This window comes from Schistocerca gregaria, chromosome 8, assembly GCF_023897955.1.
Source record: "Schistocerca gregaria isolate iqSchGreg1 chromosome 8, iqSchGreg1.2, whole genome shotgun sequence".
Taxonomy (NCBI): domain Eukaryota; kingdom Metazoa; phylum Arthropoda; class Insecta; order Orthoptera; family Acrididae; genus Schistocerca; species Schistocerca gregaria.
Window position 1 is genome coordinate 507758413 of NC_064927.1, and position 288358 is coordinate 508046770.

At 44.3% G+C, this 288358-nt stretch overlaps 2 protein-coding genes across 3 annotated transcripts; one reads left to right on the forward strand and one right to left on the reverse strand.

Annotated features, from left to right (window-relative positions):
• Positions 1–43334: 43334 nt before the first annotated feature.
• Positions 43335–196540, reverse strand: LOC126283974 (glucose dehydrogenase [FAD, quinone]-like). 2 transcript variants are annotated; one of them, XM_049982433.1, is made up of 9 exons: positions 196480–196540; positions 101822–102953; positions 87947–88126; positions 79558–79761; positions 76869–77153; positions 56206–56427; positions 52745–52927; positions 47772–48067; positions 43335–44753 (listed from the first exon to the last, which is right to left on the reverse strand). In XM_049982433.1, the coding sequence occupies exons 2-9, from the start codon at positions 102035–102037 to the stop codon at positions 44465–44467; spliced, it is 1875 nt and encodes a 624-aa protein (XP_049838390.1). In that variant the 5' UTR covers positions 102038–102953; positions 196480–196540; the 3' UTR covers positions 43335–44464. The 2 variants fall into 2 exon arrangements, with proteins under 2 accessions (XP_049838390.1, XP_049838391.1); XM_049982434.1 differs by lacking the exon at positions 47772–48067.
• LOC126285279 (uncharacterized protein DKFZp434B061-like) lies at positions 166582–168747 on the forward strand. Its single transcript, XM_049984568.1, has one exon. The coding sequence runs from the start codon at positions 166582–166584 to the stop codon at positions 168745–168747; it is 2166 nt and encodes a 721-aa protein (XP_049840525.1).
• Positions 196541–288358: the final 91818 nt, after the last annotated feature.

Below are 288358 nucleotides of genomic sequence, written 5' to 3' on the forward strand. Positions count from 1 at the left end.
GTCAAGTCGCACGACATTTTATCTGTCTTAGACGTACAGTTGGCCTAAGAGGCAGAAAACCGGTTCGTGGCTAACTACATATAACTTTGAGAACATTAGGACGTGTTTATTATTTAATATTTCTATCATGCGTTCTGCCAGGAACCGACTCAGAATTTAGTTAATGTTCTAGAATGAGATTACATCAGGTAGAGGCTTCGATAAAATTTTCTGTAATTTAGTTACTTCACGGCAAATAAAGAACAGTTATAGGAACAAGAAGGTCTGCTATAGATAACATTTGTACAAACCAATGTGCACTGCACTGTCATAGTGTTAATGCTATATTTGACTCCACAGCATGAAAATCAGCCGCTGACATGTAATATCGCTACAAATTACTTCAGTAATACAACCATCACCCTCAGTAATCCAGAAGAAGTAAAGCCCACCATAAAAATTTTAAAACAAAAAAATCTGGTGTTATGGCAAAACATCAACAAAGTTAACTAAATAGTATGGCAAAACATCAACAAAGTTAACTAAATAGTATGATTCTGTGTTTCCGAAGTGGTTGACATTTGCTGTAGTTAAGTCTCTGTATATGAAAGCCGGTAAAGAAATACTGTCAGATTTCCGGCCTATTTTACTTTTACTAAGTGTGTGAAAATTTTAGACTGACAACAAGTAATTACAGGCTACTGGTGTATTTTATTATTTGTCAATGACATTTGTGTGATAACAACATCCTTATATTTCTGAAGGGAAACAAATGTTCTCGTTAGGAAAGGGCATAGATTAAGCTACCTGGTATCCTGCAACTGGGAACTAACTACATTTGCTGTCCCATAGGGTTCCGTATAGGGCCCTTAGTTTTCCTTGAGAGTGTCAGGCACTTTTCATCACTAACATTACCACAAGTCAAGTTTATTTTGCTTTGCAGATGACGCAGTATGACAATTATTGAACTATACAAAACACACACTTTACTCAACATGTAAACGTCACTAGATATATTCGGATTTAGGTTATGACATGTTCGATGTACCTGCCAACATTGGCGACGATGTGGTGCAGACGAATAGTGAAACTCTGCAGAAACCCTGAAGTGTCCAAACATCGATGCTGCCTATGGCCTCCTGGATGGTTGTTTTCAGCTCGACAATGGTTTTGGAGCTATTGCTGTACACTTTGTCTTTGATATACGTAGTCCCACGGAAGGGAGTCGCATTTGTTCAGATCCGAAGAATATGATGGCCCATCGAGGCCCATGCCGGTGGCCTCTGGGTGCTCCAGGGCCATAATTCGGTTCCCGTAGTGCTCCACTGGGGCATGAAACGAAATCCTTCTTAGATGAGGTCGAGCTCCGTGTATCGAAATCACGGTCCCTTTTGGATAATGGGGATGAAATCTTCTTCCAAAACCTTCACATACCGTTCAGTAGTCTCAATGCCATCAAGGAGTATCGCACCGATTATTCCGTGACTGGACATTGCACACCACACAGTCACCCACTGAAGCAGAAGAGACTTCTCGATCGCGAAATGTGGATTCTCAGCCCCCCCCCCCCCCACACACACACACTCCATTTTTGCTTATCGACGAACCCATCCAAATAAAAGTGGGCTTCACCGCTAAACCAAGCCATACACCGCATACTAATTCCCATCATGCCCCTCGGCCAACCGTGCCGTTTGAACGTCCTAACGCAAACTGTACAGAAGTTATGACGATTTTATTTCATGTAGTTCAGTAGTTGTCACCCTGTACAAACATTGCAATAAATGGGAAATCGAATATATTCTTAGAAATATCGGTAAGTGAATTATTTATGTACAGTAATAAATGGTTCATAGCCAATTCTTTGCCTTTAAACTTCGAAAAAACCACGCTGTACGCAGTTCACCACTCATTGAATGTTACCCGCCGCTACACACACAAAATATAACCACAAGCAGATAGAAGTTGACAACGTAAAATTTTTGGAATTTAAGCTTGATAATATATTCAACTGGGAGTAGTATACCACAGACCTGCTGAAGCGCCTAAACAGATCTTTATTTGTAATGCAGATGTTAACAGACATAACTCATAAAAATAAAAAAGCTCTCTCACAGTGCTTACTTTCCTTCCGTTTGTTATACAGAATTATTTTTGGGGGCAACCAATCAAGCCAAGCCAAAATGTTCAATCTCCAAAGACTTGTCATTATAATAATTTGTGGTGCGAACGTAAGAACCTGTAGGAAAGTAGAGATTCTAACTTCTGATTCCCAATATTTTTATTCCTTAATAAAATTTGTCATTAAAATATATCTCTTTTTCAAATTTTTATCTCAGTTAATGGAATCAATACTAGGAATAAGAATAATCTTCATAAACATTTAAAGTCAGTTACCTTGGTTCTGAAAGGTGTCCATTATTCAGGAACACACATTTTCAACATGTTGCCAGCGGCCATGAAAAAGTAATTAGTCATAAAGTGCAGTTTAAGAGAAGCCTAAAGACTCAATAGTGGCAAATTCTTTCTACAATGTTGATAATTTTCTTAGCAAAGGCGAATGATATGAGTATGTTACTAATAATATCAAATAATGCGAATATTGGTACTATCTTACTTCTGAACAAATTCAGATCAATAATATAAACATCGCAAGTAAGTGTTGTAAAACGATTTTTCTATTTCATAGTGTATCATAACAGTAGCATAAGAATTATCATATGCATCTCAGTGTAATGAATATTTACATGTATTGTGTAAAGTTCGTTGTTATATTTTAAATGAAAATAATTTTTGACTTATTTCACATCCATGAGGACTGGTGGTATGTGAAAGGTACATTCGCATATATATTTTTCTTTGTAAATATTTATTGTATATTCTTGTCTTCTTGACGTGTTCTCCATCCTGGAGAATCTCCTGTGTATCTATTGGAATGAATAGTACATCTAATGTAATCTAATCAAATGAAGCTCACTAGGTGATGGACTTGAATTTCAAAGGGATGGGATTCAGATGCCCATTTAGTTGCCAGACAAACACAAGGGTGCTTTTTGAAAAGAACTCTGTCAATTTCGTTCGCCATCTACGTCGTGTTGCAGCAAGCATTCCATGCCTAATGAAATGGTGTTCAGTGGGCTAACAAAACCCATGGTATTTGCTCCATATCTAATGATTCCATCGTCAACGATATATTAATCTTCACTCTGTAGTGGAGCTCAGCAAAAAATAAAGAAGAAAAGGAAAAGTAGAAGATGTATAAACAGAAAAGCCATTGAGTAATTCAAAAAGTACCAGCGAAACACATATCATAGATAAGTAGAACCTATACAGTGACCACGGTATAAATGAAAATGAGGTACTGTATTCTGTAACGTCCTGTAACTCGTGTCATAAAACATAATCTGTCATTAGACCAAACGGTTCTATATCCCAGTCTGCTGGTGTCATCAGTATATCATATAAGAGAATGGCAAGATTTTAATTGACGTCAAAGAACACTGAAAATAAGTTTTAAAGTACTAAGCAAAGTCATTAAAATATGGAAATGTACGCATTCCCAAGAAGAAATAATTTCCTGTGGCAGCTAAAAAGAGGGACTTGTGATGCAGTATTTAAAAAAACGAATAAAGCAATAATAAATGAAGAAATTAATTTACTGAATTCACAGTGGTTTATTTAAAGGTAAATAATAGACTTGTTATAAATAGTCCATTAATTGCAGACATTGTTAATAACTTTTTAAGTCGGTTGTAAATAATTATGGTTGGCATTTCCTCAGTGGTCAGCTTATATTTGCTATGAAGAACGTTACAAAAAGTTTAGAATAATTTCAGCTACATTTTCATTAGCAAAAGACATTTGCAATATTACTAACAAAATAAGTGTTGTATTTGTTATCCTGGTATCAGTAGTAAAATAATGAAGCCTTTCTTATTCTGAAAATTGTTCTGTACAGACAGAGAAAATATTCTCATTGGCAGTATGTTTGTGTGTCATGCAGCATTCCTTACCGAATGTGTAATACGACTATTTAGCTTGACATACAGTGATTTAAAATCGCTAAATCAGAAACATTTAGAATTAGGAACAGTTTTACATCTTTCCTAAACCATATGTGTTTCATGAAAGACGTAGAAGTGATGTGCAATAATTGACGCAATAGGTTCTTGGTTTTCATAATACAGTACAATTTGCTCTGGCTCTGCGTCCATCTTGGAGCTATAAGCATTCTGGTGTGATGTAAGGTCGTTTCTTGTACCTCTGGGGTCTATTTTGGGTACCTTGTTTCTTGTATTGTACCTGCCTTCCACTTCCATCACAGGATGAAAATTTAGTCATGTATCCAGATGGCACACGTATACATATAATAATAGTACTAATCGTCTTCATATAAGTGCTGGTAATGAAGTATCTAAACACATTGACAATGGATTCAAGGTAACTCAACTGCTGTTAAATTTTTTACAGAACTCTATTTATTCAGTTCTGCACTGTTGTTAGAAAATTGTATCCTGTGACTAAAATACATTCAAACACTGGAACTAAATTAGTAAATACTTGTAGTGTTCCTTCTATGGCCACACATCGAAAAAAAAACTTGAATTAAGGATAACTTCTTAAAGCAATTTAGTCCATTTACAACTACTTTGCAATGCATATTTTCATTAATGACCTTTGCTTATAATAATATTTCTTGTTTCTCGAAAAACTTTAGAAAGCATAATGATAATACTTGAGATGTGCAATCTCTGCAATGATTCAAGGATTTAATTGGCCAATTCTTATTAGTCTGTTGAAGAGTATCTTTACACTGATTCTTAAAAGTAATGTACTAAGTTGTAAGATACACAAGAATTGTAATATTATAATATTTCATAATTTAAAGTAATCCTGTTGTTTCACACTTGCTATTGACTTCTCTCCTTGAGATCTGTGTAGTATGTTTGATGTATTCTGAAATGAGTAGGCTTCTACAGCTGACTCACGACCCCCCCCCTTACAAATTTACTTATACCAGTACCTTGTATCCTACCTTCTAAACTTCAAAGAAGTTTTCCTGCAAAATTTGCAGGACTAGTTCTCCTGGAAGAAAGGACATTGCCGAAACATGGCTCAGCCACAGCCTGCAGTATGTTCCCAGACTGAGTTTTTCACTCTTAATTGGTGTGTGAACTGATATAAAATTTTCTGGCGGATTAAACGTGCATGCCAGACCAATACTCGAACTGGGAACTTTGCCTATTGTGGGCGAGTGCTCTACTGTCTGATAGAAGGTGCATGCAGAAGTAAAGCTGTGAGGATGGGTCGTGAATCATGCTAGGGTAGTTCGGTTGGTAGGGTACTTGCCACTATAGGCAAAGATCCTGATTGAGTCATGGTCTGGCACACAATTTTAATCCTCAAGGAAGTCTTTTTTTTTTAATTTTAGTAGTTAGTTTTACAACTTGTAGCAGTAGGACAGCAGGACCCTGACTCATAACGATCTTATACACAGTGTTCAGACTGAAGCAATTAATCTGTACCAAATTGTTACTGGATTCTATCTGATCATGATGCACAATTGGTGGAAATAAATAATATAGCACCTTACTTTCCTGAGGCAGGTTCATACAAATTATGAGGCTTTAATGAGAACAAGATACAGTGTATTAAGAGTAAGTTAAAAGAGGTGCCATGGGTTGAAACATTTATGAAAAGAGATGGTAATAAGTTCAGTTAATTCCATAGTGAATTTTTCTCATATTTGAAAATAGCTTCCCTCAAAAACAATTTAGAAAATTCATTAAAAATCAAGTGAGTCATGGAATATTTATATAAGAGGGCAGAATAATTAAAGGTCTGATGTTATTTGCATGCTACAAACAACTGTAGTATTTTATGAAAAGTCATAAAAATGTCCAGAAGTTTGCTCATCCTGATGAAGGTAAATAATGGAAATAACAAGATTAAAACTATGTGGGATATTGTCAAATGAGAGACAGGACAGTGAGTCATTATACTAGATACCATAACGATATAAGTAAATGAAAATGTTGTGACTGATAATCCATAAGTTAAGTGTACTTTTAAAAATCACTTTCTGAAAGTATCAGCAATAATCAGATTAAATGGTTCGGTAGAAGAAGCAAGAGACTATATTAAAAATGTCATTCCACAAAACTTTAACCAACAAGAAGTAGTATGAACATTCTTCACTGATATTAATAGAACAATAAAAATTCTAAAATAGAAAAGCTCATATGGTGTAAATAGAACTTCAAACAAAATTCTGAAAGTTTCAGTAATTAATAAATAGTGTATTTAATAAAATATGTAATGCACTCCTGGCATAGCGAGTTTTTCCAGACATGTTAAAATATGGAATCATTAAGCCACTTTACAAGAAAGGTGATAAGAAAGACTTCAATAATTAATTGGAGACGTGACAAAAAGTTGTACAGGAAGAACCAACCATGTCACTGCCAGTTACTTAAAAAATTATCCCCAATTTTCTAATTGGCATCTTTCACCTAAATATTTGAAAATTTAATTTTCTCAAGAGCAGTCTTACATTAGAGTCAAAACAGTTTACTTGGCATATCATAGTTTGGAATCCAGAAGTCTTTCGAACCCTTAAATAATAAAATATTGTCAGTTGATATTTTTTGTGATCTTGCCAAGGCTTTTGATTGTGTGGATAATGTGCACTCTAAGAAAAACTGAAGTTTTATGGAATTCATGGTCTTATAAAATCCTTGTTAGACTCATACTTAACAAACAGAATGCAAAAACGTATTTTGAATAATTCAAACAATACTGTAAATGTAGAAAAAATTAGTGGTTGGTGAGAAATCACGAAGAGAGTCCCCCATAGTTCAATTTTGGGTCCAGTTCTATTCCTCATACATGTAAACTATCTTCCACCTAACATTCATAAATCACAGTTGGTTCTTTTGCAGATGATACTAATGTTATAATAAATCTATTACAGAGAAAGCAACATCAGAGGTTGTTAATTATGTTTTTGAAACAATTATTAAGTGGTTCTCTGAATATGTGCTTCCACTTAATTATAAGGAAATACTCTACATTCCATTCTGTACAACAAATAGTCATACCATCAACTGATGTAGTGCATAAACAGGAGTCAGTAAACAGTGAAGACTGCTCCAAATTTTTGGATGTAACTACTGACGAAAACTTGAACAGGAAGAAGCGTATTACTGAGCTTCTCAAACAATTAAGTTCAGCTGCTTTTGCTCTCCGTTTAGTTGCTAAGCTTGGAAACCAACGAAACAACCTCCTGACACATTTTGCATAATGCCTCGAATGCTTTTCTAGGATAACGTATCACTAAGAAAGTACTGATTGCACAAAACCGAGCAATAAGAGTAATATGTTGTGTACACCCACGGTCGTCATGTAGGCACCTCTTCAAGGTGTTACGCATTTTAACTGCACCATCACAATGGATATATTCCCCAATGAAATTCTTTACAAATAATCCATCACAATTGGAGGACAATAATGTCCACACCTACTACACTGGATGGGAAAACAATATTTATTGCCTGTTATTAAAGTTGTCAGTGGATCAGTTGTTCATCAGCAACAAAAATATCTGATCATTTGCCCAATACCATAAAATGTCTAACAGCCAAAGCAAATATTAAATCTAACCTAAAATCATGTCTCCTTTCCAACTTTTCTATTCCATCGTCTAATTTCTGTTTAAAACCGATATCCTGTTAAAAAACTAGTTTTAACTATTGTTGCATGCGTAGGACTAGAAAATATCTTCGTTAATGGCTGCACTAATCATGGATACATATCCTGTGAACTGAGTCGTTGCGCATCATTTCGATAAAAGAATCGTTTTAATGAGCTACGGAACATGTAACTAACTTTTGCCTCTGCTGCTGTGGCACTAAGCCCAAAATAACTCATAGTGTCATTGTTCTACATGTCGTAGCACCGCTACATTCTTTCCCCGTAGTCTGACACACATTCAAAACATGTACGTTTCCATCTTTGCTGTAATGACTCTCTAACTTACTCAGACGTAAATCCACTGGACACCCAGTGGATATAATAGTGGCACTACCTCGCTTGATGCGATTTAACCATCCATAGCGATCATGTGGACCTCAAGACATTTGCGGTTGTCCATATTGGGCGCTGTTGTGAAGAATGCGACATGAAGTCCTGCTAACCACTGGGTGGGTATTTACAGTTCAGCGATATAACTGTCAAATACTGTTTTACAATATAGCGAAATGTGATCGATTAGAAACCGTTCTTTCAGTCTCTATCACCAAACACAAGGAAACGTCACCAATTCGAGCTCTTATTTTGAGGACAAAAAGTACGTATTTGCAAGATATAAGCCCCAGAAATCGATTCGGAGCGAAAATTTCGGGTATAAATCTGACAGTACGCAGTAATGGCCTTCTGAACGTACAGCTTTTAAAAGTTCGCTCGTAGCGGTTGTCCCTCGCACCACCCGACTGCAGCCGTCTAATGGCGAAGTGCGGTACAGTGGAGTAAGTAAGAGGTTTGTGTTCTTGAAATCGGTGAACCGTTAAGCGGTAGTGTGGCACATCTAGGAGCGGTACGGATAGCGGTCAAATCGCAAAGTTTAAACGTCGAAGAACGAGAACTCCTGAGAGTCGTTGCTGGTAAAAATTGCACAGGCTATAACAGATATGTACGGCACAAACTGCAGGACACGTTCCTCACACATAGACCAAGAAATTATTTTATATGAAAGTGGGTCTGCAAACGTTTTGTTTGCGTGTTACAACTCATTTTCTGCAGCTCATTACTCATGGGAAACACACAAGAACAGAACGTTAGAATCATGGAGAACATGCACTCTTTGTGACGTCTACTTACGTTGTGCACCACCACATGTCCTTGTCGCCATGAGACATAAGTTATTGCTTGTTGGGAAGGCATTGCCGGTGACTGTTTGGCGGGATCTCTCTTTCTTCCATCCATTCTCAATAGACAAAGTTATCGTAATTTCTTAGAGAAAGTTATACCTGCAAATGTGCAAAGAACGTTTTACCTGCAGATGTACCTTTAGCAGTGTGACAAAACATGTACTTCATGCACGATGGAACACCTCCTCATTTTAGTGTTACGTCCGTCCGCTTCTAAATAACAGATTGGGTGACAGATGGATAGGTTGAGGTGGACCAACTGCGTGGCCTCCTCTGTTTCAGGACGTAAATCCACTCGACTTCTGTTTGTGGCGGCATCTGAAAGCTCTTGTGTATGGGATTCCAGTACAAGATGTTCGGAGTCTCCTTGCCTGTATTATTGAAGGCTGCGAAATCATACGCAGTACTCCGGGGATACATGAATGTATCCGAGATTCACTAAAACGGCGGGTTGATGCCTGCATCAATGTCCACAGAGGTCACACGGAACATCTCCTGTGAGAAAGAGTTGCATGTGGTGTGCTGGTGCAATCTGTTCGAGTGTGTTTCACATGATAAATGAGTGGTAACGTGGAAGAAAACACTTTCCACACCCATGTTCATATGAAATACTTTCTTTTCCTTCTGTGGTGGTGGCGGTGATGGTGATGACGATTACGATGATCAGGCTGATGATGAAGCCTGCTGTGGAGTGAGTGACAGATAGCCGGATCGCACGAATGTTTAAAAGCAGTACGTTCGTAAGTTCATAACCGCATACTATCGTAATTATGGCCAAAGTTTCGCGCGGGATCGATTGTTGGGTCTTATATCCCTCAAGCGTGCTTTTTTGACCTCGAAATAAGGCGTCAGGGTGGTTATGTTTCCTCGTTAGTCGTTAGGTGTCTCGTAGGTGTAGGTCTTCGAGGTTGATGTTCTGGCTAATGCCTTTCTCGGTAGTTTCCTAGCACCATGTAATCAGAACAGGGAACATAAAACAGGCGCCAAAGAGGTCGCCACAGCCGCTCCAAAATATTTTGTCTTTTCTAAACAAGATGAATGGCCACTTTGTTAAAAAAAATAAATTATGCTAAAAGTAACTGACAACGGCCGGCCGGTGTGGCCGTGCGGTTCTAGGCGCTTCAGTCTGGAACCGCAACCGCTAGGTCGCAGGTTCGAATCCTGCCTCGGGCATGGATGTGTGTGATGTCCTTAGGTTAGTTAGGTTTAAGTAGTTCTAAGTTCTAGGGACTGATGACCACAGCTCTTAAGTCCCATAGTGCTCAGAGCCATTTGAGCCAAACTTACAACGGTTAGACCAAGTAACGTTTCGTAGCCAGAGGCAAAATTCAAGTGTCACGTAGGTAATTCGGCTAAAACTCTGGAAATTGGCCAGAAATTAACATTCAGTTGATCAACTGCTACAAAAGATCAAAACTTGTAGCAAAAAGGCCTGTGTTCAGTCGTGGAGGGGTTGGGCCGGCAGTCAACGGCGAATGCCTACTGTCGCTGCTGCAGTTAGACACAAGTGTTTAATTACACAGGCATGACGCAGGCACAAGTTTCCTGAGAGACTTGGTCATTAAGTGTCGACGTGACGTGCAGTATTGATAACATTAATGAATGTACAGGTCTTCTATCGAAACACTTTACAGTTTGGAAGTAATTCCCCATTTCGTAGTTCCCCCTGTGGGTTTCCTCCTGTAACTACCATGTGCCATGTACACGCAATTGAAGCGCTTCTATTTTGGCAACTATTCACTCAAAAGTCTTTAGCATCAGAGGACAGAGAAAGTATACAGAACAGACGATATACACTATATGGTCAAAAGTATGCGGACTCCGTCCATAAAAACATGCGTCTTTCATATTAGATGCATTTTGCTGCCGCCTACTGCCACGTACTCCATATCAGCGACGTCAGTAGTCATTCGACACCGTGACAGAGCGGAATGGGACTTCGCACATGGGTAGGTGATTGGATGTCACTTGTGTCATACGTCTGTAAGCTAGATTTCCACACTCATAAACATCCCTACGTCCACTGTTTCCGACGTGATAGCGAAGTGGAAACGTGAAGGGACATGCACAGCACAAAAGCGTACATGCCGACCTCCTGTGTTGACTGACAGAGACCGCCGACAGTAGAAGAGGGTCGTAATGTGTAATAGGCAGACATCTATGCAGACCATCACACAGGAATTCCGTACTGCATCAGGGACCATTGCAAGTACCATGACAGTTAGGCGGGAGGCGAAAAAACTTGGATTTCATGGTCGAGCGGCTGCTCTAAGCCACAGATCACGCCGGTAAATGCCAAACGACCCCTCGATTGGTATAAGGAGCGTAAACATTGGACGATTGAACAGTGGAAAAACGTTGTGTAGAGTGAGAATCAGGGTGCACAATGCGGCGATCTGATGGCAGGGTGTGGGTACGGCGAATGCCCGGTGAACGTCATCTGCCAGCGTGTGTAGTGCCAACAGTAAAATTCGGAAGCGGTGGTGTTATGGTGTGGTCGTTTCTTTCACGGAGGGGGCTTGCACCCGTTGTTGTTTTGCATGGAACTCTCACAGCACATGCCTACATTAATGTTTTAAACACCTTCTAGCTTCCCACCGTTGAAGAGAAATTCGGCTGTGGTGATCGCATCTTTCAACACGATCGAGCACCCGTTCATAACGCACGAACTCTGGCGGAGTGGTTACACGACAATAACACCACTATAATGGACTGGCCTGCACAGAGTCCTGACCCGAATCCTATAGAACACCTTTGGGATGTTTTGGAACGCCGACTTCGTGCCAGGCCTCACCGACCAATATCAATTCGTCTCCTCATTGTAGCAATCCGTGAAGAATGGGCTGTCATTCCGCAAGAAACCTTTCAGGACGTGATTGAACGTACGCCTGCGAGACTGGAAACTTGATCAAGGCTAAGAGTGGGCCAACACCGTATTGAATTCCAGGTTTACCGATGGAGTGCACCACGAACTTGTGAGTCATTTTCAGCCTGGTGTTCGGATACTTTTGATCAGATAGTGTAGCCTTGCGAACAGTTATGAAATGTTTGCCACAAATAACTGCTACTCGCCGCCATTTGTCAGTCGTGTCGCTTAAACACTACTAACTGGCTGTAAAGCGAAACAGAAGCGAGCTCATTTCGTTATGGCAGCAGTTGTGCCTCCGACTGGAACTTCCAGGAGAGTCAGTGCATGCGCTAGTTAGCAGTGTTACTTCTTCGCACCATGCAGTTCAATTTACCTGCAAGTAGCAAATCTCATGCTTGATAGTATTTGTTTTATCTAATAATCTAAGTAAACAAGCTATAATTTATAGGTACAGTGAAAGAAATTCGGATGATTTATTATTCTTAAAAAGTACCAGAAATAAGTTTAATGGATTCCATATATACATACCGCAGTAGTTTACTATGAAATTATACAGTATTTAATAAAGTCCAGAAAAACTTACAGATTTACCTGATATAAACAGAGGCATGTTCAGGGCTGTTATCATGGCGAGAGTTGAATAGTAATTAGAAGGGGGAAAAGCTGAATTTTTGAGGCACGTGTACGAATAGTTCATTTCACAACGTGATGTCTTTCACACTTGGCGGAAATTTATGACTGTGTGAAGGATTTTTAATTGTAGAGACGAGCGCCGAAGGTGAAGGTCAAGTGGCGCTGGCGAAACTTCGTCTGTTCTTCCGCCGGGACGTAAGACGTTCTGTCGTCTTCACACATACCGTCTGAAAGGAGGATATTCTCATGTGTGCTCGGAGTCTTTCGGGACGGCATACATGAATAAAAAGTTTTCGGTTTTCAAGTCGCGTCCATTCGAATAAAATCCTCGAGCTTTCGATGGCCATCTCCGCCATCGTCGTCAGGAGTTCACCGACTGCCGGAGCTGCTACGGTTTGTCGCTTGTATAGGCATGATGACGTCATCAGCAGCCTGCAGTAAGTGAAGTCCTGACGACGATAGCGGAGGTGGTCATCGAAAGCTCGAGGTTTTTATTCTGACGCGACTTGAAAACTGAGAACGTTTTATTCAGGATATTCTCAGTCATTAAGATTTCATGATGAAATTCTTGATCGAGTGCCTGAAGCCAATACGTGTTTCTTCGACGAAAATAACGAAAATTTATTTCCGACATCATTGTCTTTCATACTCGAGACTGTTCCAGAAGGTTTATAGTCCCGACGTCTGGCAAGAAATCCAGCTGGACAGAGTTGGATCCCCTTCCAGCCCTCCTCCCTCCCGGACCACGTGACGACCGCCGCCACCACCACCACACGCACACCACCATTACTGCGTGACGAGATGAGCGTAAGACTTGTGCGTGAATTAGATGCACCTGAAACCTGCATCTGCAGACAAGGTGCGCACCTTACTTATCGAAGTCAACGTTCCCCTAGCTACTCCGTTTCTGAACGACGTACGTATCGCGACGTACTTTATTTTCATAAAATGTAGTTCAGATTAATATGTTTTCCCTAACGTAGTGTCTCTGACAAAAATGGTGCTACATTTTATGCGGACAATATTTGATGGTATTGGAGTTCAACTGTTTCCCTCTGCATATAGGATAGCTAACATGTGACTGGCTGGCATATCGAGACTTTGTAATCTAAACAACAAAGAACGGTGCATCTGTGTCAACAGTGGATATTTCCATCATCTTCTGTGAAGATCAATTCTCACATTCACGAATTAGGATAACTTGTTTGGAGACAAATTTTTTTGGAGCAGGGTTATTGTAAGCAACCTTTGATTCTATCACTTTGTAACCACCCATTACACTTCTCGTTAGTTAGGACTTAAATAGACCTTCTGACTTGATCATGCCTAGGAATTCTGCATACTCGATCCGCTATACAAACAAACAAACAACTCTTCTTTATGAGTTTTACTACAACAAGACAAGTACAAATACTTAATTTTTATGAGAATGCTTGTAGTCCATTATACATGATGATCCACAAGTGCAATTACACAGATGTACAAAATAATCAGTCTTCTTCAGAACAGTCAAACACGAGTAACACTGCTGAATTAACAAGTTCACATGCCAATCAACTCATTGTTACAGTAACAGATAAAATAATAGAGTAAGACTGTACCAGTGGATTATTATCGTAGTAGTAGTAGTAGTAATACCACCCAAACCCTTTTCACTCACTTTCCATGAAACCCTCCACAAAATATTGAAAACAAATCTCAAATCAGCTGAACTTTTGACCACTCTCTGACAGCTATTACATTCATATTCCCCCCCCCCCCCTCACACACACACACACACACACACACACACACACACACCATGCGCGCGCGCAAACACACGAAGAAAAAGACACCGAGATCTAAACATAACAGAAATAAATAGATTTGACTTAGGGTGGCAACATGTATGTAAACCAACCATAAAGATGAGACATATAGTGAACTGACAGTAAATACGTCTTTAAATCACAGCTTTCGATCAAATTTATGAAACTAGTGACAGAAGACCAATAGTGCACCACAACAATGAAGGTAAACAGTATGAAAATTGTGAAGAAAGAAGTTCGAAATAGGAAAACGTGCTTGTGTTTCGTAAATAAAGTTGCAGTGTGATCTCCCGCATGTGAACAGATGAGAGGAAACACAGATACCAACCAGAAACGTGAAGAACTAGAAGTAATAATTTATTTACACAAAAAGAGGCATAAATTCATTTATAATCTACGTATAATACATATCGAAACAAAACGCTATCGTTGTAGTTCTCATTGAAGATGGGTTAAAGTAAAACGGGGGAAACGCGCCTGCGAGAAATAAAATACAGTGGAGCAAGAAAAGGGGGTTTTTATTTACAAAACAACTATCGAAATTTTAATTCCTATTAATTTTAATATCTTCTGGCAGCTCTCGTTAATTTGCATCCTCTTGCGGTAGTTGTATTGTAGCTATTTATTGTCATATACTGCGCCCGTCCGTACCAGATTTACGCCGAGCCATTACGTACTTTAGCACCACTGATTTATGACCGTTTGCAACAAGAGAAGCCGCAGCGCGACTCGGCTGCCGCCCTCTGCGCTGTCCTACCTGACTGTGGTCGTCTGCCGGCGCGTGTCTAGTTGCAACTAACTTACAACAAACGTTTGTTTAACTCTACACTGAGGAAACATTCAATTTCATCATACGAACACTAGTACACTTATTTGCAAACTTTTATTCACAGAAGAAATACATACAAAAGTAAAATTGCAAGGAAAAAAACTTAGTAGTCCACAGAGTTGTTGTGTTACAACTTCTATTACGGGTGTTTCATTACAAGTATGAGAGGGAACATGCTGTGTCGATAATTAAATATTTTTTTAGTGTAAGCAGAACTACGTTATCTCGTTGTGCCAGTATATTAATTTGAAGCAAGAGCATTATGTTACAGTTGAACAGTTGTCTTCTGTACTGTGAATTTTCTACTTGCGATTGGTTGTGGTGAAATAGGCTGACAAAATAAAATTGTGTGCGAAGCAGGACTCGAAACGTGGGCCCTGGCTTTTGCGGTCTCACTGAGCCAGCTGTATCAGCATTTGCCTGCACCTCCGGCACACACTGGGGTGAAGGAAAGCCACGGGACACCTCGTAACGTCGTGGCAGACCGCCTCTTGCCCGGTGTGGTGCACCAGCTCGGCGTCGCGTGGACTCGACAAGTCGTTGGAAGTTCCCCGCAGAAATATAGAGCCATGTTGCCTTCACAGCCGCCCTCAATTGCGAAAGTATTGCCGGTGCAGGATTTTGGGCACCACCTGACCTCTCGATTATGTCCCATAAATGTGCGATGGGATTCACGTCAGGAAATTTGGGAGGCCAAATCATTCAGTATAAACGTCGTGAATGCTCTTCAACCCAATCGCGAAGTGTGGCTCGGTTACATGGCGCACTGGTATCCAAAAATCCCATCCTTGTTTTGGAACATGAAGAGCATGCATGACTCCAAAGTAGCAGGAGACAACCGTTCCCAGTCAATAATCGGTTCAGTTCATTGCATGTAAACCACCAGGCCTTGTTGACAACTTGGGTCCAGGGCCTCGTGGAGTGTGCGCCATACTCGAACATTACCGCCAGCTCTTACCAACTGAAGTCGGGAATTGTGTGACCAGGCCGCGGTTTTCCTGTCGTCTAGCTTCCAACCGATATCGTCACGAGCCCACGAGAGGTGCTGCAGGCGGCGTCGTGGTGTTGGCGTCGGTCGCCTGCTCCCATAGCTGATTAACGCCGCAAACAGTAACGGACAAGTTCGTCGTATGTGACACATGGACTGCTGCGGTTGTTTTACACAGTGTTCCTTTCGTGTCAGCACTGACAACTCTACGCAATCGCCGCTGCTCGCGGTCGTTAAGTGTAGGCCGTCGGCCACTGCGTTGTCCGTGGTGAGAGGTGACGTGCTCGACATTTGACATCTGGGCACACTCTTGACACTGTGGATCTCGGAATATTGGATTCCCTAATGGTTTCCGAAATGGGATGCCCATACGTCTAGCTCCAACTACCATTCAGCGTTCAATGTCTGTTCATTTCTGTGGGGCGGCCGTAATCACGTCGGACGCCTTTTCACATGAATCACGTAAGCGCAAATGACAGCTCCGCCAATGCATCGCCCTTTTATACCATGTGTACGCCTTACTACCGCCATCTGTATACGTGCATATCGGTATTACGTCACATTTTTCTCCCCAGTGTATATGTCGAACTCCTGTGTAGCTCTCCTGCGTAACTTTTGCGGTATTATTACAAACAACGGACCCTCAGCGTGCAACTTAAGCAACGGACTCCCATCGTGCGATTTGTGGCACTGAATTCTCTAAATGGAAAGGCAGCTAGTTGCATGGTAACTGGGTTGCATACCAATTGTATAAGCAATTTTAATCATCAAATTTGGACGTCAATGGGACTGAGTTTTAATCTACGATCAGTAAACTGCGCATCGATATCCTCTGTCAAATTTCGAAATATTAGATATATTAGGAAGAAATCAAGACTTGTAAGAATACTAGACGCTAGGTCCCTTGTGGTGCTGTTCGAGACGAGCAAGTTGTACAGCTACTTTGTTTGGTCGGAACGACTCTAGACTGGCCAGGCGTTAGCTACAGTCTTCCTCGTGGACCAGCTACGAACGAGACACAGTGACGAACTGCCGCTGCTAGAGAGAAGCCGCGAGGTAAACAGCGGGCGGCGCCTCAGCCCCTGGAAGGACTCCTCGGCGCCGGCCGTGGGTTTCCGCCGGCCGGCCCCCTGCTGGAAACTTGTGCTCCCACGGCGCGGGCGGGTACGTGCGACGCGCCAGCGACTTGCGACCGGCGGCGCTCTCACGCAAGAGTCGGCTTCAGTACGGGCGTGACGTGCACCTCCACTTCGCCTGCGGCTCGAGTTCGTTTCACAAACTGCGACATTGAAGCGGATGAAAACACTCGTCCACGAGCTACGGAAGGTCTTGATCAACTGCCAGTCTTGGTCACAGAAACTGTCGTCCGGCCTGCGACGGGCCGCTCATTTCGGCCAGTGATGAGCCTCGAGCCCTTTCTTTTTGTTTTCTGTGTCCGACAGGTTCCCAACGTTCCTGACACCATCAGTCCATCAGTCCTGCGATCAGATATCAGATAGTCGCCACCGATGCCCCCCCCCCTCCCCCCTCCCCGACACCCTCCACATTAAAAACTTTGCGACTTAACTAAAATTTAGAACGTAAAAGAATTTTGTTACAACGCTTTTATTTGTAAAATTATGAAACGTTGGTGAGATTTAGTTTTTGTAGGTATTTCATTAAATAAGTCAGTGAGACAATTGGTACTGCTTATTCCTAACAGTTTCCTCTATTCTCTGTCAATGCATATCGTAAGTCATTCTCCAAGTACATTCAGTTCCAGTTTTAATTTTCATTGGTGTCGTAGTGAAAAATCTACATTCGTAAGTTCAGTATGTTATGAAAAGTATCCGGACACCTATTAGTCGTCATTGATATGGATTGTGTCTACCGTTCGCCATTTTGATGTCCTTCTTGGTGGCTCGAACTCTCTCTGCTCGGGTCTGAATGTCTGTGGAGTGACGCCAGCCTACTGCTCCTCAAGAGCGACAGGTGCTCCACTGGGATGAGGTCGGCAATCTGGCACATCTGCATCCGTACGTGCAAACCACTGTGATGTACACGGCAGTGAGTATGTACCATTATACCAGTTATTAGAGTTTCTTCCAGTTCCATTCACGTGTCGAGGGTGCAAGGACTGATTGTTAAAAGCGACTGCGCTTACTGTAATTATTCTAGTCTCGACCTCACGTTCCCTATATGAGCGATACGTGAGGGTTTTAGTATTCTCCTAGCGTCAACATTTAAAGCCGGCTCTTGAAACTTTGTAAGTAGGCTTTGTAGTGATAGTTTCCGTCTATCTCCAGTGGATTCCCAGATCGGTGTCTTCAACAAATCTGTCACACACTCTCGCGGCCAAACAAATCTGTGACGATTCGTGCTGCCCTTCTCTGTATACGTTCAATATGCCCTGTTAGTCCTATTTGGTACGGGTCCCACACACTTGAGCAACATTCTATAACTGTGTGATTTTTAAGCTATCTCCTTTGTAGACTTACTGTGTTTGCCCAATGTTTTATAAAGAAACCGAAGTGTACCGCCAACTTTACCCACCACTGTCCTTATGCGATAAATCCATTTCATATCCCTAACAAGTGTTACCCCAGCAGCTGGCCGATTCCTATTGTGACTCACTGATATACTGGAGTGTACAGTTTTACATTTCTGAACGTTTAAAGCAAGTTGCCAAAGTTTGTATATCTTCGAAATCTTACGAAGAGCTGACTAATATTTATGCAGCTTCTTTCAAACAGTAACTCACTGTAGGTAACTACATCGTCAGCAAAAAGTCTGACCATTCTATTGATACTGACCGCGAAGTCATTAATATAAAGCATGAACAGCAAGGGTCGCAACATACCTGGGACATACCGAAGTTACTATTGCATCTGATGACTGTACACCATTAAAAAAAAACCAGCAATGTTGTAGTCCACAAAAAAACTGTGTCAACAGTATAAACAAAATCAGCTTGGCATGTTCGAACAGATATAATAATACACGGTCCAGTCCCTTTAATGTGACTACCTATCAAAAGCCTAAATAACCGCCTTTTGCAGCGCTGACGTGCAGGAAGAGAGCCAGGGAGGTTGTGGAAGGTGCCGACAGGCATACGAACACGGAGCCACGTCGGCTCCAGTGCCTTGGAGAGCTGCGCCAGGCTTCTCGATGGAGGATCCGTGGTGCGAGCAGACATCTACGTCGCCCCACAGATTCTCTACTGGGTTTAAATCCGAGGTCTTTGATGGCGAGAAGAGGTACGGCAAACTCATCCTGGTGCTCTTAGAACCGCACACGTAGACTGCAAGCAGTGTGGCGCGTTGCGTTGTCCTGCTGGTTCGTGCCGTCGTCCCGAGGAAAAACGGTCTGCGAGTAGTTGTGGACACGTTACCCAACCATAGGTGGATTCTCGGATCGATCCATTGTGCCTTCCAGGCAACATCACGAAAACAGTCCACAGACCATAACGGATGCATGGTGTTTGCTTTCAGACGGGTTTCACTCCGTACATGCCAACGGCCTTCTGTCCTATAAAGCACCAAACGTGATTCATCTGTCGCGACTCGGTGAACTTCCAGCTGAGGTACTGCCGTGCAGATTTCAGCCAATGACCAGCGGTCAGCGTGGGTGTACGAACGAGGCAGCTGCTGCGGAGGCCCGTACAAAGAAACGTTCGCTCAACGGTCGTTGAAGAGACGCTGCTGGTAGCCACTTGTTTTTTTGGCTTATCAGTTGTTCAACAGCTGCACGTCTGCCCGCCCGTACACAACCTCCGCAGCCGCCGGTCGCCTCTGTGCGCCATTTTGCCGTGCACAGTATTCCTTAACCATGGCGGCACGCGAACAGTTTATAAACTTAGCCGTTTCGGGGAGCTTCCGCCCTTGGCCGTGAAGCCAATGGCGCCAGATAACTCGGCCCGGTTCCGCATTACGACAACGACCGCACTTTTTCCGCGTCCCCCCGCCACGCTCTATACGCCCCTATCGCTAGTGCTGTCATCTGGCGTCTGTGAATGGTTACTGCACGCTCACATCGATCACAGCCAGTGGTCAGACTAGTGTGGCTGCACCGTGTGCAGTGTAAACTTGGCCGCAGTGCCGGAAGCATCATTACGTGAACGGCGCAAGAATTCGTAGTGGTAGGGATGCAGTTGCGACACAATACAAATGTTTTTTGCTGTTAACTCGACTTGTATCGCTACGCACACACAATATCAAATATGCATCTACACTTAAGTAGAAAGTTTAAATATTCTGAAAGTGCAAGTGTCAATTCAGTAATAAATAAATAAAAATGTAAGTTAAATTATTCTTTTTGAGTTATTAAAAAGGGAGTGGGTAGATGACAGTATTTGATGACAAAAAACGACATTGCTTACTTTTGATAACATTAAGAATACAACCGCCTATCAAGTTACCAAAATTACACAAAAATGAGAAAATAATAAAAGGAAGGTAAACAAATTAGTGTCTCATCATTGTTTCATAATATATTGTTTATAAGATGTAGAGTGTCCAGCAGTTGTATTTGGTAAAAGGAAGAGCGGGAGCCGGCCTCTGCGACCGAGTGGTTCTAGGCGCTTCAGTCCGGAACCGCGCTGCTGCTACGGTCGCAGGTTCGAATCCTGCCTTGCGCATGGATGTGTGTGATGTCTTTAGGTTAGTTAGCTTTAAGTAGTTCAAGGGGACTGATGACCTCAGATGTTAAGTCCCATAGAGCTCAGAGCCATTTGAACCATTTGAAGAGGGGCAGTCATTGATAAAATAATTCATATTGACTAAAAAGACTTTACTACCGAATAGCAAAGCAAAAAAAAAAAAATGGTTCTGAGTAGGGACACGAGATAACAGGGTGTATTTTACAAAATAATTATATACACTGTTTGGAATTATGCTTTCGCTACTTCAGATGACCCCCCCCCCCCCCCCATCGTATGTTAATGAAACGTTGTGGAAACAATTATAAGGACATGTGGAAGAGAAATAACGACTAAAACATTGAGAGAAACACATCTTAATTTCCGTATGAAAGAGTGACATTTGTTAATTGCGTACCATGTCTACGTTCCGGCTTACAACTGTTGCTCAGTGTGACGACTGTCTGCGTCCACAAGAGCCTGGAACCGCACCAGCGACTGCTCTGCTGCTGCCCGACACAATGCTTGACCATGGAATGTTCGTCTTCCGCATCTTGAAAATCGCACACGGCGTCCAGTATTGTCAGCCACGGCACTAGTTACTTCTTCAACAATTTGTGACGCAATTGGCCGTCGACATTTCCCAAAAGCAATTCCGAAATGGTCAGTTAATTCGAACTTCGGAATCATGCTCTTCAACTCCAGTGCAAAAAGAGGATGCCTCTATATTTCTTTAATGCGTCGATTTTAGCTAAAAGCGGTAGCACTATTTCTGTTGTTATGACAGCAGCTTTACGAATAAAGCGCTAATCAACTTGTCCAAACCCGTATTAAGTGTCTGCACACTGATGTCACGGCAGTAACAGTAATAGCAACACAAATTCTCCATGGCAGCCGGCCGCTGTGGCCGAGCGGGTCTAGGCGCTTCAGTCCGCAACCGCGCAGCTGCTACGGTCGCAGGTTCGAATCCTGCCTCGGCCATGGACGTGTGTGATGTCCTTAGGTTAGTTAGGTCTACGTAGTTCTAAGTCTAGGGCACTGATGACCTCAGATGTTAAGTCTCATAGTGCTCAGAGCCATTTGAATCTCCAGCGCACAGTCTACACATCCGACCTGAACCCAATGCAACGGCCTTAGCATGAATAAGAACGTCTAGGGGCTGTGATTTCGATTCTTGAGGAATAATGGGCTGCCATTCCTCCACACCTCTCTGAAAGTGTCCCCAGCAAAGTTCAAGCTGCCCACACCTCATATTAATGTCCACTGTAGAGGGGTTGTAGTATATAAACTTTTGAGAAGGAACCCATGCGGAAAAACATGTTTCGGATGTAAAATAATGCGAAAATCGGATAACTCTCAAATCTCCCACCTCTTTCAATACTGGCAGATCCGTCCTTCGTGACATCCAGTAGTGAATTCCGCATTATGTAGAGGTTTCTGGATAGTTTTGGTCAGATACTTTACAAATGCCCTGTGATGTGGCTTCGAAGACCGGTGCTTGGTAATGGTATGAAGCCGAAACTGCAATAGTAGCCATAACCGAAAAACGACGTCATTTAAACAATGCGTATGTTTTAGTCCAAGACTGAATAGAATTAGTTATTAGGAGTTCAACATTTTTAAGATATAATTTGTTATGTTTCTTATTATACTGAGAGCCCAGTCAAAGTAATCTGCTGATCATTCTTTTGGGTTATTTTTCGATATAACTGACTTCATTATTCCGTCTCTGCAATCATTATGTTAGCTGTTACAACGTCACTATTTGGCCTCTCTCCGGCTCATGAGTATGCTACGTCCAGAGATTTCTGGCGGCAGAGGAGAACTGCGATTCCAAAGTTTCGCTGCTTTCGTGTCAGAAAAAGCAGAGGGTCTAACGGGGGTACACACCCCTCATGTTGATAAGGAGATGATGTTGCTCTTGTTTCCTTCTACCTGCTGTTTGCGTATCGACCCCACCGGCTCCACCCCAGTGTTGTTGACCATCTGATGCTACTAGCACCGCCCTACTGTCACCTCGTGACATAGTGTAGGCCTTATATAGCACCCATGTCGCCGCCTTAACTGTTATCGTGATCTACGTTCTCAGGCCCACAACATAAAGAAACTTGGTTTCTTTTAATAACAGCTCTTCGACATTCAGGTAATTAATCATTGTCTAGAAAGATATCGAAGGAGCACAACACATCGTCCGTCCGTCGCAGGTGGCGGGATGTTACAGTAGCCTAGTGTATATATCGCTTTGTATAGCAACCATTAATCTCCTCACCCGAGTATTTAATCAGTATAAGTGTCAGTTTTTATATTCCCCTCGTTTACGATCACATGATGCCTTGACGCTCATCCTTTTAATCGCACTTGTTTTTTTTTTCGTACGCTTCCATTTTCTTCAAAGGTCTCTGTGTAAAACGCATGTTTCAAAAAATTATTTTGATTATTGTATCTCGGCCACTCTTCCACTCTTGGCTTTTGCTATCCGATAAAAATGTCTACATGGAAAGAGAATCACACCGGTTAGCACACTAAGAGACACGATGGCAACAGTAAACCAAGAAAATCGGATAATAAGCCATTTCTTACTTCAATTGAGATCTTTGTACTTTGTAGTGGAAATGAGCAGCCTGCACCCAGTCTGTAGCAGAAGACGTAGACAGGCTGGAAGAAGGAAGACATGGGAAGCTACATTGCATAATATTCTGACCAAAGCAAATGCAATAAATTGCAGGCCGGTGTGGAAGAGCGGGTCTAGGCACTACAGTCTGTAACCGCGCAACCGCTACGGTCGCAGGTTCGAATCCTGCCTCGGGCATGGATGTGTGTGATATCCTTAGGTTAGTTAGGTTCAAGTAGTTTTAAGATCTAGGGGAATGATGACCTCAGAAGCTAGGTCCCATAGCGCTCAGAGTCATTTGAACCATTTTGCAATAAATTTCCAAGTCTATGGTCACAAATTTTTTGTCATCAGACTACCGGTTTCTGTCTATAATGACGATCTTCAGATCTGTTTTGTAAAACCGTTACTCTGAGGACAAAAAATGTGTGACCACAGACGTAAAGCAGAGGAAATTTACTCTATATTCGGGTCACCGTTTTATTCGCAACCATGTGGCACCTGGTGAATTAAATGCAATAATTAAATTCTCGGCAACGTTTTCAGCTTTTTTAAAAGGATTTGCACTTCTTTTGAGAGCAGTTTTTTTGCTGAGGATGAGATATGGCCACACCCTTTTACCCTGGTGGGTGCTATTGCGACAAACACATTATCCAGTTGTATCTTACGTAAGGAATGTATCCGTATGTTCTGAAGCTGTTTTAAGAGGTACTGAAAGCTTACATAGAAATCTGCCTTATATTTTTAGGTAAATACTGATTATCATATCCTATGCGCAATTTGAAGTAAAAGCTCCATCACAAACTGTAGCAACTGTATTTGTGGAATGTCTGTATCACTGCTTGTTCATAATGAATTTCCAAATAATATTTCGTTTTTGTAGTACACATCATAAAACACTATGTACAAAGGACAATATTTGTTGTGACTTGTTTCATGATTAAGCAGCTTCGGCTCGTATGGGACCTCAGAGGACGACGAATAAAAAAAAATTACATAAAAATGTACTGACGACAAGCAGAAGCTAAAAAAATGAACTAAAGACCTGCAGAAGCAAGAAGACATTGTTCACACTGATGCCCATTGTAACCAATGATTGCATTTTGTTGTAAATACGACGTTGAAAAGAAAACCGTGTAAATGAGCAGCGAAGCAGACATTCCAAAAATAAAACCTTGTTCAAGAGGTCTGATTACATACGACATAACTGACTTAATAACCTTAATACGGACATGGGTCCGACATTGTAGTTTTTATACCAGTACTAGGTGCTCCCTACTGAGTGCACTTTTCTTCTTAACCAGGGGTCGGGGGAGGAACAAAAGGAGTAAACCAGAACGGAGTGATCGGAATTCTCAGTGTAGTTCTGCCACCACTCGGATGCAACTTTGCTTTCTGCTTTGCACCGAGCATCTACGAAGCTAAAACTGGCACACATTGGTCTGGACGCCTAAATATTCCTTGCAATCTAACGAAAAAGCGCGTCATATGCTGACAAGTGAAGTGAAGTGAAGTCCATCGAAGCAAAGGATAAGACATCGTTCACCAATAGCTGCTTCTTACGGTTGTTTATGTTAATTAATGTCGGTCAGTCCTGACATGAAATTTCATTAAACCACACACAATTTACATCTAAACTAGTGCTCAGTAGCATGGCGTCATCTCTTCCGTACACATTTATCCATCGTCGTTGGCTAACGAGCACATGGTGCTGCAACCCAACTAGCTTGTTAGCGTGACGGGCAGCCGACTTGGTAGGCGAAGCCACACAGCGTCACTATAGCCACATAACGAATACAGATATAACGATTTTTCGATTGTCAAAGTATACGCAACGACTCTGTAAACTCACTCGGAATTGAAAGTAATTGTTTAAACACGATCAAATGTCAGGCAAAAGGAACTTTTTTATGTAGTGTTAGTACGAAAGAAGAAATCAGTTGAACCTGACACAGGCGCTTCACGCAACAGGAAATGCCATGGCTTCTTTTTTGCACTTAGCAACCACTATCATTACTTTTGCTCCTGTAATTTGCTGCTAATTGCCAAGTACAATATTTCTACGTAATATGCACAGACGTTGGTCTGCTCACCTCAAACTTACAGATAACTTTCGTAAATCTTACACGTAACGTTCCAAAATGAAGCCATAATTGTCTGTCGAGGGAAGTCCGTACACTTTTCTTGTTCTTGTTAAACACTGGACACAGATAAAAGGGATAACGCAATAGTAATTTAAATACAATGAGGCACGAAAAAACATACATTAGTGTTGCGTTTTTATTGTCTCGTAACCTCTCTGCAGACCGCTTTGAAAAAACAGGAAGCAAAAAAGACTTGCTTCTGCAAATTTCCTCTCCCGGCTTTGTCATCATTACTAACATCGTGAATGATTCATACTAGTTTGCGCATAGGAGTTTTTTGTTCGATCTCTGGTCGTATGTCATCGTTTGTTCTCGCTGGTGTTGTACTTCACCCATTCATTTACAAAAATATATTACTATTATTTCGACTATTCCGCTTTAGGAGAGCGTGTGAACTTGAGCCATTCACAGCTTAATTTCCTTTTCTTCTTTAGTTTTCTTCCAAAAATCTCTTCATTCATTCACTGTGTTTTTTCTTCCTTTCGTCTGTCCATTTTTTTCCTGTTGTTTCCTTCGTTGAGACTTGTTCATGGTGGTTGTTTGTAGTTAGCTTCTGAGTTGTATTCTGTGCTCAGTTTCTTATTCTGTAATTTTAAGTTGCTGCAGGTCTTCTTGGTCTTTTTTTAGTTGGGCCTTAATTCACTTGTAGTAACGATGTTAAAAATTTTCTTTGCGAATCTGTTTCCATCCACCCTACGTAGGTATCCGTAGAGCTCGTAGAGCTGACGGCTTCCTATCCCAAAAATCTCCAGTGTTGTCTGTGTGTTCGTAGAGTTCCTGTGTCGTGTGACCCATATTCAGTTTCGCAGAACACATCCGTAGATTTTTTAAAGGATTTTTCGATCTTATTTCTGTGTCATCAATTTGTTTCACCCTTCTAATAACTGTGGTTTGTGCTGCATGAAAAACTTCTGGTAAAACAACCGTGTACTACTGCCGCAGTTTTGCATTACGAGATATTGATCTTTTCTTGTAAAAATGGCTCTAAGCACTATGGTACTTAACATCTGAGGTCATCAGTCCCCTAGACTTAGAACTACTTAAACTGAATTTACCTAAGGACATCACACACATCCATGCCCGAAGCAGGATTTGAACCTGCGACCGTAGCAGAAACACGGTTCCGGACTGAAGCGCCTAGAACCGCTCGGTCACAGCGGCCGGCCTTTTGTTGTAGACATTACATATCAGTTTTTTATGCCTTCTGATGGTTGAAAGTATGTTATGCTTAATAATGTGTGCTTCATAATGTCGGCAGGAAATTAGTAGCTGCATGTTAAGCTTAGTTTCATACGGGATGTATCACAATTCCAATTACAGGATTCTAGGCATTGTAAAGGCGACTACTAGATAAAGTTATGATAAGGAACCTGTGTCCGAAAATGTAGTGGTTCGATGTAAAATAAGTTTGAAGCTGAGATCACTTTCAAATCACGCGCTTTACGGTATGGTACATAATGGTAGAGAGGTGCACACAACATTTATGGACAACGTCTTCCGGATCGCCTCAGCCCATCACACAGGTCTCCCATTTTCGTCCCACTGCAACAATGGCCGCGCGAAAATGTCACGTTCGCAGCTCGGATGATTGTCTGTGGTGCTCCACAGACACGATGTACCAGAGTTAGTGGACCGTGTATATGAAAGTACTCATCTCTGGTGTAAATTACGCAACGAAAAGGAGGGTCGACTCGTGAAACAAGTCCTGTGTAGCGCATATATCATTCTCTGCGCTATGCGTCTGCCGGGAAGCGAGATTTGAAAGTGGCCCGATTTTCAAACTTATTTTACATTGAAAGGGGACGTTTTCGCACACGGGTTCCTTACAAAAACTTTATCTGCTACCTACCCTCTAAAACTCCCAGGAGGCTTTATTATTGTGAAGCACCCTGTATATTGTTTGTTTCTATTTCCTTCCATGTCTCCCCGTTTCTATCTCAGTCTTTGTATGTTGTGGTGGGGAGGGGAGAGGGAGGAGCAAGCGGTAAGAGATTGTTTTTTTTGGGGGGGAGGGGGGGGAGGGGTTAGAATGAATAATAATTGGTTTAACACTTTTTGTGACTTTCTTTATAATTTTATGGTTATGGACACGACAGTACCAAATTCACATGCTCCATAATGTATGAATGTGCGCCGCATTAACTGTCCTTTTGATGGAAATGAACCTGTGTTACTGCAGCTTTCAAACTTACACATAATCTAGTTTATTCATCCAATTAAAAAATGTTATGACGGGGGAAATAGAGAAATAGTATATTTGTCTGCTGAACTTTTCAAATTCGTCAGTCTGTGTTTAGGTACAAAACTATTTTTTAGGATAAAACTCGTGTTATTTGTAAAGCAAATTGTTCAAATGTGTGTGAATTCTTACGGGACTTAACTGCTACAGTCATCAGTCCCTAAGCTTTACCGAGCTAGGTGGCGCAGTGGTTAGACACTGGACTCGCACTCGGGAGGACGACGGTTCAATCCCGCGTCCGGCCATCCTGGTTTAGGTTTTCCGTGATTTCCCTAAATCAGTCCAGGCAAATGCCGGGATGGTTCCTCTGAAAGGACACGGCCGACTTCCTTCCCCATCCTTCCCTGATCCGATGAGACTGATGACCACGCTGTCTGGTCTCCTTCCCCAAAACAACCAACCAACCCTAAGCTTACACATTACTTAATCTAAATTATCCTAAGGACAAACACACAGACGCATGCCCGAGGGAGGACTCGAACCTCCGCCGGGATCAGCCGCACAGTCCATGACTGCAGCGGCTTAGACTGCTCGGCTAAACGCGCTTGGCCGCAGATTGTAAAAATAGTGCCGACCAGATGAACACAATTGACTTTTATGAGAATTTTGAAATTTGTGTTAAGGAAACAACATGTAAGAGAAAAATCTTGAAAAAAATTGAAAGTTTGTCATTTTTTCAACCATTTCTATGTCAAAGTTTATTAAGTTTATTCGTTCACGTAACTGCGTAAGTATGACCACTGCGATTGACCTGAGAATCTATTACGAATTCTAAATTCTTCAGTGAACACACACACACACACACACACACACACACACACACACACACACACACACATATATATATATATATATATATATATATATATATATATATATATATATATATATATATAATGATCTGGCACGTAAAGGTTTCATATATTTTCTTCGGTAGGGATGAAAGAACATAGTCACATAAGCTACGTGGGACTATCAGCACAAAATACGATAGCTTACTATGTGCACTAACTACATTCAATTACATTTAAAATAAATTTGCAAATATCTGAAGATAGCGTGGTATCGAAACACAGCGATCAAATTTTGTTATTTTATTTAGTAGTAAAAAGTATCTTAGAGATCTAGGGAAACATAATTGTTCATTCGGTTGGTAAGCACCAGCGGAAATACTCATTCATGTAGCTATCGTTCCTGATGTCGATGTTCTGATCACCAATATTTCTCCCACGAGGTGAGAAGAGGTGGTGGCGTGAAGTTTCTAAGCCCTGGAGCCCTCTTCCAGGGTTAAATCCCGAACGTCTCTGCAGTTCGTCGTCGAGTTGGAGGATATGGTACTTGGCAGCGATTCAACCACTCCCGATGGAGCTGTTCATATTCGACTGTGAGCCGACTTAGGTTTTTTTCCAGTTTCATAATTGTCGTACAATCGCATTTTGTGAATGGTGTTTATAACCAGTATTGAGGAAGCACGATCTCGTGCAAAGTTATTGTGTGAGCTTGAGAATACCATTTTCTTTTGCTTAGATTTTGTCCAACTGGGACAATCTCCGCTTGAGACTGTGTGTAGGTAGTCACCTTCTATTTAGCATTTACCATCTTCGACCCACCATACTGAGGACATACCTTTCTGCGCTAAAGTAATTTCCATCTATTTGCAAGTCATGGAAGCGTCTAATGATAGGCAACGGCGTCATTGCTGTACGATTCTGAAAAGAATGTTTGCGGAAGGAATTAGCTACGAACCTGAACCAAGACTCGTCGCGGTGTACACCTACCTTAAGCAGTATTCAGGAACACGCACACTTCGTCGTTGTGACTGGGCGGGTCTGATACCGGAACGTCACAGAAACATCACACAGAGACGCTGCGATGCCTCCAGTACGAACAGTTGTCCACCAACCAGAAGGCGAAAGAAGTGTAGCTGTAGTCGACGAGCAGTGCTGAAGTACCAGGAAAGCGCAGTCCGAAGAGGGACGGCCGCTGGGTTGCAGCAGCCTTTTACTGGTTGCCTTGGGGGTCCCAAAAGAAATCTACACCAGGTATATTACACGGGGAGTTTCCAAAAAAACCACAGGCAGAAATAAATGAACAGTAATGGACAGATGATACGAGAAAGTCGGACAAAAGTCAGTTAGCAAATTAAAATGAATGGTTTCACTAGCCTCACTGTCCCAAGTACCACCTTGTCTGTGGTTTTAACCTACCACTGACTGCCATTATCTCCTGGTCATCCAGTGTGGCCGCAATACTGCGACCTTCTGGTCGACCGAATACGGCCGGCGGTGCACGGCGGCCGCCTGACAGTGGGAACGCTCTGGATCGCCCGTCAGCCGCCCTCCAGTAGACGAAGGGCAGGAAATGGTCGCTTCTCAGACAAAACACCAAGGAAATGGCAGGGGGTTGTGGGTCACTGCAATACTAACCAACCGAAACGGAGTAGTAGAGCTTCACCATTTACATGAAGGACTGAAGACCATCAGAGATGAGTTTTTCTGTTGCATCCTACTAAACCCCACTCCACTGGCAGTCACCTGACAGACCACCACAGTCGGCCACTGGGTCGTGTGAAGTAGACGCTTACCAGTGCCTTGTGCCCGCCTAGGGGTTACTTACCAACCGTGTGACGCCAAAGCGTATTTAATTCTCTAAACATTATCTGAACACCCATGTTGTAGGGTTCTTCATCCTCGCGTGGTATTGTACTATCATCGTGAAACAAGCGACCCACTAATACGGACTGCGTCTCAGAGTAATCGTCGTTACGCAAAATACTCACCTCCAATCGCTTTGTGACAACAGCAGTTACTGGATCCTACAGTATGGCGTCCCACTTCTTACAAAACGCCCACCGTATTTCACAATTGAAAGAGGGCTGTCCGTACTGCACTGTTCTTCCGTTGTTGTCCATCCGTGGAAACGTCCTGTAGGTTCGCCTGAAAGCGTTAGAATTTTCAGTTGTCGAGAGTTCTGATTTTGTGCTACTTTCACCACTGCATTCTTCTGGTTTTACAGAATGAGATCTATTATGAATATTTTGCTTATGAAGTCCTCGTCACACCGTTTTCGTTTTTTCTGTATATTCAAGACGCAAATTAATCCCAGCAGTCACTTTGGTGCCAGTGGTGTTCTTTTAAAAAGTAAAATTTTTCCTCAGTCCTTCTCGTCCCATAAAATAAGTTCAGTTTTCCTTTTACTCTTTGGTTCACTAGATAAATTTCACCGTGAATTCTGTATGTTTTGCCTTCTCTAGATACCAGATACTAGCATCCCAATAAATTTGCAGCCGTTGTCACGAATGACCTAATAGAGCGAACATCAACGCTGAGCCCTCGTTGAAGTGTTTTAAGGTTCGAGGTAACGGTAGATCGTCACAGCGTTACATCAGTATCAGGCGTCGTGGCGTGTCTTTACGTTTCCAAAACTCCCCAATGAATCTGCAGTTTGGAAGATAGGAGGCAGGTACTGCGAGAGTTGCAGACGTGGGAGCAGCCCGAGTCGCTCTTGGATCCCCTCAAATGGCGGGACTCTGGAGCCGGGTGCTGATACGACACAGTTTTACTCTGCCCGAGTGCAGTGTGGAACGTTCACCCTGTTAAGGATGTGACGCAAATTTATCCGTACAAGAGCCTGCCCGAACTGCTTCGGAAGGCCCAACGTCACTGAACGACTGCCGTGTCATCGTCAGCGGTAAAGCGTCACCAAACGCGGACACGGAGGGCACATGCGGTCAGCACACAGCTTTCTCAGCCGAGTGTCAGTTTACGAGACCAGAGTCACACTTGGAGCAGCTCCTCGGTTGGCCTCACGTGGGCTGAGTGCAGCCTGCTTGCCAACAGCGCTCGGCAGGCGCGGACGGCCACTCATCCAGGTGACGTCCAAGCCCGACAGCGCTTTACTTCGTTGATCTAACGGGAACCGATGTCACCATTTCGGAGAGGCCGCTGACTATTACAAAGAGAGGTTCGGCGAAATTTGGAAAAGTAGGTGCAAGGTATTGGCAGAATTGAAGCTGGGAGGATCGGTTGTTGGTCGTGGCTGGATAACTCACTCTTTAATACTAGGTTCGAGTCTTCGCGCGGTACGTGGCTTTAAACTTGTGAACATATTGACATTGCGGAGATGTTGTGCAGGACATAAGAACAGAAATGTAGAGTGTCAGTCCATTGGTGAAAAAGTGATAGCAGTAAGCTTTGGGCATGGACTTGAGCGAGGGGTGGTAGGTCCGGAGGGGAGGGGGGGGGGGACAATGGTCAATTTTTGATATGAGTGAGTTCATCAATTTGGAGTCGCGTCATGCCACAAGAACTACATGTTATAGGTGACACAAAGAAACCTTATTATCGTCAGAGAGTAGAGGGTCATCCAGCTTGTTGTATGAATGTTTCAGAATACTGTAAAGAATGAAACGTCTGTATTCCACACTTCAAGGGAGAGGGGAGGGAAGGGGGAAGTAAGTAAAGTTAAGTTCCAATTTTTCCGTCCACCACTTTGTAAAAATGAGCACCTCTTGCAGGTATATTAGTTTCTATAATTCGTGATTAGTTATGCACGTATTGAAGCTAATGGCGAAGAGTTGATTTAAAAAAGCCCGCGGTTAGTGTACTACATACGTGCCGTAGACAGGGGTCCAAAATATCTACAGTAGCTGTTTTAAGGGATACTTAGTTGAGTGGTCAGTTGTATTTTGTTATCGGTAAGAGACCTTTGGAGAAAAGAAAGCCACTTGTATGAATATCGAGAGCTCAGATGGAAACCCAGTTCTAAGCAAAGAAGGGAAAGCAGAAAGGTGGCAGCAGTATATAGAGGGTCTATACAAGGGCGATGTACTTGAGACAATATTATGGAAATGGAAGAGGATGTAGATGAAGATAAAATGGGAGATACGATACTGCGTGAGGAGTTTGACAGAGCACTGAAAGACCTGAGTCGAAACAAGGCCCCGGGAGTAGACAACATTCCATTGGAACTACTGACGGCCTTGGGAGAGCCAGTCCTGACAAAACTCTACCATCTTGTGAGCAAGATGTCTGAGACAGGCGAAATACCCTCAGACTTCAAGAAGAATATAATAATTCCAATCCCAAAGAAAGTAGGTGCTGACAGATGTGAAAATTACTGAACTATCAGTTTAATAAGTCACAGCTGCAAAATACTAACGCGAATTCTCTACAGACGAATGGAAAAACTGGTAGAACCCGACCTCGGCGAAGATCAGTCTGGATTCCGCAGAAATGTTGGAACACGTGAGGCAATACTCACCCTAAGACTTATCTTAGAAGCTAGAGATTAAGGAAGGGCAAACCTACGTTTCTAGCATTTGCAGACTTAGACAAAGCTTTCGACAATGTTGACTGGAATGCTCTCTTTCAAATTCTAAAGATAGCAGGGGTAAAATACAGGGAGCGAAAGGCTATTTACAATTTGTACAGAAACCAGATGGCAGTTATAAGAGTCGAGGGGTATGAAAGGGAAGCAGTGGTTAGGAAGGGAGTGAGACAGGGTTGTAGCTTCTCCCCGATGTTATTCAATCTGTATATTGAGGAAGCACTAAAGGAAACAAAAGAAAAATTTGGAGTAGGTATTAAAATCCAGGGAGAAGAAATAAAAACATTGAGGTTCGCCGATGACATTGTAATTCTGTCAGAGACAGCAAAGGACTTGGAAGAGCAGTTGAACGGAATGGATAGTGTCTTGAAAGGAGTATATAAGATGAACATCATCAAAAGCAAAACGAGGATAATGGAATGTAGTTGAATTAAGTCGGGTGATGCTGAGGGAACTACATTAGGAAATGAGACACTTAAAGTAGTAAAGGAGTTTTGCTATTTGGGGAGCAAAATAACTGATGATGGTCGAAGTAGAGAGGATATAAAATATATACTAGCAATGGCAAGGAAAGCGTTTCTGAAGCCGAGAAATTTATTAACATCGAGTATTGATTTAAGTGTCAGGAAGTCGTTACTGAAAGTATTTGGATGGAGTGTAGCCATATATGGAAGTGAAACGTGGACGATAAATAGATTGGACAAGAACAGAACAGAAGCTTTTGAAATGTAGTGCTACAGAAGAATGCTGAAGATTAGATGGGTAGATCACGTAACTAATGAGGAGGTATTGAGTAGAATTGGGGAGGAGAGGAGTTTGTGGCACAAATTGACAAGAAGAAGGGACCGGTTGGTAGGACATGTTCTGAGGCATCAAGGGATCACCAATTTAGCATTGGAGGCTAGCTTGGAAGGCAAAAATCGTAGAGGGAGACCAAGAGATGAATACACTAAGCAGATTCAGAAGGAAGTAGGTTGCAGTAAGTACTGGGAGATGAAGAAGCTTGCACAGGATAGAATAGCATGGAGAGCTGCATCAAACCAGTCTCAGGACTGAAGACGACAGCAACCACAACAACAACAACAACAACAAAATAATTCTGGTGCTTATTTGAACTGATATGGTAACAATCTGTTGCTAGTCCGAGAGCCGGCCGCGGTGGTCTAGCGGTTTTAGGCGCGCAGTCCGGAACCGCGCGATTGCTACGGTCGCAGGTTCGAATCCTGCCTCGGGCATGGATGTGTGTGGTGTCCTTAGGTTAGTTAGGTTTAATTAGTTCTAAGTTCTATGTGACTGATGACCTCATATGTTAAGTCGCATAGTGCTCAGAGCCATTTGAACCATTTTTTTTTTTGCTAGTGCGAGAATTATGCTGAGAACGAAATGATAGTCTTCTCCGAACTGGCCTTTCGATTAGAATTACCGAACAAAGCTAAATTGGTTCAATGCAAGCCACATCACATTTTGTAACTGTCGATGCTTCATGTATTGTACTCGTTAATCACCTTTCCCGTTCCATTAGCGACTGCTGCCTGACGAGAACAACTGACGAAAAGCCACCGAATCAGCTCCAACAACTGATTTCCCAGTCGTGCGTGTATGGCGTGATGTAGGTCGGAGGCAGTAACATATTGCTCCTAGAATCTCAGCAGTGGACTTCTCCATGATACAGAGCGCCTCTCTTGGAGCGTCTCCTACAGGAATATTTTTGTGGTTGTTTTCACTCATGGATCACCATTTGTGTAAAACAACAGTGATGATTCCTTATCTCTATTACATTATATTTCTTTATATTGTAGGTAAATGTCAATCCCTGCATTTTCCTACAATTTTCATGCGGTGTGTCTTCATTTATACAATAGCATCATCTGCAAAGAGTCCCAGTGAATTACGACGTTATTCATCAGATCTCGTATGTTCGCAGTTTGATTTTTCGATTTGTACGAAAATGTCGTCTGCATAAAAAACGGGTAATCTGCGGACGAAAATTTCTCTCCTCTCATTTCTTTCTCTCTTTTGTTTGGTCAGTATTATAGACAGTAGTCGATTTCGAATTTTTTTGTTTATACGAGGGCGTAGTAAATCATAATGCTCTGAATTTTTAAAGCAAAACTCTTAAGGCTTTTTAAATAAAACAAATGTTGTTAACATCTTTATTCTTCAAGTCTGCATATTTATTTGTGAACGTAGTCACCCTGACGGAGAGCAAATTTCTCCCAACGAGAGACCAGATTGTCGGTACCGTCACTGTGGAATGTTTGATTTTGACGACGGAGCCACGACCTCACCTTTACTTCCACCGCTTGTCACCGTCGAAGGCCCTCTTTAAGTTTTGGAAACAAATGCAAATCGAATGGGGCCAAGGCGGGACAGTACGGAGGACAGTGGATGACGAAGTGAGCCGAAGACGCCGACTGCTGCTGATGCCGCAGCACCCGTGTGTGGTGAGGTGCTGTCATCCTGAGGGACAGTGTGCTTGACGCGTTTGCGAACTCTTCGAATTCGAAACTCCGTTACAGCGCGCTGTTTCTCACGCACCGAGTTAGTTACACACAGTACTGTTACACGCTACAATTCGGAGCCCTCTGGCAGCTCAGGTTTGCAAATACGCAATCATGAAGAATAAAGATATAGAATGTTAATAATGTTTGTTTTATATAAAACGAAGTAAAGGTTTAAAAAAATTCCACAGGTTTACCTTACGGTAGGCCCCCATACTAACTGCCTTTGAAAACTGATCGTGTCTGGAACAGGCAGATGCGTATAGACGTCAGAACAAACAAGCGGCCTCAAGGGAACCTTTTTGATTCACGCTGACATTAAGCGGCAGGTGTGTAAACTACTAGGAGAGATAGGCTGAATCCGCTAAATGATGTTCGGTAAAGGAACCAGCTGGTGTTTTCCAAGTTACCAGTTGCTTTCGGTTATGTGATTTCATGTTTTTGCGATGCGATTCATTAAATTTCAGGAGTGCAGCCGCGTAAATTCCAGTTCCAGTATTTCCGCCGTATACCGTTCCGCTACGTGAAGAGTGAGCCGAAAGTCTGACGTTACGTCACATCACACGTTGCGTCCTTTTAAACCCGTGGACTGCTGATCGGCGTCGAAGAAGTACACTTGTGCATGATAACTGTATCTGTGGCTGCGGGGTCGACCCACGCTGAGAAGTCGGTGTATCGTTTTGAGCTGCCCTGTAGTGTCGTCTCTGCAAGGTTATTAAAGAAAGCCCCGAGTTCGATGTTTTGTCTAAGCTACGCCAAACGAATTGAAGCTGTTCTTTCAGCACCGAAGCCCAAAAGTATGAGGCAGCCGCCTGAATATCGCCATTTCCGTGCAGCACAAAGCGACTGGGGTCAGTGCAACGCTCTGCCAGAGCCACTTTGTTGGGCTGTCAGAACCGGGTGTGGGTGTGTCTGTGGTGTTCCGTTCATCTTTCACTGGCTGTATGATTCGTCTATCCGATGTATTAAAGGCCACACTCGCAAAAGATGATGTAAACTCCAGCCTTCCTGAGCATTAAACCATGTTTAGAGGAATCCAATAGGGTACTGCCTTCGGTGGAGGGCGAATAATCACTTTTACTTTGTACCTGCTGAGGATCTGTCTTATTTTTGTCCAAACGCTTTCCACACATGGCAGGAAACAACAGATTTAAATTTTTCTGTGTCTTCTTCTGTCCAGCCACGTTAATGTGTCCATCTGTCAAAAGCCCGAATAACCACCTTTTGCGGCGCAGGCGTGCAGGAAGAGAGTCAGTGAGGCTCTGGAAGGTACCGACAGGGATGTGGGCCGTGGCCAGCACTTCACGGCTGAGAAACCACAGCCAGATCGAGATGGTCGCGCCGATTCTCGATTGAGATCAGCTCGGGAAGTTATGTGGCCAGGGACGTGCGGTAAACGCACCCTGGTGCTCCTCCAGCCACGCACCTCCGCTGCGAGCCGTGTGACACGTTGCACTGTCGTGCACCGAGCGAGGTGCTGAAGTGGTCGGCACACTGGACTCGCATTCAGGAGGACGACGGTTCAAACCAGCGTCCGACCAACCTGATTTCGGTTTTCCGTGATTTGCTTAAATCGCTTCAGGCAAGTGCCGGGATGGTTCCTTTGAAAAGAAACGGCCGACTTCCTTCCCCGTCGTTTCCTAATCCGATGGGGGCCATGACCAAGCTGTTTGGTTGCCTGCCCCGAATCGAATACCAACCAATCAACCATTGTCCTGCTGGTAGATGCCATCGCGCCAAGGAATAACCAAACTGCATGTCGGGGTGGACACCGTCCCCAGTGATAGATGTTTATTTGTGCTGATCTGTTTATTTGTGCTGATCCGGTGTGCCTGTTGTAATGACGAGATCACCCAGGGGATGCCACACAAGCATTCGGCAGACCATAACGCACTCTTCTTCGGCCTGAGTCCTTCCAACGATTTTCGCAATGTGTTTTGTTTCTGTCCGATGGAGTATATGACGTGATTCGTCTGAAAAAGCTACCTGACGGCACTCTGTGGACTTCCAGTTGGAGAAATGGCGTGCAAATTGCAACCTTCGTCACCCATGAACAGCAGCCAGCCTGCGTGCTCGAACCAAGCGCCTGCTGCGGAGACCCATACTCAGCAACTTTTGCTAAACGGTTGTTGAAGAGACGTTGCTGGTAGCCCCTTTGTTCACGTGGGCGGTCAGTTGTTCAACAGTTGCACGTCTATTCACCCGTACACATCTCAGCAGCCGGCATTCACCTCTGTCACCTATGGCTCGTGTGGACACAATTGTCTTGACGCCGGTTTTGGATAGGGCCGTTTTGCCATGCACGGTGTACTTTAATCACGGCGGCACGCGAAGTATTTATAAACTAAGCCGTTTCGTAAATTCATCTACCTCCGGCCTGTAAGACGATTTTCGTGCCCATCTGGACGTCAGATAAATCGCTCCGTTTTCTGATTACGACGAAGACTACACTGTTCTCCCCTCCTCCCCCTTCCCCCTCCCCCCTACACTCTTTATACAGGGTGAAAAGTATTTAAACCGACAAACTCTGCGAGGTTGTAGCGGACATCAAAACAAATATTTTTCCCTAATGACATTTTTTCCTACGAGGATTATTTAAACCGTTCTTCAGTTGATAGACGCCGTATTACGATCTTCAGTCGTAAGCAACTGCTGTCCACCAGTGTAGTAGTCCATTGTCTCTGTTTACTAATGGAGAGATACACCTGGAGTGAGTACACTGATATGGTTGGTGTGTACTACATAGAGCACCACAACGGACGAGCTGGACAGCGGTTTATCAACAATAATATCCTTATCGCCGTATTCCGCATCGTACGACCTTTGATGCTGTGTACCATTTTGCAGACGACCTGGACGGGGATGCCGTCGCACGGTAAGAACGCTGCAATTTGAGGGAGCTGTCTTGCAGCATGTGGAGCGGGATCCTTCAACCAGCACTCGTGGAATTGCACGTAACATGGGGACGAATCAGACGAATGTAAGAACAGTCCTTGGAGCGCAGTTGTTACGTACATTTCACTTACAGCGTGTCCACAACGTGGAACCAGTTGATTATCCACCCTGAGCACAGTTTTCGCAGTGATACCTGGAACAGTGTGAAATGCATCCTACATTTCCATCCTCTGTGTTGTTTACCGATGAAGCAACGTTCGGGCGTGACGGAGTCTTCAACATGCACAATTCGCAGGTTTGGAGTGAGGATGACCCACATGCCACAGTCACTAGCGCTCATCAAGTGCGGTTCTTCGTTAATGTGTGGGCCGGTGTTGTTGGAGACTGTGTAATTAGGCCCTATCTGCTACCTAGTTGTTGTCTCTTGGTGATAAAAAAATAGAAAAGTGTTTGTTGGTTTAATCAATTTGCCGCGAGAGAAATCTTCTTCTGCCGGTTTAAATACTCCTCATAGGAATAAATGACATTAGGTAAAAGTATTTGTTTTGATGTCCCCTACAACGTGCCAGAGTTTGTCGGTTTAAATACTTTCCACCCTGCATACTGTCCACTGCTAGGGGCGCCACCCTGCGCCTGTGCGAAGATACGTGGCAGTCACATTAATGTGTATCTCCTGTGGGCTTCAAAAACTCTTTTTAAGCGTAAAAGCTCATTCTGCAGACCGTTCTCGTCGGCTGTGATGTGTGCTCTGTGATCGAAACTTCTAAGAACACTCATCGTCTGGGAAGGATTTGCGTCCGATTCCGATATACTGCATTTCCAAAAGTGCCATCATCTTTGCATCGAACTAAGAAGGAGGGATGCCTTCAGTTTCGGATGTAGTTATGAAAGCACAAGTATAGGTGTTCTGCAAGAGGTTAAGGAATATCCAGCTGTCCACTTCAAGGTCGATTTACATCGCGCCAAGAAATATTTGAGCGTAGTAGAGATGTGTACGTCGTAGTTACTGACACGCACACTTAGCCAGTAGTGCCGTGGAACGTGGGCTACACTGAGGGACGCACACGCTGAGTCGCCTCACCTCACGCCGAGCACAGAGGGTGCCGCCGCCTCCTGCCCGCCTACGGACTGGCGGGGTGTCGGTCGCGCTCTCTCCTGCGACCGGAATCACGCCGGCGGCGCCGCTTTGCATTCACCAGGGGTCGGGCGCCAGGTCGTTTGGCAAACGGCTTTTCAGCGAGCGTCTTGCATACAACCTGCCCTACAATACGGAAACTTCCATGCAGGATTGCTGATGTGTATTCCCACCAACATTTGACGTCCTTGCGCCGTCCTGAATGTGCGTAAACCAAGTCGAACTACATTTTTAATTTGTGAAGGTCATTTGCTTGTGCCACAGATGCCAAGGTGTAGCCTGATTTCTACTCGTTTGTGATTTCTTACCGAATTTTAAAACAGCAGCTGTCCACTATCAGGCTGCAGAAGTGTTTGTTTATTGCTGTTACAGCACTGAGCAACTTACGGTAAACGTTATCATTCCGTTACTTAGGAAGCTGTTTGGTAACGGGCCACTGGAGAATATTGGCTCCTAACGTTAAACCACTCTACAAAGAGCTCGGAGTAACCACTGAAGACACAGAACGTGCGCCATTGAGTCGGTGGTCTCTTTGGTGAGGGGAAGACAGTTGTTCCAGGCTATGGCGCTAGGGCGGGGCACATAATTGGAACAGGACTGGACTTGTGGCGCTGCAGTCTTGAAACTGGCCCTGTTATGACAAGACAATTCATACGCCGCTTATTGTTTCGTGGCATTTTTGAGAAAATACAGGTTTCTAACATAAAATATGGGTTATGTACATAATCATACACAGTGGCGCAAAATTGTGATAAAATTAGTGCACTCTTACGTATAATGATTTATTAGAACCGGTTTCATTGATGTGGAATCTCTAAAATTTGTCAATAAGTTTCATTGTTCTCTGAATATTTCGATTCTGTAGATTTCAGTTAAAGAGAAGGTACTTGTATAATATGAAGTCACAAAGAGAAAACTGTATAGAGGACACTTAATCGGATGCAACTTTATTTCCTAGCCTGATGGTAAGCCATCAGTTGTTCTTACTCTAAAAATTTATACGCTGCAGCACTTAAAAATAACATACGGCGCGGAAAATTAGTACGAAATTATAACTTACCCTTAGAGAGCCTCTTACCTCAGTGATCACCACTTAGTTGTCGTCGTATCACTGTCGACTTCGGTGCCGCACGTGCTATTCCCTATTGTTTTATCTTAGGCAGCCGTGTAATGATTCCATTGGATCTTCCGATGTGTTTGTTTTATTTAAATTCATGTTATTCTTTTTACAATTTTTGTAACTATTTTGTAATAAATTATTACGCTGAAAGGCATAATCAGTCTTAAATGATGATTATTATTATTTTATTCTTCGATTTTCGTCCCTATCATGAAAAGTTAATACTTGGAAGAAACAGAGAAATTTTGTTGAGCTGGGTCGTCCCAAATATAGCACTGGGCTATTTAATTTCACGAACTTATTTGATTTCAGGAAACAAGAAAATTGAGCCATTTGGTACATGTACGTAACTATAGCTGTATTCTTAATATTCAAAACTTTGCCGCCAATCTGTGCCAGGATCGTAGTATTGGAGTATTAGATTCGGCGACGAGACTGCCATCCGGAGACACAGCTTTTCTGTTTAAGATTATAGCACCAATGTATAGTGACACTACCAACGTTGGAAGAACCTGAAAATGTCGAAATGGTAACAATTGTAGATGTATTGGTAAACCATGTGCAATCGTTATCGCTGTTTTAGAATAGTATTATAACTGATAAATTATCCTAATTCTCTCTTCAATCCCCATAAAGTTAAGCGTCAATTTGTGTTTCAGTCGTCGGCACACACAGTCCAACTCACATATACGTATGAATATTTAAAATATTTATGACTTCTCTCTCTCTCTCTCTCTCTCTCTCTGTGTGTGTGTGTGTGTGTGTGTGTGTGTGTGTATCCCCATACCCCCCCCCCCCCCCCCCCCGCTCTGCCCCCCCTCTCTTCCCGTCGTCCTCTATGCCTCATGCCTACGAATTGGTGCCCGTGAAAGTTTACTGTACGTCGGTACATCTCCAGACTTGGTTGCTCTCAGGTTGTGTCGACAGAACCAAGTGACAAAAAAATTGCTCTGAGCACTATGGGATTTAACTTCTAAGGTCAGCAGTCACCTAGAACTTAGAGCTACTTAAACGTAACTAACCTAGACATCACACACATCCATGCCCGAGGCAGGATTAGAACTTGCGACCGTAGCGGTCGCGCGGTTCCAAACTGTAGCGCCTAGAACCGCTCGGCCACTCCGGCCGGCGAGAACAGGACAACAGTGGTGCCTGAAGAAGGGCATAATTCCAAGGAGGAACTGAACTCCGTCGTTCTATAGCCAGAAAAAAGTAAGATGTTCTAGAAACCTTCAGTTGCAGTTCACCGACTACTTCTTCAGAGTTTCATGTGGCAATGTGGCACTGTACATCGAGTTGCTCATGGGCGTGTTTCTGTACTGGGTGAGTGTCCGACAAGCGGAATATGCTTGTGTGTGTTGCGTAGGGACTGTGTTGCCCTCCGCCTGCGGAACGGATTGGACCGTCTGGGGAAGATCGCCGTAGCCGCCGGCCAGCAGATTTTGCAACACGCCTGCCATGTCGCACTTTGAATTAGGTAACTGCATCACGCCGCCAGTGAGTTCAGGCCGCCGCGTCCCGTTTCAGCACATTGCCGACCTTCTATAGCACAGGCCCACGGCTCTTACCTCTCAGTCCGATAACTAGCGCAGGTTTTTGTCGTAAAAGCCCAGCTCTCGATATCTCAGATGGGGAATTACAAGTCCATCGCCCTCCTCGAAGCATTCTGGCGACAGTAAAATAAAATTCAGGTGCTGCAATGCTGCAGGACACATTTCTCTGGGTTTCGGACCAACCATAGATACATGACGAAGTAAAGGCAGTTGTTCTAGAAAACGTTTGAGGCAGTTCATCCACAGCTAGGAGGTTTTCCCAAAGCGCAGTCTGACCCCTGTCCATCAAAGACCTCTTCGTGGTTATAATGTAGTTCGGTGAACATCCTGCTTTCTCCAGCCCAACGTTCCGATCTTAAAACCGTGGAGTACGTGCGGAGATATTGCTGATGAGCAACCAGATTAATTTCTACTTAAAACCAGGAAAAATCTATTTACTGTACTTTAAGAAGAATGGAAACTACAGTATCAGTCTTTAGTAAAGAACTTTTCGCGAAGATAATGTTTCCACAGGAGCAGCAGTTGCCTTAACCATTATGCTATACGTGGTGGTCAGAAACAGTCATAAAAGCTGCCAGATACAACTAGTATCAGCTGTCCTCACAGCGTAGATGACAGCACACGGGACTTCTCAGCCCTTGTCTCGGGTTCGACCCTTACTACCGTCCCATGTCCAATGTCTGTATCGCTCTCTTGCTGGGTTTTCGGAAACTAAAAGAAGAAAACGTTTGGCCACACCGTCTCTGGCTGGCTACTTGAAATTTCACGCACACGTATCTGATTGGTTAACTCCAGTGCTAAATAACTCGGAAACGGCGCAACGTATCGAATTTTTTTTATCAATTATTTCTCAGTACAACCCCCCCCCCCTTTCTCGGCAACACTCTTACAAGCTTTTCAGACAGTTTCTGACCACTTTGTATCAGGACTGTAATAGTACTGACGAACAAAAATCTGGTTCTCCATTTCGGTATTAGACCATCAGACGAACGTACTGATTTCGTCTCGACTGATTTCATGTAAGTAAAATTAATTTGCTGCATCCCTTAAAAACAAAAAAGACCTACATGGGAATGGTAACGCTAAAGGCCGAAACTTGTCCAGAGAAGAAAACGACACAGCACTAAGACATGTAATAACGTATTTGAATTTACAAAGAGTTAATGGCACACAATGTGAAAAAAATATTTATTCCACATATCAGAACAACAAACACATGCTATAATTAAGTAACATTCCGCTCTTGTTAAAAGAACATAAGCTAACACTTCATGTAACATGTTCGTATTTAATCATCAGACTAAATATTCAGCAAATATACATAACCTGTTAAAAGACTTGGTTGTCACCATTAACTTCGAAAGGAGACTGTAAGACTCGCATTTCTCATTTCACTCTTGTGTCTGTTTGGTTTTGTCCCAACTAATGCCCACGTTGCCCGACTGTCGGTGGTCTCTGCCAGCTTTGTTACTAAATCCACGTTTGCTGTCCGTAGATAGACACTTCTCGCAGCAGTCCACCTCTCGCTTTTTCACACACTCGAGGCACATTTGTGTCTTGAAGCACTGTAAAGCGACGTTTCAGCTAGATCTTAACTTACGGTAAGATTACTCTCTCTTTCATTGCTTACTTCTGAGAAATGCTAAATAAAATTAGTCCCACACACTGCTCAATGTATGAACTGTCTGTTTCCTTACCAACTATTACTCTGACAACACGAAGTGGTTACTGGCTGTAGATGTTTGCGATCTTGTGCAGTGTTTAGTATGACTATCAGTATGTCCGTAGCGGTCAGCAGGAGATGTACTCCAATAAATTAACGTCACATCAGTGACTCTTTCAACAGATACGACTAACTGTGAAAAGTATGAAGAGCCCTGATGCATGTTACAGATGCAACCGCACTAGACCGATATGCTAATTCAATTCTAGGGCCTAGATGGCCCTTCACACAGCTGGGTCATCAGTGAACGCGTCTCTGGTCGGCAGCTGTATAGCTACTTCCAGTAATGCAATGTTTCGAAGTCTTGCTTAAACTTCAGCCGCAGGTGAGAGAGAATGTCTGATTACAGCCTTGAAATCTCTTCTCGTTTCGACAAGAGCACGCCCGTGGCTACGCCGCAGAGATTCTTCAGCCCAAGGTTCAGCTGCAGTGAGTGGGGGGGCACGCAAGGTGCGGCGCGGCCAGAGGACGCTCTCTCTCTCACACACACACACACACACACACACACACACACACACACACGCTGTCCTGCCTCCAGACGCGCAGTGAGGCTGGACAGTGGCCGCGCTACGCCTTCTCGCCGGGGTCCGGGGGCGGCGACAGCCAGTCCTGCTTCATCATGTCGGCGGCCTTCTCGGCGATCATGATGACGGGCGCGTTGGTGTTGCCGCTGGCGATGGTCGGCATGACGGAGGCGTCGACGACGCGCAGCCCGCGCACCCCGTGCACCCTGAGGCGCGCGTCCACCACGGCGTCGGGGTCGGAGGCGGGGCCCATCTTGCACGTGCCCACCGGGTGGTAGATGGTCATGGAGATGGTGCGCACCGCGCACTCCCAGTAGGCGTCCGAGGCGAACCTGCCGCAGGAGAACACGGCGTTGCAGTGTGTGTTTCGGGCAGCGGGACAGTGGTAGGTCTAGTACTGGAAAGTTCCGAGCGTCGCCCGAAGCGAAGCCCTGCTCGCTGCCGCGGCCACAAGCCGATACCTGCAGCATCGGTACGCGTGCTGCAGCATACGCTACCCACTATGTTCAAATACGCCGCGCATAAAAGCGGGATTCCTTGGGGGCTCGTACCTCGGGTTCTGTTGGTCATAAAAAGATAGAGTCGTGTTTTGGACAGCCCCTGGGCCGTATACCCTGCAGAACACTCGTCTTAATGTCACTGTCCCACACTACAGCGTCAATATGTATATTATACGTTTCCTCCTGCTTAGACAACTGGAGAAAATCTTACGGTTGTGTTTACATTCGATGTTGTCTACTGTGGTTGTTAAGGGCCCTATTGAGACACCAATGGTTCAAAAGTCCATTTTGCAATTTCTTCGCATAAAAACCGAGCCGTGGATTCCACGAGAGCTACGCACAGCAAATGGCTGAAGTTTTTGCAATATATTCCTAAGATTCCAATCTCGAACAGTCTTAATTTTTTTGTATCCGTTTCCGAGATACAGAGGTTCAAAGTTTCCTTAGTTCTACACGTAAAATACGCACGAAAGATACTGTTGAGCTGAAAACGTAGTTTATAAAGTGATATAGCACGGAGAAATATGCTGTAAAGTGCCTCTGTTATCATTTGAAGGGTATGGACACCCAGTGTTTTAGTACTGGAGCTCATGAAAGATATTTGTGTAAGTAAAATTCTGTCTTAAGTATAAAACTGGTTTTGCTGTATTTGAGTTTCACCTAAGTAAACTATCAAAATTTTACTGACTCATAAAGAACTTGACATATGAGTGACATACCTTACTTTTGCAGAGTAAATAAGACAAATCTATGACAATGATAGTGCGGAAGAGAGAGATAGTGGCTCTGACTGTGAGACGGCAGCAGTGGGAAAGAATCAGTGAGATAGTAATAGTAAGAGAGAGAAAGGAGGAGGCATTGATAGTGATAGGATAGTTTAGTAGTAGTAGGATTGAACGACGGAGACTGTGGCTGTGAAACAAGTGACAATGACGATTAGGCACAAAGAGCTAATGATGATGAGTTAAGCTGAACGGGTGAGAGAGTATGGTCAAGTGGGAATCGAGCGACTGATGGACTAGTGGGTGTGAGCGAGTTACGGTCGGGGGAGTGTGAGGTGAGCAGGATGTTAGAAAGATTGCAAATATGTCTGCATGCCAAAATTAATGGGAAAATTTTTAAAGTTGTGAAAAGATGGTAGAATGAGGCAACTGGTGTCACACTTTATAGTGTCGTTTAAAAAGGAGCACATTCGCCTTTTTTGTGCGACAATAGGAGCATTTTTTCCGCTAGCAGTTCTATAACTGGACAACAGTAATGAGAAATCATGGTTCATATGTCACCCTACCACTCAAGGTCATCTAAAAGCTATTGGCTTGTATTTTAACTACGTACACTGCAAAGACTGATCACAGCTGCTCTCTGCTGGCTGATTTAGATACTACGTGCGGCAGCCATGGAATTGCTATGTTGTAGGCATTTTGTACTGAATAGTAACGCGTTCTGTGGATATGAAGATTTTCTTTTATTTGTACTCAGCAGATAAGCAGTTCTGAATGATAGTTTGTAACCATTAGAAGAGTAATGCATCTGAGGTGATTTGTAGCATACAACCATCGTTCTTAATTAGACCGGTAAACAATACTTCTTGGTGATGTAAAAAACTGCCACTTGAAACACAGCAATGGACCATATGCCCGTTGGTATTAACTCCATATATAGCACTCCACTTCAGTCATTTCTCAGTTATAGACAGTAATGATCGACAGCATCAGTGACGTATCACTCGCATATAACACAGATTTCGATGTTAATGAATCAGAGAACGTCCTTGTAGCGACTTACCTAGGAAGAGGACATCATGCAACGGAAACAACTGACATTCAAAAAGTGGGTTATGAAGAAAACCGACCTGAGATTGGAACGCAAGTGACAACTGAGCCTTCCGACACACAAAAAGAAAGTTTGTGCATAAACGAATTAGTCATTATACAATATATGACAGTCCTATACGAAAATGTCATCAAAAGAAGTATGTGTTCGGTGAAAGCGTTAGCATGTCATTGTGTAAAGTCAGTGTGGTGTAAATAAGACTTCAAAGTTTCATAAATAATAAATAAATATGAGGGAAACACTGTGGAATATACTTACACAATAATCCAACAATGTTTCAGTGTGTAAAATACAGGTTGGGCTATAGGGAGACACTTCGACAAAGAACTATGTGGACAAATAATTTTGTTATGAAAGCAATTTAAATCAGACAGGCTTAAAGGAAGGGAAAACTACAGCCGTAATTTTTCCCGAGGGCATGCATCTTTACTGTATGACAATTTGTTAACATCGAGTATTGATTTAAGTGTCAGGAAATCGTTTCTCAAAGTATTTGTATGGAGTGTAGTCATGTATGGAAGTGAAACATGGACGATAAATAGTTTAGACAAGAAGAGAATAGAAGCTTTCGAAATGTGGTGCTACGGAGCAATGCTGAACATTAGATGGGTAGATCACATAACTAATGATGAAGTATTGAATAGAATTGGGGAGAAGAGGAGTCTATGGCACAACTTGACTAGAAGAAGGGATCGATTGGAAGGACATGTTCTGAGGCATCAAGGGATGACCAATTTAGTACTGAAGGGCAGGGTGGAGGGTAAAAATGGTAGAGGGAGACCAAGAGATGGATACACAAATCAGATTCAGAAGGATGTAGGCTGCAGTAGGTACTGGGAGATGAAGAAACTTGCACAGGATAGGGTAGCACGGAGAGCTGCGTCAAACCAGTCTCTGGACTGAAGACCACAGGAACATATATGTGTCGTGGGTGTGAGTACTCGCTGCAGGCAGAGAGCTGTCGCGACAAGCGAGCGGCGTGTCCAGCAAGCAGTGAGCCGTGAGCGGCGGACGTACTCGTGGCGTCGGCAGTTGGGCAGCGGCAGCGAGTGGAGGCGCGCGCCGTAGCGCCGGAAGGCTGGCGCCAGGCCGGTGCGGACGGCCATCTTGACGCCCTCGACGAGCGTCGCGACGTCGTGCGGGTCTGCGAAGTAGTTGGCGTCGATGAGCGGGTAGTGGCGCGGGTCGGCGGAGCGCAGGCGCACCCGGCCGCGAGACCGCGGCCGCAGCAGCAGCGGCAGGATGCTGAAGGCGTCGCGGTTCGCGATCGGCCGGTACACGGCGTCGTACACGCGCTCCGTCAGGCCCAGCACCTGCCGACACGGCGCACGCAGTCGCTGGGACGGCGTCGAGGCGAGCGCGCAGGCGGCTCTGTCCGCCACAAACCACAGATGCTTCGAATGGCTCTCAGCGCTATGGGACTTAACATCCGAGGTCATCAGTCCCCTAGTAGCTAAGACAATGTGACTTTACGAGGCCGACACTGACCGAAACCGGTAATTTCGAAATGAAAGTCTTCCGTCTGCAGACTGAAAAATTTACGCACTTTCTGTATCTTATAACTGTTCTCACCATTTCGCATCGCATTACACCGTCACATGTCGTCCACTCTGGCATGGTAAACGTGTGGCAGAAGCAGGGCGACGAACAGTCTACGTGTGTGGTTTATGAGGCCGGCCGTTGTGGCCGAGCGGTTCTAGGCGCTACAGTGTGCAACCGCGTGACCGTTACGGTCGCAGGTTGGAATCCGGCCTCGGGCGTGGATGTGTGTGGTATCCTTAGGTTAGTTAGGTTTCAGTAGTTCTAAATTCTAGGGGACTGATGACCACAGCAGTTGAGTCCCATAGTGCTCAGAGCCATTTGAACCAACACATTGATGGTGTGCTGAAACGTCTTTCAGCTACGTATGCTATTAGGGTTATTGCAAATTTTGGTGATAAGAATCTCAGTAAATTAGCTTACTATGCCTACTTTCATTCACTGCTTTCGTATGGCATCATATTCTGGGGTAATTTATCGTTGAGTAGAAAAGTATTCATTGCTCAAATACGTGTAATCAGAATAATTGCTGGAGCCCACCCACGGTCATCCTGCAGACATCCTTTTAAGGATTTAGGGATCCTCACAGTAACCTCACAGTATATATATTCACTTATGAAATTTGTTGTTAATAATCCAACCCAGTTCAAAAGTAACAGCAGTGTGCATAGCTATAACACCAGGAGAAAGGATGATCTTCACTATGCAGGGTTAAATCTGACTTTGGCACAGAAAAGGGTAAATTATGCTGCCACGAAAGTCTTTGGTCACCTACCAAACAGCATCAAAAGCCTGACAGATAGCCAACTAACATTTAAAAATAAATTAAAGGAATTTCTAAATGACAACTCCTTCTACTCATTGGCTGAATTTTTAGAAATAAATTAAGCAAAAAAAAAACAACAACAACTTAAACGTTAGTGTCATGCAATATTTTGTGTAATGTAATATATTGTACAGACATCTTTTATTAACCTGAGACATTCCACATCATTACGAAGTGTCGTATTCATGATCTATGGAACAAGTATTAATCTAATCTAATGTAATCTCACAGGGAGGTCAACATAGAGAAGAGCATGGAAGCTCTCTGGTCCAGTTCGTGACCTCAGGTGTGGCATTCAACATCATCTAGTAGGACTAGAGAGTTATTCATGATTCAGATAGACATAAGCTTCTGTAAATGTTGAACAGCGTACTTCAGGTGAACAATCTGTTAATTATTACATAAATTTCTGCCAGTGACAATTGTAAATGATCAATCACTCCCGTGACACAGGATTTTATCAAGTTAAGTAAATCTTTCTATCATTCGTGTTATAAATTGAACTTACACACTGACGGGAGCACCAAATAATAGCTAACATAGAGTAGCGATATTTCGGGAATACATTCGTCTAGGTAATATATTGAAGTGATTAACATTCCAAGATCACAGTGCGAGACAAACCATTGAAAATGTGAAACTGGGGACCAAAAATAACCAGTGTAACTGCCAGAATATTGAATGCAAACATGCTAACGAGCATACATTCTATTGTACAGGTGCCGAATGTAAGTTTGTGCGATGAGGTTCCATTTCTGTTGCGCTTGGTCGAGCCGGCCGCTGTGGCCGAGCGGTTCCAGGTGCTTCAGTCCGGAACGGCGCTGCTGCTGCGGTCGCAGGTTCGAATCCTGCCTCGGGCATGGATGTGTATGATGTCCTTAGGTTAGTTACGTTTAAGTAGTTCTAAGTTCTAGGGGACTGATGACCTAAGATGTTAAGTCCCATAGTGCTTAAAGTCATTTGAACCATTTGATGGTGGTGGTTAGTGTTTAACGTCCCGTCGACAACGAGGTCATTAGAGACGGAGCGCAAGCTTGGATTAGGGAAGGATTGGGAAGGAAATCGGCCGTGCCCTTTCAAAGGAACCATCCCGGCATTTGCCTGAAACGATTTAGGGAAATCACGGAAAACCTAAATCAGGATGGCCGGAGACGGGATTGAACCGTCGTCCTCCCGAATGCGAGTCCAGTGTGCTAACCACTGCGCCACCTCGCTCGATTTGAACCATTTGAGCACTTGGTCGGTCAATACGGCGACGGTTAATGTAGAGTGTCGATGACGCTGGAACTGTTGTCCGATGGTGCCTCATATGTGCGCGACTGAAGGCAGATCTGGTGATCGAGCAGGCCAAGGCAACATGTAGACACTGTGTAGACTATGTTACAACAGCTTTATGAGGGCGAGTGGTCGAGCGTTGTGCTACTGGAAATGCTGTTCATGAACGGCAGCACAACAGGCCGAATCATCAGATTGACACAAATTTGCAGGCGAGGTACGTAGGATAACCATGAGAATGGTCCTGCTGTCATAAGAAACCGCACCTCAGCCCATAACTCCAGGTGTAGGTCTGGCCAAGTTGGTTGCAGGCCCTCATCTGGGCTGCTGCTAACCAAGACAAGGCCACCACTGTTACCGAGGCAGAATCAACTTTCGTCAGACCTCCGTCCTGTCCTTCACTGAACTCTCGCTTGACACCAATGAAGTCGCACGGGGCAGTTGTTTGTGGTTAGTGGAAAGCACGCTACATAGCGTCTGGCTGTTAGATGTCCTTGAACCAACCGATTTGTAACAGTTGTAACAGTCGGTTGTCCCACTGTGGTGCCAACTGCTGCTCGCATTGCTGCTGCAAATCCAGTCCGATGCGCCACAGGCATACGGTGGGCACTGAGGCCTTCCTCGTGGCTCACCGGAGGCTGGCCGTCCTGTGACCTCCGCAGTCAGCAGTGACGTACAGTGGTCTCGTTGCTGCCGCGTCTGTCTGCAGTATCTCGGAAGGACCACCCAGCTTGGCTTAGCCCAGTCACACGACCTCGTCCAGACTCAGTCATGTACTGATAAGAGCGTCTTTGTCGTCTTAAAAGCAGTCTTGACTAACATCAACACACCACGCCCAATCTCAAAGGAAACTAATGCTCATTGTTGTTGTTATTGTTGTTGTGGTCTTCAGTCCAGAGACTGGTTTGATGCAGCTCTCCGTGATACTCTGTCCTGTGCAAGCTCTTTCATCTCCCAGTACTTACTGCAACCTACATCCTTCTGAATCTGCTTAATGTTCAAAATGGCTCTGAGCACTATGGGACTCAACTGCTGTGGTCATCAGTCCCCTAGAACTTAGAACTACTTAAAGCTAACTAACCTAAGGACATCACACACATCCATGCCCGAGGCAGGATTCGAACCTGCGACCGTAGCAGTCGCACGGTTCCGGACTGCGCGCCTAGAACCGCGAGACCACCGCGGCCGGCCTGCTTAATGTATTCAGCTCTTGGTCTCCCTCTACGATTTTTACCCTCGACGCTGCCCTCCAATGCTAAATTTGTGATTCCTTGATGCCTCAGAACATGTCCTACCAACCGGTCCCTTCTTCTTGTCAAGTTGTGCCACAAACTCCACCCCAATTCTATTCAGTACCTCCTCATTAGTTATATGATCTACCCATCTAATCTTCAGCATTCTTCTGTAGCACCACATTTCGAAAGCTTCTATTCTCTTCTTGTCCAAATTATTTATTTATTTATCGTCCATGTTTCACTTCCATACATAGCTACACTCCATACAAATACTTTCATGACACTTAAATCTATACTCGATGTTAACAAATTTCTCTTCTTCAGAAACGCTTTCCTTTCCTTGCCTTGCCATTGCCAGTCCTTGCTCATTACGTGTATTTAAAGGGAACTTGATTTGTATCCTCTCGGTGGCGCTACTAATGCCACTGTTATGCGACTGGCGCGAAATTTGAATAGACATAATCTTCCAGATGTGGAAAAACGCCCAACAGATTTCGTTTCCACAACGCGTTCTTGTTATTGTGTTTCATACGTTTCTGTCTAATGAGCCATCTGCCAGAGGAATCAATGAACTCACTGTTACGGCTGGACGATTGCAATTTCGTCTGTTCGTAACATTATGGTTAAAGTGGATGTTACTTCATTACTAAAGGAACAGTTGGAAACGGAATTCAAAATTTCTAATTACGCTTTGATTTCATCAGTTTCAGTTCCTGCTTCATTCATTAGTCTCTGGACACTAACATTGATGCCACAGACAGCCTTCACATATGACCAGAATTTCTTTGGGTTTTGTGAGAGATCTCTGATAGGACCCTGGTACGGTGGTCATTGAAGGCTTCACGCACTGTGCTCTTGAGGGCCAAATGCTTTTCATTCAGCAAGTCTCTATCTATAACCCTACGCTTAGTTTTACACCTGTTACGCAGTAGTCGCTGTTTCTCTAGAAATTTTCTTACGGCGACTGTATAGCATAGAGGACGTGGTAAATATCCTCTCTCATGTAAATGTTTACAATAATGTTAAAAGGAAACTAAGATTTTGAAACAAGTGCGACAAACCCTGCTGAGGCTGGCACAGTAGCAGCGAACTAGCTCGGCACAGTGCTGCATTACCTTCCGTACCCTGGCGCCGCCGTCCGAGTTGATGGAGGCGGGGGCGAAGTGGAACTGGATGTCCGGCCAGTCGGCGGAGGCGTTGGCCAGCGGCGTCTTGACGAACGCGATGGCCTCCAGGCCGCCCAGTGTGGTCATGGGCCCGCGCTCGTTCAGCACGTAGTTCGTCGTCACCGGCACCGCCTGCCAGCACAGCACCGCACGTCGCGTCACACAGCGCACTCACCACACAGTCAAGAAAGAGTGTGGTCAGTGTCATAGGGGGTATGTACTCAGTGATTGTATCAGGGTGATCCAGCTGCCCCACCGATTCGTTTTACGCAACTGGCACTGTCTCCAGCCAGGCAACAGCCGTGTAATCTATATAATCCCTCGCAGACTTTAGGGCGACTCTTAGCAAACGGAATCGTACTGTAAAACACAGGTGAGGACTGGCCGTGAGTTGCACGGTGAGTGTTCGCCCCCGGTAGCTGAGTGGTTAGGGCGACGGAATGACGCCGGCACGGTAGCTCAGAGGGTAACGTGCCGTCTGTAATAAAAAAAACTGAGTTAACAGATCAACAACGAACTTAGATTGATGTCTTACGACGTCCGCCCCGAGCAGATGCAACGAACTAAAGCGAAAAAAATGAAAATTTAAAAAAAAAAAAAATAAAAAGTCAATCCTAAGGACCCGGGTTCGATTCCCGATTGGATCGGAATTTTCTCCGCTCAGGGACTGGGTGTTGTGTTGTCCTAATCATCATCATTTCATCCCCATCGACGCGAAAGTCGCCGAAGTGGCGTCAAATCGAAAGACTTGCACCAGGCGAACGGTCTACCCGACGGGAGGCCCTACTCACACGACATTCATTCATTCACACGGTGTGCGTTGGACTAAGTTATACTTTTCTTGTGCCATACTTATCCAGTCTTTCGTTGTGTACTCATACAGGGTTTGGATGTGTCTGTCAGTTTATTCCATTTACAGTACTTAATCTTTCGTAAACGGTTGAGAAACGTTGCCTTAGAAAGTGTGTTTCACCATTAGAAACTACGAAATAAAGAGGAGATATCAGAATCGGAAGCATGGAAGTAACAGCTTTCCAGTGTTTAACCTCTGAAAAATATACGAAAAATTAAGCACTATAAATAGAATAAACTCACAGAGACGTCCAAAACCGGTATGTCTGCGCCAATAATTACACCAAGAAAGATTCGAGACATTTCAATAAGTGTGGCAGAAGTAGGGTATATCTTGATACAAAAATACTGTGTAACTAGTGGCTGATTCTCACTTGAGGTTTTTTTTTCATTGATTCCGTTTGGTAGCAATCGATCAGAGCTCTGAGAGGGAACATGTATCGATTACATGGCGGTCGCCTGTCTCCATACTGTTCCTCATACAGACATAGTGCGGGTTGCTTAAAGCAAATCGGCAGGGGAGCTGTGAAACCCTATATACAGTGTTTGACTTGTTAAAAAAGAAGAGGTTCTGCTGCTGTGACCTTTCAGGGGTTCTTTCGAAATTTAGACTTCTTAAGACGTTATTTTAACGCTTTTCTGAGCATTTTAAAACTGTGCATACAAAATTTTTTTTCAGCCACAGTAAAAGTTTTGTAGTTCCACATCTCAAAATCTGCTGTTTTGATTTTTTTCCGTCATGGGTACCCGTATTGCGTGCCGTCACAAACCAAGCATATTATATATAACTAGTAGCCAATTGCAATGTACAGTTAATAGACAACTTATAGTGTATTCACTTAGTGTTTAGTCAAGATCAAGTGGGTACGTAACATAACGACACACATAAAAGTAAATACTAAGACACAACCATATAACTGCAAGTAGTGTAAATAGGAAAATAACATATCTCTGCTGACAGGAGAACAGTACGTTTCTCATAACAAAATACGCATAATTAAATACGAATAGGTGAAACATATTTGTTTGAAAACATAAATATTTAGTTGCAAAAGACGGTTAAAATTTCTTATTATTGATATAAACAATTGGGTAACAACTGAGGAGGAATAGCTACAAATATTAACGATACATAAAAGCTCAATAATTAGATTATCGCTAACTTTTACTGATCTTCGCATTATACTAATGTGTCTATCTGTGAACTTCGTGCAGCATTTGAGGCGTATGATAGTTAACAGAAATCTGAGAGAGCTATTGTTTTAAAGTGTATTCTGCTCCTAAGACACTTTAGTCTCAATATCTGGCCGTAGGCACTAAAAAGAACATGTACCTCATTTTTTCGTAACAATAAAAAGCCACTTTTACGAAGGCTCGATCCAACGCGTCGCACCCTTGTTGTAGTTACCTCACGTCGTCAAAGACAATCGCTGTATCCACGTGTAACAGGCGGCAAGCTGCAAGAGGAGGCGCGTTCCATAGGCAGTGAGGGGGAAACAGTCTAAAAGCTGTCAATATTTCTCGCCGCACGGTATGTTGTCAAGCCAGTTCCTTAATATTTCCGGCTTGGATTGTAACCTATCAAAGCAAGCAGCTTGCTCGTAAGGAAATGATAAAAATAAATTTGGTTAATGTTTCATCAAATATGCATCAATATGCAACTCTTGAACCTGTGGGTTGCATGAATTGTCACTGTGAAGCTTCCGATGTACAGAGCAGTCAAAGATAGTAATTAAGTTGTGTTTCTCTAAAGCATTCGCAAATTGGCAAATAATGTTTAGCTGCTCCACAAGTTAACATCCTCAAAAAGCTGTCGATATAATACTGTCGTTAGTGGGGTCTGCCTAGTTACAGTATGTCCCATGAGTAATAGTCAATATTTTGGTTAGTGAAAAACATAGTCAGTCGAAGCAAGAAAGTTCATCAGCATTCCACTGATTGAACATATTTAAAATTATGTTAATGCCTTGATCGCACAGTAATTTGATTTGTTATCACTTTAATGTTTCATTTTGTAATGTCTCACTTCTTTGAGGTATATGAATGTTTCTATGTTTAATTCCTGTAATTTTTCCTCCATATTTTCCATTCTCACTTAACTCCTTTGTGCTGCTAATTTATTATTTGACTGTATCCAAAATTTTGATGTCGGTGAACGCACTGAATCTCGTTAATATGATAAATAATCACGGTAAAGTACTGATCGACAAATTTCTTTAGTACAGAACAGTGTGTTCGTTCTCTTCTACCGATAATTACAATATATTTGACGTTCATTTTCGTTCGCTGTTGTCATAGGAAAACAAGTAAAACGACACATGCCTAGAAATTTTTTTCGATTTAGTTTAACAAGTAGTGGATACTTTGTTGGCCACATAAAAATAAATAAATTTTTCTGTTGACCATAGTAGGGGGCTATCTAGGAAAATGGTCAACACTCGTACTTGGGTGCAGATTAAATATGAGGAGAGCTTGTGTGTGCGTGTGTGTGTGTCTGTGTGTGTGAGAGAGACAGAGAGATAGAGAGAGAGAGAGTGAGAGTGAGAGAGACTACTGACCTGCAGCCTGTTCTGGACGATGGCGACGGGCTCGTCGACGAGGAAGGTGAGGCCGCCGAGGCCCACGTGGTCCTGCAGGTTGTGGCCCACCTTGAGGTCGCGTACCACGGGGATGCCCATCTCCTGCAGGTGCTCCGCCGGCCCCACGCCCGACAGCATCAGCAGCTGCGGGCTGTTGATGGCGCCCGCGGACACCACCACCTCGCGCCGCGCCACCACCACCTGTCGCACGGCGGCGCCCACTCGTTACGTTACACCGATGCCCTGTTACCCGGTCCTGAACGGTCTGCTAGATTACTGCCCCTCTCTGGAAGCGACTTGCGCCTCCGGTAGAATACCAGCCGCAGTTTTCACTGAGGAAATGCTGAATATGAACGCTGGTGCGCAAAACTCGAGGACGAAAGTAGCTTACGCTCGATGTGTCAGTTCCACCTAATACTGCTCGGTGAAACTAGTACCATACAGGGAAAGAACCTCTGTAGTTCAGAAGGTGAGTGAAACAAATGAGACGAAGTGAGACGTTTACTCAAAGACAATAATTACAGCGATTCACGTCAGTTCCCTGGACATCATAAAAGGTGGGGCATGATGATTAATAGGGTGTGTGATCAGTGAGGACAGCAATGCATGCGGTCTGCACCGAGCACCCATGCTGGCCACAAGGTGGGGAGGGGTTTCTGTGGCAGGGCGCTCCATTCCTCCGCCACCGAGGTCCACACCTGTCGGATGGTCGCCGGTGCACGTGGAGGGACGTGCTGCAACACGTCTTCGCGACGCAGCCCACGTGCGCTCGGTGGGAGTTAAGACGGGGCAGCCGGCAGGACAGTCCGTTCGCCGACTATCCTCTCGTTCCGAGACTTTCTCCACTGCGCAGGTCGATGCAGACGCGCATTGTTCTCCGTAAAAATGACGTCACGACCGACCACTGAAAGAACGGACGTTGCAAAGTACAGGGTCACCGTAACGCAGTGTGCTATGAGTGCACCGTTTGTTGCTCTGTGCCAGGTAGGACTCTCAACAAGGGAAGTGCCCAGGCCTGCCGCGGTGGTCTAGGGGTTCTAGGTGCTCAGTCCGAAACCGCGTGACTGCTACGGTCGCAGGTTCGAATCCTGCCTCGGGCATGGATGTGTGTGATGTCCTTAGGTTAGTTATGTTTAAGTAGTTCTAAGTTCTAGGGGACTTATGACCACAGCAGTTGTCCCATAGTGCTCAGAGCCATTTGAACCATTTTTGAAGTGCCCAGGCGTCTCGAAGTGAAACAAAGCAATATTGTTCAGACGTCGAGAAGATACAGACAGACAGACAGACAGACAGACAGCAACTGTCGATGACATGCCACACTCAGATCGCCCAAGGTCAGTGGACGACCGCTACCTACGGATTATGGCTCGGAGGAACCCTGACAGCAACGCCACCGTGTCTAATAATGCTTTTCGTGTAGCCACAGGACGTCGTGTTATGATTCAAACTGTGCGCAATAGGCTAATTGATGCGCATCTTCATTCCCGACGCCCACGGCGAGGTCTGTCTTTGCAACCACGACACCATGCAGTGCAGTAAAGATGTACGCAACAACATGCCGAATGGACGTCTCAGGATTGGCATCACTTTCACTTCACCGATGAGTGTCGCTTATGCCTTCAACCAGACAATCGTCGGAGAAGTGTTTAGAGGCAACCCGGTCAAGCTGAACGCCTTAGACACACTGTCGAGCGGGTGCAGCGAGGCGGGGGGGGGGGGGGGGGGCTGTTTCGGGGTGGCGTTATGTGGGGCCGACGTACACCGCTGGTGGTCATGGAAGGCTCCGTAATGGCTGTACAATACATGAATGCCATCCTCCGACCAATAGTGCAACCATATCAGCAGCGTATTGGTGAGGAATTCGTCTTCGTGGACGGCAGTTCGCTCCCCCATCGTGCACATCTTGTGAATGACTTCTTTCAGGATAACGCCATCGCTCGACTAGAGTGGCCAGCATCTTCTCCGGACATGAACCCTATCGAACATGGCTGGGATAGATTGAAAAGGGCTGTTTATGGACGACGTGACCCACCAAGCGTTGTGAGGGATCTACGCCGAATCGCCTTCGAATAGTGGGACAATCTGGACCAACAGTGCCTTGATGAATTTGTGGATAGTATCCCACGACGAATACAGGCTTGCATCAATGCAAGAGAACGTGCTACTGGGTATTAGAGGTACCAGTGTGTACAGCAATCTGACCCATATGAAGGTCTCGGTGTACGGTGGTGCAAGGTGCAGTGTGTGGTTTCCATGAGCAGTAAAAAGGGCGGAAATGATGTTTATGGCGATCTCTATTTAAATTTTGTGTACAGGTTCCGGATGTCTCGGAACCGACGTCATGCAAAGCTTTCTTTGATATGTGTATGACCATTTCCGGGTGGTGTCGTGTGGCGAGGCATAATGTTACAGGAGCTTAATGACCTTCAAATCTCTGGACACGGTACACTGACCGCTCAGCGTTATTCCGACATTACACTGCTTCCCCCTGTGCGTCTTTCTGGGGGACCTCTCGGCTCCTGATTTCTTTTTTACGGGTGACAGTGTGGAGTGCTTCCAACAGCAAAGGTGGAGCAAGCCACCGTGCTGGTGGAGGAGTGGAGCGCCCTGCCACGGGAGTCGCTCCCTCCCCACCTTGTGGCCGGCGCGGGAGCCAGATGCGGGGCATGCGCTGTCGTCCGTGGCGGTCGCAGCCGTGATGTCCAGCGAAGCACGATGAATCGCTGTGACTTTCATATATTTATTGTTCTTAAATAAAAGTTTCACTTGTGTTCACCTCACTTGGTATTTCTTACAGTTACCCTCTGGGCTATAACGTAGCTGTTCTGTGTGTGTGTGTCTGTGTGAGTGTAAGTGTGTGTGAGTGGTCCAAGTTTCATCGAGCTACGTCACTTGGCAGTGACGCATAACGCGAAAGTTACTTCCGTCCTTACGTTTTGCACACCAAGGTAGCTCAAAACAAGAGATTTAAGAGTGGTACATATAAACTATAAATTCTACAGGAAATATGCTTTACATTCCTAAATCTTCACTCTGCCAACCGTCTTGTTGCGTGTAACACAGGGAATTTTTCATACTAACGTCGTTTCCCCATTTTACCACTGGACGTATGACATAAAGTAACACGTGCAGAACGTATAAAGAAAAATTAAAATCAGAATAAGAATTACTGATCGTTGAAGTTCTCCCATGGAAATACACAGTGGAAACGACAACTATGGAAACAATAAGATACGTAATAATAATAAATACAGCATAGGACACACTTCATTTTACCCATGTGAACACTGTTAAAGGAAGAGGGGAGGGGTCGGCTATGCTCTGTTAGTAGGAACCATCCCAGCATTCTGCTGGAAAAACCGCGTGTAGACCCTAATCAAAATGGCTTGGTCCAGTCTTACATCTTCTTTGCATGAGCAGCTCTCATACGTCCGAGTGACTTCGTCACTTGCAACAATATAATAAGGCAGCCCTAAAATGATCATTCATCCATCCGAAGAAAAACTGTTTTCTCCTAGCTAAAGGAAAATGGACTTAAAATATACCTGGAAAATAACAGAAATTTGTCAGGAGAAAGACTACAGCTTGCATTTTAATACGGTGTGTCAGCGACTGCCTTCAGTTCTTGCCGAAGCCTGTTGAAGGCCGGCTTTCGTATCTTCGCGTAGCATCAATGCCTCTGAAAGCGGACGTCATCGTTCAGAGTCACAAAATAACAAGATTTTTTCTTTGTCTATGTATATACTCTGAAAGCCACTATAAAGTGGCCCTACATCGTACCAATATTAACGATTTTGTTTCCTATTCTATTTGCGTGTATTGAGTGACGAAAAATAATTTATTTGCTTTTGTACGCAGCCAATCTCTTTGATGTAATTTTCGTAATTCGCTAGTCGAGGCAGGCGGTAGCACAATTTTTACAGTCTTCTTCAAATATCGGTTGTTGAAATTTAACCAAAGGTTTTCGCGAGAAAAATGCCACGTTTAATACAGTTATTCACATTTAACTTTTCTGAGCATCTCTAGTAATCGAATGGACTATACCGAATTGTTGCCATAATAGAAGCGGGTCCTTGTAACCTTTCTGTACATGTTGACACGTGTACTCGAGCCAAGTCAAAGTAATCCCATGCTAAGGGAATGGTTCGCCATTCAAGGCAAGGTCGTAATGGAGGTTGTGTGTTGCCTGGATGACTGTGGCGCGTGCTTCTACAGTGTAGTGGTGGGTTTGCGTTGTCACGGATGAAAGGAACGGAGAGGGTCAAGCCAATGGGCGCTGCAAGTTCAAAATCCCCGTCCGACTGACGGATCATCATCAGCAGTGTCATGTGCTGCCGGCCGCTGTGGCCGAGTGTTTCTAGGAACTACAGTCTGGAACCGCGTGACCGCTACGGTCGCAGGTTCGAATCCTGCCTCTGGCGTGGATAATCATCTTGGTATTGAAGCTCTTTTTTCCGTGTTTGCTTTAACAATATATATGTTTTTGGATAGGGTCCGCCTTTAGCAAAACACAGTTTTGTTTTTTAACCCAAACATGTTTCACTGCAGTTGCAGCATCCTCAGTGGGCTTTTATTTTCCATCTGTTAAAGATAAAGAACGTTCTTTGTTGTTTTGTAAACATGTAGCTATTAGTTTTTTTATAAAAAATGTAATTATAGATATTTGAAAAAACACATAAATTATGAAAATCAAAATGGAATAAACAACAACAAAAACTAAACAATCTTTTAAAACAAAACAAAGCTTTTGCACATAAAAATAGAAAACAAGCAAACCACACATTCCACAAACGTCTGGTAAACCTCACTGACATACCACTAACCAACCAAGAAATAAATTTTCTAGAAAAAGGCCCAAAATACAATGTCAACACACACATCACACACAAGACGGTGGAGAATCTTATCACAGAAAGTGAGTACATCATAAAACAACAAGAAAGAAACAATAATCAAAACTTCAATGCAGGTCTGACAAGAGAATTAATCACAGAAGAAATAAGATACATAATAAAAGAAAACAAAAACAACATATTGACAGGAACAAAAACTGAGGAAGAAAAAACCTCTGGAAAAATAAAGGACAAACTTAAAAACAATGAGGCACCCATCACAAGATCAGACAAGGGCAACACCATGATAATAATTAAACAGGATGAATACAAGCAAAAAACCTTAAAATTCCTGGAAGACAACAACATAACAAAGCTAACCAGTGACCCAACACAAAGATACCAGAAAAACACAATAACAATCCTAAAAAATATATCACACATATTCACAAATCAGAAAGCAAAATGGTTGAAACAAAAGAACCCCCAAGCACCCACACTGAACAGCCTACTAAAGCTCCACAAGGATGGCATTCCTATACGCCCTGTAGTCAATTTCAGAAGTGCACCCACATACCACTTAGCCAGAGAAATTCACACATACATACAGAAACACTACATATACACAAATAACAGAAGCATACGCAACACCGAAGAGCTGGTACAGCAAATCAAAGACATCAACATACCCACAACAGCCACACTCACATCATTTGACATCACATCCATGTACACCAATATCCCCACCACTGAAACCATCAACATCATCAGACAACAATTAGAAGAACAAGCCAAAATTCCCGAACCCCACATAAAAGAAATAGCTAGCATCCTAAAACTTATCACACAACAAAACTACTTTTCCTTTGACAATCAGTTTTACTCACAAGAAGATGGGCTTCCAATGGGGTCACCAGTCAGTGGAGTCCTAGCCAACATCTTTCTCAATCACATTGAAAATAAAATATTCGAAACAATAGTTAGACCCAAACAATACCGGATAATATATTGGTACCGTTATGTAGATGACATCATATGCCTTATAGATGAAACACCATGTCGCATCCAACAACTCCACAGTGATATAAACAAAGTACACCCAAAAATAAAATTCACCATAGAAACAGAACATGATAAAAGGCTAAACTTCCTTGACCTCACAATATACAGACACAACAATCAACACCAATTCTCCATATTCAGGAAAGCGACCACCACTAGCACAACCATTCACAAAGACTCTAATCATCCGATTACACACAAACTAGCCAGCTTCCAATACATGCTACACAGACTAAACAAAACCCCACTCACTGATAACAACTACAAGAATGAATTGCAGACAATCAGACAAATAGCAGTGGAGAATGGATATGACACAAACACTATAGATAAACTAAACCACAAAATTAAAGCAAAACTAAAAAGGACACCCAACATACAAAGTCAAAAACAAAAGCCTCAACCTACAAACACACATGAACAGGAAACACCCACAATGACAAACAGATGGTTCACTCTCACCTATAACAACAAAACAGTACACAGAATAGGCAACATACTCAAAAAACAAGGGATAAAAATAGCCTACAGGACAGACAACTCAACACAGAAAAAACTAAGGACAACCAACACAAGCACAGACAAACACAACACATCTGGTATTTACCAATTAACATGCCAGGATTGCAAAGCAGTTTATATAGGACAGACAACCAGAAACTTTAATACCAGATATACAGAACACAAAAGAGCATTAAAAAGTAACAGCTGTCATTCCACATTTGCTGAACACCTCATGGACAAGAAACATAGCCCAACAAACATCAACACGGATTTGAAAATTCTCAAATGCAGCAACAGCCCCCCACAGAAACTGATAATCGAAGAAAATTACCAGATACAAAAAGCCATAGTAGAAGGCAAACAAATAATAAATGAATACACAGCTCTCTGCAATGGCACTCTGTTCTCTGCCCTCAAAGAATTAACAGACAAAACCAACCTATAGAGATCTTAACCCCCCTCCCCCAACCACAAAAAAAAAAAAAAAAATCCTGAAACCTAAAATCTCTCTCCCCCTCCCTTTCTCTCTCCCTCTCTTTCTCTCTCTGTCTCCCCCTTTTACACACACACACACACACACACACACACACACACACACACACAAACACACACTAAAAAAAAAATAATAAAAAAGTAAAAATATCTCAGTCACCTCTGAAAGGTTCAAAACAGCCGCCAGGAACACCTTCAACTGTTCCACTGTCAGCCATCTTGTTTTTAAACCTCCAGCTGTTCCACTGCCAGCCATGTTTTGTTTTTATAGCTGATAAACAGTGAAACAGTGAGTGACAGTGACAGTGACAGTGGCAACTCAATATTCAGTGTTTGACAGAGATGAAGACGAAAAAAGAGTAAGTGAAACACCATGTAAATAGACACTCACACACACACACACACACACACACACAAACACATAGAATTAAATAATTTCAGGCATAATAATAACATAGTTCTTCAAATCGTAATTTTGGCTTAAACAATTTATCTACTTTAAGGTATAAGTGGTTGCAGATGACAAACTGTCGGTCATTGTAGAAACACAAGACGTCAGAAAAACCACACCATGTGGTAAAAAGGTATGGATTTTCATAATTTATGTGTTTTTTCAAATATCTATAATTACATTTTTTATAAAAAAACTAATAGCTACATGTTTACAAAACAACAAAGAACGTTCTTTATCTTTAACAGATGGAAAATAAAAGCCCACTGAGGATGCTGCAACTGCAGTGAAACATGTTTGGGTTAAAAAACAAAACTGTGTTTTGCTAAAGGCGGACCCTATCCAAAAACATATATATCTGGCGTGGATGTTTGTGATGTCGTTAGGTTAGTTAGGTTTAAGTTGTTCTAAGTTCTAGGGGACTGATGGCCTCAGAAGTTAAGTTCCATAGTGCTCAGAGCCACTTGCACCATTTTTTTGTGACGTGCTCTTACTTAGTGAGACGCTGCAGAGAGGTTTGGAATGTGATCCAGAAGGTTAGCGCAAAGACTGGTGACAGGGAACATTACGCCACCATCTGTCCTCTCCTTGCTGACCAAACACTGGTAGTGAAAATTTTCCATCATCAGGTGTCTACTCGATAAAGACTCAAACTATCTGTCTTCTGTTCCCGGAGTTGATGCTGCTGTTTGTTTTAAACAAGTTCATGTTGTCAAACACAAATTGGTCTGCCGGACTGATGTACTGCTCTGTTTTCCTAAGAATTACCAGCTTACTACACTGAGGTCTGAATGAACTTTGTAAATGAATTTGCTTTTTGCCTGAGCGTGCAATTCACCCTCATCAAATTAATACAAAGTATTGTCTTCCTACTATTTGCGGACCGCCATAATGTCCGGCTCTGCAGACGCAGAAAGTCAGATAGGATTATCAGTGTAAAATTAAATGAACGACCACCTCTGTATTACACCGAAAACAATACTCTATTAGGCACGGCAGCATTGCATTTCTTCCACAGACATGAGAGCCAGTCAGTTCCTTGAAGATACAGAATATAAAGAGAAAACCGCGCCGCAGGACGGAAAGTTTTCAGAATCATGAAGTATTTCGGTAGTTAAAAATTATATGTTCTTTCCGACGAAAAAGTTGCTACGACCGTGCGAAGATCAGATCCCACGATCAGAAATTTTTGTATCCCAAAATCGCAATGAGGCTGACAGCGCAGCGTGCTTCTGTTTTGTTCGTATGTTTCATCAGATGTGATACGTCAGCTAGTATCGAAGAAACCGGTATAAGCAACACATCCGGAAAATTCGGCTTCCTGCATATCATAAAACAGCTCCTCAGAAATATCAGCATAGCATAAGCTAGTAGGTAAATCAGCCCATATTGCCAGATTAATATAAATGAGATTACGATTTACAGGGTCTAACATTGAAAATCATGGGCAAGATTTAAACTGTATAATCGGTTTGACTTAAGTAACTTCCTTCCATCGCCGCAAGTAAGACCGATCCGTTGCTTGCACTAGTCACATACGCGTGATAAATTCAAAGAAAGTGAAAAATGGGTGTTTTGTGGTGTCCTTAGGTTAGTTAGGTTTAAGTAGTTCTACGTTCTAGGGGACTGATGATCGTAGATGTTAAGTCCCATAGTGCTCAGAGCCATTTGAACCATTTGAAAGTGAAAAATCTGTCAGTGCTCACTATACTTTCCAATAGTAGAAGAGAGTTGAACACAACGGAAGTAATAAAAGATCCTGTATTATTTGCCTACCCAAAACGCATTAAACCTCTAGAAAAAAATCGCATTTAGCCTTACAACTCTCACCCATTTATTTTAGGACAGTTACATAAATCTTGTCATCGGGAAGGTAGATACGGACGCATTCATAGGAAGAACACACAGAAAGTGTACTCGTATTTCATCTACAAAGAAGACTACTTGTTTAACTCCATTCTAGGCCATCGTTCCTCTGCAGTGACCTCTTACCAAACAGGACAAACAGAACAGTGACAGAACAGTCAAATGAGTCGAGGGTTTGTTCTGTCAGCTTAAGAACATCACAGACATGTTAGACAATCTGCATTAGGTGATACTCAGACGCTGGGCTCTGGGGGGAGTATTAGCGTCGTTTAGTGAACTCGGCGGCGAAGTAAGACCAAGGTCGCAAGTGTGTTCTCTGAACAACGCACAGTTCAGTGGTTTGCAGAGTACACACGGCTGTATATGCAACACTGGTCTCAAAACACCGGGAATACAGTAGCGCGCTTTACCAAAAAGGAGGAGGCATCCAGGAAGTACCTGGCCGTGAGAATGAGAGGATTATATTCGAACGCCTCAGTCCATTCCGAAGTATCCTGTTGTATACACCAACGAGAACAATGAGTAGTGGCAGACAGCTGTGTACAATGGCGTGAATAATTTATTTCAAAATTCTCACAACGGCAATGTTAGAGTTGTGGGGCTACTAACCCCAAGTCATTTACTGACCATTCGCTACCGATCTCCGCTTATTAGGCACGAGTGACCACAATAAGATGCCGACCATCGACCCACTGACATTTGCGGCCTACAAACACGGAGATAGTGAAACCAGGTGGAGACAACGATATCTGTGCCAATTGCAAGAGCAGGTTGTGTCTGAATATCTGGTAACGTGACCAACCACTTTGGAAACGATGTGGCTCACTGGTGTTGTAATCAGAGCCCCTTGCTACGAAAGTCTGCTCTGCTGTTGAATATCCGAGAAAAACAAGTTTGGGAGGTAGCTGCGAGCAGAACACAGGGTACGTGTGTAAGCGTGGTGCCAGGACACGGGAAGAGAACAGTATTTAAAACATTGTCAAGAAATATTCCTTTCGGTACTCTATTATTTCCATAATTAGTCTTCCATTCTTTACTCTTCTGTGCGCGCTTTTCAAACTTAACGGCAAATTAAACCTGTATACCAGATCGTGACAGGAACCCGAAACGTTGCCTTACCACATGCATACGCCAGGCATTCCACTATTTTTACTCCATTCTTGTCGTAAGTGTCTTGTTACGAAGAAAAATATAAAGTTATTTTTGATAACAGTTTAAAGCTGAACTATCTGACGGAAGTAGTAGATAAACTTTCTGAGAGGAATCGACTGATGTGTTGTTTACTTTCCTGGAAGCGAGACAGTAGTTGTTACCTGCTCCAGATTTTTGAGCCAATGTAAATTAATGGCCCAATAGCTAACGAAGTCCCAGACGCTATGGGTGAAGTGGCGAGAGTGTTGAGTGTAAAGTGAACTTCAAACGTACGATATAGCAGCTATATAAGAGTGCCGCATTCTCATAACCCAGCTAATACCTTGGACATAATCTCTACTATTATATAGGGTGTTTCAGAAGCGATGGTCAATAATTCACACATGGAAAGTACAGACTAAAAGTAGCTAAAAAGTTGCAATAAATATGGGTCCGCAAATCAACCGTTGCCGAGGTATCGCCTTAATTCGAGTTGGGAACCAAAGTAAACGCCTCTGTATATCTCGGTGTTTACGTCTTGGGATAGACTATCTGTTTATCGATGCGCAATTACTTTCCTTCCCCCCTGCGTGCACTGTGCCGCACAGGCCTCACAATCAGTTAAGAACGTGAAGGCACCAAGGACACGAGTTGCGCCGACGAGGAGTACCCTGGCATGCACTTCAAGTGTGTCAAAGCGAATGGCAGCAGTGCCGCCGAGGCATGAAGAAGCCTTTCCTCTCTGCAGGCAGCCCGACATTCGCACATTTGGCTGTTTACATCAGCGCCTTACAGAAACACGTAGTTTCGTACACCATGAAAGAGAAGGTCGACCCAAATCAATAACAGCCGACGTTGAGGAAACCGTGTTACGCGTTGTACACGAACGCCCGAGTACTTCAACAGGGAGCGTGTCCTCAGCCACAGCAGCGTGTGGCGGATTTTCATCGGCAAGTAACTCTAGCCACATCAAGTCCAGCGAGTACAAGCTCATAACATTGCAGACTTCTCTCCTAGGGAGAATTTCCGTCAATGGGCACGCTGAATTCCCCCTTAGTATGAGGTATTCTGTTCACGGATGAGGCTCAATTTATCCGTGACGGTATTTTTAACCATCATAACTGTCACATTTGGGCCGATGTCAATCCTAATGCAACACACGTATCACGACACCAGCAGCATTATTCGTTGAACGCCTGGGCAGGACTGCCCCGAGACCGCATAACTGGGCCACAGTAACTGGGCCACAGTAACTGGGCCACAGTAACTGGGCCACAGTAACTGGGCCACAGTAACTGGGCCACAGTAACTGGGCCACAGTAACTGGGCCACAGTAACTGGGCCACAGTTGCCACCACAGAGACTAACCGGACAGCAGTACATGCGGTTTCTGCGGTCTTTACTTCCACGTGTGCACGTGAACCAACTCCTGACGTGTGGTTCATGTATGACGGTCATCCAGCACTTTTTCATTTACGAGTGCACCTACTTGTATCTCAAACGTTTGGTCAACACTGGACAGATAAAGGAGTGCCTGTGCAATGGCCTCCAAGGTCTCCAGATTTAAGTCCCATGGACTTGTGTGTCTGGGTCATGTCTGAAGCCTGGTCTACGCTACCGAGATCAACTCTCCTGATGAATTACGCTTGCGGATTGAAGCAGCCTTCCAGCATTTACAGAATTCCTCATGACTGCCTTAAAAGATTCGCAACTCATTTCACGTAAGAGTTCAATGTTGCATTAAAACAGACGGACAACATTTGGAACACGTACTTTAACGTTTAAAAATGACATGTGTTCATAGAAATTGATAAGCCGCAAGAGGAAATGTGTTGTATCGACAACGGTTGATTTGTGGACCCATATATATTGGGACTTTTTAGCTACTTTTGACCTGTACTTCCCATGTGTGAATTATTGACCGTCAGTTCTGAAATATCGTGTACATAAGACAAGCCGTTTGACCGATTTACTTCAGTGTTTTACACAATACTGTAATAAGCGTTATATATCCGTCCGAATATTTATTACAGTATTGTGTAAAAGATTGAACTAAATCGGTCAAGAACTCTTTGTTATTATATACTACGTAAAGGGGAGAGGTTTTTGCCAAAAATCTCGAAAGCTTCTAAACTAATTTACTTCAAATTTTTACACGATACTCTAATAAAAGTTCGTGTGGCCATATGCTAATTTTACATATATTCTGTGTAAAGAGATAAAGTTATTAGCAAAACCCTCGAAAAGTTATCGACTGATTTAATTCAAATTTTTACACACAACTAAAATAAATATCTGAATGGCCACAGGCTACGTATTTTTAATGTGTGTATACGTATATAGACTCCTGGAAATTGAAATAAGAACACCGTGAATTCATTGTCCCAGGAAGGGGAAACTTTATTGACACATTCCTGGGGTCAGATACATCACATGATGACACTGACAGAACCACAGGCACATAGACACATTCAACAGAGCATGCACAATGTCGGCACTAGTACAGTGTATATCCACCTTTCGCAGCAATGCAGGCTGCTATTCTCCCATGGAGACGATCGTAGAGATGCTGGATGTAGTCCTGTGGAACGGCTTGCCATGCCATTTCCACCTGGCGCCTCAGTTGGACCAGCGTTCGTGCTGGACGTGCAGACCGCGTGAGACGACGCTTCATACAGTCCCAAACATGCTCAATCGGGGACAGATCCGGAGATCATGCTGGCCAGGGTAGTTGACTTACACCTTCTAGAGCACGTTGGGTGGCACGGGATACATGCGGACGTGCATTGCCCTGTTGGAACAGCAAGTTCCCTTGCCGGTCTAGGAATGGTAGAACGATGGGTTCGATGACGGTTTGGATGTACCGTGCCCTATTCAGTGTCCCCTCGACGATCACCAGAGGTGTACGGCCAGTGTAGGAGATTGCTCCCCACACCATGATGCCGGGTGTTGGCCCTGTGTGCCTCGGTCGTACGCAGTCCTGATTGTGGCGCTCACCTGCACGGCGCCAAACACGCATACGACCATCATTGGCACCAAGGCAGAAGCTACTCTCATCGCTGAAGAAGACACGTCTCCATTCGTCCCTCCATTCACGCCTGTCGCGACACCACTGGAGGCCTAACGGTGTGCGGGACCGTAGCCCAGCTTCATGGAGACGGTTGTGAATGGTCCTCGACGATACCCCAGCAGCAACAGTGTCCCTAATTTGTTGGGAAGTGGCGGTGCCGTCCCCTACGGCACTGCGTAGGATCCTACGGTCTTGGCGTCCATCCGTGGGTCGCTGCGGTCCGGTCCCAGGTCGACGTGCACGTGCACCTTCCGCCGACCACTGGCGACAACATCGATGTACTGTGGGGACCTCACGCCCCAAGTGTTGAGCAATTCGGCGGTACGTCCACCCGGCCTCCCGCATGCCCGCATGCGTATAGACGCCCTCGCTCAAAGTCCGTCAACTGCACATACGGTTCACGTCCACGCTGTCGCGGCATGCTACCAGTGTTAAAGACTGCGATGGAGCTCCGTGTGCTACGGCAAACTGGCTGACACTGACGGCGGCGGTGCACAAATGCTGCGCAGCTAGCGCCATTCGACGGCCAACACCGCGGTTCCTGGTGTGTCCGCTGTGCCGTGCGTGTGATCATTGCTTGTACAGCCCTCTCGCAGTGTCCGGAGCAAGTATGGTGGGTCTGACACACCGGTGTCAATGTGTTCCTTTTTCCATTTCCAGGAGTGTATAAAGAGGAAACCGTTACAGAAGCTCCCTATAAGTTTTGGACACACTAACTTCTCGTTTTTACAAGGTACTCTGTCAAACATTGGGGCAGACTTAGGCTATATATATTTTGATATGAACAGCATGACAATAGACGTGTAATGTACCGTAAATGGGAAAAATGTTGTTACGAAAAATCTCGAAAAAATCTTGACTGATTTACTTCAAATTTTTACAAGATACTCTAATGAATATTCGTACTGACATAGGCTATATACTTTTTAAATATAAGAATATCTATGCAACACATAAAGAGGAAACTTCGTTGCCAAAATTCTAGAAAGGTTCTTGAGTGGTTTCATTTGAACTTTTACACTGTACTGTAATAGACATTGAGACGCCCATGAGCTACTTATAATTTAAAACAACAATGTATAGGTTTTATGTTAAAACAGATTGCGATAAAGAAAGCCCGGTCCTGTGCTGTGTTGTAAAAATGAGCGGTTTTGTTGCCGTTCTCACAGTCAGACAATTTGTTTCTCCCATATATGTTTTTTCTCATTACATGACAAATGTTTTTAAAAAGTTGTGTACACAACAATGTGCAACTTTGTTTTCTTCCTCGCAGTCGGGTTTCACAGAAAAGTAAAAGTTGTGTACATGGTTTATGGGCTTGTGATCAGCTTAGTACTACGGAATACGAATTTGCAGTAACAGGTAACGAGTCTCAAGTCAGAGAGAAGACGGACAGAGAGGCGATGGGGAGGAAAAGTAGAGAGGGGGAATGAGGAGACAAAGAGAGAGAGGTGAGAAGAGGAGAAGGAGAGAAAGGGGCCAGGAGGAGGAAGACAGAGAGACGGCGAAGGAGGTGGTGGACAGAGAGATTTGACAGAGATAGGTTGTGGAGGAGGTGGACAGAGAGACGTGGGAGAAGGAGATTAGGTTGTATATTCATTCCCCCCCCCCATGAACCATGGACCTTGCCGTTGGTGGGGAGGCTTGCGTGCCTCCGCGATACAGATAGCCGTACCGTAGGTGCAACCGCAACGGAGGGGTATCTGTTGAGAGGCCAGACAAACATGTGGTTCCTGAAGAGGGGCAGCAGCCTTTTCAGTAGTTGCAGGGGTAACAGTCTGGATCTTTGACTGATATGGCCTTGTAACACTAACCAAAATGGCCTTGCTTTGCTGGTACTGCGAACGGCAGAAACCAAGGGGAAACTGCGGCCGCAGTTCTTCCCGAGGGCATGCAGCTTTACTGTATGGATAAATGATGATGGCGTCCTCTTGGGTAAAATATTCCGGAGGTAAAATAGTCCCCCATTTGGATCTCCGGGCGGGGACTACTCAAGAGGATGTCGTTATCAGGAGAAAGAAAACTGGCGTTCTACGGGTCGGAGCGTGGAATGTCAGATCCCTTAATCGGGCAGGTAGGTTAGAAAATTTAAAAAGGGAAATGGATAGGTTAAAGTTAGATATAGTGGGAAGTAGTGAAGTTCGGTGGCAGGAGGAACAAGACTTCTGGTCAGGTGACTACAGGGCTATGAACACAAAATCAAATAGGGGTAATGCAGGAGTAGGATTAATAATGAACAGGAAAATAGGAATGCGGGTAAGCTACTACAAACAACATAGCGAACGCATTATTGTGGCCAAGATAGATACGAAGCCCACACCTACTACAGTAGTACAAGTTTATATGGCAACTAGCTCTGCAGATGACGAAGAAATTGAAGAAATGTATGATCAAATAAAAGAAATTATTCAGATAGTGAAGGGTGACGAAAATTTAATAGTCATGGGTGACTGGAATTCGGTAGTAGGAAAAGGGAGAGAAGGAAACGTAGTAGGTGAATATGGACTGGGGTAAAGAAATGAAAGAGGAAGCCGCCTGGTAGAATTTTGCACAGAGCACAATTTAATCATAGGTAACACTTGGTTCAAGAATCATAAAAGAAGGCTGTATACATGGAAGAAGCCTGGAGATACTGACAGGTTTCAGATAGATTATATAATGGTACGACAGAGATTTAGGAACCAGGTTTTAAATTGTAAGACATTTCCAGGGGCAGATGTGGACTCTGACCACAATCTGTTGGTTATGACCTGTAGATTAAAACTGAAGAAACTGCAAAAAGGTGGGAATTTAAGGAGATGGGACCTAGATAAACTAAAAGAACCAGAGGTTGTACGGAGTTTCAAGGAGAGCATAAGGGAGCAATTGACAGGAATAGGGGAAAGAAATACAACAGAAGAAGAATGGGTAGCTTTGAGTGATGAAGTAGTGAAGGCAGCAGAGGATCAAGTAGGTAAAAAGACGAGGGCTAGTAGAAATCCTTGGGTAACAGAAGAAATATTGAATTTAATTGATGAAAGGAGAAAATATAAAAATGCATGAAATGAAGCAGGCAAAAAGGAATACAAACGTCTCAAAAATGACATCGACAGGAAGTGCAAAATGACTAAGCAGGGCTGCCTAGAGGACAAATGTAAGGATGTAGAGGCTTATCTCACTAGGGGTAAGATAGATACTGCCTACAGGAAAATTAAAGAGACCTTTGGAGAAAAGAGGACCACTTGTATGAATATTAAGAGCTCAGATGGAAACCCAGTTCTAAGCAAAGAAGGGAAAGCAGAAAGGTGGAAGGAGTATATAGAGGGTCTATACAAGGGCGATGTACTTGAGGACAATATTATGGAAATGGAAGAGGATGTAGATGAAGATGAAATGGGAGATACGATACTGCGTGAAGAGTTTGACAGAGCACTGAAAGACCTGAGTCGAAACAAGGCCCCTGGATTAGACAACATTCCATTGGAACTACTGACGGCCCTGGGAGAGCCAGTCCTGACAAAACTCTACCATCTGGTGAGCAAGATGTCTGAGACAGGCGAAATACCCTCAGACTTCAAGAAGAATATAATAATTCCAATCCCAAAGAAAGCAGGTGTTGACAGATGTGAAAATTACCGAACTATCAGTTTAATAAGTCACAGCTGCAAAATACTAACGTGAGTTCTTTACAGACGAATGGAAAATCTAATAGAAGCCGACCTCGGGGAAGATCTGTTTGGATTCCGTAGAAAAGTTGGAACACGTGAGGCAATACTGACCCTACGACTTATCTTAGAAGCTAGATTAAGGAAGGGCAAACCTACGTTTCTAGCATTTGTAGGCTTAGAGAAAGCTTTTGACAATGTTGACTGGAATACTCTCTTTCAAATTCTGAAAGTGGCAGGGGTAAAATACAGGGAGCGAAAGGCTATTTACAATTTGTACAGAAAGCAGATGGCAGTTATTAGAGTCGAGGGACCTGAAACGGAAGCAGTGGTTGGGAAAGGAGTGAGACAGGGCTGTAGTCTCTCCCCGATGTTATTCAATCTGTATATTGAGCAAGCAGTGAAGGAAACAAAAGAAAAATTCGGAGTAGTTATTAAAGTCCATGGAGAAGAAATAAAAACTTTGAGGTTCGCCGATGACATCGTAATTCTGTCAGAGACAGCGAAGGACTTGGAAGAGCAGTTGAACGGAATGGACAGTGTCTTGAAAGGAGGATATAAGATGACCATTAACAAAAGCAAAACGAGGATAATGGAATGTAGTCGAATTAAGTCGTGTGATGATGAGAGTATTAGATTAGGAAGTGAGACACTTAAAGTAGTAAAGGAGTTTTGCTATTTGGGGAGCAAAATAACTGATGATGGTCGAAGTAGAGAGGATATAAAATGTAGACTGGCAATGGCAAGGAAAGCGTTTCTGAAGAAGAGAAGTTTGTTAACATCGAGTATAGATTTAAGTGTCAGGAAGTCATTTCTGAAAGTATTTGTATGGAGTGTAGCCATGTATGGAAGTGAATCATGGACGATAAATAGTTTGGACAAGAAGAGAATAGAAGCTTTCGAAATGTGGTGCTACAGAAGAATGCTGAAGATTAGACGGGTAGATCACATAACTAATGAGGAAGTATTGAATAGGATTGGGGAGAAGAGATGTTTGTGGCACAACTTGACCAGAAGAAGGGATCGGTTGGTAGGACATGTTCTGAGGCATCAAGGTATCACCAATTCAGTATTGGAGGGCAGCGTGGAGGGTAGAAATCGTAGAGGGAGACCGAGAGATGACCACACTAACCAGATTCAGAAGGATGTAGGTTGCAGTAGGTAGGGGGAGATGAAGAAGCTTGCACAGGATAGGGTAGCATGGAGAGCTGCATCAAACCAGTTTCAGGACTGAAGACAAGAACAACACAACAACAACATTCAGTTTCCATGCATATTTAGTATTGTCGGATTTGCTAGTAAAGCTATAAATGCAGTTGTCTCAGATTCTTTAATTTCAGATGTCCTTTGATCGATTTTCCCGGGCCTTTAAGATGAAGACCACATTGCTTTTGTAAAGGTGAGTAAGTACAGACTCCACTTTCCACAACTCCTCCTGCTGTCATTGTGATGCATAACACTGAACAGTAACTGTGCTTTTCCTTTATACTCTGGATGTATGCGGAAGTACCTCAAGCACTAATATCGTTCACACGCGCCAGTGGCTTTTTCATCGCATCCCCACTCCCATCGTAGCATTTCAGTTGATGCGCTTCCAGTTTAAATGTTGTCCGATTTCTCGCTACTTCTACGTTTTATTCGCTTAACACGTTCTGTATGTAGCACACCTTTCGCTAGCTATGTGGACTGTAAGTTTGGATCTCTCCTCGCAAACCACGAATGGACGTGATCCGGTTAGTGATTTCCGTCGCAGACTGCTACGTCGTAAATTAAACTTTCGCTCTTCTGTGCAAAGTGTGTTGAAATGAACAGCACACACGAGAACTGCATCGGACACGGACTTGAAGCCAGGTAATTGCCATTTTGCACGCGGAGTTTTCATTAAAGTCAATTTTACAAGTAATTGTCACGGTTCGAGACGCAGTTTTAATCCGTAAGGAAAGTGTGCTGACTTTCTGTTGGAACAAATGCAGTGATACTGCTAGGCAGTCATAGATACGACCCGAAATCAGTGCGTCTGAAGGTTTAAACAATTTTTCACATTAACACAGACAATGATAAGAATCCAGACGGCATAGCACATGACACAATTCGCTTCTCTAGATAACCATACTAACAGCAACCAGTTGGACACTACCTCTGTTCATCTGTTAGTAGCAGTGGGTCAAACCTTGAAAAGCGCTGATGGAACAGAAGACATGTCAGAAATGGAATCAGAGATACTACCGATAGACCTGTTCTTAAGGATCAGAGATAAAATACGGCCCAGCGTCTATGGTTTGGGTTTTACATGATTTCCTTCAATAAACTGGAGCTAAAGTCATAATGGCTTAGCGAATTTTGTTGGTTACAAACTCAGGCTTTTCGCAGATTATGCAGTTATTTACGAGGAGATTATCCCTGGAAAGATTGCGGTAATGTACATACAGGCCCCGATAAAACATGAACGAGTCTTAATGTAGAGAAATGGCAGTTCATAGTCTTCACGAAAGAGACCCAAGCTGAAGGCAATTCAGATGTGCGACCCTACGGAGAGCGTTGCAGAGACTTAGTTTTTGAACCACACGAGCGTCCGGCAACTCTTCGTAGTGAGCACTAAATGCGTCGCTTCTATCCAGCTGTGATCACTTTTCCGCGCATGCGTAATTTCTGCTACTGGCCTGGTAAATTTCGACGTCCCCACTCTAGTAGCGTCTTTCAGGAGTGACTACAACTACCACCACCAGATGGTGTCGAACAGTTGTTTCGAAAAAAAATATTGTGTCACTTCCACAATGTTATCTGGCGACAAGGGCATTTAGAACAAGTCCTACGGGAAATCCTGAAAAGTCAGTTGTGATACCGTTTGACAACGGTATTAGTGTGTCTCAACTGGAGTCGGATGCAGAATAAAAATATTTTGGAATAACAATATGTAGAGATATGGCCGGCCGGGGTGGCTGAGCGGTTCTAGGGGCTGCAGTCTCGAACCCTGCGACCGCTACAATCGCAGGTTCGAATCCTGCTTCGGGCATGGATGTGTGTGATGTCCTTAGGTTGGTTAGGTTTACGTAGTTCTACTTTCTAGGGGACTGATGACCTTAGAAGTTAAGTCCCATAGTACTCAGAGCCATTTGAACCATTTGTAGAGATACGAAGTGGAGCGACCATATAGACTCAGTTATAGGTAACGAAAATATGATGAATATTACAGAGGAGAGAGTTGGAGATGATGGAGTTGAATATCAAGAAGCGAGAGTTGGAGATGACGAAGTTGAATATCAAGAGGCGAGAGTTGGAGATGACGAAGCTGAATGTGGCAGAGGAGACAGTGACGACAAAGTTGGATATGAGAGAGGAGAGAGAAACTACAAAGTTGGATATGCAGAGGAAAGCATTGAGGATGATAAAAGTTGATATGAAAGAAGAGAGACTCGGAGATGACGAAGTTGGTTGTAATAAAGGAGAGAGTTGGAATGACGAAGTTGGGTATGTCGGAAATGAGTAGGTCGCTGTCGATAAGATCGATTCGTGAGACTCAGATTCAGTTGTGTGGTGTTACAGCCCTTACAAGTGTTGACTGAAGCGTGAAGCCCGTGGGGCGCGCTCACCTGCCGGACGCCGTCCCGGACCAACTCGACGCCGTAGGCGGTGGCGGTTGCGGGGTGGACGAGCAGCCGCGTGACGTGCGCCCGCAGCGCCACGTGCAGGTTGTGGCGCAGGCGGACGGGCCGCAGGAAGGCCTTGGCCGTGGAGCAGCGCGAGCCGCGCCGGATGGTGCCCTGGGCGATCATGAAGCCCGTCTGCCGCTCGCCGTTGCAGTCGCGGTGCTCGTAGCCCAGCTGCTGGCCCGCCTGCACGAACGCCAGCGCCAGCGGCGTGTGCCACGGCGACTCCTGCAGTACGACACGCCTGCCATCACTCGAGCCGTGTCCCTCGCAAGGCGCCCGCTGGCCACGACTTCGGGCTCAGGTTCTCGAGGAAAGCCGTCGAGGGGCTCATGCGTATAGCACTGCACAGGGTGTTACCAAAAGGTACGGCCAAACTTTCAGGAAACACTCCTCACACACAAAGAAAGAAAATGTGTTACGTGGACATGCGTCCGGAAACGCTTACTTTCCATGTTAGAGCTCATTTTATTACTTCTCTTCAAATCACATTAATCACTGAATGGAAACACACAGCAACAGAACGTACCAGCGTGACTTCGAACACTTTGTTACACGAAATGTTCAAAATGTCCTCCGTTAGCGAGGATACGTGCATCCACCCTCCGTCGCATGGGATCCCTGATGCGCTGATGCAGCCCTGGAGAATAGCGTATTGTATCACAGCCGTCCACAAAACGAGCACGAAGAGTCTCTACATTTGGGACCGGGGTTGCGTAGACAAGAAATTGCAAATGCCCCATAAATGAAAGTCAAGAGGGTTGACGTCAGGAGAGCGTGGAGGCCACGGAATTGGTCCGCCTCTACCAATCCATCGGTCACCGAATCTGTTGTTGAGAAGCGTACGAACACTTCGACTGAAATGTGCAGGAGCTCCATCGTGCATGAACCACATGTTGTGTCGTACTTGTAAAGGCACGTGTTCTAGCAGCACAGGTAGAGTATCCCGTATGAAACCATGATAACGTGCTCCATTGAGTGTAGGTGGAAGAGCAAACTAAAATGAGTTCTAAGATGGAAATTAAGCGTTTCCGGACTCATGTCCACATAACATCTTTTCTTTATTTGTGTGTGAGGAATGGTTCCTGAAAGTTTGGCCGTACCTTTTTGTAACAACCTGTATATCACGTTGTTTTGTTTTCTTATACAAGAATAGTGTACAATTATTGAATTCGCCTGAAGATCATGAGTAGGAAACTGAGCCGATAAACCGAAATTATTTACCAATGATATTCGCCGAGAAAACTTGCATTCGCGTACAAATATAAGCTGTTCAACAACTACTGGTTTCTGAGCTATTTCAGGTAATGTGGAGGTTTAATTGAGACAGAATATACTGAATTTGACATCATTTTATTCTCAAAGGTATGTCAATTGAAGAAATGAAAATGTACAGAAAGGCGTGATGGGGTAGAGATAGGGGAGGGGGGAGAATATTTATGCCATCGAGTTAACAACGAAAGATTCATTCGAGATGATATTTGTAAAACGTATGAGTAGTCATTTCTGAAAGTATTTGTACGGAGTGTAGCCATGTATGGAAGTGAAACATGGACGATAAATAGTTTGGACAAGAAAAGAATAGAAGCTTTCGAAATGTGGTGCTACAGAAGAATGCTGAAAATTAGATGAGTAGATCACATAACTAATGAGGAAGTGTTGAATAGGATTCGGGAGAAGAGAAATTTGTAGTACAACTTGACTAGAAGATGGGATTGGTTGCTAGGACATATTCTGAGGCATCAAGGGATCACCAATTTAGTATTGGAGGGCAGCGTGGAGGGTAAAAATCGTAGAGGGAGACCAAGAGATGAATACACTAAATAGACTCAGAATGATGTAGGTTGCAGTAGGTACCGGGAGATGAAGAAGCTTGCACAGGATAGAGTAGCATGGAGAGCTGCATCAAACCAGTCTCAGGACTGAAGACCACAACAACAACATGAGTAGTTCAGCGTAGCCACGCTTTCAGTTTAAGATAAGAGAGATCTTTGTGGCCAAAAACGCTCTCAGATGCTTAAAAGCGTCGTAGCTGCACCATCCGAAGCTAGCAGTCGCTTGAGCACGTTTAGTGCCTTTGCAGTAGCGTTCTGAATGGGGACAGGTGTACTGACTATGGAGAGTTGAGGGGATAAAGAAGCAGTTATTTGTAAATACGTCCAGGACTTACGAGGACAGCGGACTGTAAACTAAAAGTCATACACAAAGTACTCTTACACCTGTGGACATATCATCTTTCAAAGCTTTTTGGCTCACATTACAGGTGCTTTCTATGGGCACCGTTTGTAACGGGACAAACGTCGCTACGTGCGTGCAGTTCATTGAAGCCGCTGACACGAACTAACCGGAAGAGCCATCTTTGGAAATATGTTTATCGGCTTGCGTATTTGCAGGCGCAAACTAATTCGATGCAACAATGCGGAGTGGATGGATTGTATACTTGCTCTGACGTGCCTGCCCGCTACTGCTGCTACGCGATGGTGCGTACTACGAATCTAATAAATATGGAGGGACGATCTGTCCAAAATGTGACTGGTTTCAGTATGTCATGCAGTTTTCTCCTGCCGTTCCTTTACGCTAATGGTAGCCCCCTGCCACAGTTGGGCAGCAGCGGCCTCCCGACTTGCCTTACCTGCACGGTGAGCAGGCCGCCCGTGGCGTGGTAGCGCGAGTTGCGCGCCAGGTAGGGGTTGCGCTGGTCCTCCGACTTCCGGAAGTACGGCAGCACGTGGCGGTAGCCCCAGCCCGGGTTGCCCAGCGCCTCCCACGTGTCGTAGTCGAGGCGGTTGCCGCGCGCGTAGATCATGTAGTTGAGCACGCTGGAGCCGCCGAGCACCTGCAGCGGGACAGACCGCGTTAGGCCAGTGGCAGCAGAACGCCTCGTCACGACACACGCAGACCTCAGGGCGGTGTTTAGCGGCGCACGCGGGGGGACGAAGTTGTTCATTTTTGTTTCATCATAGCAGGTGGACATGCTAAACATGTTTCCTCGGGAGTGCCACAAGGATCAGTCTTAGCACCACTTCTGTTTTCTTTATATCATTCCTATGCCGACGACCTCCAGCTCAACCTAAACGTCAGACCTGAAGATGTAAACACTGCAATCGCTCAGATGAATGATGAACTGCCTTCAGTAGTGACATGGGTGAAAAACCTGGGGCTTAAACTAAATGCAAAAAAGACGCAAGTAATCTTTATAGCCCATGAGAAATTAATAAGTTCAGATTTCCGATAACGGCTACCTCCTATTTTGCTCGACGGTACTCCAATACCATATCAGAAAACAGTTAAGAACTTGGGTGTAACTTTGGACGAGCATCTCAACTGGGCGGAGAATACAGTCGCAGTGTGCCGAAAGACGTCTGCTTGTCTCTATGCTCTCAAAAAGCTTCAGAACATATTTCCACAGGACTTGAAACGCCAGCTCGTGCAAGCACTCGTTCTACCGAACCTACGCTATTGTGATGTAATTCAACAAGGCATGAGTAGTGAAAACAAAAGACGGCTAGAGCTAACCATGAAGGCCTGTGTGCGTTACACCTGCAACATCCGCCGATATGATCATGTTAGTGCTTCATACTGCGAGCTAGGGTGGCTGCGGCCGGACAAATTGCGTGACAACCACACTCTATGCCTACTTCATCGACTCCTCGTCGCGCAAGCACCCCAATACCTAGCTTCAGAGATTAAAAATCTGTCATGCCATCATAATCGAAACACGAGGTCACTCTTATCTGGTATCCTAACTGTGCCCACTCACAAAACAAAAACTTTTCCAAACTCTTTCTCAGTTACCGCTGTCCGCCTCTGGAACAAATTGCCCCTTACCTTGCGCAAAATTCAATCTCCTGCTGCTTTTAAGAAGAAGTTGAAGCATTTCCTACTATCATCCTCATAGTGCTTTCCACAAAATTAATGTACAAGGCCAGTCCTCTCATCTGTCAAATAGCAAAGCTAGCGTCTCCTATCTTGCTCCTGAGATGCCTTCCTCTTCATCTATCTCTATTACCCACGTAATCTAATTTTTCTTTATATTTCCTTAATTATGTTTCATAATGTCTCTCTATTCTTCTCCTCCCTTCACCATGAGCCTCCCTCATACTCCCTGCTGCCAGTACTCCTATCTAAAATCTGTCTCTTCAATAATGTCTAATTATAACAGTACTTATAATCTACGAATATAAACTCTATATGTATGTATGTTTCCAGGTGTGCCTTTGTAATTGTTTATTTCACTTTTTGTACTAGATGTAGTTTAACATGCCTACTAAAACGTATGAATGTAAAATAAGTAGAATGCCTGGTTAGATGTAAGAGAGGGCCTGATGGCCCTAATCTTGCCAGGTTAAATAAATATATAAATAAATAAGTAAAAACTAAATGTTTAAGCTAGACAAGCGTCAGGAATGGACAACTGCGTCGAAGCAACCTAAGACCTGAAGATCGAAGAGTTAGTTACTTATTCCGCAGGTCATTTGAACAAAGCTTTCGTCGCAATTATGTGGAGTCAGTTTATATAGGATATGTATACTGATATGTTTAACATTAATAAACACACTTTTTTTAAAATCCTACTCATGCAACTACACTTAAAAACAAGTTTTTTACATGCCACCCGCTTTTGAATACAAATTCTTCCATGTAGTAGAAAGAGTTGTCCAGGAGAAGTGATTTTAGGGTAGATTTAAAATTTGCTTTTCCACCTATCAGGTTACTGGACAAATTATCAAAGATTTTTGTTGCTGCATTTTCAACTCTTTTCAGAACTTCTGACAGCTTTGACAATGCTTAATAAAGGTAATTTTCCCTGTAATTTTGTAGGTATGGAGCTCACTGTTCATCTCAAATTGCGATGGATTACCTATGACGATTTTAAAAGGCCAATATATGTATTATGGCGGAGGAGTTAAATAGCCAGGCTCCTTGAAGAGTTAACTACATCATGTCTGTGGATCAACATTACAAACTATTCTTACTGCTCGCTTTTGTACAATCAATATTTGTTTCCAAGATTAGCAATTTTACGAAGAGCAAAGCAGTAGAACGCAAATGCTTGAAAAGCGCAGTAATACGGTTCCTCAAGTTCAAGTTTTCATCAGTATGTACATCTGAAATTTGGGTCATTCTGCGCTGTTCGCTGACTCTTGCTCAAGTGCTAGCCTACATCAGTCGTCGGTATGAGTCAGTTTGTTGTATGGAAACAAATATAATGTGTTTTTCAAAATTTAGGCAATTTATTTTCAGAGAATCTCTTTATAGTTCTTTGTAAAACATCATTTGCAATCTCTTCTGTTGCTTTCTTTCTAATCGGATTTGTAATGATACTTGTACCGTCTGCAGAAAGTAACAATTCTGCTTGTTGAATGTTAAATGGAAGGTCATTCACATATATAAGGAATAGGAGTGAACCCAAAATAGAACCCTTTGGGGCACCGTTTGTGGTTCTTCCACAGTCGTTAAAATTTTCTGCACTCCAACATTGTTTGAATTATTCAGCACAACTTTCTGCATTGTGTTCGTTAAGTATTGTTAAAACCACCTGTGTGTAAAGCCATGAATTCCATAAAACTCGAGTTCTTGTTGTCGGGTAACACGATCAATACAGTCAAACGCGTTGGAATGATCACAAAAAATACTACCTGGCGATATTTTGTTATTTAGGATTTATAATATTTGATGAGCGAACGTATAAAGCACTCTCAGTCGACCAAACCTTTCAGAATGCAGTCTGTGATGTGCTAAGCAAACTGTTATTACTTAAATGGTGAGTACATTACTTTTTCGAATATCTTGGAAAGAAAATGTCAGTAAGGACATTTTTGTGAAGAGGAAAGAACGGTAGAAGTTCGATTTAATCTGTGGGGTAGCATGGAGGCGGGATTATATCTGCCTTTCATCACAACTCTTGTAGAGAGGTTAATTTTAAAGAACATTGCAGTTTTTTCGTACATTGTGTGGTGGTATGAGGCGTCAGCACTAGGGGCATAAAATTGTGTTGTTGTGTTGTTCTTGCGTGTGCACGTTCCGTAAACTGTAGAAACCAGTGGACTCGGATCTGCTTTGTACTGCTCAAACACCATATAAACACCTATACATTGCCGGCCGCGGTGGTCTCGCGGTTCTCGGCGCGCAGTCGGGAACCGTGCGACTGCTACGGTCGCAGGTTCGAATCCTGCCTCGGGCATGGATGTGTGTGATGTCCTTAGGTTAGGTAGGTTTAAGTAGTTCTAAGTTCTAAGGGACTGATGACCACAGCAGTTGAGTCCCATAGTGCTCAGAGCCAATTTGAACCATTTGAGCCACCTATACATTCACTTTCGCGCCCTGTCGTACAACAAATGCATCCAGCAGTCTGCATGCAGGCTGCGCAGCATTGTCAGCGAGAACAAATACTGGCAGAACTGTGATTCATTGGCTCAGTTCTTACAGAACTCAGGGATTTGTTAGGCGCACTACGCCGCCTGGATCATTTGGGTCCCACGCCGTGCGATCACCGGCTGCTCCTGGTAGGGCTCTTGAAATCCCGATTCAGCACGCTTGACCGACATCCGCCTATTTCTCGTTTTCTTTGTGCATAACCACAGCACTGATATTAAACTTGTTATTAACCGTGTTTTCCTTTGCGTTGCAAGGGCTGTACAATTCTTCAGTGGAAGCCTTTAGTAAGATTGCTGAGCTAGTAGCTATATGGAGAGGCGGTATCGGTGGAAGGAAGGGTCTTGGTAAATGAAAAACTTTTTCGGTTCTCATCAAGGTGTTTGATATCAAAGTTTTTTTATGTGCTATGAAACTGTTATCCCAAAACTTATTTTTTCTTTACTCTGTTCTCGAAGACATTGAATGGTACCAACTCGGTATTTTTAAGTGGAGACGATTCGCGATGTATAATTCCCCGTCAAGTGGTAGAATAGGGAGACAATTTGGCAACAGCAGACTAAAATCAGTGGAGGACTAGGGAATAATAATCCTTGTCAGAGGTCAAAACTACAGTGGCGTTTATTAAGACATTAACTTGTAATGTGGATCCAGAGCCTGTATGAATTGAGTAAAGAAAGAAATTTGTGTTCCGAGTTGCACTACTGTCAGGCATCTATAAACATACATTAATAGTGTCAGAAATATACAGCGTTGAGACGACAGTAGAGTGAACAGAAAACTTGGGAAGGCTTAACATTCACATACGATTATTCGACGCCGTGTCACGACACAGATACAAGTTGTAAGTAACGGTGCTCTTGACGGCTGTGTCCAGCTTTGTAGCCTCTTAACAAATCGTAGATACATAAATTATCTGCAATGCCAAGGATTCAAAGCGCGTGTCAGCAGGAAGGTTGTCTTCGCATGGAGAATAACTGCAATGGGGGCACGAGCTGTGATCAGTAACGGAAGTAACAATGCCAAAACTGAACTACTCACGTGCAGGTTGAATTGCGGCTCTACAAAATAAAACGAAGTGGAAAGATAACAATGAGGAACCTGTGTGAGCAAATCATGCAGCTAAATGACAGTAAATGAGGGGAGTAAATTGTTTAATGAAACACTAGTAGATAAACTAGGGTTATACCATTACGCAGCCTAGTAGGATATATACAGAATGTGTTTATTACAGTACTGAATAATGATAAAAATTAAGGAATCAAGATACTTCAAAGTAGTGGAGTAATGAAAAGTCCTAAAACTTTGTTACATAGGTAATAAGATACTGAATAACGGATGAAATTGTACTGACAAAGAGGGGAAGGAACTAGATCAAGTTATTTTTAAAATGCTCATTTATTCGTGTAGTCAAAGATTTTCTGTGTGGCTGTCCCCGCTGGCTTACTCCGTTACTGAGCAAAGGAATACTGAGAGGCAGAGGTCAATGAGAGCTGCTTCTTACTGCAGCGTATCCTAAAAATACTGCTGAATTCTTCAGCTTTTGAAACAAGAATCCACATGAAGATTTCATAAATGTGACACATGTAGAGCTGTGCTCTACCGAAACTACGGTTCGGTACTTTCCGCGGACAGTGCACAAAGAACGCTGTAAGTAGTAGGATGACCGGTAGTAGCGGTAGAAAAGAAACGTAAATGAATGTCTGAAATTGGAGCCGTACGACTTCTTCTCTCCCTCTCCATCTCCCTCTCCCTCTCCCTCTCCCTCTCCCTCTCCCTCTCCCTCTCCCTCCCTCTCTCCCTACCCCTGACCCCCTTCCCTCTTTCACTCTTTTTTTTCGCAATTAGAACCGCACATCGTTCAGCGTTGGTGGATTGTGCATTTTATTCCCTTACAAGATATAAAAATACAAATTGCATTTTATAAATAATAAAAATTAGGTTGACTACGTAACTTGTGTGCTTTTTTGTGATCAAAGCAATAACTTTTGATGCAAGTACAGTTTACAGGCACAAACACACAAAAAACTCTATATAATTATTGTTGTTCTGCACTCAGTACAACGTTCTTCGTCGTAATCAAAGGCACGCTTTTCGTGTTATTATTGGTAAGTGCGAAAGTTGTTTAGCAATAACAGACTAATGATTCATATATGCTGGACGAAGTACAGAAGCGATGTTTGATATGTTTTTGTTTTCCTTTTTTATCTTTATTTGAGCAAATTGTGTTTTTACTACGACGTCCCTCTGTTTCATGGTACAAATCAACACTTTTCCAGTAATGTTTAATTTTAAGTATCAGACCAGAGGATAACTATGTAGAACAAAAATGTTCCACAAGTTACGCGGCCCTTTATACATCCTCCATCAGTTTGTAGACTGTACACCGCTTCCGGTTTCTAGGGGAATCTAGTAAGATACTGATCGCATACACAAATTGTGCGATCGGAACTGGGTAACGTCCGATAGATACGCAACACACTTAACCTACAGGTAACTCTGTTACGATCGCAACTGACGAAAGCTGCCAGGAAAACTAACTTAGTCTAACAAGGGGAAGGCCTCAGACACGGCCAACGAATTCGGCTCAATCTAGTAAGATACTGATCGCATACACAAATTGTGCGATCGGAAAATTGGGTAACGTCCGATAGATACGCAACACACTTAACCTACAGGTAACTCAGTTACGATCGCAACTGACGAAAGCTGCCAGGAAAACTAACTTAGTCTAACAGGGGAAGGCCTCAGACACGGCCAACGGATTCGGCTCACATTTGGCGGGTCGCTTGGGTAAAACCTAAAACTAAGGAATCTAAGATATTTTGGGTCAACACCCCCGCGTTTTTGAGAAAATCACCCCTAAAGGTTGTGAAGAGCAATCGACACATAATTGGAGGGATCGATAGATAATTGTAAGTAGAGCATTTTTCATCATCGGGTATGGGGTCCGCAAACGCAAACTTTTCCAGAAATCGAGGAAAGGAACTTATATAACTGCCGCTTCTGTACCCACATGGTAGGCGCTATTCGGCGACAGCGCTGATAGCGCACCGGCCAAGGTAACTGGCTGGGACTCGAAGAACGAATCTCGAAAGATATGACACAACAAACAGTAACTAGTTACTACAGCATAAAAATGCGAGCTCATTACTACAAACTGCATACAGTACTCGCCATACGTTACTTACGGAAGGACACTGTATTCATTCACAAAACGTATTTCATGCGGCGCATTAAGAAAATCACTACATGTATCCGCGAGGTTCGGCGCAGCCTAATGACGGAAAACAACTCTTTCCGATTGACTTCTATAAGGCTCGTGATGGACACCTTCACTCTTCGAGGCTCACAACTATGATATGACGAAGAGGCAACCGGGACAACTTAACTCTCCGCGCGTGCATTTTGTGCCGTGCCTCGCTGTAAACAAGCGTCGCGCGGTTGGCTAACTGTGATCCCTTGTGAGGAATTCACAGCACACTTACTCGGAGTTGTTTTCATGCGACAAAGCTTAAAAGTTTAATACTTTACTAACTCACTGCATTTGGGAAATTAGTTTGCCTACCTCATCATTGTCATTCCTTATTGATTTACTTACCTTTTTAAACCTCCTATCCCTATGAATTGAGATATGGAAAAATACAAACGAAAAGGATAACATCCGCTAGGTTTCTTCGAGATTCGAACCCGGGTTCTCTCATTCCCAGCCAGTTACCTTGGCCATTGCGCTATTTTTTTTAATCTCATTTTGTTCGCTTTTGTTCGTTGCATTTGCTCGGGGTGGGCGTCGTAAGACATCCGTTTTAAGTTCGTTGTTGATCGATTAGCTCAGTCTTTTTTATTACAGAGGGCTGACAACATTCTGACCGAACACGCTGATTTACCGTGCCGGCGTTATGGGCGCTGCCGACGAAAAGCGTTTGGCACGTCGGTACAGAAGCGGCAGTTGTAAAAGTTGCCTACCCCCTGCAAAAGTATGCGTTTTCGGACCCCATACCTGATGATGAAAAATACTCTACTTACAATTATCTATCGATCCCGCCAATTTTGAGTCGATGGCTCGTCATAACCTTTAGGGATGATTTTCTCAAAAACGCGGGGCTGTTGACCCAAAATATCTTAGATTCCTCCGTTTTAGGTTGTACACAAGCGACCCGCCAAATCTGAGGCGAATCGGTTGGCCGTGTGTGAGGCCTTCCCCTTGTAAGCTTGCTTACGACAGTCTACGGCAGGCTTCGGTAGTTCAAAATGGCTCTGAGCACTATGGGACTTAACATCTGAGGTCATCAGTCGCCTAGAACTTAGAACTACTTAAACCTAACTAACCTAAGGACATCACACACATCCATGCCCGAGGCAGGATTCGAACCTGAGACCGTAGCGGTCGCGCGGTTCGAGACTGTAGCGCCTAGAACAGCTCGGCCACTGCGGCCGGCCGCCTTCTGTCGTTTTACAACTCGAGGCACATGCAAGAGGTCGCGGTGTACTTGATTGCTGCTGTTATGTGCAGTAAGTCTTCAGACTGTAAAGTGTCAGGGAGCCGGTTGGAGAGCCACTCGTTGCTACGAACACGGGTGTCGGCGGGAGGCGCGGGGCGCGGTGCTGAGCCGCTGCGCTGTGCTGCGCGGTGACTGTTTGTTTACCTTCCCGCGCGGCCAGTTGCAGCGGCCCCCGCGCATGCCCAGACAGGCCCTTCCGGAGGGCTCCGTCTTGTACTGCCAGTCGATGCCGCTCAGCTGCAGGTAGGCCGCCAGCGACGGCACGTCCGACACCTCGTTCTCGTCGCCCCCGGCCTCCAGCAGCAGCACCGACCACCGGCGCACCTGCAGGACCACACACAACGTGCAGGCGGCAAAGCTTGCCGAATTATTGTTACAATATGACAACTGAAGGCACGTATATCGGCCTGCCAAGACTTGAATAGTATTACACTCAAGTGCGGGGAATATTTTTTTCTTCTTCTTCGAGGTCATGTCGGTCGCGAAATTAAAACCACAGCGAAAAGCCTGTGAAACTTTGCGCAGATGCAGTGTGCAGTGTCTCTGGTATGCCCGTCCATCGCATCAAGTCGCACTTTTCATTTCTGAGTCCATAGTGGGGACGTAAAGTGCCTAGAACGACAGACAACCCGTCAAGTGTAAAGTACGTGCTGTCATTAGGTTTCTTCTTACTGAGGGTCTCTGCCTGATTCCGTGGAGCCCACATAATGCGACTGCCGTGCGTGATAGCAAAGTGTGGCAGTAGAGGAGGAATGTCGAAGGAGGACGTGGAGAAACTCGTATCCGTGAGGCGAGTGATGACAGAGAGAAGTGGGTGTCAACTGACGAACGTGTTCAGAGAGCGCAGCAGGCGACTCGAGAAAATCGTCTGTGAAGGGGAATTCAGAACAAGGAAAGAGGAATGTTGTAATCAGGCACTGTCCTCCTTCACGACAGTACCCCACTGCCCATTGAAACTGCAGAATGCAACCCCCATAACAGCTGTTAGAAACAATGTGTTCCACAGATTAAACGTAGTATTTAAGCTGCACAAATGCCTGCAAATGGAACATCAGTTGCGTTGGTGCGCGAGTTCTTAGCGTCTTTCACAAAAGACACACATAACATAGACTTTAACTGTCAATAACATATTCTCCTTCACGACTTAAGACAGTCTACTAACGCTGGGGTAACTTTCCGAATTCGCGACTGTAGCAATCACGTAGTTTTGAAGCGAAGCACTCTTCGAGCCGCGTTCCGAGTGTATTTTGATCCGGAAGGGAAGTTTCTTGAATGGTCTTCGATAGAGAACGGGAACGGTGAAAATCTGTGGGCGTGAGGGTAGCTGAATAAGATGGGGGCGGGATTACTTCGCAAGCCGAGTCCTGCGTAGTATTTCTCGCCAGTCTTTCAGAACGCGCGGCGACGTCCTGGCGGTGTAGCATCACTTCGCGGTGTGCCTGGTCGCCGTTCTCCGATTTCGTCTCGAAGACGTCTCAGCTGCTGACACTAAGTGCCAGCAGTGACGGTCACACCCCGGGGGAGCAATCCGTAGTACATCGCACTGTCCCTGTTCCGCCGGGTGCATAACATTATCGTTTGCGGGGCGTCGCTGCTTTGTTTGGGCTTAACTGTTCCCTTCTTTTCCTTATGCTAGTGTAAAGACATCATTTCTCTTCACCGTTAACGATTCAGGACAGGAATGGTCGGTGTTGTTCACGAGCCAACAGATAACGGGCATGATGAGATGCACATGTGGCCACATTCAGATTTTGTGCTTACAGCGTGCAGTACGAAAACACCCGATTTTTGAACCTTACACATTGTATGCAAACGTCGCACAATGGTGGAATGATAACAGTTTATCAAATTTGCCACTTCGCGAGCACACTAACGTATATCGTTGCGGATTAACGTCTTTAAATTATCATCATCAAACTCGTAGGTATTCCTGAACTTGGACAGTCACTAATGTCAAAACGGTCCTCCTTAAAACGGCAAAACCATTTTCTTCGCGAGCTGTGTCCACTGGCATCATTCCCACAAACGTAGCAAATGTTTCTGGCTACCTCCGCTGCCGTCACACCTGTATTGAACTCAAACGGAAGATGATGTCCCAAATGTTCCGATTTCTCCACTTGGCACGCTTTTTTGTAGCGTCCACAGCTCTATCTTCAACTCCAAATGAGATAATGACAGTATACAAACTCAAATAGCAACAGTGAACTGCAAATAAAAAAGGACAATCGATAAATAAATGCAAAGCAATCGGAATAACAACGTGCAAAATAACAACGCTACGAAGTTATACACCGACCCAGTAAAAATGTCTACATTCTGTACCGCAGTAGGGCTCCCACTGTATCAAACGGACATGTTAACCATCTCATGCTGCACTCCACATAACAAGTAACAGTTCTGCAGCAAACACAAAGTGAGCAGTGTGTCACGAGTGGCATCGCTGTGAAACCACAAAGTGGAAGAATTTTTTTCTAAAAATAGATGCACTCTATGTTAGTTTACGTAGTGAGAAAATAAAAATTCCATCAAAAATTTTATTGCTTGTAATGAAAAGTTAAAGGTGACTGCCTGAACTCTTCCTTCGAAAAGCACAAAGCCGATTTCATTCGCCATCATTGTCCTCTCAGCCCTTCTGCTCCCTGCTCCGCCTTTAACGATATCATCATCGAAGGCATGTTAACTACTTAGAGAGAGAGAGAGAGAGAGAGAGAGAGAGAGAGAGAGAGAGAGAGAGAGAGAGAGGTAGGTAGGTAGGTTTCAAGATGCAGGTAAGCAATAGTTCTTCCATACATGGAAGACGTAATCATTGAGCCATTAACAGAGTTCGTGGTGTATGACATGGCGGCCGGCCTCGAAACGCGCGTTGACGTGAAGAAGAAAGACATTGTTGTCAAGCAGGTCACTGAGGCTGTCCGTCGTCTGTGTTTTCTCGTTCTGCATTGTATTGCTTTACCCTCAGCTGCACAGCGAACCTGCTTGTGCGTTGATGATGTTTGGTTTGTGGAGCGGTCAACTGCGCTGTCAACAGCGCCTGTACAAATTCGCAGTTTTTGCACGGTCCAGTTTTTTATACGGTCCAAGTGAGACCCTGTCACGAATGATGATGAAATGATGAGGAAACACAAACACCTAGTCCCCGGACAGAGAAAATTCCCAACCCGGTCGGGAATCGAACCCGGGAACCCGGGATACGGAGACAGCAACGCTAGCTACTAGACGGCGAGACGTGGACTGCTTCAGTGTCACAAGTGATTGCCCTTCAGTAATAATGTGTATGATCTAAAGAAAGATGTCAAAACCATGGGACGCCACAAATTCTCATTTGATGCAAATAAAATTGTGGCAACATACGGCTTAATACAACTACGTTTCAATACAGAGCGGAAATTAAGTAGACTGGTTTCTGCGACAGTGACCTAATGACAAAATATGGTCGCTAGTACCTGGGAGCTTCGCCTATCTAAGTCAGGCACTTAACATCAACTTGGAAGGGGCGAAGCAGAAATTGAATTTCGTTTGGACTAGCAGGTACACTAAGGGTATAACAGGGGTACTTTTCCTATCTCGACTCTGAAGCTGGTGTGCAGCTGAATATTGTTTACGTGGCTGTATTAGATGCCCATCTGCTTGGAGTGATGAGAACAACCTTAATATCTCCCAGGTCACCTGACAGCCGGTCTAGACACTCATTGAAGTACCTGAAGTTCGGAGATCCACACATACGGTGCTCGCCATATTGATTCTTTCCTCTCCTGTATATATTGCAAATATTTAGTTAAAATACATGTACTAGAAAAATTAGCTGCCGGAAAAGCTTTAATTTGTGAAACATGTTTTGCACACTTCTATCTTCCTTCACATATAATTCCTTGCTATATTTTCCATGGAATGAAAGAGGTAACACGGCAGTGGAATTGATGGCACCCGTAGGAAAGGCCTACTTTATCCATAGTTTATCACAGCAAAAATATGCGCCATTCGCAGTCGGTTTATAAAAACTGTTATTGATTACAATGTTTGGCAGTGTAATTGAAGCAGGTAACGAACAGACTAAGGTATGCATAAGGATACATCCAAAACAAGCGCATACTAGATAATTACCAATATTTTCACAACAGATGATAATATTTTAATATATCGTGCAAAGACGCATTGGTCACAAGGTGCAGGTCATTTTTCTAGCTAGAAATTTTAAAGCAGAGACATAATATTATGATTCACACAAACTGAAAATACTACATTTATTTGTCGCCATTTTGTCAGGAATAGCAGCCACCAAAATTCAGTTACCAAGAAGTCATTTTAAACCAACTGTTGTCCATGGTAAGTGAAGACAATTTTCAAATTAGAGTAGTCATTACTTAAATTTTGATAATAATTGTATGTCGAAAACATGCGTTATTTTTGAGCCGGGAAAAATTACAAAAAGTACTTCGATACTGATGGAAACAACTACATAATCCCTGATAAACGACATTTACAAATGTTATTTGTTTAAAAAGAGAGCAGTTACTTTATAACAAAAAAATTTGCCATCTCTTTGTGTGTTTATGCGTGTATATGTAGGTCTGTGTATAAGCGCATTTATTTTCAGGAGAAAATACTGTTGGGGCAATCCCAGTAACTTTATTTTTTGGAAAGTGAGGGTGCCACTAGTGTAACAAGTGAAATTAATTACTGCCGATAAAGAAGATAGCGGGAAATAAAGAAATTGAAACAATGCATATGTTACGATTATCGCTCATTTCTAAGGATCTCCTTTTTACTTTAAGAGACTGCTCTTCCACAAAGACCATATCAGTGAGTGATATCAGCAGTTTACTAGATACTAGAGAGCGGATTTTAGATCACCACATCAGTGAGTGATATCGGCAGTTTACTAGATACTAGAGAGCGGATTTTAGATCACCACAGATAACTTAACGTTGACTGTCAAGAGTGGGTTTGCTCAAAATTTATTTATTGTTCCATCTAGAGCAATGGTTCCCAACCTGGGGGTAATTACGTTTTGAGAGGTAAAGTGAAATTTTATTAGGGATAAAAACAAAAGGATTCGATTGTGTTTGGATCAATAAAGTAAATAATTTTAAAAGTTGATTGCTATTGTTATTTCACGAGATTATAATACTGATTAGCAAAGTTACCAATCATTAGCATTTTTTTAAAAAACTTGCATATTGTTTTGGAGGTTATAGCTTTTGAAACGAATATAGGTACCTAGTCCACCGAATACACACATACTGAATGTAATCGCAGTTCTTATTCGTAACCAACAGCTGTAGAATGGAATGACGACAATGGAAATTTGTGGCGGACTGAGACTCGAACCCGGATTTTCCGCTAATCGCGAGCCTTCGCCTTACCATTCTGCTGTCCGTACACGACTCTCGGCCAGACGCAAACCACCATACGTCGTTAACCTCCCGTCTACGACCTGCGCTCGGACATCCTTTACGTATCTTCCCGTACAGGTCACACGTTGTACTTGAAAATCGCTTGCTCGCTATCGGCAGAGAAATACGATATTGCAGTGCCTGATTTATTTCGATTACGATGCAAAGTTCCTCTGGACACGCATGCATCTGCGTATTTCATAACGGCTGTAGTAGTTCCTTTGGACGCCTACAAAACTGGATACAATTTATTTTTCGTTATTTTAAAAATAAAAATCTTCAAATAAAATTCTCTTTCACTCTAGGCAATAATGTCAATGAATGAGACGATGGGGTGAGCAGGATGGTGGGGGGAGGGGGGGGGGGGGGAGACGGGGAGACGGTAGCTAATATCTGTTTACACGTAGCGGTAAAGATCTCGTACAGGCTGGAGCCTACAGTCCTGAATACTTCGTCTCCCATAACTTCTGACTAGTTCAAGTTATTTCTAAACTCCACTTACACGAGTATTCACGAGCGGTCCGTGAAACGAAGACCAACGTGTTTTCGTAACTTCACTAATCTCCGAGATACGGAAGGCAGCTGTGATTTTTAAGAGGAACTGTCGTAATTTTTTGCATCAGAAGAACACGTCTGTATGAGACATATTTGTTGAGAGAACTGTTATGAACGGTTTGACGTGAAATTACGCCGTAGCAATACATCGAATATGAAGATTTTGTCTTGTAGTGCAGATTTTCACGGCCAGGATTTAAAGTTTTGGCGATTTCTGTTTTATGCTCATTAGGACGTTGCCCAAGCCATGTTTCACTGCCTAACGTTTCATCTCATAATACTTGATGAGTTTGTTTGAGATTAAAAATTAACTGAGTACTTCTGCCGATGTCTCCAGCATTAGCAAGGTGATGTGAAGCTCTGAAATATACCTTAGACAACATCTTAATGACTATAAAACAGAAATCACCAGAGTCTTTGTCCTGCTGTAGTGGCCAGACGTTTACTGTACTGTCCAACCTACGTCGAGAGTGCTGTAAACATCACTCTTTGCGTGCCTCGGCTATACTGATTGCCATGAGAAACGACGTTACGTAAAAAATAGAAAAGTTTTTAAAAAACGAAATTGGTACCTGTATATAGGCGGCAATGAACTTCGGAAAAGACGCTGTTCCCCGTCGCGATAGCACTGCTCGCTATTCGCCTATCTCAAAAAAGAGGTAGCACACATATTTAACGAGTCTAGTGATAAAATGTCATTTGAGGCGAAAAGTTCAAGGGTGTTATGTTTTGTGTTAATATCAGTGTTACAATCAACTGGTAAAAGATTTTGCTTTGTAATTTGTATGCTATATTAACACTATTAAAAAGAAGTACATAACTACGTTTATCACATTAACTGAGTTCTCTATCGCTGCTTGACAGAACACGACAAGAATAGCTACACCAGACCAAAAGTTAGTCACTCTCAAGACATACCGCGCTAATTCCATATAACGCCGCCTTACTCATGATTACGGTCCTAATATGGCGCGGAAGAGTCTCCACAAGTTTCTGTACATATGCCATATCAACATGAAGTCACTCATTGATTATTGGATGTCGTAGAGTTTCGAACTTGGAGGGATATTGATTGCTAGGGTATCCAAGTGTTCATGAAAATACAAAGGGCGTTCAATAAGTTATCCAAAACAAATTTTTATTTCCGCCAATTTTGGTTGAAAAAATTCGGAGTTTGTTGTGTGACATCTACATCTACATCTACATCCGTACTCCGCAAGCCACCTGACGGTGTGTGGCGGAGGGTACCCTGAGTACCTCTATCGGTTCTCCCTTCTATTCCAGTCTCGTATTGTACGTGGAAAGAAGGATTGTCGGTATGCTTCTGTGTGGGCTCTAATCTCTCTGATTTTATCCTCATGGTCTCTTCGCGAGATATACGTAGGAGGGAGCAATATACTGCTTGACTCTTCGGTGAAGGTATGTTCTCGAAACTTTAACAAAAGCCCGTACCGAGCTACTGAGCGTCTCTCCTGCAGAGTCTTCCACTGGAGTTTATCTATCATCTCCGTAACGCTTTCGCAATTACTAAATGATCCTGTAACGAAGCGCGCTGCTCTCCGTTCGATCTTCTCTATCTCTTCTATCAACCCTACCTGGTGCAGATCCCACACTGCTGAGCAGTATTCAAGCATTGGGCGAACAAGCGTACTGTAACCTACTTCCTTTGTTGTCGGATTGCATTTCCTTAGGATTCTTCCAATGAATCTCAGTCTGGCATCTGCTTTACCGACGATCAACTTTATATGATCATTCCATTTTAAATCACTCCTAATGCGTACGCCCAGATAATTTATGGAATTAACTGCTTCCAGTTGCTGACCTGCTATTTTGTAGCTAAATGATAAGGGACCTATCTTTCTATGTATTCGCATCACATTACACTTCGCTACATTGAGATTCAATTGCCATTCCGTGCACCATGCGTCAATTCGCTGCAGATCCCCCTGCATTTCAGTACAATTTTCCATTGTTGCAACCTCTCGATACACCACAGCATCATCTGCAAAAAGCCTCAGTGAACTTCCGATGTCATCCACCAGGTCATTTATGTATATTGTGAATAGCAACGGTCCTATGACACTCCCCTGAGGCACACCTGAAATCACTCTTACTTCGGAAGACTTCTCTCCATTGAGAATGACGTCCCGCGTTCTGTTATCTAGGAACTCCTCAATCCAATCACACAATTGATCTGATAGTCCGTATGCTCTTACTTTGTTCATTAAACGACTGTGGGGAACTGTGTCAAACGCCTTGCGGAAGTCAAGAAACACGGCATCTACCTGTGAACCCGTGTCTAAGGCCCTCTGAGTAGCGCGAGCTGGGTTTCACACGATCGTCTTTTTCGAAACCCATGCTGATTCCTACAGAGTAGATTTCTAGTCTCCAGAAAAGACATTATACTCGAACATAATACGTGTTCCAAAATTCTACAACTGATCGAAGTTAGAGATATAGGTCTATAGTTCTGCACATCTGTTCGACGTTCCTTCTTGAGAACGGGGATGACCTGTGCCCTTTTCCAATCCTTTGGAACGCTTCGCTCTTCTAGAGACCTACGGTACACCGCTGCAAGATGGGGGGCAAGTTCCTTCGCGTACTCTGTGTAAAATCGAACTGGTATCCTGTCAGGACCAGCGGCCTTTCCTCTTTTGAGCGATTTTAATTGTTTCTCTATCCCTCTGTCGTCTACTTCGATATCTACCATTTTGTCAACTGTGCGACAATCTAGAGAAGGAAGCACAGTGCAGTCTTCCTCTGTGAAACAGCTTTGGAAGAAGACATTTAGTAATTCGGCCTTTAGTCTGTCATCCTCTGTTTCAGTACCATTTTGGTCACAGAGTGTCTGGACATTTTGTTTTGATCCACCTACCGCTTTGACATAGGACCAAAATTTCTTAGGATTTTCTGCCAAGTCAGTACACAGAACTTTACTTTCGAATTCATTGAAAGCCTCTCGCATAGCCCTCCTCACACTACATTTCGCTTCGCGTAATTTTTGTTTGTCTGCAAGGCTTTGGCTATGTTTATGTTTGCTGTGAAGTTCCCTTTGCTTCCGCAGCAGTTTTCTAACTCGGTTGTTGTACCACGGTGGCTCTTTCCCATCTCTTACGATCTTGCTTGGCACATACTCATCTAACGCATATTGTACCATGGTTTTGAACTTTGTCCACTGATCCTCAACACTATCTGCACTTGAGACAAAACTTTTGTGTTGAGCCGTCAGGTACTCTGTAATCTGCTTTTTGTCACTTTTGCTAAACAGAAAAATCTTCCTACCTTTTTTAATATTTCTATTTACGGCTGAAATCATCGATGCAGTAACCGCTTTATGATCGCTGATTCCCTGTTCTGCATTAACTGATTCAAATAGTTCGGGTCTGTTTGTCACCAGAAGGTCTAATATATTATCGCCACGAGTCGGTTTTCTGTTTAACTGCTCAAGGTAGTTTTCAGATAAAGCACTTAAAAATATTTCACTGGATTCTTTGTCCCTGCCACCCGTTATGAACGTTTGAGTCTCCCAGTCTATATCCGGCAAATTAAAATCTCCACCCAGAACTATAACATGGTGGGGAAATCTACTCGAAATATTTTCCAAATTATTCTTCAGGTGCTGAGCCACAACAGCTGCTGAGCCCGGAGGCCTATAGAGACATCCAGTTACCATGTCTGAGCCTGCTTTAACCGTGACCTTCACCCAAATCATTTCACAATTCGAATCTCCGTCAATTTCCTTCGATACTATTGCACTTCTTATCGCTATAAACACGCCTCCCCCTTCACTGTCCAGCCTATCTATGCGGTATACATTCCAATCAGAGTTTAGGATTTCATTACTGTTTACGTCTGGTTTCAGCCAACTTTCTGTTCCTAGTACTATATGGGCGTTGTGACCGTTTATTAATGAGAGCAGTTCTGGGACCTTTCTATAGACGCTCCTGCAGTTTACTATTAGCACATTAATATTGTTATTCCTTGTTGCATTTTGCCTACTCCTGCCTTGCCGCGTCTCAGGAGGCGTCTTGTCGGGCCTAGGGAGGGAATTCTCTAACCTAAAAAAAACCCCATGTGCACTCCACACGTACTCCGCTACCATTGTAGCCGCTTCCGGCGTGTAGTGCACGCCTGACCTATTCAGGGGGACCCTACATTTCTCCACCCGATAGCGGAGGTCGAGAAATTTGCAACCCAGCTCTCCGCATAATCGTCTGAGCCTCTGGTTTAAACCTTCCACTCGGCTCCAAACCAGAGGACCGCGATCGGTTCTCGGAACGATACTACAAATAGTTACCTCTGATTCCACCCCGCGAGCGAGGCTTTCCACCTTCACCAACTCCGCCAACCGCCTGTACGAACTGAGGATGACCTCTGAACCCAGACGGCAAGAGTTATTGGTGCCGACATGAGCAACAATTTGCAGTCGGGTGCACCCAGTGCTCTCTATCGCCGCCGGTAGGGCCTCCGCCACATCTCGGATGAGACCCCCCGGCAAGCAGACAGAGTGAACACTGGCCTTCTTCCCCGACCTTTCCGCTATTTCCCTAAGGGGCTCCATCACCCGCCTAACGTTGGAGCTCCCAATAACTAATAAACCCCTCCCCCCGTGTGCTTGCTCGGACCTTGCTGAAGGAGCAGCCACATGTCCACTCACAGGCAGAGCGGGCGATGCCACACGGCCAGCCTTCACATTGACCCTCCGCCTCGTGCGTCGCGAACGCCGCTGAACCCGCCACTCCCCTTGGGGAGAGGGTGGCCCAACCGCGCCCGGTACCCGCGAAGATGTCTCGACAGCAGGGACAGTGGGTGAAGCATCTAACACCTGGGGTGCACCATGCGACGCACCAGACTCCCCACTGCCGCTACACTCCGAGGCAGCAGCCTGAACACGGCTGACCGCGGCCATCAACACGCTCAGCTGTTCGCGAAGAGTGGCCAGCTCCTCCTGCGTCCGTACACAGCAGTCACACATCCTATCCATCCTAAGAAATCAATTTACTATAGAGTGTTAATCAACTTTTAACTAGACTGCTAATTCACTAAAGGCGGTTGATTATTGACTAAACTGTGATTGCTAACCACTTCTTGTAGAAACAAGGAAAATAGCACTACCTGTCTCTGGACGGTATTGAAAACAAACACTAGCACTACTAGCACTATGGCTGACTAAAGGGACTCTCTGACTGTATTCAAAACAAACACGAGATCTATGGAATACTTAATAGCACTCTACTATTAAAGCTTCCTAAAAGAAGAAGTGACAAGTAAGAAAAATACAGATAATACTTAAATTAAGGTAGCTCGCTGCACAGCAGACGTGAAGCAGACGGCGGTTAGGGCGACATGGTGGACTATACCCGCTACGGCCCCTGCGGTTTCATGAACTTCCGATAGGTGGCGGCGCCGTACGTAGTCTTCAGAATGGCGTCTGTAATGAAAGTGCGTTCCAAGCGAAGAGCTGTCATCGAGTTTCTTTTGCCGGGGAACCAGAGCATCGCAGAACTAGTTAAACCTAACTAACCCAAGGACATCACGCACATCCATGCCCGAGGCAGTATTCGAACCTGCGACCGTAGCGGTCGTGCGGTTCCAGTCTGAAGTGCGTAGATCTGCTCGGCCACAACGGCCGGCCCCAGGAGAGCGTGCGTAAGTGGTTAGAAATAAGTAACATCTTACCTATGGAGCACAGGAAAAGCGTAACGTAGAGCTCCCGCGGGAAAGTCTGTAGAGCATTAGTTTCTTGTAGCAAGTGTCACGGGTTCGAGCACTGATTACACCAATTTTTGTACTGCAATAGGTGTGAAACTGTTATATGTGACAACATTATTCCTGAAATGTAAAAGAACGTTCAGAAATATCAATAACAATACTAATAACAAAAACAAAAACAATTAGTATTACTACCATTAATACTTCCACAAGCGTGATGCAATTGGTTTTTTTTTATTCTTTCGTTCCTAATGTCTTGTTTATTCTGTGAAACTACCAATGTTGTCATAGGTTTTCTACTTTCAAATAAACGAACCGCAAGTGGCTGCCAATAGACCCAATAGAACACTGCTATAAACTCCGAACAGTCCGTTTACATGTCTGGAACATATTCTCACATATAACTATTTCACACGTACTAAAGTACAGTACCAAGCCTCGAACCCAGGACCCTTGGTACGACAGACTAACGCTTTAACGACCTTCCCCGCTAGAGCACTAGACGACAAACATGACAGCTACGCATTTCCTGCGCTCCGTAGGTTAGATGTTAGTTATTACTTACCACTTACGCACTTTCTCCTGGACGAAGCACATAGCACGAACTATATCAGAGTTTTGTCTGATGCTCCATACATGCACAACGTTTTTTACCTGCCTGATTGTCTGAGATCAGGAGTTTTGGGTATGAGCAACGTCGGGTAAGCAGTTAGTACACAAATACAGGATGTCCAGAAAAGGACTCCCTGATTGCAAAATTAAATATCTCGAAAACAAAGATCGATAGAGGAATGCAGTAAATGGTATGTTTATTGTGAAAGCTGTAAGAAGTTTATACAGCAGTTTGAAATAATAGTTACAAAAGCTGCTAACAGATGGCGCTGTAATCGCCATACGTAATGCCTAGTATAAATAGTGATCCGAAGCCCAGAGCGATCAGTTCCACTGTTGAAACGTGAAAGGAGGTTAGCGTACCGAAGGAAGAGGTTAAAACCATGTACTCCATTGAACAACGCGTTTTTCTGGTGCTAGAGCACCACAGGTTAGAAGAGAGTCCTACGGCAACAAGGCAAAGTTTCCAAGCACAATTTAATGTTCCAAAAGGACCCCATGCGAAACCATTCGTACGCTCTTCGCAAAACAGGCAGCGTAACTGATGATCTAGTGGGGCATGTTGTACGCAAGCAAACCGCAGTTACGCCTGAAAATATCGCCGCAGTTTCTGGAATTATTCAGGGAAATCCAATGTCATCGGTCCGTAGAATTGCATCTGAGACTGGTTTGAAGCGTTCCAGCACGCAGAAAATACTGAGAAAGAGCCTACACATGTTTCCATTCAAAATTCAAACGCACCAGGCCATACCCGTACGAGCTGTGCAACAAAGGGTTGCCTTTGCTAATCAGATGCTCACAATGATTGATAGTGAAGGATTTGATGTTTGCTGCATCTGGTTTACAGATGAAGCACACTTCCACCTGAATGGATACGTAAATAAGGAGAACTGGCGATTTTGGGGTACCGAAAAGCCATATTGGTGTGAAGCGAAACCCCTGTATTCTCCTAAAGTTACTGTGTTAGCTGCAGTATGCAGCAGAGGCATTATTGGCTCTTTTTTCATTCGAGAAACGGTCACTGGTGCACGTTACGTTCCAATTTTGGAACAATTTCTCGCCACAGAGCCAGCGTTACAGGATCGACCAGGTACTGAAGGTTTATGCAAGATGGAGCCCTACCACATCGGACCGAACAAGTGTTTCGCTTTCTTGAGGAATACTTCGGGAATCGAGTCATTGCTTTGGAATATCCCAAATTTACTGGTGCAGGCATGGATTGGCCTCCATATTCGTCGGACTTGACTCCTTGTGACTTTTTTGTGGTGAAAGACATGGTCTACCCGAAGCATCCCGCCACGCTGGACGAGCTTGAATCGGCGATCTCTGTGGCATGTGAATCCATTTCGGTTGAGACACTACGAAATGTGATGGCGAATTTCATTCTTCGTTTGCGCCACCTCTGCAGTGTCAATGGTGAACATTTTGAAAAGATTGTGATGTGATTGTTTGCAAAGATTGTTTTCATACGATTATTTCACTTATGTATGCAGATATGAACTGTACAACGTACAGCGCCATCTGTTAGCAGCTTTCGTAACTATTATTTCAAAGTGCTGTATAAACCTCTTACAGCTTTCACAATAAACATACCGTTATCGAGATATTTAATTTTGAAATCAGGGAGCCCTTTTGTGGCCACAGTCCCTGACGGATGGTTTCATCGGCGTTTGTCACGCGTGAACACTACTCGTCCTGTAGAACCGAGCTTTCGACATCAGGAGCAGAGGTGTCGGGCCCGCAGTACCTCGGAGAGCCTGCTGGCCACGACGGCGCCCGCCGAGCCGCCCCCGACGACGATGAAGTCGTAGTGCGACTGGAGGCGGCGCGCGTCCGGCACCTTGGACTCCGGGTCGAGCCCGTCGTAGCGGTAGTAGAGCACGCCGGCCACCAGCAGAGGCGCCAGCCACAGCGACGTCTTGAGCGCCGCCGTCGCCGCCGCCACGCCCACCCCCAGCAGCATCTCCTGACCGCGGACGGTCACGGCCTCGCAGACACGCGACCTCCCTCTGAGAGGCCTCCCCCCGCTCACTTACAACTGCTCACAGGTACTCAAGGACGTGTCTGTCTTCAAGAGGAACACAGCAATGGACTAGCACAACATATGGCACTGGTTGGGTTGCTGACGGTACAACTAGCTCCCACACTCCTAAAACGCGTCAAAACGTGCAAGTGAATGTTTATACACAATAGCCTGTGTCGGAGTGAAGTATTCGTTGCTCCACTCCACTTAGAAGTAAGACATAATACACGAACTGGAACAAAACTACAAATGCACACTGGATGCCTGTCGTGAAAATAAAACCACGGCTACTTAGATTTAGAAATAAAATATAAAGAAGAATGTGTGGATGATTTTGTGACTAGACTGTTACTAGATTTTCACGGAGAAGCGTTGCAACTACAGGACATATAAATTTGCGAGAGTGCTGACAACTATGAAGTTAGCACTATAACGCACTTTCTCAGTGTTCCTTTTGCCTCTTCGAGTATTTACAGCAGTGGCACATACTAAGTGCTACAGTATGGTCCCGTGCCTATGAAAAATGACAAGAATTCGAATTTCATGCTAATCACACTTGACTAGTTCTTCGTCGTTATTTGCTCATGCTGAGAAATGAAGAACGATTCCTTCCTCACTGGCTCGTAACCGCGTTAACAGTTCAGTGACACGTCCCCGTAAGCAGTCCGCCGTTAGGCGGGTCGTGGAAGCGCTTCCGTTATCCTCCTTATGTCGGCAGAGTTCAGTGCCGATCGCCACGACTCCTTGTGACACAACTCGAAGAAGAGTATCTTTGATGTTTCGCGGCGGAGGGCGGCGGACGCACTTCGTAGGGCGGTACGTGTTTCGTGGAAGTCGCACGTCGTCATCACTGCACCTGTTAACAGAAAGAGAGAAACGTAAGGATTGTTTCTCTTTACTGTTGTATATTGCGACGGTACTAAATATAAGATTTGCGAGCAAAGCTGGTTTAGGTGTTGGGAAGCATTGTCTCCACAGTTGTGATTCAGTCGGTTTTTACAATTACTTCATACTTATAACGCCAAAATAGTGTATTAGTAGGCAAGTATAAGCGGAAAAGAAAACTGGTACGCATGCAGTACATGAACTGCATATCTGAGTTTGGAAAGCAATTCGCTGAACGATTATCTGATGAACCGCTACATAAAGGTATCATGAAACTGTGTTAACATGTAGCCTTGAAAGAAAGTGTAAGTAGGTTGTTTGGGTTTTTATGTGGGTAACGCCACGTAGTGCTCTATATGAAAATCGCTGACTGTGCTGTGTGCAGTCTGTGGCTGGTTTGCATTGTTGGAATATTCGCCATTGCGGCGTTGGGCAGTTGGCTGTTAACAGCGCGTAGCGTTGTGCTGTTGGATGAGCCGCCAGCAGTGGTGGATGTGGAGAGAGAAATGACGGAGTTTTGAGCGCAGATGATCTGGACGTGTGTCCATCAGACACAGTAAATTTGTAACACTGGATGTCATATATATACGACTTTTGAATACTATTAAGGTAAAGACATTGTTTGTTCTTTATCAAAATCTTTCATTTGCTAACTATGCCTATCAGTACTTACTGCCTTCAGTATTTAGTATTTCTGTGAGGTAAGTGATTCATGAAAGGTACAGGTTATTGTTAGTCAGGGCCATTCTTTTGTAGGGATTATTGAAAGTCAGATTGCGTTGCGCTAAAAATATTGTGTGTCAGTTTAGTGATGATCAGAATAAGTAAAGAGAGTAATGTCTGAGTACGTTCAGTTTTGCTCAGCTGTTTGAAAAGCAAATAACGTAAGAGGTTTACAGGCACAGTAATTCATAATTTTTTCTAAGGGGACGTTTCATTAAAGTTCTTGCCATACAACTTTCTGAGTACGCTTCCGGCGTCACCGTTGTTTCGGAGGTCTTACAAATCATCCCTAGAAGAAGAATCTAGCATCGGCTTGAAATATTGATAAACAATATAACAAGCTCTGACCTAATACGATTATGGCAACGACCGGAATAATTACCTACCTTACAATCAAAATTTTCTCCTTTTTTCACCTTATCTGTGTAATGACACATTATTTCATTAATTCCATTGCGTTGTGCATCATCAAAGATTGTGATTTAAGAAGTAACCGCGTGATTAATTCGATGACTCCCTGAATTTTTTATAATGGCCTGGTGCTTCCTGTACGAATATTCGAGTGGCATCCTGGAGACATTTTTGCTGGTGGCTCAGAAGTTAGATGCGAGAGTCGACTTGGCCCCCACAGGCGAGGCAAACATGAGTCGCTCCAGCAGAAGGGTTAGTCATAAGCTCATGTATGCGCGATCGTCTTGCAGCTAAGTTCTCAAGACATTCTTGGTCATGCATCTTGCTTCCACCTGCACACAGTTTCCTCCTTTTGCTGCGATCGTCAGCGAATTGATCCCATTTGTCACTGTCAATATTAAATGCGCACATAGTACGCTTGACGCAAAACCTAAAGCGTGGTGAAGGTCATTCACGACGTCTCTTTGCTCCTGCCATTTCACTGAGTAATTTGCGTAGCGGCAGACGGGAGTGGTCGATACGACGCAGGTGTCCTGTCCACCGCAGGCGACTTTGCTTGAGCGTGGCAGTGACACTCTGTTGTTTTGCAGTTTTCAGAACCGCTTCATTTGTCACATGATCCATGATATTCCCAAGATGCTCCGTAAGCACCGCAGGTGAAAGGCGTTGAGCTTTCGTTCATGTTCGGCATACGAAGTCCAAGTCTCAGCTGCACACGAGAGAGTACTCAGCACACATGATTGAGACACAAGTATATTTGTGGACAATGTAAGGTGTTTGTTGTTCCAAGCTCGTGTGCCGAGCCTTCCGAATGTATGACAGCCTTTCCTATTCGTGCATTTATCTCGTCATCCAGGCAGAGACTTTCTGTCATTATTGAACCAAATTAGCAGAATTTAACGACTACCTTCAAATAGGAGTCGTCCAGTATGATGACAGGCGGATCTGTGTATCCTTGTGCCATGACAATCGACTTCTTTACGTTTATAGACTGGAGAAGAGCTTGTATGACGTAGAGAATTCATCCATAAGCTCTTGCAGATCGTCTTGAGCATACGCTACAAATGCAGCATCGTCAGAAAATAAAAGGCTGTTTACAAGCAAGTCTTCTCGGAAGCACTTGGATCTGAGTAGAGAAATGTTGGGAGAGCTTCCCACCACCTCTGGTATACAGATGAATGCCCAGGTTAGTTTCACCAAAAGCGATGCTGAGGAAAAAATATTGAACAGAGTGGGAGCCAATAAGTAGCCTTGACGAATCCCTCTTTTCACGGGTCAGATGTGATTCCGTCGAAGACCACAGCACCTTCCATATCTTCGTGAAAATCCATCATCAAGAACTTCGGAGGACATCCTATCTTCAAAAGTACTGTATACAGTCCATCTCTGCGGACTGTGTCGAAAGCCTTGTTTAGATCGCTAAAGGCAATGAACAGAGGGGTTTTCTGCTCGCGGCACTTTTCCTGAATTTGCCGGAGTGTGAAAATCGTATCAACTGTAGATCGTTGGGGACGAAATCCACATTGTTCCTGAGGGTATACGCGCTCGGCGAGCTCCTGAAGTCTGCGCAACAGCACACGGGTAAATGTTTTTCCATGCATACTCAGAAGTGAGATTCCACGGTGGCAGTTTCAGTCGTCGCGATCACCTTTACCTTCGTATAAAGTAACAATATTGGCATCGCGCCTGTCTTGCGGCACAGGACCCTCAGCCCAGCATTTAAGTTAAGAGGTTGAAAATCAGCGGAAAAACTGGCTTAAATCTTACAATTTCTGTGGAGATGTTGTCTTTGCCAGGGCACCCCGCTCATTTAAGCTGTTCAGTTGCCATTTGAAGTTCCTCCATAGCAGGCGTGACTTCCAAGTCATGGTAAGGTGTCATCTGAGGAATTTCATCCATTGAGTTTGGACTTATGCTGATGGAATGTGAGTAGAGGAACGTTCTACCCAACGGTGCAATTGACGATTTCGATCTGTGATGGCTCTTGCACCTATTTCCTTAAGTGGTACGCTCGTTTTTGGAATTATAGTAGTAATGGCGTGTGACGAGGGCCTCTCGTCGGGTACACCGTTCGCCTGGTGCAAGTCTTTCGATTTGACGCCACTTCGGCGACTTGCGCGTCGATGGGGATGAAATGATGATGATTATGACAACACAACACTCAGTCCCTGAGCGGAGAAAATCTCCGACGCAGCCGGGAATCGAACGCGGCCCTTAGGATTGACAGTCCGTCGCGCTGACTCTTTTTTTTTGTCTCATTTTGTTCTAAACTGTTCGTTGAGTTTGTTCGTGGCGGACTTCCGATGACACCCGTTCAGGTTGTTCGTTGATCCGTTCACTCAGGTAGCTAGACCCTCCGACCGAACACGCTGAGCTACCGTGCCGGCAAACCACTCAGCTACCGGGCGCAGACGTCTTTGGAATGGGTCCGATGGCCCGTTTGATGCCCGACTACACACCACCAATGGTGGAAGCATTGAAACATTCCTGTGTGTCAGTGCAAAGTTGCTCCTAATAGGAACTGATGCATTTTCGGACAGTGCGTTGAACAGCTGCCTTTGCTTTGCTTAAATTCCTGCGTGTAGAATTGCATGGGTTTTTATGCCAGATGACAGTGGCCTGACGCTTAGCCTCAAGCAGAGGTACCAGGACATCTACGTTCTCGATTAACCAATCGTGGGATTTTGCTTCCAGATTACCTGACACATTTCCAGCCGTAACAGTAAGAAGCGATTTTATCTTGTGCCATTCTTCAGAAATAGGAGCGGCTGGGTCCCAGGGATCCACTTATTTTCGTATTTCGTCACTAAATACTTCTACTGCAGCAGCGTTTCTTGTTTGCAAAGATTAATTTCTGTTTTGGAAGGTGGTCTCGCAGATTGAAACGTTTTAGTTACTAAGCGCTACTAGTGGATGATCCGTGTAACAGTCTGCTCTAAGCAAAGAATGTGTGTGAGGAAAGCAACGGAGATCTTCCCTTTTAGTTAGAATAAGATCTAATTGGTGTCACTGTTTTGAGCGGGGGTGCATCCAGGAAACCTTGTGGTTCAGTTTGCCCTTAAAGTATGTATTGGTGACACACAACTGACACTCTGCACACATTTCAAGCAACCGTAGACCATTTTCATTCATGTTGCCCCCCTTGGTGTTAGCCTCGGCAGTCAGACCAAGTGGCGAAATCACTAGCAATACGAGCAATGAATTCGCCAAGGATGCACAGACGGTCCCCAGAGTGCACTCCTTGTATCACATCGCTGAGTTGTTCATAAAACTGATCCTTGGCATCTGCAGCTAAGTGTTGGTGCATAAACAGATATCAGCGTCAGTGTTCCACTATTTTTTTGTGAAACGGAGAGTCATAATGTCTTCTGAGATCCGAATCGGATTTTCGGTACAACACAACAAGTCATTGCGGACAGCAAAACCGATTCCTTGCTGCCTGGGGCTAGCAACATCTCTGCCCTTCCAGAAGAAAGTGTAGTTTTTTTCCCCCCGTATTGAGCCTCTTCCTGGCAGCCTGGTCTCCCGCAGAGCTGCTATAGCGATGTTGAGCCTGACTAGCTCTAAGTCGGTAGCAGCCGTTTTGCGCAGCGGTGTGAGCTTCCGCAGGTGTCCGGGAAGCCTTGCAGCGTAGTGCGGATGTTCCGTGTACCGATGCGTCATGAAATATCTCTACTTTTTATTTTTGTAGCAGCGGGTGCCGATATTAAGGTGACGACTTTAGCAGTGCTATAGTGCGCGTCATTTACGACGGCGGCCGAGTTTAGGTTCGTTCTGCGCATCTGACGTCACAAAACGCAGTCAGCCAATGAAGAGAGGACGACGTTGTCAGAGCTCGACTGCAGTGCAGAGCACGGACGAGTGTCTTCAGTTTTACAAACGATCAGTCATAAATAAAGTAATTGAACAAAAGCAATGTCTTGATAGCAGACTTTCTTTTATAGAAAGTTTGGAAAAAGCATTCTTTATACCAATTGCTTCATATTCTATCAATTAATCAAACCAAACATGCAATAAGCCTCCTAATTCAGGCGATAACGAGGAAAGGTGTTTGTATCATTCTCACGAACCGCTTTTTCGCAACAAAGAACAAGGGTAATTGTTTATTTCCTATTGTACTTCGACGAAACGTGAGTAATTCATAGTCATGCCAACAGCGTTTGTCGGTATTTTGCGTGTTATTTTAGAGTCCTCCAGGTCAACTGTTGAACGATGAGCGGCGTTAGGGTAATGGTTAAGGTGACGCCGGCACGGTAGCTGAGTGTGTTCGGTCGAGGGTTACCTGCCCTCTGTAATAAAAAACTGAGTTAATGGATCAACGACGAACTGAAACGGGTGTCTTGCGATGTCCGCCCCGTGCAGATATAACGAACAAAATGATTTTTTTTTTTTTTTAAAGAAAAGGCGTTTGACTAATGAACGAAAGGTTCTGAGGTCAAACCTTGCTCGGATCTAAATATTTTCTTTATTTAAAAACAATATCGAAGTGTCTTACTTCAAGAATTTTATTCGTTTCAATGTACTTTTTTGAAATTTCTAGTGCTTTGTCGCTTCATTATAATCGTAATAAGTTCTCGGTTTTTCCAATTTTGTCCTCCAATATTTATTTTCATAGCAATTAAAAACAATGAAGACATACAATATTCATGTAATCTGTTTTGTTTGTATAACTTCTCTTCCACAGTTGCTGTTTTACTATCCATATTGAGATATATTCCTTTGCGCCAGTATTAAAAGTATTATTTAGAGCAGAATTTCGGCTCGTACGTTGCCGAGCTACTTGAATGTCTGACGGAATTCTTTGGTTCGCTGCTTTGGCAACATCATATTCAATGTTTTCGTCGACTGATCTATATTTGACAAGTATTTGCTGTCCGTTGTGACAAACACAACTTGTTTGCGCACTGCGCCTCACTGGCAATATATTTTAGTTTATATGTTTTATTACGTCCACAATTCAGTTTTGTGTACGTTGCCAACTTTGTTTTTAATCAGAACGTTTTAGAAAAAGCGAAATGACTCTGGTGTAAATAAAAGTTACATTACAGTCGTTAAAGACGGAATATTTCCCAGCATTACATACGACACCTATCTGAAATTTAAGTATCTTGTCCACATTTCATTCTCAACATTGTGGTAACTAAAATCGAAGTATACCCTGTGGACTTTTACCTCTGCAAACTCTTCAGAATTTCGTGCAATGTTTTACTACATTTACTGCTGCACAATAACTGCGTTGAACATCTAAACAAAATTAAGTCATTTATGGGGGAAGGTATCAGTCAAGAAGATGTGTAATAAATCAAATTTTTTGGGAGAAATAGTATTTGTGAAATCGAATGATATGTGTGGCAAAGCAGTCGCAACACTATGTGTCTGCAAAGGCGAGCATTGCAGTGATGACAAAATCTCGCACAATGCGGAATGCAGGGAGCACGTCTCTGTAGCAGCGAAAGGCTTGATGCGGCCGTGGTGGCTTCAAAAAATGGCTCAAATGTCTCTCAGCACTGTGAACATCACACACATCCATGCCCGAGGCAGGATTCGAACCTGCGACCGTAGCAGTCGCACGGTTCCGGACTGAGCGCCTAGAACCGCTAGACCACCGCGGCCGGCCGTGATGGCTTCACTTCATAAACTGCGCGCTGCCCCCTAAACGTAAGTTTGCGAACTATACTATACTATGGAGCTGCTTCTCTTGGCGCGTGCGTCGTGTGCAACTGGCAACGCAGCAATCTCCCGCGTCTGGGCGGGCATGCGCGAGGCGCCAAGACAAAAGAATTGAACTATAGTACTCCAGGCGCCGAATGGAACACTCTGCACCAGGAGGGGCGAGCACCTGGCTGGCTGGGGGCTGCCCGGCTCCAAGCGGAAGCCGACTCGCCAACGGACCTGCGTCGGGCCCTCCCACTGTCAACAGCGACCGCTGGCGCCCGCTCCTAAGCACACTACAGCGAGCTTGTGACGGGTAACTGCCGCCATCCGTGTTGTTTTCGCACGCACGGGGTGTCCCGTCCGTGGACGCTGCTGCTGCAGATTGTAGGTGACGGCGAGCTCGCCCAATACTCGTGCCACCCTCTCGGCCCGGCTGACTGGTTCCACAGGAGCCAAACTACGCGACGTGAGGAGGCAGGTTGGCTGCAGGCAATTGCCGCTCATTTGCTGTTAGTATTTACCAGTAACTGTACCACCGATTCTTTAAAGAATCTAACGCCCTTGTATAAAACAGCTTCAACCGCCTGATTACTTTGCTAATGAGTTAAATTGTTACATATTTTACGTCAAGTATTTATACTAGAAAAACTTCAGAAAATGTGTGGTATCGTGTGTAAAGATCGTTGGAAACTAAACTAACTGCTCTCATTCTGGAAAAGTACGGTCTTGTGTAATCTGCGTGTCGTAAGTTACGCTGCGTAAAGACCCGTACACAGTTTCTAACTGTAGTGCTTCTCGTACTGTGCTAAACCTTCGACATAAGGTTATAGCTTTTCATGAGAATATTTTAACAGCAGAAACAGTCTAAAAAGTTTGTAAGGGTGTTGCAGGGCAGATTGGGCTGAGAAATAATTGTTAAGAAAAAAAATTCGATACGTTCCGCCATTTACGAGCTATTTAGCATTGAAGTTGGCCAGTAAGGTAAACTCGAAAACTTGTAAACACTAAAATGCGGTAGCGCACCGACATATGTGGGTCCATGAGTTACCACTTTTTAAAATGCTCATTACCACTTGAAATGTACCTTTTTCGGATGTGATAAATTTAAACTAAGTGAACAAAAGCTACGTTTATTCGGTTTGAGGTAAAAAACGAAGAACACGTTTGGCGACTGTCTCTGGCAAGCTGCTTGAATTTGCGCGTGCTACAACCTGATCGCCTGACTTCAGTGCTAATAACTCGGAAACGACACACTGTATCGAATTCTTGTTCTTAACAGTTATTTCTCAGCGCAACCTACCCTGCTACACCCTTGCAAGCTGTTTAGACTGTTTCTGACCACACTGTATATTAAGGCGTCCTGGCGCTCCAGCCGAATCTCGTGCCTCGGTCTCCCTAATAACCTGTCCTGTGTGCTTTCAGACGTCAAACTTCTACAGGTCACACTCCTTTCTCTTCCTTAAATCCATTTCAGTCGCGGCCTTCCTATGCGCCTTCTGTTCGTCGGTGTATATACGAATATATTCCTCGGTGCTCTTTCTTGTCCCATTCTCGTTAAACGCCCAGAAAGGAAAATTGTCTACTTCCTTTTTCATCCATTATGATATTTTCATGTGTGCTGTTTCCATTCCACACTCTAATTTGTTCTGTATTCCAAATGGGAGCTCCTTGATACTCGTCTCAGAAAGTCGAGTTCTAGTACTGCTTCAATCTTCTTGCGGCTCTTCACTGTTAGTCGTCTAGCACTCCGAACAATAGCTGGTAACTGGAAGATTAATGGCTATATGTATATTTTGTTTTGCATCAGATTCTTGTGGACCACGAAAGGGAGTTCAGTTTTGATACTGCTCTTCTTCCTGAGCTAGACGTGCTTTTATGTTATATTTACATGATCCGTAATTTTTAATTACGCTTCCTAGGGATTTATACCTCTCACAGTGTAAACACACTGTATTGTATTTCAAGACCTGTTATCCCGTCTTCTTTTATGTTCAACTTAAGGCCCCACTTGCTGTATTCTTCTATTACTTTTCTCACAATATAGGAGATATCTTGCTCACGGTCGCGACCACCGTCTCGTCATCTGTGAATAAAAAGATGTACACACAGTGGTGTTCTAAACGAATTCCCATTCTACTGTATTCATTTTTCAGTTCTGTGTAGTGATTTATGGATACAATGATATCAGAAAAGCGTCAAAGTTACACACAAGTTTGTCCATATTTAAATGGCGATCTGTTTCGGACCTCAGTCCTTTATGAAGCCATCCACGTAAGTCCTGCCAAAGCAACATAATGTTTGTGCGCCGGCCACATTGCTTGAATGAGTGACAAAGCGCAGTTCCTATTGGACACTACACTCCAGTACTGCAAGCAGCATCTTGCATAGTTTTGTGATCTCATTGTATCCACAAATCGGAACGGGAAAATGAATGAAATAAAATGGGAATTATGTTAGAAGACCACTATGGCTTGGCTCTGAGCACTATGGGACTTGACATCTGAGGTCATCAGTTCCCTAGAACTTAGCACTACTTAAACCTAACTAACCTAAGGACATCACACACATCCATGCCCGAGGCAGGATTCGAACCTGCGACCATAGCGGTCGCGCGGTTCCACACTGTAGCGCCTAGAACCGTTCGGCAAGACCACTACACGTGTACCATTTCTTCGCAGATGGCCAGACGGTGCCCGCAGCACTGGACTGACTATCGTGTACAAGTGGTGCAGGTACCTAGCCACTCATATGAGCACTGTGGCCAGCGAACACACCTTATGGTGCTGTGGTAAGACGAAGGTGGATGGACTAATGTCCCACACCGGCCTCGATTTAAATGAAAACAAACTGTGCAACTGTGACGGTTCTGTAATTTAACTGAGTCATAGTAAGTTGCTTCTTATTGCCATCCTGCGTGCTGGAAAAGAGTAGAGTTGTAGATATACTTTGAACAACGTTGAAAATAAACAACAACCTTCTTTCAATCCTTTACTTATTTTAAACGATTTGGAGATGGCAGATCCTTATTCTTTCTTGCACGTAGTTGTAGACGTTATACGCAGTTGTTATATATGACGGGTCAGTGCCAGATAGTTCCAGTGGCTAGAGGGACGTTTTTGTAAGCATTTTCGAGATCAATGAACATTAAATGTGTTTCCAGATTTCTTTGAGATTGAAAATCAAATTGTTGTTACCCGTGGAAGCCAAAAGATACGTTTCCTGCAACTGGTAACTTGCTCCATGAATCTGGTTACTCGTTTAGTAGTATAGATAACGTAGAGGAGAACCCGATGGGACTGTTGTGTTTGAATATACAAGGACAACCGTGTGTGTACACAATAATATAGCAAACGATTACTTATGGGTGCAAAAGCAAGCAAAAGATAAAATAGTGTTAAGTAGCCGTACATATTTTTATACTGAACTCCGTGCAGCAGAATGGAGAATGGTGTACTGTGCAAGACCACAACCTCAGAATATCACAAGAGACGTGAATGCTAGGTATGAATACCGTTCCCAAAGGAACTGCATGTATTGTTTATCGCCTTGTTCTACCTCATTCTAACTATGGTTTTTTCACAGGCATTTTTAACGCTGTTAACTTTTGCCGTCTTTACATACACTGTATTCGTATTGTTCGTGTCTTTCGTTATTCCTGCTTCAATTATTAACATTCAATGATCGTAATTAATCATCTGGTCTACTCTCTATTAGACTATTACAGATAGTGTTAGCGTTGAGGAAGTAAAGTGTTTGGCATTTGCTGTACTGTTTGGCAATATAGCAAGCGCAGAAACACGAATAACTCTCTCAGATCAGATAGCGAGCACAGTGTGTTTCAGACTGTCTGCAGGGAAACCTAAATTTTTGCCTGACGTAAACTATGCACAAAAACTTTTAGTAATGAACATCCCCTCCTGCCGGGGGTTCGAGTCCTGCCTCGGGCGTGGGTGTGTGTGTTGTTCTAAGTATAAGTTAGATGCCATCCATGTGGAGCACGTGTTGATCTCACCGCGGACTTCTAGACTGAGGCACACACAACTGATTTCAGCACAGTGTACGGGCCTGAAGATGGCGTTGACGCAATGCCGAAAAGTAATAGCGAAGTAAATAAAAAATCTTAAGTACAACTGCAGGAATTTCATTTTTAATAAATAGACGTTTAAATATATTAAACAGAAAAGTTAGTAGGAGAGAGAGAGAGAGAGAGAGAGAGAGAGAGAGAGAGAGAGAGAGAGTAATGAAAATGGGTTAAAAACTTTGTATCAAAGTTGTTTGCCATACATGAAAGGATAAAAAAATGAAAAAAGCATTTGGAAAGTTGATGTTGAGAAACTCACAAAAACAACATGGTAATGAAACCAGAGTGCTTCTACGTAAGCGAGTGGCTAGCACCGAACTTTTTATTAGACAAATGAGGCGTAGCAGACAGAAGAATTATGAGGATAACTGTAGGCCAATTGACAAAGACATTTATGCTGAACGGACAGCAGTAGACCACGTTTTCAGACATTTCTGGGGCAAGAAATTAATAATGAGCTGGTTTCGTTACTTAATATTATAAATACATATCGCAGAGGAGGAGGTGGACGAAGAAGAAGTTATTTATGACAGAAAGTGTTAAAAACGAAAGGATTATAGGGTAGAAGCGATAACAGATCATGTGTCAAGTGATGCGAGGGGAGATAAAAAGAGATATGGTGAAAAGATAAAAGAATGCTAGGGAAATTAATATAGGAAGTAAGAAGGGATAGGAGTTGGAACCTGGCTCCTAGCTGACCGTAACGGAGGAGAAAAGTTCCATATACCCAGAGCCAATTAGAGACTTACGGGTGGCGGTAACGAAGCTGGCAACAGATGCCAGGTACCCGCCTACCGTGCAAAGGGAGTCAAAAAATAGCCCGTGACAGAAGCAGATCAATGGAAGGGCGTCGCCCACAATGGCCGTGGCGTGATGCACGCGACGGGCGTGCCGCACAGCACTTTGGTCACCCCGTTATTCCAGGATTCACGCGATTGCACTTCACACCGCATTAGGGTCACCTTGTTGCTAATAGCGACGTTCAGTAACTGTATAGCTGTCAAAAGAGGCGAACCCGAATGACTGCAAAACAGAGTCCTGTATCCCAGTGGTGCTGTCGCTATCGTACATTACGAGCCTCAGGTGCAAGTGTTTATGGCGGAAATTGAACGTACGGAGAGGGAGCTAAGTATCTTGACCAACATTTTCACTCTGAAAATAATGTTTATTAATGCATCACATTAAAATTCATTCTTTATAAACTCACTACACTGGGGTCTGCCCCAGCGAATTCACAGTAAGTCGGAAAAGTACGTCATCAGGAACAAAACGATATGCAGGCTTTTTAAAATCCATTGTTTCATTTTCCCTATAATGTCCCATAGAAGCAAGCCACGGATACTGAATACTTCGCCTGCTGAGAATGCCGCGACGAAGAAAGAAACATTCAGACCAGACCAGAATGCCTCGTTCGAGGCATAAGCTCGCAGATATTGTGAAGACACGCTGGATTATCTAATTGTGTCTGGACTCGATGGCGACAGCGATGTGTATTTCAATGAATGATTGATACCAGTTTTCTCTTCATATATGAAGTATAATCACCGCTTTCCTCTGAGAACCGCCTTTACAATTTCCTTCATACTTTCTGTACATAGTACAGACCAAACTCTGGCCGTCACATTTTGACAGAATGTAACAGTGCTGTACATCAACAAAGGAAATTATTCGTAGAAAATGTCTGGAGTGCATTTAGATAGAATGAAGATGTTTTGTAGAGTACGTAACCAGAAGAGTTTGTGACAAATGTTAAGATAACAAATCTGAACTACAATTTGTTTATGCCCGTCTGCTTGTGTAATCTACTTTCCATGATTATCTTCGAATATAGTGTTTTCGGAACTGAAAATGGCATTCCCTGGAAGTTTCATTTGTACATAAGAGATCAAACAGATGTTTAAATCCATAGTAAGTTGCTTTCGTGGCTTATTATATATTGTAATGTTTGGTTGGAATGAGTGTTCAACTTCTGAAACATTTGGGACGCTTGCGTGGCATCTGTAATCGACTTTGGGCGGACGAATGTGTAGTATTACAGATCTTAAGTCATGTTTGTAAATAAATGGGGGGCAGCTTACAACCTGTTGTAAGCTACACGCCATTTTGTGTCATAGAAAATTCAATATGTGTCTCTGGTAACTGAATTCGGGCTAGCGGCATTCCTTGCACCTGTAACTACTGACGAGAACGCCACTGCGACCCACCACTGTGAAGATTGCCTGATACATTTCTGTAGCAGCTCCCATAGAAAATACTTACACTCATGTTGTGGAAAAACACTTTGTTGTCCTCACAAAACTAAATATAATGGTTATATATTTTCTTAACTCCAACACTGACTATTTGGCGTTATAGTTACACACTTTTCTGTTCTGTTATAGGTACGTTCCAACTTCGGTGATTATCTTCTGCGCAGAAGTTCCGCTAAGCTGGGTTTCGAAGGATACCACGAACCACAGGTTAGTCTGTGCTCATCATAATATGACTGTGTGTGTACAACATTCTAAATTCCGACACCTGATCGAAGCAGGTACCTAGTGGATTTTGCGTTGTGTCGGAACTGGATGCTAGCATCGACTGGTCCTTTAAAATACCTTTTTATTTAGGCCAAAACCAGTTTCGGACACTGAAAGTTAGAGCCTTATTCCATGAGACATGTATAGCACAGTCAAAGCTTACGCAATCTTAATATTATTACCCAGAGAATTTCTCTTCGAAAAGCTCACCTTGAACTAGTTCAATGGAATATTCCTCCAATGGTTTCTGTTTCTCGGCAGCCATGCATTTGACACATAAGTTATAGTCGACAGCATTTCAGAATGCTCTTCTTTTCCGAAATGTTAGTTGGCTACAGTTGACTCGCATGTGGTTAGTGGTTAATGGGAATGTTGTCCCTAGACCCAGCGAGACGGGAAATTTTTTTTGTAAACTAATATCTTAATAATTGAAGTACTTGTCCTTGAGCCGGTACAGAGGTAACTTGGTGGCAATAAATGTCGGACGGAACGGTTCGAGTACTGGTGATGGAAGAAGTGTCCTTCATAAGGGTTTTCACTTTAAACTGCACGTTCATCGTCACAGCTATCGACGTAACACTCTCACACATACGTAGCCCATCGTCCAGTAATCTCATAACTTGAATATCACGTTTATCTTTGATAATTGTCTCTCCAGACATCGGTAGTAGTCGTTGAACGACAAATTGTTACAGAAGGAGGTGATCAAGTCGTTTCATGATTAACTCGTATTCAGGAGAGGCACAACCCAAAATCATGTTGCCCACGGCATATTTTCTTTTCACTCTCCTCATAGTTCGGCACCATAGCTTCGGGTAGCTTCAGAAAGGTGATTTTGGACACTCTTGGCTGTACATTAAGATACTTTCGCCGACTGCAGTCGGTGTACTCTAGTAAGTGTGTGTGTGTGTGTGTGTGTGTGTGTGTGTGCATGTGTTTTAAAGCATCTTATATTGTTCATTTTCGTCCGTGTCGAGTTCTAATTAATTACATTTCGCAAAATTTACAGCTGACGCCCAAGTAGATGCCGGGCAGCTGATTGATTTTGTTCGTCCGCATGTCGCAAGAGGCGTAAAAAAAAAGTGAAAGCTTCTGCGTTACTCGTTTATAGCAGCCAAACACGGTCCTGATTACACAGCTAACTCCTGCTGATCAACGCATTTACGTTCTAAAATGACGCTATTTATGTGCGAAACAGCAGTGGCACTTCTTGTATTGAGGCTGTCAACAGCTAATGTAGTGCATTAATGATCGCTGAAAGCTTGTGTTACTCCAAGCGCTGCGATGACGTCAAACACAGAAATAGTCAATTTGACGGGGAGGTTACAGCTGTGCGCAACAGTTCGTCCAGTGAAACGTACTGTGACTTGAAACTGGAAGATATTCCACGATGCCCTCGTTATGCGCGTAATGGAGCTCAACCTCGATTGCGGAAGCAACTGATTGTCGTTAATGATTTACTGTTTTCTAGCCGACGCAAACGAATCAACTAACTACACCATCTATACGCTCTTGAGGAGTGTTGTCCGACAAGAATGTCACCAGTGTAATGAAGGGAGGACGAAGTACTTAGTGGTGAAAGGTACGGTATGCTCCCGCGCCTTCTTGTCATTCATGTCCACTGTTCCACCGTTGTTGGTAAGCGAATGTTGAACTCATTTCTTTACATTTAGTTTCATACGCGTGAATGAGAGCTGCTTCTCTCGTAAAGAATTATTACTATTCATTATGCACTGAAACGCTTTCCGAAATGAAGACCTCAGTTATAAACAATGGTAACGGACAAGTTATTTGTTCTCAGAAATTGCACAATAAAGTTTTATTAAAATCTCATAAAGAAGATGTTTCAAAGACATGAAAGTGATTTATTCATTCAAGTAAGTCACTGTTCCAGATATTTCCAGATTAACGACATATTTTTAATTTGTAAATTCTATCCAAAATTTTATTCTTAAAAATACGTCAGTAGGTACTTAACATTGCTTACTTGCAAACGGATTGCACATAACATTGACTTACCAGTTTTTACTTGCTGGGCGAGTTAACGAAAAGTCATTGTGAAACTTCTAAAGGATACAATTTTAAAAGATCCGAATTGTTTCATTTTGTGGTGTTAAGATTTCCGTTATCAATGTTTGCAGTAATTAAGTATAACAATCACCAGAGTAATCTATGATTCAGCGCATTATAAATGCACATTTACATCGTTTTACTGCACCACGTAAACTGTGTAAGGACGCCACTTAATGCCATCACAGTATCACGTGATTTCGGAAAACCTTGATAAGGAACGTAACATTGATTACTTGCTTGAATAATTATTCAGATCGATTTCACTAAATACTCTTCAACTTTTGAGGCGGATTTACTTTCAGGAACATATTCAGGAACTTTATCTGACAAGGACAGGACATGGAAAGTGGATTTTTGTATTTCTTTTTATGTGTATAGTACGTGAAGATCAGAATTCAAATAAAAATCTCGCAAAGCAATTTGTTACAACTCTCAGAAGGTCTCAAGAAAATCGACTTTGAAGTTTTCTGCGTTTCTTTAACACTCGAAATTAAGTTCGATATTTCAATGGATAGTGTTGGTATGTGGTAAAATGATCGCCTACGACCTGGGATGCTTGGGTTCGATTCCTAATTGCTGCAAATTTTTAAACAAAGATGCATGTCCTACGAGCATTTCCGTGAGGTGTAAAATACATAACGTGAAACAAAATAATTTGTAATTTTTTAGAATTTAAACATTGTTAACAATCTTTTATAAGAGATCAAAAATTCAGAATCTGTATTTGCGATCGAAATTGCATTCTTCTGTGTTCTATATGTAATTATAAATAAGAAGACGCGCAATTTTGACAAACATGGCAATTAAATATCTGTTGATTAGCATACATTTGATGAATTTTATATTTAAATGACATAGGTATTCGAAATGAACGTAAAGAAAAACGGAAAAAGTCCAGATAATTGCGAGTAGGACTCTCGTATCGCAGATTCCGTACCAACTTCATTACGTATGTAGACAGCTCACCCATGCCACGCAGTGGTCAGCACAATGGACTCGCATTCGGGAGGTCGGCGGTTCAAAGCCGCTTCCGGCCATCCAGATTCAGCTTTTCGTGATTTCCCTAAATCCCTCCAGACAAATGCTGCGATCCTTCCATTGAAAGGTTCAAATGGCTCTGAGCACTATGGGACTTAACATCTGTGGTCAGCAGTGGCCTAGAACTTAGAACTACTTAAACCTAGCTAACCTAAGGACATCACTCACATCCATGACCGTGGCAGGATTCGAACCTGCGACAGTAGCAGTCGCGCGGTTCCGACTGAGCGCCTAGAACCGCTCGGCCACCACGGCCGGCCCATTGAAAGGGCACGGCCGATTTTCTTCCCCGTCCTTTACACAATCCGAGCTTGTTAACTGTCTCTAATGACGTCGATGTCGACGGACGTTAAACCCAGTGTCCCTTCCATCGAGAATTTCTACTAATTTAACCTGTTATCGATATCAATACTTGCAAGAAAGCAATATATGTGACGCAAATGGCCATATCTTTTGATTGTATTGATTGGGACGCTTAAAGTATTTACACTGCCAGGGGATCAAAGACATTATAGTATGTGACATATATTTCAACTTGATACGTCGAACCGTTCTTAAAAAAAAAAAAAGAAAACTGTTCTTAAGAATCGGGCAATAAAGTGAGCAACAAGGCTTTCGTTTTTAGCGATTGAGGAACGGAACCTAAACGTAATGACCAGCAAGATACTCGCACCAGCGATTACAGGTCTCGAGAGGTGCAGATTCTTTGCATATTTGTGTATTTTACACTACACGGAAATGCTCGTAGAACATTTTGTTCAAAAATTTGCATCAGGTGAGCGCTCTACTACAGAGCCACACTGACGATAAAAAAATCGACCTTATTGTACGGTATTAAAGGCACTCGGAAACTTGAAAGATGATTTTCTAGAGAATTTTTGAGAGTTGCGTAGAATCGCTTAGGCTGATTGATATTTGAGGTTTGACCATCACGTACTATAAATATAAAAATTTAAACAAAAACCAATTGCAGTGTGGTCTTTTTGTGAGGCGTTGTTACCTATACGATCCTCGAATTTGTACAAATCGTTTCTGAAAAGTATTTTCCTGCGACAAACAACACACACGTTACCACTATGAATGAATTAAAGGTGAAGGGCAACAGGCGGACTCCGTATATCTAGATTTCTATAAAGCATTTGACACGGGGCTGCAATTCCGACTGTTACCCAAAGTACAAGTATACGGACTAGGTTCCCAGATAAATGAGTGGCTCGAAGACGTCTTGGGAAGCAGAACCCTGTGTGTTGTTCTCGACGACAGGTGTTAATCACAGACCAGGGTGTCGTCAGCAGTGCGCCAGGGAAGTGTGGTAGGAGCGCTGTTACTTTAAGTACGCACAAATGATCTGCCCGTTGGGGTAAGCTGTTTGCTGGTAATGTTGTGATGTGTGGGAAGGCGTTGTTGAGTAATTGTAGGAGGGTACAAGATGAGTGAGACAAAATTTCTAATTGGCCTGGTGAACGACAGCTAGCTCTAACTGTAGGAAAAATTAACTTAATGCAAATGAATAGGGAAAACAGACTTATAGAGTTCGATAACAGCGTCAGTAGTGTGTTGCTTCAGACAGTAACGTCGATTAAATATGTAGGCGTAACGCTGCAGAGCGATATGAAATGGAATAAGCATGTAAGGATTGCAATAGAGAAGGCGATTGGCCGGCTTCGGTTTATTGGGAGAAATTTAGGAAAGTGTGGTTCATCTGCAACGGAGAAGGCTTATAAGAGACTTTTGCGACGCTTTCTTGAGTGCTGTTAGAGTGTTTGGAATCCACACCATGTTGGAGTAAAAGAAGGCGTCGAAGCAGGTCAGAGGCGGGCTGGTAGGTTTCTTACCCGTAGGTTCGAACAACACGCAAGTATTACGGAGATGCTTCGGGAACTCAAATGGGAATCGCAAGAGGGAAAGCGACGTGCTTTTCGAGGAATAGTGTTGAGAAAATGTAGAGAATCGCCATTTTAGGCTGACTGCAGGTTGGTTCTACTGCCGCCAATGTACATTTCGCCCAAGGACTACGAAAAGAAGATGAGATAATTTAGGGCCTTTAGACAGTCGTTTTTCCCTCGCTCTCTTCGCGAATGGAACAGGAAAGGAAATGGCTTTTAGTGGTACAGGAGACTCTCTGCCACGCACTGCACGGTGGTTTGCGAAGTATGTAGATGTAGATGTACATGTACTACTGACAACCACGTTTTAGGCACAATATCACTGTTTACATGTACATATTCTGACAAAGTTACCATCACTGAGAACATGGAAGAAGAGAGAGAATGCCATTTATCGTGGAACTATGAACTGATATAAATAATGCACATTACGAACTCGGTTTTACATGCAATAATTCCTTTTCTTGTCGACTGTCCCTTACCATTGCCCACCGTTTACAGGCGATCTCTACAAGTTGTGATGTATAGCTGCGTTTATGCTGATAAACTTCACTTTAGTATTATCATTCTTTATACATTATTATGTCACGAGGATAGTGGCTCCCGTCTACAGTAGTCTTCTCGGAGAACTGTGCACGGACGCCACAGTAGCGTCAGTGACGGAGGAGAGAAGCGAACTGCTGTGCGCCGCCCGTGGAGTCGCCTCGTTTCCCCTCATGGGCGCACAGTGCTCCGCCATGAAGGGCCCCTACCAATCAATACCAGACCACGCCACCCGTCTTTAAGCATGTCGCCATGGCCATGTCCCGATTAAGCGTGAACTGCGTCATTTGCGTAAACGACAAAGCGACAATGCAGCCACCCGCCTGGCCATCCAAGTAAAGCTAATGCTTGCCGTTGAGGAGGAATAAATGTCACACTTGTCAAAAGAACTGAACAATTAGAAAAGAAAGTACTGCGTAAATATCACATACGTTCACTTTGGGTAGGATGTAAGGTGCATTCGATTTTTCATCGTCCTTGTAACGTGCCTCCGCAGATCGAAGCATCCAGAGGCAAAGCAGTCCTCGGGACCTTGCCCTTTTGCAGGTATAAGGGATTTCGAAAATCACGACGGCCATACATTTTCAGGAGAGCATACTGAGCCGCGCGGGATTAGCCGAGCGGTCTCGGCGCTGCAGTCATGGTCTGTGAGGCTGGTCCCATTGGAGGTTCGAGTCCTCCCTCGGGCATGGGAGTGTATGATTGTCCTTAGGATAATTTAGGTTAAGTAGTGTGTAAGCTTAGGGACTGATGACCTTAGTAGGTAAGTCCCATAACATTTCACACAAATTTGAACATTTTTGAGCATAATGCGATTAGTCGTTTACTTTTCGACATTTGTTGTTGTTATTGTTGTTATTATTGTTGTTGTTGTTGTGGCCTTCAGTCCAGAGACTGGTTTGATGCAGCTCTCCACGCTACTCTATCCTGTGCAAGCTTCGTCATCTCCCAGTACCTACTGCAACCTACATCCTTCTGAATCTGCTTAGTGTATTCATCTCTTGGTCTCTCTCTACGATTTTTACCCTCCATGCTGCCCTCCAATACTAAATTGGTGATCCCTTGATACCTCAGAACATGTCCTACCAATCGATCCCTTCTTCTAGTAAAGTTGTGCCACAAATTTCTCTTCTCCCCAATTCTATTCAATACCTCCTCATTAGTTATGTGATCTACCCATCTAATCTTCAGCGTTCTTCTACAGCACCACATTTCGAAAGCTTCTATTCTCTTCTTTTCCAAACTATTTATCGTCCATGTTTCACTTCCATACACGGCCACACTCCATACAAATACTTTCAGAAACGACTTCCTGACACTTAAATCTATACTCGATGTTAACAAATTTCTCTTTTTCAGAAACGCTATTCTTGCCATAGCCAGTCTACGTTTTATATCATCTCTACTTCGACCATCATCAGTTATTTTGCTCCCCAAATAGCAAAACTCCATTACTACTTTAAGTGTCTCATTTCCTAATCTAATTCCCTCAACATCACGCGAGTTAACTCGACTACATTCCATTATCCTCGTTTTGCTTTTGTTGATGTTCATCTTATACCCTCCTTTCAAGACACTGTCCATTCCATTCAACTGCTCTTCCAGGTCCTTTGCGATCTCTGACAGAATTACAATGTCATCGGCGAACCTCAAACGTTTTATTTTTTCTCCATAGATTTTAACTCCTACTCAGTTTTTTTCTTTTCTTTCGATTACTGCTTGCTCAATATACAGATTGAATAACATCGAGGATATGCTACAAACCTGTCTCACTCCCTTCCTAACCACTGTTTCCCTTTCATGCCCTTCGACTCGTATAACTGCCATCTGCTTTCTGTACAAATTTTAAACAGGCTTTCGCTCCCTGTATTTTACACCTGCCACCTACAGAATTCTAAAGAGAGTATTCCGCTCAACATTGTCAAAAGCTTTCTCTAAGTCTACAAATGCTGGAAACGTAGGTTTGCCTTTCCTTAATCTACTTTCTAAGATAAGTCGTAGGGTGAGTATTGCCTCACGTGGTCCAACATTTCTGTGGAACTCAAACTGATCCTCCCCGAAGTCGGCTTCTACCATTTTTTCCATTCGTCTGTAAAGAATTCGCGTTAGTATTTTGCAGCTATGAGTTTTTAAACTGATAGTTTGGTAATTTTCACATCTGTCAACACCTGCTTTCTTTGGGATGGGAATTATTATATTGTTCTTGAAGCCTGAGGGTATTGTGCCTGTCTCATATATTTTGCTCACCAGATGGTAGAGTTTTGTCAGGACTGGCTCTCCCAAGGCTGTCAGTAGTTCTAATGGAATGTTGTCGACTCCGGGGGCCTTGTTTCGACTCAGGTCTTTCAGTGGTCTGTCAAACTCTTCACGCAGTATCATATCTCCCATTTCATGTTCATCTACATCCTCTTCCCTTTCCATAATATTGTCCTCAAGTACATCGCCCTTGTATAGACCTTTCTTCTTTCCCTTCTTTCCTTAGACAGTTATAAATACAATATTTGTTCTGATAATGAAAATTAGCAAACAGTGAAATAAGTATGGGAATACAATAAAAGTTCACCCAGTTACGCCTACCTCTCATCATATTAAGTTTTAAATGTAATATGTATGTAATGATTAATTTAAAAAAAACATGAGTTGGACTCGATGCGGCGGTATACCGACTGGGGAACTTAAACGCTAACCACATGATCGACGCTCTGTCGTTCTCGTGGGGACAACGCACCGGTACGTCACTGGCGCGTAAAACTTGCCTCGTGATAAAAAAAAAAATGGTTCAAAAGGCTCTGAGCACTATGGGACTTAACATCTGTGGTCATCAGCCCCCTAGAACTTAGAACTACTTAAACCTAACTAACCCAAGGACATCACACGCATCCATGCCCGAGGCAGGATTCGAACCTGCGACCGTAGCAGTCGCGCGGTTCCGGACTGAGCGCCTAGAACCGCTCGGCCACCGCTGCCTCGTGATATTTTCGACATCACCTAGATAGTGCTCCTTACTACTTGCTGATTATGTTGTCCTAATTGACTGCTAAAATTGTACGAAGTCTGAAGTAAATCCTTGATCCGAAAGTCGTGGCCTCTCCTCGGCAGTAGTGGTAGAATCTCTGTTTGCGTTTGCCTGGTAAGAGGAGCAGAGTTTTTACGACCAGTACCTGTCGGCGCCTTTGTGCACACAGTGCCTCTGACATAGGGGATAGGTCTTCTGCATTTGTACTTACCTAATACGATTTTGAATTCAGTATTTCACACGACACTGGGGCGTATATAAATAATGTGTACCGTGGTTGGCATGAGAATTTTTGAGCCGCTTTAGAGAGTAGTATTTCCTTTTGCCGACTCTTCTTCCGGGCCAATGGATTTTCCTGAGTGAAGAATACTCGGTTTTGTGAAGAGTTCCAGAGTTCTCGCGTGGGAGCTACGTAAGTTTCTGACCTAAGCTTCGTGGAAAAGGAGTGCGTAGCTATTGACAATATCCAATAATAATAAGCTTATTCGAAGTGTCATATACAATGAGCTGACAAAAGTCACGGGATAGCGATATGGCCACATACAGACGGTGGTGGTGTCGCGTACACAGGGTGTAAAAGGGCAGCGCATTGGCGGAGCGGTCACACGTTGTCAGATGATACGTGTGAAAAGGTTTCCGACGTGGTTATGGCCACGCGACGAGAATCAACACACTTTGAACACAGAACGGTAGTTGGAGCTAGACACATGGTACATTTCGTTTCGAAAATGGTTAGGAAATTCAATACTCCTAGATCCACAGTGTCACTAATGTGGCGAGAGTGTCAGTTTCCGGCCTTTCCTCTCGAAAATGGTTAGGAAATTCAATACTCCTAGATCCACAGTGTCAATAATGTGGCGAGAGTGTCAGTTTCCGGCCTTTCCTCTCATCACGGACAAGGCATTGCCCGACGACCTTCAGTTAACGAAACAGAACAGTGGAGCTTGCGTAGAGTTGTCATTGCTAACAGACAAACAATACTGGGAGAAATAACCGCAGAAATCAACGTTAGACGTACGACGGGCGCATCCACTGGGGCAGTGCGGCGAAATCTGGCGTTAGCGGGGCTGTGGCAGCAGGCGACCGGCTGCAGCGCCTCTGCTGGGCTCGAGCCCGTATCGTTTGGATCCCGGGGGACGTGGAAGACCGTGGCCTGGCGAGCAGAGTCCCGATACCAGACGCTGAGTGTGGGTTCGAAGCCACGGACCGAAGTGGTCACCGAGGCACTGGGCAAAGTAGTGGTGGGTGCATAGTGATGTGGGCCGCCTTCACGGGGAACAGACTGGTCCAGCTGAACCAATCAGTGGCTGGTAATGTTTTGTTCGGCTACCTGCAGACTATTTACAGCCCGATACGCCATGTCACTGGGCCACAACTTCTCGCGACTGATTTAACGAACATTCTGGGCAATTCGAGAGAGTGATTTGGCCATCCAAATCGCCCGAGTGAATCCCATAGAACATTTACAGGACATAATCGAGAGGTCCGTTTGTGCACAAACTCCTGCACCTGAACCCTTCCGCAAATATGGCAGGCTGTACAGGCAGCATGGCACAATATTTCTGCAGGGGAGTTTCAACGACGTGCTAAATCCATGCCACGTCGGGTTGCTGCACTACACCTCGCAAAAGGAGTTCCTTCACGATGTTAGGAGGCAGGCCTGTCCCGTGACTTTTGTCTCCTCAGTGTAATTACATAAATGTTCCAACAAACAAGAACGTAATATTCTGCTGACGATGGGGCCGTGCGGCCGATACCAGTCCGAAAACAAATAATCTGCCAAATTACTACAAAAAGAACATTTAGTCTAGAAAACTTGCACATAATACGAAGAAAAAGTGAACAAATAAGCAAGAATAAAACTGCTGAGAAATTAAATAAACTCTTTTTTAAAACAAATACAGTTAATCATCTTAGAAAATAATAAACATTTCGAGAAAATACGAAAGTAATAATAAAAATACAAAAAAATTGAACGCAGCAGATACTTTATTAATTCCCCACGAATTCTTTCAGAAGATATGTCAATGAAGAACTTATGGATGAAAGACTCAAGAAGTTTTCTAAGCGGTACAGTCTTTTAATAGTCCAGTGCAGGCAAAAGAAACGTAAAAATACGAGAACCGAAGACCAGCAGGCAAACCAGTAAGAACTACACGATGGTGTTGTGTAATCTGTAGTCTTCGGAAAACACAAATATGAATTGACTGGCTGTGTTGTTGAGCCTGGTTTCTCTCTGATTTGATGATATCAAGTCTTGCTTACAGGCCTACAGAGTTTGTGAACTGTTGCACGTGGTCCGAAGTTATTTAATTTCGGAGGGACAAAATGTCTCTCGAAGCCCACTACTCCACTTTAAGGATCGTGATACTGTCGAAAATAAAGTTTTGAAAAACATAGCGTTTATTTGCACAGTTATTCCAATATAATTATCTGTCGTTTCCAATAAGTATTTAATGAATAAAGGTTGTGTAAGAAGGGTCGGAATTTGTCTCGTATTCCTGCGCATGGAATAATATATGGACTAAGAAAGAAAGTACTTTATAGCTAGGTTGTGAATCCAAAGTGCAGGGCTTCGATCCCATGCCGGTGCAAGGACTATTATATGTCGGTTACGATGTCTCTCAACTCTGGAAATGTTTGATAATGCCAAAAATGCCCAATTGCATGGTGGTTTCAACTAGCTGAGAGACAAGAGGAGGCCTACCATCTCATCTTGAGCAGCACCGTACCTAGAAGAGCACTGAGGTGTTCAAAACAATGTTCGGGTTGATGGCAGCTTTACTTTTTGAAATGTTTCAACAAGTTTATTTGCTCCAGCAAATACGCTACCATTTTGTCTGATTCCGTTTGGTAAGGTTACGTCAACTCCATACTTTTTAGCATCGAGCTGTCAGTAGATGTTAAATGATAAATCTTTTGGCCATAAGCGCTGACATTTTAGGGAGCAGCTGTTGCTTGTCCCTCACCTTTGGCCAGCGCCTCCTCTGAAGTGGAAGCACCGAGGAGCAGAGCCTCACGTTTTGAAACACTCGCCGGCAGCAGTGAACAGCGGGAAGACTGCACAATAGCTGTGAAAGCTGGCGCCGCGGTGGCTGCCTTTACGACCTTTCTTCTGGCGTAAGACGGCCGGAGAGCAAGCGATGACAAGAGCGGAAGGGACCAGCCCGGAAGCACTGTCCCCGATGACGTTCCTCCTCTGCCCGGGTATGGTAGCAGCTGATGTCCTAAGCAAAGTGCACTCCGGAGGTAGACTCAGGAAGTAAGGCAGGGAGATAAGGCTTAACTTCCGATCGACATGTAGAAACGTTACAGATGCAGCACACTTTCCGATTGAGAAAGCAAACTGGCGTGTCTTTTTCAAAGGTACCATCCTGACATCCACTTTTAGGCATTTACAGAAACCACAGAAGATTTAAAACGTCCATAACCGGACGGGGATTTGAATCGACGTCTTATTACAGAGCGAGAGTTCACTTTGTCTTAAACTCTGCGCCACGTTGTTAGTTCAGCAGACTTAGAAGGTGCTATTTGTCTCTATCGCCCAAACCTGTGCTAGAAGCAGCAAGAAATGACGACGAATAATTCAACTGGAATAAATAAAAGGATCGATTTTCAGTTATATGTACTGGTCGCTTACTACAGTGTCTGTCAAAACTGTGAAGGACCAGACTACATGGTCGCATGTCGTTGTAACTTTGTACACGTACAACCCACCGGAGGGTATGTAAGTCATTACAAATAAAACGGCCACCAGAGTGCGTTAATGTTGTTCGTCTTGACTGTTCTTACGAGGACTGGCTCAGTACACAAGAGATGTGAGCAGCGTCAAAAGTGTGAAGGACTCAGAGATATACCAAACTGATGTGCGAACCTGGAAGGGGCCCATTTGTAGATCTCTGTTTGGTCGACTGGTCGAATCGTTGAGTGTCGAGTTTTGTGGGAGATTCGGATGTGACAGTGGCCGGACGTAGGTGTGCGCGGGAGGGTGGGGTCAGGCAAACTGGCCGTCAAGCTTCCAGTCGACCGCGTCTCCCCTCCACAGAGAAGGAGCGCCGTCTCGTGCACCAGCAGCATCGTAACCGCTTCACACCCTCGCCTGCCATCCTGGCCGCGGTGTGGCTGGTGGCAGCAGTGGACCCTTCCTCCTACGGGCCCCTGTGACGGTCTGCGACATCGCTCTGTCTCTGGTCTGCTCCCCGCCGCTGCCGCAATTAGATCTGCCGCTTCCGGCGCGGCGCAGCGCCTAATGCCATTACCGGCTGTCTCTCTGGCAGAGTCTGGCTGGCTGGCTGGGAGAGATGGGAGACGCCGCGCGGCTTCATCGCCACAAGGGCGGCAGCCATGGCGTTTGAAGTCTGCCCGGGAGGCAGCAAGTGTTACCCGTCCTGTGCTGGTCCCTCCTAAGCTGCTGCTCTTACCGCATTTCAGGCATGCGGTATGTCACTGTGTTGCGGATTTAGGCAATATCTTTCTTCTGATACGCTCAGATGGCTGGTTGTTTATTCGCACGAAGAAATGAGTGCTGCCGACAGTGGATCACAAGTTGATTTTGTATTGTCGCACCACAGAATAGTAATTAAGTCTGGGAATAAAATTTTGTAAGAACAGGCTGGCACGACAGTAAGTGTGATACGTCTGCCGAGTACGCAATGGTGTCAGACCTGGGAAGATATGAAGTACAAAGAAGCAGGGAGAGAACGTCAGAAACACCTCGATAGTAGGCTGTTTACGTTTTTATGCTGGTAACGCCACGTAGCGCTCTATAGGAAAATCACTGGCTGTGCTGTGTGCAGTTGGCATTGTTGGAATATTCGCTATTGTAGTGTTGGGCAGCTGGATGTTAACAGCGCGTAGCGTTGCGCAATTGGTGGTGAGCAACCAGCAGTGGTGGATGTGGGGAGTGAGATGGCGGAGTTTTGAGAGCGGATGATCTGGACGTGTGTCCATCAGAGACAGTAAATTTGTAAGAGTGGATGTCATATATATATATATATATATATATATATATATTATTGTGGCTATTGAACACTGTTAAGGTTAATACATTGTTTGTTCTCTATCAAAATCTCTCATTTGCTAACTATGCCTATCAGTACTTAGTGCGTTCAGTAGTTAGAGTCCTTTATTTAGCTCGTAGTATTGGCGCTCGCTGTATTGCAGTAGTTCGAGTAACGAAGATTTTTGTGAGGTAAGTGATTTGTGAAAGGTATAGGTTATTGCTAGTGAGGACCATTCTTTTGTAGGGATTATTGAAAGTCAGATTGCGTTGCGCTAAAAATATTGTGTTTCAGTTTACTGATGACCAGAAAAAGTAAAGATAGAAATGTCTGAGTAGGTTCAGTTTTTCTCTGCTGTTTGAAAATCAAATAACGTAAGGGGTTTACCAGCACAATACTTAGCAGTGCAGATCAGTCGCATCCCTGATTATGGGGCTACGTGCAGTAACTGCACGCAGGGATGCTACAAGAACGCCTGTCAGGGTGCATACTTCGCAGACCTAAAGGTAAGCCTTAGGTTAGCCGAGAGTGCTGACAGTCTCGGAAAACTAAAGCGAATTCGGTCATCAGCACGGAGGAATCACGTCGTGGGTCGCTACGAAACTCTCGCCTTCCTTCCACTCGCTCTCACTGTTAGGCCACTCGATCTGCTTCTCTGGTATCAATGGGAGGTCAGCTCTACTTGTTGCAGTCCGCCCTGGTGAATACAACAAAGTGTCTGCAGCCGCCGCCACCTTGGTGCCCACTGCTGTGACTCTGTAGTTCGACAGCTGTGAAGGTAACTTCAACTCGGCGTGCTGCATTCCTACCAGTCGTCGGATGATGGGGGCGGGGGTGACCTTTTGTGAATGAAGACCCGCCCTACCCGTGTGTGAGTTGCTCTGAGTGGAAGCAGGCCGCCTCTGCCACGAGTACCGTCTTACTGGCGACGAGCTGGGACCGCCTCTAGGGCTGTGCGGACAGTTCCACGAGAAAGACAGACCGCGGCGCTTACGTCACGAAGGTAGTCCTGAACTCACTCGCTCGCTCGCTCAGCTCAGCAGGCAAAATGCGTTTTTGAACCTATTAACTCGCAGCTGCGCGTCTAAGCTCTAACGAGGATTGCATCTTAGCCGGCCGGGGTGGCCGAGCTGTTCTAGGCGCTACAGTCTGGAACCGCGCGACCGCTACGGTCACAGGTTCGAATCCTGCCTCGGTCATGGATGTGTGTGTTGTCCTTGGCTAGTTAGGTTTAAATAGTTCTACGTTCTAGGGGACTGATGACCTCAGAAGTTAAGTCCCATAGTGCTCAGAGCGATGTGAACCATTTTGGAAATAATTGCTGTAGTACTTGATCTTATGTGAATATAAGTGTGACCTCCATCAGCTTATTTCGTTACTGACTGTATATCTGTCTTTCCTTTTTGTCTTATTTCACGTTCACAGATACTGAAGATTTTATTTATGTACACTACAGACAGAACAACATGGCTAGCCTGTCGAAGCGGTGGTAAACGTGCGTTTAAATAACATTAGGAACTTAACACGCGTCCGTTTTCGTGAAGAAGCTGTACGGTTTGCAAGCCAAATAAAGCCGACAACTGCCGCTGGAGGGCGCTAAATCACGTTAACCAGCTCGTGGCGTGTGCTGGCGGTGACGTGGGATATCCCGCCTGTGGGGACGTCAGCGTTGGCAGCCTCGTCCCGTCTGCCGACGGCTTAACTGGTGTCCTACCGAGCGAGACTGCTCGCCATTCATCTCAGTTTAATATAGCTTCGAAGCACACTCTCACTGACATGTTCCGGCGGATGGAGCTACTATTGGGAATAATCGTGACTGCACACTGTGCTCACAGCGAAGTAAGGGGAAGCCTGGAAGAGAATGAGGTGTATGGCTGGTCAGCGCTGTCCCTGGTGCTGGCGACGCTCAGAGAGAGGCGTCTCGGACCGCAGCGGCTCACTGTACCTGGCGACTTTGCTTTGTCAGCGCGGCCACTTGCCGGGCGCTAGCGGTGGGCAGGAAATCGCGTATCTGTTAGAAATCACAGTGATTGAGAAGTCACAGATATCACAGTAACAACTTTACAAAATCTAACTGCAATTTCAGTCACAGTTAGCAGTCGCAAGTAGCATTTCACAATAAACGCCGTGAGCCATATGTTGGCCGAATTTCATACTGCTTTCTGCGATTTCAGTGACAAATCGCAACTAAGAGTCGCAAGTAGCAACTAAAAAGCGCAGTTAACATTCTTTTCCTAGTGCCATCTGTTGAACGGCGTACTTACTTCGTTATAAGAGCCTTGTGCCTCACGAGATCGGTGTGCTGTGTGTGCGTATGAAGGACTTATTTCATTAGTGGTACAAGTCCATTTTTGTTCATTTTGAGATACGGAGTCGTAAAGTTAAATGAGCGCTGAAAAATCTACAGTTGAGATACCAGAAATATTCAAGCAGCTGGCTTCTTACTAGAAATGAACGTTTATTAATGCTTGTTTGGATCATTAATTTCAGAACCATTATAGACAGAAAAGTGGAGGTAATGGACTTGTACCACTATTGAAATAAGCCCTTCACATTATATGACGACATGCACATTCAGCGTCAGTTGTGATTGGTCAAACACAGCTGTGACTCTGAATGTATTATATTAATAAGAAGCAACATTGCCTTTTTCTCCTGAAAATATCAAGGAATGTAACAAATGTGGTTCTGCTTCGAATATGACAATTTTGGTTAATACTCCACATGTCTACAGGACTTTGCAATGTTAACACAGCAGAACTCAGACATCTGTATAAGTGTAGTGAAATGAAAACAGCATTATTGAGTCATATGAATGCCTCACTTTTAGTCCGGCACAGTTCAAGACTCAGGATAAAAGTTTTGCCCCTGGTGTTCTACATGGCAACTTCACACACACGAACTTTTTGCCGACACTACAACCACCTACATAAGTAAACTTTTCCTTTGTTACTTTCAAGTACTGCACTTAAGCTATTCCTGATTTAACTGGAAGATCTGTACTTCCCACTTTCATATCAACAGCCTCAAAATGCATATTCTATACCTCGGGCTATGTTACAGGTCAGTGTCACACCAAGATTGTGGAGAAGGGGGCGGGCGGCGGCATGTCACTCTTCAACTAGTGTTTACCAGTAAATATGTGGCGGAAAATTACAGGTATGGGAAGGCTTAAACATGTGGAAAATGAGATTTTCATTATTCAATCACTGTATTTAACATTTATTATTCCTTTAAAATCGCATAACAACTCCAATAAAACACAGTTTAATCACTCATCTGCACACTTATTTCACAATTATGTCACTTTTAAACTGCAAATCCTCTAAGAGCTGTCTTGAATCTTCACGAGTCTCTCTCAATAGCCTTGATGTGGATAGATACGTGGGAGCACATACGTGAGGTGAAGCCAGACTCGTGGTGAACGTCATTCTTCCCTCATCGCAGGCGTGGCAGCCTGCTGATATACACGCGGACATTCCCTCGACAACGCTACGGCGCTAGTACGATGGACTGCACCCGTTGCTTCCGAATTGCGCAGCATGATGGTGCTTGTGGTGGTGGGATGGTTGGTTTGTGTTTAACAGTGCTGCTAAGGAATGAGATTTTCACTCTGCAGCGGAGTGTGCGCTAAGATGCAACTTCCTGGCAGATTAAAACTGTGTGCCAGACCGAGACTCGAACTCGTGACTTTTGCCTTCAGAAGAGCTTCTGTGAAGTTTGGAAGCAACGAGACGAGGTACTGGCAGAGTTGAAACTGTGTGGACGGGTCGTGAGTCGTGCTTGGGTAGCTCAGATGGTTGAGCACTTGACGCTGACAGGCAACGGTCCCGAGTTCGAGTCTCGATCCGGCACACAGTTTTAACCTGCCAGTAAGTTTCAGTGCTTGTGCAGATCCCACTCTTTTCACTGTCCAGACTTGCTACTTTTCCCAATAATGATGAAATTATGAGGACAACACACCCACTCAGTCCCCGGGCGGAGAAAATCCCCGACCCGGCAGGGATTTTAACCCAGGGCCCTTTGATCCAGAGGCAGTAACGCCAGCCACTAGACCACGAGCTGCTGACCACTTGCGCCGGAGCGGGGTGCACTGCGGGAGGGCGAAACGTAACGCGAATCCTACCTGGTTGCGGTGTTGGTTGGCTGCTGCGCACTGTTGCATCAGCATCGCTCATTAACGTTTCGGGCGTCTTATGAAGTCAGATTAGGAGTGAGAGGGGGGGGGGGGGGGGGGACGCGACCAAGGCGCGAACACACTAGGCCGACGAATGACAGCCACCCGCTTCGTTGACCGAGATTCGCTTGGTGTGTAGGGGCGGCAAATAGGAGCTAACGAACCGGGTGGCCTTGGTTGCTGTTCGGTCTGCTGGCGGTAGCAACAAATCGTTGGAAATCGGTTAGCGTTGAGACCACTCACCTACTGTGGACGCTGGTTGGAAAGTTCATTGATTCAGTAGCGATTTGTTGCGTCTCTAGAACGGATCTATTTGTAAGTTTTTCAAGAGAGCTACAATTTATTCCCCGGTTTCGTTCTTCAACGTAACAAGAACCTCATCAGAAAACCTGGAATTTACAGTTGTCAGTAGTAGATTTTGTAATTAAAGAGCTAGGTTAGTGGAACGTACTGAGTGCGACTTCTGACTGTCCTGAAAAATTAAACGTCAACAGACGCCGTTTCCCTGCAGGCAACTCGTATTCTCGCTCAGGGCGTGTATTTATTGCGTTTAAAAATACTGGATTATAGAGTGGATTACGCAGAGACCGTTGATGCTGTAAGAGTTTCACCTTGAACGGGAATAGTTATGGCCCTCTACGGTTGCAAAAACGAACTGAAAAGACTAGACGCTTGGAGACAAATAACACAGCTATTAGAAAGTGATATGCACGATGTGAAAAAGAAAATTGACGTATTATCACCGTGAACGTGAGAGAGCAACAAACAAAAGTGGGAGTGACTATTAACTTACTGTAGCAGGTACAGCTCTTGTAGAAGATGTATTATCCCTGCAAATTTTAGGGCCTACACAATTCAATAACAATTCACAGCCTGCAGCTTTCATTTGGAAAAAATTATACAATAGCCAAAATTCCAATTCGGCTTTAAGACAGACATTAATTTTGTCCCGCCTCACTGCTCGCTACTCTTTAGAAAGAGAGGTCGTCCGTCAGTTTCGTTTATTCTTTTTATTTTTCTGTGTCAGGACACACTTGGCTGCTACTACGCGTATATGGTTAGGTCGATGAGATGGTGTAGAGGCGCAACGAGAGAGCATCGAAGTGTCGTGGGCGGCTACCAAATAGGATGCAAAAACTTTCTCAATAAAATCAGCAGTTCAGTGCCATGTAGATACTTTATTCATCGTTGATGGTCTTTTCGAACAATTATAGTCATTCGAGAATGGTCTATTTACGTTCCATCTTTTCTCACAGACAGTGATTACACAGGCCAACGAAAAATTTCTTTTTGAAAAACTTTTTTTAGTTTGATGGCTGATCTTTATAGATTTTTGTCAGCTGAATCTAAATCTAGCCTTAGTTTTTTTGTGTCACCCATAGTTTTCGAGCAACATGCTTTTTATTATATAGTATAAAAATCCTATGCTATACGGTAGACGGGGAAATGAATGAAACGCTTTGTTACAACATAAGCATGGTTTTTATTTACAGTAAGCTACTTGAAATAATGATACCTGTTAATAGAAGTTTCCCTTGCCAGCTGGAATTGGTTTGTATTTTCTTTCTCTTTTTTCTTTGAAGCTTCTTGTGTAGCTTTCTCTACGATGATTCGCTTGCTGAACTTCTCGGTGAAGTGACCAACGGTAGTGCCCCAGCATGTTGGTGTTCCAGCGGCCTTGGTAGCGTTTCTCAATCACTTTAATGTCCTGGAAAAAAGCTCACCTTGCTCCTTACTGACATCTCTCATATTGTCCAGGAAGTAGTCAAGGTGACTGTTCAAAAAGTGAACTTTCAGGTTCATTAAACATCGTAAATTTTTAAACTTCATAAAGTTTTAAACTTCTTTAACACTGTAGCTTTAATAAAAACATACTCTGGATCTTTTTCATGTCCTAAGAACTTTGTAACGACTTGCTTGAATGATGTCCATGCTTCTTTCTCATTTAAGGTCATTGTGGGTATCAAAGTTAACATCAAACATCAGTTTTCTTATGTCAGGTCCGACAAAGACGCCTTCTTTTAGTTTATCTTCTGAAAGATGTGGAAACTTTTGGCAGAGATACTTAGAACATGGTCGATCTTTAGACAAAGCCTTTACAAACTGTTTCATTACGCCTAACTTTATATGTAGAAGTGGTAGGAGTAGATTTTTTGGATCGACAGGGTTTTGGCGTAGAATGTTCTTCTCACAGGAACAGCAAGTCTAAAGGGTTTTTTTCTCCTTTGGGCAATTTTCTCAGATCTTTAACACAACATTCCTTATGCGGCGCCCAAGATTTATCTTGGTCACCGAGGTTAGATCCAAAGTATGATAGATAAACCTTTTTCTCAAAGTCGGTAATGTTTCTTTGGTGTTGTTTTAATCACAAATTCACCGCAAATGTAACAAAAACTGTCAGCAGAGTTTTTACAACCACGCTTAGACATTGTACTGAGCACATGTACAGGAAACGGTAAAGTGAGATTAGGTTGACAGTAAACAAAACAACATCTGTTAACACAAAAATAGAATCAATTTTTTTTCCAGCAAATGTTTTTCAGCAGTGTTACCAACGTCATCTGCATTCACTACACTTCATTTTTAAATTATTCTAACTACATAAAAGCTGTTAAATTCTTTAAAAAATCGCTTAATTTAATAAACTTAACTGTAAAATGTGAATAAATGGTGGGTGAACAGTTTTTTAAGAAGCGTATTTGGATTTCCCACCCTAAAAAACATAAGAATAAGTTTTTGCAGCAAAAAAGTTTTTTCATCGTTGGCCTGTGTTATCAGAGAGCGAATACGTTTTCAGGAGCCATTCCCACCGAATGCCGCTCTTCACTCGCCGACGGTCTCGGCCGCACCTGGAACTGACAGATGCCCGTTGTGTCGAGATGTGATCGGCCAGCCGCGCACGGCCGTACTTACTCGTTCTTTGTCAGGGGACGAAATCCGAGCGCGCTGGCGCGACTTTCTCGGCTGTACGCGAAACACAACAGCGGCGGACCGGCTTTCCACACTGCGAGTCATTTGTCTCTGGCCAGGGAAGAAAGCAAAAGCGCCGCCGCGTCCTGATGACGGTAACATCCCGGGGCGGCGAAACGTCGGCCGCGTTTCGCTCTTGCTGGCGACGAACGCCCCGGCCACGCTGGACTCGGACATTTCGTTTCACTCTGTCCTCAGCAGAATCATCTGCAGGAGAGCCAAGGGGCTTTTTGCTAGCTCCACATAAGCTTCATACTGATTCACTACTTCTAATTACAGCTTGATGAATGAAAAGGACATTTTTCACTGTAAAACAATTCCACAGTACTTTTTGAAAGAAGTACGGAATGATTATAAACAAAATAAACTGCGTCCGACCTTAAGAAGTGCTCGGATAACTCAGATGATATAGAGTTCCACGAGAAAGGCAATATTAAGATTCGATATCTAGTCCTGTACACCGTATAAATCTATTTGAACATTTTGGTAAACGTGTAGGTATGAAAGATTCATTTCGGGATCAGGCACTAAATCGCTGTGGATTTTAAAAACTCGAGCTCTTACATACAAAACAGCTCAAACGATTGCTTTACAAACGAGTAAACGGGTTTAATATTGGACGTTAAGCAAGTGGAGCCCTTAAAGTTTAACACGCAAAACCTTAGTTATGTTTAAAGTTTATTGGGAGCCCGTAATTAGCTCTCATCATCAAACACTGGGGGAGGACCCTGTGAGTAATTTGCCCTCCATTCTAATCGAGAGCTAGTTCTTTGCTTATCTCGAAGTTTATCTCCTGAACTATGTGATGTACGCTGATATAATTCTGATCGTACATTCAGTGGTGTATGTGGATACTATATGCAAAGTGTGTTGCGAATAGAGTTAGTGGTAAGTAAGTAGTAAATTGAAACGTCACGCCTAATTCTGTAGTTTTACTATGTGAACAGTGAAAACACAGAAGGAAATAATTTTTTTTTCTGTCCATTCCGTTGTGGGGAGAAGGGGGTTGGGGTGTTACAGGGAAAAGTTTCGAAAACGTTTTAAGTTGTGGAAGTTGCTAAGCACTCTCGTTCTAAAATACTACGTGAATAAAGTGTGGGTAATTTGCACGCCGTGATTTACTCTTCCACAAAACACACACACACACACACACACACACACAGTTTATAACTATAATACGTATCTTATTGGGTTAAGCCTTTAACACAACGTTTTAATCCATCGTGAGCAGATTATGACACCGTTTTAATTTTTTTTCAATTTCGTTAAATGTTCATATGAAATATTGAAAATCATATTTTTGTTGCCCCTGGAAGCCGATAATGGGCTACCTGCAGCTGGAGCTTGCACCTTACACCATCTTAGCTATTTACTAATATACAGGATGGTCCATTGATAGTGACGGGGCCAAATATCTCACGAAATAAGCATCAAACGAAAAAACTACAAAGAACGAAACTCGTGTAGCTTCAAGAGGGAAACCAGATGGCGCTATGGTTGGCACACTAGATGCCGTTGCCATAGGTCAAAAGGATATCAACTGCGTTTTTTTAAAATAGGAACCCCCATTTTTATTACATATTCCAGTAGTATGTAAATAAATATTAATGTTTTAGTTGGACCACTTTTTTCGCTTTGTGATAAATGGCGCTGTGATAGTCAAAAACGTACGCGTACGTGGTATCACGTAACATTCCGCCAGTGCGGACGGTATTTGCTTCGTGATACATTACCCGTGTTAAAATGGACCGTTTACCAATTGCGGAAAAGGTCGATATCGTGATGATGTATGACTATTGTGATCAAAATGCCCAACGGGCGTGTGCTACGTATGCTGCTCGGTATCCTGGACGACATCATCCAACTGTCCGGACCGTTCGCCGGGTAGTTACGTTATTTAAGGAAACAGGAAGTGTTTGAAACGTCAACCACGACCTGCAACAGATGATGATGCCCAAGTAGGTGTTTAAGCTGCTGTCGCGGCTAATCCGCACGTCAGTAGCAGAAAAATTGCGCGAGAATCGGGAATCTCAAAAGCTTCGGTGTTGAGAATGCTACATCAACATCGATTGCACCCGTACCATATTTCTATGCACCAGGAATTGCATGGCGACGACTTTGAACGTCGTGTACAGTTGTGCCACAGAGGACAAGATAAATTACGGGACGATGACAGATTTTTTGCGCGCGTTCTTTTTAGTGACGAAGCGTCATTCACCAACAGCGGTAACGTACACCGGCATAATATGCACTATTGGGCAACGGAAATTCCACGATAGCTGCGACGAGTGGAACATCAGCGACCTTGACAGGTCAATGTATGGTGCGGCATTATGGGAGGAAGGATAATTGGCCCCCATGTTATAGATGGCAGTCTAAATGGTGCAATGTATGCTGATTTCCTACGTAATGTTCTACCGATGTTACTACAAGATGTTTAACTGCATGACAGAATGGGAATGTACTTCCAGCATTATGGATGTCCGGCACATAGCTCGTGTACGGTTGAAGCTGTATTGAATAGCATATTTCATGACAGGTGGATTGGTCGTCGAAGCACCGTACCATGGCCCGCACGTTCACCGGATCTGACGCCCCCGAATTTCTTTCTATGGGGAAAGTTGAAGGATATTTGCTATCGTGATCCACCGACAACGCCTGACAACATGCGTCAGCGTATTGTCAATGCATGTGAGAACATTACGGAAGGCGAACTACTCGCTGTTGAGAGCAACGTCGTTACACGTATTGCCAAATGCATTAAGGTTGACGGACATCATTTTCAGCATTTATTCGAGGTATGAACCTCATATTCTGTCTACAGTGAGAATATAAGACCGTTTAAAAGAAGTACAGACAGATGTTAAAGATGTTTTGTGGAGTCTTGACATCTGCTGTGGTCATTTTAACAGGTTATTCTTCTCTTTATCTGCAGGATGGCACAGTCTCAATAAAACAACTTTAACAGCTTTGTATACGTTTGTTAATGGTTTTGTATTGCCATTACACTCCGAATATGAGGTTAAATAATTTGAGTGTCATCCAATTTTGTGACTCGTAGTGATCTCCGAAAAACTTTGTCACGATTGAAAAATAATCACTATGGCTTTAAACTTTTCCTTAGCGAGTGTAGCAAGTGGATTTGTTGGTGCTCTTCGTGTGCGTGGCACCAGTTTTACAGCTTCATGTGTTACATTCATTACATGCACAATACGTAATGTTCAGATGTGTGTGAAATCTTATGGGACTTAACTGCTAAGATCACCAGTCCCTAAGCTTACACACTACTTGACCTAAATTAGCCTAAGGACAAACACACACACACACACACACACACACACACACACACACACACACACACACACACACACACACACACCCATGCCCGAGGGAGGACTCGAACCTCTGCCGGGAGCAGCCGCACAGTCCATGACTGCAGCGCCTGAGACCGCACGACTAATCCCGCGCGGCACTCAATACGCAATAAGTTTCCTTCGTTGGTGCGCTCACCCTTGTGTAACAAGTGCTGGCCTCCACGTCGCTTTATTACAGGAGTACGCCGCCACCAAGGCTGTCGAGCGTCAGCGTGAGAGCGCTGACTGCGTCGCCCTGCTGACAAGTTGTTTTCATTCGCGCCTTGCCTCACTCTGACGCGCCTGGTCCTCTAAAGACCGCTCACCGTCGAGGACGAGGAACGTTTAGCCCGTGAACTGAAAAAATTCACCTTCTCCTCGCTGAGTGTTTTCGGCAGCCGTCGCCTCGGCCGTAAAGGCAGAAATCGGAACACGAAAACAGCTGGCCGGCGTTTTTACGGCAGTCGCTCTGGGGCGACTGAGTGCCTCGGATAGCGGTGCCCGTCACCGCCTGCCTTCTTACTGCGCCGCATTCTGCTTTCCACTGCACTCTGCACGACTCCGAGCTCAGGACGTCCCCTTTCTGGTGGCCACGTTCTCGGCCAGCTGCCTCAGAGGAAGTAGCAGCTTATGTGTTTCCTCTCCATCAGCAACTGAAAGTGATCGCCAGGGCATGCGGTGCTGCCTTTGGAGTTAACGTGAGTGTGGCTCCGGCTAGTAATCGCCGTAATCTAATAGTTCTTAGGATCTCTAATAATTTAAAAGTCCCAGAATTTATCGTAGAGGCTGCTATGTTTTTGAGCAAGAATCGCACGATGCAGTCGCCGACCACTGAAAGTAGGGGCAATCACCCTCCTACTGCGATCAGACCCTATAAGAACACGGCGGACCAACGCACACAAGTTTACGCCGATGTCTTTCCGATTTGCATCCACGACTGTACTCCGCAAGACACCTTACGGCTCGTGGGGGACGATACTTCTTGTACCACTCTCTTTTATCCCCTTCCTTGTTCCATTCGTAATTGGTGCATTGAGAAAACAACCCTCCAGTAACCTCCGTATGAGCTTCACTTTCTTTGTTTTTTTCGTCGCCATTTTACGAGACTTACGTGGGTGGAAGTCACACTGGTACGTTGTTCGACTCTGTGTGGAAAACGTGCCCTCTAAATCTCAACAGTAAGCTCGATGTAATGCACAACGTCTCCCTAGAAGCGTCTGCCATCGCAGTTTGTTGAGCATATCCGTAACTATTGCCCCGACTAAACTGTCCAGTGAAGGAAACATGAGCCGGCCGCTGTGACCGAGCGGTTCTAGGCGCTGTTGCTACGGTCGCAGGTTCGAATCCTGCCTCGGTCATGGATGTGTGTGATGTCCTTAGGTTAGTTAGGTTGAAGTAGCTCTAAGTCTAGGAGACTGATAACCTCAGATGTTAAGTCCCATAGTGCTTAGAGCCATTTGAATTTTTGAAATTAATGGATATGATACTCTCTTAACAGGTAGATGCGACAAGGTAGAGCTGCGCACTGGCAGCGATCAGAGACATCGTCGAAATGCAACATGAGGCTGTTTCCCTGCATAACGTTCTATGAAGAATTCTTTATTTCTCTGTGACAAGTTCGTCTGCCGCCGCAGGATTGGACCTGAAATGTCTCCAGCTGCTTCAGATCGCTACACCTCTCCTTCTTCATTGTAGTTCCTCCTTTTGACGGTTACTTTCTTTCCTTCCGCTTTTTACCTGGGACTCTACCTCAGGTGAAGATGCAAACATCAACTTGACGATGTCTCCATTTCTTCCTTTGGAAAAGCCTTACACTTCGATTGTTGTTGTTGTTGTTGTCTTCAGTCCTGGGACTGGTTTGATCAGCTCTCCATGCTACTCTGTCCTGTGCAAGCTTCTTCATCTCCCAGTACCTCTTGCAACCTACATCCTTCTGAATCTGCTTAGTGTATTCATCTCTTGGTCTCCCTCTACGATTTTTACCCTCCACGCTGCCCTCCAATGCTAAATTTGTGATCCCTTGATGCCTCAGGACATGTCCTACCAACCGGTCCCTTCTTCTTGTCAAGTTGTGCCACAAACTCCTCCCCAATCCTATACAATACCTCCTCATTAGTTACGTGATCTATCCACCTTATCTTCAACATTCTTCTGTAGGACCACATTTTGAAAGCTTCTATTCTCTTCTTGTCCAAACTAGTTATCGTCCATGTTTCACTTCCATACATGGCTACACTCCATACAAATACTTTCAGAAACGTCTTCCTGATACATAAATCTATATTCGATGTTAACAAATTTCTCTTCTTCAGAAACGCTTTCCTTGCCATTGCCAGTCTACATTTTATATCCTCTCTAATTCGACCATCATCAATTATTTTACTTCCTAAATAGCAAAACTCCTTTACTACGTTAAGTGTCTTATTTCCTAATCTAATTCCCTCAGCATCGCCAAACTTAATTCGACTACATTCCATTATCCTCGTTTTGCTTTTGTTGATGTTCATCTTATATCCTCCTTTCAAGACACTGTCCATTCCGTTCAACTGCTCTTCCAGGTCCTTTGCTGCCTCTGACAGAATTACAATGTCATCGGCGAACCTCAAAGTTTTTACTTCTTCTCCAGTAATTTTAATACCTACTCCGAATTTTTCTTTTGTTTCCTTCGATTATTAAAGGAAAAAAGGGACTGATGATCTCAGTGTTTAGTCCCCTTCAATCTTCCAAAACATTCATTCAATCATTCATTCTTTCATTCTGTGAGGTGTTGGACGTTTTCACTCTCCTGAACTCCTAGTTCTTGTAGCTGACGAAGCAAGAACATTAGAGAATATCTACTACGTGGTCGAAGGGATCAGTTTATCACAGCTACAGCAAATGTACGAACACTGCTATTTTGAAAGAGCGGCGAAGAAAATTTCTTATGTGATCAGAGACGTAAATAAAAATGTCACACCACACTAAAGACAAACTGTGTCCCTAGTTATGAGGTGGCACATATGTACCATACGCCGCTGTGTCTTGGGAGATAGCCCATTTCGACATTAATACTTCGACCGACTGGTTGCCTTCTTGAAATCCATTAGTTTATTAGAATCCTCACCATAAAGTTTTAGCTGTGCAGCTGCCTGTACATTCTGTGAGAATGGAACCGAGCTGACCACTCTGAAAACCAAATAAATGCGAATGAATTCGAGTTGGTGTATATACTGACTCGAATTTTCGTTAGTGTTCTGTCGTTCTAATGATTTAAAGCTACAGATTCATTTTGAACATACCACGAACGTCACTGATGCCCGTATTGTGGTATATGTTACATTACTGAGAGGCGAGATCTGAGGGCTTGACTTAGCTTAGGCTCTTCTCGTTTGTAAATTTTACATTTTCATCTCCTCGAATTTTTCTCAAACTTATTTTTCTGAAACTTTTTAAAGATATCTCTCAAGAACATTGTATTCGCGATTTCGGAGGCTCAGTAAGGTACCCAGTGACTGCATGCGAAGCGGCTGTTCCCCGAGATACGCATCTGGCGCAGACAGACCAGCTCCACGCTGTCGTAACGGCAGCCGCTGCTCAGGTTGCACCGATGGTGGAGCGCTCACCTCTGACGCAACAACAGCTCTTTTACTTTCGTAGGCGCCGGCTTGCCTCTACCAGGAAGTTTGTACCCGTAACCTGGACCTTACAGAAAGTACTAGAGTTACAACAGTTGCAAACACAGAATACGTCTGGATCAGGGAGCAAACAAATGCGCAAGAGGATGTGTACAATAGTGTTCAGAAGTTAAGTATTATTAAAAAATCATATTTCCTGAAAAGTAGGTCATAAGGTTTGCAGAACAAATGGTAAGAGAAATGCAGTACAACAATTTGTAACAGAACGAACCTTCCAAGGACCCCGGACGTGGCGAGAAGTCACAAACAGAGAGAGAGAGTCAAGTAGGAATAAACACGCAATCAATAAAACTACGGATTCAGGACGCTTTGCTGTGTCTGTAATTTTCCTCTCAAATTTATTTCAAGTTCCTTAAAAATTCAGTCTCATTTTGAAGCATTAAGATAATTTCGAGAGAAATGGAACTTCATCGTAGTGATTTGGAGAACCTAAATCTGGAAACAGATTTCTACTGCTGTCATTTTGAGAAGAGTTAATACTTTACTCAGAATGGTGGCAGCCGTTAAAAACTACTCAGATTTTAAATTGTCGATTTTCTTCCTCGTTAGAGACATCGAGACGCAGTGAGAACCGCCTTTCCGACGGTTAAAACTAAGCCAGAATGGGAAACCTCTGATGGCTGAGGACGTGGTCAGCCACTATCCTTCAACAGAGGAGGCTCTTTGTGACGGTACGTCACATAAATATTGACATTTTTAGCGGTTGTAAATCGTAGTTTGCGTATTTTATGAATATAATTAGTGTAAAAGATATAGTTAATGTTCTTGAAACAACTGATATGCAGCGATAGCATCTTTATTTAATGCCCATGAAAATAAAAAATTATCGAAAGAGACGCGATTGTGCGGCCGAAGAGGAAGGACGTATTTTGTGGGACACACACTGTTTTGTTTCGCTATACGGAAGGCAGCCATTGAGCGGTTACACATATTTATGTAAGTTATTCGTATGTATTGCTAAAATAAACTTGTTATTATTATTACAAAATGAATTTCTTTGTAATAGTTGTCACCTCAAATGCTCGCAGTGACTAATTATTTTTAATAAGCATTTTTTTCAGTAATTTGCGCTGCGAGAAGCTCATCTTCCGATGCAGCCTCTGGTCGGCCATTACGCGCCAAAGTATTAATTTATTTTTCAGTGTTAACAGTAACTGTAAATGCAAGAGATTTCGTCATAAGAACCTTTTTAAATTGCAAGAGGTAATTAATTTACGTTAAAGTTCCTGTTTTTAAACTATACAGATTCCGTGAGTTCAGTCAGTTTTATCTTGGCCGCTCCACCGCAAGTATCGAAATATTCTCGATCCTTGCTTTGCAATCAATAAATAGAAATTAACAAAATTACATTCAATTCAGTTAACGGCAACTATATTTTAGTCATCACGTTCAAAATCTAAAGTTGGTACATGAATAACTGAGGCCCTTCAAGAACCTGTTTCATATTTACTTATGCACGTAAGTAAAAGCGAAAAGAATAGACAATATCCCTGAGAGAAAGAAGCACGCTGATAAATTAAAAATAAAAATATATAAAATATATATAGTAATAATGTTTTGTATACGACGTCACGAATGCGACACCCGACATCACACCTGACTCTGCCTTCCCACGTAGTTGGCAGAAGTTTTTTTAAGCTGGAAGCTTATAGGAGTGTGGCGCTTGTGAAGCCATGGAAGGTCTGGCCACTGCTGCGTCCTGCCTTTTCAGTTTGGGTTTCGACGAGTACCATCAGCTGGCGCCTCGCCACAGTGGCGCGTGGGTGCTGTTAGAGCCATTTTCCGCCTTGCTGCTAGCAACAGATCAGCTGTTCGTCATCTACCGCGGGATACAGCAACGTCGCTTAGGTACGCTCTCCGTTTTGTTCGTTAGACGAGAGCAACTACCTCGCGCGACGACCGCAAACCGCCCGCCATCATTTTACCAAACATGTCGTAAGTCACCTTGATCTGCCCTCTTAGTTCAGAACTCTTTCTCCGGTTTGCGACCTGTGTACCTCGCCATGATTTCAGTGCACGTGCTGTGAGTCGTTCATCATCGCGCAACGTCAGTGAAAGCCGCTCTCTGCTAAACATTTGCTGAATTCTAATGTCAAAATTAAGCGAAATTTTTGTCACTCCTTATTTCTTTCTTATTACAGTTGTGGTATCCTCTCACCTTTCCCAGTAGTCAATTGATGGGGAGTCCCTGCAAGTAGAAAAGTTGCCAAAGCATTACACCGTCGAATACTGAATAGGTAATTAATTTAAAACCTGGCAGCCTCTTAAAATTCACCGCTCCCTCACACTGGGGCAGCTGGGTGAGCTACCCACAACTGCCCGAAACAGATAATTATAAAATATCTGTAACAGAGGTCCACATAAAAAAGCACAAAATCGGAATATCTCTTCGAAAACGTGAAGTCATGTATTCTGCATGATTAAGATCTCGAGATCTTGCTGGTCGGTCCTTGAGAAACTCATCCACCATAGTAACTAGCTGCCGACCGGCAATATAGTTAGAAAGAGATTGTGTCACCTAGTGCTCGTAATATGTAACGCATTCCTCTACCTCTTGGCAAACTAGCATTCCTCCTGAGACCAATGAAGCTTTGAATTCCGTATCACTATCGGGTATGTCGGCTTCCGATGCAAGACTCCACCAGCGCCAATATCTCCCCCCCCCCCCCCCCAACCCCGCCTCTCTCTCTCTCTCTCTCTCTCTCTCTCTCTCTCTCTCTCTCTCTCTCTCTCTCTCTCGCCTCCCCCCCCCCCCCCCACCTCCCCCACCGCACACACACACACACACACACACACACACACACACACACACACACACACACACGTGACTGTAGCGGTTACCACTTTCTCTCCACATAGATGTTCAACGAAAAGTAGTTCGAAATGTGTAGCGACATTCATCAATCAGAAACCTCCATTTATTCATGGTCCATTCTCGAAGCTCCTGTCCCTGCTATAAATCGGCCGGTCTCAATGCTTTTGTGTGTAGGATATACACGGCGAAACCCTGGCTCAGTACGCACCGTCTGTTGGCAAGCTTCAACTCCTGCGCAAGCTGTTAGTTCTGTCGACAACAGCTGCAAATAGCGTTGGATTTCTTCGTGCTCCTGTCAAGGTCAGATGTAGTCCTTGTTCCGTAGCGGTCGCCGGCTATATAGTGTACTGACCTATCACAAAAGCCACCGTAGTCTTGGGTAGAATCCTAGTGGTAATTTCACCGATACAGATTCTGTGATCTGCATTTCACCCGGTTCAAGGCGTTGCCTTGCCAAATTCGCGAGGAGGCTAGTATTTGCTCTCAATGAAAGTGGACTTACAGCTGAGACACCATAGATCTACGCACGGCTTTTCATTGACTTTGAACAGCTTGCCTGATCGAAGTAGGGGTACTCCTTTCTCATGCAAACAACACAATAGACTCCGGAATGAGATTTTCACTCTGCAGTGGAGTGTGCACTCACTTGAAACTTCCTGGCAGATTAAAACTGTGATATGGGCCGATACTCGGACTGGGGAACTTTGCCTTTCGCGGGCAAGTTTTCTGCTAAGGTAGGAGACTAGGTACTGGTGGAAGTAAAGCTGTCAGGACGCGTCGTGAATCGTGCTTGGGTAGCTCAGTTGGTAGAGCACTTGCCCGCGAAGGGCAAAGGTCGTGAGTTGGAGTCTCGGTCCGGCATACAGTTTCAATCTGCCAGCAAGTTTCAAGACAATAGATTGTCTAATGTAAGACTCCGTTTCATAGTTTTATTATTATCCTGTTATACCAGAGCCTTGGTGGTCCCTGAGGGCCGGCAACCTATACAAGACCACTGAGGACGGGGTTGTCTATGCCCAAGGCGTACCAAAAGCACCACCATGGTAAACACCGGCTAATAATGGAAACAGACATGACGAGCACTACTTCCTGCAGGGAGAGCTCGAGCCACAGCCTGCAGGAAGTATCACCTCGCCGAAACCTCATTGGCTGGAGACAGCTATTTAGGCCCGAAGTTCAGTTCACGCCGGATGCAGACCTCGTGTACTGCGACCATCGAAGATTGCGTCTTGGAATTGGACTGTCAGTAGTGTGTGAATGTGTTACCACTAACATTTGTGGACAATTAGAAATGAACTTTTGTTTGCCTCAATTAGGAGACTTTTTTCGTTATTGTTACCCTTCGGATGTATGTTCAGTCATCAACCTTGTAAACTAACACCAGTAAAAGTTCTGTTCGTGAAAAATTGCAAATTGTCGGTCACAGCATATCCAAACATTTTTCAGTACTTTAATCGCTATTTTTGTGAGAATTTTTATTTCTTTTCTGCAATACAGTTGTTACATGTTATCATCTAGCATTGATTACATAAATTTGTGGTGTGAAAGCATTCACATTTACAAAGAAAACAAAAATTCAAATATCCCACACAAGTCGATAACATGTGACGCTAATTTTTCGGATGTAACAAACCTATAAAACGGGGTCTTGTATAAGGCGGAATTCCTCTCCCGTTTTTCTTAGCAAGCACGGAAAATAAGAACAATATCCAAATGACGATTATATGGCAATACTGTATATGCTTATGGGGACATCTTGGCAGTTATTAACGGTGATGTCCATACATTTTCCGTCCATTGTCCACGTTTTCCGACAATTTGTAACTTCATTTTTGACCCAAGCACCTTCTGCGTTATAGTCCGCCTTACCCAGTTAGCCGCCGAGCCATGCGCTGTCAAAACAGAAATAGTCCAAGTAGATAATCGGCACCTTGTAATGTCGTAAAATGTTGTTGTTGTAGGTTCCAATCAAAAAAACTAATCGGCACGCTTACTCAGTGATGATGGACGTAATGGGCGAAACCGAATATGCTGAGTGAAATCCTCAGTAAGTGACCCTTGTCGTTACTGCGCCACGTAATCAAGAGACCCTCCTGGCACTTGTTCAGAAGGCGACCCAGCTGGCGATGGACTCCAGTCCGTGCTGATACTGACGGAACGAAGCGAGCACTCGTGCGCTTCCTTCCGGAAGCGTTTGCAGCTGACCGCACGGAAGCCGCAGCCGCCGTCCGCATTCCACAGGTCAGCGAAAGCCGCTCCCACAGGTGGTGAGGGAGGAGGGTGGGAGGGGGGAGGGGGGCGTGGACTAGGCTGCGGCGTCTGGTTACCAGCCCCGGAATAATGCTGGCGGAAGGGGTCGGGACTGCGGTATCATGCAATAGCTGCGATGAACTCTTCAGTTTTCCAAATACCTGCTTGTTTCACTGTGTTTTTTTTTTTTTTTCGGGGAACGCGTTTGAACCTACGTAGCAGTTTTTTCTTCTTTTCGTTAGGGTTCACAAGAGACGGTTTTATGACTCGGCATACACATCTATGCTGACGAGAATCCTCGCACGAATACAACCCCCTCCCCTAATCGCACGAATACAAACTTTAGCATGCAGCCTGATCTCTCGCTGGGAGTTACGAAATTCGTGTTGACGTATCGTTATTTCCTTCGTGTGAATCTTTGCAACGATCTCGGAACTGTACACTTTCACTTTGAGGAAACTCCAGAGAAAGAAATCCAGTGGCGTCAGATCTAGGGACTGTTCTGGCGAAGGAACGGGGCCGCCATTGTCGTACTCTCAGTCGGAAATGTGCTGCAACTCCATCTAGTTGGTACTATAGGTGTGGTATTGTTCGTAGGGGCACATCATCCGCTGTTATTGCAAGTACTCTTTCGAAGAAATGCAGGTAGACAGCATCCCCTCCCCAAAAATGGTTCAAATGGCTCTGAGCACTATGGGACTTAACATCTGAGGTCATCAGTCCCCTAGAACTTAGAACTACTTAAACCTGAGTAACCTAAGGACAACACACAGATCCACGCCCGAGGCAGGATTCGAACCTGCGACCGTAGCAGCAGCGCGGTCCCCGACTGGAGCGCCTAGAACCGCTCGGGCACAAAGGCCGTCTCCCCCTGCCCTCTCCCCAGTTTTGTCCTCCAGTCTGAACGGGTCAAACAGTGTACGACCAAGGATATCTATCCATACGTTAACACTGAATCTCTTTTGGAATGAGGCACAACGAGTAACGCGAGGATTCTCGTCAGCATAGATGTGTATGCTGAGTCGTAAAAACATCTCTTGTGAACCCTAACTCGTCAGTCCATAAGATGTGGTTCACGAAATCTTTTTGCTCGTTAACCCGTCTATAATAGCTACTGGCAGTGGCTGAGACGATGTCCATTTTCTTGTGGCTTTAATTCTTGCACAGGGTTCAGTTGGTACGTATGAAGAGATCTTTCCGACGAAGTGCTCGCTAGGCGGATGAGTGAGGGAGTTGAACAGGTCGTCCAGATCGCCTTGTGCTAATAGATAGATGTGTTTTTGTAATATCAAGAACTACTTCTTCACGATCTGGAGCATTTCCTGGCCGACGAACACGATGCATAGGTTGTCGCCTTTTGGAAATTTGTGGTAAGTTCCTATGAGACCAAACTCATGAGGTCATCGGATCCTAGGCTTACACACTGCTTAATCTAACTTACGTTTAGGATAACACACACACACACACACACACACACACACACACACACACACACACACACACACATACCCCTCTCCATGCATGACACCGTTGCTGAAACGTGTCTGGTTTTCTCTTCCGGCCGTGGTTCCATTATCATTACAGAAACTGTAAACAAAGTGCATGTCCCGATATTCTTCGTTAGTAGACGTTGTGGATGTTCATACACCTGCAACCTTTGCAACTGATCGCTCCACGAGCACACAAGGCTAAACAACAGAAACACAATATCAGTAACACTGAGGTGCAGAACTGTACACAAACGGCAGCTGAAGACACTCAAGCAATGGCTGCTAACGGGTAACGTTCAGCATGGCGTGCAAACACACCGTGTCCCAGACAAACCTCGTGTACGGGGACGAATACGGAAAACTGGTATTCGTATCAGCAGTGGTGAGCGGAAAGGATAGGTATGAGAACGGGACTGCCTCGTGACGTGGCGACATGGCGGAGTGGTGTAATGCTGGGAAGCAAGTGGCCGGGCGGCAGCGGCCTTGCTGGAGGCAGCCTTGCAGGCGGCTTTGTTTACGCGGGGGGCGAGGCCGGAGTCCTAGATCACTGGCGGCAGCGGCAGCGGCGCTGCTACACAGTACAGTCCTTGTGGCAAAGTGCAGTTACAGCACGAGCACTTGGAGGCGACGCGTGGTGTCGTGTACTCCAAGGTCTTACAACTAATGACCACTGACTGCTGAATGCCTGTGTGCGCCACGTTGGCCAACATCCACCTGTTTCTCCAAATCAGTGCTTCGTACACCTACTTACGAGAGAGAGAGAGAGACCGACGTCAGCATCCGCAGCACGTGGTCTAGTGGGTAGCATTGCTACCTCTGCATCACGGGGTCCTGCGTTCGATTCCCAGCGACTTTGGGGGTTTTCTCCGCCCGGGGTCTGGGTGCCTGAGCTGTCCTCATTTCATCATCATCATTCGGGAAGTGCCGAGATTAGAACTGGAAAAATTGGGAACTTGTGCGTACGTTGATGACCGCGATGTTGAGCGCCCCACAAAACATCATCATCATCATCATCATCATCATCCGACGTCTGCTACATGAGGGCATTGAAATAATTCAACGGCTACAAGTGCAAATTTATGCCAGAACGCAACTCTAACCTTCATTTCCCACTTTACGCCAGCGGTCACCATAAAAATTCGGCTATCCGAGCCCGCTTCCCGTCCAAACATAATACCCAACTTGTCGCGCACTGCCTCCGTAGAGCCCTCCCTATCCACCATACTCTGCATGTATACTTTTTCCGCTTCTCAGTGTTCACGCACCACAGTACTTTGTCTCACAGGTGTAGCACCTATCGCATCACAATAATCGGAACCCAAGGTCTCAATAATTTATATTAAATATCTTATAAACAGTATGAGCCGCACTTGTATCGTTTATTTGTCAAGCCAGTATTCTGATGTAGAATCCATCATCAGTGGTGTATTATGTATCGCTATAGCAGAGGCGTGTGTGTTACTTAATACGACAGGATATGAAATCCCTCCAACTTCGTACCACGCAAGTCCTCATGTGCGTTATAGGTGTTAAATCTTAGACAGTGACAATTTTTTTTATCACGTCTGACACGACTGTCAGATAGTGGAAACATGGACTATGACATGCCATTGATGATGGGTTATACACCCGAATACCGGTTTGGCAAATAAACATTTCAAGTGCAGCTGATGATGTTTAGAAGATGTTCTTTAATAATGATCTTAAGACTGCGTAGCACCAAGCATTCAAGATTTTTACCTCACTAATCTGATTTAAAAAACTGTTTCTTTAGTTGCTGTTGTCCTCCTCTGGACTGACTCATCCTGTTCTCCATGCTTGATACAATGTCCTGCTGCATTTAAGGAAAATCTGAAGCACTACCGTTTGTCAACTTCATAACTTTTCCCTCAGAAACTCACATATTGACAGCAATTTTGTCTGTGTTAACCTTACATCTCTTTTCGTTTTTCCGTCGGTCACGCCATCTTTCTTCCCTCTGCATTACTTGTGTGCTGTCACGTTCTTCTGCCATCTCTTTTCGGCTTGCGCTTGCACTCGGGCGGACAACAGTTAGAGTTTTCCGTAAAGCAGGGCAAAACAAAGCGCGGCTTTCAATCCCGGATGGGCCAATCAGGGCCAACCGTCAAACCGACCGCCGTGTCGTCCTCTGTTAATGGTGTCGTTTGGAAACGGTGTGGAGGGGCATGGGATCAGTACACCCCTGTTCCGGCTTTCTAAAGCGTGGAGCCGCCTTTTCTCGTTCAAGCGCATCACTCGCGCACCCCGCACCAGTTCTCTCAGCAAGGAAAATTTTCTCGCAGTACCAGGAATAGAACTCACGTCCTCCTCATAGCAAACAGACACGCTGACCAGCGAGCTAGGTTGTCCGAGGGTTCCCTAAATCGTTTAAGGCAAATGCTGGGATAGTTCCTTGGCGAAGTACTCGGCCGCTTTCCTTCGCCATCCGTCCCCAATTCTAACTTCTGTTCTGGCTGTGATGATCTCGCCGTCAACAGGACGTTAAACCCTAATATTATTTTTAAAAAAATTGGAACAGGAGAAACAGCAAACTTTACACTATTGTAATTTATTGCAATACAAACAGTCATGAACGCATTTCAGTTGCTTATTTTCAGTTTTAGGTGACCAGTTTCGATCTTCTGAGAGGTCGTCTTCAGATCTTAAATTCCTTCCTATAAGACTTGAAGATGATCACCCCAATATTATTTCTTCTCTTAAGTGCTCTGCTGCCAAAGCCCACAGTCCAAATCCGTTTGCCTCTATCTTCATTACCTGGTGTAAACTGGCTGTAGTCTACTGCTTCAGGACGTGCACTGCGAGTACTGCTCTGAGATGAAGAAGTTAGCGCACAAGAGGATGAGTGGCGAGCTGCATCAAACCAGTCACAATACTGATCGCTTAAAAAAATTTTTTTTTCGCTGTTAACGTAAGAAATACTTGATAGTCTTATATTTCGTACTAGCACCAACACCGCTTCTAAAATGAATAAATTTAAATATGAAGACTACTTATTTACAAACAACTGATGGCCTTGTGCCATGATCTTGCCAGGATAAATGTATGAATAAATAAATAAGTAATGCTGGACGAACAGTGGCAAATTGTAGAATTACTCAAAATCTTAAAAGGCCATGACATTCGCAAATTTCAGCAAACACTATGTCATTAGACGGATATTTCTAAAAGCTGTCTAGTGGAACAAAAAGTCCCATTACATAAACGAGTTCTTTAAATGCACTAGAAAATAAAACAGGGAGAAAATAACTTCCTTCTTCGGTTACTAGCACTGATTAAAAACATCGTTTCCGTTTCCATCTGAGTTTGAGGGAAGCGTTATGCCGGCCAGGGTGGCTGAGAGGTTCTAGGCGCTACAAGTTCGAATCCTGCCTCGGACATGGACGTATGTGATGTTTTAAGTTTAAGTAGTTCTAAGTTCTAGGGGGCTGATGACCTAAGCTGTTAAGTTCCATAGTGTTCAGAGCCATTTGAACCATCTGAAACGTTACGTGAGCACAGATCAGTACAGGAAGAACAACACTACACACCAGACGCTACACTACACTGCCTTAGACTACACTATACCACACCTAATCCGTTTGAGATGGTAGGTTGTTGTTGAAGGAAGTCGGCGTTGAGCGCTCTTAAGTTCCAAAAACACACACACAAACACACACACACAGAGTGAGGTGGCGCATTGGTTAGCACACTAGACTCGCATTCGGGAGGACGACGGTTCAAACCAGAGTCCGGCCATACTGATTTAGGTTTCCCGTGATTTTCCTAAATCGCTTCAGGAAATGCCGGGATGGTTCCTTTGAAAGGGCGCGGCCGACGCCCTCCCCCATCCTTCCCTAATCCGATTGGACAGATGACCTCGCTGTTTGATCCTCCCCCATATCAGCCAACCAACCAACATAAAAATACACATTTGAACGAAGTGAACCGAATCTTGTACATTCAAAAATATCCTAATTTTCGTTTATTATCCATGTTATGATGGAATGATCATTCTATATGAGAGCTTTCTTATAAAAGATAAATGTCACGTTATTCAGAGGAGCGTAGATTTAATTTATAGATCTGTGGCGTATCTTTTCCGAGGTAAACCTTTCTTAAATGTTTTCCATACGTTTTGGCAAAAGCTAAACATTTATTTCCAAACTTTACTTTGCGAGTAAGAAAGGATAGGTTGCGAAATGAACGTGAAGTGTGGAGTATTTCCTGCAAATCACTACACGCTGCGCATTGAAGATTGGCGAAACAATCACAAAGCTGTAGAAATGAGTAGAATAATTCGCCATTTGACATTGTGCCACTTAATTTAGCTATACAGCTAGAAAAGAAGCATTGCTTCGTTATTTTCACATAAAATATAGAAATGGGCAACTTTTAAATGAGACTTTCACGTGTGAGTGTGTATATAGTTCGTTAGGACACGGGGAACGGCACGGTAACTTTCTCCGCGCCGTAAGCATAGGCGCTCCAGAGGCAGCCGGCGTGGGCGGCTGTTGACAGTGACACGTGTGGTCTGGTATTGTGTCAGGAGGGCACGGCAGCTGTAGAACGGCGCTGTGTGCTGCCGCCTACCCGTCGCGCCTTGAACGGTAATGCGAGGCTTCTCTCTGGCCGCATGTGTAGCATCCGTTGTAACATTGGCGTCGTCAAAGCTTAAAACAGCTCTCTGTAAATTTTTTGTCCAGAGTGCTGGAAGGGCATCCGATCATCCACAATAAGCTAAAGATCTAACTGATCTAAAACCGCAGGTAACTTCTTATATAGTGTTTAATGAACTTTCGAAACGTATTACACACTGTGATAAACCTTTTGCATTTCCTTTATGTTTTCGTCTTCTTTAAAGGCAAAGAGCGAAGATGAAGCGGTAGCCCATCATAGAGCCTATGTCAACCGTCATGTATTTTTTGACTTTCAGTTGTTAAAAAACAGTATTTCTTCTGGTACCAGTAGGCGGAAGGAAGGGATCGCGCTCAGCTAGTGAAAGAGGGAGAAGCACGCCATTTTTAGCGAGTAATTGCAGACCGCCATTTTGGAGTCGCTATGAATAAGCGAGGAGTATGTATCTCATATGTGCACCATTTAGAAAAACACAGTATTGTTTTATTAACAGAAAGGTCGTGTGAGTTGTTATTTCAAATAGTCCAATAATTCCAAGAACTGAAGTCCACCTGTGTACTTTGGAAAACTACGAAGATCCTTTAAGCTTTATGGGAACACGGTCAAGACTTCAAAGGCGAACACGGCGACCAAACGTAACATTATAAAGAATGATGAGCACAAATCTACAGCGGAGAAAGAAACTACTTCGCCCTGCAAAATAATATGACCTAATACGAACTTATTTCCTGGCATAGCTTAGCTTATTGTGCTTGTCATTCATGCCGAAAAATTAACCTCAGTAATTCAATACATTTTAAAAAGCCACGCATTTCAACATTTTATTATCATCTATTCCATTATTTTATTATATTGTAACACATATTAGCGAAGGAAATAAACAGTATAAATCAATATACTCTCGGCGATGTGTGGCGCACGAAACAAACTGCACTATGTAGCGCTCCGCAGATTTAAGTGTAAACGTTTATTAGTGGACCCGTATGAATTACCTGCCCAGCTTTACTTTCAGATGAGACTAAATAAGGGTCGCCAGACTCGCCTTAACCCGCGAGACGGGATTCAGCTTCCCACTACTCCAGAGTCATAATTGAAATCACTGCAGCTGTCCAACTTCTTGCATAGAGATTCCGAGCTCCGACCCTGAAGTTGAACACTTCCCCGCGCAAGTTCATTCACCACCTCCAACTGGGTACTTACGTCGATGGTCTCCACGCAAAAGAACGAAAATATATTAACACGCTTCAAGGTCGACTTCGAAAGAAGCACATAAATCTTCGCTCTCAAAGTTACACAGAAATAACAGAAATTTACCCAAGTCCGGCACTTTTACGCAGCACCACCTCCAGATAGCGAATGAGACCGCGCTGTGCTCTGAGGCTTCTTTTTACCGAACGAGTCGACCCTGACCTGTCCGCAACACTCGCGTGCAGGAAAGGAAAGTGCCCAAGCAGAATGCGACACCCGCGCACGGTAACGCACTTTCGAATGCTTTGTAGGCCTGCCGTACCGGAGAAGAAACTTCGTTGATCACCAAGGATCGCTAACTCCATACTTCCGAAATCGTAATCTCAGGTTCAACTTAATTTGGACTGCTGGCTTCTGAATAATGCGTCAGGTCTGAGACTAGGAACTGCACGGGATTGAATTTCTTTATTTGCGGATAACGGTGCTAAATTATCCAGGAGAAACAAGCAGATCGTTACATTCGACGAATATCTCGTCGTTTAACACAATAGCCAAACCGTGCCTGAGCGTCAGAATATTCGTGACACGAAAATAGCCAATTAGTACTGTAACCAGGAGTGACCGTAAGCAAGAACACGGGACACACGAAATTCACACGCCAGAGAAAAAACAAAACATCGAAAAAACTTTGAGAATATATGAAAATCCTGGGGTTATAATAAGGGGACGTGGCGCTACAGATTTCTAACGTACGTTGCTTCCAGCCGGCGCTGCCGTGTTAGATGGCTTCTTCTTCTTCTTCTTCTTAATTTTTATCGTGTGCTCGAAACAGCTGTTTCAAATAGAAAAATTACAGTGTTCCGCAAGTAACACAGCGTCAGGAATGCATTTTCAGACTTTTTCTGGTCTTAAGTGGATATTAAAATTAGTAATTTTGCGTCGTTTTTGTTATACGTCTTGAATAACCGAGAAGAGAGATAAGTGGCTCTTCAGCGAGTTCACTTAGTAATGGCGTGTGAGTTCTTTACTTTTTAGACATAATGATCAGGACACTCGTAAACGACACAATCCGGAATTTTTTTGTGAAAACACTCCCTCCAGCAGCTAATGTTTGGGGCAGCTAACGTGGCCGATGTCGGCTTCGAGTTTATGACGTAATGACAGCTCTTCTTACTATAATCAAAATATCCACGAGTGTACTGCTGGTCTAGAGTGTCCAACGGGTACAACATTTTGGCGATCATACATGTCGCCATCTTCCCGCCGAGTCCTCAAAGTTATTTTACATTTGGACCTTCCAGTCAGTCAGAATCAGAAGAAGAATTTAGAAATTCCTTTCCTGCTCGTGCTTAACGCTTCTGTAAGGCGCTGCCTCCAGGCAGGACTTTAAGAACTATTTTTGCACCAAGCTGGAAAACTCTAGCAGTTATGGGGAAATTGTGGCGTTTCTCGTATCGTCTCGTTTTTATGTTCTTCGGAAGCAGGTGTTCAAAAAAAATGGTACAAATCGCTCTGAGCACTATGGGACTTAACTGCTGTGGTCATCAGTCACCTAGAACTCAGAACTACTTAAACCTAACTAACCTAAGGACATCCATGCCCGAGGCAGGATTCGACCTGCGACCGTAGCGGTCGTGCGATTGTAGACTGTAGCGCCTAGGACCACTCGGCCACTCAGGCCGGCGCAGATGTTCCATCAACCGGCTTTCCTGAGGAAACGTGACTGCTTGAAGATGCCTTTACCAACCCGGGGAGAAACCACATAAAAACAGAGCTCTAACTGAAATCCTTGTACTTATTCCGTTTCTAATAGCCGTTAACAAGCACTGACTTTGCTCTCTGCAATCTGACTTGTGAGAAGAGTCGAGAGGGGAAAAAGGTAGTAACTGAAACTTCGCAAAATTTAACTAAAGTCAAAGAATACCTCACGGGCATTGAGTAAATAAACAGTCACTTCCTCGTAGTGTAATGTGCTGCGGATACATAGAAAGATAATCCCTTATCATTTAGCTACAAAATAGCAGGTCAGCAACTGGAAGCAGTTAATTCCATAAATTATCTGGGAGTACGCATTAGGAGTGATTTAAAATGGAATGATCATATAAAGTTGATCGTCGGCAAATCAGATGCCAGACTGAGATTCATTGGAAGAATCATAAGCAAATGCAATCTGAAAACAAAGGAAGTAGGTTACAGTACGCTTGTTCGCCCACTGCTTGAATACTGCTCAGCAGCGTGGGACCCGGACCAGATACGGTTGATAGAAGAGATAGAGAAGATCCAACGGAGAGCAGCGAGCTTACAGGATCATTTAGTAATCGCGAAAGCGTTACGGAGATGATAGATAAACTCCAGTGGAAAACTCTGCAGGAGAGACGCTCAGTAGCTCGGACGGGCTTTTGTTAAAGTTTCGAGAACATACCTTCACCGAGGAGTCAAGCAGTATATTGCTCCCTCCTACGTATATCTCGCGAAGAGACCATGAGGATAAAATCAGAGAGATTAAAGCCCACACAAAAACATACCGACAATCCTTCTTTTCACGAACAATACGATACTGGAATAGAAGGGAGAACCGATAGAAGTACTCAGCCTACCCTCCGCCACACACCGTCAGGTGGCTTGCGGAGTATGGAAGCAGATGCAGATGTAGATCTACTAAGCCGGCCGGAGTGGCCGTGCGGTTCTAGGCGCTACAGTCTGGAACCGAGCGACCGCTACGGTCGCAGGATCGAATCCTGCCTCGGGCATGGATGTGTGTGATGTCCTTAGGTTATTTCAGTTTAATTAGTTCTAAGTTCTAGGGGACTGATGACCTTAGAAGTTAAGTCGCATAGTGCTCAGAGCCATTTGAACCATTTGAACCTAGTACTGATGCTGAATCATAAACAAACCAGAACTGCACTCTTGATCTTCTACAACGCTTATAATGAAGTCACTTCAGTAAAGGGAATACACTAATCACAAGTCACCATTTGTAACTGTAACACTACGACAGATATTCTTCAGCTCAATAGATACATAGCGGCAATCGTATCCCTAACTGTCTCACAACCATGTAAACTATTCAGAGGCAACATCAATCTTGTTTGGCTAGGCGCTGAATACTCTGCAGTACCGCAGGTCATACAGAACAGAAGAGTGAAAAACAACACACTTTGACTCATTTTAATCTGCAGCCTCTTCTTCGCCGCTTCATCGCCCGGCCGTCGGCTCTCAGCTGCCCGTGGCCAGCCGAGACTGACAGCGGTGTCCAGTGATACATGTCGCGCTTTCTGCAAAGTCTTTTCCATACGATTAACCACGAAATTTCCACCATATTTGTCCGCTGTTGCTCCCTCAGATGTATCATTATCAAAGACCGAGCAGATAGCGAGTTCACTTACGAAATAAATTACCACTGTCGAAATAATCGGTCCCTCACAAAATGACTCTCTCTTGAAGACAGCCTGATGGGCTCCAGCCTCCACCATTTAGTACGAATAAGGTAACCCGCCCATCTATTTTTAGGTGAACAAAATGCCGCTTCCCCTTACAAGGGGAAACTAGCAGAGGTAGCTGCAAGAGTTAAACAGGATGTCCAGGAAATGATACGTTATGCAGACTGTAGCAGAGCACAAGAAGTTATTTCACGCGAGAGATATTCACTACGCCCAGCGTAAGTGTTTATACGAGCGTAAACCTACTTCCCATTGAATCCCGGATGCGCTGACGTAACCGTGGAGTGCTTCGTGTAGTTGCACAGCCTTCAACAATACCTCCCCGCATCTTACTGTACTGTTCGATGCACAAGAGCTTTCAGATCCACTCACACAAAGGTCTAGTGTGTTCAGGCAAGAGAACGCGGAGGTGAAGGAGTTAGGTCACCTCTTCCTATTCATCTGTCAGGGAATGCGTTTTTTGTGAGTTGAAGGACATTAATCCTGAAATGAGGAGCAGCTCGTTAATGAAGTGCGTATCCTGTCGCCTGAAAAAATGACACATCTCATAGCAAATTGCATGGAACATCGCTAAGGAAACATTTTGAGTTGGTCCGGTTTGCCTGTACTAGACATAATCACGAGCGCGGTCTAAATATTAAATGTACTAAAAAATGTTGTTTGATATGCTGGTACCTGTATTTTCTATGATAAATGTGCTTAGAACAGTTGCAGAGCTGTGAATCCATGTTCAGGAATCATATTTTATTCTTTAAAATATGAGAAATATGTCGAAAAAATTTGACCTCAGCTTCTGTTACATCCTGTACACTGCCAAGAGAAAAGTTGTGAGTCATCAGTGCTCACAAGTATTCAATGCTTAGTAAGGCCCAACAAACCCTTGACGTGGATGCCAGAGTGCTAAATCACTGGACACACTTCGGGAAAGAGCCGCGTTCAGATTCCTCTTCACCCGAGTTTTCCGTGGTTTCACCTAATTAACTTAATGCGTGTTGTCAGTAAGGCATCCATAATTCACCTTCACTCAGCTAGCTCTCCAACTCTAGCCATCTTGCTGTTGAGATATCCCGGGCTAAATAAGAGTTCGCCAGATCATATTGAGTCAATGAATTTCTGACAGATGAGGCTTTTAGCGAAAGTGTGTGTTTTTATATTGATATGCGAAGTCTGTTGTGTCGGACATGTCCGTAAGAACAGACACCACATAAGCGAGTACGACTCTAGGTACTTTCAGTGCAGAAGCACCGTGTCTTCCGAACTCATGCAGGACTTAGCGAATGCAACGAGCAGCAGGGGTAATGAAAGGGTGCGCTACTTGCCCGTGACAAGTTGAGACTTTGGACCAGCCGTGAAGCGCGTTCAGACGACCAATGCGGTTCCGCAACCATTCTAGAGTAGCAGAGCGTCTCGTTTCGAATCCCGACCCGACATAAATTTTCAGCCCCCATTGTTGATTTATTTTAGTGCCCGATGGGCAACTGAAGTCTTATTTCCTGTGTTATTAGCCAAGATTATTATTTAGCGTATTGTAGAAAGAAACAAATGACGATAATTAGCCAAGAGAATAGAATAATTAGGTGGTCTGAAGCTACTGTTGCCGGCTACAAGTCCCATGACAAGAAGAACGGGAGATGCCCTACGAGCGAGTCCACATGTAGGTTAGTGGTGGTGTAAAAGCGTGAAGTGGTGCAGTCAACTCACAAGTATGTAGTTACAGTTATACGTGACTTGTGTACACACACACACACACACACACACACACACACACACACACACACACACAAAGTGATGTTGCCTTTACGAGCTCTCTCCAAACATTACCAGACGACATTCCTCAATTACTGTATGTAGCAGCTTCTGTTTTGTTACCGCCGATTATAGATGGGCTTTTTCTGATATAACTGATTTATTTAGTTAAATATTTCCTTCTACGATGTGTAGAAACAGTATTTTCAGGAAGACTGAATTTTGATATGAGTCAGCAGCGAAATACACTCCTGGAAATTGAAATAAGAACACCGTGAATTCATTGTCCGAGGAAGGGGAAACTTTATTGACACATTCCTGGGGTCAGATGCATCACATGATCACACTGACAGAACCACAGGCACATAGACACAGGCAACAGAGCATGCACAATGTCGGCACTAGTACAGTGTATATCCACCTTTCGCAGCAATGCACGCTGCTATTCTCCCATGGAGACGATCGTAGAGATGCTGGATGTAGTCCTGTGGAACGGCTTGCCATGCCATTTCCACCTGGCGCCTCAGTTGGACCAGCGTTCGTGCTGGACGTGCAGACCGCATGAGACAACGCTTCATCCAGTCCCAAACATGCTCAATGGGGGACAGATCCGGAGATCTTGCTGGCCAGGGTAGTTGACTTACACCTTCTAGAGCACGTTGGGTGGCACAGGATACATGCGGACGTGCATTGTCCTGTTGGAACAGCAAGTTCCCTTGCCGGTCTAGGAATGGTAGAACGATGGGTTCGATGACGGTTTGGAAGTACCGTGCACTATTCAGTGTCCCCTCGACGATCACCAGAGGTGTACGGCCAGTGTAGGAGATCGCTCCCCACACCATAATGCCGGGTGTTGGCCGTGTGTGCTTCGGTCGTATGCAGTCCTGATTGTGGCGCTCACCTGCACGGCGCCAAACACGCATACGACCATCATTGGCACCAAGGCAGAAGCGACTCTCATCGCTGAAGACGATACGTCTCCATTCGTCCCTCCATTCACGCCTGTCGCGATACCACTGGAGACGGGCTGCACGATGTTGGGGCGTGAGCGGAAGACGGCCTAACGTTGTGCGGGAGCGTAGCCCAGCTTCATGGAGACGGTTGCGAATGGTCCTCGCCGATACCCCAGGAGCAACAGTGTCCCTAATTTGCTGGGAAGTGGCGGTGCGGTCCCCTACGCAACTGCGTAGGATCCTACGGTCTTGGCGTGCATCCGTGCGTCGCTGCGGTCCGGTCCCAGGTCGACGGGCACGTGCACCTTCCGCCGACCACTGGCGACAACATCGATGTACTGTGGAGACCTCACGCCCCACGTGTTGAGCAATTCGGCGGTACGTCCACCCGGCCTCCCGCATGCCCACATACGCCCTCGCTCAAAGTCCGTCAACTGCACATACGGTTCACGTCCACGCTGTCGCGGCATGCTACCAGTGTTAAAGACTGCGATGGAGCTCCGTATGTCACGGCAAACTGGCTGACACTGACGGCGGCGGTGCACAAATGCTGCGCAGCTAGCGCCATTCGACGGCCAACACCGCGGTTCCTGGTGTGTCCGCTGTGCCGTGCGTGTGATCATTGCTTGTACAGCCCTCTCGCAGTGTCCGGAGCAAGTATGGTTGGTCTGACACACCGGTGTCAATGTGTTCTTTTTTTCCATTTCCAGGAATGTAGTCATCAAAACAACTATTCCGGAAAAAGATCCAAAAAAGTTAATTACACGTAGGTCTTTATTGGAAAACTCTCCCATCACATTACCAACGATCATCGTAAACTTGAGTACATCATTCAGTATCTATACGCTCTATACGAGCTGTTACGCGTTGTGTTACACGGTAGCACAAAGGTCAGTATTCTTCATAACCGGGGTTTACTTAACGTCACCAAACTGTTTAGAAATAGCCATCTCGCTGGACTGAGAATCTGGAAGGCTTACGGAAACGTATAAAATCATAAAAACGGTAAGCTATAAGATCAACGACAACAAACGTTCCTGAACGAAGTTTCGATGGCGGATGTCTTAGATTTGTTGGAACGCCTCTGAGAAAATCGCGTTATATGTAAAAGGAGTGACGTACATGACGTTAGCGCGTCCAGGTATGGAGTGTTGTTCCAAGTGTTAGGAGCCCTTACGAAGCAGGCATGACAATGAACATTGAATGAATTCAGAGGGGCACTTGTTACAGCCGGTGTAACGGAAATGCTCGGAATAATCAAATGGGAATTCTTGGAAGACGGACGATGTAGTACTCAGGAAAGTCTGCGTTCGAAGTAGTTTTTGCGACCATTACGCGGACACCATAGACTATCTTGAGTAGAGATCATGGGAATTGTATAGAGTAGGGCGCTTAGAGTGCCATGTAGAAACCATTTTCAGCTCGTTCACGGCACGAGTAGATAGGGCAGAAAACTGATAATGTTGGTACAATGTACTCACCACCCTGAACAGTACAGTAACTAGCGGAATATTTATGTAGATGTAAGTATAGTGTGTCCGGTACAACAGACTGAAGTACAATGCTTGACAAAAAAATGAAGCACCCAAATTACATGTTCGGATGTCAGTGTAAATTCCAACGCTACAGACCATCGGCGGGTATGTAAATGATTATAGAGAGTTAATTACCTGTGTCAGGTAGAGCAGCTACCGAAGTGCATTAGTGTTATTCGTGTTTAGTGTTGTACCCAGCCCTGCTAGGATATACTCGTACAACGATCATGAACAGCGTCATATGTTGAGCGACCACTACAAAGGGGACAGAAATGCTGCGTACTCGTGTGAAACAACGTTATCAGCATGTGAGAGATTTGAAAGGGGCCTGATTGCATGTCTCCGTTTGGCGGGCTAGTCGGGTCGTGCAATATCCAGGTTTGTGGGGCAACTAGATGTGACAGTGTAAGAAAATGAAACACCTACAACCGTTCTTATGACGTCATTTATTGTATGGCTACCAGTTTCGGTGCTTCAGTGACCATCTTTAAGTCTTAGCTGTACACGGTCTATCAGAGGCCAACATCTGTAACTGGTTTTCGCAGGTTACCTGCAACTGCAACTTTAGTTGATGGCTGGAGAGATAACATTGCGGTTACAGATAATCTGCGAAAAGCAGTTATAGATATTGGCCTCTGACACATCGTGTGTAAGGATGGTGTTGACCATATCGGCATCAGCTAATACCTGAAGATGTGCATTGAAACACGGAAATTGGTAGCCATACAATGAACGGCACCATAAGAACGGCTGTAGTTGTTTCATTAGTCCCCCAGGGCTCCAGTCACAAGCATGGACATACAAAATCCATGTGTGATAGTGGTCCGATGACGGATTGCTGGGGAATTTCAGGGTTACAATCGACCACATCTGTCCACGAGAAGGGAGGATGGCTGTGTTGTGCACCGAGGACACTGTAGCCTCTTCACGTCTGCTCTTGTCCGAGAACATGTGACGGCCTGCCTGCAGCATGCTGTGTCATCCCGCGGCGTCGTTGGGAGACCAGCAGCAGCCGTGGTACACAACTACTGACCCCACGTGTAGGCTGCCGTCAACACTGCAACGCAAACGGCTGCGTTTGGGCTGGTGCGGCGGTGCGCTGTGTCCAGCGACCAATCACAGCTCTGCAGTATCACGGGTGCCCATAGCCAGCGGCTGTGGCAGAGACCTGGGGAATAGCGCAATTGTTCCAGTGTTTTGGAAAGGCGCAGCGCTATTGGTCCTGACGTCGTGGTGTGGAGATCCACCGGATTACACGTCATGGTTGATAGCGACTGAGAACAATTCGACGCTGCTACGGTACATCACGGACATCTTGTGTCCTCACGTGTCCTCTCTCATGCGATAGGATCGCGTGCCATTTCTCAACAGCACAAAGCCCTCCCGCACATAGCACATGTCCGTACCAACTGTCTGGGTGATATTGAGGCACTTCTGCGGCCAGCAACACCCCCATGTGCCCCCAATAGAACGTGTGTGCGACCATTTCGAACATCTACTCCGTTTCAGTACCAGTATCCAGTATAGTTGTGGGCTAGATTGCCTTCTGAACCGAATCAGTGAATGCATCCGGACTGGAGCAGGTGCAGATTCATACTGCTAAGTGAGCATATGCTGCCAAGTTCTTTGTTACTTTGATTCGATTTTGTTATCACTGCAGTAACATAAAACACACTCTCCAACCGTGAAGTTTCATTCCGTTGCCTCCGCCCCCCCCCCCTCCACCTCCACCCTCCCCGTATATGCGGCGGAATGGTTAACACACTGGGCACTCAATCGGAATCCAGTTCCCTGCCCTGACATCTAGATTTAAGTTTTCTGCGGGTCTTATAAATCACGAAGGCAAATGAACCGTACAGACCAGAGTCCTTTAATAACCGATCACGTGGCGCGGCTTGGCCTCTTTGCCGACCAACTGTGAATGTCATTGAATTCCCCAACAGCCGTTTCAGAATGTCACTATGCCATACTCAGGCCGCATATGCATCTTTCCAAATAAACGAAAATGTCATATAGAGCTATAAATCACTCGATGTGGTGAATTCAATTGTTACACTATTCCTTTATTGAAGACCTGATGGCATAGTGAAATGCCGAAACTGGTAACCTTCGAAATAAAATAACATCTTAAGTTACACAGCTATTGGTAAATTTTATTGACACTGACAATTAGTTAACTAGCCAATGTCCCCTGTCGATGATGGACCAACAGAGATGTTTGTCGACCGGTCTTCAGTAACTAGTCTTACCTCCCCCTTGCCGAAATGAAACTGATACCGGGGCTTGGACGAGGGGCGTATCTCCCCCGCCCCGTTTCCAAAAGCGAGGGCTCCGCTGGCTGCCGCTGGCCCGCTGCCCACGCACAAAGCTCCGTTGATCTGCGGCTGACGCAGCAGGCGTGCTGGCGAGCGCGCTTACCAAGGGCGTAACGATGTGCTGCGCCCTCCCACGCACCTGCTCAGCCGTCGCCGCCGCTCGCCCTCCCACGCACCTGCTCAGCCGTCGCCGCCGCTCGCCCTCCCACGCACCTGCTCAGCCGTCGCCGCCGCTCGCCCTCCCACGCACCTGCTCAGCCGTCGCCGCCGCTCGCCCTCCCACGCACCTGCTCAGCCGTCGCCGCCGCTCGCCCTCCCACGCACCTGCTCAGCCGTCGCCGCCGCTCGCCCTCCCACGCACCTGCTCAGCCGTCGCCGCCGCTCGCCCTCCCACGCACCTGCTCAGCCGTCGCCGCCGCTCGCCCTCCCACGCACCTGCTCAGCCGTCGCCGCCGCTCGCCCTCCCACGCACCTGCTCAGCCGTCGCCGCCGCTCGCCCTCCCACGCACCTTTTCAGCCGTCGCCGCCGCACGCCCTCCCAAGCACCTGCTCAGCCGTCGCCGCCGCTCGCCCTCCCACGCGCCTGCTCAGCCGTCCCCGCCGCTCGCCCTCCCACGCGCCTGCTCAGCCATCGCCGCCTCTCGCCCTCCCACACGCCTGCTCAGCCGTCGCCGCCGCTCGCCCTCCCACGCGCCTGCTCAGCCGTCGCCGCCGCTCGCCCTCCCACGCACCTGCTCAGCCGTCGCCGCCGCTCGCCCTCCCACGCACCTGCTCAGCCGTCGCCGCCGCTCGCCCTCCCACGCGCCTGCTCAGCCGTCGCCGCCGCTCGCCCTCCCACGCGCCTGCTCAGCCGTCGCAGCCGCTCGCCCTCCCACGCGCCTGCTCAGCCGTCGCCGCCGCTCGCCCTCCCACGCGCCTGCTCAGCCGTCGCCGCCGCTCGCCCTCCCACGCGCCTGCTCAGCCGTCGCCGCCGCTCGCCCTCCCACGCGCCTACTCAGCCGTCGCCGCCGCTCGCCCTCCCACGCGCCTGCTCAGCCGTCGCCGCCGCTCGCCCTCCCACGCACCTGCTCAGCCGTCGCCGCCGCTCGCCCTCCCACGCACCTGCTCAGCCGTCGCCGCCGCTCGCCCTCCCACGCACCTGCTCAGCCGTCGCCGCCGCTCGCCCTCCCACGCACCTGCTCAGCCGTCGCCGCCGCTCGCCCTCCCACGCGCCTGCTCAGCCGTCGCCGCCGCTCGCCCTCCCACGCGCCTGCTCAGCCGTCGCCGCCGCTCGCCCTCCCACGCGCCTGCTCAGCCGTCGCCGCCGCTCGCCCTCCCTCCCACGTGCCTGCTCAGCCGTCGCCGCCTCTCGCCCTCCCACGCGCCTGCTCAACCGTCGCCGCCGCTCGCCCTCCCACGCGCCTGCTCAGCTGTCGCCGCCGCTCGCCCTCCCACGCGCCTGCTCAGCTGTCGCCGCCGCTCGCCCTCCCACGCGCCTGCTCAGCCGTCGCCGCCGCTCGCCCTCCCACGCACCTGCTCAGCCGTCGCCGCCGCTCGCCCTCCCACGCGCCTGCTCAGCCGTCGCCGCCGCTCGCCCTCCCACGCGCCTGCTCAGCCGTCGCCGCCGCTCGCCCTCCCACGCGCCTGCTCAGCCGTCGCCGCCGCTCGCCCTCCCACGCGCCTGCTCAGCCGTCGCCGCCGCTCGCCCTCCCACGCGCCTGCTCAGCCGTCGCCGCCGCTCGCCCTCCCACGCACCTGCTCAGCCGTCGCCGCCGCTCGCCCTCCCACGCACCTGCTCAGCCGTCGCCGCCGCTCGCCCTCCCACGCGCCTGCTCAGCCGTCGCCGCCGCTCGCCCTCCCACGCGCCTGCTCAACCGTCGCCGCCGCTCGCCCTCCCACGCGCCTGCTCAGCTGTCGCCGCCGCTCGCCCTCCCACGCGCCTGCTCAGCCGTCGCCGCCGCTCGCCCTCCCACGCACCTGCTCAGCCGTCGCCGCCGCTCGCCCTCCCACGCACCTGCTCAGCCGTCGCCGCCGCTCGCCCTCCCACGCGCCTGCTCAGCCGTCGCCGCCGCTCGCCCTCCCACGCGCCTGCTCAGCCGTCGCCGCCGCTCGCCCTCCCACGCGCCTGCTCAGCCGTCGCCGCCGCTCGCCCTCCCACGCACCTGCTCAGCCGTCGCCGGCGCTCGCCCTCCCACGCACCTGCTCAGCCGCCGCCGCCGCTCGCCCGCCGTCACAGAGTTCTGCTCACGCCGCCTTTGTTCCCAGCGCCCCTGCCCTGTGGCGCGTGGTTAGGGGATTCCTAGCGCGATACAAACGGTGGAGTACTCTCCTCTAAATGGCGCCACAAACTCGCTCACCATTCAGTAGGTCGCGATGAGAGTGGTGAAAACAAGCCAAGCTCCTTGTGAAACGACACTGAGTACTTCATAAGTACAAGTTCAGGAGGGCGTAAGGAGAGATTCTACGGATCAAATGAAACTATATGGTTCCAGAGACCTCTTCAAGTGTCGAAGATCTACGATGTATACATGCAGACTGAAGCGACGAATGAATATTTGTACCGTGACCGGGATTCTATCCAGGGTTTCCAGCCCACTAGGCAGATGCGCTGACCACTCCGCCACCCTGACAAGCGGCTCTGCACGACAGCACGGACTTCCCCAGTACGCCTCCCTCCTCAAGCCAAATTCCTATCCAAGCCTCAGCTCAGTTCGGTATGGTAATAGCACCTTAGCTTCGAACGGATTGGTGGATCCTGTTTGAAACCCAGGCAGAGGTGTTTTTATCAAAACAAAGCGCCTAGATCTTTGAAACTTGAAAAGGTCTTCGGAACTATATACTTCCATTTGCATTTGAGTAAAGCACCTATGCCTGAGTTTCAGGCAGGATCTCCCGTCTCGTTCGATGCTGAGGTGCTATTCCAATACAGTTGAAGAGACTGTGTACTGTTGTTCAAGATTAGGTGGAATCCCAGCGTGAGTGGGAATGTGGGCTGAGAAAGGGGGGCGCTAGGGTAGTCTGAGCAGTCGTGGCGAAGTAAAGCTGTCAAACCAGGTCATGTTTCATGCCTGGATAGCTCCGTCGGTAAGAGGATTCCCCCTGAGCTAAAGGTTCAAGGTTCGAGACCGGGTCCGCGAGCATACTTTTAGTCTGCCCGGAAGTTTCAACAGCATTTTTGTTTTCACATTTGAGTCCCGTGACTGTTAAAGTTAATACAGTGACAATATTTCTAATTTTCGATAGGTTTCCTGTCTCGGAGAACCGACGTAACGTAGCTTCAGAGATACAGAATGTGACGCGATGTGCAGTTAACGGTGCTGCACAGTGCTGTGAATCGACCTGCTGCTTCCTCCTTCCACCTGCACTGCTCATGCCTGCTTTAGAGCAGAGCTGAGGGAAATTTGTTTCTACGCAGATAATGTGTGGGGGTACAGATATATATACTACAAAAATTGTACTTTCGAGTGTTTCCTAGTGGTACCGACCCTAATAAACTACGCCTAGACTCCGTGCAGAGCAGAAGCAGACGAACGCAAGTAAAAAAAGACCATTATTCCTTGATAAATGCGTTCAAAGTCCTAGGCACAAGTACACTTCAATGTACGAGGCTATTTCAGAATGGCAGGCCAAGTAACTTTTATTAAATGCTGCACTACACTTCAAAGTCTCACAGGTACTTGACACTGTCTCGCCAGTCACTATGTCTCTATAAACAACGGTCTGAATGTTCTACCAGTCGTTCAATTCCTCGACGATAGAAATCCATTTCTCGGTGATGGAGCCATTCGAGGATCGCTGCGTGGACGTTCTCATTGTTGGAATATCTCTTCCCACCCGTATGTTCTTCCAGCTTGCCAAAAAGATGGAAATTGCTTGGTACAAGACCTGGACTTTACGATCAGCATCAGACACGTCTTTGCGCCATTGGTCAAATTGTTGGCACCATTTTACTACGACTCAACTCGAAATTATGTCTGGTCCATACACCGTCACAATTTCACGATGCATCAGTGTGCAATTTACAGGCTTTGGCCACAAGAACTACAGAGTCCGTCAGAAAAATGTATACACACTTTAAGGAACGAAAAGTATTTCTCGTGCGTTTGTTTTGCATTTAATAATTGATCACACATGTTGCACAACCTTCAGTTCAGCACATGGTTGCTTTAAATGTTCACCGTTGGCGGCTATACACATAACAGAAAGGCGAGCGGTCGCCGCAACTACGTCACTCATTGTTACAGTGGAGATCGCTCCACATGTCGCTGTAATCTCCTGGGGCCCGCCGCCGTGGCCGAGCGGTTCTAGGCGCGTCAGTCCGGAATCGCACTGTTGCTACGGTCGCAGGTTCGAATCCTGCCTCGGGCATAGATGTGTGTGATGTCCTTAGCTTAGTTAGGTTTAAGTAGTTCTAAGTCTGAGGCATTGATGACCTCAGATGTTAAGTCCCATAGTTCTCAGTGCCTGTAATCTCCTGGCGAAGTTCCTCTAGCGTGCATGACTTACGTTTATAGATGTTATCTTTCACAGTTCCCCACAAGTAAAGTCCATAGGTGTTAGACCGTGGAAGGAACTCAATGGGCGCTCTTCGTCCAATCCAATGGGCCAGAAAATTGTCATCCAGGAAAGCTCGTACAGCTGGGTGGTTCAAAATGGCTCAAATGACTCTGAGCACTATGGGACATAATATCTGAGGTCATCAGTCCACTAGAACTTAGAACTACTTAAACCTAACTAACCTAAGGGCATCACACACATCCATGCCCGAGGCAGGATTCGAACCTGCAACGTAGCAGTCGCACGGTTCCAGTCTCAAGCGCCTAGAACCGCTAGGCCACACCGGCCGGTGCTTGGTGGTAATGCAGCGGCGCCCCGTCCTGTTGGTAGAAGACCTCTTCATCAGCTCCATACAGCGCAGGTATATCTGGCAAAACACTTCTCCAGAGACAGTAGCATCGAAGAAAAAGGATCCTACTAAGCCCCTAGATGATAGTCCACATCACACGTGAACCCTTGGTAGATTGATCGCTTTATTCACATAAACATGCGGATATTCAGGTGCCTAGTACACACTGTTATGCCGATCAGGGTTCCATTGGGTTTAAAGTGTGCCTCGTCGCTCTACACCACCTCCGTCACAAGTTGTTCATGAGTTAGCATTTGCTCATACCATGCGCAAAATTGCCTTCAGCGATGAGAATTGTCATCATTACTCGCTTGCAGTTCTCAGAATTCTTCGTACACTTGTATTGCTAACTACCACTTTACGTGCACATTGCGCAGGAGACTTCTGTGGAGAATTAACAAATGTTTCCAACACGAGAGCCGACGAAGCAGGACTTGTAGCTGTGCGCTGTTTTCCTGATCTTCCTTTCTGAATATCACAAATCGCTCAACGCAATTCAAACTTGTAAATGATGCGTTTAATTGTTAGACGAGTTGGTGGTTCTGTTCAAACTTTCGCCCCGACTGACGTTACAGTTCGACGGCGTTATCAAACTTGAAAAAACACTTCACAATGCGGCCAAAGGCGCTGCAGTCATGGACTGTGCGGTTGATCTCGCGGAGGTTCGAGTCCTCCCTCCAGCATGGGTGTGTGTGTGTGTGTTTGTCCTTTGGATAACTTCGGTTGAGTAGTGTGTAAGCTTAGCGATTGATGGCCTTAGTAATTAAGTTCCATAAGATTTCACACGCATTTGAACATTTTGAACTTCACAATAAATTTTTGATGCTCGAATGTCAAGCGTGCTCCAGCCATCTTGTTTTCTCAGTACCGAGATGAAAGTGCTAACAGCTGTTGAACCAAAGACCATACTACAAGAGACTCTTAAATCAAACGGCAGTATCGATATCCCTGTAGAGCCTGACAAAGAGTGTACACATTCTTCTGGCGGCTCTGTGCAGTGTCCCGCGGGCAGTATCTTTCCTGTTGCCGGCCCGTTTCATCCACACGCAGTGGTGCACCTGCCACCTGAAACCGCGAACATTTGCCCTTTCCTGAGTGTGCGCCACTCTCGTTGCGCATTTGTTTCAGCCCAGGACCCCGCGTATAACTTACTTCGTGATGTCCCTCTGTAATAACTACAACGATGCACTTGATGAAGGCTGAATGCATTTACTGGAGTGTTGCAAGTGGAATGTAACACTTACTGTGTCGCCACAAATACAGCACATAAGGTCGTAGTTTCAGCAGCAGCACCCTCCTCGGGCCTTCCCACTGCCTAAGAAAATGGCGAGAATCCACTGTTCCTCCTTCGACTGCGTTGTGTTGTAGCACGTTTGGCCACACCAGAGAGTATAAAATGTTGTCTTTGTGCTCCCAAGTTTCGCCGCTTTCGTAAAACAGTGCGACGTGGAGAAGTTTCAGACTGGTGCCGCCTTACGGCCGGGAAGCGCACAGTTGTTATTTCGTGTAGAGAAGCGACAGTGTGTCGGATCTGACTCCATAAATGCAGTACTAGGATCAGGGCGGAGGTTGTTAGACATGAGAGTGGATCTGCATAACGAGGGCTGTCGGTATTCACAAGTCGCATGCTTTCGAGGACGTTGTCTTGCCGAAAAAAATGTTAGGCTGCTGATCCATTAAATTCACAGCGAAAGCGCGTGGAATGACGGTTACGTACGCCTGTACCGTCAAAGAAACCGCACAGCAACCTATCTTTAGTATTAGAGACTCCCAATTGGACCACCCTTTCGCGACACTGACGTTCATAGATCGCTGTGCATATGCTTATTTGAGACAGCTATTAATTTGTGGCATACATATCATCTATCATGAAAAGAGCGAACTGAAATAAACATCTTAGGTGGTTAGTATGTAAACTCACAAACCTTAACATTCAAATTATGACGCTTGTACTGTAACATCTGTGATTGACTGCGATTACAATGCTTGTTATATGAGCTGCCGCTCTTCATCTTTGATGACTACTTTTACAGCTGATACGAACCGTCCGGACAGTCGTGGGACTGGACTGGTTGCTGGAGGTGGAACCTGGTTGCAGCGTTTATCGTTTCCTCGCGGCCCCCGTCTACCGCACGGGCAGCACAGCCGCCCCACGCTACGCCGGGCGCCTCCGGGCTTCTTGGCCTTTCCCAAAACAGGACCGCCTCGGCTCCAGAGCACGCTGGAAGTTTCCGGCCGGCGCCGCTGGAGCCGGTCTTCCGTGGTGATCGGTCGTTACGTCACGACTTGCAGTTTTCTCTGCTGCTGCTGCGTGCACCTCTTCCGCGTCCGAACACAGCCGCTCTCTGGTGCGGCCTTGAACTTTCTCTCACGTCCGGGCTACCGTACGGGTGACCGCAGGCGGCATGTCACATCGATATACCTCACCCCGCTTCTGGAGCTCGTAACTCCTCCTGGCAGCCGACCCCGGAATTTGCCGCTCGTAGCGCAATGCTTGGTTGATGTCTTAGAGGCAAAAGTAGACTACGTGTGCTAATACAGTACCTGTCACCTCTGTCTTTAATGAAGCTGAAGAGATGTTTACCACTCAGTACTTCTCTGGATGAAGCCAAAATAACTCCATATATTTTGTCGTTACTGGCTTCGAACAAAACGTTCATCTTCAGGTGGCTGCAGTACACTAATGAGATGAGCTGTCGATAATTCTTTGCATTATTTTGGGAGACATGACGCTGCAGAAAAAGACTGTAATGCATGGTAAAGAAGTGGAATTGTAAATAAAGTAGCTGAAGTCAATGCAAAAACAATAGAATGAATTGCCCATATATTTAGAGTGACATCATCCAGTTCCTTTCTCAAAAATTTCATGTTTACACAAGTCAGGAAATATGATACTGGGTCGATCATCGTTTTCACATATTGCAAAATCTTCAAGCCTAAAATAATATTGTCCAAGAATGAAGAGAATAACCTCACATTGTGAGGACGTTTTTTTCAGCATGAACAAATAGCACAAATAGTCGGTGCAAAGCAAGAATATACATAATATTTACGCGACACGTCAAATGCAGTCTGATACATCAGAGTGTAATCGGTATGGTGTTGACAGGAGCATAGATAATGCCAGCCTAAAATGAATTCATGCTCACTTTCTCTCTCTCTCTCTCTCTCTCTCTCTCTCACACACACACACACACACCCACACACACACCACACACACACACACACACACACACACACACACACACACACACGCACGCACTCGCTCAGTTCATTGCTTCAGATTTGCACTATTTTAATATCTGATTTTACCTTGAGACTGGAGGAATGCTTAGAATTGTCAGCAGTATTCAGTGTGTTACACTATTTTAATATCTGATTTTACCTTGAGACTGAAGGATTGCTGAGAATTGCCGGCAGTATTCGGTGTGTTTTTCTCTTCGATGTAAATAGCCCTAAGACGGAACTCTGCTTTATCGTTCTGAAGTTAAAGGAAAGTAATAACTGAAAAACGGATCTGACCGGAAAAAAAGAAGGTGGAGCTTAAAGAGGAGTTAAATATTTTCCAATACACACTTAGCACGGCATCACAAGTTGGATGACAAAGTACGTCGGTGGAAAAGGCTAGGTTCACTGAAGGTCATACAGTCCTGCCTCCACAGTGGATGGAAAACAACTGTCTGACGCTGTTTACAACACGCAGACTATACACCTGTGAGGAAATGCTTGTGCAACCAAAGTGACCCCCCTACGACATGTGGTATCCACATAAAATATGTAGTGACTGGGAGAACAAAAAAAAGAAAAAAGACCTCCAGGGATTAGTCACGTCAAGGGAATAAATTTTAGTGTAAGAAACTAAGCTGTGAACTGAAATATTGTGAGAAACACTGATGTATTTAAGTTGATGGGCGTTTATGATGGAAAAGCAGCGGACTCCAGTAGCATGAAGATCCAAGGGCCTTTCAACCCAACCAATCTTTCGTATATCTTGTGTTCCTGCAGGTGATGAATGACTAAATACCCTCCTTTTGGAGGGTGTCTGAGAATGGTGCTTTAATTTATTCTTACGCTAGATGTCATCTTTGTATTTTCTAGCAGGACAGCAATGAATATCGTGCGTCTTTCAACGCACGAGATGAACGGCTTTCTAGTGAAATCGGATAGCATCACGTGGCCCGTCGAGAATCTGTTACGATAACATCGTGCACCAAGTGTAAGGAAACCCTGGCGGTCACTGTCGCTGGCTTCAGCTGCTTTGGTTCAAAAGTATCTCGTATAGCGTCCTCCTAGCGTGTGCATATAGAGCGACGCTGAAATCGCCCCTGCAACATGTCGTATCCTCGTGTAAAAGTGTTCCACACTATTTGCACCTATTATCGCAGTTGCTCCTAACACGTCGCACGCGTCCTTAAAAGAGGAACATGTTTGCAGGATGTACAGGTAAGGAATGTTGTCACATCTTTTGGAGAGCTCGTTGCCTAAGCGTTAGATGTGTGTTCGTGACGTATTCGATTTAGAAGATCACACCACCCAAAGTTGTAGGAGTAACTGTAGAACAAGACGTACGATGATCGAAACATATCCTGCAGTGTTTCCACGGCGGACCATGGAAGCGTACGGCCACTGTAGGGTGTATGTCCCCATACTGTGAAGCTCCGTGTCAGAGGCACATGACGCTTTTTAATGTTCTCCGGTAGTCTCCATTCTCCTCTGCTCGATGTCACAGCCACAGACAGGCATCACTGATTGCAAGACAGAATGTGTTGCAATAGCTAAAGGCAACCAACCTGTATTTGCCTTACCCTAGGTCATTAAGCTATCAATGGAGAACAGTTAATGAAAGGAGCGGTACTCCTATAGGTCACAGCAAACGATTCCTCGCTGTCCTAGCTCACCACCTGGAGGCAACATTGTTCAAAATTCATCCTACGTGCTGTGCAATCTCAATGGCGGACGGCTGCTGGTGTGATGCGGAGATACGAGAGAGGATGTGGGCGCCTTTGCCGCTCAGGATCGGTATGAAGGCACGTGTACCTTGGCTGGAACACCGGCACCAACACGGATGCACGGCTGACACCGCACGTCCACGTTGCACGTTGGACAGCTCTTCGGGAGGATCGTGCAGTTCTTGTAAACCCACATACGACCTTCATAAAGCACTGGTAAAACAGCGAATTGCGTTCATCAGAGTTGTGCAGGCATGCTTCTGGTGCTTACTAAGTTATTACGGGCTTGGAGTTGTTGTTGGTAAAAGCGTCCCTACCACGTCAAACGCACGTCAACTTTACAATTGTAATACGACAAGTAATATTAAAATGATTTGAGTACATGAAGTGGCAATGTGAGTAAATAATACTGAAAATGAATCAATAAAGTTAATGCCGGCAGTACATGTGCTACTGCACCCGCTGCCACTAATATTGATGATGATAATAATAATAATAATAATAATAATAATAATAATAATAATGAGACTGACAACAGTAATGACAGTGGCAGATATAAAAAAAAATTAGGTGTACAAGATAAATTTTTTCCGGTATAGTGTGTCTGGTTAAAAGAAATTTAAGGAGACTATATCAGCTAAGAATAACGGGAAAAGATGAAGCTCGGGTTGCAAAGAAGGGTGTACGAGGATAATGAGTGCGGACAGGTGCAGAGGTAACCCTTGTTGTTGCTTTAGTGGGTGTGTCAGTAGTTGTCTTCTGAAGCGGCAGATGGCGTTCAGTTCTGCAATCTAATGCGAGAGATGTTCCCGGGGCCGTGTTCTTGCTGCTGAGAAGGACTTCAAAAAGTGAGACAGAAGCTGTTTAGCTGTGATGGGAACGCGTGTTTCTGCCATTTTGTTCAGGTAAGTTGTACAGAGTTTCAGAGAGAGCATAAGGGAACAATTGACAGGAATAGGGGAAAGAAATACAGTAGAAGAAGAATGGGTAGCTCTGAGGGATGTAGTAGTGAAGGCAGCAGAGGATAAAGTAGGTACAAAGACGAGGGCTGCTAGAAATCCTTGGGTAACAGAAGAAATATTGAATTTAATTGATGAAAGGAGAAAATATAAAAATGCAGTAAATGAAGCAGGCAAAAAGGAATACAAACGTCTCAAAAATGAGATCGACAGGAAGTGCAAAATGGCTAAACAGGGATGGCTAGAGGACAAATGTAAGGATGTAGAAGCTTATCTCACTAGGGGTAAGATAGATACTGCCTACAGGAAAATTAAAGAGACCTTTGGAGAGAAGAGAACCACGTGTATGAATATCAAGAGCTCAGATGGCAGCCCAGTTCTAAGCAAAGAAGGGAAGGCAGAAAGGTGGAAGGAGTATATAGAAGGTTTATACAAGGGCGATGTACTTGAGGACAATATTATGGAAATAGAAGAGGATGTAGATGAAGACGAAATGGGAGATACGATACTGCGTGAAGAGTTTGACAGAGCACTGAAAGACCTGAGTCGAAACAAGGCCCCCGGAGTAGACAACATTCCATTAGAACTACTGACGGCCTTGGGAGAGCCAGTCATGACAAAACTCTACCAGCTGGTGAGCAAGATGTATGAGACAGGCGAAATACCCTCAGACTTCAAGAAGAATATAATAATTCCAATCCCAAAGAAAGCAGGTGCTGACAGATGTGAAAATTACCGAACTATCAGTTTAATAAGCCACGGCTGCAAAATACTAACGCGAATTCTTTACAGACGAATGGAAAAACTGGTAGATGCAGACCTCGGGGAGGATCAGTTTGGATTCCGTCGAAATGTTGGAACACGTGAGGCAATACTGACCTTACGACTTATCTTAGAAGAAAGATTAAGAAAAGGCAAACCTACGTTTCTAGCATTTGTAGACTTAGAGAAAGCTTTTGACAATGTTGACTGGAATACTCTTTTTCAAATTCTAAAGGTGGCAGGGGTAAAATACAGGGAGCGAAAGGCTATTTATAATTTGTACAGAAACCAGATGGCAGTAATAAGAGTCGAGGGGCATGAAAGGGAAGCAGTGGTTGGGAAAGGAGTGAGACAGGGTTGTAGCCTCTCCCCGATGTTATTCAATCTGTATATTGAGCAAGCAGTAAAGGAAATAAAAGAAAAATTTGGAGTAGGTATTAAAATTCATGGAGACGAAGTAAAAACTTTGAGGTTCGCCGATGACATTGTAATTCTGTCAGAGACGGCAAAGGACTTGGAAGAGCAGTTGAACGGAATGGACAGTGTCTTGAAAGGAGGATATAAGATGAACATTAACAAAAGCAAAACGAGGATAATGGAATGTAGTCAAATTAAATCGGGTGATGCTGAGGGAATTAGATTAGGAAATGAGACACTTAAAGTAGTAAAGGAGTTTCGCTATTTAGGAAGTAAAATAACTGATGATGGTCGAAGTAGAGAGGATATAAAATGTAGACTGGCAATGGCAAGGAAAGCGTTTCTGAAGAAGAGAAATTTGTTAACATCGAATATAGATTTATGTATCAGGAAGTCGTTTCTGAAAGTATTTGTTTGGAGTGTAGCCATGTATGGAAGTGAAACATGGACGATAACTAGTTTGGACAAGAAGAGAATAGAAGCTTTCGAAATGTGGTGCTACAGAAGAATACTGAAGATAAGGTGGATAGATCACGTAACTAATGAGGAGGTACTGAATAGGATTGGGGAGAAGAGAAGTTTGTGGCACAACTTGACTAGAAGAAGGGATCGGTAGGTAGGACATGTTTTGAGGCATCAAGGGATCAGAAATTTAGCATTGGAGGGCAGCGTGGAGGGTAAAAATCGTAGAGGGAGACCGAGAGATGAGTACACTAAGCATATTCAGAAGGATGTAGGTTGCAGTAGGTACTGGGAGATGAAGCAGCTTGCACAGGATAGAGTAGCATGGAGAGCTGCATCAAACCAGTCTCAGGACTGAAGACAACAACAACAATAAGTGCGTTAAGGTCAAGGAAAGACGTGAGGTAAGTGTTCGTTGATAAAACAGCAGAGAAAAATGGTATGGAAATCACTGAACTTGTCTGCACGCAGCCAGGATAGCTGTGCATGTTGTTGTTGTGGACTTCAGTCCTGAGACTGGTTTGATGCAGCTCTCCATGCTACTCTATCCTATGCAAGCTTCATCATCTCCCAGTACCTACTGCAACCTACATCCTTCTGAATCTGCTTAGTGTAGTCATCTCTTGGTCTCCCTCTACGATTTCTACCCTCCACGCTGCCCTCCAATACTAAATTGGTGATCCCTTGATGCCTCAGAACATGTCCTACCAACCGATCCCTTCTTCTGGTCAAGTTGTGCCAGAAACTTCTCTTCTCCCCAATCCGATTCAATACTTCCTCATTAGTAATGGGATCTACCCATCTAATCTTCAGCATTCTTCAGTAGCACCACATTTCGAAAGCTTCTATTCTCTTCTTGTCCAAACTATTTATCGTCCATGTTTCACTTCCATACATGGCTACACTCCATACAAATACTTTCAGAAATGTCTTCCTGACGGTTAAATCTATACTCGATGTTAACGAGTTTCTCTTCTTCAGAAACGCTTTCCTTGCCATTGCCAGTCTACGTCTTATATCCTCTCTACTTCGACCATCATCAGTTATTTTGCTCCCCAAATAGCAAAACTCCTTTACTACTTTAAGTGTCTGATTTCCTAATCTAATACCCTCAACATCACCCGACTTAATTCGACTACATTCCATTATCCTCGTTTTGCTTTTGTTGATGTTCATCTTATATCCTGCTTTCAGGACACTGTCCATTCCGTTCAACTGCTCTTCCAAGTCCTTTGCTGTCTCTGACAGAATTACGATGTCATCGGCGAACCTCAAAGTTTTTATTTCTTGTCCATGGATTTTAATACCTACTCCGAATTTTTCTTTTGTTTCCTTCACTGCTTGCTCAATATACAGATTGAATAACATCGGGGAGAGACTAAAACCCTGTCTCACCCCCTTATCAACTACTGCCTTCCTTTCATGTCCCTCGACTCTAATAACTGCCATCTGGTTTCTATACAAATTGTAAATAGCCTTTCGATCCATGTTTTTTAGCCCTGCCGCCTTCAGAATTTGAAAGAGAGTATTCCAGTCAACATTGTCAAAAGCTTTCCCTAAGTCTCGAAATGCTAGAAAAGTAGGTTTGCCCTTCCTTAATCTAGCTTCTAAGATAAGTAGCTGTACATATGATTCTGAAATATGATCAAAGAGTCGAACGTTACAGATACAACGAACATAGACGTTTATAGCCAGTTCCAGGAGCCGTGAGCTTTTCTGAGAAAGGTCTTGTACGATAACATCGCTGTAGTCAATAATTACAAGTATAAGTGCTTGTACAAGTTTCTTTTTCAGTTTAAGAGGGAACAGCTTTTGTATTTTTGTAGAGCATGGAGGGAATGCTAATGCCTTTTTTGCACACTGTACTTACGGGCCCAGTCCAATTTAGATTTTCATCTGTTATTACTCCTAGGCTCAGTGCTGAAGGAGTGAAGCTGATATTCGTTAAAGATTGTAGGGATTCCAGATATTTGGCGCTAATCAGCCTAGAATGATCGCCAGTGCCACTTGGTTTTTGGATGGATTGAGCTTTAGCCCTGTAACCTGCGCCCATTTTGATAGTTTGCACAGGTCGGTACTGAGATTCTCTGAAGCTGCCTTCATGTCTGTTGGTTTTGCACTTAGCTGCAACTGCAGGTCACCAGCGTGCATGTGGTGTTTTCAGAAGGACAAAACTGGTGTTATTCAGGTACAATGAAAAGTGTGTGGGACCCAATGCCGAGCCTGATACGACAATGTATTTGCCTCTAACGTGGCTTTACAGTACCGGACATGACACAATGGAGGCGAGACGTCAGGTATTAGCGAAACCATTGCACTTCACTTGGAGAGAAATTTAGGTTGCTAGATAAGCGTTAGGTGCCTACACCGAGGTCCGTGGGTTCAGTTTGGTAGTTAACGACACTGCACCGTCATTCTGGGGGACGAGTAGTGGCCTTGGAGGGGCCTCGTACCTCCGCAGTCACTGACCCCGGCTGTAGCTGAGATCGCCCTCCGTGGTCTCATGCTCTGGTAGTCGTAAAGAAAAGGTAACAGCGCAGGTGGAAAGGGGGGTGGGGGGGGGGGGGGGGAGGGGGGCGTAGCACGTCTGACGGGAGGCGCGCTCTGCCCCAGCGCAGGGTCTCTGGTCCGTGCCTTCAGCACTGCAGCCAACAAATATATGGGCGTGCTCGGGGACGTTCACATTAATTTACCGTGACCAGATGAGTCTCCTGGTAAACCGACATTGCCAAGAAAAAATAAGAAAAACTGTTGCATCGGTGGCGTGAGTGGAGTGAATGGATATCCGTAAGATATTCCTCTCTGAGCGAGGTGCTCACAAACTCAGCAGGAGAAGTGCTCAGGCGTCCTAACTGCTGGCCCGAATGTGGTTTTCCAGGGTTTGCATAGACAGAGGGAAGTCTGGATGTTTCGATATAATTAAAAAGCGATTTTTGTCGTCGCCTGTCCAGATGAGTTAGAGCTCCATTTCTAAGGACGTTGACTTTGACGGCACGGTTAATCCTAGCCTTCGTTTTATAACACGGGTAATTATCAGTTTGGTGCTGTAGAACTGATGTTAAGCGTGTGTTAAGGCTGGCATTTTACTTCAGCATATGACGGTGAGTTACCTATATCCCAGGCTATTTAACTACAAACATTCACGACCGAAACCTTTACTTACGTTTGTACAACGGAGAAAGTTTTTCTTTGTTGACAGTGCGTTCAAACCTCCCAAAGATTGGATGAGGAATTCCACTTTATGCAAGAAACTTTTTTAGTTTTGTTTTACCCAGGCATGTTACAGCACTTTTTGTGCTATCTTCAGTGGGTTACTTTATTTCCTGTCTGTAAAATTGTTATTACATATTAAAGTTAATGTAATCCCTCGTCCAATTTTCTTAGCAAGCACGGAAATAAGAAGAACTGCAACACCACAAGGTGTTACCCGCCAAAGATGCTGCTGCAGCTGCTTCAGCGTCAAACATGTTTACTACTGATAAGCTAGACGAAATACGGATACACAATGAAGTGCTTTCCCGCTAGACTTCACTGAAAAACTTGACCCTTTTCCTGATGCCACCCAATACTGCCTTAAGGGGTTATCTGTAGTAAGGTTATCGACACCTGTCTCTCTTTACCCCTTGGAACGCATAAAGTATTAACAGTTTGTAAAAGGTTCTAAAATTCTTATTCCTTCACATCTATTTTCTTGCTGTCGTAAATACTATTTACAGAGACACTCTGTCGTTTTGTAAGTAATTACTGACTTATAAACGTGCCTTAGACAGTACTTATGCTGTAATGACCCAGTTATCCTGGTCCCCAGAGTTGAGTTGTCATCAGCCAGGGCGCCCTTCCGAAACTTTCCCACTTTTACAGTTTTAAATGATGACAGCATTTGGAATAAGTGTAGTCGTTGGGATAAGGGTAGTTGTGGGAATGAAAGGAAAAATCTTTAAAAATAAACCGAACTAATTAATTACAATCATGAAATTATGATACATTCTTGTATATATAGTGTGATTATAATTAAAGTTAAACATTCCATCCGCTGTAGAAATAACACCACAGGTCAGAATGACGTCAAATTGCAACGGAGTATTATCGGAGAAGGGGGAAAATGTATGGCAGAAGAAAAATAAATAGTTACAACAAATAGCAATAGATGTTGCTGTATGCATGACAATTTAATAGTGGTCGACTACAAATGACAAATGAATCATACAACAATGCTTAAGGCGTACGTTTGACGTTAAACAAACTCTACTACTCAGTGTGCGTGGGTGTACAGGTGTGATACTCTTAGTTACGTGAGCCCATCCACCACGGAAAAATTATATCACATGGTATGGGAAAAATCGGTTTTCAGTTGTCAAAAAATGTTTCAAATGGCTCTGAGCACTATGGGACTTAACACCTGAGGTCATCAGTCCTCTAGAACTTAGAACTAATTAAACCTAACTAACCTAAGGACATCACACACATCCATGCCCGAGGCAGGATTCGAACCTGCGACCGTAGCAGACGTGCGGTTCCAGACTGAAGCGCCTAGAACCGCACGGCCACCGCGGCCGACTTTTTCAGTTGTCCTGAGGCCAAAAGAAAGCATCACTCACATCGGCTTTTAATTGTCCTGAGGCCAAAAACAGCATAAAAAGCTTCAATCACATTGGTTTTTAATTTCTTAAGGCCAAAAACCACATAAAAAGCAGTGCCAAAAACGTCATAAAAAGCCGGATTATTAATTTCGGAGTGACTGACACAAAACATCTTCAGTATGCTGTCCACCGTTCTCCGCAACAAGTTGAAACCGAGAAACATCATGTTCCACAACTGATCGAAGTTTTTCGTGGGTCACGTTAAGAATGTGTTGCACAGTGCGTGCCTTAAAAAAAATGGCTCAAATGGGTCTGAGCACTATGGGACTTAACATCTATGGTCATCAGTCCCCTAGAACTTAGAACTACTTAAACCCAGCTAACCTAAGGGCGTCACACAACACCCATTCAGCGTGCCTTCAATGCAGCCAAGTTTGCAATCGGCACACTGAACACAACATCTTTAAGACAGCCCCATAGCCAGAAGTCACACTGATTAATAGCAGCTGATTGGGACGGCCAGGCTGTAGGGAAATGGCGGCTGATGATTCTTGCATTTCCGAAATGGTGCTTCAGCAGCTGCTTAATTGGATTTGCTATGTGCGGAGGTGCGCCATCTTGCATAAAAATGATCCCGTCCACACATCCACGCTGTTGGAGAGCTGGAATGATGTTATTGCGCGAAAGACACTCATTGCGCTTACCAGTGACGGTACAGGTAACAGGACCGGAAGCACCTGTTTCTTCGTAAAATATGGTCCTCTGATAAATGATGCCGTAAACCCGCACCACACAGTGATCTTTTCAGGATAAAGTGGTACTGGTTGATTTGAGTGTGGATTTTCCGTTGACCATATTCGACAACAGGAATTTTGAATGGATGCATGTTTCGTAGGATTTTAAACACCGTGCACTACACGTTTGCACACCACCTCTCGTCTCCTCCTGCATTTCTGTGGCCACTGCTTCCAATGTCGTCGAATTAATTCGTTTCCGCCCTCTACCAGGTTGCACACTAAAAGAAACAGTCTTTTCGAATCATTTTCCGCAGACCCACGGCAGTCATCGGACCACCGCCTTTTTTCAAACCCTTCAGTGTCCGGAGCTTCTGCAGAGCGACGTGTGCGCAGTCATCATTCTTGCAATGCAGCTTTACAAGCAGAGCGCGACCCTGCATTGAGACAGTCATGGCGAACGTCGCAGACGCGAAAGGAGTAAAAGCCGCGCACCCGGCGTGCTTGTACCAACATCAGTGGGTCGTGCACATGGCAGGTGTTCCCATGTACGTATTGTGACACATACAGCGCCATCTATTGATCAATTTTCACACTATTTTTTTTTCTTCTGCCATAAGTTTTCCCACTTCTCCGATAATATTCCGTTGCAATTTGACGTCATTCTGACCTGTGTTGTTATTTCTTATCCTTTTGGAAGTTTAATTATGATCACCTTGTATAATTCCAAGCACATACTTCTGAACAAAATTCTTTAGAAGCATTACAATACCTCAATGTAAACGGTACTTGACGTAAGAATTATAATCTTTGTGCACTTTTTGTTTTTAATTTTCTTTAAGGGATAAAAAATTTTTAGTTGATTTAGCTACTCTTAAAAAGGCTATATACAATTGTCCAGGAGGAAAGACGGGACGTTTTAGAAACAATCCTGCTCTTTGTCGCTGTGACTTGTTTATAGTTATGGAAAATGCAGTTTTAATAGGCAACTGTCTTCTTGTGAAGAGAAAAGACATGCTTAGATCAGATATTTTTTGTGCTGTTGGAGTCAAACTTGTTTTCCAAATTTTAAGATCAGGTAAGTAGTACAAAATTTTCCGTCACTTGCTGCGTCCGTTCGCCATGTCACCCCAGAAACTGTGCCGGTACGAGGCCCTGTTGCATCTGATGCGCAGAGAGGGAAACGTGTAGAACGCGTAAACACTGCGTAAAGCCGTGTTTTCACAGACCTGAATTTCTTACACTTACGCCCCCCACCAACACCATCTTACATGTGAAAACACTCTACTTGCACAGTTTCGTACCAACTTACACGTAAGTTACGAAAGTTGAAAGGCGTTCTACTTTACTGCACGATGTCGCTTTCCGCCACCATCGCCTACGAGCTTCAGCAACTGCCTGTAGGTGAATCTGCTCTCATTCTGCTCTGGTTCATTCGATAGCACCGACCTAGAATCGTTTGTTTGTGTGCGTAAAACGTTAGCGTCATGCCAGAATAATGGGCTTAGTTTTCAAGTAAGTAAATAAATACTTCCTAAAGTGGCAAAACGTTCTTAAACAGTGCGAAAGGAACACCTTTCTAGCATTGAGCACCTTTTTGTGATCACTTATTTGTAATAGAGTAACACAGTATCGTTCGGAGTGACGAAATGGATTAAAAAGCATTGTAACTGTGTGTGTGAACTGTGAACTTCTTGAGAATCAAATCACTGCAAAACAGGTCATACTAGAAGGTATTTTTTATTTCAGTACAATGATAATAACGCTTTGCTCTAGTTAGTGAATGTAAGCATTACGGTGAAATATAATTTCATTTGTGGCATTAGATATTTAAAACTGCCCTTGACACTCATTAAAATCCGTGCAAGTATAACGGTGATCGTGTTAGCGCTATCAATGACTGCTCTGCACAGTAGCACAAAGTTTGGTTACAAAATTAAATACTGTACCTGTAACAAGGAAAAAAGGAAAAGAAAAAAGAAAAGCGTCTTCATAGCACCTGTGGCCTATCAGATCCGTAACTTAACCATGAAAGTGAAAACAAAACTGAACTGTAAAGGCGGAAATGTTACTTTTCGATCTACCTTCAGCGTATTGTAGACAACAACAAAATTTGAAGCAGTGCTCTCTGGAATGTAATACATATGAGGTGCGACAATAAAGTAATGAGGCTGATTTTCTTTGCAAGATGTGGCTACTCTGCAGGCTTGTGTAGGCGCAACATCATTGAGCTTGCTCTATAAACTGCTTATATAGTCCAAGCGGCACGTTGATGCAACTGCTCAGTCATGAGCCGTGCTGTAATAAGGTAACACGTGTTTGGGTCTCTCGTCGCGGAAATGGGACCGCATAATATTGCTCAACGGTATGCCATTTATTTTTGCGTTAAATTGGGTGAAAACGCAACGACAACTTACAGTAAGCTTCAGAAGGATTTTGGAGAGGAGGTTATGTAAAGAGCTCAAGTTTTTCGTTGGCATAAAATGTTAAGTGAAGGCAGAACGAATGTTAAAGATGAAGACCACAGCGGACGACCATCAACTTCACAGACGAATGTCAACTTGGCCAGGGTGCGTGAACTCGTACGATCTGAACGAAGATTATCCGTGAAAATAATTGCAGAGGAACTGAACGTCAATGTAGAGACGGTTCGTCTAATAATAACTGAAGATCTTGGTATGAGAAAGATTTGTGCATAAATGGTCCCCAAAAATATCACACCACAACAGTAAGACACGGAAAAATGTGGCAGCCGATCTATTAGAGCAAACGGAAATCAATCCAGAATTGTTGAGCCGTATTATCACTGGTGATGAAAATTGGTTTCTTTAGTACGTTCCAGAGACAAAACGCCGAAGTTCGCAATGGTGCTCAAAGGTGTCACCCAGACAAAAAATGGCTCGCAAGTGCAAGTCAAAAGTGAAATGCATGCTTGTGCGCTTCTTTGATTCCAAGTGAATTGTTCATAAAGCGTGGGTGGTTCCTGGGCAAACAGTTAAGTAATATTACTACAAAGAAATTTTAGAAAGACTTCGTAAAAGAGTTATTCGCGTCCGTGCGAACATTGCTGATAATTGGATTCTGCATCACGATAATGCTCCATCCCATACTGCTCTATCAGTACAGCAATTTTTAACCTCAAAACAAATTTCAGTACTACCACAGCCACCTTATTGATCAGATATCGCTCCGCGCATGTTTTTTCTATTTCCAAGAGTCAAAACGGCTGTCAAGAGACACCATTTTCAAATAACACGAGATGTCCAAAAAGCTGAGACGAGGGTCTTGGAGGATATTACAGAAGATGAGGTCCAGAAATGTTACCATAAATGGCAGAAGCGCTGGAAAAAGTGTGTTCAGTCAGAAGGGAACTGCTTTGAAGGAGACAACACTAAACTTGACTAAAACGCTAAGCAACTTTTTTTTTCACGTGAGTCTCATTACTTTATTGTCGCACCTCGTACACTGCAGTGACTCCAGTTGGCAGATGTTTCAGTGTTACTCGTAATTTAATGCGAGGTAGCACGGCATCTTACATACGTTTGTTAGACTTTGGTACAGAACCATAAGTATGTCTCATAGACATTTCAGAATTGGTTTTTCGTAGTCGTCCTCGTCAGGTAACTTCCTTATTGGGGTATTGCTTGTTCTTAAATGATTCCTACGAGATGCCCATTTCGATACCGTTAGAAGAAAGATTAAGGAAAGGCAAACCTACGTTTCTAGCATTTGTAGACTTAGAGAAAGCTGTTGACAATGTTGACTGGAATACTCTCTTTCAAATTCTGAAGGCGGCAGGGGTAAAATACAGGGATCGAAAGGCTATTTACAATTTGTACAGAAACCAGATGGCAGTTATAAGAGTCGAGGGACATGAAAGGGAGGCAGTGGTTGGGAAGGGAGTGAGACAGGGTTCTAGTCTCTCCCCGATGTTATTCAATCTGTATATTAAGCAAGCAGTGAAAGAAACAAAAGAAAAATTCGGAGTAGGTATTAAAATCCACGGAGAAGAAAAGAAACTTTGAGGTTCGCCGATGACATCGTAATTCTGTCAGAGACAGCAAAGGACTTGGAAGAGCAGTTAAACGGTATGGACAGTGTCTTGAAAGGAGGGTATAAGATGAACATCAACAGAAGCAAAACGATGGTAATGGAACGTAGTCGAATTAAGTTGGGTGATGCTGAGGGAATTAGATCAGGAAATGAGATACTTAAAGTAGTAAAGGAGTTTTGCTATTTGGGGAGCATAATAACTGATGCTGGTCGAAGTAGAGAGGATATAAAATGTAGACTGGCAATGGCAAGGAAAGCGTTTATGAAGATGAGAAATTTGTTAACATCGAGTATATATTTAAACGTCAGGAAGTCGATTCTGAAAGTATTTGTATGGAGTGTAGCCATGTATGGAAGTGAAACATGGACGATAAATAGTTTAGACAAGAAGAGAATAGAAGCTCTCGAAATGTGGTGCTACAGAAGAATGCTGAAGATTAGATGGGTAGATCACATAACTAATTAGGTGGTATTGAATGGAATTGGGGAGAAGAGGAGCTTGTGGCACAACTTGACTGGAAGAAGGGATCGGTTGGTAGGACATGTTCTGAGACATCGAGGGATCACCAATTTAGTATTGGAGGGCCACGTGGAGGGTAAAAATCGTAGAGGGAGACCAAGAGGTGAATACACTAAACAGGTTCAGAAGGATGTAGACTGCAATAGGTACTGGAAGATTAAGATCTTGAACAGGATAGAGTAGCACGGAGAGCTGTATCAAACCAGTCTCTGGACTGAAGTCCACAACAACAACAACTACTACTACTACTACAACATTTGTATGTCCGATTTTTGTTCATTAACGTCGTTATAAGCTCTTCGGCTAAAAGTTACTAAACCCCGGCACGAATAATTTCACTTGTGGCCATCTTGAAGGACCCGTAAGTAGCATTTCCAACTGTGATGTGTGGAAACGCCAAGGTGCATGTAAGAGTAGGGGCGGGGCGGTGCACGGGTGAGTAGTTGACGCCTGAGGGACCGCGGCCGAACGCCAGGCGTGGAGGGAGCCGGACCTGGAGGACGCGGCCGTCGGCGCGCCGTGCCGCCGCCTGGCACTCGGCGGGCAGTGTCGAGGGCGCTGCACGCTCTGCGGCGGCCGCCGTAATTGCAGCCGATACGCCACTTTCACTTCCGGTCCGGTCCCGCGGCGCGCTTCCAACACAATGGGTCACGCGTGATACAATCTGCGGAATGCCGCCCGCAGCAGGCCGAACCCGGTTTCGCTCGCACGAGGCGTACAGCTAGCTCCCGAGGCAAAACGGCGGCCGCAGTGAGATGAGCAAGGATAGTTGTAACAAAGGCACCGCCTTTGTCGTACATTCACCATTACTCAAAACAACGCTTAGTCTTAAAGCTGAGAATGTTACATGCGTTCAAAAAATGTAAGATTGTTGTAATGAAAACAATTAACAACATAAAATTCAACAAAAGATGTCTGTTAGAAAAAGTGACCCCAAATTATGTTAAAGTTAAGGCCAATAGTCAAACAAAAGCTGCTAAGCTTGCAAAAGCAAAATGTGAAACTATTTGGATAAAGACAGAAATCAAATTACAATATAAGAAGAAAGATAAGCTGAATAAATCTATGTACAAGCTGCATTTACAATTAGGAAATAATCTCTCACCTCTACAGTTCACATATGTAACACACCATATTAATCATACTCTTAGCAGAGAACAACAACAAATCTCCTCTAGGCACAAGAAGAAGTTAAAACCCCTCATTCAACTCAAATTAAAGGAACGACTGGGGAACAGCAGAAGCATATATTCTATAATAGAGTGGTAAACACAACAGATATTTCTTTCAATGCCAATGAACTTAACCTCTTAGATAAAGGCTTCAAGCATAACATTGCCCCAAGATTAATTAATAAGAACATAAAAGACCTAAGAGCAGCTACAGAACTGGCATGTGACACTGCCAAAATTAAGCCCAATGAGAAAAATGATTTGGCATATAAAGCCAACAAACTCATCACTAAACACATGCTTTCAAAAAATAATATAATTAATAGTGAACAAAAAATTCTTAAAGATATCAATGATAAACTTACTGCTAACAAAGCTCTCATGGTAAAGGCTGATAAAGGAAATTCAGTTGTTGTTTTGTCTGAATCAGAATACATTGAAAAAACTCTAGAATTTTTTCAGTCCAATAACTTCAGAGAACTAGAATCAAGCCCCACAGCAAAATTTCAAGCTAATGTTCGTAAATTACTCAACAGTTTTAAATCCCTCTTAAATAAATATGAAATTTGGGACTGCATTACCATGAATCCAACTGCACCGAAACTTCGGTCACAGCCTAAGAAAATTCCCCCATACCCCCTGTTGTGAACTCAAGAAACAGCCCAGCATACTCCATAAGCAGAAAATTGAAGTATCAACATGTTCGAACATAGTTATACAATTAAAAACACAGTGGACCTTATAGAACATATCAAAGACATCCACATACCGCCAACAGCTAGATTTGCCTCACTAGATATTGTAAACTTATACACTAACATCCCAGTAGATGAAACAATTAACATAATAAAAAGTAACCTCCTAAAACAAAAAAAGATCAATCTACCAGAAATATATGAGTTAATAGAGATCCTCACACTCGTCTTGTCTGATAATTACTTCACCGTCAATAATAAAGTCTATAAACAAAATGATGGCCTTGCAATGAGTAGCAGTCTTGCTGGATTATTAGATGATATTTACATTAACCATCTTGAGCAAACGTTCTTCTTATCCAATAACCAAATGAACAGTAAAATAATTTACTACAAGAGATACGTAGAAGACACTCTATTACTTTTTGATGGTAACAGCAGCGAAATTGATGCCTTAGCTGAAGATCTGAGCAAATTACACAACAACATCAAATTCACAGTGGAGCATGAAATAAATAATATCAATTTTCTGGATCTCAGAATATCAAACATAAATAACAAACACCATTTTGGTATCTTTCGAAAACCAACTACTACAGATGTTACCATCAGTAACTCATCCTGCCACCCGAACCAACATAGGATGGCTAATTTCCGGTCGATGCTACATCGTATGCATAAAGTCCCTCTCACCCCCACTGAACAGCGCAAAGAAATCAGCATAATCAAATCAATTGCCCAAAATAATTACTATGATGGTTCTATCATAGACACACTCTCTCAAAAAACAAAAGAAAACAAAAATTGCTAGCAATAAGTCTTTGCAACAAGCAACAGCCACAACAACTATGAAAAACAAAAAATCAGTAAAATATGTAGCCCTACCATATATAGGCCCACTTTCATACAAAATTTCCAACTTATTCAAGAAGAAGAATGTCAAAATCAGTTTCTCTACCAATAACAAACTCCAACAAAGAGTCATACACTCACTCTCACACAATAGCATACCCCATAAAAGATCTGGAATTTATAAACTCAAGTGTAACAACTGTCCTAAATTCTACATTGGCCAAACAGGTAGAGCTTTTGAAACAAGATTCAAGGAACACCTTGATGCCCTACGTCTGAAAAACCTAAGCAAATCTGCTTTTGCCACCCATCTTGCAGAAAACAATCATACAGTTGAGAATATAGAAAGCCGGCCGCGGTGGTCTCGCGGTTCTAGCCGCGCAGTCCGGAACCGTACGACTGCTACAATCGCAGGTTCGAATCCTGCCTCGGGCATGGATGTGTGTGATGTCCTTAGGTTAGTTAGGTTTAAGTAGTTCTAAGTTCTAGGGGACTAATGACCACAGCAGTTGAGTCCCATAGTGCTCAGAGCCATTTGAACCATTTGAGAATATAGAAAATATCCTGCAGATATTACACCTCAAAGACAAGGGTCTCACATTGAATCTCCCAGAGGAGATTGAGATTCGTACACATAAAAACAGGTTCCCTGATCTCATTCTGAATGAAGAGACAGTCAGTTAACACTCCCTTCCTAAATAACTTTGATGAAGTCTTCACTTTTTTAAAATAACTTAAGCCTAATATTCCATTAAAAACATTAGTATACAGGCCCCAGAAACTGCTTATATGTCATTGAAAAATTGTATAATAAAAACATGTTCATTGCTTAGCATGTCAAATATTAGAATTTATCTCCTACAATTGTAACAACTAATTAGTAAACACACAGTAATTCTGCACTACATATAATGTTTGTGATCTTATTTGTATGTAATTTTATTTTATTCTGTTTTAGATTAATTTCATACACTAGCAAAAAGACATTTTACTGTACCCATATGACTATACAGCATCTGTAAGTTAACATCGTTATGACTGTAAGCTCTTTGCAAATACTGTTCTCGTCTGTAATATGAAGCTGGGCCACGTTTTGTAAACGTTATTCGTATGTGCTGCGTGTGTAATTAAGATGATGACGTTGAAAGTGACGTCCATTGACTGGAATAGCACTCACATAGTGCATATTGAAAAGTGTATTAAGCTTGTGTTCGAAAACAAAAACGCACGAATATTTCGTCAGGCAGAACTACACAGCACGTAAGTACACTAACCTGCACGTTTACCAAGGTTGAAAAACTATCTCATGAGCAATTAGATATTGAAAAAGAAGTAAATCTTTCGTAAAAATACCATTACCGATATGAAAACAAAATATTTCTTTTCTTTCCCAGTGCAGCAAACGAATAACAAAAACAAAACTAGGTCCAACTAAGAATGCTTGTAACTGCCATCTGAAGATGGATTTGTAAAGAAAAATCCGAAACCGGTCATGGTCTGAAGAAAATAAACCTTTTTAAAACCATACATGTGGCTGGTAGCTGTTTTTTTTTTATAAATTATAAACCTTATAACACGTAGTCTTTGATTTTTGAATAGCTGGCGTTCGGCTTCGGGTTACGCGTCTGCTGACTTGTTGATCTTGAATAGTTAAAAAAATTAGAAAAGCTGTGCATAATTACTGTAAAACAGTCGAAGATTGATTTTTTGTTTTTTCTGCTCTATACTGGGTGTTCTAAAGCAAAGTGTCACACATTCTGCTGGAGATGGTCCAAATTAGAAGTTCTCGTAATGATACGTTCTGAAACCAACACCTGTTACATGAGCCAATCTGTCCTCTCGTGCCCAGCTGCCTGTCATGGAGTCCATAGGCTGAGCTACGTGCGATTATACCACGCACCCTACTTGTCCTTCAGCCCTTCTTCACGCTGAATCACGCATTCTGTCTCTATTCAGATTGCATCAGGTGCATTGATCACACTCTCCAGCACACTGTCGATGGGTTGTGCATACTCCAATGCCTGTAGATGTCCACATAGCTGGAAATTGAACTCATTAAGTGGCGGTGAACAGGGAGGCCGTGCTACCTGACCACCTCGATCAATCTACAGCCTGTCACACTATCTGTAGAAAACGGGGTGGTGCCTCCTCGTGCTCAAACTACTATCGTTGCCTTTCTACAAGGGTAACGTTCTCCAGTACCGCTCGTAATTCAGCACCCATAATCCTGTGATACACAGCATCTGTGAATCTGTTTGGTAAAGTGTATAGAACTATCTGTCTGTCGCCGAAAATACCTACCCATACACTGATCCTGAAGTGATTCTGATGGTTCACCTCCGTGACTGCTCGAGGATTTGCATCTGCTCACATGTGCGTACTGAAGTACTTTACTAAGTCATCTGTTCTTGATTCGAATGCTACACGTTACTCGCCACAAGGTAAACGACCCATATCTGAACAGGTATTGGTTTCGAGACATACGATTACTGGAACTTCTAGTTTTGACCAGTACTACCTACTGTAAGAATATGTGGCACTTTGTGAAATGACCTGTATTTGGAAAGAGTAATCAAGGATTTCCTGTTCGTAAACAAAATACTCTTCCAAATCGACGTGACGTCTCGATCATTGTCAAACCGCCATGATTTGTAATTCCACTGTGTCACTGGAAATGGAAAATCTCTTTGCTTCACCGTGCAGAAACAAGAACATCTATGCTTCGATGTCTAAACGGGAAGAATTGAGTTTTGAGTACGTCATTCAGATCTCATCGTCGATTGTGTATCGCGTTCTACATTAACGACAGACGAAACAGTCTTAATCGTAACAACATAACCAACGTCAAACACAGTCATGTCACTTACTGGAAACTACGCAATCCATTTCCTAAATATTGCTTTCAGCTGTACACAGCTGTGACGTACAGTAAATGCGCGGCTAACATGCGCGAACTGAGAGGAAAACAATATCAATTTCATCAGAAAGCACAAGACAACGTTTGAGCTAAGCCGTATCCTCCAGGCTAGCGCTTGAAATTGTAACTGTAACAATTTCTGTAATTTCTCGGCGTGTCTGTTTCTTCCCACTTATACCCCTCTCTACCTCTCTGTTCGCTCACCCCCCTCCCACCTCTTAGGAGCTCATTCACACCTCACCTTTCCTTTACGCTTTTACCCAGTTATTTAGTAGTAGTTAAAGAAAAATATTACACTTTTATTGTTTCCTTCTTAATGTGTTCTCCGTACTAGGTTCGTAAAGCGAGAGAGTCTGGTTTCATTATCGGTGGGTGGGGGTGGGGGGGGGGGAAGAGGGAGAGGGGCAGGTTTCAGCTGGAAAGATGCTGTGACTGTGGACAATACGAGGCTGCAAGTTCATAGCACAATGACAGGGCGTATCGGAAGTTCTTGGCGGTCACCACTGATTAAGAGGTTCTTTAAACTCTGTCAGTAACACTGAACAAAAGCAACGTCAAGTTCTTTCAAAAGATACCTCACATCTGAAAACAGTTTCATACTGACTGTGTGTAATGTGCAGTGGACTGTCTGGGGAACGGACGGACTTGCGTTCGAGTCCCGGGTGAACACGAAGTGTCGGCTTTATACATAGAGTTAGCGTAGTGCAACAGAATTCGTATTGACTGATAAAGCGTGTCTTAAATTTAGCAGCGTGGCTTTGAATTATACCTTCATTGATTCGAGGTAAGGGTCTTAAACAACGAGACAGCATTCAAAAAACTGATCACACTAGCGCCTTGCATGTGTACTCACTTGCAGCTGTATTATACATTACCAGAATGTTCACAACAAGCTTTGGTCGTTAATTGTCAATCATTGAAACTAATTAAATGTTCATATCACTTTATGTCACTTTTCGTCATAACTCATATCTATACGACGTTTGTGAATGAATCTAGCGGTAAACCACTTTTAAAGCTGCCGCATATGGACTTATTCAATTTACCTTACATTTATCCACATTCGAGACAAACTGGCGTTCGTTACATCAGATGGCGTCCAAATCTTTCCTTGCACTTATAGCAAGGACGAAGTTTTTCCTTTCCAGAATTGCTTCCATTTAGAAGGAGAAATAAGTGAAGGCAGACATCATGCCGACAGGATTACTTGCGGTCATATGTAGGACCACAGTGGTCTGAGTTAGCAACGGACAGACATAAGTGCGGGAAGTTGGGAGAGAATTATTCCCCGATTTTGGGACACCAGTTGCCAACATCGTCAAGCTTCAGCAGTAACAGCAGCAGCGGCAAGTACAAAAACAATTACAATAACAAAGGCTTTTGGTACAGTAAAGATATTAATAATATTTTTTGACATAGACCGCTTATAAAGTACACAAAGTAAACACCAAATTGTTTTCATAACCTTATTATCCTCGCAGAGAAAAGTAACAAATTTGTTTTTGTGGAACTGTGCAATTTATTAGTAGAAAGCAGTTTCTTCTTATGCAAGTAATTGCTTTGCTGCTTTGACAAATTTCGCGTTAACGATACTCCAAAGAATTCATTTTCTGCTGTTTTTTTTCTATGAATTTGATGGTGCATCCCTGCCAGACGTACTAAATGGTTAAATCGGTGACCAGTTTCACCACCAGGACCTGCTAGGTTAGAGTCAAAAAGTAATATAGTAAGGGTATATGATGGAGGTAGTTGTCTTGAAGTTTTAAAAGTCACTTTGCGTTTTCAAGATAAGAGTGGTTATACCGCCGTTACTTTGCAGCCAGTTTTGTTTCCGATGAGCATTCGCCGCCACGGATAGCGTACGCGAAGTCACTGATCAACCCTTTTTCCAGGCAATTAGACTTTCTCGAAGACACTTCGAGATTTGGTTCGTTTGTTGTTAAGTGCGCAGGATGGTAAAGTGGGCAGGTTCCAGACACGAGCCTCACACTGAGTGTCATTGTCGGTGCAGGTGGTAGTGATGGAGTGTTGAGTGGTGAGGAGGCGCTGCTACTCACCGTGATGGCTGCTGGGAGCTGTGCAGTCCGGCCGCCGGCTGGCTGGCTGTCCGTCGGCAGACTGAGCCAGCCAGCGGCCCACGCCACGCCACGCCACGCCAGGCCACGCCGGGGCAGCCAGCGCCACTTTCCCTTTCTCCAGCCTCTCCTCTGCCTCTACGTTCTCCGGCTCTAGCTACTGCCACTGCCGTGTACAGGGCCGGGAAGCTGACGACTCCGCTCAAGGCTGCTGTCGCTTTTATTGTCTTGAGTTCCACAGGGTTCAGTTTTGGGGCCACATCTATTCCTTAAGGAATGGGAATTTTCTTGCACTAACAATTTAACAGTCAGTAATTTTGCAGATGATACATGATACTCCAATTAGGAGAGAGAGAGAGAGAGAGAGAGAGAGAGAGAGAGAGAGAGAGAGAGAAAGAGACACCAACAGTCAGATAATGATGTTTTTACAAGAAGTATCAAGTAGTTCTCTGAAAATGCACTCTCCTTAAATTTTGAGAAAACACTACATTCATTTCTATACAACAAGAAGTCATACAAACAATTTATGTAGCACATAAACAGGAGTCGATGAATAGGGTAGCATGCTCCAAATTTATATTGATAATGACTTGAATGAGCACAAGAAGAGAAGGAGAGTGTTTTGAAAGGAAGATATAAGATGAACATCAACAAAAGCAAAACAAGAATGATGGAATGTAGTCGAGTGAAACCAGGTGATGCCAAGGAATTTAGATGAGGAAACAAGGAACTTAAAGTAGTAAATGAGTTATTATTTGGTCAGCAGAATAACTGATGATGGGTGAAATAAAGAGGATATAAAATGTAGACTGGTAATGGCAAGAAAAGCGATTCTGAAGAAAAGAAGTTTGCTAATAGCGAATATTGATTCAAGTGTTAGGGGATCGTTTCAGAAGGTATTTGTTTGGAGTGCAGCCTTGTGTGGAAGTGGAACGTGAATGTAAACAGTTTAGACAAGGATAGAATAGAAACTTTTGAAAAGTGGTGTTACAGAAGCGTGCTGAAGATTACGTGGGTAAATTACGTAACTAATGAGGAGGTACTCAATAGAATTGAGGGGAAAAGAAATTTGTGGCACAACCTGACTTGAAGAAGGGATCGATTGATCGGAGACATTCAGACACATCAAGGGATCACCAGATTAGTATTGGATGGAAGAGTAAAGGGGTAAAAGTTGTAGGAGGAGACCAAGAAATGAGCACACTAAGCAGATTTAGAAGGATGTAAGTTGCAGTATTATTCGGAGATGAAGACGCTTGCGCAGGGTAGAATAACATGGAGAGATGGAGCAAACTAGTCTTCGGACTGAAGACCACAACAACAACATATTGATGAAAACTTGAACGGAAGAAGCATATTACTGAGTTCTCACACAGTGAAGTTCAGGTGCTTTCTGCTCTTCATATAACTGCTAGTCTTGGAAATGACTGAATCAACCTCCCGACATATTCTGCACACTTCCATTCAGAAATGACTTAGAGAATAATTTCAAGGGGTAACTCGTCGCTTGGAAAGAAAGCACAAAGAGAGCAGTAGTAAGCATAATATTTGGTGTTCGACCACTGTCATCATGTCGGAGTTGGACATTTTAACTAACAATGTCTATATTCGCTAAACAAATTCGTCATAAATGATCCATCACAATTTGAGAAGAATACTGATGTTAATACCTGCAACACTACATAAAAAATTATCTTTATAACCCATCATTAAAGACGCTAATGACTAAGAAAGGTGTTCAACATACACCAACAAGAAGTTTTAAACATTTGCCCAGTAACAGGAAAGTCTGACAGGTAGTGAAGCAGTTTTTGAATCCAACCTAAAATCACTTTTCCTGGATAACTCCTTCTATTATATGGACCAAATGTTACTTAAAAGCAGGAAGACAGGGAAGAAACCTAGTTTTCAGGTGTCATTATATTAACAGAACCAAAAAGTATTACGTTAAATAACGTTAACATTAATCATGTATACATACCCTGTTAACTGGCTCGTTCCACATAATTTCGATAAAAGAATCGTTCAAATGATTTACGGAACATGTAACTAACTAATTGACTAGCTAACTAACGCCAGTCTTCCTTCATAACATGGACTTCGGATGTGGTACTGGAATACATACACAGTAGACGGAGATGACAGACAATCCATCTTCTGTGGATCCATTCTGAGACTGGCATGCGCTGTAATGAGGAAGGTGACGTATTAGCGAAGCAAGTTGCCCCTATGTATAGGAACTCTTCTGTACCTGAGATTGTGGCAGGAGATGTGGTACGTGTCCTCACAAACGAACGTGAGTATTACACGGCATTATGATCTCAAATGTCTGCAAGGCTGTTGTTTGCTGGGAGAAGTTTGGAAGGATCAACGGATTCCAGCATCTAATAGTTTTATAAGGTGACTCGATACAGCTGTCAGGAATATGAAGAACTGCATGTTTGCCATCAGCTGTACAAATTTGTTATTTATTTTCTACCGGTTTCGACTACGTTTCTTTTAGCACTAGGCGTAATGGTGATGTAAAATGTATTTTTGAGATATTATATACCGTCCTCACAGGAGACTATCTCAACAGAAAAGAACAATGTACACACAGAATAAAACGAACTAATTGTCAAGTTTATCAAGATAATAAATGTGGGAGTTCTTACAAAAAAGCTGTTCATTAGATAGCTATGGAATTCAACTTTTCAGTGGATAAATTAGTAAACATTACTGTCATAAAATGTTCTCAAAACCATATCTAACAACCCATGATTTCGACAGCATCAAAAATTGTCTTCCCTGTGGTTATACAGGACAATCACGAAGACAGTAACACGAGGACTAACCTCAGTTGAAGCGATTACATCAGAGGATACCTTACAATGTCAATATCATCTTTAAGTAATCACTTTGTGATATATATAGATATATGTGTATTGCCAGCCATCAATAAAATATAAGCTACGGAGGTCTATCTCTAAATATTATCTACTTTATTATGTACTCAAAGACTTTTGGTAGATTCACTCGCAAAATCTGTTTTTTGCTATTTTATAAGCAGTTTTTCACTGGATGTGAACTTTATTTTCGATTGCCTGCCATTTGAGGTTTTTCAACATTTGCTACGCTCTTCCACCAGTTAAACAAACCTATGAACATCTTCTTGTACGTTCTACGTCCCCTTTTAATTGGACCTGATATCGATTCCGCTCACTTGGAACAGGATATACAAATGAAAGACCTATGTAAGAAATATCTTTCAAAACAAAACTGCGTATTTTGAACATACTTTCTGTAAATCGAAGCCTAGCATTTGCTTTACCTTTAACGGTTACCATGGAATTGCTTCATTAGTTTTCCTGATGCAGAATTTCCCGCTTATACTTAATGACACGACTGAATCCGTGTGTAATTAATCGCGTAGAGTAAGCCACACTAGTTTTTCACTTTTCGTGAAATACGGGAACTACTACTCGTTTTCTCAGTTCTGTATCTCTAATAAAACAACACACTAAAAAGTAAACTTAGCGTAAAAGAAACAATTATCAGGGGAAAATACAGGCTAATCGGCTGTGTGCTGAGGATTAAGTACCTGAATGTAGGAGTAGGAGGCAAATGGCCAATAAACATTAAAATCTCTAAGGAGTTTCGACTGCGTTTTTAGCACTAGCCGTAATAGAGGTATAAAACACATATTCGAGAGATGATTTTTTTTGTTATCATTGGAAATTTAGGCCAGTGGACAGTTAGTTAAAGCAGCAAGCTAGATTGGTCAGTGGTAAAAATGTAACACAACGGCAACAAGCAACAAGCTGTGGCTAGATGTAACGTAATGAGCAGTAGGGCATTCTTTATCCAATGCTTCGCAGCCCCACAGGCCGGAGGAACACAACAGTGATTGCGCCTCTGACACGAACGGGGGTTTTAAATGAGTTATTCTTGTTTGTGTCCAGCAGAGATAGTCAACGTGAATTCAAAATCAAAAGGAGCTGACACGACGTGATATGAATTTTAAGACTACTAGATTGTATCGATCATTTGATGGTTACATGGTTTCAAAGGCCAAAACCGACGCAGCTTCCGTATTCTGATCTTCTCCTCACTACCTAGGACGGGATGCGTGCCTGCTGTGACAGACGGTCCATCTGGCAGCAGGCGGGCCTGTGCCGTTTTTTACAGACCCGCATACGCAGGCAGCCCTCCGTGCCGACACACAAAGCTGCTAGCGCTGCGGTGTGCCGCCACCAGAGTCGACCACAATACCCTCTCCCCCAACCGTAGGGGCGCGAGCCGGCTAATGCCGGGTACAGCACTGGCCAAGGGATGCGCCTCGCGGCGGCGGCGGCGGCGGCGGCAGCGACAAGGTCGCACCGTCCCTCAGCTCGTCAGCGCCTGCACCCAGTCTTGTCCAGCCGTATTCAGAGTAGGAATGGGCTGAACTGTTACTTTCTGGCAACCAGTGATTTCTGTGAATGCAGTTAAGAACCGCAGTTCACGAATTCACAACTTGTATCCTCCGCTATTTCTGCGGCTTCTGCAATTTTTTCTACTCCTGCGATTTACGAGAATTGTGCGACTTACGCGATTTGTGTGACTTCTGCGATTTATCACCGTAGATGTTACACTGTCGTCAACCGCAAGTAAGAAGTGAACTGTGTCAGTGCAACCGAGAAACATGTTCTCGCCTTATGGGCGATTATTTGTGAGGGGCCGGCCGAAGTGGCCGAGCGGTTCTAGGCGCTTCAGTCTGGAACCGCGCGACCGTTGCGGTCGCAGGTTCGAATCCTGCCTCGGGCATGGATGTCTGTGATGTCCTTAGGTTAGTTAGGTTTAAGTAGAGTTAAGTTCTAGGGGACTGATGACCACAGAAGTTAAGTCCCATAGTGCTCAGAGCCATTTGAACCATTTGATTTGTGAGGGTCGTTCTTAACGTTTCAGTAACTCAATTGAAAACCAGTTATCTCAAATAGTATTGTTAATATTTCCAATTATTCTTTCTCAAGTGTTACATGATATACGAAGCATACGCTTGCCGCCACACTAAATTTCACCTCAACAAAACAGTCAATATTAAGTGTGTTTTACCTAATTCTTCCTTTGGTTTTAGTTTTATGTTTTGAACACGAATTCTGGCCACGATGTTTACGGTCACAAGCCTCTGAACCACATTGGCAGTCACTCGATATAACAGTAATTCAGTCACAGAAAAGCTGGACAAGTTACCCGGTATATTTACACCATCTTCGTCAGAAGTACGCTTAGTTTCGAAGATTGTGAGGGCATCGTTCATACAAAGTCTGAAGCCTCCCGCCACTCCACTGCTTTCATCACCACAAGTATTAGCAGCTGTATAATGTCAATTATATTGCTAGTAATTAGTAGCACTAATAAAAGTTTAACAATCCTCGTGATTTTTTTAGACACAGTTCCTATTTCGATTACTGACTGCTGTATGAACCCGTCCACAACTGGAACAGATAATCATGATGATTGAAAGAGGACTTCGCAGCGTAAAACAGGCGCAGTTAACATAAATGTGCAAAATGAGTATTGGTACACTGTGTCATTGAAGTCATTATGTGATTTTGAAAAGGATGATACATTAATCTGAACTACACTGTGAGTGAATAATGAAAATTCCATTCTGACCTTTCATCCCACACCCCAAAATTTTGTGCCGTGTATTTAGTGATAAAGGCTTGCTAGAGTGTGGTACTGATCACCTTCCACACTGAATGTTGGTTATGATAATAGACTGACCTGTAGCGCAGCCCAAGGTCTAGGAAAGGTTGGAAGCTTGCTTGTTTTAAGGTTGATGATGTGCAAGCCAAAACAGTGGAAAGCAGTGATCTTAAGTTACAAGCTGACATTGGGAATAGTACTAATGCAATATTTGAAAAAAAGACAAATGTTTAACCACATACTGTACTGTACTGTACTGTCAGAAAAAATATCTGTCTTACGATTGCAATCGTTTAACATTTTGTAAAAGTTACAAAGTAGTGTGCCTACGATACGTGTGTGCAATACTCATCAAAATTCTCATCGGATTATTTTCTCTTTTTGAATTTGCTGTGTAGTTTTAGCTTTAAACATGAACAGTGTGTTTACGTATGTCACAAAAATTCCACCCTGCGCTATATGTTACTCAAATAGTACCATTTTTATTCGTCGTTCACATTCCTCGGTTGCACCAATTCTCCACCGAGTATAAAATTTTTCTCAGGTCAAATTAGCTTCTTTTTTACTTCTTCTACTTCCATATCGTGAGACACAAGGTTCTTAGAACAAGTAAGGAGATAGGACAACAGATGGCATACGACATATAATATTAACTGCGCTGTTTAGTTGCTTGTATAGTCGATAGCATGTCTCAAAGAAAAACAGTAGTACGAGCTTACGCCGTCAGATGGAACACGGCGTTGCATGTTAACTGCGCTTCTTAGTTGCTACTTGCGACTTGCCACTGAAATCGCAGCTAGACAGTAGGTTAATGCATTTGATGCAAGCGTTAGGGAAGTATCAGGGAACACTGTAGGACCCAGGCACTTTTGAAAGTGTTGGGGTGTGGGAGGGGGGAGAAATTGAATTGTTTGTTGACGGAAGGATATGTACAAAGTTAACACTTTTACATTCTACTCGCTGATATTTCTCGAGAGAACAGGGTTTGAAGATTTCACGCGTCCTTAGATGTTTAGTACTCACGCCAGTAACCAAGGATTCCGGAGCCAAGCGAGTAAGCGCTTAGTTTCATAAGCGCGAGGTCTGTGGATCGAATCTAGCTTCCGGTACTCGTTATTTTAATCGTTTTTTTAAATTTCGTTCCCACGAAATTCTAACAACAGATACGTACTGTACGCCGCGAAATTGCGTGATGACAGAGAACCGCTTACAAATGTACCGCAACCTTCTTTTGCAATGTACACATTGAAGAAACCATGCAAATGCAAAGATTTGTCGTTCATTACAAGCACTGTACGAGTACGTCGCAAAAATTACTGTTTCCCGTTTTTCTATGATCAGTATCACCCTAACTCGTGTTACTCGCTATACTTGCTGCACATGTGCATAACATGGTATAAATAAAATGAGCATTCTAATTTGGTTAAGTTCTTGTGTATCCGTTTTTTCTCCGTCTCATAACGACCAAGATTCGGAAAACAAGAGAAGGATCATTCAATTATGACAGTTTGCACAGCCGTCATTATTACGTGCGAAGAAAAATAGAAGAAGTGCTTGTTGGGATATTTGCTCCATGGAACTCGCGCTCCTCAAAGTAAGCGCCAATCACTTTTTTTTTTAACATTTTTGGTTGCGGACTTCTCGAATACTAGCGACCATGCAAAATACATTAACAAGAGTAAAATTTTTAAGCTCGATTTTCTCGAAAGCGGTTGACACTTGCGTCTTCCTGTTTACATATGTAAAGCCGTAGGCGTGCCCTACACGACCTGTCGAATGTGAATCCGATCGGTGAGGGCAAGTTCGTACGGTCCTCTTGTGAGCATAAAACGTGCGTGAGATATGTCACGTAGCTGTGAATTCGACATTCGCATCTAACCAAAGGATTGTTTTCTATTTTCCTGGAGATGTGGTCCTATCATGCAACTAAATGAGAGGCTATTTTTGTGCCATACAAGTTTCTTTTCAGTGGCATGTACGTTTTATGTAAATAACAACTGCGGTGTATAAAATAAGTTTCTATATTACAGTTTTTTATTCTCTTGATGGTAAGGAAGGTCTTTCTGTAGCGAAAGTTTCGTAAGGTTAAAATATTACTTGTAGTGCTGAAAGTTTACTGTTGCAATTGTTCATTCCAACAATTTTTATACGTTATATGGTTCGTAATATTCTGTATTAGGTGTTGAGCAAATTTAGGATGGCTATTTTCATACTTCCAGCTTCTTTCGTGTTCTTTTACGAAGTTCTGTAATATCTATATTTGAAAACGTGTGTTTTGTAGGTCAGTACTGGATCTTCAGGCTTCTGTTAGTTTTTCATTACAAAGTAATAGACTTTGTCAGAGTGTTAACGCTTCAAGCTCATAATGACTATCGTCTAGAGAGCATATGGTTCGATGCACAAAAGCGACGCTATCAGAGTGTTAACGCTTCAAGCTCATAATGACTATCGTCTAGAGAGCATATGGTTCGATGCACAAAAGCGACGCTATCAGAGTGTGTTGATATTACAATCTCGTGTCCGCGGATTCGACCACGTTCCTGGGAGACCTTCCCACATGCAGTATTTCAGGGTATGGCCTGTTGCACAATGATATGCAGAGAATGTTGACGGACGATAGTTACGTTGTAATTTACTGTAAACGGGTGGCAAGACCTCATAAACTGTTATCAATCTCTCAAAGTATAAATTCCTGTTCGTGATTCCAGAATAACGAATATGGTGACGTTACGTGTATTCGTCTGTACTGAATTTACACTGAGATTAATAAGTCTGTCTGAACAAAAAATAAGGCAGTTTGTATGAATAGCACAAATTGTATGTGTAAATGAAGTCTGAAAAAAAGGATCCTGTCTGAAATTACTGTGTTACTAAGTGTAGCGATTGAACATTATTTCTTGAAAAACAAAAAAATCGCGAGTTTTGTGTAGATCGTGTTATCAGTCTTAGCTTAACTTAGTATACTCAATAATAATTGATGTGGCAGTTTCATTTGCGACTGTGAAAACTAGTGAAGTACAAGTTTATTACCGCAAACAATTGTTGACAAATTGATTCAAGGTAATTTGGAATTTTATCCTGTAATTCTGAGGAAATCTTTCATTGAAACAAAGTCGTTATCCCGTGGAAGCGTTATAGTCTCTCTTATCAGCTTATCCGTACTCGAGATAGACGGTAGTGGCTGCCAACCTGTCGCACAGTATTCCTCGAATACAGATTCCAGAGATTCCCGTTCATCTTGGTCGAGTATCTCTGCCGCACCTTCGTGTGGGATAATCCGACCAGTTTACAAACGACACAACACTTTGGGAAACCCGTCCTGATAGAACATTTTTAAATTTTGTTTATAATCCATAAATGACGCATTTGGGTAACTCCATCGTTAGGTTTATGGTAAAATAGAAACGAAACTGCACAAGGAACAAATACAATGTATTTGAGCTATATAATCTTTGTGCTAATCCACTGAACATTACAAACACAAAGGGAGATAAAAACATATCATAAAAATTAGAAATTTTACTCCATAAACAGGAAGATTATATCTTGATATTACAAACTTAACTGCCAAGCTGATCATTGTACATAGTTTACGTTTGGAGACACTATCTTTGGCCCTCAGTGTTTCAGTTGACAAATTGCTAATAACGTCTAATACTTGTAAATTATTCTTGTAGTAATTAAAACAGTGAACTATTTTTTCTTCATTAAAATTTAAAACTGTAATTGGAAACGTATATAAAGGAACCAGATATATACTATTTTAACGGAAATACATTCATGAAAATGTGATCAATGGGAGCATCAGTAGCTTCTACGACAAAAGAAAGATCTAGGTAAAAAAATTACGATTATGCATGTTAGTTGTGAAAGAATAATGCTGGTGCACGTATGCATCGCGATGTTTCACCTGAGTGTGAAATAACAAAAAGTTAACTAAAATGTAATAGGTAACGAAGTCAAGCAAGAGTTTCCTTGTACAGAAAAAACATGTTTTTGTCTATCTTTTTATCCAAATATGCTTTATGACCAGAATGTCATAGTCCAATTATGTTCATTTACTTGTGTTGAAAGACTGAATGTCGGAAATTAAACTGAAATTTGTGGGTACTGACTTTACCGCTTCTGTTTACATTATACTTCATTTCTGATGTACCTTAACTTTCCTTAAAAAGTGAGTTCCGTGACTGAAGAATTGAAGAGAGTCTGCTACGGACGGAGTCCTTAATATAATTTCAGGCCGCACATTCGCCATGATTTGCAAAAATCTCTTGTTAATTTGCTCACAGAAAAAAAATTGTTATTATTATTGAATATATGAAAATACATATCTATTACCATTGGGTCGCGGAAAAATTTGAGCGCAATATTATACAGAAAGGAAACTATGTGCTGCATTCTCAGTTACCTGCACTCTGACAGTTAAAAGGAGACACACGTTTTAATGTAGAGCTTGAATCACGACCGAAGCTGGCAGCTCTTTCACCTTTTGCCTAGAGGCGAGATTCAAGTGCAATAACGAAGTTCGCAAAATCCGCTTCGGCTAGGACTCGTTTACCATTTGACGTTTGTCAGATTGCTTTCTAGTAGCGGAATTTTGCCACTTTCGCTGACACCATACTCAGGCCGAAATCTTTCTTGCCGGAATGTGAAGGTGCTTACGTTACGTGTACAGGCCGCCAAGCTAAATTACCCGTGCAAGTTCTGAGTGATCACCAACACTTTCAGAGGCATACAAAAATAGTTATAAGTTCAGGTTCGAAAATGTCAGATGAGATTTTAATAAATCAAGCTGTTCTACAATGGTGCAGTCTGTCACCCGCATTATTTAATTTATATATTGACAATCTAGTTATAAAGTGGTAAGATGAAATACAGTTAAATGAAATTAATGGAAGTAGTATCTACCATACCATTAAATAGTCCTTTACATGCGGAAGACCAGATAATAAACAGGAAACAGATCGTATTTTAGAAAGAGCAGTATATAGATTAAGCAAAAATGCAATACGTTACAATTACATCTGCAAATAAGACAAAGATAACGACTTTCAAAAGAAAAAGACATTAATAAGAAGGTTAATAAATATCAAGCTATGTGCAGAACAATTGGAAGAACTTGGGGAAGAAAAACAAGAAAAGAAACAAAAATGAAATCCTACTCTTGTATATGGTTCCGAATGATTGACAGAAAAAAATCACTTATACAGGCAGTAGAGATGAAGTTCATGAGATATGTAAGGTACTGTGATGAAATGGGTAAAAGGAATGAAACAATGCTATCAGATTTAAAAATATTCTCAGTTAATGACAAGATAGAAGAGAACGGAATGAAATGGAAAGATCATGTTGATAGAATGATAGAAAATAGACTGACAAAAAAGATAATGAATTATAGGCCACTGGAATGAGAGAACTAGAGAGACCTGGTAAGAACTCGATGTATGGATGGTAGAGATAGAGATGAGAACAAGTAACTACAACACCTAATTCTTGGAAGGAGATGATAATGACGAACTTGTACTGCTCACAAGAAATTAAAAAAACAACAACACTGTTTTGGGATTCACGTGTTTTCTCCGCAATGTAGTCTTTCTCATTCGATTTTGAGGAAACTATTCGGTAAAAGAATGAATTTTTTTGTATCTTGTTGTCTGATATCACAGCTTCATAACCAACTGCCCCCCCTCCCACCCTCCCCTCCCCCGCTATTGCGACACTCAGAAATTAAGTAAAACGCAGCGCATATTTTGGAAAGTTTGCAGTAAAAACTGCAGTCGGTGGTCAGGTGATGCGTCCCTATTTAAGTGGCTTCATTGACTTTCAGGGTTGATGCCCACTTTAACATTTCTGAACAGCATCGCTTAAGTGTCGCTTCTCCTATAAATTCAAACAGGTAGGAAGATTATCAGCTGGGTGAAATATCGAGCAGTCTTAGTGATATTTCAGTAGCAAATTACCATTCGAATTGTATTTCGTGTCTAAATCGTTTTGCACATTACCTGGATACGTATCAAGAGTTTAATTTGTTACAGTGAAGCAATCATCAAGTATTTGTGTTTCACTCTATGTTTTCCTAGTTCCATCCTTCTCTTTGTCTGCTTGTAAGCGAGGTTGTCGTCTGTTGGAGCGTCTACGTGTTTTTGGATTTCGGGTAAGAATATCTGAATGTAGGGACAACTTAGAGAACTTCTGCGTGTAGAAAAAGAGGAACTCTTGTGGGTGAGAGAAACACCAGCGATCGAATATCCGTCGCTTTTGTTAAGTTTGCACAGGTAGCTAACTGTGCGTTAGCTTTCGGTTCGCGTTGGGTACTGTAGGGGGGCAGCGAGCAACCTCACTGTAAGGATGGGAAAAACCAACCGGTTAACACCACCGATACTGTTATTTCGGTTCTGAATAACCGGTATATTTCGGAGTTTGTTCCTTCTCCGTTATAATGGGTGGTTCTTTATTTTTTAAGTAGTAACAGGGCAACAAAAAAAAACGAAGTATCAGTTAGCCATAGTAGTAGTGCTAAAATTTTTGGTTTAAATTAAATAACCTTTTTTGAAATTTTGCGCAATTATAGAAAATGGGAAAAGTGATGAGCGTTATTTTAATAGCAATGCGACAGAAACGAGCAACAAGCACGTGACGTAGGAGCTGGTACAGCACTGCTGAGACAGTAGTGTACTTGTTACCGTCTGACATGGCCTAATGGGTGGTAGGGGTATACATGCAGTGTACAAGACTTGCCTGATTCGGTCTGTATGACAGTTTCTCGTTGTCGACTGACATCAGTTGTATTCTAGAATGGCACCATCCCCAGTGTAGAACTATTTAAAGAGTTGCAGCACCAGCAGGATACAGTGCTCCATTTGCTTTAAAAGATTGAAAACGGGAGGAGCCACAACAAACTAGTGACTTTTATGTAAAGAGAAAACTTAAAATTTAGCATTCATTCGTAATTGAAATAAATGCTTGTAGCTCCGCCATTCGTTGCATTAGGAAATTTCTATTTCTTGATGGTGACTAGTTTCGGACACCTGTGTCCATTTTCAAACCATCCGTTACGTCTCGTTTCCCTTATTGAGTTATTGAACGCTCCTTCCTCTTTGATCGTTCGTTAGTCTGAATGTGTGGTTGTGTAATCTATCTTTCCCACAGCACTCCCCATTTCAGATGATCGTGGTATTCGTGTAGGAATCACAGTTCGTTTTACCAGCAATATTCAGTATCAACACTCCATGGTAGGTTAAGGCTTTCTAACCGCTTTGTGTACTTGTTTTTGAGATTCATAAGCAAGAGCGAAACTTCCTTAAAAGAAATTTTATCTCCTTCGATCATCTTCGCCAGAGTCCTTAAATAAAGCTACTTGTAGATGTACAAATTTTAACCAAAGCTCCGAAAATTCGCTAGAAAAGAATGCGTGTAGCACAGCTGGGCAGTTTTCTTGCGATAGAAAGTAAGATTTCAATGGTACATAGATTTTCAGGATTCTCTCTACTGCAAGGCGTCGTGTTTTACTTTATCCCAGGATTCTTTTGTATTGCATTGATGCTTGTTCTCAAAAATGTTTGATAGCTTCTACACGCACTGTGTATGTATAACAGTACGAATAAATCTTCGTAACAAGATATTCGACGTCCACTGGTAACAAACCGTCTGGTCTTTGTGTAGCGCTGCGTGAAATGTGCGCTGCGCACCCCACGCCACCTATTTTCCCCTCTAAGTCCTCTTGAAGTTTGAAGCAAGCATCGCGCTGTCCTTCACGTTGAACTCCGCCAAAATTTGCATTGGCATTATCTGCACAAATTCCCATGACTTTCTCCTTAGCCCATGGTGATTTTCCAGAATGTTCGTTAAAGAAACACATGTAATAACTGCAGTTTCACCTGGTGAATTCAGGATATGTTATATTTTTACATTAATTCCAGTCTTTAGATGAAAGTATCGCCCTAGTATTGGAAATATTTTGAAGTCTTTGCGGTTTGAAACGTCTGTACCGATACATAAAAATGGAACGTATTTAAGTTCTGTCTGTTGGTTATTTAAAGAAAAAGGCGCAATCACATTGTTAATTATTCCTTCGCATTTAGTTTTCCCGTGAAATACTTTTTGAATCAATTTAGAAGTGCGTTCCAGCGACGCAAAACTCTGATTCTCATTTATCGTGTGGAAATCCCACAAACATTCGGCTCTTGCAAGTTATTCGTAGTCAGCGAAGTTTTCCTGACGGAAATAAGTTGAGAGTGATGATGTGCCTGCAGCAGCCTGTGCCCTTTTATGTTTGCCAGACGTTAAATGGCGTTGTATATCGTGTTTGCCGACGTGAGCAACGGAGAACACCGCTTTACACTTTTTGCACCGCACTTCTGAAGGTGTTGTACGCTCCTGTCAAGAAGGGAACTTCTTTCGCAAGTCGTTCGTGAACTGACAACTTGGTCTTTTAACGGTCGGCGGCATTGCTGAGTAAAACAAGCAGATCAGCTCACGGACATCGCCGCGGCACGCTGAGTCCCCGCGCGGAATAATTTACAACCTAAAACATTGCACGTTGAACTTCGGTACCGCCCGGAATGCTTCGTCTGGAACCTGTTGTTCTTCAGATCGCTGCCAACCTCAGAGAAGTAAGAGTGGTCACACCGGGCCACCAGTCGTACTGTGTATTTATTTATTTCTATATATGTACGTTAGACAACGAAAGGTACTGCACGTAATCACACCCATAAATCCTAAGTTGATATCCTGACTCGTAGTGCTTGCGATACGTGGGAATAATCGGCAGTTGGACCGGAATGCATGACCAACTAGGCATTTGGGGCACACTAAAAAAAGTCTTACAATGCGGGACGGTCCCGCAGAAACCGGGACGGTTGGCCGCCTTACTGTGTCGCCTCAAAGAGAACCGCACCTGAGCACGTCACGAGAGACTCGTCGCCTCAGGTGTGTGGTCAGTTGTTCCGACACGTCTTGCTTGTTCTCTGCAGAGTGGAATCACTCCACCACAGCAGACATTTCACTGCGAACGAGCCGCCACGGCAGCCTAGTTTGCGGTAAATCGCAGTCGGCCTGCTGAGTCGTGCTGGAGGCGCAACAGGTAGGTAGGTAGGTGAGCGCGCCCTCTGGAAGGCAGGAAGTGGGCCACGGCGGCGCCCGGTTATGCCCGACGGCGGGGGCGGAGGTGTAGGGGGGAGCCGCTTCGACAGCGCCCGTCGACCGCCTGCCTGCCTCTGCACTGGCAGCAGCCTGCCGTGCGCTGCTGTTGGCTCCAGAGAGAGCGGATACAGTTTCCCGTGGTGTCCTCTGCTGTTTGCCGTTTCCATCAGTGTGGAAGTCTTACTTTGTCTGTCTTACCCGCAAGTGTCGACAGTACTCAGAACGTCGGCACTTGAGTTACGTTGTTCTACTACTGAACACCGCTGCCCTGTTTGTTACAATTTTGTTCGTGACAGGCATGTGGATGTTGCCCTCTACGAGACATGTAGAATGACATCAGTAGGCTGACCGCTGTGGCCGAGCGGTTCTAGGCGCTTCAGTCGGAACCGTGCGACTGCTACGGTCGCAGGTTCGAATTCTACCTCGGGCTTGACGTGTGTGATGTCCTTAGGTTAGTTAGGTTTAAGTAGTTCTAAGTTCTAGGGGACTGATGACCACAGCAGTTGAGTCCCATAGTGCTCAGAGCCATTTTTTTAAACATCAGTATGCTTGAGGGCAGTGCCTACCTACAATCTCTATGGGCTCTGCTAACATACAGTGGAACTAAACGCTGCTTATCAGTTGCGTGTACACCAACCTTCCCTAAGTAACCTGAAATCTAGGAAGAACTTTCTAAAAACCTTCACCAGTGCAGTCCATCATCGTCAATGGCACGACAAAACCTGTGGACAACCACATCATGGATCCCACCGTCGGAGAACTTTTCCCCAGGCTAAAGTCTACAATGGAAAACATTGAAGTCTCTCAACAGACTAACGCATGGGGTGGACATGACGAAGCATAATGTACAGGACGAAGCATAATATATATAGTACCTCTTTCTTCGAGTCTTGTAGTACGGCGATTAACACAAATATAACCATCGCATGTGAACATGAGGTAGTCGCTTCTTGTGAGTGAGATCGTGAATCCTCATTCCGTCTTACCAAAGGTCGCACGTCATTATCTCCACTTTTACTGTAGTAGGAAGACGTGTGAGGTGCCTAGATAAGCATCATATAATAACAAAGCAAAAGAATATAATAATAATAATAATAATAAAAATTCACAAAATCATATTAAACATTTGGGAAACAGAAGAGATCCCTTCTGAATGGAAATGCGCTCTCATCCATCCACTCCACAAAAAAGAGGACAAAACTGAACCAAATAATTGCAGGGGTATCTCGCTCGTACCGGTCACATACAAAATCCTATCAAAAGTTCTCATCAATAGATTAGAAGAACAAGCTGACCCACAAATAGGAGAATACCAGGCTGGTTTTTGCAAGAGGCGATCATGCATAGAGCAGATCTGGAATCTGAAAATGATTCTCCAGATGAGAAACACCCGAAACACAGTGGTTACTTTTGTAGATTTTAAAAAGGCCTACGACTCAATAGACAGATTAGCGCTCTGCAAGACGCTGGAAGAATTCAGCATTGACAGAAAGACAAGAGCAATCATTCGGGAAACATTGACTGACACAGTCTCCAAGGTTAAATTTATGGGGGATATCTCGCAACCATTTGAAATCCAAACTGGAGTACGGCAGGGTGACGGATTTTCACCATTACTCTTTAATATCATTCTTGAAAAAATTATCAGGACATGGGAAAAAGAAGTCAAAGGAATCTAAATTGGCATTAGAAAAGATAATAGATTCAATGTGAAGTGTTTAGCTTTTGCGGATGACCTTGCAATCCTCACAAATAATAGAAAAGAAGCCACTAACGCCATAGAGAAGTTACACGAAATTGCACAAAGAACTGGCCTGCAAATCTCATATGAGAAAACCCAGTACATAGAAAGAGAGCCACAAGACAAATTGCCTATTGTGACAACCCATGGGAAAATCGTACAAGTACCACATTTTAAGTACCTGGTAGAAATCATCCAGCCATCAGGGATCAACCTAAAGGCCAACGAGGAAAGAATAAAAAAACTACAGGAAGCATATAAACTCACGTGGAACTATTATAACAAAAAGTCCATATCCATTGACGCAAAATTCAGGCACTGCAACACTGTCGTACTTCCGGAGGCACTGTATGCATCTGAAACAACACAAATAGGTGGGCAAACTAAAATCAAAGAAATAGAGAAACAAGAAAGGAAAATTCTCAGGAAAATTTTTGGCGCGATACAAGAGCAAGGAATGTAGTAGAAGAGACCAACATCAGAATTATATAAATACACAGACATGATTACGGATACAATAAGGAAAGGAGAATGCAGTTCTACGTCCATTTCCACAGGATGAATGAAAACAGAATTTCAAAGCGAATTCTTAAAGGCATCAATTCAGGCAGGGGAAAAACAAAATGGATAAAAGAAGTTGAAGAGGACCTCAGACATGCACACATAACAGTAAACGATGCGGAAAATAGAACTGAATTCAGAAACATCATCAAAAAACATAAATTTGACGCCACAACACAGAAGAGACCAGGATGCAAATGGACAGCGGAGCGAAAGAAACAACACAGTGAACACATGAAGAAAATTTGGGCTCAGAAAAAAACATAAACAATCATCATCAAGGAATTCAAGTTCAAAAGCTCTCTTAATCGGAATAATCGATAATAATAATAATAATAATAATAATAATAATAACTACCAAGGGAATCCTTTAGCTAAATGCGAATGTGGTGCCGAACAAACCTCCAAGCAACTGAACAGCTGTTGTCAGTGTACAGTTTTCTGCACGCTGGAGCACCTTCTGTGGACCAGGGAGAGTGCTATCGAAGTTGCTAATTTTTGGTCTGATTGTATTTAGTGTTTGTAACTTGTTTAAATATAACTTTTATTATGTTTCTCATTGCCTCACGTTGCAGCTATATTTTCATTGTACGTATTAATTTCATATACTTAGTCTCTTTTTCTCTTTTTGTCTGTTTTGTATGCAACATCTGTGACACAAATAAATTAAATCCACAGTGGATAAATCATATTTCTTTTCTATTTTTTAAAATTAATTTTTTTTTTTTTTACTGGTTTGATATCTTGCAGCATGCGCTATCTCGTCCTGCATTGTTCCCCATTTCTTTATTCTTTTGAACTTAATTACCAGGCTTTTAACCAAGTCCATTTATAAACTTGTATATACTTGCGGTCGAGTATCTGCTTTCTAAACTGCTGACTAAGCATCATGTAGTGCAGCTGGTCTTCCCGCGAGCCTTGTAGTACGGCGATATAAACATCACATCTGAATTTCCACCAATAAGGCGTCTTCAAGTGTTTTTGTCGTTATGTATTTCGTTATATTAATAACTTTGCGTTTGATTCCCGTACGTTTACGCATTACCACAGCACTTAATTTTAAAGTTTGCAGTTTTATCCGAAGAAGTGTGCATAAAAAAAAACTATTGGCATACATTGAAACTACCGAACTTAATATTTCGGTAAGAGAGGGCTGTAGTTGTATATTACAGCCTCACAACGAAAGCAGCAGACGTGCTACCTCTGTGCTGGGACGACAAAATCACTTGAAGATGCCTTATTGGTGGACGTTTTGGAGAATCTTTGTTTTGCTTTCTCACTTCCAGAGTAGCAGACATTGTTAACTTGTGACAAGCAAAAGTACACTTCCAAAACCCATTTATAATCTGCATTCCTGGCAGATTCGTAATTTTACTCGTGTACTCAACCCATCCAACCTTAATATTAGGCCAGTCCAGAAGGGCTGAACTGTTTGCCATGAATCACTTTGCTAGTCGCTCATTCGCCGCTTAGGCGTGACACACGAAGTGATTCGGCTCTTCCTAGGTACTTACATGTTTTCTAAAAGTTGATAGAAAATTACGTTTTTCTTACGTAAAGGTAGCACACAATTAAGAGGTTTTCTCTCGTTATTACAAACTAACTCTGAATGTTAATTTAGTAATAGTTTATAAACACAATCAAGAGTTTTGGCTCGCAGGCCAGAGGGTATTCTATCTTTTGTTACAACAGCCAATCACAAGTCGATTCATTTGGCAAAGTTACACGATAGGTCTAACTGTTTTGTAGCATCTGTCATTCTTGCCTCACTCCATAGCGTGCTGTTAAACGTTAGCTCAACTGAGATGTGACGAAAGCTTGCCAATCCCACACGAACGCAAAATCTCTAAGTTTGGCGATCTTTTACAGAAGCTCGAAATTTAGCACGGATTCAATACGAGATGCTAGTAACAGTTTCCACAACGAAACTTAGTCTCGAAACCAGGCAGAAAATCCCGTGAGATACACAGTCGATGCTTTGTCTGCGCGATAGCAATGGAATTCAATTCGAATCAACAACAGCTGCCCAAATGAGTGACTTAGAAGCAGATGTCCTGGGTGTAATGAAGCAACTTAAATCACTTAATAAAAGCAAATCTTCTCTTTCGGACTGTGTACTAATTAGGTTCCTTTCAGAATGTGCCGATGTAATAGCTCCATCAATCTTACACAGCCGCTCGCTAGACGAAGGATCCGTACCCAAAGACTGGAATGTTGCACAGGTCACAGCAATGTTCGAGAAACGTAGTAGGAGTAATCTACTAAATTACAGACCCATATAATTAACGTAGATATGCAGCAGGATTTTAGAACATATACTGTGTTCGAAAATTATGAATAAACTCGAAAAGAACGGATTATTGCCACACATCAACACGGATTTAGCAAACATCGTTCTTGTGAAACACTACTAGTTCTTTACCGACACGAAGCGTTGAATGCTACTCACAAGGAATTTCAAATTGATTCCGCATTTCTGCATTCTTATGTAGGTTTTCGACACTGTACCGTCCCGTAGTGAAACTGCGTGCCTATGGAATATTGCCTCAGTTATGTGACGGGATTTGTGATTTCCTGTCAGAGCGGTCACAGTTCACAGAAATTGACGGAAAGTCATCGAGTAAAACAGAAGTGATTTATGGTGTTATAGGCTCTCTGTTGTTCCTTATCTGTATTAGCGATATAGGAGACAATCTGAGCAGCTTTCTAGGTTGGTTGCAGATGATTCTCTCGTTTATCGTCTAACAATAGTAAAGTCATCATAATATCAAAACAAATTGCCAAACGATTTAAAAAAAATGCCTGTATGGTGCGAAAATTGGCAGTTGAGTACAAAAATGAAAAGTGAGAGATCATCCACGTGAGTGCTAAAATGAATCCATTAAACTTCGGTTACGCAATAAATCAGTCAAATCTAAAGGTCGTAAATTCAACTAGATACCGAGGAATTACGAACAATTTAATTTGGAAAGAATACATAGGAAATGTTGTGGGGAAGGCAAACCAAAGACAGCGTTTTATTGGCAGAGCACTTCGAAAATCGAACAGATTTACTAAAGAGACTGCCTACACTACGCTTGTCCTTTCTCTTTTGGAGTACTGCTGTGCGGTGTGGAATCATTACGAGATAGGATTAACGAACTACATTGAGAAAGTTCAAATAAGAGCAACACGTCTTTTATTATCCCGAAATAGGAGAGAGAGTGCCACGGACAAGATACAGGATTTGAGGTGGACACCATTAAAACAAAGGCTTTTTCCATTACGGCGGAATCTTCTCACGAAGTTTCAATCTCCAACTTTTTCCTCCGAATGCGATAATATTTTGTTGACGGCGGCCTATACCGGAGTATAGGGAAAAACGATCACCATGACAAAATAAGGAAAATCAGAGCTCGCACGGAAACATATAAAAGTTCGTTTTTTCCGCACGCTCTTCGAGGTTGAAATAATAGAGAATTATTGTGAAGGTGTTTTGATGAAGTCTCTGCCAGGCACTTCAGTGTGACTCGCAGAGTATCCATGTAGATGTAGGTGTGAATTGTGGGAGTAAAACCGTCCGGTTGTAGGCGCTACAGTCTGGAACTGAGCGACCGCTACGGTCTCAGGTTCGAATCCTGCCTCGGGCATGGATGTGTGTGATGTCCTTAGGTTACTTAGGTTTGAGTAGTTCTAAGTTCTAGGGGACTGATGATCATAGATGTTAAGTCCCATAGTGCTAAGAGCCATTTTTTTTATACATGTTACCTACTTGATACAAGAAGTATTGTGTGTTTAGGCATGGCGAAATTTATGCGTAGAATACTAGTCGAGAAAGAAATAGTTACATAGCTTTAGACATACCTTATATATATCTAACAATTTTTTATGCTGACTGCTTTATATCTACAACACGTTTTACATCCTATCACCTGAAAACAAACAAAACGGTTTCTAGTTTTCTGTAATTCAGATCATTAATCGTGGTAATTGAGCGAGATATGATTTATGATTCTGTAGCCTTGTTCCCCGTTATTTCCAGTGTGATGAGTCACTTTCTTTTGGTTAGTTTGAAGTTTTGATGGTTTTACACGAAGTTTTATTTACTTTGCCACGTTAAGGACACAAAGAAAGCAAAGAAAGAAGAGCATCACTATCGAAGACGGTGATTTTTATTAATAAACTGAAGGTTGAACAAATCTCCCACGGAGCCCTGGATCACGGGGTCCCGGGTTCGATTCCCGGCCGGGTTGGCGATTTCCTCTCCTCGGGGACTGGGTGTTTGTGTTGTCTTCATCATTCCATCATCATGAAGGTGGCTAGATTGGACTGTGTACGGATTGGGAATGTGTCCGGGCGCTGATGACCGCGCAGTTGGACGCCCTACAAACGAAACATCATCATCATCATCATCATCATCCACAGAGCCTTCTATGAGAGGCGTCCAATAAGTAATGTTACACATTTTGCGCCGAGCGGTCTTGGGCGCCATGCCGCGGTTCTTGCGGCTCCCCACGTTGGAGCTTCGATTCCTCCCTCGGGCATGGCTGTGTGTGTTGTCCTTAGCGTAAGTTACTTTAAGTTAGATAAAGTAGTGTGTAAGCCTAGGGACCGATGACCTCAGCAGTTTGATCCCATAGGAACTACCACTATAAATTTTTCTTTTTCTGAAAGCAGGTTGGTTTTATTCAGAATTCGAATACTGAGACATGCGTGGCTCATGTTCACGCCATTTATTATTTAACATCTTGTTTTTACCGTGCGGCCGCCTCGCCGTTCTATTTTCAATTACTGGTGTCACTGAATTGCTGTCTTGCCTGCCCGTGAGTGGCAGCAGCAGCGTGTAGTTCGACAGCAGAGGTGTCGTTCGTCGTTGTGGGCGCCAATCTTCTGTGTGTCGCTTTATTGAAATCTTGTGGTCGTTTTGCTGGTTGCTTCGAGCGGAACTTATTTGGGTGATTGGTCAGTCGGCTGCCTATAGGTTGGGTTGCCCTCCGATTGAGAGGTAGCAGGCCAGACTGCTTGTCTCGCCTAAACGGGGGATCGTTTTAAAATTCCAGGCCGACCCTTGGAACTTCTGAGCGTCGTTCCGTGTCTGTTACATAGTAACTTCCCTGTTCGAGTTTTAGTTATTTGGTTGATGTGTGGCCTTCAGCTGAGTTTTAATATCTCTTGAATTTTTGTCCTTGTCTTGCCATTAACGCATGATATTGTTATTCTTCTAGGGGCCTTCAGCCGAATTTTACATCAGAGCTTTTAAGGCCTTAAGCCGTTAAATTATTGTGTTGATGTGTGGTTCAAATGGCTCTGAGCACTATGGTACTTAACACCCGAGATCATCAGTCCCCTAGAACTTAGAACTACTTAAACGTAACAAACATAAGTACATCACACACATCCATGCCCGAGGCAGGATTCGAACCTGCGACCGTAGCAGTCCCACGGTTCCGGACTGCGCGCCTAGAACCGCGAGACCACCGCTGCCGGCGATGAAAATAAGAGGTCGCGCAGTTCCAGACTGCAGCGCGTAGAACCGCTCGGCCACATCGGCCGGCGATGTGTGGCCCTCAGCCGAGTTTTAATAGCTCTTGAATTAATGTTCGTGTCTTGCCCTAAAGGCATACGGTTGTGATGTTTTGATATGGGGCCTTCAGCCGAATTTGCTTCAATTGTTTTAAGATTAGGCCTTCTGCCGTTGGATTGAAACACTTCGTATTGCTTAATATGCGGCCTCCAGCCGAGTTCCATCAAACTTAAAGAGCTAAGGTCTTCAGCCTGTTTAGGTTCAAGATTTAGAAAATATTCTTGGGTGAAACCTGCAAGTTTTGCTTAGGCCTTGGGTTTTCCATTTGAAGTGTGGCCTTCAGCCGATCTAAAGTTGATCAAGGAGATCGATTAAAGTTTTTAGTGTTCTGCATACCTGTTATTATATTGTGTATTGACAAAAAACTTTGTATGTTGATGTAACTGACAGCAACCTCATTTTGGCCCCTTTCCACAACCTAGCCCCCTCTGTTCTGCTAGCCCAGGCATTTCAGATAGACCATACTATTCCCCACTCTTTAGACTACCAAACCCTATTTTTCAACCTAGTCCCCGTTCAGTGCGACGTTCTTACGCTGCTTTACTGGAAGGGCGTGTGTGCCCATGTGGCACCACTTTATTGGTCGACGTCGGAGGGAACATCTTGCTGCATCAGTAACCTCCCCACAATCCACGTACTGCTTCCCGCGGAATGTGTCCTTCCTTGGGCCAGACCGATGGAAGTCGAAAGGAGCGAGATCACGGCTGTAGGACTTGTGTGGAAAGTTGCGTTGTTTTGGAGGAGGAGACATTCGTTCGCATTTTTGTGGCGACGAACACGCTGAAGTCATTTCTTAAGTTCCCTGGAGATAGCACAATGAACATCAGAGTTGATCGTTGCTCTGTGAGGCAGAATAACCTGTTCAGATTCCCAGAGGACCACTGCTACGACTTCACCGGCTGAGGGTGCGGCTCTGAACGTTTTCTTCGGAGGAGGTGGTGTAGCGCCACTCCACGTGTTGTCGTTTTGTTTCCGGTTTAAAGTGACGAACCCATGTCTGGTCGCATGTGACGAAGTTGGACAGAAAATTGGCACGATCAGCCTCGTAACGCACAAGCAACACCTTCGGTCCTGTTTATTATCTTTTATTAGGTGGCGAGGAAACCAGCGGGCACACACCTTACAGTAGCCCAACTGGTGGACTAGTGTGTCAGCACTACCAACAGAGAGCTGTAGGTGTGCAGCGAGGTCTTTAAGTGTGATCCGTCAGTCAGCTCGAAAGGCACTGCTGGAGTCTCATCCGACACGCGGGAGACCGCACAGGTTTGCGGGACGTTGTGCTCGACGATGAGAGAAGCCTCGCCCAGCGGCTCACCGTACTGCCGTCCAATGGCAGGCCTCAGAAGGCATTCTGCAAGCGCCTATGAGTATCTGCTATGCTTCGGGTTTCCACCGAAACAAACTGAATGGTGTGAGTGCAGGCTTCCTCGGCGAATTTCGTATATGAAGTCTTCACGGGTTGTCAGCCGAGTAGTGACTTCGTGTCGTAGCAACGTTTCGATGGAATGCGTCTCCAACATCTTCAGCCTGATAACCCGTGAAGAGTTCATATATAAAAAACTGAAAGATTGCTCTGTGTGTGCCGGCCGCGGTGGTCTCGCGGTTCTAGGCGCGCAGTCCGGAACCGTGGGACTGCTACGGTCGCAGGTTCGAATCCTGCCTCGGGCATGGATGTGTGTGATGTCCTTAGGTTAGTTAGGTTTAAGTAGTTCTAAGTTCTAGGGGACTAATGACCACAGCAGTTGAGTCCCATAGTGCTCAGAGCCATTTGAACCATTTGATTGCTCTGTGCTTGGAACGTACCTCCGTTACAGACGCCATTTTTAAGGCTACATGTTGCACAGCCACCTATCGGAACTTCATGACACTATAGGGGCTGGAGCGTGAATATTCAGCGATGTGTAGCAACAAATTCCGCATTTTTTTCAACCGAATTTTGCTGGAAAAATTTGTTGCATTATTCATTGAACTCCCTTCGTACCAGGCAATTTCCCATCGAGAAGTGGCCGTCTGTCGCGTAGGAAAATTTCTATGAAGCAATTCCGTGGTGAGGCCATGACGAGCACGAGACACTGGCCGTCGTCCGTGCCACCCCGCGCCAATGCCACCATTTGGCAGCCACCTGCTGGCGCACCGTCCCCCCAGCTGGCGCCGGCACCTTCACCACCAGAGCCTCTGCTGCTCGCCGGAGTATCTGCCCGGTCGGTCTCACCAGGCTGCGTGCAGCCCGCTCCAGCCATCCCACCACCCCACCTGGCAGTGCCGCCAACTGAACGCGGGTACTCTGCACGGCAGTCAGGCGCGCTTTCCACGAGCTTATGTTCGTGGACTTAGGCTCCAAGCGCCGACGTGTATTGGATCACGCTGTTACATTTCTGTTCCTTCAGAAGTAGCGGAACGAGTCATTGTATACACTCGCTGCTTGGGCAGCGATCACGTCACGACGTCTAGCGGGAGTCGCACCCTTTTTTGCAGCTGAATTCTACCACCGGAGCCGGAGCCGCCCTTTGATTCCCCTCACGATTAGCGGTGAGATGCACAATCTCCGGCTTTGGGGGATGATATGGCCAATGAGATCGTAAAAACTGTGAGGTCAGTATCCAAGTCCTGGATTACACTGAAGTCTCCATCGGTGCTTCTTTTGATATACTCCGTAGTTACGCCTTTCCAGCACCTGAAGAAAACTACTTGTTTAGGCTCAGAAATATTGTACGCAGAAATTAAAGCGTCAGTTCGATTAGACACGCGAAAACGTACCGTCTCTCCAGCACAATGACAAATGTTAGCAAAGAAGCTATATTGGTACCGTTCAGAACTGGATTTTTCTGATAGTGTGTTGTAAAAAGCTACAGACACAAATAACCCATTAAAAGCCGGCAGCGGTGGTCCCGCGGTTCCAGGCGCTCAGTCCGGAGCAGCGCGACTGCTACGGTCGCAGGTTCGAATCCTGCCTCGGGCATGGTTGTGTGTGATGTCCTTACGTTAGTTAGGTTTAAGTAGTTCTAAGTTCTAGGGGACTCATGACCACAGATGTTAAGTCCCATAGTGCTCAGAGCCATTTGAACCATTTTTGAACCCATTAAAAAGCCGTTCGAAATTGAACAAGATGGTAATGAAGTGCATACAGCGTGCAGTACAGCGTTCTCTGTTGTGCACGTTGGCTTGCTGAGTGCGGTGCCTGCTGAGGCGGGCAGCAGCAGCCTGTGCTCTTTCGGGAATAATTAGCGTGTCCGAGGGCCGGACCGGGCGCTAAACCCGTTACGGCGACGGCTGTTGCGCCACCAGCAAACAGCACTCGCGCTGGTGATGAAAGACAGGCGCTGCCTTTCACTTTCTTGACTCGCAGGCACCTGACACTGTCACCATTGGCTCCGTTTTTTTTTATTTATGTCAAGGGTGACGCGTGGTTCAACTCGCTTGCCTCGTTCAGATATTCTGCACTTTAGGGGAAAAAGTGGGAAGAGTAAGCGGTTGGGGGATGGTTCGGGGTCTCTTCATCTAAAGAAGAAAAGAAGGAAAAATCTTGTTACGATACAGTAGTCTTTACTACGTTACTCATCTGAGAAACGACAGAAAAGTTGTCAATAATGCTAAATCGTTTTCAGGTTAAAACAGTAGGTCAAAACGAAATGGCGGTTGTTGGGATTAAGGGAGGAAAGGCTGCAGTCGTTAAAATGTTGAGTTAGGAAAACAAGATAGATGTTTGTGGAGAAAGAAATCGTTCTGTAACTTTGCGGTCGCACTTCTCAGTATTTACCTATAGTATGAGAAGCTTCCTTTCGAAAGCCAGAATGCTAATCAATACTCATACTTTTTCCCGTTGGTTAACGACCTAGTATCTTTGTTATAAAAGCTTGTAATACTGTATTCCCTTAGGCTGCCTCAAAAAGCCGGTCAATCGGTCGGTCAGTTTATCACTCAACTACAATTTTGTACACCACGTTCAAGATAAAAATAGTGTTAATGGTACAGAAGCTGAGAGAGACCATTAAGAAAAACTTATCTGTATGCAGTATGGCATACTGGCCATTTACAGATATGCGATGAAGTATTTGTTTCTATGGTATGGGGCAATATTGTATAAAAGAGATTTGCCAACACTCATCAACACCTCTTATGGAGCTGAGAATGTGACTGGTTGCGACAAACCAACAGTTCACATGAGGATCGCAGCTGGACGTTTACAACGCCAGGCATACGTTGCCCAAGTTCTGATAGCTCACCTTGCGTCCGTTAAAGTTGAGTCCTTACCGCAGAATATCGGGTACGGTGGCGGTTAATTTGATGACTTGGCTCGGTACTTACTGAAGTTTATAGGTCTAATTCCTGTAATGAGTACGGAAATTTTTAAAGGATGCCAGGAATTTATTCCGCAGTTGCAATGCTTGAAGCAACACGTCGTCAGTTAGTGATACAATCACCTTTACATTCTACTAGACTCTTCCACGTGATGCATAATGTTATAGCTACAAACAGACAACTGCTTCGTTCGACCTTATCGTCTGACTTTAAGCCACGAACTTATCGAACTGAATTTACCGTCGAATCACAAAGCGTGGAAACAAATGTGCTGCGCAGCAGGCACGCTCCTACTCAGACCACGAGCACCGACGGCTGAGCCACGACCGCTCCTCGGCTACGGCCGCCAAGCAGCTCGTTCTCAAGCTGCACTGGAGTCCCTGCCTCAGTTCTGGCCGATCAGAGACCAGGGAAAGCTGTGGTATCATGTAAGGCCGTCCTACGACCCACCAGTGAGGTGGGCAAACACTTGTGTCCACGTGAACAGCGACGCAGTTTGCTACGTAGTGCCAGGATGTACGCCAGAGTGCCCAACCCTTTAGCTTATCTCAACCACACTGGAAGAAGACGAGTATTTTTGGGCCGCAAATAATATCCTTAACAATAACTTCATCGAAACAAATTCGCTGACTACGATTAACTTGGCGTCACCTGTGTTACTTACAAATGTTCTACCTGTTGGTGACAAATGAAAGTTTGTACCTGCTTATCGCGAGAGGTCGCCTTACGATCGGGCTGTCCGTGCACACATCCCGAACCGACTTACACTCCCGTGTGCCTCACTGCCTTGATCTCTATACCATAGCCTCTTATTTTCATCGCCGGCCGCGGTGGTCTCGCGGTTCTAGGCGCGCAGTCCGGAACCGTGGGACTGCTACGGTCGCAGGTTCGAATCCTGCCTCGGGCATGGATGTGTGTGATGTCCTTAGGTTAGTTAGGTTTAAGTAGTTCTAAGTTCTAGGGGACTGATGACCACAGCAGTTGAGTCCCATAGTGCTCAGAGCCATTTTCTTATTTTCATCACTGAATGCTCGCAGCTTAATTCTGTATTCCCACATTTGTGAGGACCAAGGGGAGTCGAGACCTATGAAATATCATTTAGTGTCCTTCTCGAGGTGTAAAATTTATATTGATCAATGTAAATAAAGAACTATCAATAACCTCGTACTGAAAAAACGGGATGGGTCAATGAGCAATGAGAGAACACCATCGTGTGGGGGGTTTCATACTGAAATTATTCAACTTATCGTAAGTATACACAAACGCAGTTTTATGGAATTTTTGCCGCGTGGGATTAGCCGAGCGGTCTTGGGCTCTACAGTCATGGACTGTGCGGCTGGTCCCGGCGGAGGTTCGAGTCCTCCGTCGGGCATGGGTGTGTGTGTTTGTCCTTAGGATAATTTAGGTTAAGTAGTGTGTAAGCTTAGGGACTGATGACCTTAGCAGTTAAGTTCCATAAGATTTCACATACATTTGAATTTTTTTTTTTTTTTTTTTTTTTTTTTTTTTAGCAGAGTGATTGTGCATATGACTAAGATAGAGCATTGCCTTCAATAGACCTCGCTTCTCACTACAGATACTGCGTTGACAGCCAATGTGAGGACTCTAGAATACACAGAAAGCAATTGGTGACTTCACGGAAAACTTCTTCTGACGCCATAGACCTTGCGACAAAAGTTGTCGAGGAAAGCGCATCGGTTGTGGTCACAAGAAAATGAATTAAAAGACCTAAGAGCAAGAACGTCATTGCCTTCATCCGGAAAGCGAAATTTGAAACAATGCTTTGGAATCTGAGCAGTAGTTGTATCGTTTTCCCAGTTTGTTACATACTTTTTACGAAAATACTGGATGATCATTTCAGTGACAAGTTGTGCTTGTTATACTCTCCGGCCGATATAACTGTGCAATCTGCGTTCAGCACAGTCGGGACATTTTGGACAACCCGTGGGTTGTTGCCCTCCACGAGTACCAAAATCTGATTCATGAACATTTATAATATGAGAGCAAGACTGTAAAACTGTAGGATTTAATAATATGTACGGCCAAATTTCCAGCTCGAAATACTTAGCACATAAGAGAAGAAAATTCGTTGTATGGACGTCGCTCCAAAAACTCCCTTGTCCCCGGCATAACACATTACACTTTGTCTTATCTAAAATATGAGTTCTCACTATGTCTTTCGTGAACTTATATACAGGCGTTAGCCCAAAGTTGCGCAGAATTTCAGATGTACTGGTATACACCTGGAGTAGTCCGTATGATTTTGCTGCCTTTGACAGTAAGAGCACGAAGACTGCATATTGTACTGTGTTTTGGTACATAAGAGATTTCAAATGCCCCATAAAATGTCGTGTGCGTTTAAGCCCGGAGAATGAAGAAGCCTGGAATTGGCCCTCTTCTTCGTATCCATGTGTTACGGAGACTGTTGCAAAGAAGTGAACTGAAATGTGAAAGTAGCTCGATATAGCGAGAAGTGGCCCTGGCAAAGAAATACGTGGGCTGTTCAATAAGTAATGCAACACATCTTTTCTTCAACAATTTCGGCTCCAAAAATTGGGGTAATCGTTGTGGGACATCGTAGAACATTTCCGCTTTAGCCCTTAAAGTTTCATGAAGTTCTGATAGTTGACGGCGCTCTACGTAGCCTTCAAAATGGTGTCTATAACGGAACTGCGTTCCAAGCAGAGCCTTCAAAGAGTTCGGTTTGGAGGAAAACTAGAGCCTCGCAGATATTCGAAAGGCGACCGCAGAATGTCTTCGGAGACTTGGTAGTGAATAAAAGCACGGTGAGTCGTTGGGCGAGGCCTATGTCATCATTGCAACAAGGAGGCGCAAACATGTCCAGTATTCTGCGTACCGGCGTGCCGCACTCAGCTGTGACTCCTGCAATGTTGGAACGTGCGGACCCTCTCATTCGAAGATATCAGCCGGTCACAGTCAAAGACCTCGCAGCACCACTGGATGTGACTGTCAGTTGGGGTACTCAAAGGAGCTGCCCTCGGGAAATAGAAGAGACCAGTTCAGCGTGTTCGCCGCCACAAAAATGCAAACGAACTTCTCCTTCTCCATGGCCGGCACACGAGTCTGCGCAGCCGAGAGGAGCTCACAACTACTCCACTGAAGTGCTGTTCCTCCTCCGCCCTAGAGCACGGACCCCGCGTTCTCCACGTGTTTGGTCCAGTGAATTATGTGGGTCAAACAGAGGTTATGTTGAAAAATAGAAGTTTGTAGCCATAAGAATAGAGAATAATATCGTGTATTGGAATCCTGAATAAAACCAACCTGCTGTGAGAAAAAAAAATGTGTTGCGTTACATATTGAACGCCCCTCATATACAGGGTGAGTCACCTAACATTACCGCTGGATATATTTCGTAAACCACATCAAATACTGAAGAATCGATTCCATAGACCGAACGTGAGGAGAGGGGCTAGTGTAATTGGTTAATACAAACCATAAAACAATGCACGGAAGCGTGCTTTTTAACACAAACCTACGTTTTTTTAAATGGAACCCCGTTAGTTTTTTTAGCACATCTGAACATATAAACAAATACGTAATCAGTGCCGTTTGTTGCAATGTAAAATGTTAATTTCATCCGGAGATATTGTAACCTAAAGTTGACGCTTGAGTACCACTCCTCCGCTGTTCGATCTTGTGTATCAGAGAGCACCGAATTACGTCGGGATCCAAAGGGAACGGTGATGGACCTTAGGTACAGAAGAGACTAGAACAGCACATTACGTCCACATGCTAACACCTTTTTATTGGTCTTTTTCACTGACACGCATGTACATTATCGTGAGGGGTGAGGTACACGTACACACATGGTTTCCGTTTTCAATTACGGAGTGGAATAGAGTGTGTCCCGACATGTCAGGCCAATAGATGTTCAATGTGGTGGCCATCGTTTGCAGCACACAATTGCAATCTCTGGCGTAATGAATGTCGTACACACCGCAGTACATCTGGTGTAATGTCGCCACAGGCTGCCACAATACGTTGTTTCATATCCTCTGGGGTTGTAGGCACATCACGGTACACATTCTCCTTTAACGTACTCCACAGAAAGAAGTCCAGAGGTGTAAGATCAGGAGAACTGGCTGGCCAATTTGTGCGTCCTCCACGTCCTATGAAACGCCCGTCGAACATCCTGTCAAGGGTCAGCCTAGTGTTGATTGCGGAATGCGCAGGTACACCATCATGCTGATACCACATACGTCGACGCGGTTCCAGTGGGACAGTTTAGAGCAACGTTGGCAGATCATTCTGTAGAAACGCGATGTATGCAGCAGCTGTTTGGGCCCCTGCAATGAAGTGACGACCAATGAGGTGGTCACCAATTATTCCGCACCATACATTAACTGTCCAAGGTCGCTGTCGCTCTACCTGTCTGAGTCAGCGAGGATTGTCCACGGACCAGTAATGCATGTTCCGTAGATTCACTGCCCCGTGGTTTGTGAAACCCGCTTCATCGGTAAACAGGTAGAACTGCAACGCAATCTCCGTTAATGCCCATTGACAGAATTGCACTCGATGATTAAAGTCATCTCCATGTAATTGCTGATGTAGCGACACATGAAACGGGTGAAAGCGGTGACGATGCAGTATGCGCATGACACTACTTTGACTCAGTCCACCGGCTCTCGCAATGTCCCGTGTACTCATGTGTGGGTTCATGCCAACAGCAGCTAACACACCAACTGCACCCGCTTCTCCTGTGACGGGCCTGTTACGGACCCGTTTGCGTGCTACGACCATACCTGTTGCATACAGTTGGCGGTAGATGTTTTGCAATGTGCGGCACATTGGATGCTCTCTGTCCGGGTACCGTTCTGCATACACCCTGCAGGCTTCAGCTGCATTTCGTCGACACTCGCCATAGATGAGTATCATCTCCGCCTTTTCAGAGTTCGAATACACCATGGTCACAGTTCCTACAACACTCACTATCACAGACGTCTGGTAACACGGTGTACTACAGTTGGTCTGCGTGCGGAGACGAATGCAGAATGACAATAGCAGCAAGCGCTACATGCGGACACCCCCACAACTAGACCAAACCACAACAGTGCACTACAGCCACACTCGTAAACACGGTCGTCATCGTAAACATGTGCCTGCAGATGCTGCTCGCCGACCGTGGCCCGTGTTTGTTACAACACGCAACTGAACGTCGGAGGTTTCAAGCGTCAACTTTAGGTTACAATATCTCCGGATGTAATTAACATTTTACAATGCAACAAACGGCACTGATTACGTATTTGTTTATATGTTCAGATGTGCTAACAAAACTAACGTGATTCCATTTAAAAAAAACGTAGGTTTGTGTTAACAAACATACTTTCGTGCATTTTTGTATGGTTTGTATTAAACAGTTACGCTAGCCCCTCTCCTCACGTTCGCTCTGTGGAATCGGTTCGTCAGTATTTGATGTGGTTTGCGAAATATATCCAGCGGTAACGTTAGGTGACTCATCCTGTATTTTATCGGGTCGGGTAGAGTAATTTTCCAAGCGTGTGGATAAACACAAGGCCCAAACATACAGCCAGTGACAATAACAACCTAAACTCTGAAACAAAATATTTGTTGTTGACTAATTTCAACAGCGGCGCGACCATTCACATCGGACGATATATGCTGGATGGATACAGAACGTTAACATGGAACACTCGCCAGGTATTCATGTGTCAGCATTAGTTGTTGCAGTTATTTGTATCAGGTTGACTCTAGCCTCGTCCATAACTGCTTACGGATAAGTAACTCGATTTGCGTTGTCCTAATCCCTTGTAGGCCCCCAGGCGCAAGTAGTAGATTTAAATGTACGTTGTTTCATATTTCCTCGTCTCGGGACCCCTTAGTTCCGCAAAAATATCCCCGGACACGTACTTTAAGTGGGCCAGCCATTATCGTAAGCTAATATGTGAAAAAAATGTGACTGCCAACGTCGCAGTTACGTAACTTTTTTTTACACTGTACCGGACATCCAAGTTCATTGTGAATATTCGTAGTTATTCGCTCGCCAAGTTCTTAATGATAATTTAAACCATTGATGCTAAGAGTAAGGGAAACAACGATGTGAGTGATCTGTCAACACAAGCAATGGCGTGAGTCGCATATGAACTTTACGTACGGTGAAAAGAAACACAAAACACTGGCGGCGAACCTAGAATTACAAGCTAACCAGACAAAGCAAAACGGCATTCCAAACATTTCATGAACAGAATGTTTTTATATGGTTTGTTGGAACGTCCTGTTCCTGACCGTTTCTCGTGGTTAATGTACTGTTAAGAGTTGTAAAAAATAAGCTGGGATGAAGAGATGAAACTGTAAGATGGCAAGAACTATGCCCCTTACATGAAGTCATTAAAGATCACGAAACTCACGTTGAGCGAACAGTAGGGCTGAACAAAAATGACTGACAAGGCACAATGCATCTTGTAGAGAGTATAGTATGGATGTATTGGAATAATTAATGTTGGGTGATGGTTTTAAAGTAATTCATACGACATGAAAACTTTGTGGAAACGCGTCGATTTACTGGAGGCTAGTTTATCCCAGGGAAGTACCCAGAAATGACCGCGGCACGCGGCTGGGGAGCGGCGAAGGGAAGCGACAGCAGGCAGGGTGACTCAAGCTCTGAGAAAGCGGTGACGTGGCGCGGCCTCCAGCCGCCTTAAGATGAGTGACAGTGAGTGGGCGGTTGACTCCGACTCCATGCTGGTCTACCGGGAAACAGACAGAGAATTTGTACGCCTGTTGATAAACGTCCATCGTACCGCTTTCAGTGGAACATGCAAGAAAGCCGCGCAAAGCTACGGTGGAGCGGTCAACAGAGGCCGAAATATGCGTGTTCGTGACTACAGCAGCTTCACGCTGAATTCACGGTCCGCAGAGTCTGAAGTAAATCAGGTGAAAAGCGACAGAATGAAATACGCCGGCCTCCAATGGGAACATAGGACCAAGGAATCTGAAGTACTCTCCTGGGAGTCAGAATTCCGGAAAAAATGGTGTTTTGTGCAGACGCTAACCTTGATGGGTGGCCTGGGAGGAGCTAAATAGCAGAAGTTCAGAGGAAGGGAAATTTTGTGGGAATTTGTTCACTTCCCAGAGCAGGCATTGGTCGGCGCTGAGAAGCGATGCATAATTAACGCGACTTGCGCTGCAATTGGCGTAAGTGATTTTGCTGGAGGGGAAACCGAGGCGAAGAGTAGTCTGTTAGAAGCCTCCATAGTGGTCTTCCGTTCCCAGCTTACCTAGAGTGTGGACGTGGCGTTCTTTACTCAGCTTGCCTGAGAAAGAGTGAGCATCTCTGTAGTTTAGGACATGGCAAATGGAACGATTGAGCTTGGAGGTAGAAAGTTTTGTTTCAGCTATGTACTGAGCAAGATAGCTAGGAGTGAACAGACGAGCGCAGCCTTGCAGCACGACGAGGCCGGCCGACGCCCTCACGACGACGACGAACCGCCACGCAGTATTCGGTGATATTGCACCCAGTCCGGCTTGAATTAGGCCACTGATTAATTTGTTGGATTCCATGAGGGTTTCATGGGCCATGTATCGGGGAATTCTTCTCGCACTTCGCAGTACGTCTGGGTCAGTCGATAGAAATTAATTATGATTGATCGCGCTTTACTCCACGTAAACGCAATTTATTACCACTGCCTGATAGGAGAGTCATGTAATGAGATGATTGAAGGTCGGGAGTTAAAATAAATTTGTGCTAATCGACTGCATCTGTTTTCAGTCAAGTAGTTGAAATCCCAAGTCACTTTCTTAATTAATTTTATGTTCAATTGACATCTGGTGTTCAATAGCTGGATATAACATCAATGTGCACCCCTTTTTAATTAAAAGTGATCAATTCCGAATCAATTAACGTCAACACTGCCATCGCAGTTCAATCAGGATCTCTCTCTCTCTCTCTCTCTCTCTCTCTCTCTCTCTCTCTGTGTGTGTGTGTGTGTGTGTGTGTGTGTGTGTGTGTGTGTGTGTGTGTGTGAGTGAGTGAGAGAGAGAGAGAGAGAGAGAGAGAGAGAAAGAGAGAGATCTGCTGGTGTAGTTTCTTTGAGTGGACCACCGCTATCTGCAGTCACGTTGTCCACTTTACGCTTGAGCTCCGTCGTAATAATATCAATGTCGCAGAGAGATTAAATGTCAATGCCCCTTTTTCCTTTAGGTTTTCTTAATTACTATTTATGATTGGCGTCCACTTCTCTGGTAGGGACCCAAATTGTCTGGATTCATTGGCGCCGTCTTTTTTTTTATGACTTCCGTTGCTCTTTACTGAACATACGAGCATCAGATATACCTGAGACTATTGGGCTGGGTTCTAATGAATAGTAAATGCGTGTACGCCAACTACAAAAGATTGCAAATTTTTAACGTATGATAACAACCCATTTATTAACAGAACTTGGGAGCAAGGTGAATTAATAACAGCACAAAGTCATTTTCCTGCGAGCTATTTAACTTACGAGACGAAACCCTGAAAGCAACGGTACAAGGCAAGAAGCGTCCGACATATATTTGAGCTCTTGTTGCTTCCATAGCGCTGGAAACTGACGAGGTAACGTAAAAGTATTTTGTTTTGGAGAAAAAGGCTATTCTATTATTATTTCTCCACTCAGTTGTTTGTTTTTTGTTTATTTAGCGCAGATTTGGAAGCAACTACAGCTTCATTACATATAGTTTAGCACTGTGATCAGTGGGAGATAGCACCGTAAGTATATCCTGTTAATGTACTACGTCATCTTCTAGTGCAGTAGCTGTAAGATTCTGGACGCTGCTAGGTACTGGAGCGCATTAACAGGTCATACACTGAGACGACAAGAGTCATGGAATAGCACACGCACATTTACAGATGGCGCTAGTATCGTGTGCACAAGATACAAAAGGTCAGTGCATTGGCGGAGGTGCTTTATGTACTCAGGTGATTTGTGTGTGAAACTTTCCGACGTGGTTGTGACCGCACGACTGGAACAAAAAGACTTCGGACGCGGAATGCCAGTTGGAACCCGAATGATGGAACATCGTTAGGGAATATTCCTGGATCGTCGGAGTCTTGTGCCGAGGATAGCAAATTCCAGGCGTCACCTGTCATCGTGGATGACGCAGTGGCTGACGACCTGCACTTGACGACCGAGAGCAGCGCCTTTTGCACAGTGTTGTCGATGCTAACAGAAAAGCAACACTGCGTCAAATGACCGCAGCAGTCAATATCCGTTATAACAGCACAGAGGAATCTGGCATTAATCGGCTGTGGCAGCAGACGACCGAAGCGAGTGCCTCTGCTAAACGGACGGCATCGCCTCCAGCGGCTCTCCTGGGCTTTTGACCATACTGGTAGGACCGTAGGCGACTGGAAAACCGTGGCCTGGTCAGGTGAGCGCCGATTTAATTTGGTAAGAACTGATGGCAGGGTTCTAGTGTGGCGTAGATTCCACGAAGCCATTGACTAAAGTTGTCAACAAGGCACTGTGCAACCTGGTGGTGGCTCCACAATGGTGTGGCCTGCGTTCACATGGAATGGACTGGCTGCCCTGGTCCAACTGAACAGATCACTGAGTAGAAATGGCCGCGTTCGGCTACCTGCAGACAGTTTGCAGCCATTAACAGACTTCATGTTTCCAAACAACGATGCGATGTTAATGAATGAGAATGCGACATCTCAGCGGGTCAGAATGATTCGCGAGTGTTTTGAAGAACATTCTGCACAGTTCGAGCGAATGGTTTGGCTGCCATGAATCCCATCTTGTATTTATGGGACATGATCGAGAGATCAGTTCGAGCACAAAATCCTGCAGCTGCAACACTTTCGCAGTTAAGACGGCTGTAGAGGCATCGTGGTTCAATAGTTTTGCAGCGGACGTCCAACTACTTGTCGAGTCGATGCCGCGGCGAGTCGCTGCACTACGACGGGCAAAAGAAGGTCCAACACGGTCTTCTGAGGCGTCCCATGACTTTTGTTAACCTCAGTGTACTTTCCGTTTTCTGTCACAGGTATCTCAGTGCTGAAGGACCTAAAGAGAAACCGATAGATGCTTCGAAATCAATATCAAACAATAAAAAACATAAAGACAGTTGAGAGGAGGAAAAATGGTAAGAGAATAGCCTTTATTCCCCGTAACAAAATATATTTTAAAGGTGATCATACAATGTAGGTTTGCACGGCCGATATTGTCTTCACTTAAAACATGCAGGCTGATAGCCCGTGGTCGATGTGTAAAACTCACTTCTGACGTTTCGCCCCTGTCCGGGGGAGACATCCTCCGAGGTAAAGCGGAGAACTGCAATGAGAACTCGAGGAAGCGCTCATTATATAGGCAGTGCAGAGAGCGCCACTGCTCATCACGTGGCGTCGGTTAGGAGACTCTCTCTATTAATGCCAACATTTGAGAGGTGGCATGAGCCTCCCTCTCATATTTCTGTCTTACTCTGAGTAATTCGATTTTCCTCTCTAATTGCATGCGGTGAAAAGTTGCTATTCCTTCACACGCCGACCTCCCATACAGTGTCTCTCCTCACCCGGGTGGTCAGGTGACAGGCGGGATCTGCTGGTCTTGAAAGGGTTACGCCGATGGGTGTGAGGGAGTCAAGTGGATGCTTTCCAGACGCCGACATTGTCATAAGAGCGGGGGAGACACGCCCACAGGGGCCTGACGGAGCGGCTGGGCTAGAGATTCCGTTACTTCGCAGAAACTTAGTGAAAACCGTTTCTCGCGGGCTACCAGCGAAGCATGGGAATAACTTGTGTTCCCAGGCAGTCTTGGCGGGCAAATTCCCGCGTTTTCTGCAAAGTCGTAACTGTGATTGGCTTGCTCAGGGCATAGCTCCGTGACGTGGCAAAATAGGCGCAGAAATTGGCTCCAAGTATCTCCATTGGTGGTATAGTAGTCCGTCGGCAATAGAGTGGAATTTTCCGCCGGTTTTCGAGTTGCTGATTGGAACGTTTAACCATGGCCGCTGTCGTGGGGCTGGGGAATGTTATGTGTTTGGCTTGTATGGGTGCTCTTGAGAGAGTTGGCTCTCGGCTTTCGGTCGGAGTAGGTTTCAAGACTGAGCTCTCGCTGCTGTGGACAGCCTGCCTTCCGTTGTCTGTCTAACATACTTTCATTTAGTTGTAACTGTTTGACGAAGTTGCTAAAGTTTCGACTTCAATGTAACTTCCCGAGGACAGTTGGCAATTGAGCGTTCTGCGTACAAGCGGCCTATGTTGTCCGTCTTGAAGAGTTTTGGCGAAAGTTAACAGTACTTGTGACTTCTCTTGTTAAAATGACTCATTGTAACGTCATTGATTGTGTAGCGAGCTTTCTTCGTCTCCCTCGGAGGCGTATTTGTGCTGCTATGAAGTCTTTAGTCTGGAACAACCAGACCAGGAGAATTTGTTTCGGGGTATACTCACATTATCATCACCACGACGGGACGTCGAAGCAACCAGCCATCGTCTCTGGTATGCCAGATCGTATCCTTGCAGTTAAGAAGACAGCTTGGTAATGTACGTCCACAGCACCGGAAAATCAGGGAATTTTGCTAGGTGATAATCAGAGCTCAGCAGAGCGCGCCTGTTCGTCTTTTCTAACTTTGTACTGTCTTGGGTGTTCATTGTCTGAGTTATCACTACTGTAGCAGCAATTAATGTTGGGTTGGCTGGATATTTCTCTTAAGATCTGAGTTGCAAGGAATTGGCTCTACATACCACTTGGTCATAAATGTCACAATCTAGTTTATGGACAACATCATCTTCACAGCATTTATTTGAGTATCCAACTTGATGTATTGTAAAGGTTTCATGTGTTTTGTTTATTATTTTGATTTCAGTCATAATAAATCAAATTCTTATTTTGGACAGAACTTTCATTCTGTGGATCGGTAAAGCAACCCTTTCATTTCTCACAACGTTAATGAAACTTTCCTTTATACACTCCTGGAAATGGAAAAAAGAACACATTGACACCGGTGTGTCAGACCCACCATACTTGCTCCGGACACTGCGAGAGGGCTGTACAAGCAATGATCACACGCACGGCACAGCGGACACACCAGGAACCGCGGTGTTGGCCGTCGAATGGCGCTAGCTGCGCAGCATTTGTGCACCGCCGCCGTCAGTGTCAGCCAGTTTGCCGTGGCATACGGAGCTCCATCGCAGTCTTTAACACTGGTAGCATGCCGCGACAGCGTCGACATCAACCGTATGTGCAGTTGACGGACTTTGAGCGAGGGCGTATAGTGGGCATGCGGGAGGCGGGGTGGACGTACCGCCGAATTGCTCAACACGTGGGGCGTGAGGTCTCCACAGTACATCGATGTTGTCGCCAGTGGTCGGAGGAATGTGCACGTGCCCGTCGACCTGGGACCGGACCGCAGCGACGCACGGATGCACGCCAAGACCGTAGGATCCCACGCAGTGCCGTAGGGGACCGCACCGCCACTTCCCAGCAAATTAGGGACACTGTTGCTCCTGGGATATCGGCGAGGACCATTCGCAACCGTCCCCATGAAGCTGGGCTACGGTCCCGCACACCGTTAGGCCGTCTTCCGCTCACGCCCCAACATCGTGCAGCCCGCCTCCAGTGGTGTCGCGACAGGAGTGAATGGAGGGACGAATGGAGACGTGTCGTCTTCAGCGATGAGAGTCGCTTCTGCCTTGGTGCCAATGATGGTCGTATGCGTGTTTGGCGCCGTGCAGGTGAGCGCCACAATCAGGACTGCATACGACCGAGGCACACAGGGCCAACATCCGGCATCATGGTGTGGGGAGCGATCTCCTACACTGGCCGTACACCTCTGGTGATCGTCGAGGGGACACTGAATAGTGCACGGTACATCCAAACCGTCATCGAAGCCATCGTTCTACCATTCCTAGACCGGCAAGGGAACTTGCTGTTCCAACAGGACAATGCACGTCCGCATGTATCCCGTGCCACCCAACGTGCTCTAGAAGGTGTAAGTCAACTACCCTGGCCAGCAAGATCTCCGGATCTGTCCCCCATTGAGCATGTTTGGGACTGGATGAAGCGTCGTCTCACGCGGTCTGCACGTCCAGCACGAACGCTGGTCCAACTGAGGCGCCAGGTGGAAATGGCATGGCAAGCCGTTCCACAGGACTACATCCAGCATCTCTACGATCGTCTCCATGGGAGAATAGCAGCCTGCATTGCTGCGAAAGGTGGATATACACTGTACTAGTGCCGACATTGTGCATGCTCTGTTGCCTGTATCTATGTGCCTGTGGTTCTGTCAGTGTGATTATGTGATGTATCTGACCCCAGAAATGTGTCAATAAAGTTTCCCCTTCCTGGGACAATGGATTCACGGTGTTCTTATTTCAATTTCCAGGAGTGTAAAATTAAAGTATTGCAGGTGCCAAGGTCTTTTCTACTCCACTTGCAGGGTCGATTACAGTCACTTCGAGTTTCTTCTTAATCCATGTGCAACAGTAAAAGTCGGAGTTAGAAAAGGGGGGGCTTAGAGCATCATTTCCATATGAAGATTCGAGAATAATTTAGTGTTACATACACTGCTAGCCCCGGCTGCTCGCCATTCTCGATTGAAAGTAATCTATCGTCACGCTTTCGGTGCAGCGCTAACATCCAAATTTTATCCAGTTTAACACCTTCGTCTTTCCTGTTAAAATTATTTACATGTTTATGAATCTCGATAGACTGTGGCCTTACTAATGGACGGAATCAATACCTTGCCGCTGGGCAGCTGCTGTTCGTTGTTGCTCCTGATTCTCTGCCTAGAGCGAAGTGCTCGCTCTATCGCATAGTTAGAATAGCCATTCTTCACTGAGTCCTCCCTCGGGCATGGGTGTGTGTGTTGTTCTTAGCATAAGTTAAAAAAAATGTACGGCCTCTCTACCGCGGTTTTTATTTCACCTCCTTTTTGTCTAGGGCGTTGATTAGAATCTTTATGCAGGTAATGATCAGTAAGTGTATCCTTTCTATAGACCTTATGGCCGAACGTTCCGTCCCGTCGTTTAACCACAGACACATTCAGAAAATTCAGATGGTCGTTACTCTCCGTCTCCAAAGAAAACTGGGTTTTCCGATTAATGCTGTTTAGATTTGCCGGGAAGGCATCCAGATCCTCTGCTCGTCTATACTACGAAAGTGTCATCGACATAGCGATACCATCTGGCTGGTCTCTTACTGGCCGTCTGCAACGCCCGTTGTTCAAGGGGGTGTTACGGGTGCAGCGATGCAAACGACGTTCGCCGTTTAGTGGGATCGCCCCTCGAGATGTACGTGCACTGCGAAACGCGCCGGTGTCGAACACGCAACTAGGGCCGGCAGGAAGAGCGCAGTGGCTCCGCCACAACAAACAACTTTCACTGTGCCGGAGACTGCGCCGCCGCATACAGTATCGGGGGCGCTTAGTACCTGGCCGGCCGGCCTGCCTGTTGCGAATGCAGGCGGACCGGTCGCGCATTGGGGTGCGCTAAGAGCGGACAACCCGCCGCTCCCGAACTCCCCACCTGTGGCGCTGGACTGGCTGTCCTGCCCAGAGGAAAGCAGGCGCACGTAGCCGAAGCCACTCGTGTGGTGTTGATGCCGCCCACCACAACAGCCACTACCAAGGATTTGAGAAATTGCAAGAACAGGAAGGGCAGCAAGTAACAATAGGAAGAATACGCGACTAAATCTGTAGGGTGTTTCAGTAGTATGAAAGGTGCGGAATTTAGTGCACAGAGCTACTTACCTCTTGAAATACCAAAGTCTCTAAAATGCTTTGGCATCAAGTCGAATTGATACGGGTATGTCGTTTTATCCTGCTCTGTTTCTGTGCCTGACTTCATCAATCGTAGTCGCTGGCGCTTCTGTCTAAAGGCATCTACACGACCGGCTGTTTTCAATGGGTGAGAGATCCGGAGAGTGTGCTGGCCCGCACAATAAGGTAAACCTTCTGAACTGAGGCAGGCCAAGGCAGCACAGACTACACAGAAGGCAGGCCGGAGCCACTGGCCTTAACACACCATGAATTAAACGCCTGCTGTCCTCATCACCGGCTGTGCCAAACTGTTGAGTATCGAAATGCACCTCAGAGTATTACATCCCGCACTGGGCCAGCCTGGCAATCAAACCAGTCTGGCGACGTCAGCGTTCAGTGGGGACTGCACGCACAGGCTGGAAGGACGCCTCTGAGGGTCGGCTGGACACTGCCTGGTTGGAATAAACCAGTATCGGAGCCGAGGCCATTCATAACCACCACCCTAGAATGACTACGCATAAAACTGTTACGCAAGGATTTGTATAAGCGAATTTAGTTGTTTGATCTTGGGTGACGCCACTTGAGTCGCATCAGCTTCGCATAAATAATAAATAATAATTGATATTCACCAAAATCTGTGATCAGGGAGTGAGTATGGAAACTGGTGTTTCACTACTGAAATTACGTAATGGCCTGATATCACAATCAGATTTATTTAAAACAAACACATTCATGTAAATGTTGATTACGCATCTGAATATAAAACGAAAATTAGTGATAAATATCAAGTATAGGTGAAATCCGAGACCGAATCGTTGGCAAGATTGGCGACAGGTCTAAACTGTGAGATACTGTGCAATCTCATGTGTACCGCAGGGCGACCAGATCAGACGTAAATTAGCATAAGACACATTATCGATTGATAGATACTATGTAGCACGCACAATTGATTGGTATTGTAGCCTCAGTAGTCCAGTCCACTACAGAGGGGGGCTTTGAGCAGCCTACTAGTTCTCTGAATGCTGGAACTGCGTGTATTACCCCTATTGTCGTCGCTCGTGTGACCAATGGCAGCGTCGGGTGGAGGCCGATGCTGCAGTGAGGGCCGCTGCTCGGCAGGTCGATCAAACGACTCCAGAGTGAAGTCCTTGAAAGAAGCGTCTCCTCTAAATTTCCAAGTTTTGCGTCCGACGGTCCAGATGATGCCCCAACTAGTGTTTCCGTTATTCCGGAAGAGAACTGACTCCCTTCCGCGCAGCAACCACCCAATATCTACGGTGCTGATTTCGATAAATGCAAGTGCTAGTCCTTGCTGAACAGCAAACTTTGCGCCAATAACACTGAAACGCCAAAGAATGTGGTATAAGCATGCGTATTCAAATACACAGATATGTAGACTGGCGGAATACGTCGCTGCGATTGGCAACGCCCATATAAGACTAGCATCTGGCGCAGTTGTTAGATCGGTTACTGCTGCTACAGTGGCAAGTTATCAAGTGAGTTTCAACGTGGTGTTATAGTCGGCGCACGAACGATGGGACACAGTTTCCGAGGTAGCGACGAAGTGGGGATTTTCCCGTACGACCATTTCACGAGTGTACCGTTAATATCAGGAATCTGGTAAAACATCAAATCTCCGACATCACTGCGATGGCTGGAAAAAATCCTGCAAGAACGGGACCAACGAAGGCTGAAGAGAATCGTTCAACGTGACAGAAGTGCAACCCTTCCGCAGATTGCTGCAGATTTCAATGCTGGGCCATCAATAAGTGTCAGCTTGGGAACCCATTAACGATACCTCATCGATATGGGCTCTCGGAGCCGAAGGCCAACTGGTGTACCCTTGATGATTGCCCGACACAAAGCTTACGCCTCGCCTGGACCCGCCAGCATTGCCAGTGGACTGTTGATGACTGGAACCATGTTGCCTGGTCGGAGGAGTCTCGTTTAAAATAGTAACGAGCGGATGGACAATGCGGGTATGGAGACAATCTCATGAATCCATGGACCTGCATATCAGCAGGGGACTGTTCAAGTTGTGGAGGATCAATAATGGTGTGGGTCATGTGCAGTTGGAGTGATATGGGACCGCTGATACGTCTAGATACGACTCTGACAGGTAACACGTACGTAAGCATCCTGTCTAATCACCTACAACCATATATGTCCATTGTGCATTGCAACGGACTTGGGCAATTCCATCAGGACAATGCGACACCCCAGACGTCCAGAGTTGCTACAGAGTGGCTCCAGGAACACTCTCCTGAGTTTAAACCCATCCGCTGGTTACCAAACTTCCCAGAGATGAACACTATTGAGCCTTGCAACGCGCTGTTCAGAAGAGATCTCCACCCCCTCGTTCAGCCCTGCAGGACTCACGGCGTCAGCTCCCTCCAGCACTGCTTCAGGCATCCGTCGAGCCCATACCACTTGCGGGGCTGCTACACGATAGCAGGCGGGTGTACCAGTTCATGTGGCACTTCAATGTATGTAAACAACATCCTCCAATGGGACAGCCTACCTCCAGAGTAAACAGAGTCTGCAAACGCGAGCCGACGTCACGGCCACGCCGCTACTCACCCAGCTCCCAGTCTGCCCATGCGGGAAGCAACACGCCGACGAGTGGTGTCAGACGGTCGCTCTCATTGCTGAAGCCTGTGGAGGCAGCGAACAAAGCCTGCTGACTCTGTAGCTGGAGCCTCATCATTTCGCTCACCAGCACCGTCCGTCCGCCACAGTAGGCCAGCCCCGGTCTGAGACTGTCAGGAAAGGGGAGAGGGCGGCGGCGCCGGCAACAGCTGGCAGCCCGCCACGTACCCACAGCCATCGTGCGGGAGCGGCAGCGTCGGCCCTCGAACGTCGACGTCGAGCGTGCCGAGTTCAGCGTGCTGCTGAACGCTAAAGAGTGATGCGTTTTGTGCACACGGTACGTGGGCGCCAACGTCGTGTATGCGATCACAACGGACTCCAGCGGCAGTTGCGGGATGTTTATAGTTCGTAAATCACACTGTTTACTAAACGAGCGCGCGTAAAATTCTCATGTTAGCCGTATTAAAACGCACGTTTCCTCCATAGTCCACGAAAAGGAAAATACCATATCCAATCAATAAGGAACACAAACAGTGCGATACAAATTTGCAATACTTCTCTACATACGATGAACATATTTAATCATTCCCACATTTTAGTAAAAACCCGAGGTCAGTCTTACTTGATCACTGTTCCTACCCAGTGGCAGAATCTTTGCAACATGTGAATTACGAAGCGTAAAAGAAAAAGGAGGTAAATATCTTTATACAAGTAGCGCAAACGATTAAGACAACCGAACAAACTCACCCAACCGAACAAACTCACCCCCCGAAAACGGCGAACTTATATTTACATAACATCAAATATTATAGTATATACTTACATTAAACTAATAAGAAATTGTAAGAAACAGAAAAACGGAAATGTTAGGGAAAAAAATTGCAAGTTCCGGGCCGCACGGGATTAACCCAGAGGTCTCAGGCGCAACAGTCATGGGCTGTGCGGCTGGTCCCGGCGGAGGTTCGAGTCCTCCTTCGGGCATGGGTGTGTGTGTTTGTGCTTAGGATAATTTCGGTTAAGTAGTGTGTAAGCTTATGGACTGATGACGTTAGCAGTTAAGTGGCATAAGATTTCACACACATTTGAACGTTTTTTGTAAGTTCCGGGACGTGAATCACCGCCATACGTCACAATCTTATACGGATCAGTGAACGCTACTCACATCGCTGAATCAACAACACACTGCTTATGACAAATCATAGCGTGTTAGCAGTTGCTGAAAACTTTCATCGTAGATCTGTTACTGATTGGAATTTAATTGTAACAAATTGTACCAAGAACAATGGGTTTTGGGTGGATCTTCAGTGTGTCGCCCCTTCAAGTAGCATACGCTCATAATAAGCAAGTTCCAATAATTATTTTGCCACGAATATCATGTTTCTCATTATTTTATTGGAACGAATTACGCAGTTAACAAGGGGTTTTCCAGTGATTCTCAATTTGCTGGTGCTCAGAAACGGCATGTATACGTGTAGACTCGAAATGAGTGCCAATATGGCGCCTCACGACTCTGTGCTGAAGGGAGACGGGGTACATGTGACGTAGATGGCGTTGTGCCATCTCATTGGTCAACGCCCAGAATATCTCACATGCCAGATATTGCTCCGCACGTTCGAAAAGACTCCCGAACGTGCTACTCCACGCTATGGCGTCAGAAACTCTGCACGCTCAACGTTCAACGCTCTGCTGCACGTTCTGTGTGCTGACGGCTTCAGCTCAACGCCCGGCAGGTCCGCTATTGCTCGTTTCTCCTGCCCTTCCAGGAACTGTTCCTACGCGCTCGACTCACTAACACACCCCTTAGCTGTAACAGGTTGCCATGAAACAGAAGGCAGAAAAAAAAGTAGTGGAAGGAAGAGAGATCCACAACCCAAAGTAATTGTAATACAGTCAGTAGAGTACATAGTGTTCAATCACCATATCTCCATATAAATGATCAGGCCACACTTCTGAAGAGCCTGCCTTCCTTCAGGGATGATATGCACAGAGCCGGAACTTGTCTGAAACGACGACACGGTGATGCCTCTGCGGTCCCCGGCGTTCTCACTGGGCCCACGACCGTCGCCACATACACTGTCCACTCACATCAGTGTCACTACCCGTGAGAAGCCTGAACAACCACCTTATGCGATGGAGACCACTGCGAGGTGGAAGGCAATCAGCGAGGTTCTGGACGGGGATGTGGAGCCGTGCTGACTCAGTGCTGCGGCAGCTCGGCTTAGGACCCGTGGGACGAACAGCCCGTCAGAGGGTGTAACACAGGTTCTCGATTTGGTGAGTCTGGAGGCCACGGCAGTGTAGCAAATCAGTCCTGGTGCTCTTCGAACCACGCACGTACACTGCGAGCTGTGAGACCCCCGCGGCTCTGGACCGTTCCAGTGATTGTTGCAGCATGTTCGCAGTATACTCCATCGGGCGTCTGCCTGACAGAGCATAAAACGTGATGCACTTGTAAAGGCCGCCGCTCCTCGACGAGCGTCCAGATGCGGCACTGGTGTGCAAGTCGCAGCCTCAGTCGCCTAAGAGCAGCGGTGAGCGCGGGTGTACGAACCAGTCGCCCGCTGCTGAAGCCCTCAGGCAGCAGCATCCGCCGAACGGTCGCCGAGCAGTTGCAGCTGGTGGCCCCTCCGCTCATTTGGGCGGTCAGTTGCTCAGTAATCCGTACACACCTCCACAGCCGCCGCCCAGCCCTTTCATCTATGGTCTGGATGGAGCCATTTTGCCGTGCACGTCGTTGTTTAACCCCCGCGACACGCGAACAATTTGCAGAGTTAGCCGTTTCGGAATCGCTTACATCATTGGCTCGAAAGGCCAATAACCGAGCCCTTCTGGCGTCAGATAAATCGCCCCGTTTCTGCACTACAGCAACGGTCGCACTCTCTCCCGCGTTTTGTACACCCTCCACGGCCACTGCTACCACCTGAATTGTCACTGCACGCTGACGTCAAAAATAGGCGGTGGTCGCGTTAAAATGTGACTGCACCGCGTATTTTTTGCTGTCGCATCGAGGCAAGCTGCAGCGATAGTCGGTCGCTGTAGTGACACTCTCTGGTGGTCCACACGTTGCTGTATTCTCGAATCTTTTCTATTACTCGTCTTTTTCTTTGCTGCTATTCATCTTATATCTTGTTTTCAAGGAACTATCCATTCTTTTCTTCCACTTTCTTTGCTCTCTCTGACAGATTATAAGGTCTACTTCTGCTCACTGAACTTAAATTCCCGTTCTAAATTTCTTCTTCGTTTCGTTTACTGCTTGTTCAATGTACGAGTACATACCGAATAACAAGGGGAACATGTCAAATTTAAACAGACGAAAAATCCCCAAGATTGGCGAACTTTTACAGAAGCTCGAAATTTAGCGCTGACTACAATGCGCGATGCTCCACAACGAAACTTTGTCTCGAAACCTGGCAGAAGATCCCAAGAGATTCTGGTCGTATGTGAAGTATGTTAGCAGCAAGAAACAGTCAATGCCTTCTCTGCGCGATAGCAATGCAGATACTATCAAAGACAGTGCTCCCATAGCAGAGATACTAAATCCCTTCACAAAAGAAGTACTAAATATTCCAGAATTTGAATCAAGAACAGCTGCCGTCATGAGTAACGTAGAAGTAAATACCCTCGGATTAGTGAAGCAACTTAAATCACGTAATAAAAGCAAGTCTTCTGGTCCAGACTGTACACCAATTAGGTTCCTTTCAGAGTATTCTGACGCATTACCTCCATACTTAACAATCATATACAACCGTTCGCTCAACGAAAGGTCTGTACCCAAAGACTATAAAGTTGCACAGGTCACGCCAATATTTAAGAAAGGTAGTAGGAGTAATCCACTAAATTACAGGCCCATATCGTTAACGACGATATGCAGAAGGATTTTAGAACATGTACTGTGTTCGAACATTGTGAATTACCTAGAAGAAAACGGTCCATTGATACGCAGTCAACATGGGTTTAGAACACATCGTTCTTGTGAAACACTTTATTCACATGAAGTGTTGAGTGCTATTGACAAGGGATTTCAGATCGATTCCGTATTTCTGGATTTCCGGAAGGCTTTTGACGCTGTACCACACAAGTGGCTCATAGTGAAATTGCGCGTTTATGGAATACCTTTCCAGTTATGTGACTGGATTTGTAATTCCCTGTCAGAGAGGTCACAGTTCGCAGTAGTTGACGGAAAGACATCAAGTAAAACAGAAGTGATTTCTGGCGTTCTCCAAGGTAGTGTTATAGGCCCTTTGCTGTTCCTCATGTATATAAACGATTTGGGAGACAATCTGAGCACCCGTCTTAGGTTGTTTGCAGATGACGCTGTCGTTTATCGATTTCTAAAGCCATAAGAAGATAAAAACAAATTTGGAAAAGATATCTGAATGGTGTGAAAATTGGCATTCGACCCTAAATAACGAAAAGTGTGAGGTCATCCTCATGAGTGCTCAAAGATATCCGTTAAACATCGGTTAAACGATAAATCAGTCTAATCTAAAAGCCATACATTCAACTAAATGCCTAGGAATTACATTTACAAACAACTTAAATTGGAAGGAAAACATAGAAAATGTTGTGGGGAAGGCTAACCAAAGACTGCGTTTCATTGGCAGGACACTTAGAAAATGTAACAGACCTACTAAGGAGACTGCTTGTACGTCCTCTTTTAGAATACTGCTGCGCGGTGGGCCATCCTTACCACATAGGACTGACGGAATACATCGAAAAGGTTCAAAGAAAGGCAACACGTTAACACGTTTTATCTTATCGCGAAATATGGGACAGAGTGTCACAGAAATGATACAGGAATTGGGCTGGAAATCATTAAAAGAAAGGCGTTTTTCGTTGCGACGAAATCTTCTCCGAATGCGAAAATATTTTGTTGACAGCACGATAAAATCAGAGCCCCTGCCAAGCACTTAATTGTGATTTGCAAAGTATCCATGTAGATGTAGATGAATAGGGTACAACCGTGTGTCTTTCCCCAGCAAGTTCAGCCCCTCTGCCTGCCGATGTGTCAGTGCGGTTCTAGGCGCTTCAGTCTGGAACCGCGTGACCACTACGGTCGCAGGTTCGAATCCTGTCTCGGACATGGATGTGTGTGATGTCCTTAGGTTAGTTAGTTTTAAGTAGTTATAAGTTCTAGGGGACTGATGACCACAGATGTTACGTCCCATAGTGCTCAGAGCCATTTGAACCAAGTTCTAGGGGACTGATAACTTTAGCAGTTAAGTCCCATCCTGCTCAAAGCCAACTGAACCATTTTTTAATCTCTCTTTCAGGTCCTTCCAAACAACTGAAAAAAGGCTTTACACACACACACACACACACACACACAGAGAGAGAGAGAGAGAGAGAGAGAGAGAGAGAGAGAGAGAGAGAGACAAAGAGATAAATTAGAAAAATAAAAATATTTGGCAGTCACCATTAAAACTAGTGTACAGGTAACTGCCGCTGCTTCGAGTAATTTTATTTCTATCTGTTATGGAAAAGATAACAACAAGACTATTGCTGTTGTACTACAACGTAGCTTCGCAAATGAAAGGGTGTCATTTCAGGAATATAGTAAATCCATAAAAAAGTTATATTATTTGAAGTGTGTGTGTGGGAGGGAGGAGTGGTGGGGGGGGCTGCACTAATGCTTGCAACAAAGGAAGTTTTTCACCTATGCGGAAGACTGACAATTCGTGGCCAAGAGAAGGTAATCGTTAATAGTATTTCATATGTTTTGTTTACGTCTGAGACATTCCTCACATAAAACGAATAGCTATGTCGTTTATTTACTGCTGTGAGATAAAGTGAACGAGGTGTACCGCCTAAAAAGAACATCCATGTAGTTCTCGGAAATACACTCCTGGAAATTGAAATAAGAACACCGTGAATTCATTGTCCCAGGATGGGGAAACTTTATTGGACACATTCCTGGGGTCAGATACATCACATGATCACACTGACAGAACCACAGGCACATAGACACAGGCAACAGAGCATGCACAATGTCGGCACTAGTACAGTGTATATCCACCTTTCGCAGCAATGCAGGCTGCTATTCTCCCATGGAGACGATCGTAGAGATGCTGGATGTAGTCCTGTGGAACGGCTTGCCATGCCATTTCCACCTGGCGCCTCAGTTGGACCAGCGTTCGTGCTGGACGTGCAGACCGCGTGAGACGACACTTCATCCAGTCCCAAACATGCTCAATGGGGGACAGATCCGGAGATCTTGCTGGCCAGGGTAGTTGACCTACACCTTCTAGAGCACGTTGGGTGGCACGGGATACATGCGGACGTGCATTGTCCTGTTGGAACAGCAAGTTCCCTTGGCGGTCTAGGAATGGTAGAACGATGGCTTCCATGACGGTTTGGATGTACCGTGCACTATTCAGTGTCCCCTCGACGATCACCAGAGGTGTACGGCCAGTGTAGGAGATCGCTCCCCACACCATGATGCCAGGTGTTGGCCCTGTGTGCCTCGGTCGTATGCAGTCCTGATTGTGGCGCTCACCTGCACGGCGCCAAACACCAAGGCAGAAGCGACTCTCATCGCTGAAGAAGACACGTCTCCATTCGTCCCTCCATTCACTCCTGTCGCGACACCTCTGGAGGCGGGCTGCACGATGTTGGGGCGTGAGCGGAAGACGGCCTAACGGTGTGCGGGACCGTAGCCCAGCTTCATGGAGACGGTTGCGAATGGTCCTCGCCGATACCTCAGGAGCAACAGTGTCCCTAATTTGCTGGGAAGTGGCGGTGCGGTCCCCTACGGCACTGCGTAGGATCCTACGGTCTTGGCGTGCATCCGTGCGTCGCTGCGGTCCGGTCCCAGGTCGACGGGCAAGTGCACCTTCCGCCGACCACTGGCGACAACATCGATGTACTATGGAGACCTCACGCCCCACGTGTTGAGCAATTCGGCGGTACGTCCACCCGGCCTCCCGCATGCCCACTATACGCCCTCGCTCAAAGTCCGTCAACTGCACATACGGTTCACGTCCACGCTGTCGCGGCATGCTACCAGTGTTAAAGACTGCGATGGATCTCCGTATGCCACGGCAAACTGGCTGCGCAGCTAGCGCCATTCGACGGCCAACACCGCGGTTCCTGGTGTGTCCGCTGTACCGTGCGTGTGATCATTGCTTGTACAGCCCTCTCGCAGTGTCCGGAGCAAGTATGGTGGGTCTGACACACCGGTGTCAATGTGTTCTTTTTTCCATTTCCAGGAGTGTAGAATCATCACTTCAAAATGTGTTGGAATAAAACCGAAAAATAAAATATTATCACGGTTGACAGCGTATTGCCATTCAATATATTCCTAACCTGCAGCTAAAAGAACTTGTAACATCATTTCCGATGTTACGGAATGATTGGCTGCATCAAGCCCATGCCTTCGTAAGAGAAGAAAAGGTGCCAATTGTGGCGCTTTTATGCTATCGCTGGTACATGTCTTGTGTGAGTGTCACGATGTGCCCAGAGCCTGAGTAGCAGCAAGTTCTGAAAAGCCCAGGCCCTAGTGGGTGTTACGTTTCAGAGATCTTCACTCCTAAGCAACACCATTTACACGGAGCTGAAACGGACAGGAGTAAAACGGGCCAGTTATTGCTACTAACCTCAAATGTCAGTTATACGAGGCGCTTGGCAAGTGTAGATTATAATTTTTGTGATAGCTCATGATGGGTTCTCTTTGAGGTATATTAGATTACAACAGTGAGCCGTGGTCTGGAAAGTCTGACCTTACGTTTACATAAATAGGACGGAAACTCGACAGTCTCTTCTACCTATTGTGACGAAGAGATAAGAGAATTTTGTAAAAACGCAAAAGAGTTAACATTTATGAGAGCAGTGCAAGGTTTTCATTGGTCATAGTATGGTAAATTAATGAGTGAAAGTGGAAGAAAACTTTGTAAGCGCAATTTTTCCCACAAACGCGAATTCAGTATTATTGTGTTCTCGGTACTTTGTTGCATGTTTCTAGACTCGTTCCAAGTGCCAAATCGTGGAGAAAATACTTCAAGTGTTCATTAGTAGAAAGTGCACGGTATTCGTGCCAAACAGTGATTCCCTCAGGCGTCCCAAATGCCTTTCCAGTGCACACGACAGACTTTTTTGATTTTAAAAATGCTGCTTAAACATTGTTATCAATGCATGCGTGGAAGCTCTCGAAATGCAATATGTTCGAAGTGTTTCACACTCATCTTTCTCAGATAGCTATTAAAATTTCTTACTCTGGAACAGAAAAATGTCATTGTATGCAAAAGAGGAAAGACAGTGGCAGAGACATGTCGTGCTATACTTCGCCTGAAAAACCAGCTATGTCTGTCAATTACCTGTCGACGATGTTGCCATTTCTTCTCAACAGCATAGGGAATTTTATAGTTAACTTTGCAGAATCTGACACTGAAATAAAGACTCACAATTCTTTTCATTGCCTTAATTTTGTTATTCTCTTGTAAACTCAACAGCATAAGGAATTTTATAGTAAATTTCGCTGCATCTAACACAGAAATAAATACTTACAATTCTTTTCATTACCTTATTTTTGTTATTCTCTTGTATAATGTTGAAAAAATGAAGTGGTTCTTGTTGACTACACTTATATTACTTACAGTGTTTATGCTGCATTTCTGCACTTATGTTAACAATAAAATAATGTAGTGTCAGTGTGTTAATGGCGCGTGGAACACAAACTTTCTTATTGGCACTTAAAATGAGTCAGTTTAATGGCATTTATTTTGTAATTTTTCTTATGAAATGATAATGAAATAGACTCCCTAGCTGCAAACAGGCGTCGATATACATTATTGGTGATATGTTTAAAATGTGTGCCCTGACCGGAACTCGAACCTGTGATCTGCTGCTTAAAACATGACGACCGTGGGTGAACACCACACAAAATTATTCCGACGTAATTGAGCAGAAATATGTAAAATATTTCAGGGTCATGTTTCCAAGAATAGCTATTACACGAAGAGCAAATGTAACTGCATTCAATTGTTTGAGCAACTCATTAATATGCTTCTTCCAGTTCAAGTTTTGATCAGTAGATTCCAAATCTTCTTGTTGACTTTTAAGTAAAAGGTGACTCACATACATAAAGAATAGAAGTGGACCGAAGATTGAGCTCTATGGGAATCCATTTTTGATTTATCCCCAGTCACTAAAAGTTTCTATCTTTCCAACATTGATGCAATTATTCACTTCAACTTTATACATGCTGTTTGTTGCGTATGATTCAGCCCACTTGTATGTAAAACCATCAGTTCCATAAAACGTAGGTTTTTCTAAGACTGTAGCAAGATCTACACGACCAAAGGCCTTGGGAATATCGCAAAAAATACCAACCGGGATATTTTATAATTTTATTTGGTGGGCAATGAATAAATAGCTTTGTCAGTCTCAGTTTTTCTGGACTGCAAGAAGACGTTGGTGCGCCTGGGCTGTGGCGCGTGCAAGTTGTTGGTACTCGTCGGTGCAGGAATGCGGCGCGACCGCTGGGTGTTAGCAGCAGCGGGCGTGTTCCACGTGAGTGCGTCCCTCGCCCCCTGCCGCCTTCTATTTGCCTCGCTCTGGCTGAACGCCGCTACGCCACGAGCTCCTCAGCGGGCAGCTCCTTACGGCCAGACGCCGAGCTGCGTCTCATCCGAATTCTGTGCCGGCCAGCTGCGCTCAGCGCTCCACTACGCCTGCTTCTCAGATGACGTTTTTCTGGGCTGTGGATGCGCGCCCCGTGTACTCTCACATACCGTACACAGGTCTCGCGTGAGGAGGAGTTACAAAATGTTTCAGTCTGTTCCTAGCCCTAACAGTGTGAGCTTTGACGGATTTTGAACCAGTAAGTCGGCATCCTTGATGAGAAATAACGGCGCATGCAGAACTGTTTGCGGTATGATGCATTATGGCGTGATAATGTGCAGAGTTTTGGTCATGTTTCAACGAATAAATGTATACGAAAGTGGAAAAGGGGAGCGTAAGTGATGTAAAAACATCTGACTTTGTACAGAAAGAATATAAGCAGGCCTTTCACAGTCCTTGTCTATTCAATAGTCCTAGCCGGCCAGTGTGGCCGAGCGGTTCTAGGCGCTACAGTCTGGAACCGCGCGACCGCTACGGTCGCAGGTTCGAATCTGCCTCGGGCATGGGTGTGTGTGATGTCCTTAGGTTAGTTAGGTTTAAGTAGTTCTAAGTTCTTGGTGACTGATGACCTCAAATGTTAAGTCCCATAGTGCTCAGAGCCATTTGAACCATTCAATAGTCCTGTAAGGTGTCAGGCAAATCCAACACCTTCCATGAAAACCCTGGCATGATAAGCAAATCCAGTAGTATGTCATATAGCTCCGAATAAATCGTGACATTAAATTAACCAAAGTAATACGAGAAACGAGTGAGCAAATATAATACCACAGACTAACACAAGAATGCGTAAATGCATGTCGTACCTTCCCACCGTGAGACCGACGCAGTTCTGAGGGGAGAAACGAGAACAGAAGCCGAGAGCAGAACCGTGTTAAGCTAGAAGGCCCTACGATAAGGGACGGACTGGACACCCACGTCGCTAGCCTACCTCTAAGACTACCACCCGCACGTTTTAGCGTGAGACTTTTTCGCGTCTCTGTTACGTCAAGGACCACCCTCCAGCCCATGTTAAAAGCTAGAGCCCTCCAGAAAAACAGTATAGATCTTATGATAACACAAAAAGGGCCACTACCACCCGCAAGTTTTAGCGTGAGACTTTTTCGCGTGTCTGTTACATTAGGACCACCCCCCCAGCCTATGTTAAAAGATAGAGCCATCCAGAAGAACAGTATAGATCTTACGATAACGCTAAAAGGACCACACCAGCTGCAGGTTTTAGCGTGAGACTTTTTCGCTTCTCTGTACGTTGCAAACTTTAAAAACTTTGCCCCACCAGGAAAAGTATAACGTTTCTCTTTGGATAGACAGAATTTTTGTAGGCGGAGATTAAGGTTAACATTGAGACCCTGATTGGTCAGATGAAAACACAGCCACATAGTTTTTTCTAAACCAACTTCGGTAAATTGTAGTAAGGAGAAGTTAGGAGAGAGTTGCTTCCGAGATGGCGAGGTGAGCGGAGCTGTGCTGCCCGCCGCTGCCCTGACGCTGCCTAAACACCGACAAGGTAATGAACGCACGCGATGCCACATTTTTGAGCGCATAAGGCTTCACTCAGAACTGCAGAAGTCTCATCTGTTACACCCCCTTTTTGCGTAATACTAGTGTATATCGTTAATTAAAACTAATGGTGTTCACATTTGCCACTTGAAGAACAGATCTGAAACGCGATGATTTTTCTTTTATATAGTTTATTGAGAAGCCACATCAGTCACTGTAATTTACGACAAGTTAAATAAGTAATTAAAGATAATTGAGGGTCACTGTAGACCATTTTGATAGTTTTCTCTTTTGTGAAACTTAAATTAAACCTAGATTATAGATGTGATATGGCATAGGTCATCCTTCGATCGATTGTAGAACATGGAAACCCATTCAGGGAATATTCGTTCACATTGTTGTTGAACGCAGTTAGTTTTTACCATCCTGTATTAAAACATTTACTTTTATCAATAGTGCAATTTATAAACGATGTTTGTGAGTAGAATAAAATTTCCAATGGTAAACTTAACTGCTTTTTCGACGTTATTTTACCAGCTAACTAAAAATAGGAAAGCCTTGAACCCCTTCCACTAAACTTAGTTAGTATTAAGATTCTTTTACAGGGAGTGCAGTGGAGCTGACGCTGAGATCATTTAGTATTTGGTTATATCATCGCTAGTCTCAGTGAACTCTTCTGAATTCTACATGTCATGTGTGGTCTGGCGTCTCCTTACCAGCAACAGGTCCCAGGTTCAAACTAGTCAATTCCCTAAAAAACACGCTCAGAGCTTCGTTGCGCGAAAGTGGTAGGGAGACACGATATAGAACAATCAGACACCACCATGAATGTTAAGAGTCCTACACAGGGTGTCCAAGAAATGTTGCGACAAACTTGGAGGGGTTGTAGGCAGTGTCTTGAGGAACAAATCGAGGCTAGGAACCCGTGTCCGGGAGCGTCATCCAACGACGCTTCGAAACGTTGATGTTTTAGGCGCCAGCCAGTACCACAAGGTCACCTTTCGGCAGCAGAAGTATCTCATGCGCCGACACACCGTAGGCGGTATGTCTCGCAGTGGTGATTGTTACTCAGTGATGGCGACTGATTGCCATGATCGGTAGTGGACAAGATGGAGCCAGCTGCTGCGTATTAAGGCATTCTGTCATATGACTGCGATGCTCAGTTGTCTCGGTGGATGACGGTTCCGGACACGGGTTTTCATCCACAGTTTATTTTTAACCTGGAACCCTCTAAAGTCTCCGGGTTTTTCGGTATGCTTCAGAAAAATAAACTGCGGATGGAAACTCGTGTCCGAAATCGTTATCCACCGAAGCCACAGAGCATCGCATTCATAGGAGACGAGGCCTTTCTATGAAGAAGCTATCTCCATCTTCTCTACTGGCAATCGTGGTAATCAGTCGCCATCACTGAATAACAAACAACATTGCGAGACGTTCCGTTTACGCCCCGTCACCGTAGAAAATCAAATTTCCTACCAAAGTCAGTTCCCCGCGCCTACAGTTTCGACGCTCTGTAACGTCGTTGGATAATGTTTCCAGTGACTGGTTTCTATCCTCCATTTCTTCCTCAAGACACTCTGTACATCCGGTCGAAGTTTGTCGACACGTTTCTGCGACACCCTGCATTGACCCTCCCTCTCCCTCCAGGTGCTGTGCTCCACTTATTGTATCTTTGGTGCAGCTTTAATTTTCCATTCAAAAAGAAATCGTGTGATAGATGGCCAAAACAGCTCTCGCACCATGTTTCTGGACGTCTTGAATGTCGTCGAAATGAGAACCACACAGGTGTTTCTGCAGGTTATGAAAGAGGTGGTGGCCCGATACCCAGGTATGGTGAGTAGCATGGATAGTCGACTAGTTGTAAACGCAGAACCTTCAGTTCGGTAGTCATAGCTTGGGACGTTCGCGTTTTGTCCTGGAGCAAAAGGATCACTTTAGTTGACTTTCTACGGCGCTTTGACTTAATTACTTCCTTCAGATGCTCGAGAAGCTTGGTGTAATACTCTCCGGCTGTACCGAGCCCTGACGTAAATATTTCACCAACTAAACGCCATCTTAGTCCCCGGAAACAGACGCCATCTGAAACTTCCTGGCAGATTGAAACTGTGTGCCAGACCGAGACACGTAAGGCAATTAGATGAGGAAATGATATCACGAGTTCGAGTCTCGGTCCGGCACACAGTTTTAATCTGCCAGGAAGTTTCATATCAGCGCACACTCCGCTGCAGAGTGAAAATTTCGTTCTGGAGATGTCACGTCTTTATTGGCCAGTTTCTGGGTCACATCATCTTCGGTGGCGGGGGGCTACCGTGCATCGGTCCTTCCAGTGTTCGTTTGTTTTCGGATAATAAATGTGATACTGGGGTCCTTCCTGTCAGCAGTCTGGCCTTAGTTATCTACAGTATGTCGTTAATAATGGGAAGTTCACTCCGCTGGGAGATATCCAGCATCTCGGCTACCTCCCTGGTGGATATCCGCCGGCCCCCAAGAATGAGCACACGGACAGCATTGCTCTTGCCGGGTCTGTTGTCACGGATCGTCCACTGTGTATTGCTGTGAATTTCAGTTTTAGGCTTACCCTACTGGCAAATAATCATTACACCCAGTGACTCCAGAGACGTGAGCTTTCTTGTGCCCTTGGCACCCCACGTCGTATTTGAAACTGAAAGTAGCTATGGGCAGAGGATACGTGTGATATTTGCACAGTCACAAAACAAGATATCGAGCTTTTGTATCGTACCAAAATCTTTTTCACTTTCGTTTAAAAGGGTCGCAGCCAAGAACTTCTGACAGTGAATGCTACTTTAAGAATACATGTGACTGATGATACGTAACAGGAATATGGCTTAATGGAAGAGCTAATTACGTAATTTCAGGAGATGAGGTGGCATGAATGCGGACTGTTCAGTTAAGCGAAGTTTAGTTATAGGAGCAGACGAAATTTCCCTGCGACATTTCCAGTATGAGGCATCACGTTACAGCGGACTTGCCCGATGTTGCTCTTTGGTCCACCAGAGAAATTTGGTGGATTGTGTAATATTTCACACGTAAGGCAATTAGATTAGGAAATGAGACGCACAAAGTAGTAAATGAGTTTTGCTATTTGGGGAGCAGAATAACTGATGATGGTGGAAGTAGAGAGGATATAAAATGTAGACTGGCTTTCGCAAGGAAAGCGTTTCTGAAGAAGACAAATTTGTTAACATCGAGTATAGATTTAAGTGCCAGGAAGCCGTTTCTGAAAGTATTTGTATGGAGTGTAGCCACGTATGGAAGTGAAACGTGGACGATACATAGTTTAGACAAGAAGAGAATAAAAGCTTTCTTAATGTGGTGCTACAGAAGAATGTTGAAGATTAGATAGGTGAAACCTCCTCTATATTTTTTTAATGCAGCCTTCCCTTCTACAATAACCTACGAAACCTTACCTTAGGATTTCTTTCTCTTGCTTAATAACAACAAATGAAATCTTCCATTTGAAATTTATTCTCTTTCTCAATATTTGCATACAAATTTAGTTGCTGTTTATTAAAAGCGATTTTATGATTATTTCGACGAAAGATAGAAGGTGACGTCGTCGTGGCCCTCAGTCGTTACCTGCAATAACCCAAAACCGCTCCTTACCTTTTTCATTGTTACGGGATCGCCATCTGACTGCTACATCGAACTGCGACATGAATATACTTCACTCTGCTTTACTATACTCTATTAACTGCTGGTGGGCTGTCATAATAAGTGGCTGTATTTATTACCAAAGCTGACGTTGTTCTTTGATTAATTTGACTGAAGTTACTTAATTCATAGTTACACTTTTTCTTGCAACAATAAAATTTTTGCCAAATTTTGACTTTGATGGTTTTTGGGATGGATTATAATCAGTAATGCAACACTGCTGGCAAAAATTAATTATATTCTGAAAACGCTTCAAATATTTACTGTTGGTAATGAAATGATTTTGCAAACGTTCAAATGGGACTTACTTTTTACAATTATCTTACAACTAGCATTGCGCAGACATACCTTCAGTAATCTTGAGTTTCGCAAAGAAAATTATTCAATAATATTAGTTCCTCTTATGATAATAGTTAGCTGATGTCTCTGTACATCCGTTTATAATCTCTTGTAAATCATAGCTGGTGGCTGGCAGGCACACCGCTCCTCTCAGCCTCTCGCTTCAGACCTGCTGCCGACTCGCTTCACTTCTCGCTTACTACTGACCTCCTACGAACGCTGAAGTGCGGTCTCTCCCGCCAACAATGCTTTCTGGTGCAGACAATCCCTGCTACCATTACAAAATGTATCAATGCGCGGTCTTTCCCGCTCTTTTCTTAAAATGTATCCATACGCGGTCACTCCCGCCCTCTTTAAAATTACATCAATTTGCGGTCTCTCTTGCCAACAATACTTTGCTGCAGACATTCCCTGCTACCATGATTATTTCCAACATGACAAATGTTAATTATTCCTACTTAACCCTATTAATAAAATATAAACATATTTCATAAATTGTGTTTTGATAATAGAAATATACACGTCTTACATGGGTAGATGACATAACTAATGAGGAGGTGTTGAACAGAATCGGAGAGAAGAAAAAGTTGTGGCACAACTTGACTAGAAGAAGGGATCGGTTAGTAGGGCACATTCTGAAGCATCAAGGGATCACCAATTTATTATTGGAGAGCAGCGTGGAGGCTAAAAATCGCAGAGGGAGACCAAGAGATGAATACACTAAGCAGATTCAGAAGGATGTAGGTTGCAGTAGGTACTGGGAGATGAAGAAGCTTGCACAGGATAGAGTATCATGGAGAGCTGCATCAAACCAGTCTCAGGACTGAAGACCACAACAATAACGAGGCACGTCCAAGCAGTAACCGTGTGAAAAACGTAATAAAAGATTTTGTTACTAGCTTCGTCACTACTCAGTTTAAGTAAACAATTATAAAGGAATTACTCTTAAATTTTTCAATGTGTGACTTTGAATTAGGCGGTATCATGAGGAAATTATTTTGATTTTATTTATTCGCATGGCGTACGTATGCATTTGGCTTTTAACAAGCAGCGAGTGAGTTGTATATTAAACGCATGAAACATAAAATTTCAAAGTGTGAGGAAGTCGTTGTGCAGATCAAGTCATATTTACGAAAAAAACCACCTAACTGCCCTGGCGATATCGGAGACTTATGGTTAATGTTGTGACCTAGTCTGCCAGCGACATCATGCAGATTTTGGAATAAAAGTTCATGCTCTGTTCAAATCGAAGGTAGGGCTGAAAACCTCAGTCCTTTACTAGAAATGGTCTTACTGGAGGAAGTATACCGTTGCCTTCCTCCGACCTTTGACATAAATTATCCAGTCAACTATATTCCGTCCCTCCAAACAGTTTCGACACTGGACTATTAAAAAACAGAGAAAAGCTATAGTGCTGGGTTTAATGCTTCAGGTGTTCCACATAGGCCATCCCCCCCCCTCCCCCCTTCCTCGCCCCCACTTGACTACAACGCACAGCACGTCCATACAGCCTTGTGAAACGGTCGGAAAAGTCATTATTTGGGGTGTTGGTGAACTCGTCACATAGGCTTCAATGTCAATTTTTCGATAGAGCATTGATGCTCCATTTTAATTTCTGCTCTGTCTGGATTTGTGGTAGGTTCGTTTGGATAACACACAGTCTCGCCATCTGTGATGAATCTATTCCAGAAAAAAATTGACCATGGTCTGTATTTCAGTGAAGTGAAGCCGCGGTAGGCACACATGCTTCGTTTTCTTTCTGTTTTTGTGTGGGCGCGTCGTGGTATGCAAATCAGTTTTACCAAATACTTCTCTACTCTTCAAAATATACTGGATAATATCTCGAACACTAGATTTACAGACGTTGCTCCATTGCTATGTGTCACACAACAACGTTGATGCACTGCGGCCGCACGTCCACTACTTAACGGTGCCTGTTCGCAACTGACGTGTACCGCACATCCGTTGTTCATAGTTGTTAGTTCATGCTGCCGCCGTACTTACTGCACTAACGCCGATTATTCAGCAGGAATACAATCAGCCTCGGGAATTAGTGGACAGGTGGTGCAGGGGCAGCAACCGTGTGTACTTAGAACCGCACCGCAACTCGCCATTGCTCGTGTTCGCAATCATTTCAGAAGAAGAAAGAAGTTACTGACTGACAAAAGTCGTAGTAGAATTTATAGGCGATGGGAACCTGTACATCAGTAATCTGGCTTCTCAACGAAACCCAATATATACTTCAAAGTTTTGAGTCAGGAGTATTTCAGTTATATTGTCCGAATAATCAACTTTGGTGCACATTTTTCAAAATCTGATACAAAAATCTGCTTCATTAGTTGAGCTGATGTAACGATAAGTGGTTGAATCCGATTTATAGAACTTATTGTTCTCATACAGCCTCTATCTCAATGCAGACAGAATTATCCCAACAGTTGTGATTTTTCAGGTTCTACTAACTTCCAGCATGCTGCAATAACTGCAGATCAGCAGCTTACATTAGTCAGTACAACGGAAAAACAGACAAACTCGCAAATTTCACTTTTTTTTATTTGCTTGATGACTAATTTCGGGCCGGGACCCATTTTCAAATCATCCAGATACTCAAAATAGTAGTCCTAAAAATACAAGAACCATGACCAGAAAAATATATACGTATTAGGAAGTACAAATGAACAGTCACAGCGCATACACACTACGTGATCAAAAGCATCCGGACACCTGGCTGAAAGTGACTTACAAGTTCGTGGCGCCCTCCAATGGTAATGCTCGAATTCAATACGGTGTTGGTCCACCCTTAGTCTTGATGACAGCTTCCACTCTCGCAAGCATACGTTCAGTCAGGTGCTGGAAGGTTTCTCGGGGAATGGCAGCCGAGTCTTCACGGTGTGCTGCACTGTGGACAGGTATCGATGTCGGTCGGTGAGGCCTGGCACGAAGTCTGCGTTCCAAAACATCCTAAAGGTGTTCCGTAGGATTCAGGTCAGAACTCTGTGCAGGCCAGTCCATTACAGGGATGTTATTGTCGTAGCCACTCTGCCACAGGCCGTGCATTATGAACAGGTGCTCGATCGTGTTCAAAGATGCAATCGCCATCTCCGAATTGATCTTCAACAGTGGGAAGCAAGAAGGTGCTTAAAACATCAATGTAGGCCTGTGCTGTGACAGTGCCATGCAAAACAAGGGGTGCAAGCCCCCTCCATCAAAAACACGACCACACTATAACACCATTGCCTCCGAATTTTACTGTTTGCGCTACACATGCTGGCGGATGACGTTTACCGGACATTCACCATACCCACACGCTGCCATCGGATCGCCACACGGTGTACCGTGATTCGTCACTCCACACAACATTTTTCCAATGTACAATCGTCCAGTATTTACGCTCCTTACAACCTAGCGAGATGTCGTTGGGCATTTACCGGCATGACGAAGGGCTTATGAGCAGTCGCTCGACCGTGAAAAGCAAGTTTTCTCACTTCCCACCTAACTGTCGTGGATCCTGATGCAGTTTGGAATTCCTGTGATGGTCCGGACAGATGTCTGCCTGTTACACATTACGACCCTCTCCAACTGTCTGTCTCAGTCAACAGACGAGGTCGGCCTGTACGCTTTTGTCCTGTACGTGTCCCTTCACGTTCGCGCTTCACTATCACATCGGAAACAATGGACGTAGGGACGTTTATGAGTGTGGAAATTTCGCGTACAGACGTATGACACAGGTGACACCCATTCACCTGACCACGTTCGAAGTCCGTGAGTTCTGCGGAGCGTCCCACTCTGCTCTCTCACGATGTCTGATGACTACTGAGGTCGACGATACAGAGTACCTGGCAGTAGGCGGCAGCACAATGCACCTAATACGAAAAACTTATCTTTTTGTGAGTGTTTGGATACTTTTGATCACATAGTGTGTATATGTTCTGTAACTGTTGATTTACACTTCATAATACGGATACAATTATCTAGACATCGTTCTTGTATTTTTGGAAATGCCATTTTGACTATCTGGATGACCGTTGTACTCCCAAGTTTTGAAAGCGCTATTAATTGATAGTGTGTTTCCGGATGTTGTGTCAAGTTCCTGTTTACATTTTATGCACAATGTTTCGATGAAGGACCCAGCCGTTTTCTTCTGGCACTGCGAAATTTGGTGTTAAGTGTACTCGGTTCCTGGACTGTTGAGAGTCCAGTGAGCATAGAAGACAGTTGGGTGTGTCGACAAATATTGTACATAAAAAGGAAACGACAGCTCGGCACAACACTTGGGAGCACATTATTACCTCGATAGGTCCTTGAAATTTTTCTCCATGTTTCTCTCACTGTACGTAAGACAGGAAGACAACCTGGAAATTATATTGGTCGCCATGAATACCAATGACATTGGGCACGTGGAGAACTAGTTGGGTTAACAGCCCTCACAAACTAACTCACCCATCGATAAAGTTGCCGGTAAAATGCTCTACTATCCCTGTTAATATTAGATGAAGAGAAGAACTACTTATACTGATTCTGCAAGAGCAAATAGGACTTTTGGTTAGAGTGATTTAGAGTAAACCAGTCGGGACATGGAACAACTGACTGTAGTTCTTGGTATCAAGTACATTTCTTTCAATGCTGACACTTCTTAGTATGTACGTTACGGCAAGAAAAAAGGAATTAAAGTGAGATAGTGTTAATACTTTCTTCCTTCTTTACCTCCTGTGCATTACTGCAGATGACGTGTCACTGAACACATTTGTACTACGCATGCAGTACACGTGAGGTGCCCAGTTGTTTCCACTGCCCTGTGTGGAATACATAAGTTCTTGTACACTTCACTAACCTGCTGTCTTCATGATGATGATGTCCCCAGCGCAGAAAACAGCACGCAGGTCGTGGATTCTTTTTCTTGAGGCTGAATTTAACTTCTCAAGGAACTGCTGCTACGAATAAACTACAACTCATTTGGGATGCCACTCCCGTTTTTATACGTAGATATAGACATGAGAAACTATTCTTGATCACAACGTATTGAACATAACTTTCCACAGTCATTATATCTGGCTGAAATAAAATGAAATACATCCTGTCACAGACAACATGTCTGTCTAATGGAACCGTCAGAACTGGAGAATAAAATTACACGAATCAAATACTACTATTACAGACAACATGTCTGTACCTAGCGACGGTCGGAACTGTAGTAAATAACATTGCATGACACAAATACTGCTATAACAGACAACATGTCTGTCTACTGGAACGGTCAGAACTGGAGAGCCGGACTGCTCGAGACACTTGGCGGCGCCAAGCCAGCAAGGCGTGACCCGAACGCCACCGAAGTGCATCGCCAGTAATATCGTCAGTCTTTTGTTTTAGTAATACTTTGAAATGACTGATTGATAGCTGGCTGTTGAGAGATGTTTATTTAAAAAATGGAGTCATTTGGATGACAGGCTTAATTAATAATAGCAACTAAAGTTTAACGTTTTGGCGCCCTGCCGCCGAACACAGCAGCCAATCGCAGAGCAGCAGCATCGTGCAGGCGGTCTTTCTTGCATCTCCACTGCCCTGGGAATAGCTTCCTGGAGCCTAATATGATGGCTGAATAAGCCATAAATATTACAATGTTACAATTAATACTTTTGCTGATATCAGTTCTACGTTTATGCTCCGCATGCCGCCATGTGGTGCGTGGGGAGGACACCCTGTTCCACTGTCAATAGTTTTCTTTTGCGTTCCACTCGCAAACAGAAAAAGGGAGAAACGACTGTCTGTACTCCTCCGTACGAGCCCTAACCTGTCCACTCTAAACACCACCGTCCGTAGGCAGTAGAATAGTTGTGCATTCAGCCTTAAACGCGAGTTCTCTAAATATTCTCAGTAGTGCTCGTCTAAAAAAAATGTAACCTCCTTCAGTTCCCGAAGCATTTTCGTAATACGTCCGCGTTGTTCCAACCTATCGGTAACAAATCTAGCGGCTCTGAATTGCTTCGATGTCTTCCTTTAATGTGACCTGTTGCTGATCCCAAACACTCGAACAGTACTCAACAATTGTTCTCATTAGAGTCCTATATGCAGCCCCCTTTACAGTTGCCGCACTTTCTTAGATTTCTCCCATTAAACCGAAGTGGACCTTTCGCATTCCCAACCACAATCGCTACATGCTCATTCCATTCCATGCCGCTTTGCAGCGCTACGCCGAGATATTTAATCGAAGTGACTGTGTCTAGCGGCGCACTACTAATGCTGTACTCGAACACTGTGGGTTTGTTTTTCCTGCTCATCCGCACTAGCTTACATTTCTCTACATTTAGAGTCTAACATTCTGCGTGGTGTCTGCTTGTTCAGAGTCGTGTCTCCCTACCACTTTCGCGCAAAGGACGCTCTGAGCGTGTTTTTTAGGGAATTGACTAGTTTGAACCTGGGACCTGTTGCTGGTAAGGAGACGCCAGACCACACGTGACATGTAGAATTCAGAAGAGTTCACTGAGACTAGCGATGATATAACCAAACACTGAATGATTTCAGCGTCAGCTCCACTGCACTCCCTGTAAAAGAATCTTAATACTAACTAAATTTAGTGGAAGGGGTTCAAGCCTTTCCTATTTTTAGTTAGCTGGTAAAATAACGTCGAAAAAGCAGTCCACTTCACTATTGGAAATTTTATTCTACTCACAAAGCATTGTTTATAAATTGCGCTATTGATAAAAGGAAATATTTTAATACAGGATGATAAAAACAAACTGCGTTCAACAAAAATGTGAACGAATATTCCCTGAATGGGTTTCCAAGTTCTTCAATGGATCGAAGGATGACCTAAGCCTTATCACATCTATAATCTAGCTTTAAGTTAAGTTTCATAAAAGAGAAAACTATCCAAATGATCTGCAGTGACTCTCAATTACCTTTCATTATTCATTTAACTTGTCGTAAGTTACGGCGGCTGATGTGGCTTCTGAATAATTAAATAACAGAAAAATCATCGCGTTTCGCATTTCAACTTCAAGTGGCAAATGTGAATACCATGAGCTTTAATTGACGATCGACACTAGTATTACGTAAAAAGGGGATGTAACAGATGAGACTTCAACTGTTCTGAGTGAAGCGTTATGCGCTGTTATGCGGCATCACGTGCGTTCATTATCTTGACGGTGTTTAGCCAGTGTCAGGGGGCGGCGGGTGGCGCAGCTCCACACAGCTCGCCGTCTCGGAAAGAACTCCCTCCAACCTCTCTTTACTACAATTTACCGAAGCTGGTTTAAGAAAAAGGTATCTGGCTGTGTTTTCAACTGACCAATCATGGTCTCAATGTTAACCTTAAGCTCCGCCTACAAAAATTCTGTCTATCCAATGAGAAATGCTAAACTTTTCGTGGTGGGGCAATGTTTTTAACGTTTGCAACGTAACAGAGACGCGTATAGTCTCACGCTAAAACTTGCAGCTGGTGTTGCACTTTTAGTGTTATCGTAAGATCTATACTGTTCTTCTGGATGGCTCTATCTTTTAACATAGGCTGAGGGGCGGTCTTGGCGGTGAGCCGGTGATGTGGGTGTCCGTCCCTTATCGTAGGGCCTTCTAGCTTAACACGGTTCTGCTCTCGGCTTCTGTTCTCGTTTCTCCCCTCAGAACTGCGTCTGTTTCAGGGTGGGAAGGTATGACATGCATTTAGGCGTTCTTGTGTAAGTCTGTGGTATTTCATTTGCTCACTAGTTGATCGTATTACTTTGGTTAATTTAATGTCAGGTTTTATTTGGAGCTATGTGACATACTGCTGGATTTGCTATCATGTCAGGGTTTTCATGGAAGGTGTTGGATTTGCCTGACACCTTACAAGAGCTAGCTGCCATTCATCATATCACCATAAATTTTGTCTCAGTCATTTTCATACCCTGTCCGGCAGATCATTTATGTATGTACAGAACAACAAGCGTCCCATCAGTCTCCTACGGCGCAATCCCGGTGAAAGCCTTGTCTCTGATGAACGCTCGCCATCGAGGATAACATACTGGTTTTTATTACTGAGGAAGTCTTGGAGCCACTCACATACCTGGGGATCTGTTTCGTATGCCAGCAGTGTTGACGGAAATTTACGAATACGGAATTCGCCTGTTGCCCTTCATCCCTCGTTCGCAGGATCTCACGAGAAAAGGGCGTGCTGAGTTTCGCGCCAGCATTAATTTCTAAACAGGTACTGATTTGTAGGTAGAAGCATTTCCCTCCCAAGGAAATTTGCAGCAGGCATCGTATCGAATGAGGTATCAAATGACCTGTGTGTGACTATAAGTAATATTATATCCATGGTCAACTGCGTAAAAGCGCAGATGAATGGCTAAATAAGCCTGATGACAACTGTGAGAGCAGTGTAACAGAAACAGTAAAACATGATCTACACGAGCAAATAGAACGCAGATCTGGACAAACTGAAGATAATCATTTGCGTAAAATATAGTGCTTGCTTGTCCCAGGATTCCAAAATACACGTTTTCAGAGTCGCTGAGCTTGAGCTAGGGTAATGTCTACAGCAAGGCGGCCGTCGGCAGCTAGCCTCGCTCCTACCGCCGACACCGGAAGTAACGAACCGGAGAGCGATCCTTCCTACTCTTTAAAATGTGCACGAGTGTGGAGTCACCAGAAGGCATTAGCTCACAGCAAACACAAGGAAATAAGAAAGAAGCAGTCGCCTCTTTCGAGGCCTCTCTGGCTAACAAAAATGATGGAATAAGCTTTTATTTGGCAATACGGTGGAATAATACTACAGAGCTATTCCTCGAATTGTACAACTCATCCAACATGACAGCTACAGCGCCATCAGCGTCCCCTGAGCGTTTATTTTCAAGGGAAGTCGAAATCATGTAAATGATTATCGGCAAAAGATTGAATAAACTACAGTTTTTGAGAGACTGTACGAGGGAAGAATGGGACGTTAAGGTAAGACTCAATTTACTTACCTCTGGGTACTAGTCAGCTGGTTCTCTGGTGTTCTGTAATGAAAGTAAAAACTGTTCTTGATTAAACTCTCGTATGACTCAATTAAAGACTTGTGAAAATCGTCTCTGTTTCAGACAGATTTTAAAAAGAAAAATGGAGCGATAGGAGCCGATAGAGAGTATCTATTCTAATCGTTTTGTCAAAAATAACTATCGACACGTAAAGGTAGCGACACTTCTCGTTCGATACTGTGTTCCTGCAGCTCAGTCAGGCTGGGTAGACGGGAACTGCACTCTCGGACCGTGGCAGACCGGCGTACCGTGACGTGCGTTCGCTGCGTCGCTCTCTGGTGATCGTCGTCGTCGTCATCCTGAACCCGTGCCCGAAAAATGGCCGTCAGGAATCTGGTGCGGCCGATCCTCCGCGGTGATGGAAGCGGCGTACAGCTTTCTCGTGCGTGCGACCTGACCGCAGCTTTCGCTTTCGGTGAGCGGCGGGGCCGTCTGGGCCAGTTCCTGACCTTTCAGAGGAGATGGGAACTGCTCTGGTGAGCGCCCAAGAGCAGCTGGGTTTTTCTCAGCTACCGTTCCCGAGCTACGAGGCGTCTTTCTGTAGACGCGCGGGGCAAACAGGTTAGGTAGCAGGAGATTTTCTAACATGTTGTTGTTGTGGTCTTCAGTCCTGAGACTGGTTTGATGCAGCTCTCCATGCTACTCTGTCCTGTGCAAGCTGCTTCATCTCCCAGTACCTACTGCAGCCTACATCCTTCTGAATCTGCTTAGTGTATTCATCCCTTGGTCTCCCTGTATGATTTTTACCCGTCACGCTGCCCTCCAATGCTAAATTTCTGATACCTTGATGCTTCAGAACATGTCCTACCAACCGGTCCCTTCTTCTTGTCAAGTTGTGCCACAAACTCCTCTTCTCCCCAATCCTATTCAGTACCTCTTCATTAGTTATGATCTACCCATCTAATGTTCTGCATTCTTCTGTAGCACCACATTTCAAAAATTTCTATTCTCTTCTTGTCCAAAATATTTATCGTCCATGTTTCACTTCCATACATGGCTGCACTACATACAAATACTTTCAGAAACGACCTCCTGACACTTAAAAGTATACTCGATGTTAACAAATTTATCTTCTTCATAAACGCTTTCTTTGCCATTGCCAGTCTACATTTGATATCCTCTATAGTTTGACCATCAGCAGTTATTTCGCTTCCCAAATAGCAAAACTCATTTAAGTGTGTCTTTTCCTAATTTAATTCCCTCAGCATCACCCGACTTAATTCGACTACATTCCATTATCCTCGTTTTGCTTTTGTTGATGTTCATCTTATATCCTCCTTTCAAGACACTGTCCATTCCGTTCAACTGCTCTTCCAAGTCCTTTGCTGTCTCTGACAGAATTACAATGTCATCGACGAACCTCAAAGTTTTTATTTCTTCTCCATGGATTTTAATACCTACTCCGCATTTTTCTTTTGTTTCCTTCACTGCTTGCTCAATATACAGATTGAATAACATCGGAGATAGGCTACAACCCTGTCTCACTCCCTTCCCAACGACTGCTTCCCTTTCATGCCCCTCGTCTCTTATAACTGCCATCTGGTTTCTGTACAAATTGTAAATAGCCTTTCGCTCCCTGTATTTTATCCCTGCCAGTCAACATTTTCAATAGCATTTCCTAAGTCTAGAAATGCTAGAAACGTAGTTTTGCCTTTCCTTAATGTTTCCTCTAAGATAAGTCATAAGGTCAGAATTGCCTCACGTGTTCCAGTATTTCTACGGAATCCAAACTGATCTTCCCCGAGGTCGGCTTCTACTAGTTTTTCCATTCGTCTGTAAAGTATTTGTGTTAGTATTTTGCAGCCATGGCTTATTAAACTGACGCTTAGGTAATTTTCACATCTGTCAACACCTGCTTTCTTTGGAATTCGAATTATTATATTCTTCTTGAAGTCTGAGGGTATTTCGCCTGTTTTATACATCTTGCTCACCAGATGGTAGAGTTTTGTCACGATTGGCTTTCCCAAGGCCGTCAGTAGTTACAATGGAATGTTGTCTACTCCCGGGGCCTTGTCAAGCTCTTCACGCAGTATCGTATCTCCCATTTCATCTTCGTCTACATCCTCCTCCATTTCCATAATATTGTCCTAAAGTACATTGCCCTTGTATAGACCTCTATATACTCCTTCCACCTTTCTGCTTTCCCTTCTTTGCTCAGAACTGGGTTTCCATCTGAGCTCTTGATATTCATACAAGTGGCTCTCTTTTCTGCAAAGGTCTCTTTAATTTTCCTGTAGGCTGTATCTATCTTACCCCTAGTGAGATAAGCCTCTACATCCTTATATTTGTCCTCTAGCCATCCCTGCTTAGCCATTTTGCACTTCCTGTCGATCTCATTTTTGAGACGGTTGTATTCCTTTTTGCCTGCTTCATTTACTGCTTTTTATATTTTCTCCTTTCATCAATTAAATTCAATGTTTCTTCTGTTACCCAAGGATTTCTACTAGCCCCCGTCTTTTTACCTACTAGATCCTCTGCTGCTACTTCATTCCTCAAAGCTATCCATTCTTCTTCTACTTTACTTCTTTCCCTATTTGTAATAAGACTACTTATTAGGAATAAAGGGAGGATGGCGAATGTGTAATGGTGTGTCTTGCTTCTTATGGTACGACAGGAAGTGGCATAGGAGGCCGGCCGTAGTGGCCGAGCGGTTCTAGGCACTACAGTCTGGAACCGCGCGACCACTACGGTCGCAGGTTCGAATCCTGCCTCGGGCATGCATGTGTGGGATGTCCTTAGGTTAGTTAGGATTAAGTAGTTCTAAGTTCTAGGGGACTGATGACCTCAGATGTTAAGTCCCATAGTGCTCAGACCCATTCGAACCATTTTTTGGCGTAGGAGGCATCCGATCATTAAGTAAACTTGAATCTTCATGCAGTGCCAAATATGTCGCTGAAATAATTATTGACTGTGCTGTTCAGAGAGATTTATTGACGCTTTTCGATCTCTAGCCATCAGCGGAAATACAAGTAATTTGAAGGAAGTCTTCAGAGTATGGAGTCATGTATCTTAGCATCAGTATCGGAACATCACTGATGTATGATGCACACAACTCTCTACACTATACGGAGTCTTTTGTTCTTTCTTTCATATTTCTGATAATAGCCAGAGCCCGAAACGCGTCATCAGATCACTTCTGAACAGCGAAGTGAATAATTGTTTTAGCGACGTATTCGGCAGTGCATGAAAATTCAAGTCTCGTATCTGACTTTACACACAGCACCAGCTACTTCAGTGGGTCTGATATGTAGCGTCATACAACATTTACAGCAGTAGTCATTTCCGTACTGGTGGTCAAAATACAATTGTTTCCAGTGGAATTTCCACTCTGCAGCGGAGTGTGAGCTGATATGAAACTTCCTGGCAGATTAAAACTTTGTGCCGGACCGAGATTCGAACTCAGGATCTTTGCCTTTCTTGGACAACTGTTCTGACAATGATTTACCCAAACACGACTCACAACGCCTCCCCACAGCTCTGCTTCAGCCAGTATCTGGTCTCCTACCTTCCAAACTTCACACACGTTCTCCTGTGAAACTCGCAAGCCTGTGCTCCGCTGCAGATTCAAAATTTCACTTTTGGAAACATCCCCCAGGCTGTGACTAAGCCGTGTCACCGTCCCAGTAATATCCTTTCTTCCAGGAGAGCTTGTCTTGCAAGGTTCGCAGGAGAGCTTCTGTGAAGTTTGGAAGGTAGGAGCCGAGGTACTGGCGGAAGTAGAGCTGTGAGGACGGGGCGTGAGTCGTGCTTGGGTGGCTCATTTGCTACAGCCCTTGCCCGAGGAAGGCAAAGGTCCGAGTCTCGGCTTGGTGCACTGTTTTGATCGCCCATGAAGTTTCAAGTTTCAGAATGTAACTGCTCTTTGATATTTGAGTCGATGCCTTGTTCCGTGAGACCTGTTAGTACATATTTTCTCGAAAATGAGTTAGAACCCTTCTCAAAATCTGTGAAACCAGGAAGGAGGTCTGATTTCCTCCTATAAATTCTTTCAGTATTTGCGTATGGTCAGTTATGCTATATCCGCTTCCTAAGCCAGCTTGCTCTTTTTCTTTATTATTATTATTCAGTATAATTTTAACATTTAACTTGTAGATTGTGAAGATGAGGCCGATAGATGTATTTTTTTGTCTTGTCTGTCTCCTTTAAAGTGCAGTATAACACTGTCGGCATTGTTGCACTCCCGTGTAACTCTCCTCCTCCGCAGACATTCAGCAAACAATTCTGCAACTCCCTTTTGTATCATTCTTCTGCTTTTCTTCATTCCTGTTGAAATAGCACCATCTGCTAGTTCCTCGTAGCTTAAATGAAGTTATACACCGCGTTTAGCATTATTATCGGAACATCATTGTTTTCTCTATTCACTTTCTGTATCTCTCATTCATCTGTTGTGCGGTACTTACTTTTAATGGAATCTTTCGAAGGGCTGTGGAATTTTGTCAGTATTTGCCATATTATCTGATATGTGTCGTCTACCCATTGAATACTCTTATTGGTTTCGAAAGTTTCCTTGACCAAACTTCCATTGTGTATTTTTGTATCCTCTCGAAGACCTTTCCAATACGTAACCTTAATTTGCTGTATTACATCACTTTACCTGTAATCTTAGTAAGTACTGCATTTCACACTTTCAATGAAGAATCATGTCTTTTTACAGAAGAAAAATTAAATGCAAAGACAACAAAGCTGACTGCACGACAAGAACAACGAATAACACGATACACATTGTACTCAGGTACTCTAGCCACTCGTTTTACTTCTAGAGCACCAAAGAAGGACGTAATAAGCTTCATTCTCGTGGATTCCAACCAGCGTTGGGAAAACGCTCTCTTTTACAGAAATTTTCTAACAAACAACTGCAAAAAAGAAGTCTTGCCAGCGGATTTTGCTTTAGAATCTTCGAAGCATTTACATTATAAGCGTTACGAAACGTAATCTTTCCATCAGCTTGTACATTTGAGTGAGCATGTAATATGTACTGACACTCTTTCACTTATCGCTCTTGCTCCTTGCCCCGACTCATCACTTACGTTGTATGTCAACCAATGTATCGAAGGATTATCCGATCTCGTCTGGACCATAGCCGTTCAGTCCACCACCCTGCGCCTAACGGTTATCTCAGATGCTCTTCAATGTAGCGCCATTCGTGCCTGCCTTGGTGCCATGCCTTCAACGCGCTTAACGTCCGTTCTGGCCGAGGCAGGGAAGATGCCCTTCAACATTAGACGTCAAGTGTTGCGAGATAAATTTCACACTGAAGCCATGACTTTCATGAATAGTTCTCTCTCTAAACGTAGTGACTGCGTTCACTGGTTATGGACTAACTCCTACACAAAAAATAAAATTCCGGCTGTCCTTTCCAGCTTCGACACTTGGTCTCGTCTCAAACGTTCTATACGATGTTCTTCGCGGTTGGCTGTGTGTGAATACGATCTCTAAACACTCAGCTGCCGAATTACAGTCTATTATTACAATACGAAAGGCTTGGAAACTGTTAATGTCAGCTGCGGATTTAATCGTCTACTTGAAGCTCAGTGGCCTGGTTTTGTGTGTGTATATATACATAAATTGAAAGGACGCGTCGGTATGCCGTATAGGGACCTTTGCCGAATAAAGCGCTAAAATAACTTCTTAAGACGGCTAAATTTCAAAAAACACCTCAGCCTCTCGAGAAGTCACGGCACAAAAAACTTTTTTAACAAGTCAAGTGCTGTATATACGGCTCCTAAATTTCACAAGAAGAGTATACTGGATTTAATTTTGTATGCCCTCAGATCCAATAACCTGAATTTTAAAACTGCCTATAAGCGCTTCCATTTTTACGGCGAAAGCCGTGGCTTTGAGTGCTCTCAGCTTTGCATTTTCAGCTCCCTTTTTAAAGATATCATTCGTGCCTGACTCTCAAAATATCTTAAAGAAATATTCAGCACCGGAGATTGAGCACAGCTACCAACGTTAATATTTTGGATGTCGTACAGGAAATGTATTCGCATAAACCGAGGGGCCAGACAGCCCAATTCCTGTGGATGCATACCCACTCTGGCATGCGCTATATTCAGTAAGCAGACACACGCAGCGCAGCAAGCTGTATTTGTAGAAATGGTCAACAGCAGTGGCAACAGATGTGGAACGTGTCCTAATAAACGAAAGTTGGTTATTATCGGTGTTACAAGCACGAATTGCTACAAGGCCGCGGTTTCTGAGGGCGCATTCGGACCGATCGATGATTACCGCCATCATTAGACTCCATTTCAACCATGCTTCTCTTTCTCGACACCTGCGTCGCATCATCTTTGAGCGTTCTCTTGCAAGTGAGTGTGATTCTGAGTTGGATGCTGATGTAAACGACATCTTGTTTTCGTATCCCAAATTTGACTGTCGACGATCGGAATTTCTGAATATCCTGACGGGACTGACTTACCTCCTCCCTCAGTCAGCTTCTTTTTTGTTTAATCGAGACTTTCGCCTTTATAAAGTAATTGTTAGTTTTGTTAGGAGTGTAGGGCAGAATCTGCAGGTTTTATTTGTTTGCATATTTTCACTTTTTTGTTTTGTTTATGATTAAGTCTCAGACATGATGTGAACTGATAAATCAAAAATTTGTTGTGTATCAAATTGTGACAGACTTAGCTTTCACGAGGTCTTGCTTTTTTATGTGGAAACTTGTAAAGTTTTTTTAAATAAAACAAACTTTGTTAACATTCTGCATCTCCGTTTCTTGACGTAATCACAAAGGCGACGAACTCATTTTTCCCAACGAGAGACCAGTTTGTTGATTGTTTAACTGTAGAACGTGTGACTCCGTTGCCGGCCGATGTGGCCGAGCGGTTCTAGGCGCTTCAGTCCGGGACCGCGAGACTGCTGCGATCGCAGGTTCGAATCCTGCCTCGGGCATGGATGTTTGTGATGTCCTTAGGTTAATTAGGTTTAAGTAGTTCTATGTCTAGGGGACTGATGACCTCAGACGTTAAGTCCCATAGTGCTCAGAGCCATTTGAACCATTGTTGTGACTCCATTGACGTAATCACAACCTCACCTCTGCTTGCACCGTTTCGTCACTATCAAACGTGAAGTCCTCGAAGGCGTTCTTTAAGTTCTGGAAGCAGATGAAAATCGGATGGGGCCAAGTCGGAACCGTGTAGAGGATGATGGTCGACGGCGAATCCAAGACGGTGGATTGCTGCAGGTGTTGCAGCGTCGGCACTGTCGCTCTGAAAGGGACGGCGTTCCATGGGTGGACGGAGTCCTCTGCGGGTAGAAACTCGATTACTGGACGCTGCTTCCCACGCACCGACGTAGTTAAAGTTACACACCATTTTACACGCTACAGTTCGGAGCCCATTGCGTTAACGAAGCGGAACAGCCGACCGAGCGACCGAGTAGTATGCATGCCATGTAACACCTCAACCGATATTGAGAATGGAATAAAAAGTTCGGAGGCATTACCTTTCAGCACGCCGTCGTAATTTGTATGTACGCATTTATATATTCTATCGTCACATCTAAGAATACAATGTAACGACGTGTTTTAGATGACTAAACAGAATACAAATTCTGTAAGCCAAATACATAAATATGTTAGTAAAGTAAACAGGGGAAATAAGATTAACAGCAATTCCTGCTTGAATTGTCTTTTCTATGCTGACGACGTCACAGTACTGTCAGGTAATAAACGTTACCTACAGAGGGAATACATTTATTAGGAAAGGATTGTGAGGAGGACCGTTTGATGAGTTCAGCAAAGAAGACAAAATCAACGCCCGTCAAAGGGAGATACCATGTACGAACAAAAACTGTGATCAACAATAGAACAGGTCAAACATTTTAATTATTTAGGTTGTGACGTCACATATGAGTATGACGAAGACAGAAAAGAAATAACGAAAGTTTAGAAACAAATGAGGAGCAATAAAACGAAGAAACAAAAAACACGGAAATTTCGAGACACAATGGCAGTTCCAACGCTTGTTTATAAAAGTGAATCGTGGCTTATACGTAAACGTCAAAAAAATCGCTTACAAGCAACAGAGATGAGATTACTAAGAGGAGTAAAAGGGTGCGCAAAAGCCGACAGATTCAGAAATTTGGAAGTTACGAAAGAATTGACTGTATTAAATATCCTAAATAAAATACAGGAAAATAGAAAAAAACTGGAATGAACATCTGAAAGTGGAGAAAAAATACCTCTGCTGATAAGAAAATATAAGCTTGTTGGGAGAAGTCAACGAACGCCAAGGAAGCGATGGATACCGTAACTGGTCCAACAAAAAGAATCCTTTAACATGAAGATGACGGAATAAAAATATAAGTGTGCCTTTCCGTGACTCTAAACGAGGTGCAGTCAGAGGCTGAGTTTTTGAAAGTTCACACCGTGGAACCGCCGTGTGTACTTACGAACTATGTCGGAACGCAGGCGGCCGCTAGGCCAGTCAGAGGAGGGGCGTGTCGGCAGGGAGCAGCGGCGTGACTAATGCGCCGCCTGTGTCCAGCGAAAGGGGCGCGTGACGTCACACGGTGGATAAGGCCCTCCCGCTGCCGCTGCCGCTGCCGCCCCCGCGATGTCTCCGGCTCCGCTTTCACCCCCGCCACTCACTCTGTTCCGCACGCTCCGCGCTTTCCTTGGGCGCACGCAGATTACTGGAGGGCCACAAGCCGAAGAAAGGACCCGTCGCTCGTCGCTTTGACTGCGTCGACGTGCTCGGTTGTGTATTCACGGCAGCTACCCAGAGCTGCGTCTGCATTTATACTCCCTCATGGAGTACAGGCGAGGTGTAGTCGAGCCACTGTGATCATCGTTATCGTGGGACTTTCGCGAGTGACCAACGGGAAGACAGGCGGTCAATAGCAACGAATTTTTGCGTGTCATCATCGTGATATTGTTCACGGGATTTATGCGAAAATGATCAGTTACTTCTATCTCCTTAGAACGTGCTCTGATGTCTCACCGTCAAGGGAAGTCGATAAAACTATGCAATTTCGTAGATTAAAGAAAATGAGACATTTGGTGCTAAACATTAGTTCAGAAACTTCAGCAAGATATGCTAAGTAGGTAATGAGGACATGTAGGTATGAAAACGTGTTTTCTCGATTTTTGCGAGTCGATACCTAGTTGCATAAAAATGTTATCAACTATCGCTAAGATTCTCGTTGTACGTCTTTGTTTGAACGCAGGGCCAGAGTAGAAAAGTATTCATTGCACAAAAACGTGTAATCAGAATAATTGCTGGAGCCCACCCACGGTCATCCTGCAGACATCTATTTAAGGATCTAGGGATCCTCACAGTAACCTCACAGTATATATATTCCCTTATGAAATTTGTTGATAATAATCCAACCCAATTCAAAAGTAATAGCAGTGTGCATACCTATAACACCAGGAGAAAGGATGATCTTCACTATGCAGGGTTAAATCTGACTTTGGCACAGAAAGGGGTAAATTATGCTGCCACAAAAGTCTTTGGGCACCTACCAAACAGCATCAAAAGCCTGACAGATAGCCAACTAACATTTAAAAATAAATTAAAAGAATTTCTAGATGACAACTCCTTCTACTCATTGGCTGAATTTTTAGATATAAACTAAGTAAAAAAAAAACTTAATCATTAGTGCCATGCAATATTTTGTGTAATGTAATTTCTTGTACAGACATCTTTTATTAACCTGACACGTTCCACATCATTACGAAGTGTCGTATTCATGATCTATGGAACAAGTATTAATCTAATCTAATCTAATCTAATCTACCTGCAACTCGAAGTCGGTCGTCAGAGGACACTAGCGCCTGCCATTGTCACACTCCACAGTGGGCGGGGCTTCCAGAATGTTGCAGAAGACACAGCTAGATTGGATACAAATGCTAGTGCAACTTCGATGTGCAAATCGTTTAGGCGTCTTGTTGCTCGCAACAAATCAGTTACTAAATGTTGTTATGATAGCTCGTAAGTACGGCAGCAAACAGACGACGGAGTCACCTACGCTGCCGCTGCGATACTAACTTGACAGAATCCTCGCTCGCTCGCTCGCTTTAATTTTCTTGTGTGTGATTTTCTCTTGTTGACCAAGTAGTGACTTCCCGTCTGAACACTGGTAAAAGATGAATCATTGGCACTCTCTATCCACCTGATCCACTCTGTCTGACGATGAGCCTTGTTTATTGTTATGGCAAACGAGACTGCTCTTGAGATGAAGTTGCTTAAAATGAATGGGTAAATACGTTTCGATCATTGATATATGAGGTGTAAGAGAGAACGCTCTAGTTGCTGAATCTATGAAGATGAAGTTAGTAGATTCGACGACAGTACTTCGGATAGTTTTAATCTGCGAATTTGTGGGATTACAAAGTTTCGGACGATCCAGGTTACGTAGTAGTATTCCAGTGATAAGCTGATAAGCCATAAATACAACTTTCATGTTTTCTGTAAAACCTACGGCAAGGGAGAAAACAAGAGAGTGCTTCGTTGTGTACTCGTATACAATTTCTGATTATAATTATATGTAATGAGAAAGAATATTTATAATAGAAACAATTTTTCTTATAATTTACATGCACCGCTATTGTATTTAAAACCGACTACAAGAAAGAAATCGAAACCGCACATTTCCACAGCATAGCACAGCATTTTCTTTCTCGCGGTCTTAACAGAATACTCGTACACTGTCGGGTAAAATAACTATACAGCCGTCCGGGCTTTTGACTTTGGTGTAAAAATTTTAAGTAACTGGTCAAGAAATTTGTACAGCTTGTAAAGCTATAGGTGCAGGTTTTTCAGCTGTTGGCTGAGAACAGTGTACTGGGCAGTACTACATCAGTATTTACGTCATTTAGAGACTGATGATTACAGCTGTTACCAGTTGAATGTGTTGTGGTTGGCAGGAGAGCCAACACCGTGTTACTAGAGAATGCCGCAATGCACTCGTTTTAGCTCACCCAGGCTGGCGTGAGGTCTGGAACGGGACAAGGAAATTAGAATTTGGAAAAACAGACGTAGCTTGTGGAATACTTAACTTTAATCCATTAATGATGATCGTCACTCTTGACGGGACATGATTCTCAATATCAATAGTAACTGAATATGGCGCCTTGCTAGGTCGTAACAAATGATGTAGCTGAAGGGTATGCTAAACTATCGTCTCGACAAATGAGAGAGTATGTATACAGTGAACCATCGCTAGCAAAGTCGGCTGTACAACTGGAGCGAGTGCTACGAAGTCTCTCTGGACCTGCCGTGTGGCGGCGCTCGGTTTGCAATCACTGATAGTGGCGACACGCGGGTCCGACGTATACTACCGGACCGCGGCCGATTTAGAGGCTACCACCTAGCAAGTGTGGTGTCTGGCGGTGACACCACAGTATGTTCTTAGGCTGGGTGGTACCTCCAAGTACATGTTGCAAGAGCAAGCCATTGATGCTCACTTTCCCCTGGGCGGCAGGTCAGGTGTTGAAGGGTGATGCGTGGTTCCGAATCGGTCAGTCTCTACTGACAGGGGTAGTGAATTTAGTGGTGCAGTTCCGACAGTTTGTGACATGTTCACGGAAGACTCTTCGACGCAGAGGAAAAGCCAACCCACACACAGATGTGTGTACACATTAAGGCACCACGTATAAAAATATCTACATTTATTCCTGTTACACCCTGTATATTAAAAAAAAATATGTAGCCGGTGTCCACCCTATTACTTACTACAGTATCGTCTAAAAATATGAAATAAATTGGTTAGAAAGTTTCTATATTTTTGCTAACAGCATTTGAGAACGACTTGTCATTATGCAATGGTTGTTGTTGTTGTTGTCTTCAGTCCTGAGACTGGTTTGATGCAGCTCTCCATGCTACTCTATCCTGTGCAAGCTGCTTCATCTCCCAGTACCTACTGCAACCTACATCCTTCTGAATCTGCTTAGTGTACCCATCTCTCGGTCTCCCTCTACGATTTTTACCCTCCACGCTGCCCTCCAACGCTAAATTTGTGATCCCTTGATGCCTCAAAACATGTCCTACCAACCGATCCCTTCTTCTAGTCAAGTTGTGCCACAAACTTCTCTTCTCCCCAATCCTATTCAATACCTCCTCATTAGTTACGTGATCTATCCACCTTATCTTCAGTATTCTTCTGTAGCACCACATTTCGAAAGCTTCTATTCTCTTCTTGTCCAAACTAGTTATTGTCCATGTTTCACTTCCATACATGGCTACACTCCAAACAAATACTTTCAGAAACGACTTCCTGATACATAAATCTATATTCGATGTTAACAAATTTCTCTTCTTCAGAAACGCTTTCCTTGCCATTGCTAGTCTACATTTTATATCCTCTCTACTTCGACCATCATCAGTTATTTTACTTCCTAAATACCAAATCTCCTTTACTACTTGAAGTGTCTCATTTCCTAATCTAATTACCTCAGCATAACCCGATTTAATTTTACTACATTCCATTATCCTCGTTTTGCTTTTGTTGATGTTCATCTTATATCCTCCTTTCAAGACACTGTCCATTCCGTTCAACTGCTCTTCCAAGTCCTTTGCCGTCTCTGACAGAATTACAATGTCATCGGCGAACCTCAACGTTTTTACTTCGTCTCCATGAATTTTAATACCTACTCCAAATTTTTCTTTTGTTTCCTTTACTGCTTGCTCAATATACAGATTGAATAACATCGGGGAGAGGCTACAACCCTGTCTCACTCCTTTCCCAACCACTGCTCCCCTTTCATGCCCCTCGACTTTTATGACTGCCATCTGGTTTCTGTACAAATTGTAAATAGCCTTTCGCTCCCTGTATTTTACCCCTGCCACCTTTAGAATTTGAAAAAGAGTATTCCAGTCAACATTGTCAAAAGCTTTCTCTAAGTCTACAAATGCTAGAAACGTAGGTTTGCCTTTCCTTAATCTTTCTTCTAAGATAAGTCGTAAGGTCAGTATTGCCTCACGTGTTCCAACATTTCGACGGAATCCAAACTGATCCTCCCCGAGGTCCGCATCTACCAGTTTTTCCATTCGTCTGTAAAGAATTCGTGTTAGTATTTTGCAGCTGTGGCTTATCAAACTGACGCTTAGGTAATTTTCACATCTGTCAACACCTGCTTTCTTTGGGATTGGAATTATTATATTCTTCTTGAAGTCTGAGGGTATTTCGCCTGTCTCATACATCTTGCTCACCAGCTGGTAGAGTTTTGTCATGACTGGCTCTCCCAAGGCCGTCAGTAGTTCTAATGGAATGTTGTCTACTCTGGGGGCCTTGTTTCGACTCAGGTCTTTCAGTGCTCTGTCAAACTCTTCACGCAGTATCGTATCTCCCATTTCGTCTTCATCTACATCCTGTTCCATTTCCATAATATTGTCCTCAAGTACATCACCCTTGTATAAACCTTCTATATACTCCTTCCACCTTTCTGCCTTCCCTTCTTTGCTTAGAACTGGGTTTCCATCTGAGCTCTTGATATTCATACACGTGGTTCTCTTCTCTCCAAAGGTCTCTTTAATTTTCCTGTAGGCAGTATCTATCTTACCCCTAGTGAGATAAGCTTCTACATCCTTACATTTGTCCTCTAGCCATCCCTGTTTAGCCATTTTGCACTTCCTGTCGATCTCATTTTTGAGACGTCTGTATTCCTTTTTGCCTGCTTCATTTACTGCATTTTTATATTTTCTCCTTTCATCAATTAAATTCAATATTTCTTCTGTTACCCAAGGATTTCTAGCAGCCCTCGTCTTTTTACCTACTTTATCCTCTGCTGCCTTCACTACTTCATCCCTCAGAGCTACCCATTCTTCTTCTACGGTATTTCTTTCCCCCATTCCTGTCAATTGACCCCTTATGCTCTCCCTGAAACTCTGTACAACCTCTGGTTCTTTCAGTTTATCCAGGTCCCATCTCCTTAATTTCCCACATTTTTGCAGTTTCTTCAGTTTTAATCTACAGGTCATAACCAATAGATTGTGGTCCGAGTCCTCATCTGCCCCTGGAAATGTCTTACAACTTAAAACCTGGTTCCTAAATCTCTGTCTTACCATTATATAATCTATTTGATACCTTTTAGTATCTCCAGGGTTCTTCCACGTATACAACCTTCTTTCATGATTCTTAAACCAAGTGTTAGCTATGATTAAGTTGTGCTCTGTGCAAAATTCTACTAGGCGGCTTCCTCTTTCATTTCTTAGCCCCAATCCATATTCACCTACTATGTTTCCTTCTCTCCCTTTTCCTACTGCCGAATTCCAGTCACCCATGACTATTAAATTTTCGTCTCCCTTCACTATCTGAACAATTTCTTTTATTTCATCGTACATTTCTTCAATTTCTTCATCATCTGCAGAGCTAGTTGGCATATAAACTTGTACTACTGTAGTAGGTGTGGGCTTCGTATCTATCTTGGCCACAATAATGCGTTCACTATGCTGTTTGTAGTAGCTTACCCGCATTCCTATTTTCCTATTCATTATTAAACCTACTCCTGCATTACCCCTATTTGATTTTGTGTTTATAACCCTGTAGTCACCTGACCAGAAGTCTTGTTCCTCCTGCCACCGAACTTCACTAATTCCCACTATATCTAACTTTAACCTATCCATTTCCCTTTTTAAATTTTCTAACCTACCTGCCCGATTAAGGGATCTGACATTCCACGCTCCGATCCGTAGAACGCCAGTTTTCTTTCTCCTGATAACGACGTCCTCCTGAGTAGTCCCCGCCCGGAGATCCGAATGGGGGACTATTTTACCTCCGGAATATTTTACCCAAGAGGATGCCATCATCATTTAATGATACAGTAAAGCTGCATGTCCTCGGGAAAAATTACGGCTGTAGTTTCCCCTTGCTTTCAGCCGTTCGCAGTACCAGCACAGCAAGGCCGTTTTGGTTAATGTTGAAAGGCCAGATCAGTCAATCATCCAGACTGTTGCCCCTGCAACTACTGAAAAGGCTGCTGCCCCTCTTCAGGAACCACACGTTTGTCTGGCCTCTCAACAGATACCCCTCCGTTGTGGTTGCACCTACGGTACGGCCATCTGTATCGCTGAGGCACGCAAGCCTCCCCACCAACGGTAAGGTCCATGGTTCATGGGGGGGGGGGGGGGGGGTATTCAATGGTATAACGTATATATATATATATATATTTGTTTCTCTGAGCCTATATGCAACTCTTATTTTCTCAGCTCTGTAATTTAGTTTTGTGACCACAGTGATTAAATTAGAGGTCATCGTTAATTACGAATGCACGGACAACAGGAGGAATCTGATGTGCGACAGTCACACGGTGAAATATCTGGGCGGTATAGAGGACGTTGCAGTGTTTTCCAACAAACTCGCTGCAGAGTAGCCTTCGTCCGCTTGGCGATGTGGGGACGGGCTTTATCTTGCAGCAAACTGATTCCGTCCGACAGCATTCTGACAGCCCGAGCGCGAACGTGAAAGCCAGCAGTGGAAACATCATACATCTTCCCCCACTGAAGGAAGCCAGAGATACTCGCACCAGTTCCCAGTCTGGAACCGCGCGACCGCTACGGTCGCAGGTTCGAATCCTGCCTCGGGCATGGATGCGTGTGATGTCCTTAGGTTAGTTAGGTTTAAGTAGTTCTAAGTTCTAGGGGACTGATGACCTCAGCAGTTGAGTCCCGCAGAGCCACTTAAACCATTTTGACGTCGACCTTCGACTTCAGGAGCCCCGTCACCGTCGAGTTCCACGAGCGTGGAGCCACAATCAGTGCGGACCGCTATGCAGACACTTTGCAGGAACAGAACTCCACAGCCAGCCACGAGAACGAACTTGCGGCTCTTTCTAAGGGTTGTGATCATTAAAGTTTCTGAAGAGACGACCACTTTAAAACACAAACTCCGCCCCAGGGGGCACGCGACTCGCCACCTCGGTCACACTGGGGCGGCTGAGTGACTCCAAATTTCGCTCCACGAAAAGATTTTACATTTAAGCTTTCCAACAAATCAAAACCGAGAGAGAATGTAGGCTTTGTCACTGGCCATTTTCTGCTCCCACTACATCTGTAAGGTGCTGCTTCCTGTCAGGATACTCTGCAGCGAGTTTTGGAAATCAAAGGCCGTCATTGGATAGTTGCTCAGCCATGAAATTAACCTAGCCATCTCCAATCATCAGCCATTCAGGAGGATTAGGGGAAGACCGGCTCAAGTTCAGGCTCAACAAAAGCGCCCTTTCCCCTGCAACTGGGGAGGGCCCTTCCGACCGCAGTAGGGATAGAACTAAAGCACCCAAGCCGACCAGGTAATGATACGTTACACATTCACTATTTACTGGGAAATAAATAAAAATAATTACTTTAAATGAAAGTAGCAGCAGTTTAGATCCCGGTGGTCGTGTCTCGTCGTAACAAACTGGGACAGTAGTCGGCTGTGGTCTCTTCCGCGAGGCTGTTGGCACAAGACGCGCCTGTCCTCGGCTGCTCACATTGGAGTCACACGCGTCCAACTCGTTGGCGTTTCACCGGCGTACACCGACTCTGCCGTCTGACTCCAAACGACCGTAGCGAGCAGTGGCGTCATCTTCCAGCGCATCTGCAATCTCTCATAACAGAGCTAGTGTCTGCACTAAAATAAACCTGGGCGTTATACGGCCTCAGTAACAAACGCATCTGCATTTACAAGTAGACTTGGCAAATCATCTTGTGGTGTGTGTGTGTGCTTCGTATATCACTGTAAGTTTCCCCATTTCCCCCTGTCCGATTATTATTCGTAAGCCCTCTGTGATCTCGAATATCTCTTCAGTCATTCTTAGAGATGAGAGATACACAGCCTGTTAAGTAGGATCGTGGTCGAGTTAATCTGTAGAAAAATATATTTGACAATAAAATAAAACACATACACACATCATATGTCAACAAAAGACAGAACCCATTACAGTTAATAATACGTCCAGTAACACTCAGCGTCGATAATTTCTTCACATCTCCGAGGCATGCTTGGAAACAAGTTATTTGCGTACTCACGTGGGAGAGACTTCCACATACGTCTAATTTGCGTTGACAGCTGTTTCAAAGTGAAGGTCTTTTTTTCGCTTGTACTTCTTTCTGATGTGAGACCGTACGTTTTCAATAGGATTAGCGCCAGGCGACTGCGAGGGCGAACCCAGTACCTGCACACACCTTTCTTCTTTTTCCGCTGCAAAGCCTGCTGCAGTGACCTCTGTCAGTTTACGGTCTTTCTCGATTAACCCACTTTCGGCAGTCGGCATCAAATATGTGCGCTCATGTCTCTTCTTGTGAACCTCAGACAAGAAGTTAGAAGTAAACTAACGCATTGCGGACATTTTTTGAAGGACAAAGGTTCCCTCTATTGGTTTGTAAAAGAACTTATTCGATGTCTTCTGCCATCAGTGTGTAATGGCAACCACGCTCTTAGTTAACAGAATGTACGTAGGACGAAGCAATATTCTGGTTGACTGTTATATGAATATACGTTCTCAGAATTTTAAAAGTAAACCATGTGCAACGCCTCTATTTTAGCGTCCGCCTCTGGAATTGGATGAGCACCTATGAGACACAATAATATAACCGTCTAATAACGGGGTTTCCCGCCTATTGGGGAGGAATACTTTACAACTGTGTTTGTTGACGGTCAACTGCTGTTTCCTCCAACGAGCGTCCATTGTTTGCAGGCCTTCCCGCATTTCGCTACGTTTTCCCTAGCATAGAGTCCGGGCGCTCTCAGCGGTGCAACCATCCCTCATGACCGCCCTCTGTGATTTCCTTCGGCCTGTTATCAACTAATTATTTACCATATTCGCAGCAGAGGTTTTCTGCGACTTTTATATTGAGTATTATACATGTCGCAGTCAGTCGCACTGTTTGTGGAATATTACTTTTGTATCACTGATTTATTTCCTACGCGTTTCCGCCACCAGTGCTTATCTTCAGGCATCAACAAATACTTAATTCACTTCAATTATGTTTTATCGTAAACACAAGAAAACGTCCGTCATTACAACTGAAATTTATCCTTCAGTACCAGACACGTTTCGGTTATTCATGCTAGGCATCTCCAGTTGTCTATAGAATATATAAAATTTTTTATACATATTATGATGTTTGATTCGTAGTGATCCTTTTCCAGTTTGTGTAGACCTACCTATTCCTATTTAAAATTACTCAATAAAAATTTCAATTACAAAAGAAGGAATTTTTCGTATCTTTATGATTAAATATAACTGAAGTTATTATCAACGACTGAAGAAAATGACAGCAAATATAACAGTATTAATTTACTTTGCATTTGGCAAGAACTTTATGGACATACGCCGGCTCTACGAGCTTTGTCTGTTACTTCCTGTGGAGTGCATAGTTTGTCCGTTTGGTGTTTATCTTCATCCTAGCTGTGTCGTCCAGGATGTTATCTCGCCACTTAATTCTGCGTCTTCCCTTTCCTTTCGTTCCATCTGTTGTTCTGAGGAATGATGTTCAAGGTAGGCTGTTCTCCGGCATTCTTCTGCATGGGCTGCCCAGCTCAACCTTTTTTTTTTAGATCTTCAACTTTTTTTTGGTGTCTGTACAGCTTTCTTAATTCCTCATTCCTTTCTTATCCTCCGTTCTATGTTGGTGTCATCATACACAAGTCCAAAAATTTTTCTTAATAATTTTCCTTTCGAATACTAACAGTTTTTTTTGTGACTTCTGAAATTTTCCCGGCGTATTTGTTGTTCTAATAATTTCCGGGTTTGCAGCCGGATAAATACCGCGACTGCACCTGGGCTCTTCAGTAGTTGTGTGCTCACCTGATGATGGCAGGACGTCTCTGGGCCGAAATATCGTGGCAGAATGTCGAATTGAATGTCGAATTGAAAGAAGAAATGCGAAACACTTAAATACTACTAATCTCACTAAGACTGCTATTAACTATATTATCGGTATTTTGTTGTCTAGAAGCGAGGATCCTCCTTCCTTGCATGAAAGTGAAACTCACGGAAAGCTCTAGTGAAACGTGAAACGTGAAACGTAACTTGAAAGTAGTGCCGAGAAGCACTGCAAACTCGGGCAGATATACGATCATCACAGCAGCAGCTAAGTTTGAAACACAATACAGGGTGTTTCAAAAAGAATGGCCTCATTTTGAACTGTAACAATTACGAAGCATGGACGTGCCGGCAAAGAAATGCGTTGTTTGAACGGACGTGGCATAGATTTTAGGAAATCGTCATTAGATGTCAGTCCTCTCAGTCTGCAGTCAGTCAGATTAAGATGGCGTCTGATCAACAGAAGGCGTTACGTGTGCTGCAGTTCGCAGAGAGTGATTCAGTGATACCGGTTCCTCGCGCTTTTCATCGGCGTTTTGGCATTGATCCGCCTGCACCCTAACACATTCGTCGTTGGTATGGCCAATTTGAAGAGACAGGATGTTTGTGCAAAGATAAGAGTCCATGTCGACCCGAACTTCTGATGATATTGTGGAAAGATTTTTTCAAACGTTTGAGCGGAGTTCACGGTTGTCTGCTCGCCGCTAACTGGCGAGTGTTAATGCGTCGTTTGGTATATAAACCATACAGAACAGAATTAGTGCAAGTTCTTCGCGTTGGTGATAAAAGGAAATGGGTTTTCAGCAATTCTCTGCTGGTGGAAACGGGAGACAACACAATTTTCCACAGTTAATTTGAATTGATGAAGCGACATTACATGTCAGCAGTAAAGTAAACCGACCTAACGTGGGCATATGGGGATACCAGCGCGAAAGAGACACACCATAAGTGAACTTTTCTGCGTTATACAGTCCCTTAGTTTTTGAGGAAAACACAGTGACGTGAATGAGCTACCATTGAATGCTGCAGAACTGATTTTTTGCACACATTCACGCGGACTCCGAAGACTTCATTTCCCCAGTGGGCTGGAACTCCACCGCTCAGTGACACTCTGCCTCAACACTAGGTACGGCGCACGGGACCCCGAGGCACTGCTCTGCTTTCTTAGCCTCCAAGATCGCCAGATATGACCCCATGGAATTTTTTTTATTGAGAGGATATGTGAAGGAAAGTGTGTTCATCTCCACTTTACCTCGTGTCATACAAGAAGTGAAGAACAGAATAGCAGCCGCCATAACTTCTGCAGAAGCAGATACGTTGTGTGAAGTATGGCGAATTTAGCTGTCGTCTAGATGTTCGTGCTGCTAATGGTGGACGTATAGAGAATTTGTAATAGCATAGGTAAAACTTCAGGACTTCATGAGTATTTTTCGGTTCATCCCCTATTCTTAGTATGTTTTTATCAATAAATATGAAGTTTTCAAATCAGGTCATTGTTTTTGAAACACCCTGTATTGTCGAAACATATTTACGTGAAACTTCCTGGCAGATTAAAACATGTGCCCGACCGAGACTCGAACTCGGGACCTTTGCCTTTCGCGGGCAAGTGCTCTACCAACTGAGCTACCGAAGCACGACTCACGCCCGGTACTCACAGCTTTACTTCTGCCAGTATCCGTCTCCTACCTTCCTGCCAGGAAGTTTCATATCAGCGCACACTACGCTGCAGAGTGAAAATCTCATTCTGGAAACATCCCCCAGGCTGTGGCTAAGCCATGTCTCCACAGTATCCTTTCTTTCAGGAGTGCTAGTTCTGCATGTTTCGCAGAAGAGCTTCTGTAAAGTTTGGAAGGTAGGAGACGGATACTGGCAGAAGTAAAGCTGAGTACCGGGCGTGAGTCGTGCTTCGGTAGCTCAGTTGGTAGAGCACTTGCCCGCGAAAGGCAAAGGTCCCGAGTTCGAGTCTCGGTCGGGCACACAGTTTTAATCTGCCAGGAAGTTTCATATCAGCGCACACTCCGCTGCAGAGTGAAAATCTCATTCTGGCATATTTACGTGTTTGCCTGTCATTTTGCCAAGAAATGCACTTCATATAATTTCCAGCTCTGTGTAGCGAAGCATACGATGAAACATTTAGTAGGCGCCGGTGTGGCCGTCCGGTTCTAGGCGCTTCAGTCTGGAACCGCGTGACCGCTACAGTCGCAGGTTCGAATCCTGCCTCAGGCATGGATGTGTGTGATGTCCTTAGGTTAGTTAGGTTTAAGTAGTTCTAAGTTCCAGTGGACTGATACCACAGACGTTAAGTTCCATAGTGCTCAGAACCATTTTTTCAAACATTTAGTTCCAAATAAGTAACTCTTTAGAGAACGTGTTACATAAAGTTTTTCAGTTCGTTTCGTTTTCAAACTGAAGCTCTCTATTTCTGTAGCGACGAACATGTTTTAATAACTCTGTTCCATTGTTTCAGGTAAACGTGCGTCCCTGAGAAATGAAGCGACGTGTCGTAATCGTAAGTAATTATCTCGTTCTAAAGACGTTCTCTAGCCATCAGGCGGCGCAAGACCGCCGGAGAAGCAACTGCTCACGGTGGAGCGCGGTGCCGGCTGCCAGACAGCTGGATTCCGTCCGTATCTTGACGGAGCGCGCGCTCGCTTCTCTCATAACTGGGTGTCAGGGGTGGCGGGACAAATTCCTTAAGGCTGCTTCATTTTCGCCGATGCTTTCGTACCCCGTTACTGTCTCTTCGTTCCAGACACCAATATTCAGTCTGACTGTTTCACTTATACGCTTCAACACGGGAGGGACGTAATTAGTTTTATGGATGAGGAATTACATTGATGGTAATACTATTTGATAACAGAAATGTATGTCGGTAGAGGAACAAACTTGACCTAACGGTGGAAGGAGCTATTCTTTGTTTTCCTAATATTCAGCGTTGGCGTTCACCTTCCGTGTAAGACACGAAGTACATCATTGCAAATGGAAGGCCAGCAGTATATCATAATATTTAATGGAGACCACATCTGACAACTATTTAGTTACATACCATGAGAGAGAGCTTTCCGTTCTCGATGAACACAGAATTTTAATTAGACCGATAACCGGAATACGAGTTCAGCACACGGTAGCGGTATGACAGACACGTGGAAAATAAAACGCCATTCCAAAGAGCAAACTACAAAGAAACAAATGTAGCAGATATGTTGCCTGTTTGGGATATGAATAAGCAATTGAGATAACGTACCACTTTGACTACTCTGGTACAAATTACACACGTCAAAAAAGTTTTCCATCACCTCGGTTCCGGAACCTGTACAGAAAATTGGAATAGAGATCAACATAAACATCATTTCTGCCCTTTTTATTGCTTTTGAAAACCACACACTGCATGTTGTATCACAATACTGCGAGACCTTCAGAGGTGGTGGTCCAGACTGCTCTACACACCGGTACCTCTAATACCCAGAAGCACTTCCTCTTGCATTGATGCATGCCAGTATTCGTCGTGGCATACTATCCACAAGTTCATGAAGGCACTCTTGGTACATATCGTCCCACTCCTCAACAGAGATTCGGCGTAGATCCCTCAGAGTCGTTGGTGAGTCACGTTGTCCATAAACAGCCCTTTTCAGTCTATCCCAGGTAAGTGCGATAGGGTTCATGTCTGGAGAACATGCTGGCCACTGTAGTCGAGCCATGTCGTTATCCTGAAGGAGCTCATCCACGCGCACGATGCAGGTGCGAATGCCTCGCTAATATGCTGCCGATATGGTTCCACTATCGTTCGGAGTATTGCATTCGCGTATCGTTACGGCGCATTCCCTGACCACCAGCGGCGTACGTCGGCCCCACATAATGCCACCCCGAGACGACAGGGAACCCCGCCTTGCTGCCCTCGCTGGACAGTGTCTAAGTCCTTCAGTCTGACCGAGTTGCCTCTGAACAGCTCTCCGACGATTGTCTGCTTGAAGGCATATGCGACAATTAACAGTGGAGAGAACGTGATGCCAATCATGAGCGGAACGTTGTTGGGCCCATCTGTGCCGCGCTGCATGGTGTCGTGGTTGCATAGATGGGCCTCGCAATGGACGTCGGGAGTGAAGTTGCGCATCATGCGGCCAACTGCGCACAGTTTGAGTCGTAACACGACGTTCTCTGGATGCACGAAAAGCATTATTCAACATTGTGGCGTCGCTGTCGGGGTTCCTCCGAGCCGTCATCCTTAGGTAGCGGTCATCCACTGCAGCAGTAGCCCTTGGACGGCCTGAGCGAGGCATGTCATCGACAGTTCCTGTATCTCTGTGTCTCCTCCACGTCCGGACAACATCGCTTTGGTTCACTCCGAGACGCCTGGACACTTCCCTTGTTGAGAGCCCTTCCTGACACAGAGTAACAATGCGGACGCGATCGAACCGCGGTATTGACCGTCTAGGCATGGTTGAACTACAGCCAACACGAGCCGTCTACCTCCTTCCTGGTAGAATGACTGGAACTGATCGGCCGTCGGACCCCCTCCGTCTAATAGGCGCTGCTCGTGCATGGTTGTTTACAATTTTGGGTGGATTTAGTGACATCTCCGAACAGTGAAAGACCTGTGTCTCTGATACAATATCCACAGTCAACGTGTACCTTCAGGAGTTCTGGCAACCGGGATGATGCAAAACTTTTTTTGATGTGTGTATTTTGTGGTGTTGCTATTAAAGAAAATTAATTCCTGCAGTAAG

Bases quoted from the DNA above. Each gene is read 5' to 3' on its own strand.
- LOC126283974 (XM_049982433.1), bottom strand. From the start codon at position 102,037: ATGCTGCTGGGGGTGGGCGTGGCGGCGGCGACGGCGGCGCTCAAGACG. The intron at 77,154-79,557 runs GTAAGGCAAGTC...GTCGTACTGCAG, and splicing joins GCGGCCTGCTCACCGTGCAG to GAGTCGCCGTGGCACACGCC. The intron at 56,428-76,868 runs GTGAGCGCGCCC...GCCGTGCGACAG, and splicing joins TCCGGGACGGCGTCCGGCAG to GTGGTGGTGGCGCGGCGCGA.
- LOC126285279 (XM_049984568.1), top strand. From the start codon at position 166,582: ATGTGCTGCGCCCTCCCACGCACCTGCTCAGCCGTCGCCGCCGCTCGC.